The sequence below is a fragment of the Scyliorhinus torazame genome, chromosome 18 (assembly GCF_047496885.1).
Source record: "Scyliorhinus torazame isolate Kashiwa2021f chromosome 18, sScyTor2.1, whole genome shotgun sequence".
Lineage (NCBI taxonomy): Eukaryota > Metazoa > Chordata > Chondrichthyes > Carcharhiniformes > Scyliorhinidae > Scyliorhinus > Scyliorhinus torazame.
Window position 1 is genome coordinate 28,658,923 of NC_092724.1, and position 257,701 is coordinate 28,916,623.

General features: G+C 49.3%; 2 protein-coding genes across 3 annotated transcripts; one reads left to right on the top strand and one right to left on the bottom strand.

Annotated features, from left to right (window-relative positions):
• Positions 1-6,647: 6,647 nt before the first annotated feature.
• On the bottom strand, positions 6,648-145,958 carry LOC140395085 (inactive tyrosine-protein kinase PEAK1). Of its 2 annotated transcripts, XM_072482468.1 has the most exons (5): positions 144,889-145,958; positions 57,989-58,149; positions 21,971-22,662; positions 18,477-18,512; positions 6,648-9,603 (listed from the first exon to the last, which is right to left on the bottom strand). In XM_072482468.1, the coding sequence occupies exons 1-5, from the start codon at positions 145,458-145,460 to the stop codon at positions 8,491-8,493; spliced, it is 2,574 nt and encodes an 857-aa protein (XP_072338569.1). In that variant the 5' UTR covers positions 145,461-145,958; the 3' UTR covers positions 6,648-8,490. The 2 variants fall into 2 exon arrangements, with proteins under 2 accessions (XP_072338569.1, XP_072338570.1); XM_072482469.1 differs by lacking the exon at positions 18,477-18,512.
• A 10,125-nt stretch (positions 145,959-156,083) lies between these two features.
• On the top strand, positions 156,084-246,877 carry LOC140394788 (PDZ domain-containing protein GIPC3-like). Its single transcript, XM_072481984.1, has 6 exons — positions 156,084-156,386; positions 167,870-168,055; positions 175,321-175,501; positions 218,861-218,973; positions 231,293-231,374; positions 246,163-246,877. Exons 1-6 carry the CDS (start codon positions 156,084-156,086, stop codon positions 246,312-246,314), a joined length of 1,017 nt encoding a protein of 338 aa, XP_072338085.1. The 3' UTR covers positions 246,315-246,877.
• Positions 246,878-257,701: the final 10,824 nt, after the last annotated feature.

Here is a 257,701-nt window from a genome sequence, read left to right on the forward strand (position 1 = left end):
TGGACTTATGAGCCTGTTCACACGTCAAATTTTAGCAACTACTGTATTGTAACATGTCACTGTTTTATTGTTCCAGGCCTCGTTTGATCGGTCCAAATTTCAACGTTCTTCTTCTTTTGTTATGGTACAACCTCGTTAGAATGTCACACCTGACATCGCCCCTTGTATATAGTTACACCACATGTACATGCTGTAAATATCACGCACACACACCTTTAGCTGCACTCAGGACACATTTATATTTATAACCACGTAGGCACATAATCTTGTAAAAAAGGGAGGATGTCATGATATTCAAACACACATTACAACACACACATCATGATAGACAGACCAACAGACCAATTAACACACATAACACGACAGCCAATCACAGACAAGAGCAGACACAGTATAAGACAAGAAACACGACACCTCCTGGTCAGTCCATCTGGAGACAGGACAAGGCCAGGACCTCATTAACAAGACACTCATACAGTCACCACGTGCTGAGTACCAAGTCAGATGTGTAAATAACTAGTTGGAATAAAACTGCGTTGTACCAATCGCAACCGTGTTGGTTCGTCTGTACCTCAGAGCACCCAACACCACATTCCGTTCCTCACTTCCTCTGCTCGACTTAAAGGTGTATGTCCATTAAATATCCATGGATCAAAATGATAACCACAAAGTAAAAGAAATGGGAAATAAGGTAATCAACAGGAAGAGTCCTTACATTACTCAATACAGACAAAGATCGGCCTTTCATTCTATTTAAAGCAGAGTGACTATAAGAACATAGAACAATACAGCGCAGTACAGGCCCTTCGGCCCACGATGTTGCACCGAAACAAAAGCCATCTAACCTACACTATGCCATTATCATCCATATGTTTATCCAATAAACTTTTAAATGCCCTCAATGTTGGCGAGTTCACTACTGTAGCAGGTAGGGCATTCCACGGCCTCACTACTCTTTGCGTAAAGAACCTACCTCTGACCTCTGTCCTATATCTATTACCCCTCAGTTTAAAGTTATGTCCCCTCGTGCCAGCCATTTCCATCCGCGGGAGAAGGCTCTCACTGTCCACCCTATCCAACCCCCTGATCATTTTGTATGCCTCTATTAAGTCTCATTTTAACCTTCTTCTCTCCAACGAAAACAACCTCAAGTCCATCAGCCTTTCCTCATAAGATTTTCCCTCCATACCAGGCAACATCCTGGTAAATCTCCTCTGCACTCGCTCCAAAGCCTCCACATCCTTCCTGTAATGCGGTGACCAGAACTGTATGCAATACTCCAAATGCAGCCGTACCAGAGTTCTGTACAGCTGCAACATGACCTCCCGACTCCGGAACTCAATCCCTCTACCAATAAAGGCCAACACTCCATAGGCCTTCTTCACAACCCTATCAACCTGGGTGGCAACTTTCAGGGATCTATGCACATGGACACCTAGATCCCTCTGCTCATCCACACTTTGAAGAACTTTACCATTAGCCAAATATTCCGCATTCCTGTTATTCCTTCCAAAGTGAATCACCTCACACTTCTCTACATTAAACTCCATTTGCCACCTCTCAGCCCAGCTCTGCAGCTTATCTATATTCCTCTGTAACCTGCTACATCCTTCCACACTATCGACAACACCACCGACTTTAGTATCGTCTGCAAATTTACTCACCCACCCTTCTGCGCCTTCCTCTAGGTCATTGATAAAAATGACAAACAGCAACGGCCCCAGAACAGATCCTTGTGGTACTCCACTTGTGACTGTACTCCATTCTGAACATTTCCCATCAACCACCACCCTCTGTCTTCTTTCAGCTAGCCAATTTCTGATCCACATCTCTAAATCACCCTCAATCCCCAGCCTCCGTATTTTCTGCAATAGCCTACCGTGGGGAACCTTATCAAACGCTTTGCTGAAATCCATATACACCACATCAACTGCTCTACCCTCATCTACCTGTTCAGTCACCTTCTCAAAGAACTCAATAAGGTTTGTGAGGCATGACCTACCCTTCACAAAGCCATGCTGACTATCCCTGATCATATTATTCCTATCTAGATGATTATAAATCTTGTCTCTTATAATCCCCTCCAAGACTTTACCCACTACAGACGTGAGGCTCACCGGTCTATAGTTGCCGGGGTTGTCTCTGCTCCCCTTTTTGAACAAAGGGACCACATTTGCTGTCCTCCAGTCCTCTAGCACTATTCCTGTAGCCAATGATGACATAAAAATCAAAGCCAAAGGTCCAGCAATCTCTTCCCTGGCCTCCCAGAGAATCCTAGGATAAATCCCATCAGGTCCCGGGGACTTATCTATTTTCAGCCTGTCCAGAATTGCCAACACCTCTTCCCTACGTACCTCAATGCCATCTATTCTATTAGCCTGGGGCTCAGCATTCTCCTCCACAACATTATCTTTTTCCTGAGTGAATACTGACGAAAAATATTCATTTAGTATCTCGCCTATCTCTTCAGATTCCACACACAATTTCCCATCCCTGTCCTTGACTGGTCCTACTCTTTCCCTAGTCATTCGCTTATTCCTGACATACCTATAGAAAGCTTTTGGGTTTTCCTTGATCCTTCCTGCCAAATACTTCTCATGTCCCCTCCTTGCTCGTCTTAGCTCTCTCTTTAGATCCTTTATCGCTACCTTGTAACTCTCCATCGCCCCAACCGAAACTTCACACCTCATCTTCACATAGGCCTCCTTCTTCCTCTTAACAAAAGATTCCACTTCCTTGGTAAACCACGGTTCCCTCGCTCGACGCCTTCCTCCCTGCCTGACCGGTACATACTTATCAAGAACACGCAGTAGCTGATCCTTGAACAAGCCCCACTTGTCCAGTGTGCCCAACACTTGCAGCCTACTTCTCCACCTTATCCCCCCCAAGTCACGTCTAATGGCATCATAATTGCCCTTCCCCCAGCTATAACTCTTGCCCTGCGGTGTATACTTATCCCTTTCCATCATTAACGTAAACGTCACCGAATTGTGGTCACTGTCCCCAAAGTGCTCTCCTACCTCCAAATCCAACACCTGGCCTGGTTCATTACCCAAAAACAAATCCAACGTGGCCTCGCCTCTTGTTGGCCTGTCAACATATTGTGTCAGGAAACCCTCCTGCACACACTGTACAAAAAGCGACCCATCTATTGTACTCAAACTATATCTTTTCCAGTCAATATTTGGAAAGTTAAAGTCTCCCATAATAACTACCCTGTTACTTTCGCTCTTATCCAGAATCATCTTCGCCATCCTTTCCTCTACATCCCTAGAACTATTAGGAGGCCTATAAAAAACTCCCAACAGGGTGACCTCTCCTTTCCTGTTTCTAACTTCAGCCCATACCTCGGAAGAAGAGTCCCCATCTAGCATCCTCTCCGCCACCGTAATACTGCTCTTGACTAGCAGCGCCACACCTCCCCCTCTTTTGCCTCCTTCTCTGAGCTTACTAAAACACCTAAACCCCGGAACCTGCAACATCCATTCCTGTCCCTGCTCTATCCATGTCTCCGAGATGGCCACAACATCGAAGTCCCAGGTACCAACCCATGCTGCCAGTTCCCCTACCTTGTATTGTGGATACTGTGTTCTCACAGAGAGATCTCGGTGTCCATGTACATAGATCCCTGAAAGTTGCCACTCAGGTTAAGAGGGTTGTTAAGAAGGCGTACGGTGTGTTAGCTTTTATTGGTAGAGGGATTGAGTTTCGGAGCCATGAGGTCATGTTGTAGCTGTACAAAATTCTGGTGCGGCCGCATTTAGAGTATTGCGTGCAATTCTGGTCACCACATTATAGGAAGGATGTGGAAGCATTGGAAAGGGTGCAGAGGAGATTTACCAGAATGTTGCCTGGTATGGAGGGAAGATCTTATGAGGAAAGGCTGAGGGACTTGAGGCTGTTTTCGTTAGAGAGAAGAAGGTTAAGAGGTGACTTAATTGAGGCATACAAGATGATCAGAGGATTGGATAGGGTGGACAGTGAGAGCCTTTTTCCTCGGAAGGTGATGTCTAGCACGAGGGGACATACCTTTAAATTGAGGGGAGATAGATATAAGACAGACGTCAGAGGTACGTTCTTTACTCAGAGAGTAGTAAGGGTGTGGAATGCCCTGCCTGCAACAGTAGTGGACTCGCCAACACTAAGGGCATTCAAATGGTCATTGGATAAACATATGGATGATAATGGAATAGTGTAGATGGGCTTTAGATTGGTTTCACAGGTCGGTGCAACATTGCGGGCCGAAGGGCCTGTACTGCGCTGTAATGTTCTGTGTTCTAATGTCCAAATGTCACATTTATTGGTACAAGGTATACAGGAGTGTTTGAATCAATAATTTATCTTCTTTTTTAAAAAGTATTTTTTATTGGTTTTGCATTTATAATAACATTGCAAGGAACATCACACAGTAATAAAGAGATAGCTACAGAGTGGGTATGTGAGGAAGAAAAAAAGGAAGAAAAAGGAAAAAAGAAATTAGGTGCATAAACATTTTTAATACAAAGGCAGCGTGAGTACACTTATTAGTTGCTAGTCACAAACCGATCGTGGAGCAGGCTGGTGAATTGCTTCCACGTGTGGTGGAACTCTTCTTCTGATCCTCAAATAGAGAATTTAATCTTTTCCAATTTAAGGAATTCCACTAAGTCGGACAGCCAGTCCACGGCCTTGGGTGGCGCTGCAGATCTCCAGCCGAGCAGGAGTCTCTGGCGGGTGATCAGGGAGGCAAAGGCTAGGGCATCTGCCCCTCTCTCTGTAAAGAGTTCTGGCTGTTCCGATACCCTGAAGACCGCCACTAATGGGTATGGCTCCACCCTCACCCCCACAACCTTGGGCATGGTCTCGAAAAAGGCGGTCCCGTTCCCGACAAGGACCAGAACATGTGGTTGGCCGAGCCTCCCTGTTTACATTTTTCCTCCACCTCCGTGAAGAACCCATCGTGCGTGTTCTGGTCAAGTGCGCCCTGTGCACTACATTTAACTGCATTAGGCCCAGCCCTGTGCATGAGGAGGTGGAGTTCGCCCTATGCAGTGCTTAATGATTTATCTTCTTGACTGCAGTGAATGTCACAGGGCAGGGTTTTCCCTTTGCGCACTGCAGCAGGTGTAATGACATGTGGGGAGGGATAATGTGGTGGGAGGCCCAAAAATCGGTTTCAAGCTGGCGTGAAATGATGATGGGGTCTTCCGTCACTGCCCATCATGGCAGACTGCATTTCCTGCCAGAGACTGGCGTGAAACCGATTTGCATCCTGTTAATAAGATGCAGATGAAGACCCAACTGGAATCAGCACCCTTCCCCCCCACCCCCCCCCCCCATCCCACCACCCCGCCCCCGCCCCCCCACCCCCATCCCCACCCCCTATGTCCGATTTTCTGTGACACCAGCAGGAAATATCGCCTGTCCAGAACACGTCTGGATCAATGCGACATGTAAAAGCCGAGACTTACCTTAAAATACCTTGGGCAGGTGCCAGAGATCCGATCAGAAGATGGAGGCCTCCAGTGACCGGACCCTGGAGCACCACGGGCAGCACTGGGTGGGTGGAATAGCGACTGAGTGGATCAACGCAGCAGCATCCAGAAGGCGGATGTCCTCAGCACAGCAGCTCCGACCAGGGATTGGGCCCTCATCAAGGGCGGGGTGTGCAAAGAAGGGTAGGACAAATTCTGAGGTAGTGAGGGGCTCAGGGTGAGAGGGCCATCGTGAGGTTTGGGAATTCTGGGGGAAGAGAGAATAATTGGGGTCTCTTACAGTCAGCTGGAATGTCGCAGGAGGGTGTGAAAGCATGGTTGGCTATAGCCAAGGGGAGTGTCATGATATACAGACACACACATAATGATATTGTAGTACCCTCAATAACGACACAAGAGTGTGGAATGGTAAATGAAGGCTTTAATAAGCAGAGAACTAGCCAGCTACAGAGACATGTGCTTACTGAGTGCCGCCTACAGGGCGTCACCTTATATACGGCTCCCTGGTGGGCGGAGCCAGAGGCGGAGTCCCCCGGGTTCTAAACCTGGTCTTAAAGGGGCATCACCTACATGGTGTTAAGGGTACAGTAACCATTCATCACAGATATACAGGCAAGCAACTAATGGACACAGAGAACAGGACATGACCAATAAGCAGGTAGGACACTCAGGAGTGGGATCTGACTATAAAAGACACGAGGCACTCACACTCCACCTCTTTCCACTGATGAACATCTAGAGAGTCAGCCAAGGGTGTTGTTACAATCTCACACCTCCACCACGTGGCTAAGAGCTAGTCTGGTTCAGTCAGACAGAGTAACCATACTTAAGTTAGCAGAGAGTCGAACTCACAGAGAACTGTGCTAACTGTGCCATTAGTTCAATAAACCTGATTGAACTAACTTCAAGGTCTGGAGTATCTTTTTGATCTATGCTGCATCCAGTTGCAGCCAGTGTTATACCAGTGTACCTAACACGACAGGGAGGAGGGCGTCTATCCCGGCTTGAAAGTGTATAGGGGGTGGGGGGGTCGGTGGAGTCAATAGTGGACTCCTGGGGTGCAAACCGAGGGTAACCGGTAGGAGGGTTTGGTAAGGGTCCAAGGGGACAGAGAGTTTCCTTCTCTCTCCACCCCAATATTTACTGAAGTAAATCTCAAACAAAACTATAATATATTCTCAAATCATTATGAGACTTGCAACTTTTATTTGAAATAAATGAAAGCAATGAACATTAATAATCTAATACATAGCACAATTAATGAAAGAGAGATAGAACGGAAAATCATTGTACCAGTGGAACATTCTAGAAAAGTTTCAAATCGCAGTTGAATTCTGGACATCGGATGCCTAATACCTTTCCACAGAATTCACATCAGCTCGGCTGCTTTCGAACGTCAAGAGAAATTCAGAGTTAAAGTAAGATTTTTGAGACCCCTCAAGGTGTGGTCTTCAATATTTCTGGGAAGATGATAACTGATTATTCAGAAGAAACCAAGTTCTCCACTCTCCAATCACTTAATAGTAAACCTGTCAGATTATGATTACGATGCTGCTGAAAGAGTTTGTTGCTGCGGAAAATTTGCTATTCACATTTACTGGGAGGCATTATCATTCCAGAGTTAGAGAATCATAAATGGCACAGAAGGAGGCCATTTGATCCAACAGGCCTATGTCTGTTCTTTGAAAGAGCTAGTGAGTTAGCCCCTCTCCCTTGCTCTTTCTCCACAGTCCTACAGTTTTCTCACATAAGGATCCAATTCCCTTAACATTAACATTGAATCTGCTTCCATCACCCTTTCAGGCTGTGCACTCCACTCTACAGTAAGCTGAGCAGATTTTAGCATGTGAAAGTGTTGCGGAACTAGGCGCATTGCCTGAATGGAAATTCAGTTGTTATCATAGAATCCCTACAGTGCAGAAGGAAGTCAATCGGCCCATTGTATCTGCACCGACCCTCTGAAAGAACACCTTGCCTAGGCCCACGCCCCCAACCTATCCCCTTAACCCAGTAATCCCACCTAACATTTTGGACACGAAGGAGCAATTTTAGCATGGCCGATCCACCTAAACTGCACATCTGTGGACTGTGTGAGGAAACGGGAAAACCCGGAGGAAACCCACGCAGACACGGGGAGAAGGTGCAAACTCCACACAGTCACCCAAGGCTGGAATTGAACCCGGGTCCCTGGCGCATTGAGGCAGTAGTGCTAACTGTGCCATTGTGCCACCCGTTAAGGACACTGAAATACGTGAGCGCAAAACTATCATCAATTGCCCTAAAAGAAAGACCGACCTGGTTCACTAATGGGAAGGAAATCTGCCGACCTTATCTGGTCTAGCCTACATGTGACTCCGCTGCTTTTCTTCACTCTTCTTCTGAATGCCTTCATTCTGCCGCTTGGTTAAGTAAGCATTGGAGTTCCTACTTTCTCTGTGTAAATCATCATTTTTCATAAATGAATCCGCAGAGTGAATGTTGGTCGGCTAGCTGGCTGAAGGCAGCGCTGCCAAGTCTGTTATTAGCCTTTCCCAATATACATGTGCACTGAATTTCCAGCAGGATTTTGTTGACAGCAACTAGTACTGGGAACATCACCCGATTTTAACCTATTCCCTTGAGCCCCTTCTCGTATCCTGAATATAGCCGGGACTGAGATCAACTAACTTAGTCCAGGTTATTGAAAATTGAGGCCTATATGGATCAATACCACACAAGATGTGTTTAACATGCTAAACCATCGGGGAAAGATTAGAAATATTTGGGAAATACGGCTTAACAGGTTAGAGTAATGATAGATATGTTTCATCATCCAAACACAACTGATGGATTCCAGTTTCACTGAACAGAAGTACGTAAATAAAGCATTAAGGCAGATAAATCAAATTCTTCTGACCGTAATATGTTATACAATCTGATATAGCATAAATATTTGTTCTTGCGGTTGTCCTGGTACAAATGGCAATCTATTATACGCAGTAGAAGCTGGATACTTGCACTAGTTTCAATTTCTGAGTCAACACCCTTCTTCCAGTAGAATCTGTAACACTTCTAGTGCATGATGCACTGAGTTAGGAGTAGCGAATGCAAAGTATTGACAGCAAAGCCAATCTTCCAGGTTTTCTTGGCTCACATCGTCGAGAAATATTTCCCCGAACTTCAGCATCAGCAGAACGCGTTTAACATCCAGCCAGTTTGTCAGCAACTGAGGAGGGTCTTTGAATCCAGTGTTCAGACTGAACACGTTGGGGCATGGACCCCAAAGTAAGGCCTGTAAGATGCTCTTTGCTTGATGGATATGTATTCTTTCACTCGGATCTGCCCGCAAGAGTAAGTGGGAAAGATGTTGAAGCCCTTTAGAATAAACAGATCGCTGGGGAATCTGAGGCAGCTCTTCTGTTTTATACTCTTCATATTCCTTCTGGTTTGAAATGCTCTCAATTGGATTTGACATGTGCAGAACTTCATAGATCAAAATGCCTAATTGAAACTCATCAACCTTCTTGTACCGAGTTGTTGACATTATTTCAGGCGCTAACCGGGTCTGATCTGGGTGCAGTTTTTGATCAGTGGCTGTATTATTTTGTTTTGCTTTGGAGAAGTTGCTGATAATAAGTCTCGGCAGCTGAAGATTATTACTTTGTGCTTTGCCTCGTGGTGCAGGCACCTTAACCAACAGCAGGTTTTCTAGGCGGAGGTCACAATGTGTAACGTTATGATCTTTAAGGTGTTCCAACCCTAGACACAACTGCAGAAGAAGGAGGCTTACTTGACGTTCGTAGACGTCTGCCTGGGTCTCGTGGAGTGCTGCTGATTCTTTTACAAAATCTGCCATAGTTTGGGAGGGAACCTCCTGTGTGATGATCACAACCTGAGGCCTTTGGTTTGTGCTGCCATTTGGTTGAATTTTGGAAGTTTCTGCCACAGCTTCTGGCCCAGAACCGTTCTTTTCTGTCTCCGAATTATCAGGACTCAAGGCCGCATCTTCAGGAGGTAAGAGCTTTGTTGGGATTGTGGCAATAAAGTGTCCACACATCATTTGCACATTGAAATGGCGTGGGAGACCGTCCTGCAATGAAAGGCCACAAGGTTCTGTTTGCAGAGATTCTTGGTTCAGAGATTTGGCGACCTGCAATTGATAAAAATGAAAAGAAATGTGTAATTAAGAAGAAATATTTAAGAATATTACTCTCAGTAGGAAATTAGATCTGTTTCCATGGGTATGCGCAGATAAAAGTGTCACTGAGATGCACAAAATGGCAATCAAAGGTAGTGCCCCAAACTGGGCAGCACGGTAGCATTGTGGTTAACATAATGGCTTCACAGCGCCAGGGTCCCAGGTTCAATTCCCGGCTTGGGTCACTGTCTGTGCGGAGTCTATGCATTCTCCCCGTGTCTGCGTGGGTTTTCTCCGGGTGCTCCGGTTTCCTCCCACAATCCAGAGATGTGCAGGGGTAGGTGGATTGGCTGTGCTAAATTGCCCTTAGTGTCCAAAAACGGTAAGGTGGAGCTACAGGGATAGGGTGGAAGTGTGGGATAGGGTGGAGGTGTGGGCTTAGGTAGGGTGCTCTTTCCAAGGGCTGATGCAGACTCGATGGGCCTCCTTCTGCACTGTAAATTCTTGTTCTGTTCTGTGAACCGAGTAAGTAAAGTGTAATTGTGATGCCTGTAGATTTAACTGTTGCTAAGGCATTGACAGTACCACGCCCCCTTTCATAGATACACTTGCATTTTGATTTTGAGCATTTCTCATTTGACAATGTTTAATAATAAAACTAGAAACTAATAATTGAATCAACTTACTATCCATCTGCTAGTAAGTTTATGGACAAAAATAACAAAATTCACCTAGTAATTGCAGAAAATTATATTCTTCTTAATCCCATGGGCTGTAATTTTACACACCGGACCAGTGTTAAGAGTCAACCACATTGTTGTGGATCTGGAGTCACATGTAGGCCAGACCAAGTAAGGGCGGCAGATTTCCTTCTCCAAAGGACATTAGTGAACCAGATGGATTTTTACACCAATCGAGTCATAGTCAGTGTTTTAATTCCAGGCTTTTATTGAATTCAAATTTCACCATCTGCCAAGGTGGGGTTCGAACCTGGGTCCCCAGAGCATTACCCTAAATCTCTGGATTGCTAGCCCAGTGACAATACCACTGCACCACCACCTCCCCTTAACCTCTTTTGTTTGTCACAGTGGACACTCAGAACTGCTACACAAACCAAATTGTTTCTTTGGCTTCACTGTAGACTTTCGAACTGCATTAGTACAGTTTCTGAAATAGAATTGTTTTGGGGGATTTTTACATGTGTAAATATAGAAGCAAAATTTTTAAAGATTTGATTCCTGATGTAACCTATCTTTCAGTATTGAGTGCCCATTTCTCATTCTTGATGTATATGTGTTCAAACCACAAGGTCTAATCAACGTTTCTTCAATTTCCTGGTGCTGGTGACAAGTTATAATTCCAAAAGGCCAGAGCACATTTCACAATTCACAACAGGATGTTCAAATAACAAATCGTTATTATGAAAGCAAAATGCTTCATGAAATCAAAAAATAAATCAGAAAATGCTGGATACACCAGCGGGTCTGGAAGCATGGGCGGGATTCTCCCCTACCCGGCGGGGCTAGGCCCGCACCTTTAGGGGCTAGGCCCGCCCCGGAGTGGATGGTGCCCCGCCAGCTGGCGTGGAAGGCCATTGGCGCCACGCCAGCCGGAACCGAAGGGACTCCGCCAGCCGGTGCGAGTCCGCGCGTGCGCGGGAGCGTCAGCGGCTGCTGACGTCATCCCCACGCATGCGCGGGGGGGGTCACCTATGCGTCGGCTATCGCGGAGGCCTACATGGCCGACGCATAGGAAAGGAGTGCCCCCATGGCATAGGCCCGCCCGCGGATCGTTGGGCCCCTATCGGCGGAACCGGCATAGAAGCAGCGGGACTTCAGCCCATCGCGGGCCGGAGAATCGCCGGGGGGAGGGCCCACCGACTGGCGCGGCGCGATTCCCGACCCCGCCGAATCTCCGGTGCCGGAGAATTCGGAACCCGGCGGGGGCGGGATTCACGCCACCCGCCGGCGATTCTCCGACCCGGCGGGGGGTCGGAGAATCCCGCCCCATCTGTGGAGAGAGAAACGGAGCTAATGGCCAGGATGTTCCTAATCCTGCGGGACAGATTGTGGCGAACCAGCAGAACATCCATTGACTTGCTGTGGGAATTTCCATACTCAGTGGGACCGGAAATCCCCGGCCAGTGTCTCAGACTTTGACATTCATTGCAAGGGGGACGGAGTATTAAAGGAGCGAATTCTTTCTACAACTATATAGGGCCTTGGTGAGACCACACCTAGTTTTGATCTGGGAGGGATATACTGACATTCGAAGCAGTTTAGAGAAGGTTCACTCGGCAGGTTCTTCAGATGAAAAGATTTTCTTGTGAGGAAAGGTTGAGCTGGTTTGGTCTATGTTCATTGGAGTGAAGCAGAGGGAATCAGAGGAGGAAGATATGGAACTTAATGGCATGGTGCAATGACAACAATCTCTCCCTCAATGTCAACAAAACTAAGGACCTGGTCATTGACTTCAGGAAACAAAGTGTCGTGCACACCCCTGCCTGTATCAATGGGGCCAAGGTGGAGATGGTTGACAGCTTCAAATTGCTAGTTGTAAAAATCAACAACAATCTCTCCTGGTCCACCCACGTCGACGCTACAACCAAGAAAGCACAACAGCGTCTATACTTCCTCAGGAAATTAAGGAAATTCGGCATGTCCACAATGACACTTACCAATTTCTATAGGGTGCTCCTTCCAAGGGCAGGTGCAGACATGATGGGCCAAATGGCCTCCTTCTGCCCTGTAAATTCTATGATTCTATGAAGGCCTGGTTGTAGCAACGCAAATTGGGAATGTGCATGAGGCCAGAATAGGAGGAGTGCTGAGATCTCACAGCGTTGGGTGGGGTTACTGGGATAGGGTGGAGGTGTTGACGTTGGGTAGGGTGCTCTTTCCAAGAGCCGGTGCAGACTCGATGGGTCGAATGGCCTCCTTCTGCATTGTAAATTCTATGATTGTAGGGTGATTAGAGCTTACATAAATAAATTATCTGCATGGGATGATGTGGCAAAAATTGTGTGTAATTTCCTGCTATTGGTAAAGTAGATCTATCCCTGTAGTTTCATACTTCCTCAATAGAATGTGAATCCCAGAGCTGCTCTTTACTTCCTCACTTACAATACTTACAATAAAACGAAAACAATTTACTGGAGCTGCACAACTTGTGGCACAATTTTCTGATCCTCTGCTGGTGGTGTTTGCAAACGGGGGCCTATATTCTCCAGGCGCCCTTTCTGCCCCTCTTCTGTCTGCCCCCAACCTGTCCACACTTTTACAGAGGCTGAGTAAGGCCTATGGAGGCTCAATCAGGACCCTTGGCCACTAAAGGGTTGTTTCTCGTCCCATCTCAATTTTGAGGCTGGCAGCACGGGGGAAAGGTTTGAAGGGGGAATCTGGCAGGTCACCATGCTCAGGAGTTGGGCAGAAAGGGGTGGGTTGGTGGGGGTGGGGGACGCCCCCCTAAAGGGCTGTCTTTCCACATTGGCTACCCCCCGCCCCCCCCCCCCCCCCCCTCACACACACACACAAGGTGGTCCCACCGGTGCCCCCTCCCTCCCTCGGTCTCTCCATCGAGACCCCTAGCTCTCCTCCCATCTCCTCTCTGTAGTGAGCCTCCCCACACACATTTACTTGGTCTGGACTCCGGGATTTCGAATCTGGGGACTGCTTGTAGTCCCAGTCCTGGCTATCGTTGCCTCTGAGATGGGATTTCTCACTGAGTGAGGGGTGGAAGTCCTGTCCCCAGCCAATTAACTCTCTATGGAACAATAGCTGTGGGGAATCCGGGATCGAGCGGGGTGACATTCCTTCTCAACTCTTTGGGTGGCAGAGGGCGGGAAATGATGGAGGTTGGGTTCAACAGATGGCAGTGCTAAGACTAGTTATGCACCTGTCTTGGAAGAAAGCGTAAATAATGTGACGGACAGCTGCACTGGGAGAATACAGTGTTGTAGAACCTAAAGAATGACAGTGACAGTCAGCTAAAAAGCGTGAGACAGCTTCCCAGTACCAGAGTCAGTTCATAAAAATAAACTGTTACTCAACCACGAGGCTTTACAAGGAGTAACCAATTAAACACCGCACAGTAACTCTATAAAGTCCCAAACAAAATGTACTGGCTATTTCTGGCTTCATTCAGGTCAATATACTTTCAAACTTTCCACCATCTGTTGCGTTTAGCTGTTTTGCTCAGTATTCCTGTTTGGCTAGGTTGGTAAAATCAGATTGACAGGATAAGATGTGATAGATTTCTGATCTTCCTGATAATGAATAAGTAAGTAGTGGTACATATTAAAATACAGATAAATGGACAGAAATTTGATCTACTTCGATACACCCTAAAAGAAATTGGAGCGCCAAGTCGTCCACGTGATCCTGATAACAAAATTGTAATGATGTTCTTTCCGATTTTCCCACTTTGCACTTAGCAGAAAGTCAACACATAGAAAAGAATCAGTAATGAATGTATTGATCTGACTAATTCAGGAATGTATTTTGCGCTTATATAACAAAGTTAATGTAACGGGCCTGAGACCTTACACTCTGGCTTGGATCCTCCGCTGCCTGCCATCGGTAGTGGGGTTCCCGGTGCGGCAGAGAATCGTGCATCTGGGGGAAAACAGGATCAATGCCTCCCCTCCCCCATCCACTCCGCTGGCGGGATTGGGGTTCACAGCCACTTAGCGGGCCTGGCACCAGAATCTCCAGGCCGGGAATCACGTGGGCGGGGATCACTACTGGTATTTGCCAGCGTGGCCCTGACGTGGTGGACCTCACCATGGGCCCAGGGGATAACCCCTGAAGGGACTTGCTCCCAAGGTTCACCCGAGGGACACCCTCGCCCCACAATTCCAGACCTGTCCACCCCACCTCCTCTAGACCCCTCCCAGCCCCCCTAGAGACCCTCTAAATAAAGTGACATTCCCATAGAGACTCCCTAAATAGGGACATCCCTCCAGGGACCTCCGAAATAGCAGGACCCCCCCAGAGAGCTCCTAACTAAAGGAAACCCCCCCCCACAATTCGTCTCTGGTGGGAGAACATAAGGCAGGATTCTCCGACCCCCCCCCCCCCTTTTCCCCCGGGGGTCAGCGTGAATCCCTCCCCGCCGCTCCGATACCGGCTGTCGTGTTCTCCGGCGCCGGTTTTCAGCAGCGGGGATCACGTCACGCCGGTCGGTGGCCGTTGTCAGCGGCTCCCCCCGGCAATTCTCCGGGCCCCGCTGGGCTAAGCAGCCGTCGGTTTCTGGCCAGTTCCGCCGGCGTGAAATGGACATGGTCCGGACCTGGCTGGTAGGCCGGCTGGTGCCATCCTCGGGGGGAGGGGGGGGGGGGATCCGAACCCAGGGGCATTCCTTCCTTCCGCGTCGGCCTCTGTAGGGCTCCGCCATGAACGGCGCAGAGAAGACACCCCCCTGCGCATGCACAAGAATACACAGGCCAGTCTGCGCATGCGTGGAACCACGTCGGCAGTTCTGCGCCTGTGCTAACTCGTGCCGGCCTTTCGCCGCCAGTTGGCACGGCGCCAACCCCTCCGCTGCTGGCCTAGCCCCCGGAAGTGCAGAGGATTCTGCAGCTTCCGGATGGCCCGACGCCGGAGTGGTCCACGCCATTTTTTTACACCGCCGTCGGGCCATCAGGGATTCGGGAGAATCCCGCCCACAGCCTCCCAAGTGGAGAATCCCAGCCTCTATAATTTTATGAAAAATATATATTTATATTATCACAGTTACTTTAAAGAAATTGGATAACGACCTTTCAAAGTGATTGAAGCTAATTGTGACTGTGATCCTTGAACAACAAGAGCCATTTGGCAGTATTGCACTGCCTTGCAACTTGTTATCACTGAAGAAACGCTGTAGAACTCAAATTCAAAGGGAATTATACACAGGCTACCTACATTTCATCAGCCAGGCCGGGCTATAAGAGGCTTCAAGTCTGCTAGGACAAAGAGCCCTGCAACCTTTTAAATTCTTAATGGTCGGAAGATTAACAATCTCAAGAAACAGACAAAGGAATATATACCTTTTGTCAAAGCCAAATTGGAGAGGTTAGAGTCATGTTACATGGCACCTGCAGCTGGGAGAACCACTTATACTGTCTTGCTGTACTGCAAATTAGTCTGCCATCATCCACCTAGAGCAGCTCAGGAAAGGGGCACTGTCCAGGCTTGGAAAGCTGCCCCCATCTACACTTTATGAACTTTCACCCCATTGCCTATAAGACTGATTAATCTGTGTGCCAACCTCATTGTGGAAGTCTCCTGGAATATACAGGTGGCTGTGCTGTGAGACCCTCTCTCGCATTTTTCGTGTCAAGATAAACTAACCCTCTGAGTTTACCCTACCTCGAGTTTGGTGTGGGGTTATTAATAGAAATTGGATCATACCAAAACTGTGGAGTTGGGAAACATGCCATTGCTTATAAAGGGAGAAATCAAAATCAAAACATCTTTCTTTTTACACACGGATGCTGAGAGGAGAAATCAGGAATGTTTAAATTAACCTTCTTCCCATCCGTAACACTGGTTGCAATTCTCCTGGTTTGGGTAGAAGTGAGGTGGGGAGGAGGGGGAAGGGGGGGGGAGGGGGGGGGCAGCTCCATTGGCATCTGCTATTGGCCAGAACGTCAGGATCCCATGCCTGATTCAGAGCTTAGAACATCATTCATTATGCACAGATGAGTTCCTCTCTTACTCTCTTGTGGGCCAGCAGCTGATTTGTCCACCTGTCCTCAACTGACAGTTTTGAAGGTCCCAGCGCAATATTTAAATGCCAGTCTCACACACTCATATCACTCTCTCTCTCTCGAGCCCACCTATCTTCACCAGACCCACCAACATGTTCAAACCTAGAAGCAAAAGGGTAGTAGCCTCGAGAAGAAGGCAGCACCATCACCAGTTTTTCGCACCAGGGCCCTTGAGCACCTTAGTCAGAATGAGGGCCCACCAACATGTCCTCCATCCCAGGGATGGCTCCGAGAAGCACACCAACACTTCTCCGGTCTGGCAGGCCGTTGCCCAGGAAGTCAGCACGGCTGCTATTTGCCTGCGAAGAACCGTCCACCTATCTCATCCGCTCTGCCAGGATAAGACCTCTCTCAGCTCGCTCCACGATCAAACTCTCAACATGGCAGCATGTACTCAAACAGCTACTCTCTTCACGGATCTCACACATCCATTCGCGGGAGACACGTATCAGCATTCATACTCTCATTGAGACTTTTACAGCGATAAAAAATAAAGTTGTCATAGCCCCAGGTGACCATAGGCATATGTGACTCTCTGTACATCTGGGCATCCTTACTGTTAGTGTCCCAAACTAAGACATGCACTTTAGAATGAGAGTCCGTACAGCTGGTCTGTACTTCCTTCACGGCAGTGTTTGCATTTTTACATGGCATGGGAAATGTCCAGCCTCAACTCACATCACTGTTCTTGCTGGCTGGACTTTTAGTTGACAGAATGAGCACATTACCAGATACCGATGACCACAGACAAGATCTGATCCCAGTGAGATTGAGCATTAAAGTTCCAAGTGTGATTGTAGGACCCGTCCTCTCAGCGATGGTTCAGCTTTCCTTCATAAGTCACAATACAGCTTGGAGAGCTAGAGGAGATGTCTCTTGATGATCGGACTTATCTTTACTCCACTTGAACCTTTTCAGCTGTGAGGGTATAACGGGTGCGCCTCCCAAGTCCCCCTCCTCCATGACATCATGCTGCTCATGTTGTCCCTCAGCTTCCCCCTGGGCTTCCTACATCTCCTCATCTTCACCTTCCGAGAGGTCTCCTCATCTTCACCTTCCGAGGAGGTCCCCTCCTCCTCCAGTTTGACCTCTGACAAGGCCTCACCCCCCTGCATCGCCAGATTGTGAAGGGCACAGCGACCTGTAATGATGCGGCAAACCCGCTCCGGTGCATATTGCAGAGCCAGCTGAGCGGTCCAGGTCTCTGAATCGTATCTTCAGCAGTCCTATAGTCTGCTCTATGAGGGAGTGAGCAGCGGTGTAACGTTCCTGGGCTGGAGTCGGAGAGTGATGTACCGGAGTCATTAGCCTCTGTTTAAGTGGGTCGCGCTATTCCCCCGGCAACCATCCCTGCACATTTCCTCTTTCCTCACCCTTTAAATATCCCAGGCCCCGGAGAGTGACTGAGGATGTAGGAGTCATGGCAACTCCCAGGGGACCATGCACAAACGTGCAGGATATGCTTTTGATGGGCACATACCAACTGCACGTTAAGCGAATAGAAGCCTTTGTGGTTGAAGAACCTCAAGGGCTGCGTCCAGGGAGCCTGTATACCACCTGTGTGTGTCTATTGCTCCCTGCACCCTGGGGAACCCAGAGATTGCTGAGAAGTCGGTGAATCCCTGAGCCTGGTTATCCTTGTTCACAGCAAAGTTTACATAATGATAGGCCCTCGTGCAAAGGGCATTGGTCACCAATGTGTTGCTGACTGTGAAATGCTACACAGGCCTCCTGGAAAGACCCAGAGTCAAAGAAATTGTGTTTACCATCACCTTCAAGGTCCTAGGCAGAGGGAAGCCTCCGAACCCACACGGTATTGAGTCTTCTTGGAGCATGTGCCATATGTGATGGACCACATCTCTGGGCAATCGCAGCCTTGCCCTGCACTCCTTTCATTCCTTTGTTGAAAGGACACTCGTGTACGATAGATGCTCGTGTTGCAAGTTATCTCCGTTGTCTGGGTCTCTGCTCCTCAGCCTCTTGTTGATGTCTACACTCTTCCTGGCCTTGTCCCACTTGCAGTGCCTCCTTATGGAGCGGCATGCACAGACACCGCTCCCTCTTTTGCCTTCTACCCCCCCCCCCCCCCCCCCCCCCCCCACCCCGGCCAATGAGGATACATAGAAAAGCTTACCGGACCACTGGATCCATTCCCACTTCTGCCTCCTCTCTGAAAAAGTATATTGAAGACCAGAATGGTTAAAGAGTGTTGTGCACAAAGGTATGAATGAGAGAGCTATGGGAGAAGTTGGGCAGCTAAGCTTTGGCACCTTATATTGCATTGGTCCTCATGCTATTTTACCCCTGGAGCATAGAGATTAGTAGCATTCCATTCCACAGGTATTACATCTGGAGTTCTGTGGGGGATGAGAACTTGTGAATTACATAATTGAATCAATGTGGCTCTGAACTACACTCATTCACTTGGTATAACTATGAGCATTTGTTTGCTCATGGTGAATGAACGGAATCCATTTGGCCACTAATGAATGGCATTAATCGAACTCATGACTCCCTTTCACTGATGGTGTAGTGTTATCGTGGTTGTATTGTAATTCACCGACTGACCACTAGGAGTCTCACCAGTATATAAGTGAATGTAAAGTCAGCTGACTGGACACTGGCTGGAGGAAGTTAAAGAGAGAGCTTGCATGTGCATGATTTTGTTGTTGTTCATCTGTTGTCTTGTATATAGTTTACCCCTAATTAATGCTATTAAATCATTTATAACTTTAACTACAAGCGTTCTTGTAATAAATCAGGCCATCCAACAAGAACATTATCGATGGGGTGGCAGAATTGTTGCAACTGTGCTCCCTTCACCATAACCTTCACCCTCCAAAGCTGCATTCCTGTCATCCACTGTGTAGCTTTTCCAAATTTGATGTGAGGCTATGGAGTTGGGCCGATCCCTTGCAATGAAATTAGAAAATCTGGCATGCTGTTGCTTCCTGAGCAACGGTCTCTGAGTCCTGTGTAATTGACCTGGATCCTGAACACTATAGCAGCACCAACAAGTATGTGTTCCAAGAAGGAGCCAGTTTTGTGGTCCTCTCAGCATACCCCTCCCAGGCAGGACTGATCTTACTTCCAATTTTGGAAGACACCATTTTGCCTGAGATGGTTGTAGTACAGGACGGAGTTTGACCCACCCTCCCTCACTCTCCATGTGCCTCTGATTTATCTGCAGCCTCCGCCCCACCCCCTCTCTCCATCCTCACCATGAGTGCTTCACATTGCTGTCGCAGGCTGTGCCATCACCATACCCTTTGCAGTCCAAATCAGAGCCCACCAAGCCCAGCGACATTGACTGTAGGACAGCCCTACCTGCCAGGCTGTGTATTTTTCCTTCCAGGCACACACCCCTTGACCCTACCAGTAACTGGGGTACTCCATGCTTCCAAATTGCTCCTGATGCACAGCCGCTGCTCTTCTGCATTGTCTCCTTTCACTGGGTTCGGACTGTGAGGCCCACATAGCCCCTGGACTGCAGGTCATCTGTGACTCATTTCCATTTCACACTCGGAATGTCTACATGCTCTGACTTCTGTCTGCTAGCCCCTGAACTTAAACGGGTGCCTTGATATAGTTCCCAGTTCCAAAGAGTACTAGAGGCAATAGTGAGCTTCACTATTGACCTGTTTAGTGTCCATGCGAAGCATCCCAAATGTGCCACACAAAATCACACCCACCCTATAATCTGCTGTCTGCGTGAATTCCCACCCAGTAATCCAAGTGTTAGTCCTTAGACCCTTTAGTTTGTCGGCATTTCGTGCAGCCTTGTCGTGGTCTAGCTTCCCTCTCCTCGGTCTTCCCTCTGCCTTCTATTATTCGTCCTCTTCATCCATCTCCTAGTCCCTCTGCCTGCCATTGTGAGCCCTTGCCCTTCCCTCATCTCCCTCCTTGCACGGTCTTCCTCCCACACTGCTCCCTCCAGTGTTTTACCTTCCCCCAACCCAGTACTTGCACAGACCTCCTTCCCCATTGCCTCCCTTGTCTTTGTCTGCCCACCCTCACTCCCACCCTCACCTTGCAACCCACCCTTGGACTTGGGACTTTTGTTGTGGTGGCTGCGGGAGTCCTGCAGCGCGGTGCTGTCCAGATAGACACTGGCGTATGGAACCGGGGTGGAGGGGATGGGGGTGAGACCCCTGTGCTCTCCACCCCCAGATGGTGCTGACTATGAAGAACAGCTTAGCATGGAGGTAGAGGGCAGGAACCAGTCTGCCCCGGCAGAGTGATGAACAGTGTATCAGGGGCAGGGCAGCACCATGACAGGTGAGCACTCACCTCAAAGTCTCTGTTGAACTGAGGGCCGTCTTGTGGATGCCAGCCTTCATCAATTGGGTTTGGCACTGACATGATTGCCCACAAGATTGGAAGGCTTGACGGGACACCGGCGGGCAGCTGTCTTAATGACAATTCATGAGATGCAAATGAATGCAAATGACATTTGTGCCACCTGACAGTAGGAAGAGGGACCCACCATTAAACTTCCATTGGCAGAATCGCAACTTGATTTCATGCCGGCAGGTTTCTGACATTTTGGTTCCCACCAGAGTCACCGTACTTGCCCACCACCAAACCCACCGCCCACCTTGAAGTAGTTGCATAAAATGCAGTGAAAACCTTCCCAATCACATTGCCGGCAGGATTCCTGGGAATTGGTTCAAACACAGAACTTGAAAGGGTGACCTTACTCCATACCTGTGGAGGTTCAGATGCCAACTCATGCCTTTCTAGTTCTTAATTGTCCTCCCTGACCACTATTTTTTTTAAAAAAGTGTTTTTTAAAGAATTTCTATTCTTTCCAGTCTTATTTCCTGAATCAATGTTACAGTACAGAAACAGGCAATTCAACCTCCACCCAACCTTCTTCCTTAACCCTGTCATTATATCCTCCCTAACGATGACATGTCTGCAGAGGATCTATTACTATGTTCTAGCCACCTACAGGTTCAATATATTTATCTATTTTGCTTTGTATTTTTTCACTGATCCACGTGTAAGCAAGTTTGTTTAGTCTGTGCATATTAGCCTGCGTGAGCTCCTTTAAGGCATTCATTCCATTTGCTCTAAACTTATTTTCTTGAGTAGCACCCTGTATCAATCTGCTTAAGCTTCCCCCGATACCTTGAAGGTGTCTCATTCAGACCTGGACACCTCATTTTTAGTTGGAAATATTTGTTTATCCCAGACCGTGCCACATCTCAACTGCAGAAAAAATTCTCTATGCTGTTTTTCCAGGGGGTTCTATTCCTCTGGCCAAAAGTGTCATCTTGTGGATGCAAAGTTAGACTATGTATGGCCCTATCTCCACTCTCTGGGTGACATAAAAGATCCCAGGACACAATTTCACAAAGAGCAAGGTGTTTTTCTATTTGCCTGGACCAACTTCTCTCCCTCAATCAACATCGCTGAAACATCTTCTATCTCATTGTTCTTTGTGGGACTTCGGGGTGTGCTAATTGACTGCCCCATTCTCCTCCACTTCAATAACGGTTAGACTTCAAAAGTAACTCTAGGGCTGAGAAATGCTTCGGGATGTCCTGAGATTTTGAATGTGTGATTTAAATGCAAGTTATTTCTTCTTTCTTATCTATTCTATTAAAGGAAAAACATTTTTACCTTTAAAGCAAACTCATCCTTTGGCGGAAGGGTATATTGGACTCTGTAGTAAATGGCATCTCTGGAGTCACAACTCGCCTCGTCGTCCGACAGCTTGAAGTCTGGCCAGTCCTTGTCGCTAAACTTTATCTTGGCATTCTCCTTATCCATGAAGAATGCGTTGTATTTTTCACAAATGCTTTGCAGAGATATTACACATTGATTGGTGAGCATTCTGAACATATCCACCTGATTTTCAAAGTTAAACCAATTCCGTAGTTCCAGGTCTGAAATGCAAAAGTTCAATTTCTCCAATTTCTTCTGGGGTTTGCTGTCGTGATAGTAGCTGGCAGATCCATCCAGACTTCGAGACTTTATCATCCCTGACCTTCTACTACTGTAAGAACTTGGGAGGTTGAATTTTTCATCAGTGTTCATTGGACTGCAAGGGGTGCTATTACTTGTCTTCTGTTCATAGACACCATATAGTGGGTTACTTATTTGAAGGCCAGGGGAGCACGGAAGGCTCCTTGTTAAACCAAGCTGACTCCCACCAGGAGCGGAGTTTGTTCTGCTGAGTGTCTTCTTTGGAAGAGGGGGTGGCTTCGAGTTGTCAAGGGACCTCTGGTCAGCCGGCTTTCCTTGGGAGGCCATTAACTTTTCACTCACGCTGTTGAGAATCTCTGTAAACGTTGTACTGGAACAGACTTCAGCTGCAAAGCAGAAAAGAACACATCTCTTACAGTTAATCGAGTTGTCTTTACAGAAATAGCACAGAATCGCAGAATTGTTACAGTGCAGAAGGAGGCCATTTGGCCCATTTTGTGTGCGCCTGCTCCACCTTCGAACCTTAGCCCCGCACAATTCTGCCTTTCCAAATAACAACCAAATTCCCCCTTGAATACCTCGATTGTACCTAACATTGCACTTTTAATTCCAGATTTTTATTGAATTCACATTCCACCATCTGCCATGGCAGGATTCAACTCTCAGTCTCCAGGGCATTATCCTGGAGCCTGGATTACTAGTCCAGTAAAAATACCACTATGCCACCGTCTTATTTGTAGGGAACATTTCGAAAAGGTTTCTCCCAGATAGTGCTGTATACCATCAGAGTTTAAAACTTAATGGTATAGTTAATATTTTTGTAATCTAGCAAATTACTGGGCGGCACAGTAGCACAGTGGTTAGCACTGTGGCTTTACAACTCCAGGGTCCCAGGTTCGATTCCCAGCTTGGGTCACTGTCTGTGCAGAGTCTGCATGTTCTCCCCGTGTCTGCGTGGGTTTCCTCCGGGTGGTCCGGTTTCCTCTCACAGCCCAAAGATGTGCAGGGTAGGTGGATTGGCCATGCTAAATTGCCCTTAGTGTCCAATAAGGTTAGGTGGGGTTACTGGGTTACGGGGATGGGGTGGAGGTGTGGGCTTAAATGGGGTGCTCTTAACAAGGGCTGGTGCAGACTCGATGGGCAGAATGGCCTCCTTCTTGCTTTAAATTCTATGATTCTATGATATTGCCAACATTAGCTCCTTAGTCCTATTTTAAAAAGTAACCGTGATTGTGTCTTTTTGGTTAATCATTTAATGATTTCATGATATCTAAGAAAGTTCGTCAATGAATTAGTTACTGGTAAATTGTCAGTAACTGGTTTCTCTGGTCATTTTGCCTCCAGATTCCCTACTGTATATCATTAAGTAATTTAGGTTGTGATAACATACAACGACATTACAATGAGAAAGAGAACAACTGATTCCATTGACTCTACCACAAAGTGTAAAAGGGGTATATCTTTCTTTCCTAATGATGTAATCACAGTTTAAGTGCACTTCAGCAAATGTTTGGAACTGAATTTCAATTCAGTCAACAAGGGAAAACCAAAGGAGAAGCGACTTTAAGGAACAACGGGGTTTGATTTGGAGTTTTCTGCCACCACCCATCCTGGGTGGCGAAGAAATTAAATCTATTTTGGGGCCTAAAAGGCTTCATTTACATTGGATCGGCAAGCAACTGGGGGCCAGAGAGGTGCAGATCCCTGAGGCTGTGCAATATCGGGCTGTCCCAGCCAACAATAAGGGCGAGGAGCGTGGGACAACTGCGTCCCCGATTATTTGTTATGGAGCTTAGAGGAACATTCCTGAGTTTACCAAACTGGGCCTCTTCTTCTCTATTGCCTCTTGAGTTAATCGGAAAGTCCGTGCTCGTTCAGTTCTCCCCTCAATTGCCAATCAGGCACTCTGTTAGTCATGGGACCTAATTTGCACATTAGGAGGGACTGACCATTTGAAACAGATAAACGGGCAGGGTGGCCTCTTTCAAAAGGGAAGTGGGCCAATCATCAGGGCAGGAACCTGACAATGCCGATTTTCCCGACGTGCAACTCTTCCCAGCACCGTTTCAATTCAGGAATCTCACAATACTATTGACATTTATGCCTTTTACTTTGGGGGATTACTGTATTTAACCATGTGTTTTGCATTAACAATCTTTTAACATCTGACTTCTTTTGCAGAATAACCGCAGCAGAAACTGATTTCTATCAGATTACGCAAATTAATGTAGGGTGCGATTTAATGGAAACATTTCTAAGTGTCGTTTTGGAGTGGACTGACGAGGTGTTTCCCGACAGCCATGTTGGTGAGATTGCGGGCCGTATTTAATGGTACGTAGTACCGAGAATGAGCCCCCATACCCACCTCATCATTACTGGCTGTCTCGCCGTCTGATTTGCCAGACTCGTGCCTCAGCGTCTCGCCGCTAACAAGGGAGGTGGGGGCTGCTTTTAAATGCTCCCTCACGCTCACTCCCAGTCAACACACAAGTATGGCAGTGCGTAAACCTGTGCCCCGCCTTGGGAATGAAGACCTGGCCATCCTTCGAGACGCTGTGGATGAGAGACGGGCCATCCTGTTCCCCCGAGGGGGTCGGAGGACCAACAGCAGGGTCAGCAATACCGCCTGGGAGGCAATGGCAGCGGCTGTCAGTGCGGGCAGCATGACCATGAATGTCAGAAGACCAATGACCTTCACCGACTTGCAAGGGTAAGTTACCACTTCTCTCCTGGCATCAGTTCAGCCTGCCGCTCCTCACCGTGCCCCCCCCCCCCCCCGCCCCCCCCCCCCACCGCCACACAAATCACTGGCTGACTCCTCGCACCCGCCCCACATCCCATTTTCGTGCTTGTTCCTCAACATCCCCTGGCAACCACCAGCATAACCCCTTCATGTCCAGTTGCGGTGCGCACACATGCCATCTGCCAGTGACCCCCCCTGATCCATCAAGCGTGCGGCTTACAAAGCCCTCTCTTTGTCCCCGCAGGAGAAGATAGCCCATAATAAGTGGGAAAGGGCTAAGATCGGGACGGAGTACCAGAGATCCGAGTTCTCACCCCTATGGGGAAAGGGTCCCGGAGTTCGCGAGGTTGACTGGGGAGAGAGCTGTCACCGACAGCGAGGTTGGCCTGTGCCACAGAGGTGAGGATCCACTGCCCCTTCACCCAGATGACCTGCCACAAGTGAGTTGTTCACGTCGGAAAAAAATGATCCTTTCCTCTCACTGACCACATGTCCGTTCTCTCGCAGGACCTCCATCTATGGGGCTTAGCCATTCGGAGTCCCCCGTCCCCCCCCCTCACCACATAAGAGACCACCTCGGAGGATAGCTCCGAGGAGACCACCATTGAGGCATCACAGTTATCACCTCCACTTTCCACTGGTGCAGAGACACACAACTCGGTGAGCGACATTAGTGGACAGGCTTCTGGGGCACAATCTGGTGAGCACCACACAACTGCTGCTGCACATCCAAGGGAGTCAGAAGTTGGATCTTCTGGATCCCAGGATTCTGCTGAGCCCCTGAGCAAAGTTATCCCAGAGCTGATGCAGATGCTAGGACACAGCCGATGAGATTCAGGAGTGGTGTCAGTGGAAACCATTTGTGGTCAGTGATGAACATTATTTCAGACCTTATAAGATGTGACACCATTCTTTGCCAGTCAGAAGTAATATTAAAAAAAAAAATCAGACATCCGACGCAGCCAATGTTCTTGATCAAAAGGATATTGTTATTAATCAGGAAACTCTTAACACTCCTTCCCTGTTTAACATCTGTAGCCATGCTTTTCTAAGTGAGTGCTGCACAGTTTAATCGCTTGCTGTTTAGTCAATAATGTTCAGTTTAAACTAGCTACGCAGTGATGGCAGAGCAAGGGTGAAGTTTCTGTAGCAACAATGGTCAAATGTAACACTTATTAACCAAATGATTTGAAGAAAGGCTAGCATACTTGTATTTCGTTCTGCAATGTCACTGTGGTGAGACCACTGTGTTGTATTGTGCTGCCACAGTATTACGTGTTGGATAGTATTGCCACTATGTTACATGTTATACGGTTTTGGCTCTGCCCGTGGCTCCTCCCCCTAGGGCCTGGGTATATAAGCTGTCGATCTCTGACACTGCCTCATTCTGGGGCACGCTGCCAGTCCTGTTGTAAGTCAATTAAAGCCATAGTTAATTCATTCTGCGTTCTCCGTCTTAATTGATGGCATATCAATTTAATTGACTTACGTTAAATTAAAGAGCTGTTTAACATGGATCCGGGCCTCAATCCGGACCTCCTGCAGATAGACCCCCAATCAGCCGACGCCGATGTCATCTTCACACTCTGGCTACGCTGTCGAGAATCTTTCATCAATTCTGCCGCCGTCGCCGTCACCGAGGAACACAAGCTGTGAGCCCTCATCTCCTGGGTGAGCCCGCAGATTTTTCTCATCTTCCGGGACGCGGCCTCGTTTGATGAAGCCATTACTCTCTTGAAAGGACGGTATGTGAGGTGGGTTAATGGACTGTTCGCCAGGCACCTCCTTGCCACGCGGCGTCAGCGCCCTGGAGAGTCACTGGCAGAATTTCTGCACGTTTTGCGGGTGCTCGCCAGGGCCTGCAACTGCGAGGCGGTGTCGGCTACTAAGCACCCTGAACTTCTGATTTCGGGACGCTTGCCGACATTGATTCACACTGCGTTAGCCAGCACCCGCTAGAGAGGGAGACACTCGACCTCCGGGAAACGGTGCAGCTTGCTGAATTGCTGGAGATGGCCTTCCCAAACATGGGTGCCTATGCCTCCGACCATGCGGCACCCTCGTGGACGTCATCTTCGACGCCATTTTTGAAGTCCACCGCCGCATCTCCGACGCCATTTTTGAAGTCCACCGCCGCATCTCCGACGCTATTTTTGAAGTCCACCGCCGCCTCCCGGAACCCCGGCTTGCTCGTCCGTCAGCTGGCCTCTGCTACTTTCGACCGGCCCGCCCGCTGTCTGAAGCCCACCCGCCATCCGAAGCCAGCCCGCCATCCCGTGGCCGCCTCCATCACCCTAGACCAGTCTCGGCCTCGTCACCTCGCAAAATCTACGATGGCGGTCTGGATCAACGGCCACGAGACGGCCTGCCATTTTGACTCCGGGAGCACAGACAGCTTCATACACCCGGACACAGTACGGCGCTACTCCCTTCCCATTTTACCCACAGCCCAGAGAATCTGCCTGGCCTCTGGGTCGCATACCGTGCAAATCCGTGGGTGCTGTGTCGTGACTCTCACGGTACAGGGCGTAGATTTAAACATTTTTAGACTCTACATCCTCCCACACCTCTGCACGAAAGTTCTTCTGGGTCTCGGCTTCCAGTGCCAACTCCAGAGTATCACCCTGAAGTTTGATGGACCCCTGCCCCCACTCACCATCTGTAGCCTCTGTAGCCTCTCAAACCTTGAGGTCGCCCTGTAGCCATCTGGGATGGCCACTTCCAGAATACAAAATGGACATTTGCAAAGATTGCAGGGAAAAATGGACAATGTTAAGAAAGCAAGCAGGCACAGAGCCTGTCTGGATATTGGAGCCGTAGCTCCCAGACGAGACTGAAACTGTAGGCCCATTAGCATATGGATGGCCCATCTCCGGGAACAAAGGGAGATACTTAAGTAACCGATCTGGCTCCAGACCTCGCGGCGCCAGTTCCCCAAACTGAAAGCAGAAAACAAAGCAGGCCAACGGCCACCTAGGACACGCCCAGCCATCAGGGCACTGTAGCCATCTGGGATGGCCACGTCCCGATTACAAAATGGACACCTGCAAAGAATGCAGGGAAAATTGGACAATGCTAAGAAACAAGCAGGTGCAAGCTCTGTCTGTTGATTAGAACCTTAAACTCTCAGACAGGACAGAAACTACCAAACAATCTACATATTAATGAGCCATCTCCGGGGACAAAAGGGAAACATTTAGATACACAATGTTAGGACAGACTCCCCGGCGCCAGAAGAAGCTAAGACAAAGCAGACTGACAGTCACCAGGACATGCCCAGCGATCAGGGAACCACCCCTCTATTGGAGGAAAATCGATACAGATGATTGGGAAAGACCCAATTAGTTGAGGCCAAGTTTAAGGCCCGCCCAAAAGCGCGCAAAGCCCTTTTCCGTATAAAAGATATCCCCCAAGGGAGAAACGCTCTCCTTGCTTTGGCTCTCACTGAAGAGAGAGACCTGCCTAGCAGCTGCATCAGACCAAGTAAGTCCCAAGTCAACGCACGCTACGAGATAGATGCTCCCAGTTGCTATCCTGTAAACAGCTCAACCCAGCAGCCTCAGAACCAAGCAACGGCCATTGTTCCTCTGACTGAGTGGGCACCCGAAGCTAAGTATAGGCTTTAGTAATAGTGGTAGTTTAGTTTGTAGAGTTTATGCATGAGTAGATTTGACTGTGTGTAAATAAATGAGCATTGCTTTTGAACTTACTAACTGGTGTATCGAGTCATTGATCAGTATTCGGTTCTAAAGTGGTGTCGAAAGATACCTGGCGACTCTTGAGCAAACGTGATTAAACAGAACCAAATTAAGAGCCAACCAAAAGTTAGCAACATTTACTGGCGACATCTGACTCAACTTAGAAGTGGCCTAACCACTCCGAGGGAACTCACAATTTGAATTGAGAATCCAATTGGGAACAGAAAAACCACAAGCGTCAAAACAGTACTGATCAAGCCTCTGAGATTCGGAAGTGTGTTAATGCATGCGTACTAACAGGGATATAAGGTAAACCTGAGAGATTTTGTTGCGTAAAACTGTCGGACGTTTTGTAGGCCAGAAATTAGCGTAAGCCGTACCCGTGTTTACATCACCGCTTTATCACCCCCTGTTCCAAATTCGGTAGAGATCCTAGAAGAGAAAATGGCAATGAAGGCAATGGAATGCCTTATGAACCCCCAGGAATTCGAGGTTGCAGCGACCAGTAGTCGGACAGTGTCCCGTTTGGGAAGATGAGATCAGAAAATATCTCAAAGGGAAAGGATGGCCCCTTTGGAGTGAATTCTGTGATAATGAGGAAACAGGACCCGGGCGTATAGGACATACTTGGTGGGAGAACCTGTCAGAGATCCACAAGAAGAGCTTGGGAAAAGCTCGCAAGCCGATGACAATCGTGTCCTGTTTGGCACAATTGCGAGGCACAGGGGAGGTCGTTAGGACGCTCCGTAGAGAGATAGAGGAGAGAGACAGAACAAGTGAGGTAGACGAGAGTGAGGTAGAGAAAGAGAATCAAGATCTGAAAGAGCAGTTAGCAGCAAGGGACAGAGAGGTGGATGATGCCAAGAGGGCACATCAGTCTTGTCTCGCGCATTTGAACAGTTTTCAGACACAATACGATAAGGCCTACCAGGACACGTAATGTGCAGTCTTGGTAAGACAAGAAACAGAACAGCAAGTTGAGAAACTGCAGAAACAGTGCAATGATTTAAAAGCAGCCCTACGAGCACTCCATACTGCCACAACAGAACAAAGGCAGAGCTCAGTAGATCACGCAAAATGCCGGAAGCAAATTGCAGAATTGCAATCTCTGCTGTCCGTGCAAAATGGATTTCAAAGTACATTTGGACCCCAATTAAATCAAGAAAACGGCCCCGATTGGCAGGAATTGAACGAGACTGCCATAGATACGTACATGGGACATGTACGCAGGAACAACCCCAGAAAAGGAAAGCGCCCCAACCCCCAACCCGAACAGGCAGAACACCCCCCCATGAATCCTGTGACCACACACCGCAGGGCCGCAGCAGAAGGAGACGCAGATTTCCTTTATACAACCCCGTTAACTGTGACCCAATTACGGGACGCGTGTGGAAAAATTACACGGTTCCTTCCCACATCCGACCCCCACCAATTTTTCGCGAAAGTCAAACAACAGGCAACCATGTACGGCCTGGCTGAAAAGGAGCAAGTGAAGCTCGCAGTTCTAAGCCTCGACCCTTCAGTCGTAGCAGCCCTTCCTGAGAATGTAGGAGGAGGCACACTCCAAGAGATGCACACAGCGATCCTTGATGCGATCAGCTTTAACAGAGGAGACCCCGTAGAAGGCCTAAATAAGTGTAGGCAAAAGAAGACAGAGCACCCCACAGCGTTTGCTGGACATTTGTGGATTCACTTCACCGCAGTTTTTGGAGAGTTAGCCCGCGCCCATTTGTCCCCAGATAATATGGCCAAATGGACCCGAATTCTAGTCTCCCACACCACAGAAGCGGGACAAAAAGCTTGCGCAAATTATGACCCCCTCAGATGAGACCCACAATGAAACATGGGTTTTGAAGAGATTGTCCCGCACTTGGGAACAATCAATTGCAGGCAAAACAGCATTGATAACACCCGATGAAGAGCAGGCAGAAATGAACCCAGTTAAAGCACACCAGAACCCCGCATGGGTAAATGAGGGCAGGACCAGCCAACCCCAGCCAAAGCCTCAAGAATGTTTTAATTGTGGGCAGCTAGGGCACTTTGCACGAGAGTGCAACGCGCCCCAGAAGCAGCAGAGAAACCAACAGACAGGCACCCTAAACAAGAATAGGGCAAAGCCGATCCATAGCGTTAGCACCCGTTCAGAGAGTACAGACATGAACGGCACCGACTGGCGGTGTTTGGGCTCCCCAACTTGGGTCTGCGACACCCTGTATTGGCTCTTTTGATCAGTATTCGGGTTTGAACCTTGTGGCGGTATCGAGAGATACCTGGCGACTCTAGAGCAAACATCATTAGGATTAAGGAAGGCGACCATATTGACCGCCATTTTCAGAGCCAACCAAAGAGAGCAACAGCCCCTCCCTCACTCTTTGCCAACCTCACCCCAGACTGTGAGCCCGTCGCCACTAAGAGCAGACGATACAGTGCTCGGGACATGACCTTCATCAGGTCGGAGGTTCAGCGGCTACTGCGGGAAGGGATCATAGAGGCCAGTAACAGCCCCTGGAGAGCTCAAGTGGTGGTCGTCAAGACTGGGGAGAAGCATTGGATGGTCATCGACTACAGTCAGACCATCAACCGGTACACGCAGCTCGATGCGTACCCCCTCCCACGCATATCTGACATGATCAATCAGATTGCGCAGTACCGGGTCTTGTCCACCGTGGACTTGAAGTCCCCGTACCACCAGCTCCCTATCCGCCCGGAGGACCGCCAGTACACTGCCTTCGAGGCAGCTGGCCGCCTCTACCACTTTCTCTGGGTTGTCTTCGGTGTCACCAATGGGGTCTCGGTCTTCCAGCGAGCGATGGACAGAATGGTTGACCAGTATGGGCTGCGGGCCATGTTCCCGTATCTAGATAACGTCACCATCTGTGGCCATGATCAGCAGGACCACGGCGCTGACCTCAAGAAATTCCTCCACGCTGCCCAGCTCCTTAATCTGACATATAATAAGGAGAAATGCGTTTTCCGCACAACCCGACTAGCCATCCTTGGCTACATCGTGGAAAATGGAGTCCTAGGGCCCGACCCCGACCGCATGCCTCCTGCAAACCCCCCCACCCCCCCCCCACCCCCCCCCCCCCCCCACCCCCGCCACTGCCCCAAGGCCCTGAAGAGATGCCTGGGGTTCTTTTCGTACAATACCCAGTGGGTACCCAATTATGCGGACAAGGCCCGCCTACTCATCAAATCCACCATTTTTCCCCTGACGGCTGAGACTTGCCTGGCCTATGACTGCATCAAGGCGGATATTGCCAAGGCCACGATGCACGTTGTGGATGAATCCATCCCGTTCCAGGTAGAGTGCGATGCGTCTGACTTTGCCCTGGCCGCTACCCTCAACTAGGCAGGAAGGCCCGTGTCTTTCTTCTCCCGTACCCTCCAGACTTTTGAAATTTGGCACTCCTCCGTCAAAAAGGAAGGCCAAGCCATTGTGGAAGCTGTGCGATATTGGAAGCATTACCTGGCCGGCAGGCGATTCACTCTCCTCACTGACCAACGGTCGGTTGCCTTCATGTTCAGTGACACACAGCGGGGCAAGATCAAGAACGATAAGGTATTGAGGTGGAGGATCGAACTCTCCACCTACAACTATGATATCCAGTATCGACCTGGGAAGCTTAATGAGCCCCCGGATGCCCTTTCCCGTTGTACTTGTGCCAGTGCACAAGTAGACCGACTGCCGGCCCTCCACAATGACCTCGGTCATCCGGGGGTCACCCGGCTTTTCCATTACATCAAGGCCAGCAACCTGCCTTACTCCATCGAGGAGGCCAGGAACTATGACCATTGACTGCCAGGTCTGCGCGGAATGCAAACCACACTTCTATCGGCCAGAGCACGCCTGGTAAAGGCCTCATTCCCCTTTGAACGCTTCAGCATTGATTTCAGAGGGCTCCTCCCCTCCACTGATCATAACGTGTACTTCCTCAACATCCTTGACGAGGACTCACGTTTCCCTTTCACCATCCCATGCCCTGACATGACCTCTGCCACAGTCATCAAGGCCCTGAGCAGTGTCTTCACCTTGTTCGGTTTCCCCACTTACATCCATAGTGATCGGGGTTCCTCCTTCATGAGTGATGAGCTGCGTCAGTTCCTGCATAGCAAGGCATCGCCTCAAGCAGGACTACCAGCTACAATCCCCGGGGGAACGGACATGTGGAGAGGGAGAACGCGACGGTCTGGAAGGCCGTCCTTCTTGCCCTACGGTCTAGAGGTCTCCCAGTCTCCCGCTGGCAGGAGGTCCTTCCCAATGTGCTCCACTCCATCCGGTCGCTTCTCTGCCCCGCTACTAATGTGACCCCCCACGAGAGGATGTTTGCCTTCCCCAGAGCGTCCACCTCAGGGGTCTCGCTCCTGACCTGGCTGACGGTTCCAGGGCCCGTCCACCTCCTCGGACATGTGAGGACTCATAAGTCGGATCCTCTGGTAGAGAGGGCCTTCTCCTCCATGCGAATCCCCAGTACGCCTACGTGGCTCACCATGACGGGCGGGAGGATACAGTCTCCCTTTGGGATTTGGCACCCGCAGGTTCCCCAGCGACTGTCACCAGCGCTCCCGACTCTATTCCTCCCTCTCCACTACTACTCAACCCAACCCTATACCCCCTTCCCCCCTTGCTGCCACCCGCCTGAGAACACAGAAGCTGTTTTGCTCCCGGACACGCAGGCCTCAACACTTGAAAATGAAATGAAATGAAAATTGCTTATTGTCACAAGTAGGCTTCAATGAAGTTACTGTGAAAAGCCCCTAGTCGCCACATTCCGGCACCTGTTCGGGGAGGCTGGTACAGGAATTGAACCGTGCTGCTGGCCTGCTTGGTCTGCTTTAAAAGCCAGCGATTTAGCCCAGTGTGCTAAACCAGCCCCTAAACTTCAGCCGACTACAATACCCACACCACAGCCGGAACTGAGGCGGGCACGGCGGACAATCAAAGCCCCCGTCAGACTCAATATCTGACGCAACTTGTTCACTTCACCCCCGCCGGACTTTTCTTTTAAACAGGGGGTGAATGTGGTGAAACCGCTGTGTTGTATTGTCCTGCTACAGTATTACGTGTTGTACAGTATTACCACTATATTACATGTTGTACGGTTTTGGCTCTGCCTGTGGCTCCTCCCCCTAGGGCCTGGGTATATAAATTGTCGACCTCTCACCCTGCCTCATTCTGGGGCACGCTGCCAGCTCTGTTGTAAGTCAATTAAAGCCATAGTTAATTCACTCTGCGTTCTCCGTCTTGATTGATGGCATATCAGTCACAGGCCATATTGATCCATGCTTGTACTTTAAAAGCTGCATGTTTTGCCTTTATTTCGTGTCACCGAGGTTTAAGGCCGCATGCATTGCACTATTGTTTGATATGGCCGCATGCATTGATGCATTGGTATTATTGTGCATTCGTTTGTTTGGGAATTTTGAGTTCAAGTACGCAACTAAAACAGATACAGCAACTCATTATTTTCTTCTGTACTTTAATCCGTGTCTGTTGGGACACTTTTAGTAAAATGTCCACACTGCTGCAAAAATAACCTTAAAAAAAAAAATCCATTTCAAAGTTCTGTTTCCGAAAAGCAGTTATGGGATTATGGTTTGTGGTGTGAGCTTGTTTTTTGGCAGAAGTCTAGTTACATTTTTTGAAGCTATTATTATGTAACAGCCTCAGAAAAAGTGTGTGTGGGGGGGGGGGTATTTTCAACTGCCAGTTCTCTGTGTTTTCTTGCCTCAAGCACTGGCAGAAATCCAGAAGGAAAAAAAACCCCAATGGGATCAGGATTCTTACTTCCCCGTTTTACTGGGTTTTTTTTTCTCCTTCTGGGTAACAATTGCAAATTGGGGTTGGCAGTGGCAAGGGATGGGGTGGGGTTGGGGAGTTGGGGGGGGGGGGTTGAGTTGGGCGGTGGAGGAGGGAACCCCATTAATGCTCAAAGCCCACTTGCTGCAACTTATGGACAAGCTTGTCGCAGTGTAGAGGTCAGTAACCCGCAATGAAACAAAGGGGAGGCTGTATAAAGATGCCAAATAGAGTACTTACACCAATTGTAGGCCCCACTTGCGGTTTTCAGTGACAAATAGGAAGAGTGAACACCCCTCTTGCAACACCAGATGCTGTATGATCTACCCTGCCAGTCCAGGGACTATTAGAGGCCCCTCGTAAAAAGAAGCTGCAAACTCACCATTTTTTAATAAAGAATTGGCCAAGGGAGACACAGGGGTCGGAATTCTCCGGCCGTTGTGATTCTCTGTTTCTACCTGCAGCGCAGACCCATCCACTGGTTTCCCTGTGGCGTGGGGTGACTGCAATGGGAAATCCTATTGACAAGCAGCGGGGCTAGTGTATCCCGCCCCCACGGAACGGCGCGTCGCCAAGAAACGCGGGACTGAGGGATCGGAGAATCCAGCCCAAGCTCGCTCCATCGGAGTGCTGAAAGAAGGTCTGGCCCAATCAAGGCCATGGTTGCCTCCCCACCTCACCCCAGCTGCGACCTGCTGACCATCTCAGCGTGGCAGCTGGCTGATTTGTCACCCGCTCAGAACTGGCAAGCTGCAATGAAATACGCCTGCAGCTCACCAGCGGCATTGCCAAAATGCCTGGGCCTCAAAATGTCTCACCGCGGCATGAATGGATGGACAGAGTGGCCACTAATCCAACTAGCTACACGTTTTTGGTAATTTCTTTAAAACCGCACCTTAAATTTCATTCTCGGATTTAAAGAAAAACTAAGCAACCCTTTGAGCAAGTGCGTTTATGTCACAACTGTATGCTTGAACGCCAGGATTTTCTTCATCAAGATTCCAAGTTCTTTAACTGAAATCCCTGTGCCGACTCATGACAGTTTTCACTCTTATCCTTCCTCAGTCAATTTTCTTCTTAATTTCCTTCACCCACCAGCCACAATAGCTTAAGGAGGAATGTTCTACCCCCCCCGCCCCCCTGCCGAGAGTGTTTCTTGCCAGCGGGAGGTGGCTTGCTATTGACAGAGGGGGTAGGGCAAAAGGATGTTTCTCGTTGTGGGAGAGAGCAGAACTAAGGGGCAGAGTTTAAATACAAGGGGTCTCCCTTTTAAAACAGAGGTGAGGAGGCATTTTCTTTCCCTCATGGGTCGTGAGTCTGTGGAATTCTTTTCCCCCAGAGAATGCTCAGCACAGGGCTAAATCGCTGGCTTTTAAAGCAGACCAGGGCAGGCCAGCAGCACGGTTCAATTCCCGTACCAGCCTCCCCGAACAGGCACCGGAATGTGGCGACTAGGGGCTTTTCACAGTGACTTCATTTGAAGCCTACTTGTGACAATAAGCGATTTTCATTTTTCATTTTCTTTGAATATATTTAAGGCTGAATTGGTGTGGATTCTTGATTGACAATGGGTATGGGGGTAGGGAGGAAAGTGGAATTGAGGCAACAGTCAGATCAGCCTTGATCTTACTGAAGGACAGATCAGGCTCGACGGGCCGAATGGCCTACTCTACTTCCAATTTGTATGTTCGTATGTAGCAACAAAGGTTTTTCAGAATACAGTGGATCAGGTGACATTAAGCCCCAGCATCACCCCTCCCCTCCCCCCCCCCCTACTCCCTCAAGTCGCTGCGGCCAAAAATAATATTCTTCAATGTTTTCATTAAATAAACAATAGGGAATTCATGGATAGGGAAGCAATGCCAGGAGCTTGGGTGAAACATGGCCAAAGAGGGAAGTGGAACCTGCTGGAGGGGAATCCAAAAATAAAATCATTCTCAAAGGACTGGAGTGCTGGAGGGAAAACTAAGGGGGGAAACTAAGGGGAAACAATGTAGAGTAGAGCCTGCTGGACACTGATTGAAACCACTAACTAGGGAACTTGGAAAGGTTATCCATCTGATGAGGTTGAGGGCTAGAGCGAAGAACTTCAATCAAAGAAGGCACAGTTTTGACAACATAAACCCTGGAATGGTGGCAAGTGGTGGGTGATGTAAAAGCTCAACATTGTGGTCCATGACATGATGGGCACAATCAGACTCTGCCCTGTCGCTTGATTGTCAGCCCATGGATTCCTAAAGTTATTGGGGAATCACTTTATTGGTGGAGAATCTCTCAACAGGAACAAAATCACTTCTTCCTCCTTCAGAAGGTTAGTTATTATCAATATTTCTAAGTCTTATGCAGGAGACAAAAGATAGCTCCCAAAAAGCAGAGCTTCACAGAATCCCTACAGTGCAGAAGGAGGCCATTCAGCCCATCGAGTCGACACCGACCCTCCGAAAGAGCACCCCGCCAAGGCCCACTCCCCCACTCTCGCCCTGTAACTCTGTAACCCCACCTAAACTACACATCTTTGTACCCAAAGGGGCAATTTTAGCATGGCCAATTCATCTAACCTGCACATCTTCAGACTGTTAATATAATGGGACACCTGACCAATTTTGGTGCGCTTAATATTTTTAACATCTGGTAATAAATTGGATGAAATTGCAGGGAAAATTTCGACAGTTACAATGATAGCAAAGTAAAAGGGAGAGCAAATAATGCAGAACCATTTAGCGACTACCAAAGGATCTAGTCAGTTCGGTAACATCATAGGTAGCAAGTAGTATTCAGTGTGGATAAATGTCATTGTATAGGTGAAAGCTCAATAACCTTTTTTGTCATAAGTAGGCTTACATTAACACTGCAATGAAGTTACTATGAAAATCCCCTAGGCGCTACATTCCAGCACCTGTTCGGGTACACAGAATGTCCAAATTACCTAACAGCACATCTTTCGGGACTTATGGGGGGAAACCGGAGCACCAGGAGGAAACCCACGCAGACACGGGGAGAACGTGCAGACTCCACACAGCTAGTTACCCAAGCCGGAATCGAACCTGGGGCCCTGGGGCTGTGAAACACCAGTGCTAACTACTGTGCTACCGTGCCGCCCATTCACAAGCTTCACTGTGATGAGGTGACACAGTTGACATGAGTAGGTTAGGAGTAAGAAGCAGGTTTCTCTAAAAGGGTAGTAGATGTGGTGAATGTAAATACAGTTAATTCACCAGTTATGTTCTATGTTATTAACCCTGTGGGTTTTATCTGTGGACCATTGTGTGGCTAGACCCACAGGGGGAGATGTTGGAGGATGTTGGAGCATGTATGGGCTCAGCCCATGGCTCCGCCCCTTTGAAGGAGTATAAGAATAGCTGGCCTGTGGGACTGTCCTCAGTATGTACCAGTCGCAGGCAGGCAAAGTTGATAGTTCATTAAAACCACTGTTTTACTCCAACACGAGTCCTTGAGTGAATTGATGGTCGCATCAGTAGATTTATAGGGCTGAATTTTGTCATGGGCTATGGGACACTTACATTGGACCAAATGGGAGTCTCGAGCCCCTACTTGGCCGCCTCCAGATTCACCATCCAATTAAGGACAGATGGTAAGGATTCCAGCTTCATTGGTCCTCTAGATGACCACACTGAGGCTGTTTCCATGAAGCTAGCAGCCTCCCCATGCGACAGGAGTGCCGTCTCAAAGCCTGCCAGTGAAGTGTAAAATTCAGGCCATCGAATTTATTCAATAATCATACAAATTGAACAGGCTCACAACATTCTAGTCGAAGACCTTTCTCCCTGTTTTGTCATGAAAATGGATCTAATCCCCGAATTGCGCACGAACATATTGAACTTTTCAATAAGACATTGTTTCAAAAATCGACAAACAAGCCAAAGTTGGCTGAGGATATAAATTCTCAAAATGTAAATTCAGTGACTGTATGAACTGCTCCTGTGTGGTTTTACTAAGACATGAAGGATAATGGAATGTCACACTCTTTTTCAGTGAGGGACATATCAAAGGAAGAAGCAATTGACTGTAATCTCCTGTGGAGATAATGGAAGCAGGATTCACATCCTGTATGTTTTGTCCCAGACCTGTTTGTGGGTTTTCCCCTTCCAGGAATACACAGGGGACTGGGGTAAAAAGCTGAAAACCTGTTCAGTGTGACACAGAAATAAGGAACGACAGCAGAGTCACCCCTGTTACTCTGGCAGGTAAAACAAAAACCCTGTCCTCTCTCTGGTTGCTGGAAGTAGAGAATGCCAGAAAAGCAGTGGAAAAGAAACCAGGACAACTCTTCTCAGCTAAACTGCAGAACCCTGAAATTGCGAAACCGACAATTCAACTGCTGAGGCCAGCACTAGTGGAATCACAAATCTAAAATGGATGCAAAACGTCACCATCTATTCCTCATGGACAAGTCAAAGACTGATTCTTGTAATTTTTAAACTTTTATTTTGACTCACTTCTTGGGCAGGATTCTCCCCTACTCGGCGGGGCGGGGGATGGAGTGGCGGGAACCACTCCGGCGTTGGGCCTCCCCAAAGGTGCGGATTTCTCTGCACCTTTAGGGGCCAAGCCCTCACCTTGAGGGGCTAGGCCCGCACCGGAGTGGTTGGCGCGCCGCCGGCCGGTGGGAAAGGCCTTTGGCGCCACACCAGCCGGGGCCGAAAGGACTTTGCCGGGCGGCGGAAGTCCGCGCATGCGTGTCAGCGTCAGCGGCTGCTCACGTCATCCCCGCGCATGCGCAGGGGGTGGTGTCTCTTACGCGCGGCCATGGTGAAAGCTGCGCCCGAGGCGGAGGGAAAAGAGTGCCCCCACGGCACAGGCCCGCCCGCGGATCAGTGGGCCCGGATCGCGGGCCAGGCCACTGTGGTGCACCCCCCGGGACCAGATAACCCAGCCCCTCCCCAGGACTCGGAAGCCAGCCCGCGCACCGCCTAGTCCCGCCGGTAAGAGAGGTGGTTTGATTCTCGCCGGCGGGACAGGCATTGCAGCAACGGGGACTTCGGCCCATCGCGGGCCGGAGAATCGTCGGGGGGGGGGCCCGCCGACCGGCGCGGCGCGATTCCCGCCCCCGCCAAATATCCGGTGCCGGAGAATTCGGCAACTGGTGGGCGCGGGATTCATGCCAGCCCCCGCCGATTCTCCGACCCGGTGGGGGGTCGGAGAATCCCGCCCCTTATTTCTAATCTGTGTACTTATGTTGCAATTTATTATTATTTCTCTTGCCTTTTAATAATTAATAAACTAATTCTTTCTTTAACTCAAAAGAGTCTGGTTACATTTGTTCCTTTGAAAACATAAATGCTTTTGAACTGGGAAAAGGGATCCGCAAGGGACGATCGTTTCTAAATTAATCTTGTTGCAACCGACGAGGGGATTGAATAAAGGAAGATAGCCAGTTCATTCCTCCTCACCCTTGGGCATAACGGTTTGGGGGTATGCCGGCTGGCATTTAACTAATTGGGGCTTATACCAAGATAGTTAAATGCCAGGTGGCATTTGGGACACATTTGGTGACCTTGCCCAGAGATTGGTTGTAACAGCTTTCAGCTTTTCCACCAATAAAGTGATCTCATTCCCTAGTAACAATTGATGGACCATATGCGGCCTCTTGTCAGTAATGTGCATCTGTGGATGAGCAGAACGCAGTGATACGAGCCTATCAGCAATGCCATTTAGGAAGACTTTGTGAGGCCAAAAGATTCTCATTTAAAAACATGAACGAAAACACGAGCAGACATTTTTAAGGGAGTGGAGTGTGGTGGAGCTGGACTCTTCTCTGCCGTTGTGTCCAGTGACAGACCCTGTCTTAATTCATCCGAATCGGGTCAGTTACAAATTCTGGGTCGATGTGTGCATCAGCAAAGAAGGTGCTGCCCCATTCAGAAGGTGGCATCACACTGCTCTGGAAGGAGGCAGCTGGAACAGACCAAAAAGGTGGTGAGAAACAAAATACTTATAAGCACTTTGGCCCTGCCGTCCATTGTCACTTCATTAGGAATCGATACCCTAGAAATGGTCCCAGATTTTTGTTTTAACAGAAGTAGACCTATGAAACACACTCCACTTTCTTAATCACAATGTTTAGCTTAAGGTGCAAGAAGAGAAACCTGGTGGGTCTGGGTGCCATCCAAGTTGAGATTTCTTCCTGTTTTGATTAGTGTAGCAGTTCTGCCCTTGCATCCAGTGGAAATTCTACCCGATAGTCCACACAGGGGCAGACTGATTTAGGTGAAGGACAAGACTGAGGATTGACATCTTCAACAAGCCTGTCTGATCAAGTCCAGCCACTCGGTTGCACAAATTTGGGAGTCCTTAAGTCTTGGCTTCACCTATCCTTAAGCTCCCCGAGTTTGGGTGAAAGGGGTATATCCTGAAGGAAATGATGTTCAACCCAAATTGGTTAACCAAAAGCTGTAATTTGTATTTTTCTCAAGAGATTACCGTTAGCTTCTTATATACAGTGACGGCTTTCTGCCGGTGTCAAACGTCTGTCTGATCTAAACCAAGCACCGCCAAAACCATTCCATTTTAAGGCTTATAAAGAGAACCTTTACTTACCAGTAATATGAAGGCTTCACATTACTGATAAATTCATACCATGATTATTGAAAATACACGAGAAAATGCCTGTCTCAAATTTCGTTTTACTTGCCATGTTTCAAAAAACACTTGTGAGTGACAGTAAATTCTTTGAAACAGATCAATATCTCTAAATTTCCAATGTCACAAGATGAAAAATAACTTAGTGCATTATTATCTGATCAAAAAAAGCTGACTTAAACATTCAAAAAATGTTTTAAAATGTTTTCGTTTAAAACTGTCCAAGTAAAACACGAAGAATTTTAATGTGACTAATTGCATAGCAATTACAATAGTAGGTTTCATAATTTAACTATTTCAGTAAGACGAGTAAAAGAGTGAGAGGTTTCACTCGTGATGAGTTTGTAATGTTTTTCCTCATTATAGATTTGAAGTAGCAAATCTGTATCCAAACTGTTTTCTGGTGAATGTTTAGTTTCATCAAGACAAGTGTTAAAGACAAGGACACTGTCATTCAAGGAGTGCAGTCAGTATCAAGAGGAGTCAGAGAAATATAGCACAACCAGCTATACAATGAGGCTCTGCCCACTTTGCCATTACAGCATGTCCCAGTGTAAAGCTCAGAAAGAGAATTAAAAACTATATTAGTGACAATCACACTCCCCACGAGCTACCTTCCTGAACGAGATTGCCACAATTTTGTGACGTGTGGCCACTTCTGTCAGGAGCTTCCGCAAATTCATTTCACAAAAATATTTGTGGCATGCAGAAGCCAACTGACCTTTATTTCCTTCTAAACCACAGGTCCAATTCCAATTCTTTTCCCTGAACCTAGTGGCACAGTAAGGCAGACTTTTGTCTAGACCTAACCCTAACCATAGATTGTAAATCGCTAATCTGTCGCCAGGGACGTAGAGGGAGGGAAGGATCTCCATGTCCTGAAATGAAGATATCACGTGGTGACAGGCATTTGTGAACATCTGTGTGCCTAAAGAAGTAGGTCATTGTGTAGGTATGTGAAAGTAGCTGCTTCTTCATGGCTATTATATTGACCATCTTACATCAACACCATCGCAATTGTGATATATTTATATTCCTGATTGTTGGCAACAGAATTGGGGATGTGTACTGCATAGAACCAGAGAAAAGTTACAGCACAGAAGGAGGCCATTCAGCCCATCTTGTCCATGCAAGCCCGAGGACACCCAGGTGCACTTTCTAATCCCACCTTCCTGCACCCGGTCCATAGCCCTGCAATTTACAGCACTTAAGCTACAGATCCAGGTACATTTTATAAGAGTTTAGGGTCTCTGCCTCCACCACCAACTCGGGCAGTGAATTCCAGACACCCACTACCCTCTGCATAAAAAGTTCTTCCTCACGTCCCCTCTACAGCTTCTGCCACTTATCTTGAATCTATGTCCCCTGAACATAGAATTCTCCACCAGGGGAAGAAATTTTATCCGGTCCACTCTATCTCTTCCCCTCATAATCTTGTACACCTCAATTAAGTCACTCCTCAGCCTTCTTTGTTCCAAGGCAAATAACCCCAACCTATCTAATCTTTCCTCATAGCTTCACTTTTCTAGCCCTGGCAACATTCTTGTAAACCACCTCTGCCCTCGCTCCAGAGCAACTATGTCCTTCCTGTAATGTGGCCAGAGAACTGCACACAATACTCCAGTTGTGGCCTCACCAGTGTTTTATACAATTCCAACATTATATTCTTACTTTTATATTCTGTACCTCTGCCAGTGAAAAAGAGCATTCTATATGCTTTCTTAACAACCTTGTCTACTTGAACTGCTGCCTTTAGGGATCTGTGTACTTGTATGCCAAAATGTCTCACTTCATCTACCCCTCTCAGTATATTCCCATTTATTGTGTGCTCCCTATAACTGTTTGACCTCCCTAAATGCATGACCTCACACTTCTCTGTGTTAAATTCCATCTGCCACTTTATCGCCCACTCCACAAATCCAGCTAAAGCATTCTGGAGATTGTAGCTATCCTCTACAATCTCCACGACTCGGTAAATCTTTGCGTCGTTTGCAAATTTCCCAATTGTGCTCCCCACGTCACGTCCAAATTGTTAATATATAACACAAACAGTAAGGGTCCCAACACTGAGCCCTGTGAACACCACTTGAAACAACTTTCCAATTGTACGGGAAGCCAGCGACCATTACCCTCTGTTTCCTGTTACTAAGCCAACTTTTTATCCAGTTCGTCACATTACCCTGTATCCCATGGGCTTTCACTTTCTTGACCAATCTGCCATGTGCGTTTTTTCAGACACCTTGCTAAGGTCCATGTACATCCACTGCACTACCTTCATCAACTCTTCTTGTCACTTCCTCAAAGAATTCGATCAAATTTGTGAGGAAGACCTTCCTTTAACAAATCCATGCTGACTATCCCTGTCTAGTCCATGCCTTTCTATATGACAGCTAATCTAATCTCTCAGGATTGATTCTAGTAATTTTCCCATTACTGACGTAAGACTAACGGGCCTATAATTGTTTGGCATTTCCTTCAATCCCTTTCTAAACAATGGGACCACGTTTGCATTTCTCCAGTCCACCGGTAAATCCCCTGTATCTACTGAGGATTGGAAAATCATCCTCAGAGCATCTGCTATCTCCCCCTCTACCTCCTTCAGTAGCCTCGGAAACAATCCATCTGGCCCTGGCGACTTATCAACTTTCAAGGATTTCAATCCTTCGAGTACTTCCTCTCTCTTTATGCTTATCCCATCCAATATCTCACAGTGTTCCTCCTGGACTACTATATCAGCATCATCCATTTCCTTTGTAAACACGGAGGTAAAATATTCATTTAAAAACCTTCCTACAGCCTCTGCATCTGCACACAAGTTCCCTTCTTCATCTCTTTTTTAAAATATCAATTTAGAGTACCCAATTATTTTTATTTGTCCAATTAATGGGCAATTTTTGCATAGCCAATCCACCTACCCTGCTCATCTTTGGGTTGTGGGGGTGAGACCCACATAGACACTCCACATGACAGTGATCCGGGGCCAGGATCGAACCTGGGTCCTTGGCACCATGAGGCAGCAGTGCTAACCACTGGGCTGCCGTTCAATCCTTCTTCATCTCTGGTAGGTCCCACTATTTCCTTGACTAACCGTTTACCATTAATATATTGGTAAAACATTTTGGGGTTTTCTTTAACTTCACTTGCTAATCTTTCTTCATGCGCTCTCTTTGATTTCCTTATTTCCTTTTTGACTTCGTCCCTGCACTTCCTATATTCGTCTTGGCTATCTGCAGTGCTTAGTCCTTTGTGCCTATCATCTGCTTTCTTTTTCTGTTTGATCTTCCCCTGTATTCCTCTAGACAACAGGGGGGGGGGGGGGGAGGGGTTAGATTTGGCAGTACCACTCTTGTTTTTGGGGGGGCATGTCTACTTTGCACCTTTAGGATCTCTCCTTTTAGTGCTCCCTACTGGTTTTCCACTGAATTATCCTCTAGCAATGCTGGCCAGTCCACCTCAGCCAAGTTCCTTCTCATTTCTGCAAAATTTGCTTTCCCCCAGTTTTTTACTCCTGCTTTAGCTCTGTCCTTTTCCATGGTGAAACTGAATCCAACAAAATTGTGCTCACTATCCCCACCAATCTAGGGCGGGATTCTCCCCTACCCGGAGGGGCAGGGGGTTCCGGCATAATGGAATGGCGGGAACCACTCTGGTGTCGGGCCGCCCCAAAGGTGAGGAAGTTTCCGCACCTTTAGGGGCCAAGCCCTCACCTTGAGGGACTAGGCCCGCGCCGGAGTGGTTTGCGCTCCACCGGCTGGCGGGAAAGGCCTTTTGCGTCATGCCAGCCGGGACCGAAAGGTCTACGCCAGGCAACGCAGGCCGGCACATGCTCGGGAGCGTCAGCGGCTGCTGACGTCATCCCCGCGCATGCGCAGTGGAGGGGGTCTCTTCCGCCTCTGCCATAGTGAAGACCATGGTGAAGGCGTAAGAAAAATAGTGCCCCCACGGCACAGGCCCGCCCGCGGATCGGTGGGCCCTGATCGCAGGCCAGGCCACCGTGGGGGCACCCCCCAGGGCCAGATCGCCCCGCGCCCCCCCCCCCCAGGACCCCGGAGTCTGCCCGCGCCGCCTTGTCCCGCCATTCAAAAGGTGGTTTAATCCACGCCGGCGGGACAGGCATTCCAGCAGCTGGACTTTGGCCCATCGCGGGCCAGAGAATCGGCGGGGGTGGGCCCGCCAACCGGCGCGGTGCGATTCCCGCCCCCGCCGACCGGCGCGGCGCGATTCCCGCCCCCACCGAATCTCTGGTGGCGGAGACTTTGGGACACGGCAGGGGCGGGATTCACACCAGCCCCCAGCGATTTTCCGACCTGGCGTGGGGTCGGAGAATCCCGCCCATGGTCAGCAACTGTCACTTCACCCACTTGCCCTTCATTGTTCCCCAAGACTAGGGCGAGAATTGCATCTCCTCTCACTAGGCTTGCCACTAATTGGTTAAAAACATTTTCCAGAACACACTGCAAGAATTATTCTCCCTCAGCTCCTCTTTTATTGTTTGAATCCCAGTTTCTATTGGGATAGTTAAAGGGCTGGATTCTTCGGCCGTGCCTGCCGTAAGATCGCCATGGACGGGACACGGACCACGTCAAGGTGCATTGACCTCGGACAAGAATTTCCGGTTGCTGGGCGGGGGAAGCTGAAGAATCCCGCCCAAAGTCTCCTATTATTATTGCCCTTTTGTTCGTACAGGCAGAAATTTGCCGACATATTTGATTTATCTCCCTTTCACTATTTGGGGGTCTGTGGTATATTCGCAGTAGTGTTACTGCCCCTTTTCTATTTCTACGTTCAATCCATAAAGCCTTGTTTGTTGATCCATTAAGTACATCATCCCTTCTCACAACTGGAATTGATCCTTTAACCATTAGTGCAATCCCCCCTCCTTTTTCATCTACCACTCTATCCTACCTGAATACTTTGTATCGTGGGATACTGAGCTGCGATTATTGCCCTTCCTTTAGCCAATTTTCCATTATAGCAACGACACCCTGTTGCCATGTATATGTGCCCTTAACTCGACTACCTTGTTTGTAATACGCCTTGCATTGAAGTATAAACAATTCAACCCCACCATTTCCCCTAGCTGGACACTTTTTGAACTTTGCTTCTCCTGTAATTCCAGGTCTGTCACGATATTGTCTCCCTCACTAGCTAATGTTCTACCTCCATTTTCCTGATCTGATTTTGACCTATCTGATCCTACTCCTGGGATCCCATCCCCTGCCACACTATTTTAAATGCATCTTCCAACATTTCATCCACTCAATACTTGCTAAACCCATACTTATTTTTGCAGTTTTGGGACAGGAATCATTCCCCTGTTCTCCAAGCTTCTCAAAAAATGCATCTGGGATTAGGCACTAACCTCCCTGGCAGGGACAACAACAAGGAGACATCAAGAAATAAGAGCAGGAGTAGACTGTAGGGTGTGCTGAGCCTTCCTTTGCCATTCAATACAGATATGGGTGACCTTGGGTTTCAAATCCACTGCCCTGCCCACTCCCCACACGCAACATAAACTTACTCAGCCAGTCTAAATCTAATGGCACACTTGGTGAGACAGGGTCATGCACTAACATTTGAAAGCAGTCAGAAATGTCTGAGATGAAGTAAAAAAACAGTCTTTTGTGGACGAAAGGCTGATGCTGTACAATTACACCATGTATCAAATGGCAACATGAACAGGAATCTATTGCTTAAATTGCAAGCAGTTTCTTCACTTTCCCTGCTTTGTGCAATACCGCAGACAGATGTTACTGCTCAGAATGGAATAAACATTAAGGGATGGACTTACCAAGCAACCCGCCGCGTGTTTTTTGGCGGCGGAGGAAGCCCGCCAGTGGGATTTTCTGGTCCTGCCATTGTCAACAGGATTTCCCGTTGAATGCACCCCTCGCCGCCGGGAAACCCGAGGTGGGGGGTGCACCATCGGTGGGACCGGAATATCACGCTGGCGTGAACAGCCGGTAATTCCGCCCCAAAGAAATGCAGTGGAAGCAACAAAAAGCTAAAAGGGCAGAAAAATAAAGATAAATTGCATGTGAAAAATTATAGAGTTTATTAGGTCGAATGCGACTTGAAAAATGTTGGAAAAATAAAAAGCAATACATTTTGGAAGAGGCAAATTTGCAAATAAAATTAAAGCTTGTTCAAAGAGGCAGGTGCTTCCTCCCACAGGTCCCGAAAGACGCGCTGTTAGGTAATTTGGACATTCGAAATTCTCCCTCCGTGTACCCGAACAGGCGACCAGGGGATTTTCACAGTCACCTCATTGTAGTGTTAATATACGCTTACTTGTGACTATAAAGATTATTTAAAGAGGAGAGAGAGGTGAAGGGATGAAAGTATTTAGGGAAGGAATTCCAAAGTTTGGGGTCTAAGCATCTGAAGACACCAATAGTAAAGGAAGTGGGTCCACAATAGGCCAGACGCAAAATACATTAAGGTGATGAGGGATGGGCTTTGACAGTATCGCATACATTACGAAAGCAAACATAAAATTGACATCAGGAATTAAGCTTTTTTAAAGAGGAAATGTGCAAAGCTGTAAGATGGGCAATATCATGGTTATGGAGAAGCAGCGCCTTTCATACACCTACATACCTTCTCCTTTATCACACACATGTTCATGAGTGACTGTAACCTCGTGAAATCTTTATTTTCCCTCCCTTCCCTCACTGTGGGTGTACTTCCACGGTATGGACTGCAGCAGTTCAGGAAGGCGGCTCACCCCCCACCTTCTCAAGGGCAGTTAGGGATGGGCAATAAATGCTGGCCTAGCCAGCGATGTCTACATTCTGTGAAAGAATATTTTAAAAACTTGAAATCGCATGGTTGGTGACATTCTCTCTCTCATTGGCAAACTTGTTTTGCATCAAAACCCCGAAAATGGCTGCTTGGTTATGACAAAGTCCAGGTGGAGGGGTGAATTGATGGCGGCACGCTGTCACAGTGGTTAGCACTGCTGCCTCCCAGTTCCAAGGCCCCGGGTTCAATTCCGACGTCGGGTGGCTGCCTTTGTGGGGGTTTGCACTTTCTCCCCGTGTCTGCGTGGGTTTCCTCCGGGTGCTCCCGTTTCCTCCCACAGCCCAAAGATGTCCTGGTTAGGTGGATTGGCCATGCTAAATGGTCCCATAGTGTCCAAAAGGTTAGGTGGGGTTACGGGAATAGGGTGGAGGTGTGTGCTTAAGCAGGGTGCTCGTTCCTCGATAGGCTAAATGGCCTCATTCTGCACTGTAAATTCTATGAAAAAAGAACTTTGTTTAGCATTAAAATGGAAATAATGGAAATAAAAGTCTGTTGGCTCTGCAGGCCACAAGTATTTTTTGCAAAATGAACTTGAGGAAGTTCCTAACAGAAGTGGACACACGGCACAAGGCTGTGGTAAGCTCGTTCAGAAAGGTCAGTCGTGGGCAATGTAAATGTCACTCGAATATAGTTTTAACTCTCTTTCTGCAGAGCAGGTGGTCCGTACCGCTTCCTGCTCTTCTCCAACGCACAAGCTTCATACATTACAACAGCAGGGAATACTCAGCAGCATATGAACAGGCCAGGTCAATGTTCGGTCAAACTGAGCTACCTGCCGCTGTCTATTGACAGCTGCCACTGAGTCCAGGTTAACATTGATTTCAGGCTTTGCTGCATAAAAATAAAATTCAACAAGTGACAATTTGATAACTAAACAACTCGCATTTATGTACCCGTCGTTCCTTTCACATCTTCCTGGAGCCTCAAAACACTTTACATTCAATTAATCCATTTTAGTTCAACCTTTTAGTTCAACATTTCAGAAAGTTTTTGGGATATGAAATGCTCGACTTGAACAAGGTGATGGAAGCCGATTCCATATATAATTTGGACGGATATTTCTGGATAAGGAACTTTCAGGGTTATGGCAAAAATAGGGATGTGGGACGAAGCACAACTGCTCTTTCAGAGAAACAGCACGGGCACAACAAAATGGCCGCCTCTGTGCTGCAAGTTTATGTGATTCTCTGACTAAGGTACCTTTGAACAGCGCTCTTGCAATGTACGCACAGCACTCTGTGGTGAACGTATTATGGCAACCATTCACCACTGTATTGCATTGTACTATGTTGTTGCCCTTGTGGATTCCACCTATGGACCATTGTATTGTATTACTCCGCTTGTATCATGTTGGTGCCCTTGTGGGCTCCGCCCCTGGCTCCGCCCCCGTGAGGGGAGGTATATAGATCAGCTGCCCTGTAGGCGGCTCTCAGTGCAGAGCAGTCGCAGGCAGGCACTGTTCTAGTTGATTAAAGCCCCTGTTCATTTCAACTCTCTGTCTCATGTGAATTGATGGTCGCATCAATTTAATCAACTACAACATCGTGATGGGATCAGCCCTCAAACCTGACCGACTGGAACTCGACCCACAGGCCGTGGAAGCCAAAGGGATTTTTTCGCATTGGCTCCGATGTTACGAGGCCTACCTCACCGCCTCCTCCTCGCCTTCCATCTCCAACGATCAGAAGCTGTGCCTCCTCCATGCCCGGGTGAGCCATCGAATCTCCGTGCAGATCGAGGAAGCGCCCACATACGCAGGCGCGCTCGCAATCCTGAAGCGGCAATACGTGAGGCTGGTGAACAAAGTGTTTGTGCTGCAACTCCTCACCACTCGCCGCCAATGCCCTGGGGAATCGTTGGAGGAGTACCTACGCGACCTGAAAGTCCTCGTGCGAAGTTGCATCTCTAAGGCCGTCACGGCCTCGCAACACATGGGACTCGCCATCCGAGACGCCGACGTGGCTGGAGTCCGGTCCAACTACATCAGACAGCGCCTGCTCGAGAAGGGCGCCCTCGAACTAGAAGAGACGGTAAAACTAGCCACCTCACTAGAAGTAACGTTTCAGGGTCTCAACGCATTCACTCCCCTCCGACCACGCGACCCTCTCGTGGACACCCGACCAGAGAATACCCCAGGTCTGTGCCGTGCGGCTGCCCGCCCAATCCGGGGGGCTGCTCTGCTACTATTGCAGCCAGAACCAGCACCCCGGGCAGCGTTGCCCGGCTCGGAACGCGAACTGTAGTGACTGCGGCAAGAAAGGACATTTTGCCAAAGCTTGCCTGGCCAGGTCCAAGTCTTCCAAATCACAGGCCCGACTCTCAGACTCACAGGCCCACAGACCCCGCAACATGGCTGTGTGTCTGCCGGCTCCGCCCCCTTCGGACACGTCACCCGTCTCCATAAGACCATAAGACATAGGAGCGGAAGTAAGGCCATTCGGCCCATCGAGTCCACTCCGCCATTCAATCATGGCTGATTTCAACTCCATTTACCCGCTCTCTCTCCATAGCCCTTAATTCCTCGAGTTGCTGGGCGGTTTGGAGAAACTTCTGAAGGTTGGCGTCGTGGTCCGTGTTGTCTCGTGTTGTCCGTGGGGGCAGCCATGTTCAACTCTACATAACACGTGCGACTCACAGGGGCCGCCATCTTGGCCGCCATCTTCAACACCGCCCGACACGTGCGACCGATGGGGGCAGCCACCCTGGACTACCCCACCACCTCTGACCACACCGGCTACCCGCAACTCAGCGTGGTCATCCTCGACCAGTCATGCCCAAAGCGCCTCAGGAACTCCATGATGACCATCCGGGTCAATGGGCACGAAACGCCCTGCCTGTTTGACTCCGGGAGCACGGAGAGCTTCATACACCCAAACACGGTAAGGCACTGTTCTCCCCAAATCTCCCCCCCATTTCAAACAATCTCCCTCGCTTCCGGTTCGCACTCAGTGCAGATCTGGGGGTACACTGTCGTGAACCTCGCGATACAGGGCGTCGAATACGCAAACTTAAACTGTATGTACTCCCCGATCTCTGCTCTCTTCTGTTGGGACTGGACTTCCAGTGCTACCTCAGGAGCCTGACCCTAAAGTTCGGTGGGCCCCTACCCCCCTCACCGTTTGTAGCCTAGCGACCCTGAAGGCCGATAACGCTATTCGCGAATCTCACCGGCGACTGTAAACCCGCCGCCACCAGGAGCAGGCGGTACAGTATCCAGGACAGGACTTTTATCAAGTCTGAGGTCCAACCTCTTGCGGGAAGGGATCATCGAGGCCAGTAACAGCCCCTGGAGAGCTCAGGTGGTGGTCGTCAGGACCGGGGATAAGAACCGTGTGGTTGTAGATTACAGCCAAACCATAAACCGATATACGCACCTCGATGCGTACCCCCTCCCCCCGGATAGCGGACATGGTGAATCAGATCGCACACTACCGGGTGTTCTCCACAATAGATCTGAAGTCCACATACCACCAGCTCCCAATCCGCCCGGAGGACCGCCACTACACGGCCTTTGAGGCAGACGGCCGCCTCTTCCACTTCCTCCGGGTCCCCTTCGGCGTCACCAACGGGGTCTTGGTCTTCCAAAGAATGATGGACCAAATGGTGGACCAGTACGGGCTGCGGGCCACATTTCCGTACCTGGACAACGTCTCCAGCTGCGGCCACGACCAGCAGGACCACGACGCCAACCTTCAGAAGTTTCTCCATACCGCCCAAGCCCTCAACCTCACTTATAACAAGGAGAAATGCGTTTTCCGCACAACCAGACTAGCCATCCTCGGCTATGTCGTGCAAAACGGAGTCCTGGGGCCCGATCCCGACCATATGTGCCCCCTCCTGCAAGTCCTCCTTCCCCACTGCCCCAAGGCCCTGAAAAGATGCCTCGGGTTCTTTTCCTGTTATGCCCAGTGGGTCCCCAACTATGCGGACAAAGCCCGCCCACTGATCAAAGCCACCATCTTCCCACTGGCGGCTGAGGCCCGCCAGGCCTTCAGCCGCATCAAGGCAGATATTACCAAAGCCACGATGCGCGCAGTGGACAAATCCGTCCCCTTCCAGGTGGAGAGCGACGAGTCAGAGGTCACCCTCGCCGTTACCCTTAATCAGGCAGGCAGGCCCGTAGCCTTTTTCTCCCGTACCCTCAACGCCTCCGAGATTCAACACTCCTCAGTCGAAAAAGAAGCTCAACCCATCGTGGAAGCTGTACGGCACTGGAGGCACTACCTCGCTGGTAGGAGGTTTACCCTCGTCACCGACCAATGGTCGGTAGCCTTCATGTTCGACAATACACAGCGGGGCAAGGTCAAGAACGATAAAATCTTGAGGTGGAGGATCAAACTCTCCACCTATAATTACGATATAGTGCATCGTCCTGGGAAGCTCAATGAGCCCCCAGATGCCCTGTCCAGCGGCACATGCGCCAGCGCACAAGATGACCGACTCTGGGCCATCCACAATGACCTCTGCCACCCGGGGGTAACCCGGCTTTTCCACTACATCAAGGCCCGCAAACTGCCCTACTCCACCGAGGAGGTCAGGGCCATGACCAGGGACTGCCAAATCTGCGCGGAGTGTAAGCCGCACTTCTATCGACCGGATAAGGCCCACCTGGTGAAGGCATCCCGGCCCTTTGAGCGCCTCAGTATTGACTTCAAAGGGCCCTCCCCTCTACCAACCGCAACGCGTATTTTCTCAGCATCGTTGACAAGCACTTCCGCTTCCCCTTTGCAACCCCTTGCCCCGACATGACCGCGGCCACTGTCATTAAGTCCCTACATAGTATCGTCACCTTGTTCGGCTTCCCCACTTACGTCCACAGTGACCGGGGCTCCTCGTTTATGAGCGACGAACTGCGTCAGTACCTGCTCGGTAAGGGCATCGCCTCGAGCAGGACTACCAGTTACAACCCCCGGGGACACGGGCAGGTGGAGAGAGAGAACGCGACGGTATGGAAGGCTGTCCTCCTGGCCCTACGGTCTAGGAACCACCCAGTTTCCCACTGGCAGGAGGTCCTCCCCGACGTGCTCCACTCCATTAGGTCACTTCTTTGCACAGCCACGAACGAGACCCCTCATGACCGCCTATATTTTTTCCCTAAGAAATCCACCTCCGGGGTCTCACTTCCAGCCTGGCTGAAGACACCGGGGCCCGTACTCCTCCGGAAACCCGTGAGGAGCCATAGGTCCGACCCCCTGGTCGAGAGGGTCCAGCTCCTTCATGCCAATCCCCAGTATGCATACGTGGCGCACCCCGACGGCCGACAAGATACTGTCTCCCTCCGGGACCTGGCACCCGCAGGATATCCTACGACCATCCCCTACCACCATCAACCTACACCAAACAGCGCCCCCGCCACTACATGGCTTCCACACCCCCTCCTATACCCCCTTCTATACTCCCTCCCCGGCCTACAGGGATGAAGCTCCAGAAGACACACTCCCAGAGTCCATACCCGTGCCCACATCGACGAGCTCAACACCCATGCCCGCACCGACGAGTTCGACACTCGTGCCTGCTGCGAAACCAGTGCTCAGGCGATCACAGCACACGATCAGGGCGCTAGACAGACTCAACCTGTGAGCCCTTCACCCCCGCTGGACTTCAATTTTTTAACAGGGGGTGAATGTGGTGAACGTATTATGGCAACCATTCACCACTGTATTGCATTGTACTATGTTGTTGCCCTTGTGGGCTCCACCTATGGACCATTGTATTGTATTACACCGTTTGTATCATGTTGGTGCCCTTGTGGGCTCCGCCTCTTGAGGGGAGGTACATAAAGCAGCTGCCCGGTAGGCGGCTCTCATTGCAGAGCAGTCGCAGGCAGGCACTGTTCTAGTTGATTAAAGCCACTGTTCACTTCAACTCTGTCTCGTGTGAATTGATGGTTGCATCACACTCTACTACAAACAGCAATGGGATAAATGTCCAGACAATAAGTGGGATTTAACCAAATGGGAACAAAGTCCCAGAGCGAGCATGTTTAGCCGCGTGTTTCTCGGTGCTCACAGCACCGAGAAGCACATTGCTATAAAACGGCACCCGTGTTAGATCGGGGGCCTCGGCAGGGAACGCAGTACCGAGGCCGCACATAGTCCTGTTTTGCGCACTGAGGATCTCTGCTCGCCGGAACTCCTCAGTGAAGCGAAAGGTGGGGACGCCATTTTTAAATGGCATACTTATCTTTGGAGTCCCCGAAGTGACCTACAAGCCCCCCCCCAAGCCCCGACGCACTTTGGGAGGGACCCCAAGCCCCCCACGCCGCATCCCCCCAACACCCATGCAGGGCACCCCCAGCCCAATCAAAAAGCGCTCACCCAAGGTCTCCAAGATAAAGGGGATAGATCCCAATGCCTCGAGTACCACGGGAAACTGCACATTAAAGTGAGACTAGTGGCTGGATTTAACTAAAAGGGAACAAAGTCCCATAAGCGAGCGCATTTAGCCAAGTGTTTCCCAGAGCTCGCAGCACCAAGAAACGCAATGCTACAAAACAGCGCCTGGGTTAGAGAGGGGGCCTCAGCGGGGAACAGGAGACCGAGGCCACACATAGCCCCGTTTTGTGCACTGAGGACCTCTGCTTGCCAGACCTCCTCAGTGTAGCGAGAGATCGGGATGCCAGATCACGTTAGATTTCACGAGGCACTGTAGCCGGGTAGATCGTGGGAGTGGGGTCTCCTGGCTTCTATTGACCACACTGCTCCGCGGCACGCTGCTGTGCGGGCCCAGTGTGGCTGTTCAATCACGCTCAATCACTTTAAGTGATGATGGTTGGGTGGGAAAAACATTGGCCACAACATGGGAATGAATTCACCTGCTCTTCTACAAATGTCCTCAGGGGTGGTATGGTGGCACAGTGGTTAGCACTACTGTCTCACAGCTTCAGGGTCCAGGGTTCAATTCTGGCCTCGGGTGACTGTGTGGAGTTTGCACTATCTCCCAGTGTCTGTGCGGGTTTCCTCCGGGTGCTCCGGTTTCCTCTCACAGTCCAAAGATGTGCAGGTTAGGTGGATTGGCCATGATCAATTGCCCCTTAGTGGTCAGGTGGAGTTACTGGGTTACGGGGATGGGATGGAGGCAAAGGGCTTAAGTAGGGTGCTCTTTCCAAGGGCCGGTGCAGACTCGATGGACCAAATGACTTCCTTCTGCACTGTAAATTGTATGAAATAGTGCCATGGGATACTTTTATACCAATCTAAGAGGGCAGACAGGATAGTTTAACGTAGCATCTGTTGATGCCATCTCTGGCAGTATACTGCTCCCTCGGCAACATGTCAAGAGTGTCAACCTAGAGCCTCTGTGGAGGAAACTTGAACCCACAATCTTCTGAGGCAGATGTAGAGATACACATCCTCAAACACAAATTCTGTTCTGCATATAAAATAATCTCCACACTCAATATGATAAGAAGGAAAAACATTTAAAAGGTCAATATATCCATGGCATAAATGGCTTAAATTAAGTGGATGCACATCATTGTGTCCTTATTACAAGGTACAATTTGAATAAAACAGGACACCATTTTTTTTCATGTCCTCCTTTCTACTAGCAAGATAAAACATTAGCAAGCACATTTTCCTGTGATTGGTGGCTGTGTTCAAGAAATAAAAATGACCGGGTGAACTTGCTAGCAGAGCTACAAGAACAGAGATTAATATGAATGGTTGTCTTATAAGGCCTAAAAATTAGATTGCGTCCTAATTGGGGCCTGTGGCCTGTGGCCTGTGTAGCGGGTGTGGTAACACGCTCAATGAGACTGGTAGCAGGACTGTGGCACATTGGTTTGCCAGTCCCATTAGGCCCCACTGAGGAACTGCGAACGTCACTGATGGACCCAGTGGCACCCCATGAAGAGGATTAATCTGCCATGTATTGTGACTCTAGGAGGAGGAGGGTTGTTTAGAGAGGGGGGTGGGGGTGGTGGTGGTGGTGGTTGGGGGGGCTGGGGGGAGGTGAGTCTTCCCTGGCTGCAAGCATAATTTTAATTATGTTATTCTCTAAGTCTGAATAAAGGTTGTAGACTTCCAGTTAGCACAAATACTTTATTCAATGGGTTTGTTCTGTTTCCAGAGCTTAACTAGATATAATACAGTCAAGAGGTATGACCATTGAAGCTAAGGTAAACTGCCTATGCTGAGCTGTCTCTGTCTGCTGCTGCTCACTAGCCCTGTGCTTCTGAAAGAGGCGGATCCTCCCTTGGGCTGGACCCTTTATACCCGTCTCTGATGCTGCCCTCTAGTGACATTGTGGCTGTTACATCTGTCTGTAGTCCCTGGTGTATGTGCAGATGTATGTACAGATGTACAGATCACTGCATTAATGAAGAGTCAAGAGGAACATTTTGCTCCCATTGGCATCACGTTAATGTAATTCAAGAAGTTGAAACTTCAGCGATCTCCGGTTTGGCTGATGTAGGCCTGAAAATGCTGAGTACAGTGTGCACAAGCAGCCTGATCAATTGACAGGCGGCCAACGTCCCACATTTCATTATTTCATTATGCCTGCTGGGTCCTTCACCGTATCGCCCTGAGACAAAGCCTTGTTGAAATTATCACAAAATAATTGCTTTTCTCCAGCCTTATTGCTCACAGCCACTTGTCTGAAGTGTCAGGGTTTTCTCAACCCCAAAAGGTTGACCTGGGGCCTGCCCATTAAAGCCCCATGCCAAGGTGACATGCTATTGATAGATAAAGTTGATCTGACTTCCACCACGCCATCAATTAATAAGAATTAAATGGAGCACTAATTAACAAATAGTTAATTAGGAATACAAAACAATTCATTGGATGGAACAGTAAATGTTAAGCCGTGAAGGTGGGTCTGCGGAAAAATGATTATATCTCAACCATTGCATAATTATCATCAAACTGAAGAAACTCATGAGCTACTTTTTTGGGGCGCCATGATCCCTGACCCCTGGGTAAAAAGTTGGTAGAGAACCCACTCGGGGGAAGAACAACCGCTCTGCGGTAACTTAATGGCCGATTGGTCATTAGCAGGTTGAAGGCGGGAATTTAGTCCCTTAGAGATAGTCCCAGTTACAGACCGGGAGCTCCCGATATACTGGTAGCCCCAACGGGAGTGTGGTGACCACTGTTGTACTGTATTCGGGCAACATATCAACCATGATCGAATGGCGGAGCAGACTCGATGGACCGAATGGCCTAATTCTGCTCCTACATATTATGGTCTTAATGAGGAGTCGAGCTGCAGTGCATCAAAATGTTGTAGACGGTTTGGGGGCTCGGAGAGTGTGGGGTAACGATTGGACAGGTAGGGTTTTAAATGCCATGACCAGAGCGCAAAGGGGTGGGGGAAAGCTCTTACACATTGAGGGATCCTCCAATGATCCCAGAGGACCAGTGAAGACGGGGCCGTGCCCAGCTGCCTCCACGCCCATGCAGGATAACGTGCCGGGCTGGCAGCTTGGTATAGGCCTCTCCAGTTACCGATTTAATACTGTTGGCGGTGTGCATCAATTGCCCCCTTGTTGGCCTCAATTGACACTGTTACCGGGCGGATTACTCGATGCCATCCCAGTCACTGCTATGATTGGGGGTGGGGGAGGGGTGGGCAGGGGGGCAGGGTGTGTGGGCAGGTGGAGGGTAGCCACTCGCTACCCTCCATGTGCCCCCCTCCCACGCCTTCAAATCCATTGGCGGGGGAGCGTAAAATCATTATGGTTCTCAGTTTAATTCAGTATAGCAGACAACATAGGAAAACTATCTTAATTAGGTGAACGGTAATTTGTTTTCTATTTATTAACTATTTCTAATTAGTTACTGTCCACTTGATAATGTGCACAGGAGCTGGTATGGAAAAGTAATGGTGAAATATTGTTTACTTCAATATTCTATCTGATAACCTGCACTCTTACGTCAAATATTGAAAAAGTGCATCATTAAAGTAGGGAACAATTAAATACTGAAGTTTACTAAATTGAAAAGCACATTTCAGCTACCGTTCATCTTTCTCCTACTGCAGCTTATTATCCAGCTCTGTATTGATGCTAAAAGTATAGAATGCGGTGCACAGGGCTTCTATTTTTAATTACAGGCAAAACTTACCCAAATTGACATAGGTCCTGTTGTCTGAGTCTATGCTACTGCTGGATTCTTCTGAGTTGAATATTGCCGAGTCTTCTGAAGTTGAGGATAGCTGTTGCGAGCAGCTACTGCTTGAGTCCACTTCAGAGATGCTTCCACTCATCCCGACTGCAAACCTTTGCCTGGGTGACAAAATAAGGCAGGAGTGTTTTTTTTTTCTTCTCTCTATCGTTACAACTGACCAGACTTTCTTAAATCAGGAAGTTCTGATGCAAGCTACCTTGCGAGATGCAATAGGCATGTACCAATGAATTGTTCAATGACACGAGTGGCCACTGCTAAGCAATTAAGTGTTCCGCTTTCTACATTAACGCGAAAACAAACCAGTCGCACAAAAGGAACAATTGATGCATTTCTTCTCATGATCAAATATGGCTTTTCGTAGGCAAACATATGTGAAGAGACAAATAAATATATAGCACAACCTAATCTTCTTGTGCAGCGGAAATACAATTTTTTTCTGTTAAACCACAATACCACAGAAGTAACTGAGCTCCCAGTTTAAACCTAGCGACATTAGAGAATCCTTGACGTGCTCATAGGTTTCTATCCTTACAGTTGTATTTGCTGTTCACTTTGGGAGGTTTATTTCACTTGCTGGCCTTTCTAGGATCCACACTTTAAGCAGACTTTGAACCTTAACAGGCTGCATTTGCGCATGACTAAAATGGTTAAAAATATATACGCTCTGCGCTTATGTTCTCCAACATCATCCTGGTTGTGCATGGAATTTAGATGTACTTTACTATCAGTGAAATTGTGAAACATCTCCAGATCAGGTACAGTCATGTCAGGAAGGAAACAAGCTTCCCCTGGTAATAAAAGTAATGAGATATGTCATGATATGCAGACAGGCAGCTAATGAACACAGAGAACAGGACATAACCAATGAGCAGGCAGGACACTCAGAGGTGGTATCTCACTATAAAAGGCACGCGGCACCCACACTCCACCTCTTTCCACTGATGAACATCTACAGAGTGAGTCAGGGTGTATGTACAGTATCACACATCCAGCACATGGCTAAGAGCTAGTCTGGTTCAGTCAGACAGAGTAACCACACTTAGGTTAGCAGAGAGTCAAACTCATAGAGAACTGTGCTAACTGTGCTACTGGTTCAATAAATCAGATTGAACTAACTTCAAGCTCTGGAGTATCTTTTGATTAAAGCTGCATCCAGTTGCAGCCTGTGTTATCCCAGAGTACACAACACGACATGCTACCAGTAGACTGCTTAATCTAGGCGGTTTACCTCAGTCTGTTCCGTGACGACCAGCGAATGTATCCCGGCACCATGGAGTAGATTCAGGCTCCTCACTAGCTCAGGACCTCCGGCAATCCCAGTGCCAACTAGCGGACATTCAAGCAAAGGTTTCTGCAGTACATCGAAGCTTCAGACCTCGTGGGTGCATCTGATGAAAGGAAGATCGAGTTTCTCCTCTTGACAGCGGGTGATCAAGCCATTGAACTCTTCAACTCTTTTCACTTCACCGAAGGCCAGGACAAGACAATGTTTCAGACCATCCTGGACAAGTTTGACAGTCACTGTGAAGTGGACACCAATGAAATCTTCGAGCGCTACATATTCAAACAGCGTCTACAAGGTAAAGATGAATCTTTCAACTCCTTCTTAACTAACTCCTGCTAGCGCAGTCCTGCAACTTTGGTGATATTGCTGATTCCATGATCAGAGACCAAATCGTTTTTGGAGTTCACTCTGAGACTCTGAGAGAGCAGCTACTGAAAATCAAGCATATGGCCCTGCCAGTCGCGATTGAAACATGCACAGTACATGAGCACGCCAAAAATCGCTATGCCCAGTACAAATCGGCAGAAAATGAGAAACTTGCCTCCCACGAGGCAGAGAGTGTGCAGGCCATCTCCCGGATGCAGCGCCTCAGCATTGTTGAAAGCAGCCTATTTGCGCGCTTTTCCCAGGGCCCCACGCATGCGCGATGCGAACGGGATAACAAAGCGGCCGACACCCGCATTGCGCATGTGCGACAACGCGCCGACGTCATGACGTGTTCGAACTGCGGCAACGCCCACTTAAAGAAGCACTGCCCTGCAAGAGGCAGGCGATATTTAAACTGCGGGAAGCCTGGACACTATGCAGCCTTGTGCAGGTCTGCACCACCAGTCAGGGGCCAGCTCCCAATTCCGATGACGGCGCATTCAGAGTGCGCAACAACGATTACAGGATTCTGATCCTGGCAGCACAACAGATCCAGAGGAAGAATGCCTGGACTCCGCCTACTGTGTGGGCATCATTACCAAATGTGAATATGCCACATCCAACTCATCAGAAATTCAATCCATCCTCGCTGTGGATTTTGCGGATTAATGGCGTGCGGTGATGCAGGTCAACCACTGCTCCATCCAGTTTAAGCTGGACACAGGTGCTTCTGCCAACCTCCTCTCACAGGCAGATTTCAAACGCATCAAGAAGACCCCCAAGGTCCTTCCAGCACGCAGGCTCCTGGACTACAACGGAAATGCCAGCACGGCACTGGGATGCTGCCATCTACTCGTCTCCTACCGGAGCACCCATGCACGGTTATGTTTTGAAATTGTCAAGCCAGACAGGGCATCCCTACTTGGCGCGCAGGCCTGCAAGCAGCTGAACCTCGTGCAGCGGGTTTACACAACAACATCCTCCAATGTGGATCTTCAGGCCGGCATTGACGACATCCTCGCTCAGTATCCAGACGTGTTCGACGGGATGCGCACGCTGCCATATCGATACAAGATTCTGCTACGACCTGATGCCAAGCCAGTGGTCCACGCACCATGCTGGGTCCCGGCTCCGCTGAGGGAGAGCCTGAAGGCACAGCTCAAGGATCTTCAGCAACAGGGCATCATTTCCAAGGTGACCGAACCGACTGACTGGGTCAGCTCGATGGTATGTGTTAGAAAGCCCTCGGGAGACCTGCGCATCTGCATTGATCCCAAGGATCTCAATAAGAATATAATGCGTGAACACTACCCCATCCCGAAGCGGGAGGAACTCACCAGTGAGATGGCACAAGCACGTTTTTGCACCAAATTAGATGCGTCACATGGATTTTGGCAAATCCAGCTGGATGAGTCCAGCAGAAGGCTCTGCACCTTCAACACACCGTTTGGCAGATACTGCTATAATTGCATGCCATTTGGCATTATCTCGGCCTCGGAGATCTTCCATCGCATCATGGAGCAGATGATGGAGGGTATTGAAGGGGTTTGTGTGTACGTGGACGACATCATCATATAGTCCACGATCCCTGATGGGCATGTTTCCCGTCTACAGCAGGTATTCCGCCGTTTCCATGCCAATGGCCTGAAGCTGAACAGGTTCAAATGTTGCTTTGGCACGTCGACACTCAAGTTCCTAGGTGACCAGATCTCTCAGCAGGGCGTGCGCCCGGACACAGACAAGGTCAAGACCATCGAAGTCATGAAGGTCCCTGAAGACAAGAAGGCGGTGTTGCGCTTCCTGGGCATGGTCAATTTTCTGGGCACGTTCATCCCAAACCTGGCCTCATACACCATGGCCCTACGAAACCTGGTTAAAAGTCCACTGCCTTTGAGTGGAAGGCAGCACATCAGGCAGAGTGGTTGGAGCTGAAAGCCAAGCTCACCACTGCACCCGTCTTGGCATTTTTCGACCCAGACAGGGAGACGAAGATCTCAACAGATGCGAGCCAGGATGGCATTGGTGCGGTGCTGCTTCAACGCGATGACTCTTCATCCTGGGCACCGGTAGCTTACGCATCGAGGGCCATGACGCCCACCAAAACAAGGTGTGCGCAAATAGAGAAGGAATGCCTGGGTCTTCTCACTGGCATTCTCAAGTTTCACGACTATGACTACGGCCTGCCGACATTCACTGTCGAGACGAATCATAGGCCTCTGGTCCACATTATCCATAAGAACCTGAACGACATGACGCCTCGGTTGCAGCGCATCCTCCTCAAACTCAGAAGGTACGACTTTGACTTAGTGTACACACCTGGCAAGGAGCTCATCATCACTGATGCAATGTCCCGCTCCATCCCATTGCCTAGTGAACCGCTGGAAATCATCTGGCAGATTGAATCACAGGTGCAGCTGTGTGCTAGCACTCTCCCGGCGTCTGATGAGAAGGTGGTTCGTATTGCGAGGAGACAGCCAAAGACCCCCTCTTGCAGCGTGTCATGTACCACCTTGCCAATGGCTGGCAGAAAGGGCAGTGCCCTCAATTTTACAATGTAAAGGACGACCTGACGGTGATTGATGGTATCCTCCTCAAGCTGGACTGGATTGTCATTCCACTCAGTCTCCAGAGCTTGGTGCTCCGCCAAAACCATGAGGGACACCTGGGCATCGAGAAGTGCAGACGCAGAGCCAGGCAGGCTGTCTACTGGCCCGGTATTAGCCAGGACATCTCGAACATGGTCCTCAACTGTGCAACCTGTCAACGCTTCCAGCCAGCGCAGAGCAAGGAGACGCTCCAGCAGCATGAAATCGAGACCTCCCCATGGTCCAAGGATGGCATCGACCTCTTTTGTGTGAATGGTCGTGTCTATGTGTTGATTATTGACTATTTCTCGAATTACCCTGCAGTCGTGAAGCTCTCAGACCTCACATCTCGGACCGTCATCAAGGCCTGTAAGGAGACGTTCTCCAGGCATGGTTTCCCACTCACTTTCAGTTCTTTGAGAAGGTGACCAAACAGGTGGATGAGGGTAAAGCAGTTGATGTGGTGTACATGGATTTCAGTAAAGCATTTGATAAGGTTCCCCACGGTAGGCTACTGCAGAAAATATGGAGGCTTGGGATTAAGGGTGATTTAGCAGTTTGGATCAGAAATTGGCTAGCTGAAAGAAGACAAAGGGTGGTGGTTGATGGGAAATGTTCAGACTGGAATCCAGTTACTAGTGGTGTACCACAAGGATCTGTTTTGGGGCCACTGCTGTTTGTCATTTTTATAAATGACCTGGAGGAGGGCGTAGAAGGATGGGTGAGTAAGTTTGCAGATGACACTAAAGTCGGTGGAGTTGTGGACAGTGCGGAAGGATGTTACAAGTTACAGAGGGACATAGATAAGCTGCAGCGCTGGGCTGAGAGGTGGCAAATGGAGTTTAATGCAGAAAAGTGTGAGGTGATTCATTTTGGAAGGAATAACAGAGTACTGGGCTAATGGTAAGATTCTTGGCAGTGTGAATGGGCAGAGAGACCTCGGTGCCCATGTACATAGATCCCTGAAAGTTGCCACCCAGGTTGCGAGGGTTGTTAAGAAGGCGTACGGTGTGTTAGCTTTTATTGGTAGAGGGATTGAGTTTTGGAGCCATGAGGTCATGTTGCAGCTGTACAAAAATGCGGCCGCATTTGGAGCATTGCGTGCAATTCTGGTCGCCGCATTATAGGAAGGCTGTGGAAGCATTGGAAAGGGTGCAGAGGAGATTTACCAGAATGTTGGCTGGTATGGAGGGAAGATCTTATGAGGAAAGGCTGAGGGACTTGAGGCTGTTTTCGTTAGAGCGAAGAAGGTTAAGAGGTGACTTAATTGAGGCATACAAGATGATCAGAGGATTGGATAGGGTGGACAGTGAGAGCCTTTTTCCTCGGATGGTGATGTCTGGCACGAGGGGACACAGCTTTAAATTGAGGGGAGATAGATATAGGACAGATGTCAGAGGTAGGTTCTTTACTCAGAGAGTAGTAAGGGTGTGGAATGCCCTGCCTGCAACAGTAGTGGACTCGCCAACACTAAGGACATTCAAATGGTCATTGGATAAACATATGGATGATGAGGGAATAGTGTAGATAGGCTTTAGAGTGGTTTCACAGGTCGACGCAACCTCGAGGGCCGAAGGGCCTGTACTGCGCTGTAATGTTCTATGTTCTATGTTCACTGTCATGAGTGACAATGGCCCGTGCTTCAACAGTCACGAGTGGTCTACGTTTGCCAAGTCATACCATTTCAAACATTTCACTTCCAGCCCACACTATCCGCTGTCCAATGGGAAGGTTGAAAAAGGGGTGCACATTGTGAAAGAGCTCATCTGCAAGGCCGCGGATTCTGCTTCTGACATCTACCTCACGCTGCTTGCGTACAGGGTGACCCCACTGTCCACTGGCATGTCGCCGGCTCAACTCCTGATGAACAGGGACCTGCGGACGACACTCCCAGCCATACACTTGCCCAACCTGGATCACCTCCCGGTGCTGCATAAGGTGCAGCAGCTCCGAAACCAGCGAAAGCAGGGCTATGATGCTCATGCCACCTATTTGCCCGTGTTATCCCCGGCAGACACTGTCAGGATCAAGATACCTGATGGTGGCTGGTCTGCTCCAGCTGTCGTTGTTCGACAGGCTGCGTCCCGCTCGTATGGTGTACATATGGCTGATGGTTCTGTTGTGCGACAAAACAGACGGGCACTGTGCAAAGTTGCCTGCCCGCAACCGCTTTCTTCTCAGTTTCCGTCTGTTGTTTTGCCACCTCCTGATACCTCGAACTATGGGAGCACCAGTCAGACTTCCATCCCGCCTGTCAAGGCGCCGTTTTCCCCACCACCACCTCTCCGGCTGTTGACAAGGATCAGACGCAAGCCCCAGAGACTGGACTTACGAACATTTGTTTTGTTTGCTATGTTCTGTTTTCTCACATTAGACAGCAGTCTTCACATGTAAATACGTTCACATATGCCACCGCTTGTAAATATGTTAATATATGCCACCACATGTAATTATGTTCCCATGTGCCAACAAAACATTTTTTAAAAATGGAGATGTCATGATATGCAGTCATGCAGATAATGATATACAGACAGGCAGCTAATGAAACAGGGAACAGGACATGACCAGTGAGCAGGCAGGACACTCAGGGGTGGTATCTCACTATATAACCACATTTAGGTTAGCAGAGAGTCGAACTCATAGAGAACTGTGCTACTGGTTCAATAAATCAGATTGAACTAACTTCAAGGTCTGGAGTATCTTTTGGTTAAAGCTGCACCCAGTTGCAGCCTGTGTTATCCCAGAGTACATAACACGACAAGATAGGCCTCAACCTTGCTTTGTAACTCCACATTTTCCTACTTCCTATGGGGACTTAGCTCAATTTAGCACTGCGTTTTTAATATGCAAGATTTCTCGACCTATTGAATAGTATGTTGGAACTAAATTTTTGGTGTTATGCAAAGAGGGCATTTTCACACCCAGGATAGGGGATCAAAGAATGGGAGGCAGGCCCGCAGCCTATTTTCTACCAGATAGAGTTTGCCAATTTTTTCTTTCAATGTTCATTTGGAATGGCGTAGTCTAGCTTTTAAACAGGAACAGGCTTTATTTATTTTTTGTAATAGTTACAGTACCATGTTTTAATAGACATTGTGCTGTATTTCTGGATTTTTGAGATCAAAAAGGAAGAGGTACTGGGGGTCTTGAAAAACATTAAGGTGACAGAGTGGTCTCGGGCGTGTGGGTGGGGGATGGCAAAGTATCGGACATATACAAGGAGCTGCAGGAGGCAGAGGAGGCCTCGGTGGAGGAGCTGAAGGGCAAGTGGGAGGAGGAGCTGGGTGAGGAGCTGGATGAGGGCCTGTGGGCTGACGCCCTGGGCAGGGTCAATTCCTTCTCATCTTGTGCCAGGCTTAGCCTAATTCAGTTTAAGGTGGTGCACCGGGCGCATATGACAGGGGAGAGAATGAGTAAGTTCTTTGGGGTAGAGGACAAGTGTGTGAGATGTTCAGGGAGCCAGCGAACCATGCCCATATGTTTTGGACATGCCCGGCACTTACGGAATTTTGGAAAGGATTTGCAAAGGCTATGTCCAAGGTCTTGGACACTCGGGTAAAACCGAGCTGGGGGATAGTGATATTTAGGGTATCGAATGATCCGGGAGTGCAGGAGTCGAAAGAGGCCGGAGTTCTGGCCTTTGCCTCCTTGGTAGCCCAGAGAAGGCTCTTGTTAATGTGGAGGGACGTGAAGCCCCCAAGCGTAGAGGCTTGGGTCAACGACATGGTGGGGTTTCTCAGGTTGGAGAGGATAAAGTTTGCCTTGCGAGGGTCCTTGCAGGGGTTCTCCAGGCGGTGGCAACCGTTCCTTGACTTTCTCACGGAGCGTTAGATGGAGGTCAGCAGCAGCAGCAATCCGGGGGGGGGGGTGATTTCATTTTATTTGTAAGGGGCAAATGCACCACCTTGTTTTGTTTTGTTTGTTAAATTGTTAATTTGTTGGAGGGTTACGTTGTTTTTGTTGGCATATTGTTTTGTTCTCTTTGCATTATATTTTCTTTTGTGGTGGTTTGTAAAAATTATTGAAAAATTTTGAATAAAATAATTTAATAAAAAAGAAAAACATTAAGGGCCTGATGGGATATACAACAGAATACTGAGAGAGGCAAGGGAGCAAATTTCTGGGGCCTTGAGAGAAATCTTTGTATCCTCACTGACTACAGGGGAGGAACCAGTGGATTGGAGAATAGCTAATGTTGTTCCTTTGTTTAAGAAGGGTAGCAAGGATAATACAGCAATTGCAGGCCGATGAGCCTTAAGTCAGTGGTAGGAAAATAATTGGAGAGGAATCTTTGAGACAGGATTTACTCCCTGATGCGACCATCAATTCACACGAGACGATTAGTAGAAGTGAACAGTGGTTTTAATAAGCTAGATCTGTGCCTGCCTGCGACTGCTCTGTACTGAGTGCCGCCTACAGGCTGCAGCTCTATATACCTTTCCTGAGGGGGCGGAGCCACAGGTGGAGCCCACAAGGGCATCAACATAATACAATACAATACAGTGGTGAATTGTAGCAGCAATATGTTCACCACACTCCCACTTGGAAATAAGTGGACGTATTAGCGAGAGGCAATATGGTTTAGGAAGGGGAGGTCGTGTCTCATTATCTTGATTGAATTTTTCGAGGAAGTGACGTAGATGATTGATGAGGGTAGGGCAGTGGATGTTGTCTACCTGGACTTCAGTAAAGCCTTGGACAAGGTCCCTCATGGCAGATTGGTACAGAAGGTGAAGTTGCATGGCATCAGATGGATACAGAACTGGATCGGTCGTAGAAGACAGAGGGTAGCAGTGGATGGGTGCGTTTCTGAATGGAGGACTGCAATTAGTGGTGTTCTGCAGAGATCAGCGCTGGGACTTTTGCTGTTTGGAGTATATATAAATGATTTGGAGGAAAATGTAACTGGTTTGATTAGTAAGTTTGTGGACGACACATAGGTTGGTGGAATTGCAGATAGCGATGAGGACCATCGGAGGATACAGCAGGATATAGATCGGTTGGAGACTTGGGCGGAGAGATGACAGATGGTGTTTAATTTGGACAAATGTGAGGTAATGCATTTTGGAAAGTCTAATACAGATGGGAAATATACAGTAAATGGCAGAACCCTTAAGAGTATTGATAGACAGAGGGACCTGGGTGTACAGATACACAGGTCACTGAAAGTGGCAACACAGGTGGAGAAGGTAGTCAAGAAGGCATACGGCATGCTTGCCTTCATTGGCCGAGGCATTGAGTTTAAAAATTGGAAGTCATGTTGCAGCTGGAGAGAACCTTAGTTCGGCCACACTTGGAATATAGTGTTCAATTCTGGTCGGCACACTATCAGAAGGATGTGGAGGCTTTGGAGAGGGTGCAGAAAAGATTTACCAGGATGTTGGCTGGTATGGAAGGCATTAGATATGGGGAGAGGTTGGAGAAACTTGGTTTGTTCTCACTGGAATGACGGAGGTTGAGGAGCCACCTGTTAGAGGTCTACAAGATTATGAGGGGCATGGACAGAGTGGATAGTCAGAAGCTTTTTCCCAGGGTGGAAGAGTCAATTACTCGGGGGCATAGGTTTAAGGTGCGAGGGGCAAGATTTAAAGGAGATGTACGAGGCAAGTTCTTTTACACAGAGGGTGTTGGGAGGTTGGAACTCACTGCCGGGAAAGGTTGTGGAAGCAGATACGATAGTGACTTTTAAGGGATGTCTTGCCAAATACATGGATAGGATGGGATTAGAGGGATAAGGTCCGCGGAAGGGTAGGCGGTTTTAGTTCAGATGGGGAAGATGGTCGGTGTAGGTTTGGGGAGCCGGAGGGCTTGTTCCTGTGCTATAATTTTCTTTGTTGTTTGTTCTTTTGGATGGAATTTGTTTTTATAGACTTTCAAAACCAGCATTACACTTTTGATGTGGTACAAGAAATAAACTTGCCCACTAGAAGCAGCCCTTTGAATTCCGATGACACACCGGGGTGCTGTGGATTGAATGGTTGGTGTGGTTGTTGATGTGTGATCGCCCTGATGCTGCTTTTGTGATCCATTCTGACTGACAGCATTATCAAAGGGGAGGTACTCCGTACGGAAAAGTGCTGTGATGTCAGACTTTTGGTCAGTGCCCACCCCAGCATAAGACGGAATCTCCCAAAATATTCATTCCTAGCAACACCACTTCTGAGAAATGGGATATGTTCTGGCCCAAGTGCACTGCGTCCTTTTTGAGGCAACTACCTCAGTTTGTTCCTGTTCTTGCTTCCTGCACAGAGCTATTCATGAGGGGATCATTCGTCTGCACCATGATCAGGGAAAAGACCTCCGAACATTGGATCCTAACAAAGACCTGAGTTGAGGGCAGGAATATAAAGAATATTTATCGGCAGGACTTCTATAGCCGTTGGGGTTCTCTATTCCCGCCAGACGTGCACACCCGACCATGGGTATCCCGGCAGCACAGGGGGCTTCAATGGGATTGACAAGTGGCGATGTAGAGAATCATACCTCCAGTGAGCGGCGGGTCGCCAAAAACATGTGGCTGGGAGACAAGAGGATCCAGCCCATTGGCAGGATTTTTAATCTAAAAAGCTTTATCGCCCTTATGTCAAACCCACCCATGTGGCTTTGTCCAAACCACCTGACAACCTTGACGATAAATTTGAACAAAACTCGCAAACTCAATCATTTCCAAACTACTTGGAATTGCACAACCCCCCCCCGTCTTCCCCCCGCTTCCGACTCACCCTTACCCAAAGCAAAAAGGTCATCTCAATTCCTCCTTTTAAGTTTCTCTCACTCTCCACTTTAAAAAAAAAATTTGGAGTACCAATTTCTTTTTTCCTATTAAGGAGCAATTTAGCGTGGCCATTCCACATACCCTGCACATCTTTTTTGGGTTGTGGGGGTGAGACACGGGTGAGAATGTGCAAACTCCACACAGACAGTGACCTGGGGCCAGAATTGAACCCGGGTCCTCGGCGCCGTGAGGCAGCAGTGCTAACCACTGCACCGCCGTGCTGCCCATCACTCTCCTCCTTTGTGCCTCACTCTAATTCTTCACCAGCTCGGCAGCTGCACCGTGAAGGAACCAGACGGTGAGCTGTTGAACTGAGAGTTGACAAGCTACCCCGATGCTAAACATTGACTGAGTTTTTCCCTCCCACACTGGGCAACGGTGCCGCCAGTGGAGAGAGGGAAAATGCCGTGGAGAAGGGAAATCAGAGACAAAGTAAGGTTCTAGTACAAAGCAGAGGTGTCTCACCATCGACCGCCGGTAGGATCACCTGGTCCTATTGATGTCTACAGTGTTTCGTGTGGCTCACCCGTTCCCACAGCCGGGGGATCTGCCGTGGGAGACGCCTTCTGCAGGAATGGAGGATCCCGCCAGTGGGAGCGGTCGGAATATCCCACTCCAAGTCATGCTTGGCTGCTCCCTAACCAAACTTAGTAAAATAGATGGCCACACACATGCTAGATATGTGAGCATTTCATTTGCCGCTGAATTGTTAGTTTTCATTTTCCTGACATTCTATGAACCTGATTGTGTCGTCGGATGGGACGGGGAAGATCCCAAATCGATGGCATAAATCCCGTTTCTGGGCCTCTCATGAATTTGCGCACCTGGCTAGCATGGCCGCTAAATTGCTGCCGGAGCTAATGGCCTGTAACTTCCTGTAGGATGCACAATTTATGTCACTGGTGCGGCGTGAGTACCCGGAAGTGTCAGTGTAATGGCATGCGCGCTGGAAGCGTCGGTGCTTAAACTCCTGACCAGTTCTTCTTACCCTGCTTGAAGCCATGCGCTGCACTAGAACTGATCAAAGAAAAATCGAGCTATAGCGCTATCTTGGACCACTTGCCTAGATTTTAGATGAGTTTTTACACAATTTTATTTGCGCTTTTGTTTTTCGGCCTAGCAGAGGCAGGAGATATCGCGGGAATATTTTGTAGGTTCATGTTTTATATTATTAGTGTTTAGCATTTATAAATATGTATAAGTAAAGTGAAAGAAAGATATATTTTTATTTTTTTAAACTTTGGTTTGTCATGTGGCTGTTAATTCCATAAAAAGGTACTTTACTGTATAAAGTGTGTTTGGAGTAACAAAAGGTGAAAGAATTATTTATTTTTAACTTTGGTTTGTCATAGAACATAGAACATACAGTGCAGAAGGAGGCCATTCGGCCCATCGAGTCTGCACCAACCTACTTAAGCCCTCACTTCCACCCTATCCAAATAACCCAATTTAGCATGGCCAATCCACCTAACCTGCCCGTCTTTGGACTGTGGGAGGAAACCGGAGTACCCGGAGGAAACCCACGCAGACACAGGGAGAACATGCAGACTCCGCGCAAACAGTGACCCAGCAGGGAATCGAACTTGGGACCTGGGTCATGAGGATGTTAATGTCATTGAAGAAACTATAATGGATAGAATGCGGTGATCACTTGCTAACTAGTATGATTGTCTACTTACGATATCCTGTGTTACTGGTCACGGGTTCTGTGGGTCCTTGCATGGCCGATGAGCCCGATCCTAGAGCCGAATCGTCAATCACTCACTTGGCAGGAGTTTCCAAAAGGTGGGATCAGTCCTTGAATGCAGGTATTTCTTTCTCAGGCACCTTTTACGGCTTCTTCTTGCTGTGGGGGTTCTCGCAGAATTGTGATCCTTCAATCAGGAGGTTCCTTCAAGTAGGTCTCTTCTGGCAAAGGTCTCCCAGGCATTGACGTCTTTTCTGCAGATAAGTCTCTGAAGAGCTTTCTTTGCCATCTTCTTGTTTGGGATACTTTCTTGAGCTGGATAAATAAAGATTTGCTTTGGCAATCGGGACTCTGACACCCTAAGCATATGGGCTGCCCAGCGGAGTTGGTTTCGGATAACCTCGATACTGGTGCTGTTGACTCCTTCAAGGACACTAATGTGGGCATGACTGTCTTTCCAGCTGATTCAAAGCAAAAGCACATTTGGATTTTGCATTGTATTTTAAGCTGTGTTGTTTAAGAGCCTCCCTGATGTAATGTTCATCTTTATAAGCCTCCGTGATTACTCCAAATGCTTTAACATAGTTTAATGCCTTAGTTGAGATTGCAGGCCTCCTGTAAGCTAATGTGAACTATCTCTCTGACAGGTATTGCAGCGAATCAATCACCCACACCTAAGAGAGTACTGCCAAAAGATATCCGAAAATGATGTCACTGAAGATGTGTGCCAGGACACTGCATTTTGGCAGCTGCTGCTTTCAGGTGTTGAGCTTGTAACATTAACAATTGATATGTCAAAACCCTCCTCTCCCTCCCTTCTTCCCTCCCTCCTCTTTACACGTAGACAGAACAATTGTGTTTATGTGGAAACATATATTTTATTGACTGTTGTGCTTAAGTGATGTATTTCATTGCAAAAAAATTGTAAAAGTTGAAGGCAGTTTTATGTCATTATTCAGCTGATAAAGTTAAATGTTAAGCTAAATGTTAACTGCTTTCAACGTTTTGTATGTATAAAATTATTTTTGTTAATAAATGTTTTACATTAAACTTTACAAGCTTCTACCAATGTCTTACTGGAACATCAAAACACAACATTTAATTATGAGATAATTATAAATGAATAAGATAATTGAAGTAAACAAGCAGAAATGTATTTAACACAGGTAACACTAGTTAGCACTGCTGCCACACAACACCAGGAACCTGTGTTCAATTCGAACCTTAGATGAATGTGGGGTGTTTGTGCATCCTCGCAGTGGCTGCACGTGTTTCCTAAAACCATGGAATGGATCCATAGAATTTCTACAGTGCAGAAGGAGGCCATTCGGCCCATCATGTCTGCGCTGACCCTCTGAAAGAGCACCCTACCTATGCCCACTCCCCTGCCCTATCACCAGAACCTAACCTGTACATCCCTGCTCGCTAAAGGGCAACTTATCATGGCCAATCCATCTAACCTACACATCTTTGAACAAAGCACCCAGATGAAACCCATGCAGACAAGAGGAGAAGGTACAAAGTCCACACAGTCTCCCAAGGCATGAATCGAACCCAGAGCCCTGGTGCTGTGAGGCAGCAGTGTTAACGACCGTGCTGCCGCCATTTCATCCTGGTGCTTTGGTTTCTTCCCATAGTTCAAACATGTACAGGTTCGGTGGATTAGCCTGTAATCCAAAGGTTAAGTGGGGTTATGGTGATAGGGCGGAATTGGGGATATGGGTAGGGTGCTCTTTCGGAGTGTCATTGCAGACTTTATGGGCCGAATGGCTTTCCTCTGTACTGCAGGGATTCTATAAACACAAATTTAAAACATCAGCTGTTACAAGGACAGTGACAGCAAAAAGCCCTGGGGCGCTTTTCAAATCTTATGACCATAATCTAAATTAAAAGATACAAACATTTTTAAGCATGCCACACATAAAATTATATAATAATATAGTGCAGATTTAAATAGTTTCACAGATTAAAACAAATAAAACCTATGTTCACTTGTAAATAATCACCTTTAATCAAACATTACTTTTTAAGAATCACCAACAGTTTAAAAAAAAGAGCAAAAAAAAGTTTTTAAAACTTCTACACACCTTTGAAACACTTGTTAAAGTAGTTGCCTATTCTCTTCAATATAAATCTGTTGTTTAAATGTGTGCACTCAATGGGCGTTCCCGAGCTGGCAGCGTCATAAGGGGGTGGGGCTGCACTCCTCCTTTGCCGCACTTGAGCCTGCGCAGGCCGGGGCACTGGAGGCCCGAGGCTGTCGGGGCACGGAAGGTTGAACGCATCATCCGAGCGCAGATTAATGAGCAGTTAGTTGCCTACGATGGAAGTTACGAGCCAATATTTTGAGACGAATATGACTTTTCTTCAGAACTCCTTCTTTGGAAATAATTCATACCCAGTCAACATTTTTGCTTCCTGTTGGTTTGAGCCCCACTCTAGAACAGAGGTGATGCCTTTTAGATGAGACGTCAAATTGAAGTCTTGTGAAAGTTAAGTGCCATCTGAATGAAAATGAAATGAAAATCGCTTATTGTCACAAGTAGGCTTCAAATGAAGTTACTGTGAAAAGCCCCTAGTCGCCACATTCCGGCACCTGTTCGGGGAGGCTGTTATGGGAATTGAACCGTGCTGCTGGCCTGCCTCGGTCTGCTTTCAAAGCCAGCGATTTAGCCCTGTGCTAATGTGCTGACGCCAACAGTGACTTCTTCAAAAGAAACATGTTGGCTGTGCAGCACTTTGGGACATGCTGAGGACATGAAAACCAGTTTTAAATGCAGATTCTAGCTTCGAAATATGCATATGATACATACATTTGGATGTTGAAGTATCAGGAAATTGTCCATCACTTCTGCTGGGGTTTAAATAAAATTGCTACCCGAGCAGCATCATTAAATATCATGTCCAGTGGTGTTGTATGAATATTCTAATTGCAAAAGTTGATGGTACTTGAAAGCTATAATGTGCAGTTCGTCCTGAGCCCTCACTTTTTTTGAATAGAGTGCTAGCAACAGTGAAGTTGCTGGATTTTGTTGACTTTTGCTCTGCAGCTATCAGATCAGCAAGTACATAGGTGTCAGGAAAGCGTCATAAACCAGAGCTGATTGAAGCTTCCTGTATGAGGTTATTAAGTTGTTATCTGACAATGCCAGGTGGCTTCCATTTCTGCAAGACAGTGAAACGCTGACCACACTTAGTGCAGAGTACAGCTGGCAAGCAGCACATGCAAGCTCCATGTGCAGTCACCGATTCCCACACTGCTAACTCCATTAGAATTTTGTATCTACAAAAGAGCTTTTCCAAAGCAATTTTAGAATCATCCCTACATTGCAGAAGAAGGACATTCGGCCCATTGAGTCTGCACCGACTCTCTGAAAGAGCGCCGTGCCCAGGCCCACTCCCCCGCCCCGTCCCCACAACCCCACCTGACCTTTGGACACAAAGGAGCAATTTAGCCTGGCCAATCCACCTAACCTGCACATCTTTGGACTGCAGGAGGAAAACCGGAGCACCCGGAGGCAACCCACGCAGACACGGGGAGAATGTGCAAACTCCGCACAGTCACCCGAGGTCGGAATCGAACCTGGCACTGTGAGGCAGCAGTGCTAACCACTGTGCTGGTTCAAACAGAAAATGCTGGAGGTGAGTCAGCTCCTGATAGAAATGAATCCTTGTGGCAGGAGACTTTGTCCTTTTTGATGAAGGGTCTCCCTTGAAATGCAACGCTTTTTCTCCCAGAAATGAAACCTGCCCTGTGCAGTAGTTCCAGTGTCTTTTTCCCCCTGTTGCTTCAGATCTCTCAGCTTTTGCAATACTTCCTCAGTGTATGCAAGTTCCTCTTTTGACCAGATTCAGCTTAGGCTTCTTCTGACTGTGGTGTCAAATTCAAGAAGTTAACCCGTTGCCAACGTTGAATGGAAATGTAACCGTGAGAGCCAGTTCAGCGGCTCTCAGCCTCTGAAGTACGACCTGCAAAGTTAACTCCTGTCATGCTCAATTAGAAAACTTGCTGCTGGTTGTGGGCCTGAATCATTTCAACCGTTAAGGTTTGTTCAGTGGCCTGAACAGGGATCAGTAAGAAGTCTTACAACACCAGGTTAAAGTCCAACAGGTTTGTTTCGAATCACTCGCTTTCGGAGCGCAGCTCCTTCCTCAGGGGACATGACTTCTTTCACCTGAGGAAGGAGCAGCGCTCCGAAAGCTAGTGTTTCGAAACAAACCTGTTGGACTTTAACCTGGTGTTGGAAGACTTTTTACTGTGCCCACCCCAGTCCAACGCCAGCATCTCCACATCCTGAACAGGGATGAGCTAGAATGCTGGGGTTGCAATAGTTGCCCTGAGAATTCCATTTAAAGCAAGAATTAGAGACTCCCAATTAAAAAAGAAAGACTTTTGTTTATGCAGTGCTTTTCACAAACACTCATCATCTCAAAGCAATTTACTGCCAATTTCGCGATGCAGTCACTGTAGGAACCGTGACAGCCGATATATACACACAAACAAATGTAACAATCACCAGATAACCTTTTTGTGATCCTGATTGAGGGATAGATATTGCCAGGCCGCCGGGGATAACGCCCCTGCTGCTATTGAAGTAATGTCACGGGACCTTTAACATCCACCTGAGCAGGCAGATTGGGCTTCGGCTTAACATTTCACCTGAAAGACAGCGCCTCCCACAGTGCAGCATTTCCACGGTACTGCATTAGAGTGTCAGTCTCGGTTTTTGCTTCCAAGTGCTGGAGTGGGACTTGAAACCCGAACTTGTGTGACACAGAAGCAAGTGTGCTATTGACACAGCTATTCCCGATCACTCTCTAATTCCTGCATCAGAGAGTAGATTTTCTTATTACTGTGGCTGGGCATAAAGGATCATCTAGATTCAACATGGACTATTGTTGTCTGTGTTTTGTGCAAATGGGTGAACCTTTACTAAATCGCTAAAAGTGACGCCAAAGATTAGCAAGGCGATTAAAACACAAGCAAAGCAAGCCATCGGCTTTATTTCTAGAGGGATCGAATTGCAAAGTAGGCAAGCTATGCTAAGCCTGTATCAAACCCTGTCAGACCACATTTAGAGTAATGCATTGACACATTATAAAAAGGGATATAGAGACACCGGAGAGTCGGCAGTGAAGTTTTACAAGGATGATGACAGAAACGTATGAGCATACATATCAGCAAAGGATTGACAAGCTGCCTGTCTCGAAAAGAAGGAGGCTGAGGGGTGATCTAAAAAGGTCTAAAAAGACTTGGAGGTTAATGAATTATTTCCACATTTATTATTCAACATCTTGGAGTCAAACTGTACATAGATAAATTTTAATTACACTGTTCTGATGGAATGGATACAGAGAATGGTCTGGACTTAGTGAGCCTGCTGAAATGGGAATGATGGCACGGATGCCGGGAGAATTGGATGGGAGTACCTGCTTCAGGTTCCCAATGTCAGGAAAACTGGTCCCAGTTACGTTGGGGGCAGGAAGGGCCTGATGCGGGGAAAATGCCTTTGTGGTGGAAAAGCAACGAGGTTCATTAATGATCCAATTAAAGCCACTTATTCCTGAGCCTGCCAAATTTAGCGGTGGCTCCAGTGGGAGGTGCACAGCTTTCCTGTGCCTCCAAAGGCAGCCCAGCAAACCTCGTTGTGTTTGCTTGCAGCAAAGGAGATGGGGTTCATAGAATAGAATAGAATTTACAGTGCAGAAGGAGGCCATTCGGCCCATCAGTCTGCACCGGCTCTTGGAAAGAGCACCCTACCCAAGATCAACACCTCCCCCCTATCCCCATAACCCAGTAACACCACCCAACACTAAGGGCAATTTTGGACACTAAGGGCAATTTATCATGGCCAATCCACCTAACCTGCACATCTTTGGACAGTGGGAGGAAACCGGAGCACCCGGAGGAAACCCACGCACACACAGGGAGGATGTGCAGACTCCGCACAGCCAGTGACCCAAGCCGGAATCGAACCTGGGACCCTGGAGCTGTGAAGCAATTGTGCTATCCACAATGCTACCGTGCTGCCCCTATTGACAGTCACCAAGTGCCCAATCGAGGGACCCAGCATCAGGATCAGGAATGGGGGGGCTGTGGAAAATCACCCCTGCCTTTCTGTCTGAACACACTGCCCCTCTTCCCCGGCAAAGCTTTACTCACGACCTCCATTCAGCCACCACTCACCTGTGCCCTGGGACCGTGCATCAATCCTGAGGCCAATCCTCAGTACATTACTGACAGCAGCCACCGCTCCCGGTTTCTAATTGGCTGGCAGCTCTCAGGTGAGATTTCTGCCCCACTGGGGTTTGATTGCATGGGGTGCCCAATACCGACCAGTCAAGAGCTTGTCAGGCACTTAATTGAGTCAGGCCTACTCTTTGCAAGCAATGGGGGGGGGGGGGGGGGGGTGCGGCCTTCCTCCAGTTCTCCAGTTGCGGTAGGGCAAAATCCCTCCCAAATCTTCCTCGTGTGGAGAATAGAGTAACTAGAGATTATTAATATAAGATAGTCACCAAGGAATCCAATAGGGAATTCAGAAGAAACTTCTCTCCCCAAAGAGTGGTAAGGAAGTGGAACTCACTAGTATGGGTATGGTTGAAGTAAACAGGCAAAATGCATTTCAGGGGAAGCTAAAATGTTTTGGTAGAGAAGGGAATGGCAGGTTACAATAGTAGATTTGGGGGGGGGGGGGGGGGGAACAAGGTGGTCGGGGAAGGGCTGGTTATTGGCTGGGGGGAGAGGGTGAGGAGAGGGGTTGTTGACTAAACAGACATAGCCGCATCTCACGAGAATCTGGAGATGATGAGGGCCTCCTGGTCCTTCTGCCACCTTTGACCCTTTCTGCCACCTGTCCTCCATCCTCCGGCTCCTCCTTGGGCTCCTCCTCTATCCCTCCTGGTCCTCCTCCTCCTCAGACGAGGCTGCATGTCCCACCTCCTCCTCCTCCAGCATGTTGCCCAGCTACTGTGCCAGGTTGTGGAGGCCACAGCAGACCACCACAAAGCAGGAGACCCTCTGGGGGCTATACCGTAGAGCCCCGCCAGAGCGGTCCAGACATCAGAACTGCATTTCCAGCAGCCCGATACACCACTCAATGACAGCAAGGGTGGCTGCGTGGGCCTCATTATAATGGGTCTCTGACTCCAGCTCAGGCCTCTTCACGGCATCATCAGCCATGACCTGACTGAGTAGCCCTTGTCCCCCATGGGCCAACCCGTCATTCTGGGGTGGTCCTCGAAGACACGGGAATCTCAGAGTGCACCAGGATGTAGCTGTCATACCTGCTCCCAGGACAACGGGCACACATGTGCAGAATCCTCAGGCAATGATCGCACATGAACTGAACATTCAGGGTGTGGAACCCCCTTGTGTTAATATAGGGCACTCCCTGATGCCCCAGTGCTCACATGACGATGTGGGTCCCTGGGCCTGGGGCATCCCGGTGATGTTGGCGAATCCTGCAGCCTGGGCATCTTGGTGGCTACGTCCAGGTGGAAGGTGATATAGTTGGATGCTTGGGCATACAGAGGATCCATCACCTCCCGGATGCATCTGTGGGCGAATGACTACAAAATGCTGCACAGGTCCCTGCTCGAGTCCTGGAATGACTCACTGGCGCAGACATGGAGAGCTGCAGTGGTCTCCGCGGCCACTGGGAGTGGGTACCCTCCTCCTCCACAAGCCGCCGTGTCCTCCAGTCTTTCTATTGAGTCGCAGTCTTCTGTGGCATATGCTATCCGTCAGCTTATTGAAGGAGCAATGATTCCTATACAGCCTGGCACGTCGCTGGCCTCCTCATCTGGCCCCATCCTCGGCCTCATTGGCGACCGGGACTTGAGTGTGTGCCGCGGCCTCCTGCACATCTGGTGCCGCCTCCAGCCTGCATTGGTCTTGCAGTCGTCTTCGGTGTTTGCCTGCCTCAGTTGCCACACGCACAGTAAGGCAGCCTCTGCAAGATCGACTCCAGCAATAGCTTTGTCTCTGGAAGTAATTGTGGAAGGAGAGCGACCGACAATCAGTTAGGACCACATATCTCTCAAGCCTACCCCACCCTTACCATGACTATCCAGCCTTCTCTGAATGCTATCCAGCAAGCCAGTTATGCTGGCAAACCTCACGCTGCACACTCACTCCTGGCCGGATCAGGAACACGTAAACCCCAGACCTCTGCCAGTAACATTAAGGAGGTTGTGCTCTGCTCATCCAGATACTTACCCTTTGGCCGTGAGAATGCCCTCAGTGTCCTAATATGCACCCATGCACATCGTGAGGTAAAAGCAGGCAGTGACAGACACCCAGGTGAGCCAATCAACATACAGGATGGAACACGACCAATCACCAGACAGAACACCAGAGGGGGGCTTCCAACTATAAAACACACGAGGCATCAGCACTCTGCCTCTTTCCACTGGTGACAACTGTAGTGACAGTCAGGGTGTACAAATCATTCAACACCTTCTACACGTGGATCAGAGCTAGCCTGGTCTAGATAGTTAATGTTAGTTTAGTTAGAGTAGGAGAGAGTCAACCCACAGGCAGCTGTGTGCTTCGTTACTGAAGTTCCATAAATCTTATTGAACCAACGCCTACGTTTGGTGTGTGTTTGATCATTTCACTGCATCGTGTTGCAGTCCGTGTTACCCCAGGGTGAACAACACGACACTCAGTGGTGAAAACTTACTCTTTATTGATTGATTGTTGACAGTTGCCTCTATTGTACTGACACTCCTAGGGTATAGGTACCCTGTTCAGGCATCAAAGATTGCAGGACATCCAGTCGACTATCATCCTCTCAGACAGGGCATCTGTTCCTTCGAGGAGGCACTTGAGAATTCAGGAGTGTAATGCTATTGCAACCAACAAAGCTAATTCCTTTTTTGAAGTAGCCTTCAGCTATTTCACAGTCAAAGTGATGAAATTAACTTTCAGGAGAGATGTGGTTGCCATTATCATAGGTCTTCACAATATTTAAAGATGGCTTGAAGGCATCTCGGATACAAAGCCCACCACATCCCTGACCCAGGGGCGACCCCCAACCCCTGGCCCCCTGCAGCCACACAAACAAACCCAACCCCCATGAAAGGCCATTGAGCCAGGTTCTTTGTTTTTATCGAGGAATACTAAACGTCGCCCGCGTGACGTCTCGCTGGGGAGTTGGGCAGTTCCTCGGAGGCCGTTGCATTCAACTTCAATCTCATCAATGAGATTGAAATGAATGCAAATTGGAATGAATGAGATTCTCGCCATCGGGAGGGGGCCGGATGAATTGCAAATTGGTTTGCGCCCGGTGTGAATATCGATTTGGGCCTCTCCTGTGATGTACCCGGCGTGCCCAGATGGGTGCTGGGCGCAACGCGGTGGGAAGATTGCACCCCTATTCTTTTATACTGTCAATACACGAAGATACACCAGGTAACACCAGACTTGGTCTGGCCCTAAGTCACTGGCTCATCAATAATTCCTTTGAGGAGGCACTTGCGAGTTCAGGAGTGTGACGTGCTATCACAACTCACAAGGCTAATTCCTCCTTTGAAATAGCCTTCGCTGTGAAGCTGGAGGCTGCTCACAGTCTAAGTGGTGAAATTAACTTTCATGAGAGAAGCTGCAGCTGGGCTCTGTCCTGGGAGAGTTTGGTAGGACAGACAGGTTGCAGCTGTGGTTGCCACTGTTATGGGTCTTCACAATATTTAAAGATGGCTTAAAGGCTTCACAGATACATTATCCAACATTACTTCAGGTATCCCATGGGATGCAAAACACTGACACAATTCCTCAACTATGATATGCAATGTTGTAGACTTCATTTCCAACCCTTCCATCCACTTTGAATGGACATCCAACAGGATCAAAAACATGGTGCCCAAACATCAACCCAGGTAATCAATGTATGCACACACCCATAGCCGACCAAGACATTCATTAGCGTGCAAAGAGGTTGTAGCAGGCAACTTCTGTTGCAACTGACACTGATCACAGTGCTTTACTAGCCTTGCAATGTTGGCATCTATGCCAGGCTACCAAACATAACCTCTGGTGAGCATTTTCATTTTTGGCACACCCGGATGGGCACTTTGCCATTCAGCCAAGAACAAATCCCTTTCTGGTACAGGGTCGACTACTCTTGCTCCCCAAAGTATGATGCTGTCTTCACAACTTAATTTGTCTTTCCGAATACAATATGGCTTCAACTCTTCAGACACTGGCTCGTTGGTCCATCCTGTTAATGTTCTGTACTTCACTTTGGACAATACTGGGTCTCTGCTAGTCCGATACTTGATTTGCTGCACCAAACTGGCCAAGAGGTTTAGTTTCCTGTGGTACTGGAGGGGGTAGTGGTTTGTGTGGGACAGGGGGATGGGGTGCTGCACTCTCAGGCAATGGTAGGTGAGTTAGTGTATCCGCATTTGCTATCTGCGTTCCAGGCCGCTGTATACTCGTATGCTGACAAGATTAATGTCCAAACGATTGGCGCACGAGCCCTGTCTTCCTTAAGCGTTTGTGGCCCGTTACAATGGTAAAATGACTCCAATGCACATACTGGTGGAACTTCTTTACTCCTCATATGACTGCCAACCCTTCTTTTTCAACCTGAGAAGAACCTTTTCTAGCCTCCGAGGTGGACATATCCTATAGGTCTTTCAGACCCATCAACCATTCTATGAGACAAAACTGCACTGACGCCAAAAGGAGAGGCGGCACAAGTTAACACCTATTTTCTGGATGGGTGGAAGTGCACCAATAAACAAGATGAATGTAATAACTGTTTTACCTTGTTAAAAACTTCTCCTTGAGGCATTCTCCAAAACCAATGCTGGTGTGTCTTTAGTTACACATCTATGAGGGCAATGTTGACACATTCGGCAGAAAACACCCATAGTAATTGACCATTCCAAAGAAAGACTTAAGCTCAGTTGTGTTTCTGGGGGCCGGTGTCTCCTTTATTCTCCTAACCTTCTCTTCCGTGCGTGCAACCCATTTGCATCTCGCCAGCAACCCAGGTAAATCACTTCACTGGCCTGAAAAGAACATTTCTCCTTCTTGAGGCACATTCCAGTCTCTTGGAATCTTCATAGCACCTCTGCCAAGTTGGCCAGGGGCTTAGCTTCCATCAATCCCGTTATCAATACATCATCCAGGTATAATATTAAACAAGGAAATCCTTGCCACAAACTTTCCATCATTCTCGAAGATGGCACGCTGAAAGGCAGGCACGTATATCAAAACAAACCCTTGTGCGTGTTTATTGTCACATAACTTTGGGAAGCATCACCCAAATCAAGCTGCTGATAAGCATGGCTCATGTCTTAATTCATGTCTAACCTCCAGCCAGCTTTGCATATAAATTTCCTATCTTTGAAATGGGGTACTTGTCTAGCTTGGCAGCTCGATTCACTGTCAATTTGTAGTCCCCATAGATGCGGACGGTCTTGTCTGGTTTTATCACAGGGATGATGGGGGCTGCCCATTCTGTAAACTGGACTGGCCGGATGATTTCCAGTTCTTGTAACCTTTTCAATTCTGTGTCCACCTTTTCTAATAAGGCCTAGGAAACAGGTCTGGCGCTGAAAAACTGTGGGGCTGCCTTTGGATCTATGTGGATCTTCCCCCACAGGCCCTTAATTTTCCCTAGTTTAGCGCAAATTACATATTCATACATTTTTATTAATTCAAGCGGGCCTCCTTCTTCTATTTGGAAAATTCATGTCCAATTTAATTTCTTCGAGCCAGTCGCGGTCCAGTAGTCTTGTTCCTCGGCCTGATACAACTATTAGTGAGAGTTGGGCAGATTACTGATGATATCTCAGGTACAATGGTGGTACACATGATCTTGATGGCCTCCCTCGCATATGTTTCCAGTTTTGCTGATGCATTCCTTAAACTCAAAGGTATCTCACAAGTATCTGTGCGCTTGGTAGTGGATGCTGCCGTATCTACTTCCATCTTTATAGGTTTACCATTAATCAAAAGCACCACTGTGATGGAGGCCACCTTGACTGCGTTCACATTGTTCAGTGAATGAACACTCAAATAATTTGTAGGGAAATATTCCACACTGTGTACTTGCGATATGCTATTGCCTTTTGTGGATTTTTCTGGGCCATGTGACTCTATTAGTCAATTGCCCCTTAAAGGGGTCAGATACCATGGTCGCATTCGAAGGAACCCGATGTACATGATTCACATAGTGTTAAAATGCAGGCACAACAAGCAATTAGGAAGGCAAATTTTAGATTTGTTTTTGTTACAAAGGGATTGGAATATAAGACTAAAGAAATCTTGGTGGAGCAGCCACACCTGGGGCTGGATTCTCTGAACGTGAGGCTATGTCCTCATGCCGGCGTGGGAACGGTGGCGTTTTATGCCAAAAAATTCAGCGCAAAATGGCCATTGTTCCTCCGTGTAGCTGGGGGCTAGCAGCTGAGCAGCATAGAGCACCCGGCTCTAGCTGCCGATATGGCCCAGAGAATTGCCGGGTCCGTGGCTGCACGTGCGCATGCAGCTGCTGCACAGCGCAACATGGTGCCGGCCGCTCGTGGAGCCGGCCTGCAAAATAGTGCCCCCCCCCCCCCCCCATTTGGCCGGCTCGCAAGCCCCGGGCCACCCCACAACAGTGCCCCCAGCTCCTGATAAAGTCCCCCCCCTGCCCGCGGATCGGCCCTCGCCCGACTGTGGCAGCGCTGGGACTGAGCCTGCAGCCGCCACGCCGCGTTCCCGAGGGGTGAGACCCTGAGAGACCCACGCAGTTGGGAACTCGGCTGGTTGGAGGCGGGGCTTCGGGGGGGGTGGGTCTCAGGCAATGTCCTGAGGCCGTCGATATGGCGCGCAGCGTGCTTTGGGGAGGGTGGAACCTCGCGAAAGCGGAGCCGCCCCCGATTTGGTCGTGAACGGAGATTCTCCAGCCAAACGCTGAACGCGATTTTGGTGCCAGCGACTGGAGAATCCCTACCCAGGTCTACTGTGTGCAGTTTTACCTGCCCTAGAAGGAGTGCGGCAAATCTTCACCCGGCTGATTTCTGGGATGAGGGCTTGTCCTGTGAGAAGAAATTGAGCTGGGGGGGGTTAACGAATGAGTAATTGTTCAATTGAAATGTCTATAAGGGGCAGGTGCTGAGAAAATGTATTCTCTGCTTGGCGAATCCACCGCATAGGGTCAAATATGGGAGGCAGCAGACAAGAGGTGCGGAGAGATTTCTTCACTCCAAGGGTTGTGAATCTTTTGAATTCTCTGTGCCAGAGTGTTAAGGATGCTCAAGTGTAGAGTATAGTGAAGATGGAGGTGGATAGAATGTTGAGGACTTAGGGAATAAGGGACATGGAGATAGTGTGGGAAGCTGGAGTTGCGATCAAAGATCCACCTTGATCTTGTTGAATTGCAGGGCAGGCCGAAAGGGTATTTTTTTTTGTATTTTTTTTCCAGTTAAGGGGCAATTTAGCGTGGCCAATCCACCTAACCTGAACATCTTCAGGTTGTGAGGGTGAAACGCACGCAGGCAGGGGGAGAATGTGCAAACTCCACACGGACAGTGACCCCGGGCCGGGATATGAACCCGGGTCCTCAGCACCACAGGCCCATTGAGAATTGACCAGTTTCAATTTCTTATGTACTTATGTTCTTGCGTTGGTGCCTATGTGCTAACCAGAAGAAAGGGCTTTTACATAATCAGGTATATAAATAGCACATCAGTAAGGCTCGGAGATCTAATTGCATCAGTGAAGCAGCTACCTGAGCAAAATGTTGAGTGGCTTCGAACAAGCTTTGCCTTAATCAAAGTGCAGCTAATCTCACAGCATTTCCACTTCACTCACAATGACAACATCTTACACAATGTTGCATCGGGGTACAATACACATGGCCATGTACGTTTGTGAAAAATCGATCAGTAAGTTTTGTTGCTCATTTCACGATTAGGCGGAATGCGTCAACTAATTTGCCCACAACTCATAAGGAGATCACCAGATAAGTCACTAAGCAGTGGCAAAATAACTCACTGAGATTTGATAATTTCATACTCAGAAATCTTTGTCAGGTGGCACAGTGTGCACAACAACAGCAGTGAATCGCTGCAACACTTAAACACTGTGCGATTCGAGTAGGTGAATTGGGCAAAGTCTGTGGGAGGGAGTTGGTTTGAGAGGCCAAGTGGTTCCATTTTGTTCCATGTTTCTTTCTGTTCGAATTCACTCAGACTGAAATCAGATTTATAAATCAGCTTTTTCTTAAAAGCTAGCAAAGTATGCAGTACACTAGGAATCTGTCTTGGAATGAAAAGCTCCCTGTGCTCACACAGCGGACTGGACTTCAGATGGCGCTGGTCTGTGCAAAATGATATTTGAGAAGCACATTTTATCACTTGCACATGCTACCAGCTGACAGCCACGATACCCAAACAGATTTCATGACACTCGCTGACACTTTTCTCTCTCTCTTGCAGGGGAAGGTGGCACATAACCAGCAGCAGCAGGGGTTAATTGAAGTGGGAGAGGAATGCCAACATGCTCATGGACGAGGCGGTGGTGGCCATTATCCGATGGGTCATTGCTGAGATCGTGGCCATTGGCGGCATTGACAGATAACAGTCTCCTCAGGAATCTCAGACTGCAGCGGTTCAAGAAGGCAGCCTACCATCACCTTCTCCAGGGCAATTAGGGGTGGGTAACAAATACTGGCCTCATCAACGAAGCCCGCATCTCATGAATGGATCAAAGAAATTCCCACATACCCTTCATCCTGGATTTTCTTCTGATTTGCAAGCTGGTGATGGTGTAAGCATGCTTATTTTCCCCATCTCCTTTCAACACAGCCTTACCTTTGTACTTTTTAAATTCAGATATCTAAGAATTGCAATATGATCAGGGGGTGGAACTAATCCAAGAGATGGTGGAGACGGACTATCGGAGACACCAGCTCAGATACTGACACTGCTTGTTTCTTTGTCTAACATAGTGGTGATCTGCACATGGTGAAGCCTATGGCTTAGAGCTCTGCAGTCTGGGCAGGGGGAAAGGATAGCGCAAAGGATAGGTGCCAGTTTGTCAGAGGGTGAGGTTTTGCTGCGGAGGACGCAGGCTACACATGACTGCTGATGGATGTTTGATATACTGGGAAGTCTACTGTTGTACCGTCAATAACGACGCTGGAGAGTAAAACGGTAAAGAAGGCTTTAATAAGCTAAGAACTAGCCTGGTGCCAAGCCGGGTGCTTGCTGGGTGCCGCCTGCAAAGCGGCCCCTAAGAGACGACTCCCAGGTGGGCGGAGCCGGAGGCGGAGTCCTCCAGGGTTCCAAGCCCGGTCTTAAACAGGACATCACCTTACATGATTATAAGGGTTCAGTAATACATAACCGTTCATCACATTCACCCCCTGTTTAAAAAATGAAGTCCGGCGGGGTGAAGTGGACTCACAAGTCCATTCGTTTCGGCGGCCTGATCGTCCTCATCGACCTCCTCAGCTCGGGCGATGGTGCGGTGGACACGGCCGTCTTAGTTGAGGGTACGTCTGGGAGCACGGTGGTCGGAGCCTTGGTCCGGGTCGGGGTAGGGGATTGGGGTGCAGGGGAAATAGCTGGGGCTGGGGGTAGCGGTGCCAGCGCCGGCGGGGGGTGTAGAGGGTAGGGCGCTAGGGGGCGCGCGTGGCTGGTGTCCACCGATGGGAAGTGGGACTGGGGGTGGGGGGGCAAGGGGGGGGGCAAGGGGGGGGGGGGAGGGGGGGTTGGGGGGGGAAGGGTGGGTGCCGGATCCCACAGGGGAGCCATGAGGGAGGGGGCGTCTGTAGTGGGGGAACCAGCGGGTGCCAGATCCCTGAGGGAAACCGTATCTTGCCTGCTGTTGGGGTACTCAACGTAGGCGTATCGAGGGTTCGCATGCAGTAATCGGACCCTCTCGTCCAGGGGGTCCGTTTTATGTCTCCTTGTGTGCCTCCGGAGAAGAACAGGTCCTGGAGCCGTCAGCCAAGGTGGAAGCGAGACCCCGGAAGTGGACTTCCTGGGGAAGACAAACAAGTGGTTGTGAGGGGTCTCATTCGTGGCCGAGCAGAGGAGCGACCTAATGGAGTGTAGGGCATCGGGTAGGACCTCCTGCCAGCGGGTGGTTGGGAGACCTTTCGACCGTAGGGCCAGAAGGACAGCCTTCCAAACTGTCGGGTTTTCCCTCTCCACTTGCCCATTTCCCCGCGGGTTATAACTGGTTGTTCTGCTCGAGGCGATGCCTTTGCTGAGCAGATACTGACGCAGTTCATCGCTCATGAACGATGTACCCCGGTCGCTGTGGATATAAGCGGGGAAACCAAACTGGGTGAAGATGCTGTGCAGTGCCTTAATCACGGTGTCCGAGGTCATGTTGGGACAGGGGACGGCGAATGGGAAGCGGGAGAACTCGTCGATGACGGTGAGGAAGTAGGCATTGCGGTTGGTGGACGGGAGGGGCCCTTGAAGTCCATACTTAGTCGCTCAAAGGGCCTGAGGCCTTCATGAGACGAGCCTTGTCTGGCTGGTAGAAGGGCGGTTTGCACTCCGCGCAGATCTGGCAAGCCCTGGTCATGGTCTTGACCTCCTCGTTTGAGTACGGTAGGTTGCGGGACTTGATAACGTGGATGAGCAGGGTAACTCCCGCGTGACAGAGGTCATTGTGGATGGCTTGCAGGCGGTCCTCCTGCGCGTTGGCGCACGTGCCGCGGGACAGGGCATCTGGGGGCTCGTTGAGCTCCCCCTGGACGATACTTGATATCGTACGTGTAGGTGGAGAGTTCGATCCTCCACCTCAAAATTTTATCGTTTTTTATTTTGCCCCATTGTGCGTTATCAAACATGAAGGCTACCGACCGTTGGTCAGTGAAGAGGGTGAACCTCCTACCGGCTAGGTAGTGCCTCCAGTGCCACAAAGCCTTCACAGTGGCTTGTGCCTCCTTCTCGACTGCAGAGTGCCAAATCTCGGAGGCGGTGAGGGTCCGGGAGAAGAACGCCACTGGTCTGCCTGCCTGGTTGAGGGTAGCAGCCAGGGTGATGTCTGACGCATCGCTCTCTACCTGGAAAGGGATAGTTTCGTCCACCACGTGCATAGCGACCTTGATGATGTCGGCCTTGATGCGGCTGAAGGCCGATCGGGCCTCAGCCGACAGGGGAAATATCGTGGTCTTTTTGAGTGGGCGGGCTTTGTTCGCATATTTGGGGACCCACTGGGCGTAACAGGAGAAAAGCCCCAAGCACCGTTTGAGGGCCTTGAGGCTGCGGGGCAGGGGAAGTTCCTTAAGGGGGCGCATGCGGTCGGGATCGGGACATAGGAACCCGTCTTCCACGACATAGCCGAGGATGGCTAGCCGGGTTGTGTGGAAAATGCATTTTTCCTTGTTACAGGTCAGGTTGAGGGCTCGGGCGGTCTGGAGATCCTTTTCGAGGTTCGCGTCATGGTCCTGCTGATCACGGCCGCAGATGGTGATGTTGTCCAAGTACGGGTATGTAGCCCGTAAGCCGTACTGGTCCATCATTTGGTCCATCGCCCTTCTGAAAGACGGAGACCCCATTTGTGACGCCGAAGGGGTCCCTGAGGAAATGGAAGAGCCGGCCGGCTGCTTGGAAGGCAGTATAGGGGCGGTCTTTTGGTCGGATAGGGAGCTGGTGGTAGGCGGATTTGAGATCGACCGTGGAAAATACCCGGTATTGGGTGATCCGATTTACCATTTCTGCTATGTGAGGAAGGGGGTACGTATCGAGCTGCGTGAAGCGGTTTATGGTCTGGCTATAATCCACGACCGTCCGCTTATTTTCCTCGGACCGGACTACCACCACTTGTGCTCTCCAGGGGCTGTTGCTAGCCTTGATGACCCCCTCTCCCAGTAAAAGCTGGACCTCTTGACTTGATGAAAGTCATGTCTTGGGACTGTACCGCCGGCTCCTGGTGGCGACGGGCTTACAGTCGGGAGTGAGGTTCCCGAATAGCGAGGGGGGTGCGACTTTCAGTGTTGCGAGGCTGCATACCGTGAGGGGGGGGCAAGGGTCCGCCGAACTTCAGTGTCAGGCTTCAGTGGCTGCACTGGAAATCCAGTCCGAGCAGCAGGGGGGCGCAGAGGTGAGGGAGGATATACAGTTTGAAACGGGTGTATTCGGCGCCCGGGATCGAGGGATCCGCAATACAATACCCCTTGATTTGGACCGAGTGGGACCCGGATGCGAGGGCTATGGTTTGGGACACGGGATGGGTGCGCAAGGAACAGCGCCTTACCGTTTCTGGATGAATAAAGCTCTCTGTGCTCCCGGAGTCGAAAAGGCATGGGGTGTCGCCCCCGTTGACCTGGACCTGCATCATAGAGTTCTGCAGGTGTTTTGGCCGCGTTTGGTCGAGGGTGATCGCTCCCAGTTGCGGGTTGTCCGAGTCCTCAGCTGAGTCGGATTCGTAAAATGTCCGCCGCCGTCAGTCGCACGTGTCGGGTCGAGAAGATGGCCACCGCCAAGATGGCCGCCCCCATGATTCGCACGAGGCAGATGACGTGTCAAAAGGGGGCGTGACGGGTTGATGCGCAGCCGTGTTGCGAGGCCTGCGGGCCTGTGAGCCTGATTTTCGGGCCTGCTGTTCTTTGTGTTTCTGGCCCTTGGGCCTGGCCAGGCAGACCCTCGCAAAATGCCCCTTCTTCCCGCAGTCGCTGCAGACGCTGGAGCGGACTGGGCAGCGTGGGCGTGGGTGCTGGCCCTGCCCACAGAAATAGCACAGTGTGCCCCCGGTCTGGGCGGGTCGCCACGCGGCGCAGGCCCGTAACGTGGCTGAGTCTGGGGAAGTCCGAGGGGGGCTCGCAGGGTCTGCGGGGTACGTGCCTAAATTATGTCGGGCCACTTCCAGCGAGGTGGCAAGCGTTAGAGTGTCCTGGAGGTCTTTTGCCCCGTTTTCGAGTAGTCGCTGCCGGATGTAGGTCGAGCGGATGCCGGACACGAAAGCGTCTCTGATGTGCAGGTTCATATGGATTTCCCCCGTCACATCCTGATGATTACAGTTCTTGGCGAGCACGGTGAGCTTTTCTACGAATTTGTCTAGCGTTTCCCCCGAGCACTGCCGGCAGGTAGAGAGCAGATGCCGGGCATGTACCTCGTTGATGAGTTTGACAAACCGCTTGCTTAGTATCTCGACCGCCTCATCACAGGTAGTCGCCTTTTCGAGCGTGGCGGAGATTCTGTGACTCACCCGGGCATGGAGTAGGCGCAGCTTGCGTGGCCCCAGGATGGGAGTCTCTGAGGAGTCCAGGTAGGCCTCAAAGCATCGGAGCCAGTATTGAAAAATTTCCTTTGCCTCCGCTGTCCGTGCTTCCAGATTGAGCTTCTCTGGTTTTAGGCCTGCATCCATCCTGATGTAGTTTAGCTTATTAAATTGTTGTACCCTCAATAACGACGCTAGAGAGTAAACCGGTAAAGAAGGCTTTAATAAGCTAAGAACTAGCCTGGTGTCGAGACGGGTGTTTGCTGGGTGCCGCCTGGAAGACGGCCCCTTATATACGACTCCCAGGTGGGCTGAACCAGAGGCGGAGTCCCCCAGGGTTCCAAGCCCGGTCTTAAAGGGGACATCACCTTACATGATGATAAGGGTACAGTAATACAATAACCGTTCATCACATCTACCATGGTGGTCCATGTCAATGAGTGTACAGAAGTCTGACACAGAACCTGGCTCAGAGCTTTGCATATGGCTTGGAGACATACGTTTCTAGCATGGAGCTGGTAGCCATCTCTCTCAACACGGACCCACCACAGAGTTTATTGCCTCAGGGTGCAGAACAAGCAGCTTCTGCAGTGGAATCTCAGGATGAAGGTTAGCTTGCTACCATGCAAACTCAGCATTCATCCATTCAAGCTCAGAATGCTGCTATCATGGTTGGAGATGCCAGATTCAGTCGGGCTTTCAAGGTGTCACAGCTGTCTAGCATTCTGCCCTCCAGCATATTATGAGCATTGCTGATGTGCCTTGGGGAAGTAGAATTGGCTCCGAGCAGCATGACCCTGTTATTATCCCTCAGGATGATGGTCTTCATCCTCTGATGCCTGCCACTCTGCCAATGCTCTTGCCAGTCAGCCAGTCATGCTGCAGTCCATGCCAAGGTGAAGTAGTCTGAATCTGATCGCCCAGGCCCAGAGCTGCTTGAGGTTGTCCTGCGAGATCATCTGTAGTGCTGTCCAATGAAAATCACCTGCTTTCTGCCTGCCATACTTTGGGCACTGGAGTAGCACCAGGACAGGCAAAGACTCATGGAAGATCAATTATTTTTAATTGCATTATGGTATGATTTATGATTCAGTTTGCTTTATAATATTTATTTTGAATTGGCTTCTATTGTTGCACCGTGATTGAGAGGATATGTGTGGTTGGTGACAAGGAAGGTCAGGAGATGCGCTGTTGGAGAATGGAGAATTGGGGTCAAGGCTGCTGGTATTAGTCCTTCATGTACAGCATTGCGAGAAAGCTCTTTTTCTGCTTTTGCCTCCTCCTCCTCACCCTCCTTTTCCTCTCCTGTGCACCCTCCTCCCTCTTCTAGCTGCTTTTCCTGCTCTGGTGGCCAAGAAGTCTGTATTTTCGGAAATTAGCGCAAGCGGTACCCGCATCTACGACACCGCCTTAGCCCCCTGTTCCAAATTTAAACGAAGCAAGCGGATAGGAGAGATGGCCATGCAGGCAATGCAGGCAATGCAGCGCCTCATGAACCCTGAGGAATTTGTGGTCGCAGCGACCAGCAGCAGTAGAGTGGGACAGTGTCCCATTTGGGAAGAGGAAATTTGGAAATACCTCAAGGGCAAAGGATGGCCCATGTGGAATGATTTCTGCAATAATGACGAATCAGGTCCCGGAAGTATAGGGCATACTTGGTGGGAGAACCTGAGTGAGATCCATAAAAAGAGCTTAGCAAAAGCGCGCAAGCCAATGGCAATTGTGTCCTGTCTGGCACAATTGCGAGGCACAGAGGAGGTCGTCAAGACGCTCCGCAAAGAAGTAGAAGGCATACATCGTATGAGTAAAGTCGATGTATGCGAGGTTGAGAAAGAGAACCTGGAATTAAAAAGGAAATTAGCAGCGAAGGACGAAGAGGTGGCTGACGCCAAACGGGGTCACCAGTCTTGTCTAGCGCATTTGAGTAGTTTCCAGTCCCAGTATGAAAAGGCTTATCAGGACACGCAGCGTGCAGTCCTGGTAAAGAAAGAAACAGAGAAGCAGGTGGAGATGCTACAAAAACAATGTAGTGATCTCAAGGCAGCCTTGAGAGCGCTCCACGCTGCAACTACAGAACAAAGGCAGAGCACCATAGACCATGCAAAGTGCCGGCAGCAAATTGCAGACCTGCAGTCACTGCTTTCTGTCCAGAAAGGATTTCAAGAAACCTTTGGGGAAAAGCTAGACCAAGAAGACGGCCCTGATTGGGAAGAATTACAGGGAACCGCACAGAGATATGTTCAGGGAACATGTGCGCAGGGAAAGCCCCAAAGGAGAAAAGCACCCTCACCCCCCACAGAGCAGGAAGTTCAGGCTCCCATGAACCCTGTAACAACCCACCGCACAGCCACATCGGACGAGGCGGAATTCTTATATTCCACCCCCCTCACAGTGACCCAATTACGGGACGCGTGTGCTAAAATCACACCGTTCCTCCCCGCTTCAGACCCCCACCATTTCTTTGCCACCGTAAAACATCAGGCGACCATGTACGGCCTGGATGAGAAAGAGCAGGTAAAGCTCATGGTTCTAAGTTTGGATCCATCAGTAGCAGCAGCCCTTCCCGATCCGCAGAACGTAGGAGGAGGCGCCCTTGCAGAAATGCATACCGCGATCCTGAATGTGATCGGGTATAACCGGGGTGACCCCGTAGATGGCCTAAATAAGTGTAGGCAGAAGAAGTCTGAACACCCCACAGCGTTCGCAGGACGCCTGTGGATTCACTTTGAAGCCGTTTTTGGAAACGTAGACCGTGCCCATTTGTCCCCAGACAATATGGCCGAGTGGACCCGCACCCTTATCTCCCATGCCACAGAAGCAGGGCAGAATGCCTGTAATAGTTATGATCCCTCAGAAGAGGCCCATAATGAGAAGTGGGCGGTTAAGAGATTGTCCCGCGTTTGGGAGCAGTCTGTCCAGAATAAACCCGCCGCTAAAACCACAGAGGAAAATCAAGCCGCCGCAGACATACAGGCAGTAAGAAGCACTCCTCACAACCCCGCCTGGGTAAATGAGGGAAAGAACAGCCCCCCCACCCAAATCGCAAGAATGTTACAACTGCGGACAGTTGGGACATTTTGCAAAAGAGTGCAATGGCCCCAAAAAGCCACAGAGAGCCCAACAAACAGGCACTCTGAATAAGATAAAGGCAGAGCCCATCCATAGCGTTAGCGCCCGTTCGGATCAGACGGACTTGACCTAAACGGACTGACGGTGTACGGGCTCCCCCAGTTGGGTCTGTGACACTCTTTGGGATAGGTCAGGACGACCCGTAGTCAGAGCAAAGATTCGGGGACAGCCCATCGAGTTTCTTTGGGACACAGGAGGGTCCCGCAACACCATAAATTCCTCCACTCTTTTTCAAAAAGACACGTGGCCCACTACAGCCACTATCATCCTCAGCGGCTTCACAGGCCACTCACAGCAGGGACACATCACTGCCCCTGTATCCATCCAAATCGGCACCATTAGCACGAAACACCCCGTAGTTTTAGTAGACCTGCCCCACACAGCAGAACACATTCTGGGAATTGACTTTATGAATTCCCACCACCTATCCTTCGATCCAGTCAACCAGTGTGTCTGGAAGATGGCGAAATCCACTAGAGCCCCCGCAACGCTCACCATAGGGGACTATATGAACAAAATTAGCGCAGTGGGCGAGTTTTGGTTCAACCCCACCACACTTAGCACGGACAGACAGGTTAGGGCAGTCCTGTAAAAGAACAGGGCAGCATTCGCGACCCACAAACACGACTGTGGACGGATGACTGGCTCCGTGCAAATAACAGGACCTGACCCTAGACCCCAGAAACAGTACGGATTTCCCCTAGAAGCAGAGGGAGAAATTTCAAAAGTAATCACGAGCTTATTAGAGCAGGGTGTACTAAGATCGGTAGCCTCTACTAATAATGCCCCGATTTGGCCAGTAAGAAAGCCCGATGGATCATGGCGCCTAACCATTGATTATCGGGAACTCAACAAAGTCACCCCTGCAGCAGCCCCCACTGTAGCAACAAGTCCCGAGACCATGCTCAGACAGGGACTCAATTCCCGCTATTTCACGGTTTTGGACGTCAGTAATGGATTCTGGTCCATCCCATTGGCAAAGGCGTGCCAGTACAAATTTGCCTTCACTTTCAGAGCGCAGCAATACACGTGGACTTGCCTGCCACAAGGCTTCCACAACTCCCCCTCCATTTTCCACCGACAGCTGGCAAATGGACTAGAGAAATTTTCTCGCCCCGAATGTCTGGTACAGTATGTAGATGATCTACTACTGCAGACAGACACTAAGGAAGAGCACATTGAGCTTCTGTCCGAACTCCTGGAATTGTTACATTCCATTGGATGTAAATTCAACCCCAAAAAGGCCCAGATATTGGAAGAAAAAGTGGTATATTTGGGTACAATTATTACACACGGCAAACGCGAGATCGAGCATAAAAGAATTGACTCGATCGCTAAATTGCCCCTTTCCCAGAACGTTTCAGCCCTCTGGTCGTTTTTAGGACTGGTTGGCTACAGCCGAAACCACATTGACGGTTTCGCCAGAAAGGCAGCGCCCCTCTCAGACCTCCTAAAGAAGGGAGCCCCCTGGGAATGGCTTTTGCAGCATACAGATGCTGTGGAATCATTAAAACAGGCACTCATAGCCGCCCCCGCACTACAAGTTCCAGACCCGCTTTCCCCTTACGCCATAGAGGTAGCGACCACCGACCGCACCCTTTCAGCCGTTCTCCTCCAGGAACGGCATGACCAATTGAGACCCTTAGCTTATGCTTCCTGAATTTTAGATGCTGTGGAGCAGGGATTTTCAGCCTGTGAGAGGCATCTGCTCGCAGTTTTCTGGGCAGTCCAGTACTTTTCCTACATTACCAGACTGAACCCCATCACCATTCTGACCGAACACACCCCCACCCAACTTTTACTGGACGGATGACTTAAGGACGGTACCGTCAGCCAAATACGCGCAGCCAGATGGACCCTTCTCTTGCAGGGACGGGACATTTAAGTAAAACGGACCAAGACTCACACATACTTAGCGGACAATTTGCAGTACCCCGGAACCCCCCATGTGTGTGAAATCATCTCTCCACTCCACAATACAGGCCCCTTTATAGCAAGAACACCCCCCAGGAAAATATCAGACTCATCTCAGAGCCCCCCTCACCCGGACACATGTGAACCCATTAGGATCTATGTGGATGGATCTTCCACAGTCTTAGATGGGCAACGCATAACAGGTTGCGGGATTTATGTTGAGGACGCGCAGGGACGCGCCCTCGAGGAAATAGCATTAAAACTCCCGGGACACTTAGGCGCGCAGGCAGCAGAGCTTGCGGCCAGCGCGTACATAGTAGATCACCCAGATTCCTTCCCCAGCCCAGCAGACATATACTCAGACAGCCTCTATGTCTGCAACAGCCTCACAGAATTTCTGCCCCTGTGGGAAACAAGAGGATTTGTTTCCGTGGACGGGAAACCACTCCCCTCAGCCCCATTACTCCGCCATATTTTACAAAAAGCCCAGAACAGGACTTTTGGGATCATAAAAGTCCGCAGCCACCATCGTTCCTCCCCCCCTGGAAATGTAAAAGCCGACGCACTGGCTAAGGCAGGATCCAGGCATGGGTACTTTTGGACACCCCCCGAAAGCGTGCCAGAAAGTGCGCCAGTGAGTGCAGTTCAGGTCACGCAGACTAGGATCGAGGATCTAGTAGAGGCCCAGAAGCAGGATAGCGCTCTCACTGAGATCGTGAAAGGGAAGTTTCCAGCCTCATACGTGAGGTACAGAAATACAATAACCACACATGACGGTGTGGTGTTAAAGGACACCCTTTATGTAGTTCCTGAGCAGGATAGGAACCAATTAATTTGTTTATTCCATGATGGTCATGGACACCAGGGAATCGATCCCACCACAGCCCACCTCAGACAGCTTTGTTGGTGGCCAAATCTCAAGGAAGATGTATCCCATTACATTGAGAATTGCCTCATCTGTGCGCAGAACAACCCAGATAGATATGCCAAAAAGGTACAACTCAGCCACACCCGACCCGTTAACGGGCCCTGGACTAACCTCCAGATCGATTTTATAGGTCCATTGCCCCCTTGCAGGAATGACTATAAATACGTACTGGTGGTCAGAGACACTTTTACAAAGTGGGTGGAAGCATTTCCAGCCCGCACCAACACCGCGAAAACCACAGCCAAAATCCTAACCCACCCATCTTTACAAGATGGGGACTCCCCCGCAGTATTGAATCAGACCAAGGTTCTCACTTTATGGGACGGGTCATGCAGAACGTCCTCACGATATTTGGAATCACCCAAAAATTCCACATAGCGTACCACCCACAGTCGAGTGGTATAGTGGAGCGCATGAATCGGACCCTAAAACCCACCCTCAGAAAAATGGTCCAGCAGAACAACACCACTTGGGATTCTGTCCTCCCCTTTGCGCTGATGTTTTTGCGTAACACTGTTTCCACCTCCACAGGTTACACCCCACACACTCTCATGACCGGACGCCCCATGAAAGGGACGGAATTCTTGTTAGGTTTAGACCTGACCAGCCCTGACGTTACGGCCCTCACCCACGAGAAAGCTGTGGAGCAATTAGTTGCGAATGTAAAAACGGCTCAGTTAGCAGCCGCAGTTAAGTTGGGCACCAAAAAGAAACAGAGCAAGGCCTGTTTTGATAAAGCAGTACATGCAACGGAGTATGATATAGGACAGCAAATGATGTTGTCTGTATACAACCCCAGCACATTTCTGTCTCCAAAGTACTCAGGTCCGTACTCCATTGCGGATAAAGTAAGCCCATCAGTGTACAAGATAAAATACCCAAATGGTAAGACTGCGTGGTTTCATATAAACCAGTTAAAGGTTTATGGACCACAGTCAAACCACGCCCACCACGTCATGCTTGACGCAGCAGACCACACCCCGCCCACAGCCAACGTAACCCGACCAACCCCCAGCACGTCCAGCCCAGCCACGGACTCGACCACGACTCCACCCCCAAAATATACACTCCGCCCCGGAACGCCCACAGACTGCAGCAGCAGAGACAGCGACTGTGACTCTGACGATAGCCACAGCACGCCTCCCTACTATCCTCATACAACCGGACCCACGCCCAGCAACTCCGAATTCGACTCAAGTGATCCCTTCCTGATCACTTTTCTAAACAAATCCCACCACCGACCACCAAACCACACGGACAACCCCGACTTTGTCCCCACACAACTCGACACAAAGTATTGGCACCGCGACAATTCCTACAGACTCGTCCGCAACGACGAGAACGACCCCAACTCACACCAAGCAGCCCTTTCCACCCTAATCCACTCCAGAGTTTGGCACCCGGGAGAAGGTGACGACCTTGGGTCTGACTCCCAAACCGCCAACCCCTTTGCGACCCTGTTCGCAACAGAGAACTGAGGTGTCCACATGATGATTTAAAGGAGACGCTTGGGAAAAGTGTTGTCCTTCCTGATGGAACCTGCAGGATGTTTTGTGTTGTTCGTACGTTTGTTTAAGTGTTGTTCGTCCGACAGGAGAATTTTTACCACCCGCTTGTTCAGCGGTACCAACTTATCTGCAGATACCTGGTCAACAGACCACACGCTTGTTCAGCGGGACTAGCTTATCAGCAGATACCTGGTCAACAGACCACATGCTTGTTCAGAGGAACTAGCTTTTCAGCTGATACCTGTTCAGGTTTCAGACGCCCGATCGTAACTGCTCTTTTGATTCAAGGGTAGAATCACTGTAGCAGCCCCACCACGATGACTACATTTTTGCCCGTTCTTGTCGGTTGCTCAGGCAGTGGAGAAACGGCGTGAGACCCGCCCTGCCTGGGGACCCCCCCGTTGGTCAAACACACTCGGGTAGGGTAGATACGGCATTGGTAGCCGTCCTACCCGGGGACTCCATCCAAATCTTACCCGTCGCGGCCCATACGCACCTAATTCGACCTTTTCCTTTCAAAATAGTTTATTTCTTTAGGCGACCTTTAGGTTGCTGCCATATGCTCTTTACATCCTAGAACATTTGGATGATAAATCAGCACTGGTCATGATTGGGAAGTGCGCCATGTCCTAAAATGTGTTTTGAAAAAAAAAGTGAGGGAGTCACACATAGTGACCAATTATAAGGGTATAATTGGCCCCAGAAAGGACAGACACACTAACATACCGGATATTAAACCAAGGTAGTTACAGATGCTATGCTTGTTTTACAGAACTCCAGAAGCTCCAGGACCGGAGAAAACAAAGATCAAAAGAAAGAAAAAGAAAGAGGACAGCCATGAGGACTTCTTTCATCGTGCTCAACATATTTCTTATGGACACTTGGTTGCGCGGGAACGCGAACCCCATGACTTCAAACCTCCCAGCCGTTAATGTTTCACTGCCCCGCAGTACCGAGGGCCCAGTCACCAGCCACGCTGCATTATCCTGGTGTGCCAAGTTCATAACCTGGTACTCCCTGTCTAACGTAATCGAAGCACTATTAGCGTTGACGATACTCTGCTGTATAGTGCAGACTATGCGCCTCCGAAAATGGCGAAGGAGAGCCTACCGCGCTCGAACCCCGGTGTATAGGACCAGATCCCCTATATTCGGTTACGACCAGACCCCCGACCCCCGCGAATGAAATAATAAAGAGCATTTACTTGCGTTATGACTGTAAATAAAGGAATGTACAAAATTTTAATGAAAAAACACTGTATGATCCTGAGCTTGACTGCCAAGCCAGGAATGATGTGATTTTTGTTGTATATTTTAGGAAGCTAGGATAATGCAATGTTTATGGCGCATAGTGTAATAAGGTAAAATTAGAGGTGCCTAGTTTTTAAATTTTTAATGCATGTCCCTGCCTGACATAGCGCCCTTAGAATTTTTAGGTAAACGTTTTGTGCATAGCTAGGGTCAGAGCAGTGGCCATGTAGGAGGTGTGTCCCCCGGTCAGGGAATGGAAGAAACAAATTTATGTGATCCTTCACGCTTCGCGTTAGGATCACAAGGAGGGAAAGTAGCCACGTAAAATGGCTGCTTCCCGATTAAATTGGTCAAACCTCGATCCAAAATGGCGAACGGCAGAGACTGATGGGAAAATCAGCCAACAGGACTCAAATGGACAGCTGCAGGTAAAACAGTGTATTCGCCTCTGGGGGAATCCAGACAGATCGAAACCTGCAGCCATTAACACCACAACAACCCAGCCATCTGCATTTTAATCAGCCATCCCCGGGGACAATTGCTACACATTAGCAACATAAAGCTACTCCAGACCTCTCGGCGCCAGGAGAGGCTAACACAAAGAAAGGTGGGCGACCAGCCCCCGATCAAGGAATCGCCCCATTATTGGAGCATATCGAACCAAGTGATTGGGACCAAGTCCAATCACTTGAAACCAGGGTCAAGGTCCGCCCCGAGAGGCGGGAAGCCCCTGGGAACTATAAGAGTAAGGGGCCAAGTTCAGATCGACCCTTCTCTTCCTGCTCGCAACCTTCGCAAGAACCTTCGACAAAGAACCGTAAGTCTGACTCCAGCGATCGCTACCCGATAGACACTCCTAACCATCGCCCTTTATCAGCCTTTGAATCCCATGGGCTCAGGACCAATTCGGAAAAACCATTTGTTTCCCTGACCTGGTGGGCCATTCCTAAAGTTAAGTATTACAAAAGGTGAAGTCACACGGGATCAGGGGTGAACTGGCAAGGTGGATACAGAACTGGCTAGGCCATAGAAGGCAGAGGGTAGCAATGGAGGGATGCTTTTCTAATTGGAGGGCTGTGACCAGTGGTGTTCCACAGGGATCAGTGCTGGGACCTTTGCTCTTTGTAGTATATATAAATGATTTGGAGGAAAATGTAACTGGTCTGATTGGTAAGTTTGCAGACGACACAAAGGTTGGTGGAATTGCGGATAGCGATGAGGACTGTCTGAGGATACAGCAGGATTTAGATTGTCTGGAGACTTGGGCGGAGAGATGGCAGATGGAGTTTAATCCGGACAAATGTGAGGTAATGCATTTTGGAAGGGCTAATGCAGGTAGGGAATATACAGTGAATGGTAGAACCCTCAAGAGTATTGAAAGTCAAAGAGATCTAGGAGTACAGGTCCACAGGTCATTGAAAGGGGCAACACAGGGGGAGAAGGTAGTCAAGAAGGCATACGGCATGCTTGCCTTCATTGGCCGGGGCATTGAGTATAAGAATTGGCAAGTCATGTTGCAGCTGTATAGAACCTTAGTTAGGCCACACTTGGAGTATAGTGTTCAATTCTGGTCGCCACACTACCAGAAGGATGTGGAGGCTTTAGAGAGGGTGCAGAAGAGATTTACCAGAATGTTGCCTGGTATGGAGGGCATAAGCTATGAGGAGCGATTGAATAAACTCGGTTTGTTCTCACTGGAACGAAGGAGGTTGAGGGGCGACCTGATAGAGGTATACAAAATTATGAGGGGCATAGACAGAGTGGATAGTCAGAGGCTTTTCCCCAGGGTAGAGGGGTCAATTACTAGGGGGCATAGGTTTAAGGTGAGGGGGCAAGGTTTAGAGTAGATGTACGAGGCACGTTTTTTACGCAGAGGGTAGTGGGTGCCTGGAACTCACTACCGGAGGAGGTAGTGGAAGCAGGGACGATAGGGACATTTAAGGGGCATCTTGACAAATATATGAATAGGATGGGAATAGAAGGATACGGACCCAGGAAGTGTAGAAGATTGTAGTTTAGTCGGGCAGTATGGTCGGCACGGGCTTGGAGGGCCGAAGGGCCTGTTCCTGTGCTGTACATTTCTTTGTTCTTTGTTCTTTGTTCTTTATTGGCCTGTTAGTTGTAGGTATTAGTCTAGAAGTAGCATTATTGTATAAGTATTAATTGCTGTATATAATAAATGACCGTTGATTTAATTCTTACTAAGCGGTGTGCTGCATTAATAATCATAACTTGAACTTGAACCACGTGGCGGTATCAGAAAGATACCTGGCGACTCGTGAGCAAAGGTGACAGAATTAGAGCCAATAAAACTAAGGCTAATAAGAGCAACAAGGGTTCTTCATGCGGCTTAACACACTTTCAGTCGTGTCAGTTTAGCAGAGTGCATCAGCTGTAATGCGGAACTCCAAGATGACAGCACTGACACCAAATCAGCACGGCGCTCTGATTGATGTCATGATCGGCTTGAATTGTGTGCTCGCAGCCGATGTTAAAATATTCACTCGCCCCCTTTACCAAGATGCTGTTTGGTGTGTTTTGCATCATAAGTGTGCACGTGTGTTGTGGAAATCTTTTTTGAAATCCCAAGGGCAGCAATAACACCCAATGAATAGACTCTGCTGAGCTCAATGTCTCACCTCCGCACAATCTGCAAGAGGAAGGGAAGAGTGAGAAGGTGAAACTTCCTCAGTTTTGCGGTTCGAGGAAAGACTAAGAGCAGCAGAGTCTTGTTCTAAACAGAGTCGGAACATGTGCAATGATAGAAGTCTCAACATTCATTCTTGTCCTTTACTTCTGCTGTTATAAAGCTTTCATATTTCAATTCAGAGATAATTAGTGGATTGGTTTCAAGCAGAATACTGCAGCTCAGTGTGTGCTGTATAATTCTATTCGCGGACTCTGAATGTTTATAAATGCGCAGAATCTGTTGAAGTGGGGGCATCTCACGGCATCCCCCTTTGACCTTTCCCACAGCCACCTGTTCCAAACTATGTTGTTCGCAAAGTGGGTATGTGAACTGTTAATGGTGTAGCAAGTTATGGGCCAGGGTTTAGAGAACCTCAAAGTGTATCATGGAGTTCACCTGACCCACAACTTTTAATAGATTGTGGTTATGGGGAGTACACGGGCCTACTTGATAGGTGTCATGCAACAGAAATCTACAGTACTTTTAAATAAACACTGTTTATTTTCAAACCAGTTAACACTTTATAAACCCACAGTAAACATCTTAACAACTATCAACACCAATAAATCCCCCAAAGAATACAGTATTCTCTAAGTAACTCTTAATCTTTCCTTCCAACATCCATAAGACAAAAAGAACCCTCTGTACAGAAAGACATCAGGTTTAACTTCGCTACTGAGAACAGTTACCACTTTGAAATCACCCAATGAGCATTCATAAGCTTGCAGAGATTCATACACATCTTGCTGTGACTGCAGCTTCTCCAAATCTAAAACGAAACTAAACACCCTGTAGCAGACAGCCTAAAGTGAAAGTAAAAGCAGACAGCCAGCCCAGCTCCACCCACACTCTGACATCACTGATGAACACCCATTTCTTAAAGGTACATCCACTACAGCTATTTTCTTAGCACACATTTTTTAAAGGTACTCTCACATGACGCAAGTACATCTGGAACCTGGGTGAACAATAGGATAAACAGTATTTACTCAGAACTAACTTGATCTCAGGATTCAGAAATTAACATAGGGAAGACTGAGAAGGAGGGTGAATTAGGTTTAATGGAAAACTAAGCATGTAAAAGAGAAATGAAACAAGGGAAAGATAGATTGGGAGGAAAATAAGACAGGCAAGAAAAGTGCGGAATTACTTTTAAAATATTCACATTTCGAAAGGATCCAAAAACAATTCACAAGTTGAAGGAATGAGACTTTGCTATTTTAATTGTTAACTTTCTAGGCCAGAGAAGTTGGTTAGCAGTCAGTAACAATTTTTTGTATCCTTTCGTCGGATGTGAGCGTCACTAGGAATGTTGCCCATTCCTAATTTCCCTTGAAATTTTCCTGATTTCCCTTGACAAGGTGATGGTGCAGCTGCCTTCTTGAACTGCCACATCCTTGCGGTGTATGTGTGCCCACAGGGTGGGGTTTTCCGGTCCTTTCCCCACCCACCCCTGTGGCTTGTTTTGTGGCGGCGGAGGTGGCCCGCCATTGGCTGGCAACTGGATCTTCCGGTCCCGCCGCTGTCAACAGGGTTCCCTATTGTTTGCCAACAACAGGACCGGAATATCCTGCTGGCGGGAACGCAGACATAAATTCCCACCCACATTTTCATTATTATGTCATTGACGGGGTACCTATGCTGTAAATTGCTGAACTTAAATTTTTGTGGCACATTTAATGCAACTTGCAAATGCAGCAACTTCATGAAAATTACAGGAAGATTAAGCACAAGGTGGCACAAATCAACCAATTTCCAGTGGCAATTCACAATTCATGGGCTCTATCTTCCTGGCCGACATATTGCTTTATGAATGACGTGCATCATTGAGATATTTATCAGCCAATTCTGGGCCATTGTTTTGGAATCTGCCTAAAGTTATTATTTTTCACCAACTTCCGTTACAAAAAGAAGTCTTACAACACCAGATTAAAGTCCAACAGGTTTGTTTCGAATCACTAGCTTTTGGAGCGCAGCTCCTTCCTCAGGTGACTGATTCGAAACAGCCCTGCTGGACTTTAACCTGGTGTTGCAAGACTTCTTACTGTGCCCACCCCAGTCCAACACCGGCATCTCCACATCATTCAGCTACAAAGAGTACGGAAGTAAGAACATTATTTATTGTGAGAAATCAGTTTGAAGTGGCTGGCGATAAAGGTGAAAGAAAGGGAAAGCAAAAAATAGGAAATATAACTTTAAGAAACAATACCTCACATCGTAAAAATATAAGGAAAGTAAAGTCTCGGGAGGCCGCAGTGTAAAACTCAGCCGACTGGGAATCATGCAGGCATTTGAAAAATATTTAAATAACGGTTTAATATCGTTCAGAGCAAATTTGGTCACAGCTAGAAAAAGTGGATTTGGTTCGCTTTTTTGGAAGGTCTTTAATTTTGAGGTGGAAAGTGACCTGATACTAGATGTAGGAATTCCAGAAATTCATTTTGTTTCTCACACTCCTAATAATTCAGCCACCAGCTTTAAAGCCAGCTGGGATTTTTCAGCGCACAGGTCGCAGGCTGCATGGTTGAAGTGCATCTAAAATAAGGGCTCTGTCTTGCGATGCCGTTCAGCATCTCGAGTGCTGTTTCCATGGAAATATGCAGCGGGATTCTCCCCTACCCGGCGGGGTGGGGGTTCCGGCGTAATTGAGTGGTGGGAACCACTCCGGCGTTGGGCCGCCCCAAAGGTGCGGAAGTCTCCGCACCTTTAGGGGCCAAGCCCTCACCTTGAGGGGCTAGGCCCGCGCTGGAGTGGTTTCTGCTCCGCCGGCTGGCGGGAAAGGCCTTTGGCGCCATGCCAGCCGGCGGCGAAAGGTCTTCGCCGGGCGACGCATGCGCGGGAGCGTCAGCGGCTGCTGACGTCATCCCCGCGCATGCGCAGGGGAGGGAGTCTCTTCCGCCTCCGTCATAGTGAAGACCATGGCGAAGGCAGAAGAAAAAGAGTGCCCCCACGGCACAGGCCCGCCCGCGGTTCGGTAGGCCCCGATCGCGGGCCAGGCCACCGTGGGGGCACCCCCCCGGGGCCAGATCGCCCCGCGCCCCCCCCAGGACCCCGGAGCCTGCCCGCGCCGCCTTGTCCTATTGTTCAAAAGGTGGTTCAATCCACGCCGGTGGGAGAGGGTTGACAGCGGCGGGACTTGGGCCCATCGCGGGCCGGAGAATCGTCGGGGATGGGCCCGCCGACTGGCGCGGCGCGATTCCCGCCCCCGCCGACCGGCGCGGCGCGATTCCCGCCCCTGCCGAATCTCTGGTGGCGGAGAATTCGGGACACGGCGGGGGCGGGATTCACGCCAGCTCCCGACGATTCTCCGACCCGGTGGGGGGTCGGAGAATCGCACCCATGGTCATTGATTAGGTTCATGAAAATGATTGTGTTGAAGACCTTTTCTTGAGGAACTCCTGCAATGAAGCCGTGGAGCAGGGGGTGGTTTGCAGGTGTGGCACCGTCGGCAGCGCATCCCCGCATCCGGGTTTCCCAACGGTGTGGGGTGGCTTCAATGGGAAATCCCAGGTAGAAGTCTTTGAAGCTGGTGGCTGAATTATTAGGAGAGTGTGAGATGTGTGGTCATGCAATGCCCTGTTCTCGAGAATATGACTGAGTCTTACCGACCCAGTGTGTTTGACAGAGGACTGAGACTGTGATAACCTGTACAGAACACACGGGGCTGGGTTGATTATTTTCGCCGTCTGGCTCGAGGATTATAATAATCTTTAAGAATCTTTATTGTCACAAGTAGGCTTATGTCAACATTGCAATGAAGTTACTGTGAAAATCACCACACTGTGAAAGTCGGCACACTCCAGCGCCTGTTTGGGTACACTGAGGGAGAATTTAGAATGCCCAATTCACCTAACAAGCACGTCTTTCGGGACTTGTGGGAGGAAGCCTGAGCACCCGGAGGAAACACACGCAGACACGGGGATAATGTGCAGACTCCACACGGGCAGTGACCCACGCTGGGAATCAAACCTGGGACCCTGGCGCTGTGAAGCAATAATGCTAACTACATGAGCTCCCCTGCTAACTACGGGGCTATTACCATGTGTGTATAAGGTCGGCCAGATAGGAACCGACTGACAGCGAGAGAGGACCCGGTGAAATCTAACCCCTTGTAAATAGTCCGTATTATAAATAAACAATTTCTTTCTGTTACTCATCTGGCTCCATTCGCCTTTATTAAGGAGACAATTAAGTGAAGGAAGGTCAAATGCACACCAACTGTTTTATTTGTCAGGCTCACTCTTCCTATTCAGTCTTTCTGATCTCTCAGTGGGTGTGGGTGTGCACATGTTTTTCTTTTAAAGATGGTCAAAACATGTAGCATTTTGAAGTCCGAGAGTGCCCTCCAGTGCCCAGTGTGAAAATCAGTGGCAAAGCATCACATGAGAACCGTGAAGTATTTTTGAAGCTGCTGTAATGTAAGAACTCAATGTTTTAATAGTTAAGTGAGGTAGAAGGACAAGGGTCGGAATTCTCCGTTTGGGAGACTAAAGGCTGGATTCTCCGATTTGGAGGCTACGTCCGGAGGATCCGTGGTGTTTTACGTGGGAAAAATTGGTGAGGCCCCAGCACCGATCCTCCGACCGGTGAAGGGCTCGCAGCCGTGCCACGTAAAATGCACGGCCTTACCGATATAAACGTCTGAAGAATTGCCAGGTCTGTGGCCGCGCGTGCGCACGGCGACAACTTGCAGCGGTCGCGTGGTACGACACTGCGCTGGCCGTGCGTGGACCCGGCCTGCCAGATACTGCCCCGCTGGACACCTCCTCACCACCCCTGGGCCACCCCTCACCAGCCCTCGCCGAAGCCCCCCCGGCCAGCAGCACGGCTCCCGCTCGACTGTTGGCGGTGCTGGTTATAGTCCGCAGCCGCCACGCCGTGCTCCCAACCGCTGAGACCATGAGTCAATCGCGCAGTTGGGAACTCGGCCCATCGGGGGCGGAGCATCGGGGGAGGGCCTTCGTGTAACATCCTGAGTCCGTCCCAACGGCGTGTGGCGTGCTCCTCGATGATGCCATTTTGGAGGGGGCGGAGCATCCAAAAACAGGTGCTGCCCCAATTTGGTCGTAAAAAGGGATTCTCCGCCCGATTGGCGTTTACGAAATCGTCATTGGGGAACGGAGAATCCCGCCCTAAGTGTTCCCGTTGGGACTTAGCGCGCGATTCGCATTTCTGTTGGGGGCACCATTCGGTAAGTGAGTCAGGACATACAAATGGACCAGCGTTCTGCCAACGCATATTGAAAGCAATTCCCAGACCAGCGGGTGTTCTAACCGCTGGGGAAGGAATTAGCGCTAAAAAGCCCAACAACTGGCGCTGTTTTTACGTGCTCCACCTACCACACACTCACTGCAGTCACAAAGATGGCTCACAGAAGACCTGCTCCCACGAAGTTTGGAGTCCGTGGTGGGCCCACTGCTCGATGTCAGTGAGGAGAGGAGGGACACGCCCTTCCCCAGGATGGGCCGCAGACTCAAGCTTGCCCCCCTGAACAGCACCTGGGAGGAGGTGGCAGAGGCAGTCAGCACTGCCAGCCTCACCAGGAGGGGACAGCTGGTGATCCTCTGGGGTGGGGATCACTGGTAAGGCCTCTGCCATGAGAGAGACAGGGAACCAGGGTGGGTTCCAAAGGCCACGGTGCAGGTGTCCTTTGTTTGGGGTGAGCTCTACAGATCCCCTGCTTCCTCTGCAGTGGAGCAGCGCTTCTGAGGAGTGCCAACACCTGCTAGACCTCTGATTGAGTTTGACCATGCTCATCGCCTTACTGATACCGCTGACGTATAGGGGTTTCCAGAGGGGTGGCCTGGATGGACTCCCAGATGACCAGAGGCTCTCTGAGCAGTCACAGGCCACAGTGAGCAGACAGCAGTGTGAGCCGTCAGGAACCTTTAAGTGGCACCAAAGGGGTGCATTTAAATCCACATACTGCAGCAACGGTGGTCTGAACCAGGCCACCCCATCCCGAGGGGAACACCCCAGGACCAAGGACTTAGCACCAAGTTATTCCCCACTACTGCCCCTGGCCCGGGCAGCGACCCCCCCAGCAAGCCCCAGAATGTTGAGGTGTTGGGGAGTTTTTTCAGCCTCCCGCTCCTCCTCAGCTGCCATGGTGCCCAGTCCCTGCTTGGAAATACTTGCACCAATTCGCGCCTGCGGGACCTCCATCTAAGAAGGGCAGAGCATTGCGGAGGGTGGAGCATTAAAGTGTCCAAGAGTTAATGCTATTTTAATCCATGCAAATGCATGGACACGCCTGCGCGGGGTGCAAACTTCGATAACGTCGACAGCGAGGGACTGCAGCATGGTGTTGGGATCAGCGTCGGGTGCAAAGCGCATTGGTTTCTATTTTGCGGGATTCTCCAGCCGATTGCCATTCTTGTTGCTGGTGTCCCGAAGGGGAGAATGCAGCCTAAGGAGCGGAAAGGTTACCAATATCCCGTGCGAATAAGCTGCATAGTTTAGCTAGTTAATCTCTTACGCTACCCTAGTCAAACGTGTAGGATCTTCAACTTTTGCCAACCCGAGTCTGTTACTTGGTTTCGGTGAGTTGCTTGTTATCCAACTGTAAATATGGAATAATTCATTTTCTGGTGGGGCGGATAGGAAACAGAACAATTCAAGATCTCTGAGCTGAGTTTAAAAAAATTCAATCTTGGGATGTGAGCATCGTTGCCCATCTCTAATTGCCCTGGAGAAGGTGGCGCCGTGGCCTCCTTCATGAACCTCTTCAGTCCATGCGGTTGAGGCACAAACACTGAACTGCTAGGGAGGGTGTTCCTGGGGCCACATTTTCACGGAGAAGGTGAGATGGTTGAGTCAGGAAACTTCCCAACCCGGCACATCCTTTTCCTTTAAATGGGTCTCCCCATTTGCCATATTTGTGTTCCAGAAAGGCGGGGGGTGGCAGTGGAGGCGGGCAGATGGTGAGACTAGTACCTGCATCCGTTTACTGCAACATGCCCAGTTTTAATGATGGATGTCAAGTCCTTAAACTCTCACCCTTCAACAACCCCACCCAGCGGCCCACCCACCCACGTGCCCCTCATATCCCCTATGCTCCTTCATAACCGCTATGCCACCTCCATGCCCTCCATGTTTCCGGCATCACCACTCACCCAGTATCCACTATGGGTAGACCCCAGGAACTTTGAAATGGAGATGAAAAAAATCAACTTCTAACAATCTAGCTCTCAAACATACTTCATACTGAAAAAAAGCCCTCTATGCTAAATGGACCTGTAGGTTGGGGTGCCATGCCATCAACCACCCACTGACTGTATGCCCACCTCTACTTTACGAGATGTAGGGGAGATGTTGGATGGGTCACCTGCCTGTGGCACAATTAAGGCCCTTAAGTGTACTCGTGCCTCATCCCAACGCTGCTCTGATGTCATGGGTGACGGGAGAGGTTGGTACTCAATGTGCAGCCCAACAGCTTTAACTTTGCAGGCTGCTGGCAAATTAAGGGGAGGGGGCGGCGCTCCCCACAGTTTTGCCTCCCCAAGTCCACCCTCCCCTCTTGCCCTATCCAGCTTGATCCCTAAACCCAGGAGCTCAGCAGCTGATAGACGTGGCCATTGGTGAGGCGAGCAAAACAGAAGGAGGTGCCTCCATCTTGAGGCACCCTTGATGGCTCATTGAACTTATCCAGTTTCATGGCCCAGGGTCAGGCATAGGCTTCGCCAGTCAGGGTGATGAACCCTCCAGTGTCCATGTGGAGCCACGGGTGACGATTGCCGCTGAGGGTTTCCTCAACAGATTACAGAGCGACCATTAAGGAAAGCTGTACCCCCTCCACCCAAGAAACCCCCCTCACGGTCTTGCTACACAGCAGGGGTCCGTCCAGAGACCAGTAAATTGCTGGTGAGGCGTGGAACGGCACTATTAATTAGCCACTTAATCGTTCAATTGGCTGACCACCTCCAATCAGCGGGTAGATGCTGTTTCCTCTGTTGGGAATACTACAGGTACGGGGGTAGAACCCTGCCTGCTGGCTCCGCCCAGGAGGCGGAGTATAAATGTGTGTGCTCTCCGAACAGCAGCTATTTCGTAAGCTGCTGTAGGAGGCCACACATCTCTGTGTATTAAAGCCTCGATTACATTCTACTCTCGTCTCGTCATAATTGACAGTGCATTAATTTATTACACAGAGATTTTTCAGAGATGGACCTCCGCATCAAGCCAGATCGCCTGCAGCTGCATCCTCAAGCAGACAACGCCAAAAAGGACTTCCAACATTGGCTAGCTTGCTTTGAAGCATACATCGGATCTGCACAGAAGCTCCAGATTCTGTACACGCGGCTGAGCTCCAACGTTTTTCCCCTCGTCCAAGATGCGCCTACCTACGCAGAGGCCATGGCGCTACTGAAAGAGACTTACGCTCAGCAGACCAACAAGATCTATGCCAGGTGTTGTGTTGGGTGCCCTGGATCCGTGGAACAGGTACAGGCCTGTTAATTAGCCACTTAATCGTTCAATTGGCTGACCACCTCCAATCAGCGGGTAGATGCTGTTTCCTCTGTTGGGAATAGGAGTTTAATACACGGGAAGACCACACTGTGTACGGTAAGAAACAAACTTTATTTACAAGAACGATAAGTGCACTAACCCGGTTGATCCTCTGGGGGGTGCCTTACTGGCAGTGATGCAGTGATTAGTGAGATACCCCACCCCTAGTGGACGAGCACATGCTCTGCAAGGGGCGTGGTAGTCACCACTGTTGTATTATATTGTATATATGGATATTATGGTAAGGCCCCTGTACTACAGATTCTGTACACGCGGCTGAGCTCCAACGTTTTTCCCCTCGTCCAAGATGCGCCTACCTACGCAGAGGCCATGGCGCTACTGAAAGAGACTTACGCTCAGCAGACCAACAAGATCTATGCCAGGTGTTGTGTTGGGTGCCCTGGATCCGTGGAACAGGTACAGGCCTGTTAATTAGCCACTTAATCGTTCTACCCTGTAATTAAAATAGTACAACACTATTTTATTAAGTTAGAAACTGTTGAACATACTTTCATTGTGGGGAACCACGATGTTAGATTAAACTAAAGACCTATGCCTGTCCTAACCAGTCTATGCACTCAGCACATGGTGAAGATCTGTGCTGTAAGCTGTAAGCTCTGTCCTTCTGAGAAGCTGCATCCCGAATGAGCGGGAACTCTGATGCCCCCTGTCTATATAGTGAGTGTGCTCTAACTGGTGATTGGCTGCGGTGTTGTGTGTGTTGATTGGTCTTGCTGTGTGTCCATCAGTGTGTGTGTCTGCACCATGATATACTGGTGTGTATTATGACATCCCCCCTTTTATAAAAAAATGTATGTGTGTGGCAATAAATAATTTGGTGAGAGTGTTCCTAACTACGTGTGGGGTGTGAAGACATATTTACAGGACTACGTACATGAGAACTAAGCTATTTACATGGGAAGGTGCCTGGTGCAGAGAAGCAGTATGCAACAAGAGTAACGAGGCCAACACTATATACAAACCAGGGAAACGATCAAACAAAGAAACAAAACAATTCAGAGAGTCCATAAATTCGAAAAGTTCATAAATTTAGTCTCTGAGGTGGGCGACGAATTCTGGTTGACCTCCTCAAGGGTGGGTCGAGAGCCGCCGGTTCAGGAGCGGGCTGGACTGCATCAAAGTCAGGGGGTGGCAGAGTGACAGGGAGCTCTGCATAGTCCGTGGCAGGGTCAGCAGGAGGGTGAGGCGACACTGGAGGATCACGTGGCGAGCGTGGAACAAGACGAAGGATGCGTCGATGGTGGCGCAGAATAGAACCAGCCGGTAGACGAACCAGGAACGAGCGGGGGGCCACCTGCCGAAGGACAACAGCGGTTGCAGACCAGCCATCATTCGGAAGATGGACGCGGACGTTGTCATCTGGAACCAGAGCAGGGAGATCAGCTGCACGGGAGTCATGAGCCACCTTGTGCTGTGCACAAGACAGCTGCATCTGGCGAAGGGCCGGAACGTGGTCGAGGTCTGGGACATGGATGGACGGCACCTTCGTCCTCAAGGTGCGACCCATGAGTAACTGGGCTGGCGACAGGCCAGTGGACAGTGGGGCGGAGCGATAGGCCAGCAAGGCAAGGTAGAAATCGGACCCAGCATCGGCAGCCTTGCATAGGAGCCGTTTGACGATATATATTCCCTTCTCCGCTTTGCCGTTGGATTGGGGGTACAGGGGACTGGATGTCACATGGGCAAAATTGTACCGCCTGGCAAAGTTGGACCATTCTTGGCTGGCAAAGCAGGGGCCATTGTCCGACATAACTGTGAGCGGGATGCCATGTCGAGCAAAGGTCTCTTTACAGGCACGAATGGCTGCAGACGAGGTGAGGTCGTGCAACCGTATCACCTCCGGGTAATTCGAAAAGTAGTCCACGATCAGGACATAGTCTCTACTCAGCGCGTGGAACAGGCCGATGCCCACCTTGGTCCATGGTGAAGTGACCAACTCATGGGGCTGCAGGGTCTCATGTATTTGGGCTGGAAGCGCTGACAAGTGGGGCAGTTGAGCACTGTGTTGGCTATGTCCTCATTAATGCCGGGCCAGTACACTGCCTCTCGGGCCCTTAGGCGGCACTTTTCCACACCAAGGTGGCCCTCGTGTAGTTGTTCCAGGACAAGCTGGCGCATGCTATGCGGGATGACAATGCGGTCCAGTTTTAGAAGAACCCCGTCTACTACCGCCAGATCATCTCTGACATTATAGAATTGAGGCCATTGGCCCTTGAGCCACCCGTCCGTTAGGTGGCGCATGACACGCTGTAGCAAGGGGTCAGCCGCCGTCTCGCGGCGAATTTGGACGAGGCGTTCATCCGAGGCAGGTAGATTGGAGGCCGCGAATGCCACATGGGCGTCAACCTGGCAGACAAATCCCGCTGGGTCACATGTAGTGTTGACTGCCCTGGAGAGAGCGTTAGCAATGATGAGGTCTTTGCCTGGGGTGTATACCAGCTGGAAGTCGTATCGCCGGAGTTTGAGAAGAATACGCTGCAGGCGAGGCGTCATATCGTTCAAGTCTTTCTGTATAATATTGACCAGCGGGCGATGGTCGGTCTCGACAGTGAATTGAGGAAGTCCGTAGACATAATCGTGAAACTTAACCACACCGGTCAGAAGGCCCAGGCACTCCTTTTCTATCTACGCGTAGCGCTGCTCCGGGGGCATCGCACATGATGCATATGCAACGGGGGCCCATGATGAGGCCTCATCACGTTGAAGGAGCACTTCCCCAATGCCGGATTGACTGGCATCGGTCAAAATTTTGGTCTCCTTTGCTGGATCAAAGAAAGCTAAGACCGGGGCCGTGGTCAGTTTTGTCTTGAGTTTTCTCCATTCGCGCTCGTGGGCAGGGAGCCATCGGAAGTCTGTCGTCTTCCTGATCAGGTTCCTGAGAGCCGTGGTATGAGAGGCGAGGTTAGGGATGAATTTCCCTTAAAAAATTGACCATGCCCAGAAATCGGAGGACTGCCTTCTTGTCCTCTGGTGTTTTCATAGCTGTGATGGCAGCTACCTTGTCCGCATCCAGCGTAAATGTGGTCCCCGAGGAACTTGAGTTCCGTCTGACCAAAAGAGCATTTGGCCCTGTTGAGGCGGAGGCCATGCTCATGTATATGTCTGAATACCCGCTGGAGGCAACTAACATGCTCCTGCGGGGTGGTGGACCAAATGATTATGTCATCGACATAGACGTGAACACCTTCAATACCTTCCATCATTTGTTCTATAATCCTATGGAACACTTCTGAAGCAGATATGATCCCAAACGGCATCCTGTTGTAAAAATATCTGCCAAAGGGGGTGTTAAATGTGCAGAGTTTCCTGCTGGATTTATCGAGCTGGATTTGCCAGAATCCTTTTGAGGCGTCGAGTTTGGTGAAGAGCTTGGCGCGAGCCATCTCACATGTGAGCTCTTCGCGCTTGGGAATTGGATAATGCTCCCTCATGATATTGCGATTTAGATCCTTGGGATCAATGCAAATTCTCAATTCGCCGGAAGGCTTTTTTACACATACCATGGAACTGACCCAGTCTGTCGGTTCCGTGACTTTGGAAATCACTCCTTGGTTCTGGAGGTCCTGCAGCTGCTGCTTGAGGCGGTCCTTAAGGGGTGCTGGGACCCTGCGAGGTGCGTGCACCACAGGAGTGGCATTCGGTTTTAATAAAATCTTGTAGGTGTACGGGAGCGTGCCCATGCCCTCGAAGACATCGTGGTGCTGGTTGGTAATGGCGTTGAGCTGCGCCCTGAAGTCGGTGTCCTGAAAGGCAGACGCGTCAGCAGGAGCGAGAGAGTGAACTCTCTGAACTAGGTTCAACAGCGTGCATGCCTGCGCGCCAAGCAGGGAGGCTTTCGAGGAGCCCACGATTTCAAAGGGAAGGATGGCTTTGCATGACCTGTGCTTCACTTCAAGTTGGCATGAGCCGCTGGCAGCAATGGCATTGCCATTATAATCTAATAGCTGGCAGGCTGATGGGAGGATGGCTGGTTTGACACAAAGGCTTTGGAGGTCAGAGCAATGAGATTGGCGGAGGCACCGGTGTCCAGGCGGAATTGTATTTGGGACCGGTTGACCGTAAAGGTGGCACACCACTCATCGTCTGGATCGATGCTGTATACCGATAGAGGCTGGATTCTTTGCTTCGGGGGCACCCTGTTTTTTGTAACGCTACCGACTCAAACAGGCACCTTCGGGTCCTCGGTGTCAATATCGGGTAGCAGGTCCGAATCGGACTCGGTGACTGTGGGTTGAATGGCCTGGACATTCCTGCGAGTCTGGTCGGAGCGATACAAATTGGCAGGCTGAGCTGATCTGCATAAAGCAGCATAGTGGCCAAGTTTGCCACATTGCAGGCATCGTCGGGATTTGGCTGGGCATTGCCGCTTTAAGTGGGCGGAGCCACAGTTGCCGCACGTTGTAGCGTCAGTACGTTCACTGCGCCACCGCGCATGCACGGTGCGGTCGTTCGTGGTGCGCGCCTGCGCAGTACGTTCGTCGATGTCCCCTCGTTCGGTGCGCTCAAGCGCGGTAGTCCCGCGAAAAGCGGGCGAAATGGCCGCCCTCATCCAGGCTGAGGCCCTGGAGTTGCTTGATTGCTCGGACCCATTCTGACTCGTGGGGATCTTGCCACGCCGTTTCAGCCGCTTGGATGTGGGAATACCGACTAATGGCGTGTTCTTGTATCACTCAGGTCTCGATGGCAATCGCTAGGGTGAGCTGCTTTACCTTGAGGAGCTGCTGGCGTAGGGGGTCCGACTGAACACCGAAAACGATCTGATCGCGTATCATGGAGTCGGAGGTGGGCCTGTAATTGCAGGACTGCGCAAGGATGCGGAGGTGGGTGAGAAAGGATTGGAAAGGTTCATCATTACCCTGCAAACACTGTTGGAATACATAGCGCTCAAAACTTTCATTCACCTCGATGTCGCAGTGACTGTCAAACTTGAGGAGGACCATCTTGAATTTTGATTTATCTTCACCATCAGCAAAGGTGAGAGAATTGAAAATGTGGATGGCATGGTCCCCGGCCGTGGATAGGAAGAGAGCGATCTTCCTGGTGTCTGAGGCAGCTTCCTGGTCTGTGGCTTCAAGGTAGAGCTGGAAGTGTTGTTTGAATATCTTCCAGTTGGCCCCCAGGTTACCGGTGATGCGGAGTGGCGGCGGCGGGCGGACGCTGTCCATTTTGCAGGATGGCTGTATGCTGGCGGAAGGCAGACCACTTGGAAGTAGGTCTAAGAAGTTCTAATATCCCTCAACTCCTGGTATCACATACTTTCATTGTGGGTTAACACGATGTTAGATTAAACTAAAGACCTATGCCTGTCCTAACCAGTCTATGCACTCAGCACATGGTGAAGATCTGTGCTGTAAGCTGTAAGCTCTGTCCTTCTGAGAAGCTGCATCCCGAATGAGCGGGAACTCTGATGCCCCCTGTCTTTATAGTGAGTGTGCTCTAACTGGTGATTGGCTGCGGTGTTGTGTGTGTTGATTGGTCTTGTTGTGTGTCCATCAGTGTGTGTGTGTCTGCACCATGATATACTGGTGTATATTATGACACCAGGCACCTCCTGTCCATGCGGCACCAACTTCCCGGTGAGTCTGTGGAAGATTTCTGGTGTGCCGGCTCACCCTGGTGAGAGACTGTGACTGCCAGGCCGTTTCGGCCACTGAAAATTCGAACCTGCTAATGAGAGACGCGTTTGTTACGGGCATAGGTTCTGACTACATTCACCAGCGCCTCTTAGAAGAGGCCACGCTTGACCTCGCGGCGACCAGGAAACTAGCGCTCTCGCTCATGGTCGCCTCATGCAACGTACAGGCTTATGCCCCCGACTGCACGGCCCACCCCCCCTGTGCATGGTGGACCCCGCCAGCTGCCACCCCATCGTGGACCCCATCAGTGACCGCCCTCAGCCAACCCCACGCCTGCACCGTGCGGCAGCCAACCAACCCCGGGAGACCCAAGTGCTACTTCTACAGACAACAAAACACCCCCTGCAGCGCTGCCCGGCGCGGAGCGCGCTCTGCAAGGCCTGTGGCAAGAAGGGACATTTCGCTGCAGTGTGCCAGGCCCGCTCAATCGCCGCTATTGTCCCGGCACCCCCATGTGCGGTCAGTGGGCGCCGCCATCTTCCTCTCCTCAGACCACGTGCGGCCTGTGGGCACTGCCATCTTGCTCCACTCACAACATGTGCGGCCTGTGGGCGCCGCCATCTTGCCTGCCCCAGAACACGTGCGGCCCGTGGGCACCGCCATCTTACCCACCTCAGGACCCCTGCCCGTTGGGCATCTCATCGGGCCGCTCACCACCTGCAACCGTCGACGACCAGCCAAGTCTCGCCTCGGTCACGATCGACCAGTCTCGACCGCACAACCTCGCAACCGCTTCAAAAAAGGTGAAGGTTGATGGGCACGAGATACACCCTCGTGGTACACCCCGCTAAACAAAGAATCTCTCTGGCCTCCGGATCCCACTCCGTGGTGATGCGGGGGTACTGCATCGCCACCCTCACCGTCCAGGGAGTGGAGTTCAGTGGCTTCCGACTCTACGTCCTCCCCAACCTCTGCGCTACCTTGCTATTCGGCCTGGACTTCCAGTACAACCTCCAGAGCCTAACCTTGAAATTTGGCGGGCCCCTAACACCCCTTACTGTTTGCGGCCTCGCGACCCTTAAGGTCGACCCGCCTTCCCTGTTTACAAACCTCACCCATGATTGCAAACCCGTCGCCAGCAGGAGCAGACGGTACAGCACCCAGGACAGGACCTTCATCAGGTCTGAGGTCCAGCAGCTGCTGCGGGAAGGTATCATCGAGGCCAGCAACAGCCCCTGGAGAGCCAAAGTGGTAGTGGTGAAAACTGGGGAGAAAAACAGGATGGTCGTTGACTACAGTCAGACCATCAACCGGTACACGCAGCTCGACGCGTACCCCCTTCCATGCATATCTGATATGGTCAATCAGATTGCACAGTACCGGATCTTCTCGACAGTGGACCTGAAATCCGCCTACCACCAGCTCCCCATCCGTAAGGCGGACCGCCCATACACTGCGTTTGAAGCAGACGGCCGCCTTTACCATTTCCTTAGGGTTCTCTTCTGCGTCACCAACGGGGTCTCTGTCTTCCAAGGGGAGATGGACCGAATGGTTGACTGGTACGGGCTGCGGGCCACTTTCCCGTACATGGACAACGTAACCATCTGCGGCCGCGACCAACAGGACCACGACGCTAACCTTTCCAAATTCCTCCACACAGCCACACTCCTCAACCTAACTTACAACAAGGAGAACTGTGTCTTCAGCACGAACCGATTGGCCATCCTCGGCTATGTGGTTCAGAACGGAGTTTTAGGGCCCAACCCCGATCGCATGCGCCCCCTCATGGAACTCATCCTCCCCCACTGCACCAAGGCCCTCAAACGATGCCTGGGGTTCTTTTCGTATTATGCCCAGTGGGTCCCAAACTATGCGGACAAGGCCCACCCACTCATTCAATCCACCGCTTTCCCACTGCCGGCCGAGACTCACCAGGCCTTCAACCGTATCAAGGCCGACATGCCAAGGCCGCGATGCACGCGGTCGACGAGACGCTCCCCTTCCAAGTCGAGAGCGATGCATCAGACGTCGCTCTGGCCGCCACCCTCAGCCAGACAGGCAGGCCCGTGGCATTCTTTTCCCGCACCCTCCGGCTAAAAGGAGGCCCAAGCGATCGTTGAAGCTGTGCGACATTGGAGGCATTACCTGGCCGGCACTGACAATGGTCGGTTGCCTTCATGTTTAACAACACAGAGCAGGGTAAGATCAAAAACGATAAAATCTTGAGGTGGAGGATCGAGCTCACCACCTACAACTACGAGATTTTGTATCGCCCCGGTAAGCTCAACGAGCCCCCCAATGCCCTGTCCCAAGGTACATGTGCCAGCGCACAAGTGGACCGACTCCAGACCCTGCACAACGATCTGTCACCCGGGAGTCACCCGTTTTTACCACTTCATTAAGGCCCACAACCTGCCCAACTCCATCGAGGAAGTCAGGGCTATCACCAGAGACTGCCAGGTCTGCGGGGACTGTAAACCTCACTTCTACAGGCCAGACCGTGCTCGCCTGGTGAAGGCCTCCCGCCCCTTTGAACGCCTCAGGGTGGACTTCAAAGGGCCCCTCCCCTCCACCGACCACAACACGTACTTTCTTAATATGGTCGACGAGTATTCCCGATTCCCCTTAGACGTCCCATGCCCCGTTATGACGTCTGCCACCGTCATCAAAGCCCCCAACACCATCTTCGCTCTGTTCGGTTTCCCCGCCTACGTCCACAGCGACCGGGGATCCTCATTTATGAGCGATGAGCTGCGCCAGTTCCTGCTCAACAGGGGCATTGCCTCGAGCAGGACGACCAGCTACAACCCCAGGGGAAACGGGCAGGTGGAGCGGGAGAATGGGACGGTCTGGAGGGCCGTCCAGCTGGCCCTATGGTCCAGAAATCTCCCGATCTCCCACTGGCAGGAGGTTCTCCCCGACACACTTCACTCCATTCGGTCGCTCCTGTGCACCGCGACCAACGAAACCCCCCATGAACGTCTCTTTGCCTTCCCCAGGAAGTCCACCTCCGGGGTTTCGCTCCCAATGTGGCTGGCAGCTCCAGGACCCGTTCTCCTCCGCAAGCACGTGCGGCTCCACAAGGCGGACCCGTTGGTTGAGAGAGTACAGCTACTCCATGCGAACCCGCAGTACGCCTACGTAGCGTACCCCGACAGCTGCCAAGACACAGTCTCTCTCAGGGATCTGACAGCAGCTGGGTCCCCACACACCTTCTCCCCCTGCCCCGGCGCCACCCTCCCCTCCCGGCGCACCTCACCACAGCCCCCGCTCCAGGACAATCCGTCCTCCCCTTGCTCCCTCCCGGGGATGAAGAGGATTTCGACAAGCTCCCGGAGTCACCAAAGACCAAGCCGACGCCTGAGTCGCCACCAGCACTGCGGCGCTCTCAACGACAGATCAAGGCGCCCGATCGTCTAAATTTGTAACCTTCTCTGTAATTTTAAAACCAATCTGTATGTAAATAGTTTTACACCACCCCCGCTGGACTCATTTTTAACAGGGGGTGAATGCGGTTGTCACCATTGTTGTATTATATTGTATATATGGGTATTACGGTAAGGCCCCTGTACTACAGGTACGGGGGTAGATCCCTGCCTGCTGGCTCCACCCAGGAGGCGGAGTATAAATGTGTGTGCTCTCCGAACAGCAGCCATTTCGTAAGCTGCTATAGGAGGCCACACATCTCTGTGTAATAAAGCCTCGATTACATTCTACTCTCGTCTCGTCGTAATTGATAGTGCATCAAGGAGCACGGGGAAGACAAGCATTTAAACCCCATAGGCCGCGTGCGAGATATTACATACCTTTCCCCCAAAGTCCGAAGACTCTCTTGACTGAGCGATGAGGCGGAGAAGGAGGAGCAGGCAGAGGATGCCAGAGTCTCTTTGGCTGTGGCAAGTCCTCATGAAGCTGATGCGCTGGATCAGTTGGCGTATACCATGCGGACGAACGTAGTGGCGGATGTTCCTCAGGAGGCAGCTGAGGTACGGAGTCAGTGTCTGAGACGTCAGAGGTGTTCCCCTCCATTTTAGAGTCAGAAGACATGACGTCGGGCATGTCGGCATCGAGAGAGTCTAGAGGCGTCACCGCAGTGGGGCCTGTAGATCCAGGACAGGCTGCTTTCGAGGCATTTCACAAGGGAGCAACCTCTGCGAGCGAAGCTGATCCAAGTGTTATCTCATTAGTTGCACTCGGACCCAAACTTGGTATGAGACTAGTCCCGGTCGACATCTAACAATCCCAGAGAGCCAGTGAGTGCCATCGTTGAAGTTGCGAACAAACGCCGAGTCGTCAGGTGCGAAGTGTCAAAGAGGTCGATGCGAACTGGGCAATGCCCTTGCAGCTCCTGGTTACAATGCACCTTTGCCCCGATGTCTGGTATTCATAGAATCATAGAATCATAGAATTTACAGTGCAGAAGGAGGCCATTCGGCCCATCGAGTCTGCACCGGCTCTTGGAAAGAGCACCCTACCGAGGCCCACACCACCCGATCCCCATAACCCAGTAACCCCACTCAACCAACCCTAAGGCCAATTTTGGACACTAAGAGCTATTTATCATGGCCAATCCACCTAACCTGCACGTCTTTGGACTGTGGGAGGAAACCGTAGCACCCGGAGGAAACCCACGCACACACGGGAAGAACGTGCAGACTCCGCACAGACAGTGACCCAAGCCGGGAATCGAACCTGGGACCCTGGAGCTGTGAAGCAATTATGCTAACCACTATGCTACCGTGCTGCCCCACGAAGTATTAACAAACACAACTGCGTGGAAAGCCAACGACCCATCAACATTTCAGCAGGGGCTACCCCAGTTACTGCATATGGCACGGTTGGTACAAAAATAAAAATCTTGCCAGTCTGGTGTCCATCGAGCTGGACGTGTTTCTTGAGCCCCTGTTTAATCATTTGCCCAGCATTCTCTGCCAAACCATTCGATGCTGGATGCTGTGGGACGGTGCGAACATGGTGAATCCCGTTGCCTTTAACAAAAGCGGCAAATTTGTCGCTTGTAAAAGAGGCAACGTTATCAGTTACGAGTATCTCAGGGATTCCATGTGAGGAAAACAAAATGTGCAATGGTTCAACGGTCACCTGGGTGGTGATGGATGCCACCTTGTGGACCTCCAGCCACTTCCAGTGGGCGTCCACAGGGTGAGAAACATTGAACCCAAGAAAAGACTGATGAAATTGGAGTTTACGCAAGCCTAAGGGCTCCCTGGCCACTCCAGGGGGTGCCGCAGTGGGAGGTTCCTGGTGCTTTTGGCAGATGGAGCACTGTTGAGCCAACATCTCAATATCATTGCCCAACCCTGGCCACCAGATGTAATGTCTCGCCAGCATCTTCATTTTCACACTCTGGGGTGTCTTTGTGAAGGTCCTTCAACACGATAGCCTGTCCCTTTGCTGGGATAACAACCTGAGTGCCCCACAGGAGGATAATGTTTTCCACAGTCAGCTCCGACAATTTTGGCGAGGAAACCTTCAACTCCATTGGTAGCTGCCACCGCTGCCCACGATATAGCACCAGATATGCCACCAGATATAGCAGCAGATATAGCAGCAGATATAGCAGCAGATATAGCACCAGATGTAGCACCAGATGTAGCACCAGATGTAGCACCAGTTATAGCACCAGATGTAGCACCAGATATAGCACCAGATGTAGCACCAGATGTAGCACCAGATGTCACATTTTTGCAAGCATAAGGTCAGTCGGTGTCGAGTCGTGAAATCACGAGGCAGTGACAGGCAAGGAGCCCATTAATTGCAGTGCAGCAATCACTTTGTCCGCCGTAGGGGGGGTTCGCTGACTCGACCTGCAAGGGAAGACGGCTCAACGCACCCGGATGCACAATCTGGGCCCCTGGGCGGTGCTCATAAGCGTATTCGTAAGCAACCAAAAACAAAGCCCAGCGCTGAATCCTCACAGATGCTATAGGCGGAATCACCCTGTATCCACAGAAGAGGACAAGCAAAAGCTTGTGATCGGTGACAATAATAAAATGATGGCCGTAAATGTATTGATGAAACTGCTTGACACCAAAGACGACCGCCAGACCCTCCTTTTGGATCTGCTAAATTCGGAATAAATCGCGCGTAATAATTAACCAGCCCAAGGGAAGAGCAAAGTTCTGTGGCAGAACTTTGCCACAAATATCCCAAATATTTGATATCCCAAATAGACCACCTCCTTTGCATGAAGCACGCACCTCGCACGGTACAGATGGACCCCATATTCAAAAAACCGCTGTAATACCGCCTCGAAGTTTTGCAAATCTTTTTGCTCAGTGACCTCTGTGACCAACACATCATCCAAGTAAACGGCAATACACGGCAAACCACAAATGTTGTTCTCCACGACGGGCTGGTATACTTTGCACGCCGAGGATACTCTGAATGGAGGCCAGGTGTACTTGCATGTATCAAGAGTTACATAATTCCGGGAGGATTCATCGAGTATTAGCTGCAAATATGCATTGCTCATTTGCAATTTTGTGAACATACAGCCACCAGCGAATGTTGCACACAAGTCCTCGGTGCGCAGTAAAGGATAACAGGTCTAATTGTGAAGCTATGTTCACCATTAACTTGTACTCTCAACAAAGTAGAACGGTTTTATCCGGTTTCATTACATGGACGACCAGCGTCACCCAATTAGCGAAGCGCACTTGCCGAATGATGCCCAAACGTTCCAAATGCTGAAGTTCGGTCTCAACCTTCTCTACTATAACGTAGAGGACCAGCGGACACGGAAATATCGGGGCTGGATGTCTGGGTCCACCTGGAATTTGGCCACGGCTCCTTTAATGGTACCCAAACCCGGTTGGAAAACCTCCGGGAATTTTCTCAGCACCGTAAACAGACTGCCGGACCCCACTTGGAGGATGTGCTGCCAATCCAACTGCAGCTGGTGCAGCCAATCACGGCCCAACAGACTAGGGTCGTTCCCTTGTACAACACTAAGGGGAAGGTGTCCATAAACCACCAGAGTGAGATTGGACCCCACGATATTTCCCTGTTTCCCTGGGTAAGTGGCCAAACTAGCCTCCGCGTCAGCCAAAGGCACAGTACGCACTCCTTGCTTGAAAAGATGAAAAGTGCTGTGTGCCACCACAGAAACAGCCGCTCCTGTTTCCAGTTCTATTTGGAGCTCTTGACCATTTACGTGTATCGGAACATGAATAGGGGCCACGTAGGGTGCTGCCAAACAGTTTAGCTATATCTCAGCCTCATCCCCTGTCACTTCTGGGTCATCCAGATGCAAGGCCCGGCCCAGTGGCTGACCGGGACGCCCACACATGGCACAAGGGGCGGAGTTGCCTTAGCCAAATCGGGGGACGACGCGCATCTCAGCGGCCGGGCCACAGTGACACCACGTGAGATCCTGTATCTCTTGGACGCCACACTCCGGGCTTACTTGGCACACGGAAATCTGTAGCGCCTGGGAGACTTTGCCCAGAAGCTTTTTCTGAGTCTCCATGTTATTAATACCGCAGACTAAACGGTTGCGGAGCATATCGGACAAAACAGTTCCATACTGACAAAACTCAGCTATCTTCCATAGCTGAGAAACAACCTCAGTGACGGACTCAGCGGTGGACCTTTCTGCCGTATTAAACCGATATCTTTGAAGGATTATCGATGGTCTTGGGTTAAAATGCTGCCCCACAGTGTCACAAGCTGGTTGAATGGCTGAATGTTTACGTATCCAGCATCACCAGGTACGTGAGACTCTGGATCACCCCGAACATGTGCGATCCACAGGCCGTCAACGTCTGGCGCCCGTTCTCGGTGATATTGTTGGCACGGAAGAAATAATGCATTCATTCAGCGTATTGGTTACAATCGACAACACCTGTGGCAATACACATAACTGCCAAACTGAGGCACGGTGAATCAAAGAAATCCAAATCTGGTCAAGAAAATCGGGGAGGTGACTCAGATGAGTAGGTTGCAGTGTCGACTACACTTCAAAACAAAAAGTACTTATCTGTCTCTGAAGTGCTTTGCATCTCCTGGGGCCATGTCTTCCTGTTTTGAATTTTCCCCTGAGGCTTCCATTGTTCCAGCCTCTTTAAAGTTGCTTCTGTCGTTAAGGCCCAGGCACAAGTTAGTCCTTGATGTTCTATTGTGACCGGGTGGTATGGCAAGGTGCTCAGGTGCTGGGGGAGTGCCATGGTCCTACCCTGCCTCGACCACCTGAGGTTATTCAATGGCCTGCAAGACTCCCCCTTGTGATTTTACATCACTGATAATGTAGACTATCTATTACCCATTTATCATCAACCATTAGTACATCTCCCCACAAATCTCTGACTCCATTAACTATATTATTCACATTATCCTACAACTTCACTGAAGCCTCTACCTCCATCCATGGTTCACAGAGATGAGCTTTGTGATGGCTTTGCCTGTCTCCCCACCTTGTCCTCAGCTCTCTCAGAGGCTGCATAGGATTAGCGTTCTCCATGTTCTCCCTCAAACTCTGTGCAGTCATAGGTGAATCATCGGAGAATATTGGTTTTGTGTTCAGGTTGTCTTCCCGATCAGATGGGTAGTTAGTCCATTCTGTGGATGGTCTTCTTCTTGTAGACACAAGTGTTCTTCTGTTTCTGGGTCATAAAAAAACTCAAAAAGATCCATTCCGTGATGTTCCCACAGTCTAGATGGGAATGAGGATATCATCAGGAATTCTCTTTGCTCCTGGTGATGGATTGCACGGATGATACAGCTTGGAATAATTTCCTCAAATAATTTTGAGATTCCTTGCCTGTGAATTTGGCGCTCAGTCAAAACTCCATTCACTGCAATGGCATTCCCGCCTGCATGAACGGTTGGAGAATCCCACCCCCTGTTTCAGGATGAGATTATTTGGAACGTATTCTGGCCCACCCATTGATGCAGTATTCCTGAATTTTGGCACAGTATTCATCTGCTTATTGTGCCTTTCGAATCTCAATTAGCCTCGGTGTTGTTGTTGGTAGAAAGTTTGTGGTCAATGAGGTAACAACTGTATATCCTCAATGAAATTGATGTCCTCCTGTTCAGCCGTTATAACCAGGAATGTGTGACAATTCATCTGTTGTTTGTTATTTTTCTTGAACATATTCAGTTGTGGCATCGAATCTGACGAGTCTCAATCAAAATCACTGGACTCTTGGTGGAATTTTTGCTAGTTCCAGGGAATTTAATAAGGTAACCACTGCCTTGAGTCTGTCTTGATGGTAAACTGTGGACCTAAGACATGGATGGCAAACTTATCAAAAGCCCACGTGGCTACTAGCACCTCTTTTTCGAGTACAGTGTAACTTTACTCCATTTCAGTCAATGATTGAGATGCGTAATATACTGTGTCTATGTATTCTATCTTTCCGGATTTGTTAGAACACTGCTCCTAGTCTAGTCACTGATGCAACTATTGGGACAGTTCCGGGTCATTGTGTATTAATAACTCTGGTGAAATGAGGGTCTCTTTTATCTTTTGGAATGGAATTTGTTGATGTTTTCCCCCAACTCCATGCTTGGTCTTGCTCCAATATGCCAGATTAAGCAGAATGTAATGAATGCAGATTCCTCATTGGAAGGTAATTACCAGAAATAACAGTTTCCATTGAGTTGATTTCTCTATCTCCACTTTTAAAAGAATTAACTGAATGAGGCCAACACAGGTTCATTTTGACACATCGGGTTTCAGCACTGGAACCACACCTGAAGGCCAACTTGCAGGTTTGGTAACTGGCGAGATGACTCCGTGATGCAGCATTGACTCCATTTCCTGTTTCACCTTCGATGAAAGTGGGTGTGGAACCCTTCTTGGGGTGTATAAGATCACTGGTTTTGTATCTGGTCTCAATGTGATACGATAGGCTGTTTTCATAGAATCCCTGCAGTGCAGAAGAAGGCAGTTCGGCCCACTGTGTCTGCACTGACCCTCCGAAAGAGCGCTCCACCCAAGCCCACTCCCCCACCCTATCCCAATAGTGCCCTATTCTAACCTACACCAAGAGGCAATTTAGCATGGCCAAACCACCTAACCTGCACATCTTTGGAGGAAACTGGAGCACCCAGAGGAAACACACACAGTCACAGACCAAGGCAGGCCAGCAGCACGGTTCAATTCCCGTAACAGCCTCCCCGAACAGGCGCCGGAATGTGGCGACTAGGGGCTTTTCACAGTAACTTCATTTGAAGCCTACTTGTGACAATAGGCGATTTTCATTTCATTTTTCAAAGTGCAAACTCCACATAGACCGTCAACCAAGGCCGGAATTGAACCTGGGTCTCTGGTTCTGTGAGGCAGCAGTGCTAACCACTGCGCCACCGTGCCGCCCACTCTTCAGCTTTCCCAGATCTCTGAATAGTTTTGGAAATTCTGTCCTGAATTCTGTGGGCTTGGCTTTCTTTACTCATATTATCCACTATTATCTTTGAAAGTTCTTCAACTTAACAGTGACATGCTTGGCTTTGGATCACATAAAGGTTTTTGTGATTTCCCTTCCTTTGTACTGAAGTTTAGCCGTCAATTGTCACCTTTACCTTCCTTGGAGGTGCATTCAACGGATTCCTGGGATTATGAGGGGGTTATCCTTTGACGAAAGGTTGGGATTGTATCCATTGGAGTTTCGAAGAATGAGAGGTGATCTTATTGAATTGCAACAGAGTGCCGTGTTTCCCGGCACTTGCAGAATTTTTCAAAAGACCACACTATTGAACGTTGCGATCAGGGGCCTCAGCGGGGAATGTTCCACCGAGGCGGCACGCGGTCCCACTTTCTGCACTGAGGAGCTCCGCTCGCCAGAACTCTTCCGTACAGGAGGAGATTGGACATCATTTTAAAATGATGCCCCGATCTCTGCCACCCCCCCCCCCCACAACGTGACCCCCCCCCCCCCAAGGTCCAGCTCACCTAGATGGGGGTCTTCAGACCCCCCCCCGCACCCTACCTCATGCCGGTAGGGCACCCTCGGGCCCGACCGCCGGCATGGTCACAATGCCAGCCTGGCATCCTGGCAGTGCCCTGGCCAGTGACCCTTGGCACCTTGTTTGTGGGGACCAGTACTGAATGGTGCTCGCCTAAGGTCTCTGAGGTGAAGGGGTTAGATCCCAATGCCTGGGGTAGATCAGGCGAGTTGCATTTTAGCTACCCGCTCTAATATGCAGATTTGTCAAGTACTGAGCTCACCCGCAATGGGTGGGATCCAGATCGCGACGTCTTGTGAGATCCCGTTAGATCTCGCGAGTCGTGATGAGCCAGGAAAATCCCAGAAGAGGCCGTTCCCAGCATCTATCTGCCACGCGCGCCCCATTCGGGAAGGACGTAGATCGCACCCATAACATCCTAAGGGGAATTGAGGGGGTGGATTCTGAGAGGATGTTTCCCCTCGTGAGAGAGCCAAGAACTAGGGGACACAGTTAAAAAAATAAAAGGTGTCTCCCATTTAAGACAGAGATAAGACAAACATTTTTCTCTCAGAGGGTCTGTGGAAGTCTCGTCACAACAGAGCAGTATCAGCGAGGCATTGAATATTTTTAGGACTGTGTTAACTAGATTCTTGATGGGAACGGGAGACAAAGGGTATAGGGGGTAGGAAGGAGAGTGGAATTGAGGCCACAATCAGATCAGCCATGATCTTAATGAATAGCTGAGAAGACCCAAAGGACTGAATGTCTCCGAGTGGGATTCTCTGGCTGTGTCTGCTTGATGACTGGAGAATGTCATGATATTCAAACACACACATCATGATGGACACACCAACAGACAAATCAGAACACACAACACCACAACCAATCACACACAAAGACAGGAACCATATAAAAGCACGAACACGACACCTGGTGGACAGTAGGTCTGGGGACAAGGACACGGACACGACCTGTTTTAACATCACAAACAGGGAATCCCCACGTGCAGAGTATCAAGACAAAACTGTACATAGAAAGTTTAAATAAAATAGCGTTGTACCATATACAACTGTGTTGGCTCATCTGTGTGTCAGAACGCCCAACACCACATGGTACAGGAGTGGATCGATACCTGCCAACTAACCTGCCATTCTGGACATGGACCGCACCGACAAACCGCAGCCATTGCAAGTCGCGGGGAACCTTGGTACCAATTGGAAGCTCTTCAGGCAGCGATTTGACCTGTACATCCGAGCCAACGAGAAACAGAGTGCCTTGGATGAAACGAAGATTGCACTGCTCCTCTTCTACGCAGGGCAGCACGCCCTCGACGTCTTCAACTCACTGGCGTTCGAAGAAGGGGAAAACCAATCCAAGTATGACACGGTCATCCTCAAACTGGACCAGCACTTTAATGTTGAAGTGAATGAAAGTTTGAAAGATACCTCTTTCAGCAACGCCTGCAAGGTAAGGAGGAGCTTTTTCAACCCATTTTGATGCACCTCCGAATTCTAGCGCAGTCCTGCGGTTACGGCAGCACCACAGAGTCCATGATCAGGGACCAGATTGTTTTTGGCGTTGCCTCCAGTGGCCTACGCCAGCAGCTTCTTAAAATAAAAGGCCTCACCTTAGCGTCTGCTGTGGAAGCCTGTGTCCTCCACGAGAATGCAACCAGCCGTTTTGCACGATTTCAAGCGTCCGAATTGGCACGGAGGGGGTCCCCTGCCGTCGAATCGGCAAGCCAGGCCGCCCACGACGCCTAACGCATCCAGGCCGTCGATTACTTCCCGACCCGCGGCCCCGACGAGAGCGGCCGCTTCCCGCGCTTTTCGCGGTCTCCCGTGCTGGTGCGCGCCAAAAATAACGGCCACATCGAGGGACGCACTGCGCAGGTGTGCCCACCACAAGATCGCACTGCGCATGCGCAGTGGCGCAACGAACGCCGTGACGTCATGACGTGCGGCAATTGTGGAGCTGTACACTTAAAAGGGCAATGTCCTGCTAAAAACCGACAGTGCCTCAGATGTGGCAAGATGGGCCACTATGCTGCCCACTGTCGTGCGGCTCAACCCATGGATCCTGCACATCCCCGACAATCTCGCAGACAAGTCAGGACCGTCCAGCCCACGCATCAAGACTTCCAGTTAAGTGATGCAGATGACCAGGATGCCTTCCGCGTTTCCGTCATCGATGTCAACAAGGTCAATGCCATCAATCCAGCCGATGAGTGGTGTGCCACCCTGACGGTCAACCCGAACTCGTCGCAAGCCCATTAAACTGGACTTATAACACCGTTCATATGTTCAAAAAGTTACACACTTCTGTATTATAACCTGTTGTTGTTTATCGTTCCAGATATCGTCTGACTGGACCACTGTTCAAGTTTTTTTTTCTCGTTCGCATTCATGTTCTGTTATGGTACAACCTTGTTGATGTGACGCACCCAACATCGCCCCATGTAAATAGTTACGTCATATGCACATGCTGTACACAACACACACATACTCTTAGATGCACTCACGACACGATTATATTTATTACCACGTAGGCACATATCTTTGTAAAAAGGGGGGATGTCATGATATTCAAACACACACATCATGATGGACACACCAACAGACAAATCAGAACACACAACACCACAACCAATCACACACAAAGACAGGAACCATATAAAAGCACGAACACGACACCTGGTGGACAGTAGGTCTGGGGACAAGGACACGGACACGACCTGTTTTAACATCACAAACAGGGAATCCCCACGTGCAGAGTATCAAGACAAAACTGTACATAGAAAGTTTAAATAAAATAGCGTTGTACCATATACAACTGTGTTGGCTCATCTGTGTGTCAGAACGCCCAACACCACAGAGAATTCCGCCCGACGTCAATGGATTTCTCCGTTGTCCGCGTCTCCCCCATGGCGTTCTTGCGGCGGGCGGGGTGGAAGAATCCAGCCCCTAGCCTTGCTCTTAATGCATATGTTAACAAGTTCGTACGTATGTTGTATGTTCAGTCGATTGCCTCCTGGACCATGGAGTGGTGTGGTTGATGGCTGGGGGAATTGAAACTTCTTCTCCAGTGTCTAACTGAATTTTGTTTTATGTCCATGATGCACCATCTATTACACACGAGGCAATTTGTAGAAAACGAAGTAATGGTTTTAATACTCTAAGATGTAGCCTGTCTGCTGCTGAACCCAGACTGGAGACAGGGCTACAGATCAGTCAGCTATATACAACACCCAGTGGGGCGGAGCCACGGAAGAACAACAATATATAACACAGTGAGTAACAATGGAACAAACAGTAACAGAATATATACAGCACTGTAAGTAACAGTGGAACAACAGTGGTACTACAATAACAGTGGTTCACCATAGTCCATTGACTATAATGTCTATGCTTCAAAAGTTCCTAATTGATGCTGTAATTTCTCCCAAGAATGTCATTTCATTGTCCTTTTTCTTTTTCAACTTCTTGAATGCTCCATGATCTAAATTGTTCCTTTTTAAAAAATTTCTGTTCGCTTCTTTTTGCCAATTTAAATAGTCCTCTCCTCTTACCGGAATGGAACTCCGCATTTCTGGCGGGATACTCTTCATCCTGAATCCACCTTTTCTCATCATAAACAGAACCCTGAATAATGGCAACTACCACACTCTCTTCACTCTTTCTCTTTTTTGGATTAGGTGTGCTGCTATTTCTGTGTCCTACAAATTTCACTAGGTCAGCCATTTTTCACTATACGATTCCCTTGTTTCAAATAAATATCTTTGCTTTCTCCCTTCTACCTGCCTTCTTAACTGTACAGCCTTCAATAGGGTCAAATCATCCTCGCCTGTAGAAAATTGATACAGTCTGCTCTAAGACTCCTACAACAGTGCAATCCCAAATTAATTTGACTTTCAGGGGTCCATATTCGCAATTCTCAGCTAGTCGATATAACTTGTTCATGAAGGAATCCACGCTGACTCCTGGTCTTTGGGTATGTCTATTCAACTTCACCCTTTCTATTATGATGCTCCTTCACTGCCTAAATAAGTATCAAAGGCTTTGATAACCTCTTTGCATTGTTGCCTTGTCTTAATTATGCCCTGTCATCTGCATTACTGCCTATGGCTTTGAGTAAGGTACTGGCCTATTCCTTGCCAGTCCTAGTCATGAAGCTGTACCTGGTGAACCTGTGATGTTCGTTCTGCCACTCCTTGGCTTGGTCTGGACCTTCCACGTGGTTGATGCACTCTGCCAAAGGTAGGATTTTCTCCCTGACTTCTACTCACAGTGGCCTTTCTTTCAATTCTGTTGGTGATTTTCCTGTGCTGTCCTTTCCCTGCAGTTGTATCTCTTGCTGCTTCTCCCAGTCACTGAGCTCTTTATTTGGTAAATTTTCTGTCATGTTTTCCTCTGCCATCATCTGTTATGATTATTGTGGGTTATAGATGGGGTTATCAATTGTCAGGATTTGCCGATGCTGCTAGAGGCAAGCCTATTGGTAAACTTGACCTTTTGTTGAACATTGTACTAACTTTGTACAGTACAGATGTAGCGCGAGGCTCTACATAAAACTATCTCTCAGCATACTCTGTTGTCACATGAAAATATGTTACTGTTGATGTTAACTATCTATTTACATATTTAACATTAACCCTTTATAGTACTGTGGTAACTAGAAACCACAAAGTAGTCGAATGTGTTGTTTAAAAGAAGGAATCTCGATTATATAGATATATTTATAAATAAATAACAACATTTAATGATAACAGTAATAACCATGAAAACAGGGGCTCTAGTAAAACAGGTCTTGCTTCCAGGTCACATCTTGCAGACTGCCAAAACCCGTCCAAGCTCACACATGCTCATAAACCTCAACAGGTACCAGCAAAACAATTACATAGGAGAAATTGTATAGAAAACACTCTGTACTCAAAACGACACTCTGTAACAAGTACAAAAAGAACACCGAAGAATATGTCTGAACCATAGTAATGACCTCTGATTGAAATATTGGGTGCTGGAAATGTCTGCACACTTTTAGTGCGCTCTGTCCTAATTTCCCCCAGACAACATTGGGAGTGGAAGCTTGGAGCGGTTGCTTTCTAAATACTTAACTTAATACTTTCATTGGGCAGGTCAGAAGATCAGAAAGAATGTGAAAAACAGCAAAGGATGACTAAAAGATTAATAAGGAGGGAAAATTAGAGTGCAAAAGAAAGACAGCTAGAAATATAAAAACATATAGTAAGAGCTTCCATAGATATTTTTAAAAGAGTCACTAATGGTCCTAGAGAAAGTGAGTTTGGGGAATTAAAAATGGAAAATAAGGAGGTGGCAAATGAATTGAACAGGTAGTTTGTATCGGTCTACACTATAGAGTAACATCCAGGAAAAAGCTGTAAATCAGGAAATGGAAGGGAGGGAGGAACCCAAGAAAATTACAATAATCAGGGGAGTGGTACTGAACAAATTGTTGGAGCTGCGGGCTGACAAGTTCCAGGTCCTGATGGACTTAATCCGAGGGTATTTATAAGAAATGGCGAGTAAGATAGATGATACGTTGGTTTTAATTTCCCAAAATTTGGGGAAGATTCCACTAGATTGATAAAGAGCGACCCTTATTCATAAAGGGATGAAGACAGAGCAACAAACTACAGGTCACTTAGCTTAACGTTTGTCATAAGGAAAATGTTGGAAGCTGGTTTTTTTAACAGATTTTTACAGATGCGCCATAGGAAGCATCCTATCTGGCTGCATCACAGCTTGATATGGCAACTGCTCGGTCCAAGACCGTAAGAAACTACAGAGAGTCGTGAACACCACCCAGTCCATCACATGGACGCTCCTCCCATCCATTGACTCTGTCTACATTTCCCGCTGCCTTGGGAAAGCAGGCAGCATAATTAAAGACCCCTCCCACCCGACTTAGTCACTATTGCAATCTCTTCCACTGGGCAGAAGATACAAAAGTCTGAGAACACGCACTAACAGATTCAAAAGCTTCTTCACCAATGTTACTAGACTCCTGAATGGCCCTCTTATGGACTGAACTGATCTCTTTACGCATCTTCTCTACTGTTGTAGCACTATACGGCAACTGCTTCACCCGATGTCCAAGCCTATGTATTTACATTGTGTATTTATCGTATGTCCTATGTTTTTCATGTATGGAACTGCCTGAACTGTATGCAGAACAATACTTTTCACTGTACCTGGGTCCATGTGACAATAAATCTAAATCTAAATCTATTAAAGGCATTATAGCAGGGCACTTAAAATATTCAAGATAATCAGGCAGAGTCAACTGGGCTTTGTGAGAGGGAAATTATATTTAATGAATTCATTGGCGTTCTTATCAGAACTAACAAATGCTGTGGATAAAGTTGGGTAATAATGTATTTGGATTTCCAGAGGTATTTGGTAAGGTGCCATGTCAAAGTTTATCATGGAAAATTAAAGCTCATGCTGTAGAGGGTAACATATTGGCATGGATCGAAGATTGCCAGCTAACAGGAAATAGAGTGGGCATATTTGGGACATTTTCTGGCTGTCAAGATGTAATGAATGATGCGCCATGGATCAGTGCTGGGGCCTCAACCTTTTACAGTTTATACAAATGACTTGGATGAAGGGACTGAAGGTATGGGTGCTAAATTTGTTGCTGATACAAAGATGGGTGGAAAGTAAATTGTCAAGAAGCTATGAGGGGCTACAAGGGATATGGATAAAGTGAGTGGGCAAAGTTCTGGCAAATGGGAAAATGTGGGAAAATGTGGGAAAGTGTCCAGTTATTCATTTTGGCAGGAAGAATAATAAAGAAGCGTATTATCTAAATGGTGAGAGATTGCAGAGCTCTGAGATGCAGAAGGATCTGGGTGTCCTAGTGCACGGATAAAAAAAGGTTAGTGTCCTGGTACAGCAAGTAATTAGGAAACCTCATAGAATGTTAATTTATTGCGCAGCGAATTGAATACAAAAATAGGGAGATTATGCTTCAGTTGTACAGGGCATTAATGAGATCAGGGGCGTAATTCTCTCCCAACGGCGGGATGTCCGCCGACTGGCGCCAAAGACGGCGCCAATCAGACGGGCATCGCGCCGGCCCAAAGGTGCAGAATGCTCCGCATCTTTGGCGGCCTAGCCCCAACATTGAGGGGCTAGGCTGACGCCGGAGGGATTTCCGCCCCGCCAGCTGGCGGAAATGGCGTTTGTTGCCCCACCAGCTGGCACGGAAATGCGGCGCATGCGCAGGAGCGTCAGCGGCCGCTATCAGTTTCCCGGCGCATGCGCGGGAGCGTCAGCGGCCGCTGTCAGTTTCCCGCGCATGCGCAGTGGGGAGAGTCTCTTCCGACTCCGCCATGGTGGAGGCCGTGGCGGAGGCGGAAGGGAAAGAGTGCCCCCACGGCACAGGCCCGCCCGCGGATCGGTGGGCCCCGATCGTGGGCCAGGCCACCGTGGGGGCCACCCCGGGGTCAGATCGCCCCGCGCCCCCCCCCCCAGGTCCCCGGAGCCCGCCCACGCCGCCTGGTCCCGCCGGTAAATACCAGGTTTGATTTACGCCGGCGGGACAGGCAATTTCTGGGCGGGACTTCGGCCCATCCGGGCCGGAGAATCCAGCGGGGGGTCCCGCCAACCGGCGCGGCCCGATTCCCGCCCCCGCCCAATCTCCGGTACCGGAGACTTCGGCGGGGGCGGGGGCGGGATTCACGGCTGCCAACGGCCATTCTCCGACCCGGCGGGGGGTCGGAGAATGACGCCCCAGATCTGGAATATGGTGTACAATATTTTTCTTTTTATTTAAGGAAGGATGTACATGAAATGGATGAGCTGTCTTATGAGGAATGGGTGGACAGGTTAGGCTTGTATTCACTGGAGTTTAGAAGAGTAAGAGGCGATTTGATTGACACATATAAGATCCTGAGGGGTGTTGACAGGGTGGATGTGGAGAGGATGAGCGCAATCCAATGGCTACACTGCGCCTGAAAAGCAGCTCACCGTGGCGCACCATAACTGGTAAAAGCCGGTAGACCCCACTCCTGGGACCTACCCGGCTCGCAATGCCTCGTGAGATCCAACGTGATTGCGCGAACGTTGTGATGTAAATCCCAAAGTCCATTGTTGGTGGGATCACATTTTGACAGATCTGCATATTAGAGCGAGACAGCTAGTCGCATTTTAATATGCAGATTCCCAAGGTACTTTACCTGGGAAACCTTGGGTGAGCACCGATCATGTACTAGTCTCCACAAGTGGGGACCAGGCTGAATGGCACTTGTGGGGGTCTCCCAAGGGAGATGCTCCCCGGCTACAGCTCTTTAGGCAGGGTGGTGCCCTGGCACTGCTGGTGCCACCTGGGCACCCTGTCAGTGGCAGCCTATCACCTTGGCAGTGCCAGCCTGGCACCGTGGCAGTGCACATGTCAGCTGGCAGCGCCACCTGGGTGCCAGCCTGGTACTTCCAAGGCATCCAGATGGCACTGCAAGCTGGCATGGGCACTGCCAGGGTGCCAAACTGGCATTTTTTGCACACGTGTGATCGGGCCGGGGGTGCCCTGCGTGGGTGTTGGGGGGGCGGGACCGGGGGGGCCTTCCCGTAGTACGTTCGGGCAGCGGGGGTCGTGAATCGCTTTGGGCTCCTCGGAGAGCGGGACATTATTTAAAAATGGGGATTCCTTGCTGGGAGCCCCTTATACAACACGAGTCACGTTGAGAGCGCTGGGAAACACATCACTAAAAGCGCTCGCTATGGAACTTTGTTCCCAATTGTTTGAATTGAGCCCAGCGTTTTCTCCAGTGGGAGAATCTAAAACTAGGTGGTCATTGTTTAAAAATTAGGGGTCACCCATTTAAGTCAGATATTAAAATGATTATTTCTCTCTCAGAGTGAAGTAGAACTCTCTTTCTCAAAAGGCAGTGGAAGAAAAGTCTTTGAATATTTTTAAGGCAGAGTTCGATACATTCTTGATTATCAAGGGGGTGGAAGGTTATTCGGGGGTAGGTTGGAATGTGAACTTGTGGTTACAATCTTATTATCCTACTGAATAGCAAAGCAGGCTCGATGGGCCGAGTGGCTTACACCTGCTCCTAGATCCTACGTTTGTAATGTTACTGCTTGAGGCACATTATTAGCACATTGTGAATCTAAACTATTTATGAACTGAGAAGGAACCAAAGTAATCAGTCCACAAAGACGTGTTTTTTGAAGCTACTCGGAGTCGGAAGAATTCTGTTTGTCCCACTTTACAATCTGACAATCTAACCTGCTGGAAACAAACATGTTGGCTTCATGTCGTCTTTGACTAGAATATAAAATGTAATTGGACAGAGTGCTAAAGGAGCGTCAGACCTGAAGGGGTCTGTTGCTGCCAGGCAGGTTAGGTTATAACCGAGATTGGGGTCGTTCTGGGGATCTGCAGAGAACTGAAGAATCGATTGCCTCTCTATGGATCATTATACAGAGCTGTACATGTGATATCAATGCGCACAAGTAAAACATTTTTTAAAGAAAACCCCAATCGTAATCTGTTCAAAACCAGCCAAATAGACTCTCGGGTTCCCCCTTGCATTTTTGACAATACACGCATTTCCACCCCACGGGATCCATGCACATTAAAAAAATCTTAATGTGAATAAAATTAAAAGAGAAAATTGTGACATCTCACCCTTTAGATTATGTACTGAATTGAGTGACAAATTTCAGCCCCCTCAATGCAGTCGTTAAATGGTAATAGAGGATATTGAAAGACATGGGTGCCTGTGGTCAGCTTGGTTTCTGTTTGACCCGTCTGATACTGTGGTTGTATGATGACCACAGCCGTTGGTTTTCTGCTTGGTCAGCACCTGGCGAGTTATCTGTGAACTGCTTCTTCACGCTCACGCCAACTTTTTCTAAACGGTGAAGTTTCATTCGGAGAAACAATTACAAATTGCAGCCAACGGCATTGTGCATTCAGACAAAAGACAGCCACCACACCGAATCTCACAACGCTCCCCGTGCACCTGTAAAGCGTTCCAAATGAGACCAGTTGAAAGGTGATGGGATGTTAGAAACTTATTTTCACAGCTGCTTGTTTTCATCTTCGCAAGTAGCAAAGAGTATCTCCCCCACAATCAGATTAACAGGAGTACGCTGGTGCTGTAACACACAGTTATAGCCTTCAATTCATTCCTTTACTGCCATAACTGACAGCATATAAGTTACACTACAATATGCAATAGTGGTTCGGGTCCCAGTTACAGACAAGTCCCCAAATACTTTTCTCTGCCAAATGTTCTTTAAATTCTAATTAAGGTTTACCCAATAAAAGGACAGCACGGTGGCACAGAGGGTTAGCCCTGCTGCCTCACAGCGCTGGGCTCCTGGGTTCGACCTCGGGTCACTGTCTGTGTGGAGTTTGCACATTCTCCCTGTGACTGCATGGGTCTCACGACCACAATCCAAAGATGGGCAAGGTAGGTGGATTGGCCATGCTCAGTTGCCCCTTAATTGGAATTTTTTTTTCAAAATTAAAAAAAAAAGGTTTACCCGATCACACAAACATCAGGAGCAGGAGCAGGCCATTCAGCCCCTCGAGCCTTTCCTGCCATTCAATAAGATCATGGCTGATCTGATTGTGGTCTCAACTCCACTGTTGTGTCTCCCCCCCCCGTCCCCGTCCCCCGTCCCCGTCCCCCGTCCCAATCCCCCACCTATTGCCCTTGTCAATCTAAAATCTATCTAACTCAGCCTTGACCACATTCAACGACCCAGCCATACGCTCTCTGGGGAAGAGAATTCCACAGACTAATGAACTTCTGGGAGAAAAAGAATCTCCCCATCTCAGTCTTCAAAGGGAGTCCCATAAATTTTAATCTGTCTCCTCTTTCTGTGCTGCCCCTATAGGGGGAAACATCCTCTTAGTGTCCAAGTCCAAACATCCAAAATTGTCTATCGACACAAAGCATTGCGCATGATACATTTGCCCAATGCCATTCATGAATCATGTCACCTTCACCACTTTAACATTAAGACCAATGTTCTCTTTTGTTCAATCTGACAAGGAGGTCCTGAAGAAGTCCGCTTCGAAATGCATTATTTTTAACTTTGCTGTTTTATTCCCTTTCCTCAGCTGCTTAGGCCCCTGGCACAGTTATACTGTTAATGGGATTAATCATATTTATGAACTGACACTTAACTACATTTTAAGATTTGTAGATTTGAGTTTACCAATCGGGAATCTCTATTAGGTTTCATGAAAATAAGTGAAAAAGTATCCTTTGGCAACAGAAGTGATGATCGGCATGTGGTCAGGGCCTTCATAGAATCATAGAAAAGTTACAACCATTCAGTCCATCTTGTCCATACCAGCCCTAAGACACCCAGGTGCCCTTTCTTTTTTTTAATATAAATTTAGAGTACCCAATTATTTTTTTTCCAATTAAAGGGGCAATTTAGTGTGGCCAATCCACCTACCCTGCACATCTTTGGGTTGTGGGGGTGAAACCCACGCAGACACGGGGAGAATGTGCAAACTCCACACAGACAGTGACTCGGGGCCGGGATCGAACCCGGGTCCTCAGCGCCGTAGGCAGCAGTGCTAACCACTGGGCCTCCATGCTGCCCTCCAGGTGCCCTTCCTAATCCCACCTTCCTGCACCTTTCCATAGCCCTGTAGCTTAGCGCACTTAAGGTGCAGATCCAGGTTCCTTTCAAAAGAGTTTAGGGTCACTGCCCCCACCACCAACCCAGGCAGTGAATTCCAGACTCCCACTACCCTTGTTTGGATTTAAATTTTGGACAGTCCACACTTCATTGTAGTAGGTAATTCTAAATCGCAAATGAATTCCAGTGCAGTCCTCACTTCCTTGCCAGCCACAATCACATTTTACTGATACAATGAAGGTTCTATTTACTTAATTGATTCCTCTCTGCACCCTCTTATTTCCAACTTAGACAGGCTCACGTTTGCCTCGACGCTGCTATTATTTTGTTGCTACACGATGCTGTAGCATGTTACATTCTTATTAAATGGTGCACCATTCTGACGTTGTAGCAGCATCTGGAGCAACATAAATCAATGAAGCAAAGACTCTTGTTTCCATTGATGGGTTTGGAGATGACTGAGGGCAAGTCAGCTTGTATTATTTTCATTACTAACGGACAGTTAACTAGTTAGGTGATGGAAATTGAAGATGGTGCTGCAGTGATAGTTGGCATTATTGGCCAGTTCAACAACTGGTGACTGTAGAAGATATGTTGCGATGTTATAATCTCCTAAAAGAGCATGTATTATTTTTCAGTCAAACTACCATTTCCTGTTATGTGCGCATGCAAGTTTTATTTTCCACTGATAACCCTTCATCTGCTGTTAACATCAGGTTAACAAAAACTTCCTGCCACAATATAAAGATGCGCATTAATTTTCGGTGGTCATAATGATGTGAAAAGGGAAGACTTTGCTACACTAATGGAAAATAGAGACCCCAAGTGCATAATTCAGTTAGTTTTGCTTATGCAAATAAAATATGAGATGTCAAATTCTAGAAACGCTGCGTAACCATACCTTATGAGCATTTAATTCATTTGTGTGGACATGTCTGATTTGCTACATTCATGTGCATCAACAATTTATTTTAAACGGATTTAATTTTTAATATTGCTGAAAAGAGAGAAATGTTACCGAAGCTTTTCATCTTGCACTCATCAGGACAAATGCAAGAATACCAAATTCAAGCAATCACAACAATTTATGCTGTAGGAGAGAGGGTGCTGATCGGTAGGCAAGTTGACTCTGATTGGCTATGGAATTGCCATGGAAAAAGCAACAGGGAGCTAAATTCTCCCAAGTTCCTGGATAATTCATAAACAGTACATGGCTTGAACATACTTTAAAACGTCCTTTTATTTTATATGAGCCCCATGGTTCCATTCCTATGTAGTCAATGGGGAGATAGTGACATAGGGATAATGTTGCTTGATTAGTAATCCAGAGACCTCGGCTAATACTCTGGAGATATGGGTTCAAATCCCACCAGGGCAGCTTGTGGAATTTGAAATCACACAAACACACAAAACAGGAGCAGAAGTAGGCCGTTCGGCCCCTCGAGACTGCTCCACCATTCATGACTGATCTGTTTGTGTTGAGTTCCGAATTCTCGTTTACACCTGATAATCTTTGATTCCCTTGCCTAACAAAAATCTATCTATCTCTGCTTCAAAAATATTCAGTGATCCCCACCCCCATCGCCTCCTGAGGCAGAGGGTTCCAGTTAATAATTCTAGAATATAACACTAGCCTCAGTAATGATGACCATGACACTAGTGTTGATTTACCATACAAACCCACCTGGTTCAGTCATGTCCTTTAAGGAAGGAAATCTACTATCCTTATCTGATCTCGCCTACATGTGACTCCACATGCACAGTCCTATGAAATGACCTAGCAAGGTTAGTTCAAGGATATTAAGGGGTGGGCAACAAATGCTGGCTTTGCCAGTGACATCTAGTGAACGATAAAGTGTAGACTCCTGTTGTTCTCAAACCTGAGCTGAGTTTCAAAGCTCGCACATAAAATCATCATCAAGATCACCCATCTCCACTTCCAAAACTTTGCTGCCTCCTCCTCCAGTTACCCTCCTCGCCACTAAAATCCTCTTTGAGGTTTTCTATGGAATTCCAGGCAATTCATTCCTGGTTTTTGCCTGGCAGTAAACCCAACTCATCTATTTTGTTACTAAGCAAGTACTGCAGAGAGAATGAGAAAGAAAGTATGTCCTCAGTGGACAAGTAGGTGGACTGCAGGGTGGGTGAGAAAACCGGTCATTCACAGGAATAGATGGAAACATGGGAATGTTGTAGTACATTTACATTTAAGGCGATAGATGTGATATCTGCAGCCGAGAGTGTCAGCCCCAAAGGATGTGTTGCTTGCCCGGTTGCAGGATCCAGGCCTTTTCCTTGGGGCTGGAGAGCAATTTGGAGTGGGAGGGGAAAGATCCCATTTTTCTGGTTTGTGTCGGTGCCAATGACAGAGGTGTGACTAAAAAAGAGGTTCTGCTGAGGGACTATGAACAGCCAGGGGGCTTGAGGGGGCACCACTCCACATCAAACGTGGCTGACCAGGAGTCTTCCCCGCTTTTACCGCCAGCCATTGCCGTGTTTTGGAAGGATTTGCAGGTTGGCACACTCAACCTGTTTGGCCACATTATGAACGCACATTCCTTGGCCATCAAGTCCTGTGGTGGGACACAAACCCAGAGCTTCTGGCTCAGAGGCAGGGGCATTCCCCACTGCTCCACTAGACCTCCCTCAACTAGGGTTGCAGTTAGGGCTTTAAACTAAACAGTTAAAGTGGAGGAGGGTTCAGGTGATTGGAAATTTAGAAAATTAACAAGAAAAGAGAAGGACATAGAACAGGGCAGCAATACGGGTAATGATAAGTAGGGTGTGACAAGAAATGAGGGATGGAGTTTACAAATTTGTGCTCTAGCAAATGGGGTCAGAGTGGAGAAAAATGGTAAAATGCAAAATAAAGGTTCTTTATCTTAATAAAAGCAACTATTTGTAATAAGAAAGCTGAATCGATGACACATAAAAATAAGAGTATCATCTGATAGCGATGACAAAGACATGCTTGGGATTCTCCGTGGGCGGGATCCTCCGCTTTGCCGGCAGGGCACTCATGCCTGTGGATTTCCCGGCGGCATGGGGGTTCCCACAATGGGAAACCTCATTGGCCGGCTTCTGGGACGGAGCATCCCGCTGCCAGCAGGGGCGCACCGCACCAGAAAACGGGTGTGGAGGGACGGAGAATCCAGCCCATGGTTTGAAGGAAAGCAAGACTAGGAACTAAATATTCAAAGGTATATTAAATTTCAGAAGCATAGAAAGAAGAGAAAAGAAGGTTGGGCAGGGTGAGATTTATATGACAGTGAGACATGATCTTGGCTTGGAAAATCAATTTGCAGAATCAATTTGGGTGGTGATAAGAAACATAAAGAGTAAGAGATCGCTTGTGGGATTAGATTATAGGTCCTTTAACAGTGTAACTGTTCAGAAATCAAGAAATAATGGGGCTTGTAAGTAAGATACTGCCATAATTGTTGGCAACTTTAATCTTCACATAGATTGGACAAATCAAATTGGCAAAGGTAGCCTTCAGGATTAGATCATAAAGTATATTTGGGATAGTTGTGGAACCAGTCAAGGAACAGGTTCTTTTTAAGATCTGGTTATGCGAAATGACACAAGATTAATTAATGATTTCATGACAATGAATCTGCCATTGAAGAATTATCATATATTGATAGAATTTCACATACAGTTTGAGGGTGAGAAATGTGGGTCCGAAACTTGTGTCTTCTACTTAACTAAAGACAATTACAAAAATATGAAGACAGAGTTGGCTAAAATGGACTGGGAAAATAAATTAAAAGATTAGCAATGGAAGACATTTGAGGAGATATTTCATCCATTTTAACAATGATAAATTGTATTGAGAAAGAAAGGCTCTACGAGAAGGATGAAGAAATATGGCTAACTAAGGAAGTTAATGGTATCAGATTGAAAGAAAAGGCAAACATTAGTTTTAGGCCAGAAGATTGGGCAAATTTGAGAAACCAGCGAAGGATGACTCAAAATAATTATAAAAGAGAATATAGACTTTGAGTTTAAACTAACGAGGAATATAAAAAAAGACATTCAGAGCTTATACAAGTATATAAAAAGGAAGAAATCAGCTAAAGTAAATGTTGTTACCTTGAAGGATGAGACGTGGAATTAATAATGGGAAGCAAGTATTTATATCTGACCTCATGGCCATTAAGGACTAATTTCCTTAGTTAGCTATAGATGGTTCATCCTTCTTGTAGGGTCTTTCTTTCTCAATGGAATATATTTTTGAAAAAGTTAAATATCTCCTTAAATGTCTGCTTATCTTTTAACACATTTACCCAAAGTATCCCAATAGTAGCAGAACATCAATGGTAAAAAGGGAGGAACCTAAAATAGTAATTTTCACAAGAAGTACTAGGCACACTAATGGGGCTAATGGTTGACAAGTTCCTTGGACTAGATGGCCTGCACCCTGGGGTATTAAAAAATAGATTGTGGATGCATTGTGTGTAATCTTCCAAAATCCCCCTGATTCTGGAAAGGTCTCAGTGGACTTGAAAACTACAGAGGTAATTCCCCTATTCATGAAGGGAGAGACACAAAAAACAGTTGACCTAACATTTGTCATTGTGAAAAATACTGGTATTCATTGTTAAAGAATGCGTAGCAGGACATTTAGAATATCCTAATATAATCAAGCAGAGCCAGCATGGTTTTCTGAAAATTTTGACAAATTATTTAGAGTTTTTTGAAGATGTTACAAAAGGGTGGATACAGGTGAACCAGCTGGTGTAGTATATTTGGATTTCCAATAGTCATTCAGTAAGATGTCACAGAAAATTTTATTAAATAGTGTAAGAGGTCATGGTGTTGGGGGTAATATATTAGCATGAATACAAGACTGGTTAACAGAAAACAGAGAGTTGGGCTGGAAAATTATAACTGCTGCGATCAGGGCTGGGGCCTCAAGTATTCATAATATTCTGGTACATGTCACATAAAGTTATAACACAGGCTCAGCAAGTGATTAGGAAGGCAAATGGAATGTTGTCATTTATGGATCAGGAATGGAATATAAAAGTAGAGATATTTTTCTGCAGCTGTACTTAGTGCAATTTTAACAAAATTGCTTCAGAAGCAGGGGCGCGATTCTCCGACCCCCCCACCGGGTCGGAGAATCGCCGGGGGCCGGCGTGAATCCTGCCCCCGCTGTGTCCCGAATTCTCCGCCACCGGAGATTCAGCGGGGTCGGGAATCGCGCCGCGCCGGTCGGCGGAAATCCCCCGGCGATTCTCCGGTCCGCGATGGGCCGAGGTCAGAGGTTTCGTTACTGTTCTCTGCATGGCTCCTGAGGTCTTCCCATGTGGTTACTGGGTGAGTTAGCATGGAATGTGCAAGGGCAAACGATCATGGGTGGGGATATGGGTTGGCATGAGTTGGCAGTAAATTGTCAAGTGGGCTAGAAAAGGCCATGAGGTGGATACAGGGGAATAGGTTAGTATGGAGGCTATTAAGGGCCATAGGAGATTGGTAAAGGGGCATTGGTTGGCATGGAAGGTATGAAAGGCCAAAGGGGGTATGGGTAACGGGCATGAGGTGTAGTAGGTTGGCAAGGATGAGGCATGGGGAGTATATGGGATGGGGGGGGGGGGTGAGGGGTGTGAGGGCTGGACTGATGTTTTATGATTTCTTCTTTTCAATATATTTTTGGCAGCAATGTCAGAGCCCCAGATCAGGCCTTCTGCCAAGCCTGCTCCACATCGGGAATCCTCCTTACAACTTTCAGAGTCACCCATCTCAACTTCTAATCTAGCCTGCTCCCCCCCCTGCCCCCCAAGAATCAGAAGTGCGGATAACATTTTTAAATGGCTCGCGGAGCTGGAACCTTTCACCATTCTGCACCCAATTTGCAGTTGAAAATGCCGCTTGTGGGGGAACATAGAACTGGGGAGCACAGTTTCAGAACAAGGCACCTCCCATTTTAGATAGAAGCGAGGAGAAATTACTTCTCTCAGAACTATGAAATTCGATACCCAGGGAAGTGTGGAAGTTGAGTCATTGAATATGTTCAAGGCTGAGATGGATAGGTTTTTATAGTTACAGGGGAGTCAAGGATTATGGGGAACAAGCAAAAGGCTGAGGACAAGGTTAGATCAGGCATGGTCTATTGAATGGTAATGCCAGCTTCTGGGGCTGCACAGTCTATTCTTGCTCCTATGTCTTATGTTCTAATGTTCTTAAAGCACAAAAAGGAAAGGAGGAAACTTGCATTAATGTAGCAACATTCAAAATCTCGGGATATTCCGAACCTAATTAGGGAAACGTAGCAACCAAATTGCACTTAGCACGGGTCACACCGACAATAAAAAAATAAATGATTGGATGTTTTGGTGATATTGGTTGAGCATGTTCAGGAAAGCCCCCCACCTCTTCTTCAAATAATGCTGGGTGAACGTTCTAGGAGGGAAACGGGTTTAATGTTTGATTTGAAAAATAACACATCTGACAGTGTTTCCCTCCTTCGGTACTAGGTGCCTCCTTAAAATTGTGTGCTTAAGCCTCTGAAGTGGAGCTTGAGTCCACAACCTCTGACTCAGGAACAGAACTGCTGCCATTGAGCCAAGACTGTTGAGTATTCCCTTTCAATCAAAGTTTCAAACAAAACAATATCTAATCATGAATGTTCTTTCCGGTGGGAATGATCAAAGCTTGTTCTATACCATCCCATACTTCAGAATAACTTACAGCTTTCGTGCAATAAATGGTACGGATGTTATATCAGATACTGTCTGAGGGCCGGACAGGGTTTTTGTAATTAAAGGGAAAGCATGAGGTGCACCATCCATTTAAGAGCTAGCGTAACATTATAATTTTCAATACAGATATCTATTCAGTATAGATGGTATGATGTTTGCTTTCAGCATGAGCACAATACCTTCTAAACTTTGCAGGCAGGGGCGGCGGCTGCAGGGTTGAAGAATCAGACATCTGCATTTGGGGTTTGCTCAGTGTCATTCTTTTTTCGGCACTAACAAAGAGCTCCGATGGGGTTGTGTAAGTGATTACTTTATCATTACATCTTTGATAGTGCGGCTGGTGCCAATACGCATCCAAGTTCTCATACACACTCTCTTCATCCGAGAACTGCTCAAAATCGTTGGCCTTGTTACTGATGATTGCTCCTCTGTGCCTTTGGTTCATGTTCAGCACAGTCTGTTGAGCGCTGACATACTGCACAGTGTGACGGGGTCTGCTATTATCACTGCTCGGCGATTCGGAACTGTTCCTTTTACCTTTCCACGGGTTAGGGTTGTGAAAGAACTGTTGCCTTTTCCACACGGCACAGTCTTTTGCAGCAGATTCGTCTCCTTGTGGTTTGTCTTTGGAAGACACAATTCCATGTGACTGGGAGGAATTATTGGATAGTCCTCTGTTTCGTGGATCAGCCACTTTCCTTGCTGATGTCTTGCAATGTTGTGAAGTAAGGTTGCAATAACCACTTTCCATTTTAAAATGTCGTCAATCAATGTCTCCTTCCACTTCAGGAAGAAAGCAATAACATGCCTGCTTACATTGACGATATTTCCTATAAAACATGAGAGTTTTGAATTGAAGCTGATTAAGATTGTCAATCATTCTTGCCACGGTGAGCAGATCAACAGGAACAGTTAAAGACCATCTTCTTAGTTAAAGTTTCAAGAGAAGATCTTGTGACCCTGGCATTCATTGTGTACAAACACATATTTTAGGACAGGATTATCACGGCGGTGGGGAAAAGTAACGTACAAATGGGGCAGTTATTCCGATATCCCTTTGCTTCCTGCCTGTAACCTCATGTTCCACATTGCAAATGTTCTCAATGTCTTTTTCTAACCTATCGGCTGTAGCTCTTGTGAAGTTCTATCCTCCATGGAAGCTGCATCATCTCCTGTGGTACTCCTCCAGTAACTCAGCGTGCTCCATGTTGTTTGCTGTTTTGTAAAGCTGATCTTCTTTCCGTACCTGGGCCTGCTTTTAACCAGCTCGAACAAAGCTTCTGCTGGTGCAAAAGCTTCCTGTTCTCTAGTTGCAGTGGTTTCTATGACATCCAATGAATATTCTTATTGAGATTATGAGCGAAACCTCTTTATGGTGTCATTGCTACAGTATTGACTATCATACATCAAATCAAACCTGCTCCTTCCTGTATATCTCACATTCATAAAATCCGTCTCTTCTGAGCTGTGAAGATGCAAGACCTTTGTATCGCATCTGCAGACTTCTTAATCCTGAAGTTTCTATTATTTTGCCAGCTCAAGCAGAAAATATAAAACTCGTTACTTTCAAAATGTTGTCAAACTATCTTAAACCACAGAAACTGAATTTTATGCAGGTGTTGCGTCCTTTCTAAAGGCGGGTTGGTGTCTACTTTATATTCAACATGTAAAGATATATAGAATAATGTATATTCTTGGTTAAATCCATGTATAATATGCAGCATTTTCTTTTCAAAAGCATTGTTCATTACACATAGATATTAAAACAAGATTCAATGTTGATGGAATAAGCTTTTACTTTGTGGTTTAATGGGTAGAACGTGAATTAGAATACAGCCGTGTGAGGGGGAATGAGATTATTTTCCATCCTCCTCCGTTGGTTATTTGAAATACTTTCCCTTTAGACACCTTTTCCCAATCCAAATGTATTCGCTTTTTCTCAGGAGCCAATTTAACCAGGCTTTCGAGTCAAAGAACGAGTAAGTTTATTAGTTACTAATATCTGAGGAAAAATAATAAAGATCATACACACACGCACACACATGAAGAAAATAAACAGATGGCAGGGTGGCACAGTGCTTAGCACTGCTTCCTCACGGTCAGGGACCCGGGTTTGATTCTGGCCTTGGGTGACTGTGTAGAGTTTGTACTTTCACCCTATGTCCGCGTGGGTTTCCTCCGGGTGCTCCGGTTTCCTCCCACAGTCCAAAGATGTTAAGGCTAGGTGGGTTGGCCATGCTAAAATTGCCGTTTAGTGTCCAAACATGTGCTGGTTAGGCGGCGTTACAGGGATAGGGTGGGGGAGTGGGCCTATGTAGGCTGTGTTGTGTTTAGTCCTTTGTACATCACAAATGAATCCACCAAACACTACGACTTGTCCAAACCAGAATCTTTTATTGAGTCTCGTGTGGTAAGATGACAATCTGATACAGAGCACCACTCATGGAGTCTGCTAACTACTCCTCTGGAACTTGCACCTAGCACTGACCATTCATGTATGTCTTATTACCCTTTCAATTTCCTTCTGGAGGTGGCCGGGTGTGTCTCCCTTATAGCGGCGTCACAGGTCACATGACCTTGGTCTAGAGGTCGCCTGGTGTGTCTGTACCGCCACCTGCTGGTTGGAGGTCTCACACCTTCCAACTATGATATAGCCCATAAGCATATCATGACAGGGTGATCTTTCAAAGAGCCGGTGCAAACCCGATGGGCCGAATGGCCTCTTTCTGCACTGTAGGGATTCTATGATTCTAAAAGTAAAAAAACAATACCAATCAGTTCTTGGTTTGCCCATGAGGCTTCTCTCACTCACTGGTGGTCTGCCAGTTTTTAACTCATTTTCCAGGGAAAATAGTCATATCTTGCATTCATCTCGGAACCTTTTGCACGTTCTGAGATGTAAATCAACGGGAGGTGAGTGGTTTTGGATGTCCGGTGAGACCTGTGAAACAGTGTCCATTGTCCCACAAATCCAGGAGATTAGTCCAGCCATTTGCATTTTCCATACCTTTTTTTCAAGTGTCTCTGTTTGAAGTGGGACTTGTACACCTGTTCAGCTGCAAGATTTCATGTTCCCTCAGGAAGGTCTGACAATATAATCCACATAGGAATTTAGAAAAAAACAGGTCTTCTACAAACAGTTCAATATGCCCGTTGTTAGTTGTAGGTTGTGGGTTGTCCTCTCTTCAGCCTTGCGTCGGTAGTCATGCCAAATATGATTGGCAAAGTAGAATATGAACAAAGAGTTTTTGGTTCAAAAAAACAAGGTCCATCTAGTTTACCATCCACTATCCTATCAGTGACATGATAGAACAATAGTGAAGTTGCTAACTAATCTGGGCACTCAATCTCTATGAAGTAGTTGACAATATGAAGTATGGACAAGGCCAGTGCAGGAAAGCTATGAGAGCTTGGGTGACTGTGTAGAGTTTGCACTTTCACCCATAGGTACAAGGCAGTTGTTTCTGCCAAGCATGCTACATGCACCATATTGTCTTTAGGTACCCATGTACTATATCCCCCAAATGTTATTTCATGAAAGAATATGTGCTGGATTCTCCCTTGCCCAATGCCAGTAGAGAGATCCGCGATCCAACCGAGAATGGAGCATCGGGAAAAAAATGGGCGCTGATCCGTTTCCGATGGCCCAGTCCCCCATTGGTGGCAGCATCGAGGTTCGCGCCTTGCACCAGTGGGAGAAAGCAAATTGCATCCAAATAATGGGCTGGACAATAGATTCTCCATGCCTCCATGATTCTCCAGGGGCGAGATTCTCCGGCCCCCCACCGGGTCGGATAATCGCCGTGGGCCGTCGTGAATTCCGCCCCCGCCGCCCACCGAATTCTCCGAAGGGAGAAAAGTCGGCGGGGCGTCAATCGCGCCGCATGCCTCGGAGAATGGCACGGGTGGGCGCGAGGCAATGGATTTCGGGGCTGCCGATATTCTCCCGTCCGGATGGGCCGAAGTCCTGCCGACGTGACCACGGGTCACGTCGGCGTAAATCAAAACACCTTTTAATCGGCGTCAACCAGTGCTCAAGGTTGACGCCGACCAGCGTGGAGGTGGGTGACGGCCTGGGGGGGTTGGCCGCTGGAGAGGTGATGGCATGTCCGCAGTCTGTATGTGTGGGGGAGAGGTGTGTGTAGGGTTGTGTGTGTGTGTGCGGCGGGGGGGGTTTAGAGTGGGGTGGGCTCCGGGGGAGTGGCGGGAGGGGGATGAGTGCCGGGGACGAAGGATGACTGCCGGGGAGGGGGACGGGGGGACGTGGGGACAGGGGGTCAGTGCCGGGGAGGTGGCCAGGGGTGGTCCGTGCCGGGGAGGGGGACGGGGAGGTGCGTGCCAGGGAGGGGGACAGGGGACGGGGGACGGGGGTCCGTGCCGGGGAGGGGGACGGGGAGGTACGTGCCGGGGAGGGGGACGGGGAGGTGCGTGCCGGGGAGGTGGACGGGGAGGTGCGTACCGGGGAGGGGGGATGCGAGGGCAGGTGAGTTGGTCCACCTGGCCAGGTGCCAGCCTCCAACAGTCGGACCCATGCAGTCCATGCCACCTGGCTGGGGGGAGGAGGGGGTATGGGCAATGATGACATGTCGTCGTTCCTCCCCCATCCCCCCCCACCCACAAGCCGTCATGTTTTCCGGTCAGCCAGCGACGTTGGCCGCCGTGGCGGCAGCCGCTAATGTCCATGTTGCCCTGGATGAGGAGGAGGAGGAGGAGGAGGAGCGTGCCAGAGAGGCGGCGCAGGCTGCCGCAGAGGGGCTGGCGGCAGCCAACCAGGCTGGAGGGACACCCGCCCGACAGGACGAGGAGGGGGAGGAGGATGTCGCGGCCCCATGGCAACAGAGCCATCCGAGGACGCCCCGTGTGTACCGGCCCCGGCTGTCGTACCAGGACCTCACGGACCGGGAATGCAGGAGGACACTCCGGATGAGCCGGGAAACCGTGGCACACATCTGCCACCTGCTGGCGCACCTGTCACCGCGTGGCACTGGTGGGGGACACCCTCACCCCGTGTCCGTCAAGGTTACTGTGGCCCTGAACCTTTATGCAACGGGGTCATTCCAGGCACCGAGTGGGGACCTGTCCGGCATATCGCAGACATCGGTGCACCGGTGCATCCGGGCAGTGACAGATGCCCTATCTGCCATTGCGCACCGCTACATCCGCTTCCCTGTGGACCGGGCCAGCCAAGGTGCCCGGGCCGTGGGCTTCTCTGCCGTGGCCGGGTTCCCCATCGTCCAGGGCGCGATTGATGGGATGCACGTCGCTGTGCGGCCACCTGCAGATAACAGGGCCGTGTTCACCAATAGGAAGGGGACCTATTCGATGAACATACAGGTGGTCTGCGACCACCGCATGATGATCCTGCATGTCTGCACCCATTACCCGGGCAGTGTACACGGCTCATACGTGTTGTCGCGGTCATACATCCCTGGCATGTACGAGGGACGCCATCCCTGGCTGAGGGGCTGGTTGCTGAGCGACAGGGGCTACCCATTGCGATCGTGGCTGATGACGCCTATATGGACGCCACGCAATGAGGTGGAGAATGGCTACAATGATGCCCATGTAGCGACAAGGGGAGTGATAGAGAGGTTCTTTGGCATGCTGAAGATGTGTTTCAGGTGCCTGGACCTCTCTGGGGACGCCCTCCAGTATCGGTCAGATAGGGTCGGCCGCATCATTGTGGTGTGCTGCGTCCTGCACAATATAGCCCAGCAGAGGGGCAATGTGCCGCAGGCAGAGGACGGCGGAGTGGAAGAGCAGCAGGAAGAGACGCAGTCCTCCCCAGATGAGGGGGATGGGGGCAATGGTCAGGGCAGACGTGCTAGACATGGGCGGGTGGCTGTCCACCGTTACCGGCTGGGCCAGCGGGCACGGGACAGGCTGATTGACGCCCGCTTCACTGACTAGATGGGTGTGGGAATCGGGTAGTATGGCCACAGACCGCACACCATGGCAACACCCGACCACCCACACCCCCCACCCATCCACCCACCTAGCACCCTCACCCCCCTCCCCAACCCCACCCACCCCACCCGCATGCACCCCCCCCCCCCCCCCATTGCCGATCCACCTGCGGCACAACGGCCGGGCTCACACAGTTGCCGGTGGACGCGTGTCTATTGCAGGCCATGGAGGATGATGACAACCCGCTCTGCGATGAGCTCCTGGCTCCACATCGTTGGACGATGTCTGACCCATGGCCACACTACCACCATCCACCCGGACCATCCCTGCATGCGGCTGTGACACTGCAGCGCACGGTCCCGTCCTCTGCCCGGGGGGATGTTGATGGCGGCCCAGGGGGAAGGGGGCAGACTCACCTGGGGCTGAGGTAAGACCACCCCTCACACACACACACTTGTGCTCAATGTACATGACACCCCCGCACGCTTTGGACAGAGCACAAAGGCAGCTTCTGTAGGTGTAACATTGACTTTTCACAAAAGGAGTTCATGCACGTGCCCTAGCCCCTAAAACTCATCTGTGCCCTGCACCCGTGCCAACATACTCAGTGTCTAATTGTTTGGCCTTACGGGCCCTTTGACTACGCCTAGGTGGTTCCCCAGACGGTACAGCAGAAGTGGAGGTGGACTCCTGCGATTCCTGACCTCTGACACTGGATCCCTTTGGAGGCCGTTTCCTGGGGCGTCCTGGCCTAGATGGGCCAGGCTGCGGCCCGTGCGACTGGGATGGCGAGCTGCCAGCCTGTCCTGCCCGTTGCCCACCCGATGCACCTGGGACGGAAGGGGGGGAGCCCGAGGTGTTGAGGTGTTCCGGGACCTCCCCTACAATGGGACCCGGAACGGGCCCCAGCACCTCCTCCTCCCTCGGGGTGCCCGATGGCCCCCAGGCCCCTACATGGGTGGGGGATGAGAACGGACTGGGCATCCGACGCCCCCCCAACATCTGGTACTGCCAGTCCTGGAGGCCCATGCTGGTATCGACAGGGGTCTGCAGGTTTGCAGCCATGGAGCTCAGGGGGTTGGCAAACCCTGTTTGTGACTGTGCGACGCCGGCTCACACATGGCCAATGGCGCCAATGCCCTCAGCGATGGCCTGCAGAGACTGGGCCATGGCCTGCTGAGACTGGGCCATGGCCTGCTGAGACTGGGCCATGGCCTTCAGAGACTGTGCCACGGAATTGAGCGCCTCTGCCATCTGCCACTGGCACTGGCTCATGGCCTCCTGTGAGAGGGCAGCCATATCCTGGGCCACAGACGCCGCCTGCACGGAAAGCCCCAGGCCTCGCAAACCGCTCCCCATGTCTGACACCGTCGCACCCATTGCCTCCACCGTGGACGCCACCCGTGCGGTGTCGGCCTGGGTGGCACGCATGACCGGCACCATTGCCAGCTCCTGGACGCGGGTGGACTCCTCCACCTGCGACTGCAGCCGCCGCAAGCTGGCCGTCACCCTCTTCGCTCGTCCCAGGTTCGGTGGTTGCATCGGACCTATGTGTGGGTGTTGAAACTCCAGGAACCCGGGATCCATCTGGGTGGCAGATGTTCGCTTGGGCTGGGCTGCCCTCCGACCGCCCGGCTCCTCTGCTGCTCCTACCTCCACCTGCTGTGCCGGGACAGCTGTGTTGTGCGCACCAGTGAGTGTACCAGACGCCTCATCACTAAAGTGCCCAACCAAGGTGTGCGTCTCTGCGATGGTGGAGGGTGTTGGTGACAGCAGTGGCGTTGTGCCGTGCGCATCGTCCGACTCTGAGTCCATGGCACTTTGGGGTGGCAGTTCGTCACCGCCCATCCAATCTGTGTCACTGTCCGGTATTTCAGTTTCCTGGGTGGGGTGTCCTGGGTAGGGGTGTCCTGGGTTGTGGTTTTGTGGCTCGATATGGAGGAGGGGGGATATGGGGGAGGGGTGATATGGGGGAGGGGGGATATGGGGGATATGGGGGAGGGGGAAAATGGGGGATATGGGAGGGGGGATATGGGAGATATGGGGGAGGGGGATATGGGGGATATAGGGGAGGGGGAATATGGGGGATAAGGGGAGGGGGATATGTGGAGGGGGGATATGGGGGATATGGGGCGGGAGGATATGGGGGAGGGGGATATGGGGGACATGGGGAGGGGGGCTATGGAGGAGGGGGGATATGGGGATATGGGGGAGGGGTGATTTGGGGAAGTGTGATATGGGGGAGCGGGATATGGGGGAAGGGGGATATGGGGGAGGGGGATATGGGGGAGGAGGAGATGGGGAGGGGGATATGGGGAGGGGGATATGGGGAGGGGGGATATGGGGGATATGGGGAGGGGGTTATGGGAGAAATGGGGAGGGGGATATGGGGGATATGGGGGAGGGGGATATGGGGGAGGGGGGATATGGGGGAGGAGGGATATGGGAAGGGGGATATGGGGGAGGGGGGATATGGGGAAGGGGTAATATGGGAGATATGGGGAGGGGGGATATGGGGAGGGGGATATGGGGATATGGGGGAGGGGGCATATGGGGGACATGGGGGATATGGGGAGGGGGGTATGGGGGATATGGGGGAGGGGGGATATGGGGTATATGGGGGAGGGGTTATGGGGGATATGGGGGAGGGGGATATGGGGAGGGGGGATATGGGGGATATGGGGAGGGGGATATGGGGGATATGGGGGAGGGGGGATATGGGGGAGGGGGGATATGGGGGATATGGGGGAGGGGGCATGGGGAGGGGGATATGGGGGAGGGGGATATGGGGGACATGAATATCGGGCGGGGGCTCACCCTGGCTGCCCTGATGAGGTCGTTCACCTTCTTGTGGCACTGGGTTCCTGTCCGTGGTGTCAGGTCCACAGCGCTGACGGCCTCTGCCACCTCCCTCCACAGATGCCGGCTGTGGCGTGGGGCGACTCTGTGGCCGTGCCCGGGATACAGGGCCTCCCTCCTCTGCTCCACTGCGTCCAGGAGCGCCTTAATGTCACGGGACTGGAACCTCGGGGCTGAGCGGCGGGCGGCCATCCGGTCGGGTCTTCTGGTCGGGTGGGGGGAGCAGCGCGTGTTATGAACCGTCACGCCGCACGGCGTGAACCACGTGAGCCAGCGCGGATAGCGCCACGTCGCTGCTAGTCCATTCCGGGCCGGAGACTTTGCGAAGTTTAGGGCGGTGCGTTGCAGGTGGGATATGCGCCGTTTTGGGTGCCGGTCGGCGGACATCGCGCCGATATCGGAGAATCCCGCCCCAGCTCTCTGGCCTGTGATTCACGCTGGTGTGGATTGATAGACCCCCCCACCAGAGCCCCATCAGCAGCCCCCCACCAGAAACCCTAATATCCTCTTACAGAGCCATGGCCTACTAGCACTACAAAATGAAAATAAGCTTGGGATTGCATTGCCTAGCTGTCATTTTGTTGGAAAGAATAACCTCAAATGGCTTCAATGATTACGGCACAGTCCAATAAATCTTTTCATGTTTTCATTGATGTAAAGTAGCAAATCGATCGCAGCGCAACTCTGAGAAAAGAGGATGGTAAATGTCACTTAATTCTCAAGAGGTCCGCGTCGTCTACACATCTGTCTAACGCAGCAACTGAATTAATGATCAGCAAGAAAGATGAAAACTTCTTTCCGTTAAGTGGCTGTCCCCCCCTTTAACTGCTTTATTTGAGTTTCTGAGGGAACTGTCCCGTTCCACGCCTCATTTTAGGCCTGCGCTTTGTCCATCACATGCCATAGAAACTTCTAATGGCAAAAAACAATTGACACAAAAGCACGACAGAAAGTATGCTAACAGGAAGTAGGATTTTATAGACAGGAAGTTAATCTAGGTGCATTAAAAAGAAGTATTACAGATATACACATTTCCAGACAAAATACTGCAATCATCAGGAAAAGAGTAAAATGGAAAAGGGAATGTAAAGATAAATCAGCTGATAAAGTGTTTAAATGTAGGAGGAAAGTGATGATATTAATTAATGACTAAAATTATGTTAAAAGTGTAGAGTATGAGGGCAAACATTGCTCGGAACACATTCATTACAGGATGCACTTATCTGGAATCTATGTTCCTCTTGTTTTTCATTTATTAAAATTACACAAGAGCAGATGCATTTATGTAACAGCTTTAATGTAGTGGTTGGGGCTGGGGTGGGGGGTGGGGGGGGGGGCAGTTGTAATTTTAACTCTATCTTCCCAACCGAAACCAGGGAGGAGAGAAATTAAAATGGCTGGGTTATTTACTTGACACAATGCTGCCCTGCTCACACCATCCACAATTTTAATTCAAGCTTCTGAATGGAAGACTAAGCCACGTGCCACCAGTGGGGTCTGATTACTTTGTTGGGCCTCAACTGTTATTTTACTATTGACTTAGGCAAGGAACTTTCATTTTTCCGCCAGGTAAAGTTAAACAAGAAGAAGATCGGGAATCAGTAGGGGTATGTTCGGTTAATATTTTTTAACTTTCCTTATAGGGTCGAGGAGGAGTAGGAATGTTCCTCTCTGAATGCACAAGACGTTAAGGTCTTAACTTCCTTGGACTCTGGCTCTTTCCTCCGATAAGAATCTCCTGGAATGCCGTCTTTCACACTTACCATTCCTGCAGGGCGGGCCACGTGATTACGTACGGGCTGGTGACCACTTCCTACCCACTTCCCTCACAGTCAGGGTGAGATGGGCCTAGAGCATTTACACTGAGGCCTAGTTAATATAGCGGGAGTCTGTTTCCTATTGCAGCGGATGAGCTACTACCCACTCACCCAAAGCCTGCTTGGATGTGGGTTTTGTTTTGAATCTCGAAGCTATGATGGAAACAAAGTTAAATGTGGGCAATAACGTGTCAGGCAACTTAACCTGAATACAAGGAATAAAATTCAAAAGGCTTTGCTTGACTGTGGTACCTATTAGATGGGAAATATTAAATTGAAAAGAATTCCTGCAACATTTATTTTCTCCTTTGAAAACCAGCCATCACAAGATAGCTAATCCTAATAAGATCAACTGCCTCTTAACCCCTTTTACCCCTATCTTATCAATAGTGCTGTCTACACACACAAGCATGGATACTGCCAGAGAAGACATTCTGCTAAATGAGCTTCTTTAACGGGCTAAAGAAATCCTGCGCCAAATGATTCTATCATCATAGAAGTTGCCTTCGTAGATCATTGCATCAATTCGGGTGTTGCTCCTGAATCCATACAGGGTCATCTTTAGACGCTTTCTAAAGACAAAGATGTAGTTTGTCTTTTGACAGTTAATACTGTGGTTGACGTTCTAATGAAAGGATACTGTAGCATCTCTTTTTACATTAATGAGATTACTCAGTCAGATATGTACAAGGTTTTGTGCTGGGTTGTCTCATATTACTCATGTAGGCTCCCAATGTGTGGCAAAGTCATCTTTAATTCAGACGCAGGTAATTCTACTTTCCCGGACGAAGATGCTGCGTGGATCCAGGAGAAAGTGTAAAAAGGCAACAAATTTAGAAGAGAACAGGCTGATGGAGAACGGAGTCACCAATGAAAACCAAATGAGTCCCACCGTGCAAGGGCAGAGACACGGTACTGCAGACTCCGGGGTCCCTCTTCCCCCTCCTCCTCCTGCTCCCCCACGCCTCAGGCCGAGACTGACATTTCACACACAGCTGGCTCACGGCAGCCCCACCGGCAGGATTGAAGGTTTCACCAATGTTAAGGAACTGTATGCCAAAATCGCAGAGGTCTTTGAGATCCCACCAACAGAGGTGCGTACGTACAGTAGGGAGAGCAAGCCGGCCTTTTCTGGTACTCTTTATCAGCTGTGGATTAATCTCTTTGCTTCAATACCAAAATACTGTGCCTGTCGGAACTAAATTCCTTTTTGTGCGTAATGTCCAACACTGCTCCAAAAGGTTTTAAGGAGGGGTTATTTCTGGGAACTGGTCATTGTGTGCTAGTTAGATTTCAGAGCAAGCAGTGGATATCATGGTAGATATTTATGAATGTTTCACATAGATTTTGAAGTCCGTTTTATTTATATTTTTTACACTTGCTAATACATCGCCTAGAACACTGCTGGCAGCACTCGATGTCTGATATTTCCTTCTCCATGGTTTCAGTGGAGGGTTTGCCACGGCTAAAAGTAAACAGAAATACCGAATGAGCACGTCGGCCTTGAAATTCCTATTTTGGTGCCGGTGGAGGAGGTGTCCAAATTATGATCCCTCTGCCCGAATGGTGAGGCTTCAGTCGGCCTAATATTAGGCTTTGGGCCTCATTTCCATGATGTGGGAAAGCTACCCCTTACTCACAGAGCTGGCTTGAAAATTGAGCTACGGTAAGGCCCTCGCAAGCAGAGGCATGAGAGTGTGGGTGGGGAATGGGGGGTGGTGGCAGTGGGAGGGAATTAATCATGAAGAATGGTGGTGGGGGTCATAATATGCACCCATGCACATCATGAGGTAAAAGCAGGCAGTGACAGACACCCAGGTGAGCCAATCAATGTACAGAACAGAACACGACCAATCACAAGACGGGACACCAGAGGGGGGCTTCCACCTATAAAACACACGAGGCATCAGCACTCTGCCTCTTTCCACTGGTGATAACTATAGTGATAGTCAAGGTGTACAAATCATTCAACACCTTCTACACGTGGATCAGAGCTAGCCTGGTCTAGATAGTTAGCTTTAGTTATTCAGGGTAGTAGAGAGTCAACCCACAGGCAGCTGTGTGTTTTGTTACTAGAGTTCAATAAATCTCATATTGAACCAACGCCTTCGTTTGGTGTATACTTGATCAGTTAATTGCATTGTGTGCAATCCGTGTTACCCCAGGGTGAACAACACGACAGTGGGAACCTTGACAGCTGGAGCAGAGGTGGATCAGGCTCTTTTACTGTGGCGTTGGGAGGTTCACTCCTGGTCCTCACAGTTCCATATTCACGTGAGCATTTTGTAAAATGTACCTTGTAAGTTGAGGCCTGGTTAACTTGAGGGCATGTAACCAGCGCTAGTTGATTCAGGATAAACAATCATGCAATGAGAACCTAAAACAGGCATTAGGCCCTCATTTTCATGTACAAACCTGTTTCAGTCATGATCACTGATCACCAATATTCTTTTTTTCAATATGCACTTCTAGTTCATAATGGAGATACACTTCCTGGCTGCCATATTGGCAATAATAGTCTCTATGCTTGTGCACTATTTTGCTTCTGATAGAAACCATGGGCTGCTGCCGCTTGATGAGGCTGACAGCACTCACTGCATCTGCCACCTCCTCCCTGGTCTAATTCAGTATAGCAGGCTTGAATCTCCACCCTACCCCGGGGAAGAGGGTGTCCCTGCTCTCCTCAACAGCATCCAGCATACGTTCAATGTCAGCATCCAGGTACCTTGGTGCCGGTCTCCGTGCAGCCATCTTCTTGGCTGGAGTGACAGTCTGTGCTGAGTGGAACATTTAAAAGCTGCTCCAGCTGGTCAGGCTCTGAAGGTGGATCCCAACCGCAGCGAATCAGATGCTTGCGGGGCGGGACTCGGGCGGGTTGTATGTGGGCTGCACGTTGGCCCATTTGCATGACATGATTTGCTCGCAGTTACTGTGATTCACCACTGGCAGCAGCACTTGTGGGCGGCACGGTAGTACAGTGGTTAGCACTGTTGTTTCACAGCTCCAGGGTCCCGGGTTCGATTCCTGGCTTGGGTCACTGGTCTGCCTGGAGTCTGCATGTTCTCCCTCTGTCTGCGTGGGTTTCCTCCGGGTACTCTGGTTTCCTCCCACATATCCCAAAAGACAGGCGGTTAGGTCATTTGGACAATCTGAATTCTCCCTCTGTGTACCCAAACAGGCGCCGGAGTGTGGCGTAACTTCATTGCAGTGTTAATGTAAGCCTAGCTGTGACAATAAAGATTATTTTAAAGATTACTTTACTTAGGGCGAGATTCCCTGTCCTCGTTACACTCTCGCTTGAGCAAAAGGAGGCCGGTGAATAGCGGGAGAGTCCTAAAACGAGAACCGCGCCAGGCTCCAAACAGTTTGCGGGCAATCGGCCCGCTCCTGTAGGCAAAATCGGGATCCCGCTCTAGCGTGGCGAGAAACCACTTATCACCATTTAAGCCCCATTTCCATGCAATTAACGGGAGCCACCCCTTATCCAACGGCCTCCTGTCATTCAGTGGCCTCCCCAGCAAGTGCCGATTAGTACTCCTCCTAAAATATGTGAACTTGGCGGAAGAGCTTCTGCAGGGAGCCAAGGAGGTGGGTAGTCATCTTTGCTCACAGGCAAAGTCGCCGGGGTGCTGGGCTTGCTGCCCCAGTGCTCGGCAGGAGATGGGTGACTCTCTGCTTGGAGGGTGGGCGCCCTCTGCAGGGGTGAGCCGGCATGCGGAGGGGGAGAGGGGGTGGCGCTGGAGGGCAACCGCGCATGGCACCACCATGTCATCACCTGGATCGTGTGTACCTGTTTTGGGGGAAATCCTTGCCCGCCCGTCTGCCCCACCAACCACCCATCACTCCTACTGACTGCCAAGGCCTCTGGCTGTGCGGCTGAAGGCTAACAGGGAATTGGCAATTGTGGTTAAGTGAGCACTTCACACAACAACCCAAGTGGATTTCCGTGGGTGGGCAGGCCATGTAACATGTGGGAGTCAATGCCTAGCATCCCAATCAGACCGTGATGCCTGGGCACTGTCCCTGAACACTGCGGGAGGCAAATCCACACACGCAGCAGCCAATATCCGAACATCCAAGGGATGGGACACAGCTCCCGGGACATGTCCACAGGCGGAGGGTGGGTGAGTGCAATGGGGAGCGGACCAATGCCCGGTCCAGGTGACGTTATGTGCGTGTGTCTGGGATGCAGGGTCTTGGGTCCAGTGAGGGGGCCTGCTGTGGACTGGAGTGTGAGGACAGGGCGCTCTGGGTGTAGCGGAGGTGGGGAATGGTGCCGACGTCGTGCTCCAGGCTCTCCACTGCGGTCGCCACGCATGTTAGCCTCGGTGCCACGCATTGCCAGCGACATCTCCTGCACCCGTAGCCACTGGTCTCCTCCAATCAGCTACGGACCTGCTGGAGTGTCGCTGACATCTCCCTCTGAATGACCCGGCCGCACCCTAACGTTAGCATCAGCTCCGGGTAACCCACTTTCACAGTCTCAGCATCAGGCTGGGACCCAGCTGGGTCCTGGGATCCAGCAGACCTCCGATTGCTGTCTCGCCTGGGGGTTCCTGCCCCTACCTGCTGTTGGCTGGAGGATCTGTGAGAGAATGGACATGTGGTCAGTGGGAGGGATGGGTTAGTCACTAAGGCAATAACAACTCACGTGTGATCGGTTCTCTGGGTGGGTCCCAGTGGATCCTCACCACTGCGGCGTGCGTTGACCTCTGCATTGATGACCGCGTTGTCCTGGCCATCCCAGTCACCTCCAGGGTACATTCCTTGAAGGTGGTGAGGATTCTTATGTCTGGCACCCCTCCGCCAGTCTGTGTCCTCTCCTGGCGATTGTGGGAGAACTTCTTCTGCGGAGACACAGAGAGGGAATCATTAGCCACACGCGTGGTTCAGAGTGGTGGGGGGAGTGTGAAGGAAGGGATGGGGGTGGGGAGTTGAAGGGAGAGGGAGTGTGAAGGGAGGGTTGGGGGCCACTTGGAGGTTTGGGGGGGTGGATGCTTGCATGGGGGTAGAGAGGTCTCGGGAGTGGGGTGGGGGGTTTTGGTGCTAGCTCATCTGTGGTGTAGATCGTTGACCTTCCTCCAACACTGGAGGCCAGTCCTCCTGGTCACATTCCCCGAGCTCACAACTGCCGCCACCTTGTCCCAGGCGCAACTGGCTGCCCTGTGGTTCACCTTCCGGTACACTCGGAGGAACAGGACATCCCTCCTGGTCTTGAGCGCATTGAGGAGCCACCCCAGGTCTCCCAAATCACTGGGCCGGACCACTCGGTGCCAAGGCGAGCTGAGCGGAGCTGGCTGTGCAAGTGCTGTTTAAGTGCTGCTCAACCTTGTTAGTGGGGGAAGGGGGGCTGGCGGTCCTGGTGAATCGGCTGGTGAGCCTTCATTTGCGGCAAGAAGCCCGTGGGGCCTCGTTAAGTAGACTAATTAATGTGATTAGCATTCTCGGCCTCGCTGTGCCGAGCGCCGACAAGCTCATGGCAGTTCCCGCTTGCAACCACACTTAAAAACCTTTCCAGAGAATCACGCCCTTAGTCTCCAGAATAGAGAATCCAGGTCAATGAGTTCGAACAGCAAGCATGAGAAATTTCTTCTTCACATACAATGGAAGGTTGTTAAATTCACCTTGCTGAATATGTCAACGTGCAAGATTGGATAGCGGGTGAAGGAAAAGGGGTTGAAGGGATTTGGGAGTAGTGTGGATAGATGTGATTGGAACAGAATTGGCCTTGGTCTGGAGGCTCTCCGTGTTCAAATAACCTGCTCAAAATCACTGCATCATTTCATGCATAAGGGATAATCATGTGCGTGAGATGTCAGAAGACTGTCAGCATTCATGGGTCTAATGTCTACTTGGGGCATGGGTAGAGAACAACTCTTACCCAACATGGGGAGTAGGGAGTTCTTCCATATGGAAATATGCACCCACTTCCTGCCTGCCATACTGGGGCCTTCGCAAAATCAATTTCTTGGTCAGCTCCTGTAAGATATTTGAGACATGGGACTTCCTCTTCAACTCTCTTTTTCTGCCTCACTCGCTCGATTATTGCTGTTTCCACTAAAAAAGAGATCTTACAGAATGGGCAACAATTTTTAGATCCTTCCCCTGATAGATAGCCAAAGGGGAGAAGAGCAAGATAACAGTTGAGTTCATCAAATTTTGAAGACAAGGGAACAATGGCACAACGGGAATCCAGGCGATCGATATTGGTATCTTCATTGGAATTCCTTTACATTTGATTAACAGGCCTCCACGCCTGATAATCCCCCCCCCCCCCCCGTTACAGAATGCATTCACGTTGGAGACAAGTCTCCCATGGCATGCACCTGGTTAGAAGAAGCTGTCAGAGGGATTCAGGTGAGTGCATCGCTCAGGGGGGAGAGGGTCATGCCCAGGCATTGCCCCGTGGCACTTTCCCTGACACTGCCCCCAGCGCTTTCCCTGGCACTGCCCCGTGGCAGTGCCGTAGGGGAGTGCCGGGTTGGGGGGAGAATGGTGCGGTATTGGAGGGGGTGGTGTTCGGGGTGGAGATGAGGGGGGTGGGGGGGAGGTGTTCAGGGGAGCCTTTTTAAAAGTTCCCCTGGTATTTAAAACCTAAGTGTTCAATTAGAGCCCTTACCGCCAGCGTTACATCGTGTGAGTTGCCCCTTCACTTCTTTTCGGCTATGGGCACAATGATCTGGTGGAGAACGCCACTGTCGGGGCCGGCATGCTTTAACACCGCTTTCCCTACCCGCTGTACCACTCTGCCAAAAATTGAGAAAATTCTGCCCAAAGACTTCTTTAAAAATCAGGCACAGGATATCAGTTTAAATAAAGTAAAAGTTTTGACATTCTTTCATATTCCATTATTGGCGTGTGTTATTAGAATTTGTCTTGTTTGAATAATAAATGTGCTGGATGACATTATACAGATGCAGCAAAATTAGGCCTTTAAACAATGTCAAAAAGAAACAATTTCTCAATGCCACTGAATCATCTCTGGATAATAGCAACAATAATGACCTCTTCAAACTATTGGTTGTGCGAACCGCAATTATATGTTGAAAAGGCCAAAATTAAGCTGTACTAATCCCTACACATTTTCATTTTGTTTAACCTAGGTATGGGCCCGTTTGAATAATAATAATAAACATTATTAGTGTCACAAGTAGGCTTACATTGGCACTGCAATGAAGTTACTGTGAAAATCCCCTCATTGCCACATTCCGGTGCCTGTTCGGTACACTGAGGGAGAATTCAGAATGTCCAATTCACCTAATAAGCACGTCTTTCGGGACTTGCGGCAGGAAACCGGAGCGCCCGGAGGAAACCCACGCAGACACAGGGAGAACGTGCAGACACCGCACAGACAGTGACCCAAGCCGGGAATCGAACCTGGGACCCTGGCGCTGTGAAGCAACAGTGCTAACCACTGTGTACCGTGCCGCCCATTATATAAAAAAGCATTGTTTTTTGTTAACACATAAGGAACAGCTGAACCCTGTTATTTACTTGCAGAGAGGCTCAATACTGCCTGAAGTGAGATTAAATGATTGAAATGACTCGGTATCCCCAGTTTATAGGCTCAGTCACAACATGTCAACATGACATTCCTTTGCTCGTTACTTCAACAGACCCATCAACCTGTTTAGTCAACACCCAGAGGCACTAGCAACACAAAATAAGCAAAGGTGCAGAAATCATTGTGAAGAGATAAGGGCGTCAGAATAAAAATGTGTCAGAAATCCTGCAGTAACAAAGACAAAGGGCGCGATTCTCCACCCTCGTTATGTTTTCGCTCAAGCGAAACGAGGCCGGTGAATAGCGGGAGAGGCCAAAAACGGGATGCAACTGGCCCGCTCCCATAGGCGAAATCGGGATCTCGCTGTCACGTGGCAAGAAACCAATTATAAGACCTTAAGACATAGGAGCGGAAGTAAGGCCATTCGGCCCATCGAGTCCACTCCACCATTCAATCATGGCTGATTTCAACTCCATTTGCCCGCTCTCTCTCCATAGCCCTTAATTCCTCGAGAAATCAAGAATTTATCAACTTCTGTCTTAAAGACACTCAACGTCCCGGCCTCCACCGCCCTCTGTGGCAATGAATTCCACAGACCCACCACTCTCTGGCTGAAGAAATTTCTCCTCATCTCTGTTCTAAAGTGACTCCCTTTTATTCTAAGGCTGTGCCCCCGGGTCCTAGTCTCCCCCGCTAATGGAAACAACTTCCCTACGTCCACCCTATCTAAGCCATTCATTATCTTGTAAGTTTCTATTAGATCTCCCCTCAACCTCTTAAACTCCAATGAATATAATCCCAGTATCCTCAGACGTTCATCGTATGTTAGGCCTACCATTCCTGGGATCATCCGTGTGAATCTCCGCTGGACCCGCTCCAGTGCCAGTATGTCCTTCCTGAGGTGTGGGGCCCAAAATTGCTCACAGTATTCTAAATGGGGCCTAACTAATGCTTTATAAAGCTTCAGAAGTACATCCCTGCTTTTATATTCCAAGCCTCTTGAGATAAATGACAACTTATCACCACTTAAGCCCCATATCCATATAATTAACAAGAGCCAGCCCGTCATCCAATGGCCTCCCCAGCAAGTGGTCACGCTGGTGCCGATTAGTACTCCTTTTAAAAAATATGAACCTGGCGGAAGGGCTTCTGTGCCGAGATGAGGAGGTCAGTGGCCACCTTTGCTTGGAGGCAAAGAGCCCGAGGGCGTGGGCTTCCTGCCCTTGTGCTCGGCGGGAATGGTGGACCTTCGACTGGGAGTCGAGGGACCCTCCGCAGGGGTGGGCTGCCATGGGAGGGTGGGGGGACGTTGGGGGGAGGGGGGGGGGGCAACGGGGTGGGGTGGGGGGGCAACCGCTCACTGCATCACAATGCCAACCCCTGGATCATGTGTACCCATTCCGGGGTTATCCTTGTCCCTGTCCGTCTGCCCCACCGACCACCCATAACCCCCACCGACTGCCGAGGCCTCCGGCTGCGTGGTTGAAGGCTATCGCTAATAGGGAATGGGTAATCATGGTTAAGTGAGCACTTCACACAACCCAAGTGTATTCCCGTGGTGGGTGGGCCATGTAGCATGTGGGAGTCATTGCCGAGCATTCCAATCACAACTTGATGCCTAGTCAGTGCGCCAGAACACTGCGGGAGGAGACACCATGGACGCAGCAGCCAACTCAGAACACCCAGGAATGGGACACAATTCTGGGGGGGACATGTCCACAGGCGGAGGGTGGGTGAGTGTGACGGGGAGGGGACTAGCACCTGGTCCAGATGACATTAAGTTCGGGTGTCTGGGGTGCAAAGTCTGGGGTCCAGTGAGGGGGGCTCGCTGTGGCTTGGAGTGAGTAGCCAGGGCGTTCCTGGTGTGGCGGAGGGGGGATACATGGGGTAATGTCCCGGACCTTCGATGCCCCTGGTGGCAGTCCTCTGGGGGCTCCTGACCCGGAGGGCTGCTCCCTAATGTCTCCATCAGCTCCAGACAACCCTGTTTCAGAGGCTCAACATCAGGCTAGGACCCAGCGGGGTCCAGGGATCCAGCAGACCTCCAACCGCTGTCTCACCTGGGGGTTCCTGCCTCCACCTGATGTGCATCAGCATCAGTGTGGTGCTCACCAGATTGTGCCCCAGAAGCCTGACCACTAACATGTCCCACCGAGGTATGTATTTCTGCGCTGGTGGAGGGTGGGGATGACAGCTGTGCCGCTACTGTAACAGCCTCGGAGCTCTCTTCCGAGATGTTCTCCTTGGAGTCAGGAGAGGGTGCCGCCTGGGATGGGCCGGCACTGGTGGCTGGAGGACCTGTGGGAGAATGGACATGTGGTCAGTGGGAGGGATCAATAAAGCGATCAGTACTCACGTTTGACAGGTCCTCCGTGTGGAGCCTGGTGCTTCCTCACCTCTGCGGCATCCGCCAATCTCCGCATGTGTGACCGTCCTGTCCTTGGCCACCCTGGTCACCTCCAGGGACCGCTCCTCAAAGTGGGTGAGGATTCTCAGGTCAAGCACCGCACTGTCTGTCTGGGCCCTTTGCGGCTGATTATGGGAAAGCTTTTCCTGAGGCAGATCAGAGGGCATTGTCTTTTTTTATAAATTTAGAGTACCCAATTATTTTTTTTTTCCAAATTAAGGGGCAATTTAGCTTGGCCAATCCACCTAACCTGCACAAATTTTGGTTGTGGGGGGTGAAACCCACGCAGACACGGGGAGAATGTGCAACCTTCACATGGACAGTGACCCAGGGCCTGGATTCGGACCCGGGTCCTCAGCGCCGCAGTCCCAGTGCTAACCACTGCGCCACATGCTGCCCTCTCAGAGGGTATTTTTAACCACATGCTTGGTTCACAGTTGTGAGGGGAGGTGTGTGTGTTGGAGTGAGGGAGGGCTGAAGCGATGAGAGGAGGAAGGGCTGAAGGGGGAGGGGATGGAGGGAGGGTTGGGGGTCACCTGAGGGGATGCTCCCTTGGGGTGTGGGTGGGACGTTGGTGTCTACTACACCCGTGCTGCCCGGTGTAGGTCATTGACCTTCTTCCGGCACTGGAGGCCAGACCTCCTGGTCACACTGCCCGAGCTGACTGCTGCCGCCCCCTCATCCCAAGCAGCACTGGCTGCCCTGTGGCTCACCCTCTAGGACCCCCAGGGAACAGGACATCCCTTCTGGCCTTCACCGCGTCCAGGATCCTCCCCAGGTCAGCATCCCCGAATCTTGGGGCCAGTCTCCTCGGTGCCATTGTTGGGAGCTGGCTGGGGTTGGCTGAACAAGCGCAGCCTAAGTGCTATTCGACCTTGTGAGCGAGGGGCTGGCGAGCACGGTCCAGGTGAATCAGCTGGCGAGCTGGCATTTGAGGCGAGAAGCCGAGAGGCCTGGTTAAGTGGACCAATTAATATTGAATAGCGTTGCCGGCCTCACTGGGTCGAGCGCTGGGAAACTCATGGCAATTCCCGCTCGCTACGGAAATTTTTCCGGAGAATCGGGCCCAAAGTGATTTCAGACTGACCTGAATTTTAGCAAACTCACGGGATTCAAATTCACACATAGGGGAAAGTTACTCTTAAATATTAATTGTCACTTTTTGAGGGGCTGTAACATAGAACAGTTTATGATATCAAAGATGATGGATTCAGGATAAACCATTAATAAAATTGAAATGGTAATACTATAAATAGCCTCACAATAAACCTATGTAACATATTAAGAATTTATGTTATGGCTGAGGCAATATTGACATCTGGCTGTTCAATTGTGTCTGATAACAATAGTGTTCATTGTGGTATTATTTTGGGTGGTAATGTAATATTAATGTCCTTATTACAATTTGTACTATCAAAATACTCTCATCTTTATTTTCAAGTGCGATTGTTTATTCTTTTACGGGATGTGGGCACCTCTGTCCAGGTTGGCATTTGTTGCCCATCCCTAATTACCCTTGGTAGTGGTGAGCCGTCTTCTTGAGCTGCTGCAGTTCATGTGGTGTAGGTACACCCATTGTGCTGTTGGGAACGGCAAGTTAGGAAGTTCTCAGAATCATTGTTTCGGCACAAAAGGAGGCCATCATATCCATACCGGCTCTCCAAATTGGCATCATGACTTAGTCCCATTCCTCTGCCTTTTCCCTGTACCCCTGAACACTGTTTCTGTTCAAGTAATCATCCAATGCCCTCTTGAATGCCTCAATTGAACTTGCCTCCACCACATGCCCAGGCCTTGCATCCCAGGCTCGAACCACTCGTGTGAAAAGGTTTTCCTCGCGTCACAATTTCTTCTTTTGCAAATCACTTTAAATCTGTGGCCTTTCATTGATCCTTTTACGAGCGGGAACAGTTTCTCCCTATTTATTCTGTCCAGCCCCCTCATGATTTTAAACATCTCTATCCAATCAGCCTTCTTCTCTCCGAGGAGAACAGTCCCAATCTTTCCAATCTATCCTCATAACTGAAATTTCTCTGGAACCAATCTTGTAAACCTCTTAGACATAGAACATAGAAGATACAGTGCAGAAGGAGGTCATTCGGCCCATCGAGTCTGCATTGACCCACTTAAGCCCTCACTTCCACCCTATCCCCGTAACCCCATAACCCATTCTAACCTTTTTTGGTCACTCAGGGCAATTTATCATGGCCAATCCATCTAACCTGCATGTCTTTCGTCTGTGGGAGGAAACTGGAGCACCCGGAGGAAACCCACGCAGACACGGGTAGAACGTGCAGACTCTTCTGTACTCTCTCCAATGAGTTCATATCCTTCCTATAGTCTGCCTCCCAGAACTGTACACAAGATTCCAGCTGAGGTCTAACTAGGGTCTTGTAGAAGATCAGGGTAACCTCCTTACTCCTATACTCTATGCCTCTATTAATACTCTGTGCTTTATTAACTGCTCTCTCCACCTGTCCTGTCCCAGTCCTGCAGAAATTAATTATAAAAAGAATATTTATCCAGTCTGGCTGGATAAGTATTCACCTGCCCAACATGGTATAAAGGTTATAGCTAAAACACAAACCTTTATCTTTCTAAAGAACACCACATTACCACAGTGTTTGTGACGTATTTTAAGTACTTACGTTTTTTTGTCTCTGCAGATTCTCTTCTGCACATTAAATACTCACAAAGTCGAGATGCAGAAATTATTGGGAGGCCAGATTGGACTGGAGGACTTTATCTTTGCCCACGTGAAAGGACAAATGAAGGAAGTGGAGGTGACAAAGTCAGAGGATGCTCTTGGTCTGACCATCACTGACAATGGAACAGGCTATGCCTTCATTAAGGTACCAGAAGTACAGATTGTGGACAATGTCCTTCACGTATGGCTCAATAAATTACGTGCTGGGGGTGAGGGCGGGTGTTTGGAGGGATGTACAGAATGAAGTCGGTAAACAGGATTACAGTCGTAGGGCAGGATTTTCCGGCCCTTCCCGCCGTCCAGGTCGTTTTCCGGTGTCCCGCAGAAGGTGATCCCCCACGGTGGGTTCCCCGGCGGCAGGGCAGGGCAAAATGCCACTGTCTTCGGTGGGCCCAGAGAATCCCACTGCAGCCACTGACTCCATTGGCTCCATTGCTGGAAATCAGGGGGGGGGGGGGGGGGGGGGGTCACTGCCTGTGAGGAGTCTGCACATTCTCGCTGTGTCTGCGTGGATTTCCTCCCACAAGTCCCGAAAGAAGTGCTTGTTAGGTGATTTGGACATTCTGAATTCTCCCTCTGTGCACCCGAACAGGTGCCGGAATGTGACGACTCAGGGCTTTTCACAGTAACTTCATTGCAGTGTTAATGTAAGCCTACCTGTGACAATAAAGATTATAAAAAAGGGATGTGTTCAATTAAAGGTGGGTGCCAGCATACGGCAACAAATTATTGTTGCAGCATTGTAGAACTTCAACAGCATTTTTAGATATGTGTCAGCCTGGGTTCAGGAATAAAGACCCATGTGAAGTAAAAAGAAAACCCAATGAAGAATCACAACACCTGATTCTGTGAGGAAAGGTAGCTGTTTCAAAGTCAGTTCTGTTGTAACCTGCTCGGATCCTATTGGCTGGGGGCAGTGGGTTACCTCATGAATCTTGGAGAATGTGAGCTTCCCCCGATAGGTGGGCCGGGGCAATCGTTAGCCTTTCAGCTGTGTAGACAGAGCTGGCCAGTGTGGTACCGGCTAGAGGGGGAACCATTAGTGAAGGGCTGTGTAAATATTGTTGAAAATAAAGTTACTTTCTGTTTCAGTGAACAAACTCGTGCTGGACTCTTCGTGGCCCTCACAAAAAATTCAAAGCGCATGCAGTTGCAAAGTGTGAAAATGTGTTGACGATTGCCCAGTTTGACACTTCTTTCCCAGAGAGCGTCAGAGCGTCATTCATGGCAACAAGTGGCAAAGGTTGACCACTAGGTGGAGGCTTGACCTGGGAGTGCTCATTTTTGTGCTGAATGGGAGAAACCAAAATATCCTCAACAGGGGCAGCTTTTGCAGGAATTCTATCATCACCGGCATTGACCACTCGCACTGCCAGGCTGCAATTTTATGGCTCCGAAACAAAAGGTTTTGGAGTCGTGGAATGGGGGGAGGGAAGGGGATCTGTGAATTTGTGTGAGGTGGCATCAGAGTGGACCACGTCAACACACTGACTCCGCATTTGACCAGTGGCGGATGGAACCCATGTGGGAAAGGCGCATTGTTTTAAAAATCACAACAGGCAATTTGTAGCTCACAAACAATGCGGAGGAACCAATTGATTGTGATTTTGCAGGCCCCTCCAAATTCTACGAGGAGTGCATGGGGGACACGAGGGGTCAGGTCCTTTGAGTGACAATGGGATTGCGATTGAGCTTCTTGTTGCAATTAGCAGCTGAAGGGTCAGGCATTGCATCTTCACAGGAAGGCTGGTTGATGCACGATCAATTGCACAAAGACAAGTGTTGAATACAACTGAGGCTTTATTGCACTAAGATGCGTGGCCTCCTACAGCAGCTGGCGGAATGGCTGCTGTATGGGGAGCACACATATTTATACTCCGCCTACGGGGCGGAGCCAGCAGGCAGGGACTACCCCCGTACCTGTAGTACAGGGCCTTACCACACATCTCTTACTATATACAACAGTGGTGATTACCACACTGGTGATGTGGTAATGGAGGATGGGACGCTGAGGAGCTAGAGATCTGAGGTCGAGCCCCATTTATCCCAGTAAGCTCCTGGCACAAGGGTCCATCAAAAGTAGCCTAGCAGAGAGATAAATTTGGCAAGGTAGCCTAGCAGAGAGATAGCCAATTGGCAAGTTAGCCCATCAGATCGGCAGTGCCCAAGTGTCATGGGCATTGTCCATTCTGGTGGCCGGCCCTCCTGAGACAGAGGCTGGAGTTTTCCGGAGCCACTCACTGGCGGGATCTTCCGCTCACGTCAAAAGACTTGACACATCCACCACGGGGTATCAGCCATGGCGGGGCTGGTAAATCTCACCCAACAGGGGGTGCGGATCCAGACAGTAGTAATCTCATAGCCCCCTATCGTAGTAGTAGTATGGCTTATTGTCACAAGTAGGCTTCAATTAAGTTACTGTGAAAAGCCCCTAGTCGCAACAGGGGCAATCTAATGATGGAAAAAACACAAGAAGGTTGCAGAGGGGACTGCGAGCAGGCCACCAGCACAGAAGAAAATACCCTGTAGGTTATACAGGGTATACAGTGTAACCCAACTCTGTGCTTCTCTGAGGCCATGACAGTTCTCTGTGCTATTCTGGAGGAGGGGGTGAGCTCCAGTAGCATTGTTATCCAGTGCAAATGTCTGTGTCCAAGTCACAGCAGGGGCCCACCAGAGACCTGGGGCGGATTCTCCGATCGCCGAACGCAATTTCGGCGATCGGCCGGAGAATCCACGTTTACGCTGGAATCGGGGGCGCTGCCATTTTTGCGATGCTCTGCCCCCACAAAAACGGCATACTCAGGCTGCTAGCCCGTCACCAGACGGAGGATCGTGCAGCTTTTGCGTCATTTTTTCTGGCGTAATCCGCCACTGTTTCCACGCCAGCATTAGCACTTAGTCTTCAAATCGGAGAACACCTTCCAAATTCTGGGGCGGAAATTTCTCAAAGAATTTCGAAGTTAATTTGGATGGGGTTCTTCGGCCGTGTCCGCCTGGCGACCAGAGAATCCCGCCCGAGGTCACTGGAGCTCTCCATTGTACACGGCTCACCCATGGCGTTCTTGCAGCGGGCTGGGTGGGAGAATCCAACCCTTTGTGGCGGGTTTTTTAGGGATATTCCCATCCGCTCCACCAGCGAATTCCCCACCGCTATTCAATGACACTTAGTCACTTTCTCGGGCACTGGGGAGTTTCTCACCAGCCTAGTCCACGCTTAAAAATTTTTTTAGCACTGGGGAGCCAAACTCAGAGATCGGTCCGCCATTTTGATAGGGTGCCCTGATCTGTAAGTCAGATTGTGGGGCCACCCCCATCCATGGGCAATGTCACCCCCCACACACATGGACAATACCCCACACCCCCCAAGTGAGGACACCACGCTATGGAGTCCCTGGGGGCCCCCCTCTTCAGGACATCCCAAGCCCCCTTACAGCACCACCTCCATTCCAGGAACACCACCCATCACCCCTCCAGCCTCCCAGAGGCCCCGAAGTACCTGCCCGTCACTCTCCTATCCTTCAATCCCCTCCTCCACCCTCACCCCCCGTCCCTTGGCGGTGTCACCCTGGCACCTGGGCACCTTTGCACTGGCTCCCTGGCACCCAGGCAGTGCTCCTGCTGGCTTGGCAGTGCCATCCAGGGTGGCAATGCCAAGATGCCAGCTGATAGTGCCAAGGCGCCCTCATTCCAGGGACAGGGCTAGGGAGCCACCCTGCACTTACCCTGACCGCCCAGGGGTCTCCGATGCCCGTTCCACCTGGTCCACGTTTGTGTGGACCAGAACTGGTTGGCGCCCGCCTGCAGCCTCCCTGGGGAGCCCAAAGTATCGAGGGAGGCCAGTGGATCCTGCATGAGTAGGTTGTAAGGAGGTTTATAACCTACTTCCGGGAGCGCCATTTGGGGCGGCGTTCCAACTCTAACGTCTCTCGAGACTTTGGAGGATTCTGCGATGCACGGAGGCACACTGGAAGCCTCTCCTGGCAATCTTCGGCCGCGTTGTACTCAAGCGAGAGCCCAACGCGGCCGAAGAAATGCACGGCTCTGGTGTTCCATCTCCCCACAGAAAGCTTTTGATAAAGTATCACATAAGAGATTGGCGTGCAAAATTAAAGCACAGGAGACTGGGGGCATGGATTGAGAATTGGGCAGCAGACAGGAAACAGAGAGTAGGAATAAATGGGTCTTTTTCAAAGTGGCAGGCTGTGACTAATGGGGCCCTGCAGGGATCAGTGCTTGGGACTCAGTTATTCACAAACTACATCAATGATTTGGATGAGGGAACTCATTTCCAAGTTTGCTGATGACACAAAACTTGGTTGGGAATGTGAGTGGTGAGGATGTTCTGGGAGGTTTCAAGGTGATTTGGACAAGTTGAGTGAGTGGGCAAATATAGCATAATGTGGATACATGTGCAGTTATCCATTTCGGACAGAGAAACAGAATGGCAGAGTATTACTTAAATGGTGATAGTTTGGGAAATGCTGATGTATTATGGCACCTGGTGTCCTTGCACACCAGTCACTGAAAGCAAGCATGCAGGTACAGCAAATGGTATGTTGGCCTTCATTGCAAGAGGTTTCGAGTACAGGAGCAAGGTTGTCTTGCTGAAACTGTACAGGGCGTTGGTGAGACCTCACCTGGAGTATTATGTGCAGTTTTGGTCTCCTTATCTAAGAAAGGATACACGTGCCATAGAGGGAGTGCAGCAAACATTCACCAGACCTATGGAATTCCCTGTCCAGTGAAGCAGTTGAGGCTCCTTCATTAAATGTCTTCAAGTTGAAGATAAATAGTTTTTTGAAGAATAAAGGAATAAAGGATTATGGTGTTCGGGTGGGAAAGTGGAACTGAGACCACAAAAGATCAGCCATGATCTCATTGAATGGCGGAGCAGGCTCGAAGGGCCAGATGACCTACTCCTGCTCCTAGTTCTTATGTTCTTATGACAGAATTGTTGTATGAGGAGAGATTGGGTAGACTAAGCCTGTATTCACTGGAATTTAGAAGAATGAGAGGGGGTCTCATTGAAATGTATAAAATCTGACAGGGCTGGTCATGACTGGATGCAGGGATATTGTTTCCTCTGGCTGGAGTCTAGAACAAGGGGCCATCGTCTCGGGATAAGGGGTTGGCCATTTAGAACTGAGATGAGGAGAATATTCTTCACTAGGAGGGTGGTGAACCTGTCTACCACAGAAGGCTATTGAAGCCAAGCCACAGAATATATTTAGGAGGGAAATAGATAGATTTCTAAATTCTAAAGGTGTCAAGGGGTATGGGGAGAGTGAGGGAGTATGGTATTGAGCTAAAGTATCAGCCATGATCCTATTGAATAGTGGACCAGGTTCAAAAGGCCCAAATCACCTACACCCCTTCCTATTTTCTAGTCTTCTGTGTTTCGCAGCCGAACAAATGGATTTTGATTGGAATAATGAACAAGGTGAAAGTGTTTTGTGTTAAATTTCTCAGCAAAATAATCTTTTTAACAACCAATCTCAGAAGCCCATCAATTGAACACACAAGTGTGTAAAATTAAAATGTTGAGCAGCTGTAACATTATGTGATGATGGGCTTGGTAACTTTTCTTTGTTTTCTATGGGCACGGTTCTCCGGCCACGTTATGCTCTCGCTCAAGCGAAACGAGGCCGGTGAATAGCGGGAGAGGCCAAAATCGAGAACTGAGCCAGGCGCCAAACAGGTTGTGATGCAACCAGCCCACTTCCGCAGGAGAAATCAGGATCTCGCCGCAGCGTGACGAGAAACCAATTATCACCACTTACTCCCCATTTCCATACAATCAACGGAAGCTACCCCATATCCAACGGCCCCCTGTCATTCACCGACCTCCCCAGCAAGTGGTCATGCTGGCCCAGTTAGTACTCCTTGAAGGTGGTGAGGATTCTTATGTCCGGCACACCACCCCCTGTCTGGACCCTCTCCCGGGGATTGTGGGCATGCTTTTCCTGAGGAAGTACAGAGAGGGCATCATTAGCCACATGCGTGGTTCACAGTGGTGGGAGGAGGGTTGTGAAGGAGGGGTTGAGGAGTTTAAAGGTGGAGGGGTTGAGGAAGGGTTGGGGGGTTGAACGGGGAGGGGGCTAGACGCTCCCATGGGGGTGGGAAGGTCTCGGGGTGGGGGGGAGTGGGGCAGCGTTGGTGTCTATTACGGCTGCTCAGTTTACATCATTGACCTTCCTGCACTGGAGGCCAGTCCTCCTAGTCACACTCCCAGCGCTCACAGCCGCTGCCACCTCATCCCAGGCAGCACTGGCTGCCCTATGGCTAACCCTCCTGGACCCTCAAGGTAACAGGACATCCCTTCTGGCCTCCACTGCGTCTAGCAGCCTCCCCAGGTTAGCGTTCTCGAATCTTGGGGCTGGTGTCCTTGGCGCCATTGTGGTGAGAGGCGGGGTTGCTGGCGAGCGCAGTGCCGGCAAATCAGCTGGAAAGCCTTCATTTGCGGTGAGAAGCCCATGAGGCTCGTTAAGTGGACCAATTAATGTTGAATAGCATTGCTGGTCTTGCTGGGAGAAGCTCGTGGCAATTCCCGCTTGCCACAACACATAGAAATCTGCCTGGAGAATCATGCCCTACGTGAGTATGTATGTGTTGAACAGGAAAAAGAAGACCAACAAGTCCTTAAATGGTTTTAATGAGCAGTGAATGATAAATTAATGCCAGAACACTTGTGTTAATAATAGCTTTTGGCCAGAAAACAGAGAAAAGGTGGTATAATGTGTTTCTGGTTTCCCAACTTTCTGCTCATTTTAATGCAATGTGTTTGTTGTTGGTTCCTGCAGTTGCGAACACATTCTCATAAATTTTTGCGTACTCTTCCGATCTTTTCTTATTTTTTTTCCCCATATCCTGTTGACACTGTTTTGCACAGCTTGACTCTACATTATCGGAGTAAAAGTTATTTAATTTTGGGGACTAAATTGCGCTGATTACGTGTTGTAATCTGGATTTCTGAGTAAAACCTTACAGTAGGAAATCAATCAGAAAGTTGAGTCATCAAATTTCCTAGGACTGAAACGAACATTTGAAGCAGCACAATGCTGGAACGTGTTCCATCATTATCATAGAATTTACATTGCAGAAGGAGGCCATTCGGCCCATCGAGTCTGCACTGGCCCTTGGCAAACATTCAGTAATTGTTAAGAAAACCATCATCTCATCCCTGGGTGAGGTTTCACTTTGCTTTCATACATCAAAGGATAGTCCTAAAGCTTAATTGCCAGCTCAAATCAGATTAATGGTTCCCTTCTGTTGTTATTTAACTTAATAAACTGTGTAAATAGTGCCACTCTATTGAACTTTGTGGATCATTATGAAAATAAATAATTTCTTTCAGCTGGTTAATTACATTGTTTTCTTTTTACTAAACAATAGCTTTTAATTTCTCAGAGGATAAAAGAAGGCAGCACTATTGACAGAATCAAGACAGTCTGCGTCGGAGACCACATAGAAGGAATAAACAGTCAAACTATAGTAGGTTGCCGACACTACGAAGTTGCCAAGATGTTGAAAGATTTGCCCAAAGGTCAACCGTTCATACTTGGATTAGTGGAACCAAGGAAGGCTTTTGGTGAGTCAGTCAGCAAAGCAGCCCACATTCAAATCAAACATCATTAACATTTTCCATATCAGGCAATATTTATTTTCAGACTACATTCTTGATATATTCTCAAGAACCAATCCAGCTTCTAATGTGCAACCATCTATTAATGGATGACTTGGAAAAGCCATTGTAATTGTAACATTTATCAACTTTTCTTCATCACTCTCGGAATTATCCGTCATTTCCAGGTTGGGTTGAAACTGCCCTGACATGTCAACACAGTCCATTATTACATTATTCACAAAGGGTCAGATCTTTCACATTGGCCAATAGATGAATATATTCTTTTCATGGCAGTGAATCTGATGCTGATGGCTGTGTTGGGGGGAATGTGGATAAGATATCAGATACCTGGGCTAGTTGTTTTTGTGTGAGACAATACACTCATAACGAACACGGTGGAATGCAAAAAGGTTCATTCCTAACTTCTTTTTTTAATTCATAAGGCTGCCCATAAGTGAGTGCAGTGTACTGTGGAGGTGGGGTTGGGGGAAAGGGGGGTTACTTGCAAAAGCTTCCTATACTAGCTGAGTCAATGCCATCTATCACTGAACGAGTGCCCCCAGCTTGGCAATGCTAGTGTCTATCTCCTTCTGCGGCTTACAAAGAAAGTTTTCCATTCTGCTTTGGAACAATGGATGATTGTGGCTGGAGTTCTCCAGAAGTTGTAGTTCTCTTTTCCCATTGGCAGTGCCCCGGCCCCAACCGTGGGTTTCCCGGTGGCATGGGGTGGTAAATCCCATTGACAGACAGCGGGAGTAGAGAATCCTACCGCCAGCGAACGTCGCATCGCCAAGAAACAAGCGGCTGGGGGAATCAGAGAATCCCGCCCCATATGTCAAAACGTAGCAGCTACGTACAATGCTTGTAGTTATATCTCCTAGAAGATGTGGCAGTTTCCAACTTAGCATTTGTGTGTTACTTGGTTAGTCTCCCAAGAAATGAGCAATACTGAGAAACCTCTGCCTGCCTCCTGATTCCAGCAAATTCCTCATTTAGGCTAGGCACAAGAAAATTGTTTGACCGATACACAAGCAAGAGCCTCATTTCAAATAAATGGTACCTGTGGTTACTCTGAAAGGTATTCTTCAGTTTGAATAGGAGAATCACCTTTTGCTGCATCTTCTGCAGCAAGACCTCAGCCTCATCCCTGTCAAAACATGTTGCTGGGACCCCGGGCACCAATATCTTGACTGGATAGCACCACTTAAACCTAGCCGGCACTGCTTAAAGGCTGGAACTGATGCTGAGATTCATGGTTGAAGGGAACCTGACTTGGGGACATAGTGATGAATGACATAACTCATGAAAGAGAATGAACTTGAAGGTTTTCAGATGCTGCACTGGAGGCCTTGGTGACGAAGATGGAAAGGTGCAGAGATGCCCAGGATTTCTAGGGGACTAGGGACACACTCCAAAAGCAGGAGGAGCAGGTGGCTGTGGATGACAGTGCCAGGAGTCAAGCTCCAAGGGACTGGATGCAGTCCCATAAGAAGTTCAAGAAGTTCAATGACCTCACATAGTGGTGAAAATCAGTGAATGCATCTTCCAATGCCATATCCTACTAACTGCACCAATAACAGTTGTACAGCCGTACCCCACATCTCACAGCTGGCACACACTGCAGCTATTCAAACATGACAACGTCTATCACCTGAACCGATTGGGCGAAACACGCTGATCCACCTCCCTCCCTCTTACAGGACATGGTGGCGCACAAGTGGAGGGAATAGGAGCTAACCACAGGAGACAGGCATACCCACATGTCCCAAGCCTCATGGAGGAGATGCAACTGGCCATTATTAGGACGGCCAATGTCAAGGCCTTGATCCAAGAGTGGGGCTAATGCCATTGAATATGATGGTATCCCCATACCCAATCCTCCTTGTCACATCACTTCCCCCTCGTTCCAGACACATTCTTGACTTATGAGCTGAAGATAGTGTAAAGCATGTACCTCTTACTTTCCCTACTCCCCGTGTCACAATCTTACCTTTTCCTTTCAGGTACCCAATTCACACAGCTTGACCAGACAGTGGGGGAACACAAAGAAGAAAGTCTTGATGAAGACAGCACCATCATTTGATTTCACACTCAGAGCTACCAACTCAGATACTAACACTGCACTGTATCTTAGGGGATAGATTAGATGCAGAATCTGCACATGGTAAGACATTGGGCATGAGTGGGCTGCAGCCAGGACACGGGGCGAGGGTAGTGCACGTGCCAGTTTACCAGAGGTTGAGGTCACAAAAAGGTTCCACTGCAGGGGGCTCCGATGAGGACTTTGATGAGGCATCTTATGGAAGCTGGGTAAGCATAACCAATCCCAAGTTAAATCAGAAAATGCTTGAAAAGCTCAACAGGTCTGGCAGCATCTGTGGAGAGGGAAACTGAGTTAATGTTTTGGGTCCAATATGACTCTTCTTCTGGGATCAAGGACAAATCCTTGTGGAATTCCAGAGGTAATACAGCAAGGGTAGAAAGTGAAAGCACTGCTGGAGACACACTGACCGACTGTGTTGGGACAGGTCGAATCTCTTCACCTTTCCATTTTCCTTTCCTTTCAAACACTCCTTAAGACCTTACCTCTTTGTTCAAGCATTCGATCAACTGACATATTGGGCGTCATTCTCTGACCCCTCGCCGGGTCGGAGAATTGCCGTTGGCCACCGTGAATCCCGCCCCCGCCCCCGCCGAAGTCTGTACCGGAGATTGGGCGGGGGCGGGAATCGGGCCCCGTCGGTTGGCGGGACCCCCCGCTCAATTCTCCGGCCCGAATGGGCCGAAATCCCGGCCAGAAATTGCCTGTCCCGCCGGCGTAAATCAAAGCTGGTATTTACCGACGGGACCAGGCGGCGTGGGCGGGCTCCGGGGTCCTGGGGGGGGCGCGGGGCGATCTGACCCCGGGGGGTGCCCCCACGGTGGCCTGGCCCACGATCGGGGCCCACCGATCCGCGGGCGGGCCTGTGCCATGGGGGCACTCTTTCCCTTCCGCCTCCGCCACGGCCTCCACCATGGCGGAGGCGGAAGAGACTCTCCCTACTGCGCATGCGCGGGAAACTGTCGGCGGCCGCTGACGCTCCCGCGCATGCGCCGGGAAACTGTCAGCGGCCGCTGACGCTCCCGCGCATGCGCCGCATTTCCGCGCCAGCTGGCGGGGCAACAAACGCCATTTCCGCCAGCTGGCGGGGTGGAAATCCCTCTGGCGTCGGCCTAGCCCCTCAATGTTGGGTGCTCGGCCCCCAAAAATGCGGAGCATTCCGCACCTTTGGGGCGGCGCGATGCCCGTCTGATTGGCGCCGATTTGGGCGCCAGTCGGCGGACATCGCGCCGTTGGGGGAGAATTTCGCCCATGATCTCCGTAGTGTCAAATTTTGTTTGAAGTTAGGTTCTGTGGAGCACCTTGGGCCTTTTACCAGGCCCTATGTAAACACAGGTTGTTGTTGTTTTACTGTTGATTGATGTTATGTAATTCCCATCTTTATCCTCTCGTCACTGAAGTTCATTTCTAGCCCAGTAACTCTAAGTTGTTCTTATTTAATAGTTTTTAATGATTTAGTGAGTACTACTCCTCCTGAATAAAATATCTTGTCATTCAATAGTAGCGGTTCAGCAGTTGAATTGCGACTCCATCGGGTCTATTTAAACTACTAGCATTTGCATAAATTTGAAATCCTAACCTGATATCTTGAAAGACGATTGCTTAGGCACCTGAATTTTTAATTTGGATTGGTTAAAAATAGAGTGAAAAAGGTTTTAGCTCCTGGTTGCTAAAGATTTAATCACAGGGTAATATGTAGGGTTGCTTCAAGGTGGCACCAGACGTCACCCAGCTTCAGTGGTGATTTTCTGATAGTTCTTATTGTCAGTTTTTAAATCTTCAGATCCTAAATGCAGCTTTAATTGGGAACAGAAGGGCACAAACATGTTTCATTATTCATTACTGCCAACTTTTAATTTATTTATGGAGAATTGCAATTCACGTGAAAGCTTTTTTGTGGATAGATCTTTGAAACTGTTCTTTGTCTAAGACGTGCAGTCCCATCACATGCTCTTTGCGCCCATTGACTTTCCCCATATTTCTGACAATTTGCATCATTAAGCTGACTGAACAGCTGGTATATATCAGTCCTCGAAGTGGAGTAGTAGCCCGAAGGGATTGGGATCTTTAAATGTTTCTATTAGACCTGACTCCGTGTCAGAATGAAGAGCAGATTTATCGAGGTTGTCATGTTTCGATAAATCTGTTCTTCGTCGTGCAGGAGGAAAGTTGGCCATCTAAGGCTGCATGCCTTCGTTTTAACAATCATTCTATTTTGAACTCATTTTTCCCAGGCCTCAGAAAATTCAGCAGGTATACGTAGGTGAGAAGGGCTGAATCCATGCGTTAAGTGTCAATGCTTGTGTGCCAGGAAGCTACCCAGTAAATTGCCACCCGCTACCTGTCAACCCCAGTTGTCCCATCACCAGGTCCCGATCCCTCACCTGGACCACCATCTGTCGTCGTCCCCTCCCCTCGTCTCCCCACCCGTCCTGTCCCCGTTCCCCCGCCACCATTAGATCCTTCCTGACCACTATTGAAATTCCTGCCCATGCAATTGATACCTCGAGTGATCGGGACACCCCCCCCCCCCCCCCCCCCCCCCCTCATGATTGGATTGTAATCAAATTTCACTTGCAAGGCTTCCCTGCAATTGGGACACTTCGCGTTTAGGATCCCGCAGTCCTTCCTCACTACCCTTCCACACCCCACACGACCTACCTGTTCTCTTTGTCTGTGGCCCTGAACTGTAGGCTTCCTGTTCAACAAAACATTGAAGGCATCCTTCAGTAAAATGGTGCAGGATATTCAGGAAATCAGGTTCCTCTGGGTTTACCACCCTCAAAATACACTTAGTTACTCCCTCCACCACCCCACCCAAAACAGAATTCACCACTGAGCTAAGACCCAGTCCAAAACTTCTGGTCATTTATCTCATTACTATTTGTGGAACCTTACTATGCACAGATTGACTGCCATATTTCTCACAATACAGAGTGACAAGAGGACCAGGAGAAGACTAGCCAGTCATTAAGCTTGGCTGCCATTCAATGCGATCACCATCGATTGGTATTCTAACTCTATCTGCCTGCCTGGACTCCATTTCCCTTGGGCTTACAATAATCTGTCAAACTCAGGTTTAAGATTCTCAATTGAGTTATCATTTGCTTGAGGTTTCTGCTGCACAATTGACAGCATCCCTGTCTCTGAGCCCAAAGCTCTGGGTTCGGGTGCCACTCCAGGACTTGATGGTACCTGAAGGGGCATTCATAATGTGGTCAAATAGCCTGATTGTCAGCTTGCAAATCTTTCCAGCAGGCCAATGGCAGGCAGTATGAAGGGGAGAGACTACTGGTCAGCCATGTATGAAGTGGAGTAATGCCTGTCAAGCTATAGCTTCAGGATAGAGACCTGTTCCAGGAAAAAAAGCCCTGGAAATTCTGCCTGAAATGTCATGTCCTGTTGTGGAGAGAGTTCCACGTTTATATAATATAATATAATCTTTATAGTGTCACAAGTAGGCTGACATTAACACTGCAATGAAGTTACTTTGAAAATCTCCTAGTCACCATATTACGGCACCTGTTCGGGTACACTGGGGGAGAATCCAGAATGTCTAATTCACCTAATAAGCACGTCTTTCAGGACTTCTATGAGGAAACCAGAGGACCCGGAGGAAACCCATGTAGACACTGGGAGAATGTGCACGCTCTGCGATGACCCTTATCCTAGGCTCCTTTCAACTGATGTAAACAATTCCCTATCTACCCTATCAATTCCTTTCAAAATCCTAAAATCTTCAATCAAATCACCCCTTAACCTTGTATATTTCAGAAAATACAAGTCTAGTTTATGTAAACTCTCCATATAATCTACCCTTGGAGACCTGATAATATCCTGGTGAAGCTGTGCTGTATTCTTTCTAAGGAGTGCTGCCCAGAGATCTACAGAATTCTCCAGATGTGGTTCTGGCTGCCATTGAAAATAGCGGCCTGATAGTGGGATTCAGGATGGAATTCTAGGAGATCCCCGCTATGATAAATTAGCATGGCAAGGGAGAGCGAATCGGTCCTGGTCGCCGCTCCTAGTGCCAGAGCAGACCGGGAGCGATTCTCCTCCGGCAGAATAGTCTCACAAACAGTGAATCCAGCCCATAGTAAATAGTACAGAATATTTGGGACATCACGACTTTCTTCCTTTTGATTCAACACCCTGACTTTTACTGCCTAAATAATCTGATCACCAGGTCAATAATTTGTCTTTTCATAGAATTTAGAGTGCAGAAGGAGGCCATTCGGCCCATCGAGTCTGCACCGGCTCTTGGAAAGAGCAACCTACCCAAGGTCAACACCTCCACCCTATCCCAGTAACCCCACCCAACACTAAGGGAAATTTTGGACACTAAGGGCAATTTATCATGGCCAATCCACCTAACCTGCACACCTTTGGACTGTGGAAGGAAACCGGAGCACCCGGAGGAAACCCACGCACACACGGGGAGGATGTGCAGACTCCGCACAGACAGTGACCCAAGCCAGAATCGATATCATGAGCTTTAAATTCAGCTAACAGGCTCTTGTGAGGAGCTTTGTCTAATACCATCTGGAATCCCATACAAACCACATCCATCTGTCTACTATTTTAGTTTATCCCTCCAAAGATTTAATTAGTTTCATGAACGACCCCTTACAAATCTATGTTCTCGCTCGCTAATCAGCTGAAATGTAGTCACTTTGGTCCGGATTTCCTCAGAGTCAGAAAGACTCTGCACATCCTTAAAAATGTTGGGATGATCCCGCATGTGGATGTCCCACCACATTTCTGACAGATCCAGTTTTTGCCGGCAGGAGGAAAGAGGTAGGGTGTGATTCACAATGGCCAGAAATCCAAACACAGCTGGGCCATTTGAACCCAGTGCTGAGTTCAATCATACCCCATTTTGACTGGTCCAAGGACCTTAGCCTGTCATATAGGAAGCATGATTTGATGGAGTACATGTAAATGCCCTTGAAGGGTGCATAATTCAGCATAACTATCACGATCTGAAGTTTTTTTAATGGTCTATTCTTTCAACCTTACAAAAAAAAACATGCTGCAGCTGCCTCTGAGAGTTAAATAAAATTTTACTGCCTGACTGATTTCGATGACAAGTAAAGGTTTGAAAATAAAAGTAGCACCTGGTCAGGCAGTTTCAGTGGAGATCATTATCACCAAGAGCTATCATTATGCTATTATGAACACTTGGCTGAGTTTCAAAAGCTACAGTTTACTTAACAGGGGGTCCTGAACCAACATTTTGATTGACAGCTTAAGGAGGCTATTAAAGGTTTTTCTGCCTTTGATGTGGGTCTTGTTGTAAAGAAAAGGTACAATTCCTAAAGCCTTTTTTCTGACTGGATTTTAATCCCAGTAAGATAATGGATTGATTGCCAGCCAGCTGAATGTAAAACTTACATTCCACCCTAAGTGGGATGAAAGGGAGCAGAACCTCGACTACTCAGTATGGTGGCATAGCAGTTAGCATTGCTGCCTCACAACGCCAGGGACCGTGGTTCGATTCCGGCTTGGGTGGAGTGTGCACATTCTTCCCATGTCTGTGTGGGTCTCCTCTGGGTGCTCTGGTTTCTTCCCACGGTCCAAAGATATGTAGCTTAGGTGGATTAGCCATGCTAAATTGCCCCTTAGGGTCCAAAGATGTGCAGGTTAGGTGGGGTTGCGGTGTTACAGGGATAGGATGGGTAAGTGGGCTTAGGTAGGGTGCTCCTTCGGAGAGTTGGTGCAGACGCGATGGGCCAGATGACCTCCTTCTGCACTGCAGGATTCTGTAGTCTTGGGAGTTAAACCGCTCCCACCCCACTCACGGGAGCATGAAATACCCCATCTCTCGTTGACTTTTACACTACCACTCTTCAACGGTTTCTGAGATGAGCCATTAACAACGTACAACACAATGACTAAGCAGATGTTGTAATCAAATTCCTCTGGAATATACAAGCAACAAAGACTGTTTTACCAAGTCAGAGCAGAGATCAAAAAGATATGCTGAAAGGCTGCAAGGGCCATCTCTCTCTCAGAGATATTGTGCATGGATATTGCAGAGTAACCATCCTAGGAAGGGAAATCTATGGCAAACCAAAATCTTTTGGGGATAAAACATGGAAATCTGTTCCATACAGCCGAGGAAAACAACGGAACAAAATGGCCTCCACATGGAATTACTGCGTCAAGAACTGCCGAAGGACTTTAACTGTATCTTTCTTCACTTGTTTATTTTTCTTCACGAACTGTAAAAATCTTCAAGTCCACCCTTGTATTCTACAACCTGTACTCGTGTGTGTGTGTGTGTGTGTGTGTGTGTGTGTGTGAGGCCCAGGGAATGTGTGTGACGCATGAATGAGGGTTATGGGGCGAAATTCTCCGTTATCGGCGGAAAGTCCGCCGATCGGTGCAAAAAACGGCGCAAATCCGACTTGCGTCACGTCGGAAAAATGGGTCGATAGTCTCCGGCCTGAAATGAGCTAGCAGCGACGTAACGGGATCCGCGCATGCGCAGTGGTTCACGGCGTGCAGCGTCATACGCGCCGCACGGCGTGACAGCTCATAAGGCCGCGCTGCTCCCCCCACCCGACCGGAACACCCGACCGCAACACCCGACTGGATGGCTGGCCGCCGCTCAGCCCCGAGGTTCGAGTCACACGATGCGGAGGCGCTCCTGGACGCGGTGGAGCAGAGGAGGGACGCCCTGTATCCCAGGCACGGCCGCAGAGTTGCCCCACGCCACAGCCGGCGTCTGTGGAGGGAAGTGGCAGAGGCCGTCACCGCTGCGGCCCTGACACCACGGACAGGCACTCAGTGCCACAAGAAGGTGAACGACCTCATCAGAGCAGGCAGGGTGAGCCTCCCCATATCCCCCCCTCCCCCATATCCCCCCTCCCCCATATCCCCCCTCCCCCATATCCCCCCTCCCCCATATCCCCCCTCCCCCATATCCCCCCCTCCCCCATATTCCCGCCTCCCCCATATCCCCCCTCCCCCATATCCCCAAGTGATTCCAGCCCTAACCTTAACCTCTGCAAAGCACGCGCAACCGATGGCGTGCATTCATATACCTGCCTAACAGTGTTGCCTTTTACCCCTGCCACCCCCCCCCCCCACCCCCCACAGGAGAAGCGCGCACACAACAATAGGGAGCATGTGAGGACTGGAGGAGGCCCCGCTGATGAGAGGCCACTGACCGAACACCAGGAAAGGGCCCTGGAACTGGCTGGTGGACCTGAGGACCGGGAGGTTGCTGATGCAGAGGTCGGGGGCGTAGTAGCAAGTGAGCCACCGACAGCCCGTCCCCATATCCCCCCTCCCCTATATCCCCCTCCCCCGTATCACCTGATCACTGCCTGATGTCTAACCATGCATGCTTCATTGTGTATCGCAGGACCAAACGTCCAGGCACCCATCCCCGCAGATGCAGACCGCCCGCAGGATGCCCCTCGGAGGCCACGGGAGACGGAGAGACCCGCACCCTCCAGCATGCGACGCCCGCAGGATGCCCCTCGCACACCACGGGAGACGGAGAGACCTGGAGCAACAGGGAGACGACACCCCCGTCACGTGCAGGAGCGACCACCCAGCGATGAGGGGGCAGCCACAGGCCCCCGTCACATCCGAGCCAGGACACCACTACCCAGGACACCACTACCCAGGACACCACTACCCAGGACACCACTACCCAGGATACCACTACCCGGGATACCACTACCCGGGACAGCAGTACCCGGGACAGCACTACCCAGGAAGACGAAATACCGGACAGTGACTCAGAGTGGATGGGTGGAGACGAACCCCCACCCCAAAGTGCCATGGACTCAGAGTGGGATGAAGAGCACGACACAACGCCACTGCTGTCACCAACACCCTCCACCATCGCAGAAACACTCACCTCGGTTGGGCACTTTCGTGATGAGGCGTCTGGTACACTCACTGGTGCGCACAACACAGCCGTCCCGGTACAGCAGGTGGAGGTAGGAGCAGCAGAGGGGCCGGGCGGTCGGAGGGCAGCCCAGCCCAAGCGAACATCTGCCGCCCAGATGGATCCCGGGTTCCTGGAGTTACCACACCCACACATAGATCCGATGCAACCACCGACCCGGAGACAAGCGAAGAGGGTGACGAGCGGCTTGCGGCGGCTGCGGTCGCAGGTGGAGGAGTCCACCCGCGTCCAGGAGCTGGGAGTGGTGCCGGTCATGCGTGCCACCCAGGCCGACACCGCACGGGTGGCGTCCGCGGTGGAGGCAATGGGTGCGACGGTGTCAGACATGAGGAACGGTTTGCGAGGCCTGGGGCTTTCCGTGCAGGCGACATCTGTGGCCCAGGAAATGGCTGCCCTCTCACAGGAGGCCATGAGCCAGTGCCAGCGCCAGATGGCAGAGGCGCTCAACGCCATAGCCCAGTCTCAGCAGGCCATGGCCCAGTCTCTGCAGGCCATGGCCCAGTCTCAGCAGGCCATGGCCCAGTCTCTGCAGGCCATCGCTGAGGGCATCGGCGCCAGTGGCCATGTGCGAGCCGGCGTCGCACTGTCACAGACAGGGTTTGCTAACCCCCTGGGCTCCATGGCTGCAAACCTGCAGACCCCTGTCGATACCTCCAGCACGGGCCTCCAGGACTGGCAGCGCCAGATGTCGGGGGGGCGTTGGATGGCCAGTCCGTTCGCATCCCCCACCCATGTAGAGGCCTGGGGGCCATCGGGCACCCCGAGGGAGGAGGAGGTGGTGTGGTCCGTCCCGGCTCCCTCTGTAGGGGAGGTCCCGGTACACCGCGACACCTCGGACTCCCCCCCTTCCGTCCCAGGTGCATCGGTTGGGCAACGGGCAGGACAGGCTGGCAGCTCGCCATCCCAGTCGCCCGGGCCGCAGCCTGGCCCATCTAGGCCAGGACGCCCCAGGAAACGGCCGCCAAAGGGATCCAGTGTCAGAGGGCAGGAATCACAGGAGTCCACTTCCAGTTCTGCTGTACCGTCTGGGGAACCACGTAGACGTAGTCAAAGGGCCCGTAAGGCCAAACAATTAGACACTGAGTAATTTGGCACGGGTGCAGGGTACAGATGAGTTTTAGGGGCTAGGGCACGTGCATGAACTCCTTTGGTTATTAAAGTCAATGTTACACCTACAGAAGCTGCCTTTGTGCTCTGTCCAAAGTGTGCGGGGGTGTCATGTACGTTGAGCGCAAGTGTGTGTGTGAGGGGTGGTCTTACTTCAGCCCCAGGTGAGTCTGCCCCCTTCCCCCTGGGCCGCCATCAACATCCCCCGGGCAGAGGACGGGACCGTGCGCTGCAGTGTCACAGCCGCATGCAGGGATGGTCCGGGTGGATGGTGGTACTGTGGCCATGGGTCAGACATAGTCCAACGATGTAGAGCCAGGAGCTCACTGCAGGGTGGGTTGTCATCATCCTCCATGGCCTGCGATAGACACGCGTCCACCCGCAACTGTGTGAGCCCGGCCCGTTGTGCCGCAGGTGTATCGGCAATGGGGGGGGGGGGGGGGGGGGGGGTGCATGCGGGTGGGGTGGGTGGGGTTGGGGAGGGGGGGTGAGGGTTCTGGGTGGGTGGATGGGTGGGGGGTGTGGGTGGTCGGCTGTTGCCATGGTGTGCGGTCTGTGGCCATACTACCCGATTCCCACGCCCATCTAGTCAGTGAAGCGGGCATCTATCAGTCTGTCCCGTGCCCGCTGGGCCAGCCGGTAACGGTGGACAGCCACCCGCCTGTGTCTACCCCGCCTGCCCTGACCATTACTCCCATCCCCCTCATCTGGGGAGGACTGCGCCTCTTCCTGCTGCTCCTCCACTCCGCCCTCCTCTGCCTGCGGCACATCGCCCCTCTGTTGGGCTATGTTGTGCAGGACGCAGCACACCACAATGATCCGGCCGACCCTATCTGACCGATACTGGAGGGCGCCCCCAGAGAGGTCCAGGCACCTGAAACGCGTCTTCAGCACGCCAAAGCACTTCTCTATCACTCCCCTTGTCGCTACATGGGAATCATTGTAGCGGTTCTCCGCCTCATTGCGTGGCCTCCGTATAGGCGTCATCAGCCACGATCGCAATGGGTAGCCCCTGTCGCCCAGCAACCAGCCCCTCAGCCGGGGATGGCGTCCCTCGTACATGCCGGGGATGGATGACCGCGACAACACGAATGAGTCATGTACACTGCCTGGGTGACGGATGCAGACGTGCAGGATTATCATGCGGTGGTCGCAGACCACCTGTACGTTCATCGAATAGGTCCCCTTCCTATTAGTGAACACGGCCCTGTTATCTGCAGGTGGCAGCACGGCGAGGTGCATCCCATCAATCGCGCCCTGGACCATGGGGAACCCGGCCACGGCAGAGAAGCCCACGGCCCGGGCATCTTGGCTGGCCCGGTCCACGGGGAAGCGGATGTAGCGGTGCGCCATGGCATATAGGGCATCTGTCACTGCCCGGATGCACCGGTGCACCGATGTCTGCGATATGCCGGACAGGTCCCCACTCGGTGCCTGGAATGACCCCATTGCATAAAAGTTCAGGGCCACCGTAACCTTGACGGACACGGGGAGAGGGTGTCCCCCGCCAGTGCCACGCAGTGACAGGTGTGCCAGCAGGTGGCAGATGTGTGCCACGGTTTCCCGGCTCATCCGGAGTCTTCTCCTGGATTCCCGGTCCGTGAGGTCCTAATATGACTGCCTGGGCCGGTACACATGGGACGCCCTCGGGTGCCTCCATTGCTGTGGGGCCGCGACGTCCTCCTCCCCCTCCTCGTCCTGTCGGTCGGGTGTCCCTCCAGCCTGGGCGGCTGCCGCCTGCCCCTCTGCAGCAGCCTGCGCCGCCTCTCTGGCACGCTCCTCCTCCTCCTTCTCCTCCTCCTCCTCATCCAGGGCAACATAGACATGAGCGGCTGCCGCCGCGGCGGCCAACATCGCTGGATGATCTGAAAACATGACGGCCTGGTGGGGGGAGTGGAACGACGACATGTCATCATTGCCCATATCCCCTCCTCCCCCCAGCCAGGTGGCATGGACCGCATGGGTCCAACTGTTGGAGTCTGGCACCTGGCCAGGTGGACCAACTCACTTGCCCTCCCATCCCCCTCCCCAGCACGGACCCCCCCCCACCCGGCACGGACCCCCCCCCCCCAACCTCCACCCCGGCACGGACACCCCCATCCCCCTCCCCGGCACGGACCCCCCCCAACCTCCACCCCTGCACGGACCGCCCCCCCAACCTCCACCCCGGCACGGACCCTCCCCCCATCCCCCTCCCCGGCACGGACCCTCCCCCCAACCTCCACCCCGGCACGGACCCCCCCCCCAACCTCCACCCCGGCACGGACCCCCCCCCATCCCCCTCCCTGGCACGGACCCCCCCCAACCTCCACCCCGGCACGGACCCCCCCCCATCCCCCTCCCCGGCACGGACCCCCCCCAAACCTCCACCCCGGCACGGACCCCCCCATCCCCCTCCCCGGCACGGACCCCCCCCATCCCCCTCCCCGGCACGGACCCCCCCCCCAACCTCCACCCCGGCACGGACCCCCCCACCCCCCTCCCCGGCACGGACCCCCTCCCGGCACTCCCCCGGAGCCCAGCCTATTCTAACCACCCACCCCCCCCCCACCCCCCCGCCGCACACACAGACACGCAAGCCGAGACACACCTCTCCTCACGCATTCAGACTGCGGCCACGCCATCGCCTGCCCAGAGCCAACCCCCCAGGCCGTCACTCACCTCCACGCTGGTCGGCGTGAAGCTGGAGCACAGGGTCACGCCGATGAAAAGGAGGTTTAATTTACGTCGACGTGAACGGTCATCACGTCGACGGGACTTCGGCCCATCCGGAAGGGAGAATATCGGCAGGCCGAGAATCGGCTGCCTTGCGCAGACCCGTGACATTCTCCGCGGCAGCGGCGACATTAACGCCCGCCGACTTTTCTCCCTTCGGAGACTTCGGCAACCGGCGGGGGCGGGATTCACGGCGGCCAACGGCCATTCTCCGACCCTCTGGGGGGTCGGAGAATGACGCCCTTGATTTCCCTACTTTTTAAAAATTGGGAAGTAGGGTCAATAAATTTATCTCATTCTTTGGTTAAACTCAGAGAACCTGTCTGATCAATTCTTTATAATCTGAACGTCTGCGTAGTGGGACAACTTAAGCACTTCATAAAATCAGTTCACAAAAACAATTTGTTTAAACAAACAGCAAATCAGGTGCGGTGTACGTCCTCGCTAATCCCTCACATGCTTGTAGTCATCTGGAAACTTACTGATCAAGGACGTTCCATTTTTACATATTTCAGGAATTCCTCCCCCTCTTTAGTTTGCTATTTCTCTAGCCTCTTATGGGACAATTGAAGTCCACCATTATTACTTTACCAAGTTCTTGCTGTTGCATCTTTCTGCAACTTGCCTTAAGATTTACCCCTCTTTCTTTTTCCCACTATTTGGTGTCCTGTAGCCTAATAACATCTTTATTGTTCTTTAATAGATTTTGCCTTCAATCCGCAAACCCATCATCCCTTTCTGTTACTGTAAAAGTAAACATAATAAAACTCCCAGTTAAAACAAAAGAACTTCCTGCAACAACAACAACTGTATTTATGTAGCACTTCACTATAGAAAAATAGCTCCTCCTTGGGGTGTTACCAAGCAACATTTGTCACCGTGAAATAATGAGATATTAGGACTGATGACCAAAAGCTTGATCCGAGAGGTAGATGCTAAGGAAAGACTTAAAGGACGAGAGAAAGACGTGAGATTTGGTTGCTTGTATTACCTACAGAATGACAGTGAACAGTGATAGATGATAGTATCCAATATTTACGGTTCTCTCATACGAACATACAAAATAGGAGCAGAAGTAGGCCATTCGGCCCCTCGAACCTGCTCCGCCATTCATTAAGATCATGGCTGAAATGTGTGTTGAGTTCCACATTTCCCATCAACCCCCGACAATCTTTGAGTCCCTTGGTAACAAGCATACAACTATCTCCGCATTAAAAATATTCAGTGGCCCCGCCTCCACCACCTTCCAAAGCAGAGAGTTCCAAAGTCGCACAACCCTGTGAGAGAAGAAAAATCTCTTCATCTCTGTGCTTAAAGGGCGACGCTTCATTTTTGCCTGTTTGTGTTGAAAGACAAACAAGTTGTCCTTCCTCTTGCATAGACTGACAGTTCCCATTTTCACTCCTGCAGTGGTTTCCTGTTTCTCATTTGCAGATCACTGTTCACTTAATTCTCATTCCAGGGTTTTTCTTTCTTTTTCATGGTAAAACAAATGTTCCAGGGGGACAGCTGACCGATTACACTGGGTAATACAACTAAGGGGTACAAATGAACTGGCATTGAACTTGAAAACCTCGCTTACTTTTTCTGATTCTACCCAAACTTATTGAAAGATTCTAAAATAGCTGAAGTAAATGGCAAACTAACCTGAAGCCTTTATGTAAATTGTACTCATTGAGTCCCTCTGTTTTCCTTTGTACCAGTTTAAGCTCCGGTATTGGATTCAAATTGAAACAGAGCCACAGTTTAAGATTTCATTGGAAGGGCAGCCCTCCCACCAATGTAGCTTTCCCTCAGTACACATGATCCGCCAAATGATATTCAAACTGAGATTATGTACTTATGGGTGGAATCTAATGTCACCCATGGGCAAGTTCGGAGACAGGGAGCTATATGACGCAGAAGGGTGTCATTTATTTTAAACACGTTCTTTACATTAAAATGTAACCGCCATGAAATGAACATAAACCTGGTCACCAGTGCGTTAAAAACATTCCCTCCATTCAAGACACTTCATACAGTGATCGAGTCCGAGAATATGACAGTACAGATTGAGACACTTCAGCCCATCATGTCTGCACCGGCTATCAAGCACCTATCCATTCTAATTCAATTTTCCAGCACTTGGTGCGTAGCCTTATATGCTTCGGCATTTTAAATGCTCATCTAAATGTTTCTTAAGTGTTCTGATTGCTACATCGGCCTCCCAATCCTGCAACCCTCTCCGTTTGACACTTCCGCATGCCTCCGTGTTTCATTAAATGGTGTACGGGAGCAAAGGAATCCAGTGACTCTACTTAAGATATAGAGAAAAGTAAGTTCCCGCTGGCACTGGAATTAGTTGTTAATAAGTTTGTATTTGGAACCATAGACAATTGTGAGGGAATCATAAGTTGCTGTTGGCTGGAAATGTAAAGTATAATGGTGAGTTTGGATGGGCTACCACCCAAAAACCTTATTATTGGCAAAAGGAAAACTAATTGGGTAAGAAAATGCTCATAAATTCAATAAGAACGCTACAGGAGCCCTACATTTTCCATTCAATTCCATATAAGTTGAGTTGGATGAATATTTTGAATATCCAGTGATGGTAGTTTTTTAAATTTGTATTTGGTATTTATAATAATTGTTTGATGGGTGATTGGAGCAGGAATTGCAGTATCGCCCTAGCAACTCAACAGCACTGCATTAGGTTTTCCATTGCTTTGTGTTTCTTGAGGTCTGATTCCAATGTGGTTGCGCTATTTGACACACAAACTGTTGGTCTCCATAGTATTCCTGTCATTCTGCTCCAAAAGTCTTGTGCTCTGGCGCCAAATGGTGAGCAGTGAAATTTGTTATTTGTGACATTTTGTTGATAGTGTCTTGCCAACATGATCAGTTTGCCTTGCAAACTGAATCTTAGAAATTTACAGTACAGACGGGCTGCATCTAGATCAACATGGCCAGCCATATATTCACTCACTGAATTAAATCATGACTTCAGGCTTTGTTACACAGCGGAATGCTGTTTAATCCATTCAGTCATATGAGTCCATATTTGGATTGAACTACAACCAGCTCTGTGATGTTGTTTTCTCTGAAGTTGAATCGTTGGATCTAAGTTTACACAGGGCTAAATCGCTGGCTTTGAAAGCAGACCAAGGCAGGCCAGCAGCACAGTTCAATTCCCGTGCCAGCCTCCCCGAACAGGCGCCGGAATGTGGCGACTAGGGGCATTTCACAGTAACTTCATTTGAAGCCTACTTGTGACAATAAGCGATTTTCATTTCATTTCATGTGCTGAAGCTTCCTCTGCTATCCCTGCCTCTGCCAGATTACTCCATCCCTGCCCACCATGTATTTCTCTCCCATCCAACACTATTCCCATTGGTTTCTCGGGGATTATTAGGTGTATCATGGTGGTAAGACTAGGATAGTGTCAGAAATGACCCCACAGAAAGACAGAGGGTATAGTGAAGTTAATTTATCACCTTATCCGAGGTCCTTAAGAGCTCAGGCTCAGTAATTGCCATTGTGGATGACTCCTTGGACTCTTTAGAGCCAAGTGGTCCTTTCAAATTGTCTTTGGGCTTCTTTTTGGATCTGTAACAAACACGTTGCAGATCCTCCTGATGTTATTTTGTAGACTCATTGCCAGAACCCTGCTGGAAGCCCACCATCATTACACACTGATCCCTCTGCAGGAAACAGAGTCAATATTGTGACGGGGTTGGAAACATATCAATAAAATCTATCCTCCAAGCTCAGTTTTGGCAATCATTCTGGACATAGTTAGATGGCTTGGCATGATACATCAGGAAAGTTCAGTTCATTCATTGATGTGTACTCAATCAATCTGTCGGAGTTGAAACTATTTACTTGACAATTTGCCTCAATGACACTGATTAGGAAGGGGAACGTGCCAACTAGGATCTCCATTCCCGATAGCTGTTTAGTGAGCCGCATTCTGGAGTGTGAGCAGACATCACTATGCCTGTCCAATTAAGCTTTTGGTCAAAGGTGACTCCCAATATTGCTGATGGTGGGGTCTCAGTAATGTTGCGACGTTGATGGGTCTGGGGAGATCCAAATTTCGTTAAAAACAATTTTTGGAATATAATTAAGTCAAATAAATGCTGGCCTAGCAAGTGATGCTCATATTCCTGTGAACCTAGAACTTGTGTATATTTGAAGACATTTAAGTATGCATGTGGCGACACTCAGGCAAGAATCCCTCAAACTTGGATTGGATTGGATTTGTTCATTGTCACGTGTAAGGAGGTACAATGAAAAGTATTTTTCTGCATGCAGCTCAAACAGATCATTTAGTGCATTAAAAGAAAATACGTAAAAGGGCAACACAAGGTACACAATGTAAATACATAGACATCGGCATTGGGTGAAGCATACAGGAGTGTAGTATTAATCAGATCAGTCCACAAGAAGGTCATTTAGGAATCAGGGGCGGGATTCTCCCCTACCCGGCGGGGCGGGGGGTTCCCGGCGGGATGGAGTGGCGGGAACCACTCCGGCGTCGGGCCGCCCCAAAGGTGCGGACTTCTCCGCACCTTTAGGGGCCTTGAGGGCCTAGGCTCGCGCCGGAGTGGTTTCCGTTCCACCGGCTGGCGTGGAAGGCCTTTGGCGCCACGCCAGCCGGGGCCGAAAGGACTCTGCCGGCCGGCGCGGGTCCGCGCATGCACCAGTCCCACCGATAAAGTAGGTGGTTTGATTCACGTCGGCGGGACTGGCATGACAGCAGCGGGACTTCGGCCCATCATGGGCCGGAGAATCGCCGGGGGGGGGAGGCCTGCCGACTGGCACGGTACGATTCCCGTCCCCACCGAATTTTCGTTGCCGGAGAATTTGGCGGACGCCGGGGGTGGGATTCACGCCGATCCCCCGGCGACTCTCTGACCCGGCGGGGGGGGGGGGGGGGGGGGAGAATCGCACCCCCGGTAACAGTGGGGAAGAAGCTGTTTTTGAATCTGTTTTTGCGTGTTCTCAGACTTTTGTATCTCTTGCCCGATGGAAGAAGCTGGAAGAGTGAATAAACCAAATGAGAGGGGTCTTCGATTATGCTGCCCGCATTCCCAAGGCACCGGGGGGGGTGTAGACAGAGTCAATGGATGGGAGGCAGGTTCATGTGATGGACTGGGCTGTGTTCACGACTCTCTGTAGTTTCTTCCTTTCTTGGGCCAAGCAGTTTCCATACCAGGCTGTGAAGCAGCCAGATAGGGGGCAAAATTCTCCCCCAACGGCGGGATGTCCGCCGACTGGCGCCAAAGACGGCGCCAATCAGACGGGCATCGCGCCGGCCCAAAGGTGCGGAATGCTCCGCATCTTTGGCGGCCTAGCCCCAACATTGAGGGGCTAGGCCGATGCCGGAGGGATTTCCGCCCCGCCAGCTGGCGGAAATGGCGTTTGTTGCCCCGCCAGCTGGCGCGGAAATGCGGCGCATGCGCGGGAGCGTCAGCGGCCGCTGTCAGTTTCCCGCGCATGCGCAGTGGGGAGAGTCTCTTCCGCCTCTGCCATGGTGGAGGCCGTGGCGGAGGCGGAAGGGAAAGAGTGCCCCCACGGCACAGGCCCGCCCGCGGATCGGTGGGCCCCAATCGCGGGCCAGGCCACCGTGGGGGCACCCCCCGGGGTCAGATCGCCCCGCGCCCCCCCCCAGGACCCTGGAGCCCGCTGACGCCGCCTGGTCCCGCCGGTAAATACCAGGGGCGTCATTCTCCGACCCCCCGCCGGGTGGGAGAATGGCCGTTGGCCGCCGTGAATCCCGCCCCCGCCCCCGCCGAAGTCTCCGCTCCCGGAGGTTGGGCGGGGGCGGGAATCCGGCCGCGCCGGTTGGCGGGACCCCCCGCTGGATTCTCCGGCCCGGATGGGCCGAAGTCCCGCCCAGGAATTGCCTGTCCCGCCGACGTAAATCAAACCTGGTATTTACCGGCGGGACCAGGCGGCGTGGGCGGGCTCCGGGGTCCTGGGGGGGGGCGTGGGGCGATCTGACCCCGGGGGGTGCCCCCACGGTGGCCTGGCCCACGATCGGGGCCCACCGATCCGCGGGCGGGCTTGTGCCGTGGGGGCACTCTTTCCCTTCCGCCTCCGCTACGGCCTCCACCATGGCGGAGGCGGAAGAGACTCTCCCCACTGCGCATGCGCGGGAAACTGACAGCGGCCGCTGACGCTCCCGCGCATGCGCTGGGAAACTGACAGCGGCCGCTGACGCACCCGCGCATGCGCCGCATTTCCGCGCCAGCTGGCGGGGAAACAAATGCCATTTCCGCCAGCTGGCGGGGCGGAAATCCCTCCGGCGTCGGCCTAGCCCCTCAATGTTGGGGCTAGGCCACCAAAGATGCGGAGGCTTCCGCACCTTTGGGCCGGCGCGATGCCCGTCTGATTGGCGCCGGCTTTGGCGCCAGTCGGCGGACATCCCGCCGTTGGGGGAGAATTTCGCCCCAGGTTTGATTTACGTCGGCGGGACAGGCAATTTCTGGGCGGGACTTCGGCCCATCCGTGCCGGAGAATTGAACGGGGGGTCCCGCCAACCGGCGCGGCCCGATTCCCGCCCACGCCCAATCTCCGGTACCGGAGACTTTGGCGGGGGCGGGATTCACGGCGGCCAACGGCCATTCTCCGACCCGGCGGGGGGTCGGAGAATGACGCCCAGGCTGTTTTTTACGGTATGCCTTTAAAAGTTGGTAAGAGTCAATGTGGACACGTGAATTTCCTTAGTTTCCTGAGGAAGTATAGGCGCTGTTGTGCTTTCTTGGTGGTAGCGTCGACATGGGTGGACCAGGACATTATTGGTGATGTGCACACCTCGGAATCTGAAGCTGTCAACCAACTTATGGAGAAAATGGACATTTTTACGTTTAAAAACCAGGTGATTTGTTTCATGTTCTGCTGCTATTAATCCAAGTGCATGCTTCACCTCTAGAACTCATTTTTTCTTGTTTGTGTTAGTCCATGTGATTGAGTGAGAGTGTTTTTGTTGTGTTTACATTTTGGGTGTTGTGTGAATAAATGCTTATTTTGTCTTTGGATTTAAACTTACCAGAAAGCCTTTTTCTGTCAGGTCTTTAAAGTCACAGCACTGAAAAGATTTAAAACACTCCCTTTAAATCATACATCTCGTCATGAATGATCAAGGAGCGAGGGAAAAGGGCAAAAACTATCTCATCATCCTTGACCCATTGACTACTGTGCTTTTAGCAGATGCCAACACATCCACAACTTCGCAGGGGGGATCCGGCCCCCCCCCCCCGGAGCCAGATCCCCCCGCGCCCTCCCGAGGACTCCGCAGGCCGCCCTCAGAGCCAGGTCCCGCTCTCAGAACCAGGACCTTGGGCGAGATTCTCCGACCCCCCGCCGGGTCGGAGAATCGCCGGAGGCTGGCGTGAATCCCGCCGCTGCCAGTTGCCGAATTCTCCGGCACTGGATATTCGTCGGGGGCTGGAATCGGGCCGCGCCGGTTGGCGGGCCCCCCCCCCTGGTGATTCTCCAGGGGGCGGGCCCCCCGTCCGGCTGCTGGAATGCCTGTCCCGCCAGCGTGGATTAAACCACCTCTCTTACCGGCGGGACAAGGCAGCGTGGGCGGGCTCCGGAGTCCTGGGGGGGGTGCACGGGGCGATCTGGTCCCGGGGGTGCCCCCACGGTGGCCTGGCCCGCGATCGGGGCCCACCGATCCGTGGGCGGGCCTGTGCCGTGGGGGCACTCTTTTCCTTCCGCCTTCGCCACGGTCTCCACCATGGTGGAGGCGGAAGAGACCCCCTCCACTGCGCATGCGCAGCCCGGCAATGTCAGTTTCGCACCAGCTGGCGGGGCACCAAAGGCCTTTCCCGCCAGCTGCCGGGGTGGAAATCAGTCTGGCGCGGGCCTAGCCCCTCAAGGTTAGGGCTCGGCCCATCAAGATGCGGAGGATTCCGCACCTTTGGGGCGGCGCGATGCCGGACTGATTTGCACCGTTTTTGGCGCCTGTCGGCGGACATCGCGCCGATTACGGAGAATTTCGCCCCTTGTGTAATTCACGCCGGCGGGACTGGCTGAAAACGGGCAACCGTTCGGCCCATCGGGGACCGGAGAATCGCCGGGGGGGCCACTGCCAACGGCGCGATGCCATCCCCGCCCCGGCCAAAAAACCGGCGCCGTAGCATTCGGCAGCCGGCGTCGGAGCGGCAGGGCAGGATTCACGCCACCCCCCCGGCGATTCTCCGACCCGGCGGGGGGGGGGGGGTCGGAGAATCCCTCCCATGAGCTACCATATTGGGGCGTCATTCTCCGACCCCCCGCCGGGTCGGAGAATGGCCGTTGGCCGCCGTGAATCCCGCCCCCGCCCCCGCCGAAGTCTCCGCTCCCGGAGATTGGGCGGGGGCGGGAATCCAGCCGCGCCGGTTGGCGGGACCCCCCGCTGGATTCTCCGGCCCGGATGGGCCGAAGTCCCGCCCAGGAATTGCCTGTCCCGCCGACGTAAATCAAACCTGGTATTTACCGGCGGGACCAGGCAGCGTGGGCGGGCTCCGGGGTCCTGGGGGGGGGCGCGGGGCGATCTGACCCCGGGGGGTGCCCCCACGGTGGCCTGGCCCGCGATCGGGGCCCACCGATCCGCGGGCGGGCCTGTGCCGTGGGGGCACTCTTTCCCTTCCGCCTCCGCTACGGCCTCCACCATGGCGGAGGCGGAAGAGACTCTCCCCACTGCGCATGCGCGGGAAACTTTCGGCGGCCGCTGACGCTCCCGCGCATGCGCGGGGAAACTGACAGCGGCCGCTGACGCTCCCGCGCATGCGCCGCATTTCCGCGCCAGCTGGCGGGGCAAGAAACGCCATTTCCGCCAGCTGGCGGGGCGGAAATCCCTCCGGCGTCGGCCTAGCCCCTCAATGTTGGGGCTAGGCCGCCAAAGATGCGGAGACTTCCGCACCTTTTTGCCGGCGCGATGCCCGTCTGATTTGCGCCGGCTTTGGCGCCAGTCGGCGGGCATCCCGCCGTTGGGGGAGAATTTCGCCCTTGATTTCTAAATGCAACATATTACAATTAGAGAAAAACTCAAAATCATTCAATACTCATTGACACTTTGGTTAAAGTTGTATTTTATTGCCGTTAGGTGCAAGCTCTTCCTTTTTAAAATAACATTGACGTTTTATTCCACTCATATTATCTCGGTAAATCTATCTCCAACTTTTACATGCATTATCAAAATCAAATCTGTTTTTCATTTAATGTGATGGTAAAACATGACTGCAATCCTGTTAGGATCAACACATGCCTGGTTCTGAAATCGCAATTGTAAAACGACCTGTAAAATTGTAAAACTGACAATTGGACAGTCTCAGTCTTTTAATGAGTTTTCCATCTATGCTTAAGGTTTCTCAGTGTGTTACATTTTGTTCTCCTTACTCAACAGCAGGATTTTACATGTTTCACACAACATTAAACTGGTTTCACTCCCCCAATATAATTTTTTCTTCATTTTCTGGCTTCCCAAAGACAGTGCCATGTGATTTTGGGGAAAGTATCTTCTTGGCTATGGTTATCAATAAGTCTAGATTTATGGATGTATGGACATGATGAAGCTTGAATGTCACAATGGGAGGAACATAGAACATACAGTGCAGAAGGAGGCCATTCGGCCCATTGAGTCTGCACCGACCCTCTTAAGCCCTTACTTCCACCCTATCCCCCAAACCCCAATAACCCCATCTAACATTATTTGGACACCAAGGACAATTTTAGCATGGCCAATCCACCTAAACTGCACATCTTTAGACTATGGGAGGAAACCGGAGCACCTGGAGGAAACCCACGCAGACACGGGGAGAACGTGCAGACTCCGCACAGACAGTGACCCAGCAGGGAATTGAACCTCGGTCCCTGGCGCTGTGAAGCCACAGTGCTAACCACTATGCTACCGTGCTGCCCAAAGGAAGGAGATATTTCTAAGGTGCATTGATATTTGAATGTAAGAAAATATTTTGTGGCTTTCGAATACAATAATTTTCTCTGACTTTTTAAAAAATGGGGATTTGCAGATACTGCTCATCCATAGCTGTATTACCCACTTTTCCCTATTTTGGGCCATAAGCTTATACTTAGACTACAAATTCAACTCAATACTTGGGGCTGGGAGGGGCAGTGCCTGGGAGACAGGGGTGCACAAGGTACAAAACACTGGGCAGCAGGCTTATTGGCCGAGTAGCCACTGATGTACTGGGCTCCACAAATATCCCCACCCTCGATCGTATCAGTGCACAAGATAAAGCTGAGGCATTCGTTACAATTTTGTGACAGAAGTGACGAGTGGTTGATTCATCTTGGCCTCCTCCTGAGGTCCTTTGCATCACAGATACTAGTCTTCAGCCAATTCGATTCACTCCACGTGATATTAAGAAATGGCTGAAGATACTGGATACTGCAAAAGGCTGTGGGCCCTGACAATATTCCTGCAATAGTCCTGAAGGCTTATGCTCCAGTACCCGCTACACCTCTAGCCTGGCTGTTCCAGCACAACTGTAACATTGGCATCTACCCGGCAATGTTGCAAATTACCCAGGTATTTCCTGTACACAATAAGCAGGACAATTCCAACCCAGCCAGTAACTGCCCCAGCGACTTGACAGGATGGGTGTGGAGAGGATATTTCCTCTTGTTGGAGAATCTAAAATTGGTTGTCACTGTTTAAGAATAAGGGATCGCTCATTTAAGACTGAGATGAGGAGCAATTTATTTTCTCAGAGTGTCGTGAGAGTCTGGAACTTTCTTCCTCAAAAGGCAGTGGAAGCAGAATCTTTAATATTTTTAAGGCAGAGCGAGATAGATTCTTGATTAACAAGGGGTGAAAGGTTATGGAGAGTAGGCAGAAATGTGGGATTGAGTTTACAATCAGTTCCACCATGATTTTACTGAATGGCAGGGCAGGCTCGAGAGGAAAGTGGCCTATTGCTGCTCCTAATTCATACGTTTGTAGGTTTCCACACCTCACATAATGTGTGGACACACACCCTCCCCCTAACCCTAAACTTCCTCTGCCTCCTCCTTCCCTAAAACCCTATCCACCCTGAGCCAGAACAAAAGGAAAATCCATGCTGAAAAGCAAGCTGCTTTCAAACCTCACTTTCATAAGAATTCTCCGGAGGACAGTCCAGATTGTACGCCATCAGAGGCAAATGCAAGTTTGGTGCTAGTTAACCTTAACTTGGCCCCAGGCCCCTCCCACTTCTCTAGTGACCCGGACTTGGCACATTTAATGGTCATTTTAAATTAATTACTCCGTTTTTTAAAAAACTATCAATTTATTAATTTGACATTGATTTGTTTTTCCACAGCGAGTTGTTTATGTTTTCTTCATACATTTGCTTCTTTTTGAAATTCATGTTTAATGTTGTGACAAAGCAGATCTCAAGTGCACAGCTGCTGGATTCCGTGCTGATGGGGAATGAGAGGTTAATTCTGATTGACCTTTGAAGGGTTGGCAAAAGGGGTAACTTTTGCTCCAGTAGAAATGGGATTTGTTGGAAATATATCTGGCAGCACCTGGGCAGAGAGAAACAGAGGTCAGTGCCCCTTCAGGGGCTGTTTAGCACAGGGCTAAATCGCTGGCTTTGAAAGCAGACTAAGGCAGGCCAGCAGCACGGTTCAATTCCCGTAACAGCCTCCCTGAACAGGTGCCGGAATGTGGCGACTAGGGGCTTTTCACAGTAACTTCATTTGAAGCCTACTTGTGACAATAAGCAATTTTCATTTCATTTCATTTCATCAGAACTTGTGCAGACTGTGGACCTGAAGCATTGAATCTGTTTCTTTCTCCACAGATGCTTCCTGAGAATTTTGAGAATTTTCTGTTTTCAGTTTTCCAGCACCGGTTAGTGGTATGGTTAGTTTCAATTTGTGGTAAACCACTGTGTTCTGATATTAGGGGTTGTACAGTAGAACCTGCACTACAGGTTCACCTGTGGCCCCTGCATGCTAGCTCCGCCCAGGAGCCGGGTTATAAATATGCATGGCCTCCAGCTCGCAGCCATTTCGTCAGCTGCTGTGGGAGGCCGCACATCTGATACTAATAAAGCCTCAGTTTGGATTCAACTTCGTCTCCAGTCAAATTGATCGTGCCTCAATTTATTAGAATCAGATTCAGAAGATGGACCTCCGGATTAAACCAGATCGCCTGCAGCTGGATCCACACGCAAGTGATGCCAGAAAGGACTTCCAGCACTGGCTAGCTTGTTTTGAAGCGTATATCAACGTGGCGCCGACCCCTGTTCCAGAGGCTCAGAAGATTCAAATCTTGTACTCCAGACTCAGCTCCAAAGTCTTCCCGCTGATCCAGGATGCGCCCAATTTCGCTGATACCATGACTCGACTCAAAAAAATTTATGAGCAGAAGACGAACACGCTCTTGGCCAGAGACGCGCTCGCAACGCAGCGCCAGACACCACGTACTCAACTCCCTGGTGAGTCAATCGAGGACTTCTGGAGGGCCCTGATCCCACTAGTTCGGGACTGTGACTGCCAGGACGTTACAGCCAAGGAAAACTCAGATCTCGTTATGCAGGACGCTTTTGTAACTGGGATTGGGTCTGATGTTATCAGGCAGCAGCCCTGACGGCCGCCCTGCGCAATGTCCAGTCTTACGCCCCAACCGCGCGGCCCACTCCTCCTACGCTTCATGGGCCCCACAGGCAGCCGCCCCAGCGGGTGCGCTACCTACCCAATACGCCTGCGCTACGCGCCAGCCAATGATCTTCGGGGGGCCCCAATGCTATTTTTGAGGCCAGCAAAGACATCCCCGCCAACGCTGCCCGGCCCGCGCTGCCCTTTGTAAGGCTTCAGGAAGAAGGGCCACTACGCAGCGGTGTGCCAGGCCCGCTCAGCGGCCGCTGTCACCCCCACCGCCCCCCCGGTCACGGACAATGGGCGCTGCTATCCTCCTCTCCTCCCCAGGCCATGTGCGAGCAATAGGCACCGTCATTTTCTCCCCCGCACAACACGTGCGTTTCATGGGCGCCGCCATCTTGCTCCACCCCCGCAACGTGCGTTCCATGGGCGCCGCCATTTTGTAATCCGCAGGACTTCCGGGTGCCGCCACCTTATCCACCCCGCAGCACATGGAGACCAACGGCGTTTCAGGACCCCAACTCAACGGCCGCCTCACTACCCGACGATCAACCACGGCTCGCATCCATGGCAATCGATTAGTCCCGACCACATACTCTGACCAACGCATCCACCAGCGTGAAAGTCAACGGCCATGTGACCTCCTGCCTACTGGACTCCGGGAGCACCGAGAGCTTTGTACACCCGAATACGGTAAGGCGCTGCTCCCTTAAGGTACACCCTACCAATCAAAGTATCTCCCTGCCCTCCGGATCCCATCGCGTAGCGATCCGGGGGTACTGCACGGTCATGCTCACAGTCCAAGGCATAGAGTTCCACGGTTTTCGCCTCTACGTCCTCCCTAACCTCTGCGCTGCACTTATCCTCGGCCTGGACTTTCAGTGCAACCTCCAGAGCCTGACCCTTAAATTCAACGGACCCTTACCACCCCTCACTGTGTGCGGCCACGCGACCCTAATAGTCGATCCTCCTCCCCTCTTTGCCAATCTAACTCTAGATTGCAAACCCGTCGCCACCAGGAGCAGACGGTACAGCACCCAGGACCGAGGTCCGAGGTCCAGCGGTTGCTTCTGGAGGGAGTCATCGAGGCCAGCAACAGCCCCTGGAGAGCTCAAGTGGTAGTGGTTAAGTCTGGGGAGAAAAAATGAATGGTCGTGGACTACAGCCAGACCATCAACAGGTACACGCAGCTCGATGCGTACCCCCTCCCACGCATATCTGACATGGTTAACCAGATTGCACAGTACCGGGTCTTCTCAACGGTGGACCTGAAATCCACTTACCGCCAGCTCCCCATCCGTAAATCGGACCGGCCATACACCGCCTTCGAGGCAGACGGCTGGCTATATCACTTCCTTAGGGTCCCCTTCAGCGTTACCAATGGGGTTTTGGTCTTCCAAAGGGCGATGGACCGAATGGTCGACCGGTACGGCTTGCGTACCTAGACAATGTGACCATCTGCGGCCATGATCAGCAGGACCACGCCACCAACCTCGCTAAATTTCTCCGCACCGCCACTCTCCTCAACCTCACGTATAACAAGGAGAAGTGTGTGTTCTGTACAAACCGCTTAGCCATCCTCGGCTACGTGGTCCAGAACGGAGTTCTGGGGCCCAATCCCGACCGCATGCGCCCCCTCATGGAGCTCCCCCTCCCCCACCGCCCCAAGGCCCTCAAACGCTGCCTGGCGTTCTTCTTGTATTACGCACAGTGGGTCCCAAACTATGCGGACAAGGCCCGCCCACTCATACAGTCCACTTATTTCCCCCTGACGGCCGAGGCCCAACAGGCTTTCGCCAGGATCAGAGCTGATATTGCCAAAGCTGGAATGCACGCTGTAAACGAAACACTTCCTTTCCAAGTAGAAAGCGACGGACGTCACCCTTGCCGCCACCCTCAACCAGGCAGGCAGGCCTGTGGCATTCTTTTCCCGCACCCTACTTGCCTCCGATATTCGGCACTCATCTGTCGAAAAGGAGGCCCAGGCTATCGTTGAGGCTGTGCGACATTGGAGGCATTACCTGGCCGGCAGGAGATTCACTCTCCTCACTGACCAACGGTCGGTAGCCTTCATGTTCAACAACACACAGCGGGGCAAGATCAAAAATGATAAAATCTTGCGGTGGAGAATCAAGCTCTCCACCTATAATTACGAGATTAAGTATCGCCCTGGCAAACGCAACGAGCTTCCAGACGGCCTATCCCGAGGTACATGTGCCAGCGCACAGGTAGACCGACTCCGGGCCCTGCACGACAGCCTTTGTCACCCAGGGGTCACTCAGTTGTACCACTTCATTAAGGCACAAAATTTGCCCTACTCCGTCGAGGAAGTAAGGACGATCACCAAAGACTGCCAGGTCTGTGCGGAGTGCAAGCCGCACTTCTACCAGCCGGACCGCGCACACCTGGTGAAGGCCTCCCGCCCCTTTGAACGCCTCAGTGTGGATTTCAAAGGCCCCCTCCCCTCCTCCGATCGACACACATATTTCCTCAGTGTGATCGATGAATACTCCCGGTTTCCCTTCGCCATCCCATGTCCCGACATGACGTCTGCCACCATCATTAAAGCCCTTAATTCTATCTTCACTCTGTTCGGCTTCCCCGCCTACATCCACAGTGACAGGGGATCCTCATTCATGAGTGATGAGCTACGTCAGTTCCTGATCAGCTGGGGTATCACCTCCAGCAGAACGATGAGCTACAACCCCCGGGGAAACGGACAGGTAGAAGGGGAGAATGGGACGGTATGGAGGGCCGTCCAGCTGGCCCTACGGTCCAGAAATCTCCCGGCCTCCCACTGACAAGAGGTCCTCTCTGATGCACTACATTCCATTCGCTCATTACTCTGCACTGCTACTAACAGTACATCGCATGAACATCTTTTTGCCTTCCCCAGGAAGTCCACATCCGGGGTATCGCTCCCAACTTGGCTCACAGCTCCGGGAACGGTGCTTTTCCGTAAACATGTGCAGCTCCACAAGGCGGATCCGTTGGTGGAAAGGGTGCATCTGCTCCACGGAAACCCACAGTACGCCTACGTGGCGTTCCCCGACGGCCGCCAGGATACCGTCTCCCTCAGGGACCTGGCACCAGCAGGTTCCATCCCCACACCACCCCCATCGCCCCTGGCGCCACCCCCCCTCCCCCGCAGCCCCACCACTCCCCCAGGACCGTCCATCCTCCCCCTGCCCACCCCCATTGATGAAGAGGATTTCGGCATGCTCCTGGAGTCAACTTCGACTACGACAGCACCATCATCGCCGGCTCCACTTCGTCGATCTCAAAGGACCATCAAGGCGCCGGACCGGCTGAACCTCTGACCGGCCCGCCGGATCACCAGAGACATTTTTTTACTGCTCTGTAAATATTAAAGATTGCTAATTGTATATAGTTATCCACCACCCCCGCCGGACTCAATTTTAACAGGGGGTGAATGTGGTAAACCACTGTGTTCTGATATTAGGGGTTGTACGGTAGAACTTGCACTACAGGTTCACCTGGGCCCCTGCATGCTAGTTCCGCACAGGAACGGGGTTATAAATATGCATGGCCTCCAGCTCACAGCCATTTCGTCAGCTGCTGTGGGAGGCCACATATCTGATACTAATAAAGCCTCAGTTTGGATTCAACTTCGTCTCCAGTCAAATTGATCATGCCTCACAATTTAAAATGAGGAAATATTTATCACTCAGTGCAATATGTAATTTTTCTGTTAACAAAGGCCACTTGTGTGGATAGAAACAGCACATCATTTCAGGTAAATTGGTTGGTGCTAATTTACTGGAAAGGTTTGCCATTTTTAAACTTGGAAGAGAAACTAGGAGTCATGCGCCAATTGAATATGTAATTGTTCGTTCAAGATATTCACATTTGTACATCAGACTGTTGTTTGCGGTATTTGTGAGGTTCAATTCTTTTGGATGATGCTGCTGGACATTGTATTGGGCCAAGTTCAAAGACGCAGAACCGATTGCATCAAATGAATGATCCAAGTTTGGTGTTCAATTATCTAACAAAGCCATGGTTGTAAAGCGTATCATAGTGAAATATTTCGATGGGCTTTATAACTAGAGGCATATGGAGTCCAAAAGTTAAGAAGTTTTGCTTAACATATATAAAACAGTTCAACCCCACCGTGACTATGGTTCCAAATTCTGGACGTTTGAAAGATCTGAGGGAGGGGGTTAAATGAGGTTAATAAGGGGTGCAAAAACAAGAAATGTACCAGGGCCCATAATCTTTCTCCCTGGCCCTATGAGGGATTGGTGGGTTTGGATGTAGAAATTTCTGATATATTAACCAGTCTGTTTAAACTAATGTTGTATTAAGCCCTTTGCTTTTGAGCCGACTGTAAGAACACTTTTTCAGTTCAAACAATACATTTTATCTTGACTCGTTTGTTTATGTGTAAAGAATGTGAAGATTCTGACAGCTTTTTCAATACACCAGTTCGACCAGTTCAGTAACTGGTCTATTGCATTTGCTGCTCCCAATGCGGTCTACTCTACATTGGAGAGACTAAATGCAGACTGGGTGATCGCTTTGCCGAACACCTCCGGTCCGACCGCAAGCAGGACGCAGGCCTTCCTGTCGCTGCCATTTCAACTCCCCGTCCTGCCCTCACGCCCACATGTCCGTCCTTGGCCTGCTGCAATGTTCCAGTGAAGCCCAGCACAAACTGGAGGAACAGCATCTCATCTTCTGATGAGCACGTTACAGCCTTCCGGACATAACATTGAGTTCAACAACTTCAGACTGTGAACTCTCTCCTCCACCTTTCACCCCATTTTGATTTCTATCAATTGATTTTCATTTCTTCCATTGATCTGTTTTTCTCTCACCATTGTCCCCCGTCTCCCCCCACCCTACTTGGGCCTTCTGTTCCTAGCTGCCCTTTAACTCATTGCTCACCTTTGTTCTGCCATTCATACATTCTAATCTCTTTATAAGCCCCAATCAGCACTCATTTTAGCCTTAATCACATCCATTTACATTCCTTTTGTCTTTCTGCCCATGACATCTGTGTCAATCTCTATGGCTGACCCTCTATCCAGCCCCACTGCTCTATGCACGTTCTCCCCGTGTCTGCGTGGGTTTCCTCCGGGTGCTGCGGTTTCCTCCCACAGTCCAAAGATGTGCAGGTTAGGTGGATTGGCCATGATAAATTGCCCATAGTGTTCAAAAAGGTTGGGTGGGATGGTGTGGGCTTAGGTGGTTTGGTCTTTCCGATGCGGACTCGATGGGCCAAGTGACCTGCTTCTGCACTGTAAATTCTATGACTATGCATCTCCCCCCCCCCCCCCCCCCCCCCCCCCCCCCCATTTCCAGTTCTCCCTAGCTTTGACAAAGTGTCACCCAGACTCGAAACTTCAGCTCCCTCTGTCTCCACAGATGCTGTCAGACCTGCTGGGATTGTCCAGTATTTTCTGTTTTAGTTTCGGTAATTACTCTTCTGCTTTCTCTTTTCATTGTATTTCTCCTCAGTTAATGTGCTCAGTGTCTAGCTTAACAATACACTGCAGTAAGTACTCCAGACAAAGCTAGAGATTTTCAAAACATGTTTGACAAAATACAAAAAGAAACAAGCCATTAATAATTTTGTGCTTTTATGGCTCTTAAACCCACCGTACTTCTGAGAAGCTGTCCATCAATCAGTCACACAAACCAAGCTAGACCAGAAGAATTCAGAAAATACTGGTCAACTTCAGCAGGTCTGACAGCATCTGTGGGGAGAGAATGGATGTTGACGTTTCGAGGCTGGATAAGTCTTTGTCAAAGCTGGGGTCATTGGGCGGCACGGGCGCACAGTGGTTAGCACTGTTGCTTCACAGCTCCAGGGTCCCAGGTTTGATTCCCGGCTTGGGTCACTGTCTGTGCGGAGTCTGCACATTCTCCCTGTGTCTGCGTGGGTTTCCTCCGGGTGCTCCGGTTCCCTCCCACAAGTCCCGAAAGACGTGCAGGTTAGGTCATTTGGACGTTCTGAATTCTCCCTCAGTTTACCTGAGCTTTTACCAGAATAATTCAATTAGTGCACTGTGTGTATTGTGGCTAACACTGAGTTGCTGAATGGTTAGTAGTTTCTGAACATTTTAATGATCATAAAAAGAAAGACCTGCATTTGTATAGCTCTTTACCATCAGCACCAGATGTGTCAAAGTGTTTTGCAGCCAATGAAATACTTCCATGAAATGTAACCACTGTTGTAAATCAGGAATGTGGCACTCAATCAGGATCCCATTCATGACAACGTGATAATGACAGGGCAGGCCTTTTTAATGTTGTTGATTGAGGGGTAAGAATTGGCAAGGATAACTCCCCTGTTCTACTATGGAATTGTGCCGTGGGGTCTTTTACATCCACCCAAGCTGGCAGATAGGGCCTCGGTTTAACAAATACCTCAGCCAAAGGACAGCACTACTGTCAGTCCAATGCTTCCCAAATAATGCATTGGAGCTTCAGCCTTGATGTTTGTGCTCAAACCGTGGAGTCGAACCTGAACTTGAAGGCTCAGAGATGAGAGTGCCACCAACTTGAGCCACCACTGACAAGATCCATTATTGACGGGCAGCATAGCGGTGCAGTGGCTAGCACTACTGCCTCACGGCGCCGAGGTCCCAGGTTCGATCCCGGCTCTGAGCCACTGTCCGTGTGGAGTTTGTACATTCTCCCCGTGTTTGTGTGGGTTTCACCCCCCACAACCCAAAGATATGCAGAAGAGGTGGATTGGCCACACTAAATTTTTTTTCTTCTTTTTTAAAATAAATTTAGAGTACCCAATTCATTTTTTCCAATTAAGCGGCAATTTAGCGTGGCCAATCCACCTCGCCTGCACATCTTTGGGTTGTGGGGGCGAAACCCACGCAAACACGGGGAGAATGTGCAAACTCCACACAGACAGTGACCCAGAGCTGGGATTGAACCTGGGACCTCGGCGCCGTGAGGCAGCAGGGCTAACCCACTGCGCCACCGTGCTGACCTTGGCCACACTAAATTGCCCCTTAATTGGAAGAAATGAATTGTGTACTCTAAAATGTAAAGGAAAAAAAAAGATCCATTCTTGACTTTGTTTGTTTGAATCCATTGTTTTTCTCTCTCATCAATCTTCTTCATCATCTATCATGCACGGTAGCACAGTGGTTAGCACTGATGCTTCACAGCTCCGGGGTCCCAGATTTGATTCCCGGCTTGGGTCACTGTCTGTGTGGAGTCTCCCCTTGTCTGCGTTCCTCCAGGTGCTCTGGTTTCCTCCCACAAGTCCCGAAAGACCTGGGGTGAGATTCTCCGACCCCCCGCCGGGTCGGAGAATCGCCGGGGGCTGCCGTGAATCCCGCCCCCGCCGGTTGCCGAAGTCTCCGGCACCGGATATTCGGCTGGGGCGGGAATCGCGCCGCGCCGGTTGGCGGGCCCCCCCGGTCAATTCTCCAGCCCGGATGGGCCGAAGTCCCGCCGATAAATTGCCTGTCCCGCCGGCGTAAATTAAATCACCTACCTTACCGGCGGGGCAAGGCGGCGTGGGCAGGCTCCGGGGTCCTGGGGGGGGCACGGGGCGATCTGACCCCGGGGGGTGCCCCCACGGTGGCCTGGCCCGCGATCTTTCCCTTCCGCCTCCGCCACGGTCTCCACCATGGCGGAGGTGGAAGAGACTCCCTCCACTGCGCATGCGCGGGAAACTGTCAGCGGCCGCTGACGCTCCCACGCATGCGCCGCCCGGAGATGTAATTTCCGCGCCAGCTGGCGGGGCAACAAAGGCCTTTTCTGCCAGCTGGCGGGGCGGAAATTCCTCCGGCGTCGGCCTAGCCCCTCAATGTTGGGGCTCGGCCCCCAAAGATGCGGAGCATTACGCACCTTTGGGGCGGCGCGATGCCTGTCTGATTGGCGCCATTTTGGGCGCCAGTCGGCGGACATCATGCCGTTTCCGGAGAATTTCGCCCATGATGTTAGGTAATTTGGAAATTCTGAATTCTCCCTCTGTGCTTTCCTCCCACAGTCCAAAAATGTGCAGGTTAGGTGGATTGGTCAAGATAAATTGCCCTTAGTGTCCATTAGATGGGGTTATTGGGTTAGGGAGATAGGGTGGAAGTGAGGGCTTAAGTGGGTCGGTGCAGACTTGATGGGTCGAATGGCCTCCTTCAGCACTGTATGTTCTATGTTCTACCCGAACAGGCGCTGGAATGTGGCAACTAGGGGCTTTTCACAGTAACTTCATTGCAGTGTTAACGTAAGCTTACTTGTGACAATAAAGATTCTTATTATTATCTTCATATCATATGTAATAGAGATAGACTATATAATATTGAGGCTATTCTGAATTCAGTGTGGTGCTAGGCCTCCACTCATAAAACTGAATGAAAATATAACCACTTATTATATCACTTTCAGAGCCTCTGAATATCATTGGCCCAAATCTTCCAGTCTTCAGATTGACCCAAGATGCGAATTGGGTCCCTGAGGAATTCCTAATGCGCTGACCTCCATGGGAATTTCTTAGGAAGTTTGAACTTCCGATGTCTAATTCCCCTGCTCCGTGGACTTTCACGAATGTCTCCAACTCTGAGCTAGAGCCGGAAACTTTGGACAATCCCGTGCGACCTATCTGAATAGTTACCCAGGAAATGTTGGGCTGAACAATTGTGGTCTAACTCCTGGATAGTTAAACAACTAACCCTCCCCAATCATTCACACCGTCCCCCTGACTCATCCGTCAACTCCCCCTGACAACCCACTCCCCCCTCCCCTGAGCTAATCCGACTACCCTCTTGATCAGACTGGACAACCCCCCCCACCTGTTTACACCCCCAACTCGACCTAACTAGTTCCCCAACTTGACTGCCCTTTTTAGCCAAACTCTACTACTACTAGACCCACTACCACCTTTCTCACTTGCCCCCCCCCACCTGCTTACCTCATTCATTCTGCTAATTACCTCCCCCACCTACCTACCCTACCATTCACTCATTCATCCATTCACAAAAATTCATCCATTCACCCATTCACACTGAACTTTTAAACTTACCACAGGACATCTAGTCCAGAAAAAGGACAAGTGTCTTGTCCCCCTTCCCCAGCTGCCCGCCATTGACTCCCTCCACCCCTGACGCTTGTCCACTGTAATGGATATCTCCGATGGGCACTCCACTCAATTTCTGGGGAAGGCGGGTTCAGATGACTTGCCACGAAATGCGGAGGAGTGTCCAGGTATGGAAACATTTGAGCAGATCAGCAACCCAATGGTGACTGCCGCTCCATGGAAGCTCGGGGCTGTTATGATAGAGATTGAAAATACTAATGGCAACATGCAGGATCAAACTCTCCAGGAGCCTGGAGGATGGTGTTGTGGATCACGTCGACGCCTGCAGCCAAGCAGGATGCGAAAAAGATGGTGCAATGTAAATACAGTGGGACAGGACATAACTTGTGAAACAAGCACAAGGGAAACATATAAGGGAAAAAATTCTTAACTTCACACTTGCAGTGAGGACACTTACTTAGTAGGGGTGTATGTTCAAAATTCAAGGGTAAAGAGTGCATCATTTTTCAACAGGTAGCCATTGGGCTAAGGATGCGGTGACCCCCTTTTTAGGCAAGATCGCTCGGAAGTGGGAGATGTGCCGGTTAGGTGGACTGGCCATTCTAAATTGTCTCAAAAGGTTAGGTGAGGTTATGGGGTTACGGAGATAGGGCGGGGGTGGCCGAGTTGGGATGCTCTTTCAGAGGGTCAGTCCATAAGACCACAAGACGTAGGAGCAGAATTAGGCCACTTGGACCATTGAGTCTGCTCCGCCATTCAATCATGGCTGATATTTTTCTCATCCCCATTCTCCTGCCTTCTTCCCATAACCCTCAATCACCTTATTAATCAAGAACCTATCTATCTCTGACTTAAAGACACTCAGTGATTTGGCCTCCACAGCCTTCTGCGGCAAAGAGTTCCACAGAGTCACCCCCCTCTAGCTGAAGAAATTCCTCCTCATCTCTGTTTTAAAGGATCGTCCCTTTAGTCTGAGATTGTGTCCTCTGGTTATAGTCTTTCCTACAAGTGGAAACATCCTCTCCACGTCCACTCTATCCAGGCCTCGCAGTATCTTGTAAGTTTCAATAAGATCCCCCCTCATCCTTCTAAACTCCAATGAGTACAATCCTGTCCCCCTCCACACCATCTTCCATGGGTCAAGAAACATTATGTTCTTGTGCCTTTGTCAGGTGAAACCAGTTTTTGTTTTATTCGTCTATGGGATGTGGGCGTCGGCAATTATTACCCATCCCTGAGGGCATTTAAGAGTCACCCACATTGTTATGGGTCGTGAGTCACATGTAGACCAGACTAGGTAAGGACGACAGATTTCCTTCCCTAAAGGACATTAGTTAACCAGGTGGGTTTTTACAATAATCGACAATGAATTATCTAAATAAATTCCAGATATTTTATTGAACTCAAATTTCACCATTTGCCATGGCGGGATTCGAACACCGTTCCCCAGAGCACGGTTCCAGAGAATACGAGTCTGGCCTCTATGCCACGGCCTCCCGTGAGTTATAAATGAACCGTAGTTTTCAGATTGAATTCATGCCTTCCAGATGGCTCCTACATTCTGATTTTCCACTCATATTTTCCATTACCAGGAATGTTTTCTTCCCTTGATGTCCCATCAGTGTCTTGGAGTTCAGAATCTTTACTCGTCACCCAGTCAAATATGATTGATTTTGTTCTGCTCTGCCTTGTTTGGACCTGGAATGAAATAACAACCAGGGCTGATGTTGCAGATGCCTTTGCTGATTAGAAACAGCTCCAGATATTGAGGTTTTCTTCCTTGCATTAAAACACAGAGATTCTTGGGTTTGCAGTATTTACTCATAATTGAAAACAGGGCACATTGGAGCTCAAACATACAAGTTTAATATAACTTGCAAATGTTTCAACTTATTTTGTTAATTTATATTTCGAAATTCTGATGGGCAGTTGTTATAACTTTTAATCAATTACGTACAACTTAGGTTAGCCATATTTGGAAGTTCATATCTAAATATGCCAATGCTAGGGAAGATGATGGTGAGGTCATTCTGTGGTACAAATATTAAATTCTATTCCGTGATGTCTGAAAGCATTCAAAGGAAATGTGAACTTAATTTGTGTTGATATCTTAACGCAGAAAGGAATACTATGGCTGGAATTGTCCGTTTGGGAGACCAAGGGGGCGATTCTCCGAGCCCCGCGACGGGCCGGAGAATCACCGCAACCGCGCCACGACGCCCCGATGCCGGCGCGCGATTCTCCGAGGTGCGGAGAACCGGTGCCATTTGCGGCGACGCGTTTGGCGCGGCGTCGGCCGTGGGCCGCCGATTCTCGGGCCCGGATGGGCCGAGCAGCCGCGCCGATAGGACAGAGTCCCGCCGGCACCGTTCACCCCTGGTCGCTGCCGGCGGGAACTCTGCGCGACCCTGTCGGGTGGCGGCCTGTGGGGGGTGGTAGGGTGGGGTGGGGGGGAGGGGGGCTCCTTCACCGGGGGGGGGCCTCCGATGGGGTCAGGCCCGCAATCGGGGCCCACCGAACGGCGGACCGGCCTCTCCCCCCGGGCCTACTTTCTGGCGCGGCCGGTCCCTGAACACCGACGCCATGTTGAGTCGGATCCGGCGCGCTGAAGAAGTCCCCCGCGTATGCGCAGGTTGGCACGGCATGAACCGCTCCAGCGCCGTGCTGGCCCTCTATGGGCGGCGCGAACACTTGGGCTCCATATTGGAGAATCGCCCCCCCAAGTATTCCCGCCAGGACTGAATAGCGTGTGATTCGCACTTCTGTTGGGGATGCTATTCGGTAAGCAAGTCAAGACAACGCCAATGGGCTAGCACTCTGCCGGTGCGAATTGAGACCAATTCCTGGCCCAGCGGGCGTTGTAACCAGTGAGGCCATAATTAGCACCAAGGAACCTGACAGCTGGAGCTGATTTTAGGCGCTCCACTTACCACAAACTCACTGCAAGCACAAAGATGGCTCACAGAAGACCTGCTCCCCCGAGATCGGGTGTCTGAGGTGGACCCACAACTACATGCCAGTTAGGAGAGGAGGGATACCCTCTTCCCCAGGGTGGGCTGCAGACATACATCTTCCCACCTGAAACGTTCCTGGGAGGAGGTGGCAGAGGCAGTCAGCGCTGCCAGCCTCATCAGGAGGGGACAGCTCGTGATCCTGGGGAATGAGGGTCACTGGTGAGCCCTCTGTCCTGAGAGGAGCAGGGAAACAGAGAGGGCTCCAGAGGCCACGGTGCGGGTGCCTTTGGTTGGGGTGAGCTCTGCTGATCTCCTGCCTCCTCTGCAGTGAGGTAGCGCTTCTGAGGAGTGGCAAGAGCTGGTGGGTCCCTGATTGAGCTTGGTCATGCCCATCCCCTTGAAGAAACAGCTGGGGTATGAAGGTGTCCAGGGGGATGGCCTGGGTGCGATCCCAGAAGACCAGAGGCTCTCTGAGCATTTAAAGGACCCAGGCAGCACTCAGCAGTGTGAGCAGCCAGGATCCTGTAAGTGGCACTAAAGTGGTGCGTTTAAATCACACACTGCAGCAATGGCGGTCTGAGTCAGGCATCCCTATCCTGAGAGGGACACCCTAAGTCCACACAGGCTTGGCACCAAGTTGTTCCCCGTTACTACCCCCGGCCCAGGCAGCCAACCCCCGCAAGCCCGACAATTTTTAAGACTTTTTGAGAGTTTTTCTAAACTCCATCTCTCCCTCAGTAGCCATGGCGCCCAGGCCCAACTTGTAAATACTTGCACTAATTCGCACCTGCGAGACTTCCCTTTGCGAGGGGCAGAGCATCGCGGAAGGCTGGAGCATGAAATATCCAAGCCTTTAATGAGATTTAAATCCACGCAAATGACGGTTTTACATGGACCTGCCGATGTGGGGTATAAACTTCGATATCGCCGGCAGCAAAGGACCGGAGCATGACGGCGAAGTTGGCACCGGGCGGAAAACGGATATTTCCCATTACGCACAATTCTCTGCCCAATCACGATTCCCGCTTCAGGCTTCGCTGTGCTGAGCGCCGGATGGTCACGGCAATTTCCACTGTATCCAGGTAACTCTCCCCCTCCCTGATGTGTCACAATGTCTGAAGTTCAGACTCACTAACTCTGAGCCGAAGTTCCACAAGCAACCGACGTTTGTTGTAGGCAAGGCTGCTAAGAACCACAATGGTGTCCACCAGCTCCCACGTGTTGCAGCTACAGCACATTGCCTGGCCCTGCTTCCCTATTTTATTTAATCTGAATTGATTTAATTGAGAATTTCAGTTTGTTTTGAATTATACCACTAATCTTTACTTCCCACAATTTCTGTTTCCCTACCTAGTCTTCATTTCCAAAGTCAGAAAGGTCCAAGAGAGAAAGACTTACCTGTGATACCGCACACTCGTGTTCACCCTATACTTTCTGAATCTGGCGCTACCTCAGGAGCTTCGCCTCTGGATTCAGTAAAGGTTCGCTACGCTGCTCTTTTAACAGTTTTCCCGCCATTCCGAACAGCTGCAACCCACCAGGCTCGCTCTCTCTCCGGCCTCCGGCGCTCAGTGCCTCTGGCCCTTGCTCTGCTGCGCAGCTACAACCTGCAAACTTAATCTAAATCGATAGCTTTTCAGTGCATATTTAATGAAGAATTCCTCAAATTCCTGTGAGGTTAGCTCCCAAAAGATGTCCAAGCAAATACAACAGATTTTGTTGATTAAGCAACAAATCTGGAAAATTGGCATTCACAAACTTTCAGTTCTAATTAGATCCAATCACTTCATATTTTAAGCCCTTGCAATTATTTCAAACTATTCACTCTTTATTTTGGTTCCACTTAATGTGGTCTTTATTCCTTTTCAGTATTTACATATGGGCCCATATTTGTTTGATTCAAGGTATTTCTGTTTTGTTTAAATGCTAATCCCACAAGATTAATGGAGGCCGTAACTAAATGGCCTTACTCTTCTTTGAAAAGAGACTTTCCTGCTGTTGCACATTTTAGATCTCAGTTTCTCCTTTCATGTTAGATCTTTATCATGGATGTTCCTGTCTCACCTCTTCTGAATTATAATTTGTCTTCTTACACATTTGCTGTGCACGTGCTTAAGCTTTGGGAGATGATCATAAGTATTTTTGTGAACTAAAGTATATATTCCTTTGTGAGAAATTACAGTCAGCATTAATGCATATGTGATATACAGCTACTTTATAGAATTCGTTATTTCCACTTTCAAAGTTATTAAAGTGAGGCCCTTATAATTTTACAAGAAACAGAAGTTTGAATGGGCTCATTGGTGAGTTTTCACTTATGACTGGGACATTTGAACTTGACAGGGTGACTTTCAATTGGAACCTGGATTGGGCATAGGGTGGGCAGATGGTACACCCTGCCCAACCAATGGAGTTGATGGGATGCAAAATTAATGTCGATAGTCAGACTTCTTTAGCATTTTACTCTTTTAATTGAGTTCCTACTTCCGGACTCTCCAACCAGGACTCCTTGCCTACTCTTTCCTCTGTTTTGGTTCCAGCATGGACAACGAGGACTGGATCCTGGCTTTTTCCTTTTCCAGCATCTTTCCAAACAAGTTGGAGGTGTCCCTCATCCCAGCTGGCACCAAGCAGGCAGAAAAAAAACTTGCAGGGCTCTCGATCCCATGAGTGACGGGTGTTATCCGTGCTCCAAGCGGACCCTGACTCCTACCTTCAAACTTGAATATTGTTTTTAATGTACTTGGGTCTTTAACTCAAGTCTGTAACCTTAAAGGTAACAAAAACATTGCCTCAATGTTTAAAGTTAGGTCAAGGACCTGGAATTAGCTCATTTTTAAAACTGGATTATTACATTTGAATTAAAGGATGACTACCAAGGGAAAACTAATCAAAATAGTTAATTTTTGCCACATTCCCCGAGGATATTAACTCTCCCATCAGAACATCCAATTGTACTTTGAAAAAAACCCCTATTTGTTTTTGCCCATTTTAACCTGTTTGGTAGACTGTTCCATATCACCCTTAAAGAAATGTGACCTGAACTTGTAAATGTTTTCGATCTACTTGTAGTTAATTTCTCTAATTTAATACCCTCTCATTCTTCTTCTTATGCACCACGTTAACAATCTAGGTCCACGTATCTACAGTAATTAATGTTTTACTTCAATGAGGCTTTCCCTTTAATCCTTTCTTTCTAGACTGTAATGCAGTCTCTTTAATCTTTCCTCGTAACTGATCCTCTCTGGGTCCATCAGTGGGTGAACACATCCTTTGTCGAGCAGTAGGGATAGGCACAGGGGGCTTGCTTAAGAATTCAAACGCTTTTGTCAGTGTTTCACTTGCCATTAGTTTGCTCCAGCAATGATTGTTAAGAGTGAGAGTATAGTAAATAATTAAATATAAGTATAATCTTGAAAAAGCCAACAGTGTGAGGGTGGGTAGAGCATGTGAGTCAGACGGTGGTGGGGGCTGGTGGCGAGGTGGGGGCTGCTTTTGCCTTGCCTCCACAGGCTCTTTCAGTCCCACAGTCCGCAGCGCCAAACTCCATCAATAATAAGCTGCTCAAATCCTGAAATCTCTCCCATCTCCCAATCCCTGTGGCTAGGGAAATTGGAGGCCGAGGTGGGGTACAGTGGCGATCTCCGATCATCCGAAGATCGGGCAAGACGGGTGCTTCCCATTTTAAGCACAGGAAAGTCACTATCGAGTGGCACTCTGCCACTGATTGCCACCCCGAGGAAGTTATGGGTTACATAGTTTTGGGTGGCACAGTGGTTAGCACTGGTGCCTCACAGTGCCAGGCCCCAGGGTTCAATTCTGGCCTTGGGTAACTGTCTGTGTGGAATTTGCACATTCTCCCCATGTCTGCGTAGGTTTCCTCCAGACCCTCCAGTTTCCTCCGACAGTCCAAAGATGTGCAGGTTAGATGGAAAGGCCATCATTAATTGCCCCTTAGTGTCCAAAAATGTGCAGATTAGGTGGAGTTCCGGGGAGGGGGAGAGGTCCTGGTTGGGGTGCTCTTTCAGAGTCTGACTAGATCTGACTGCATCATTGCAGACTAGATGGGCTGAATGATCTCATTCTGTACTGTATGACTACTGTGGTTCCATTTTTGTCTAATCAATGGAAACTACCTTTCGCTATTTATTTTCTCAAAGTCTTCCATGATTTTGATAACTGCTGAGTAGAACCACCAGTTTGTTACAGTCAAAACAGACTCACTGTGTGAGACTTCCTTGACAACTATAATCCATTTGTGATATGATTTAGTGAATCTTCACCAAAGGCTTCCTATGACCAACATCTTTCCTGGAATGTGGGCCGGAATTCTTCGGCTGTTCAGATTCACTGTTCCCGGCTGCAGCCATCCCCCGCTCATGGGTTTCTCGGTGGTGTGGAGTGGCTCCAATGGGAAATCCCATTGACAAGCAGCAGGAGTAATGAATCTCAGCACCAGGGAACGGGTCGCTGCCGAGAAACACGGGGCAAGGGGGACCGGAGAATCAAACTGGTGATATCCAGAAAGGCACACAATAATACAACTGTGGTGTAGATGGTAATGTACAAATTCAACATCATCTCCTTTTGCAGTCAATGCATCTCAGAACCCAGGATCCTCTAAACCTTTCTATGATGTCTTCAATCTGCACTTCTACACTTTAAGAGTCTTAGGAGTCATTTTGATTTTGCGCGAGTTTAAAATGGGTGATGGCGCATCATATTTTACCTCTCCTGTTTTTAATTTCCATGGCTCTGCAGAGGCAGGACAGGATGTAGAGCCACCACCCCCTGCATTTTCTCAGCTACATTTCTCGGACTGAAAACTATTGGGACTTCATGCTGAAACAGGGCCACTGTATACACTTCTTTCAGTTTATGAATAACTCTTTGAATCTGAATTTTACAGACATGATTGCTCGGAGGACCAAGTGTGGCAAATCTACAGGCGAGGGAAAGGTTGGAAGTGGAAGGGAAACATTGCGCTTAAGGTCAAAAGGTGCTGCAACTGTGGAAGAGGCTGTAAGTGACACTCGAGATTTTATTCACCATCTGGCTCGGGCTTTCCTTCGCAAAAAGATGAATACAAATGTCCATTTCCACATTCATAGAATCCCTACCATGCAGAAGGAGGCCACTCAGCCCATCGAGTGTGTGACGATCCTCTGAAAGAGCACCCCGCCCAAGCCTACTTCCCCATTCTATCCCAGTAACCCCTTAACGAAGAGGCAATTTAGCATGGCCAATCCACCTAACCTGCACATCTTTGTGCGAGGAAACCCACGCAGACACGGGGAGAACATGCAAACTGCATGCAGACAGTGACCCAAGGTCGGAATTGAACCCGAGTCCCTGGCGCTGTGAGGAGTTCCAATGAAACTCTGCAATTCCAATGAAAACTAGAACTTAAGTTCAAATTTAAATTATGTCTCATGCTTTTACCATTTTCTTAGTGATTTTATTTTTCTTTTCACCTCCTGCATTTATATAGTGCCTTTAACATAGCAAAACATCCCATGGTGCTTCACAGGAGAGATTATCAAATGAAATTTGACAGCAAATCACGTAAAATGATGTTGGAACTGGTGACCAAAGCTTGGTCAAAAAAGTAGGTTTAAGGACTGTCTTAATGAAAGAAAGAGAGATGGAAAGGTTCAGAAAGGATTCCAGAGCTTTGGGCCCCAGAGAATGCACAACGCGGGAGGGGGGGGGGGGGGGGGGGGGATTCTGGAGATCTAGCGGGTTGTAGGGTGGAGGAGTCATCTTGGGACAGGGTGTGTCCCTGGACAGATTTAATAATAAAAGTAATTATTGAAAACAAGGATGAGGATCTTAAAATCCTCGGGCGGGATTCTGCGCAAATCGTCGGGGCGGGAAAATACAGTGCAAACCCTGGTGGGAACCACTCCAGCGTCGAGCTGCCCCAAAAGTGCGGAATCCTCCGCAGCTTCAGGGGCTAGGCCGGCGCCGGGGTGGTTTGCGCCCCGCCGGTCGGCGGGGAAGGGGCTTGGCGCCACGCCAACCGGCGCAGAAGGGCCTCCGCCAGCTGGTGCGAGTTGTCGCATGCGCGGGAGCGCCAGCATCTACTGGCATCATCCCCGCGCATGCGCAGGGGGGGTTCATCTCCGCGTTGGCCATTGCGGATCGGTACAAGGCTGACGCGGAGGAATAGAGTGCCCCCACGGCACAGGCCCGCCCGCGGATCGGTAGGCCCCAATCGCGGGCCAGGCCACCGTGGGGGCACCCCCCGGGGCCAGATTGACTCGCGCCCCCACGAGGACCCCTGAGGCCGCCCACAGAGCTGGGTTCCGCCGGTAGGGACCAACTTTGATTTACGCCGGCGGGACCCTCGTTAAACGGGCGGGACATCGGGCCATCGCGGCCCGGGGAATTCGGGTGGCCCCGGGCCCATTGCGTCCTGCCGGTTCCCGCCATTCTCCGAGGCGGGCGGCGCGATTCACGCCGGGGCGATTTTTGGGGGGGCCGGAGAATTCGGAGGACGGCGGGGCGGGATTCACGCCAATCTCCGGCGATTCTCCGACCAGGTGGGGGGTCGGAGAATGACGCCCCTCGTGTCGGCCTGTCCCTGAGCGATTGTACGTCAGCAAGCAGAGGGTGATGGATGAACAGGACTTGGTATGAGTTAGGATGCAGACAGCAGAGATGTGGCAGAGCGGGAGTTTACAGAGGATGCAAGGTAGGAGGCAGACCAATTAAGGATTGGAATATTCAAGTTAAGAGGCACAAATTAGATGACGGTTTCAGCAGCGAGTGAGCTAAATCAGGGATAGAGTTGGCTAGTGTTCGAGAAGTGAAAGATGGTCTTGGTAATGAAACGGATATGGGGGTCAAAATCTCACTTTTGGGTCATTTGGATGGTAATGTTGTGAACAGTCTGGTTTAGCTCATCGTGTGGCCAGCAGAAAGGGCAGAATCAGGGGCTAGGAAATGGAGTTCATCATAGTTGGAAGAAATGTCAACTCCTCCAATACTAAAAGTTGAACAAACAATGCAACACATCGCAAACGAAAGTCACCAGAGTCCCATAGGCTGCTCCCCACTTTTTGAGAGATCTGACTGGTGATGATTTAACCTGAGGGTCATCACACATGGGGCAAGGCTGAGAAGGTGGGGCCTTCATGAAGAACCTCAGCCGGTACGGGGAATTGAACCTGTGCTGTTGGTGTTGCTCCGCATCACAAACCAGCCACCCAGCCAGCAGAGTTAAGCAACGCCCTCCCCTGACAATGGAGAGAGGTGGTGGTAAGAAGTGAGTGTAATCAGTGTATTTGTGGAACATGGCATATTTTGGGGCGATGTTACCCAGTGGCAGCTGGTAGATGAGAAATAGAAGGAATCGAGGATAAATCCTTCGGTGCCTCCCAAGGAATGGTGAGGTGTGGAAGGAAAAACCATTGCAATTAGTTAGGACTGGATAGATAGGAGTGGGATCAGGTGAGTAGGGGTTCAAATCCATGTATCGATGAGTTATGTACTGTTTTAAAAATACATTGCAAAACTGTTTAACCGTGTGTTAGGGGTTCTGGCAGGATAAGGGAGGCGGAGCTGGAAGCGTGTGGAACGCTTGCTCCCACACCCTATATTTCAGCACTTCAGTTCAAGTGGGAATGTCGGCCAATTAACAGCCGGCTGCTGGAAATTTTGGCTAACTGGCATGCAGGACAGCGCCGTGCCCAATTGGGCATCGAGAGCAGGACATTCGGTGGGAGGGGCGTCAGACAGTGCACCAGAAGTCACTTCTGTCCATCCATTTAAATGCTCCCTTCCCCCTCTCTCACCTTAGTAATAATGTCAATCCATAAAATCTGAAAAAATAAAATCTCCCAAGAACCAAATGCTGCCAAACCCATCTGCCGGAGGCAGCCACTGTCCTGCTTGCAGGCCTTTTCATTCACCCCTTGTGCTGCCTCCTCATACCTCGCCTAACTCACTCCCAATATCGTTCCTGTGCGACTAGCAAAAACTGGAGTTTGCATAAAGAAATGCAGCCGGTTGTTTTTTTTAAACAAGCTCAATAGTTTGTTTATATTTTTAAAGGCGAGTCAGGTTTCCGATTTCCATATTATTGGAGTCTGGCGGGTCGATGTCGGATTGCTGACCCAACGTCATTAGGCCATATTTTACATAAGCTTGGGGCAGGCCTTCCCAGTTTGAAGCTGTAAAAGCCAGCTCTATGGGCGCTATCCCCCCCCCCCCCCCCCCCCCCCCACGCCGGGTGGGAGAATTGCTGGGGCGCCGCGCGAATCGCGCCACGCCGCCCGACCCCCGCACGCGATTCCCCCAACCCCCGGAAACCAGCGGCGCGTGATTCGCACAGGGCCGCTCGGAGAGCCGGCGAGCGGCGATTCTCCGGCCCGGATGGGCCGAGCGGCCACCACGACAGGTTCCCAACGGCGCCGTCCACCCCTGGTCGGCGGGAACTCTGTGGGAACGCTGGGGGGGGGGGGCAGCCTGCGGGGGAGGGAGGGGGGGCTCCTTCACCGGGGTGGCCTTCGATGTGGTCTGGCCCGCGATCGGGGCCCACCGATCGGAGGGCTGGCCTCTCCACCCCCCCCCCCCCCCCCCCGGGCCTATCTCCTTCCGCGCGCGGCCCCAGAGCACCGGCGCCATGTTGGTGAGGGGCCGGCGTGCGTAAGACGTTCCCCACACATGCGCAGGATTGGGCTGCCCCAACTGCGCATGCGTGGGTTGGCGCGGCACCCATTTGGCGCTGCGTAAGGAATCTGGAGCGACGTGAACCACTCCAGCGCTGCGCTGGCCCCCTGTGCGGCCAGAATAGGTCATGCCCGGGCCCTGTTCGCGCCGTCATGAAATGCGATGGCGTTCACGATGGCGCGAACACTTGGCCTCCATATCGGAGAATCGCCCGCATCTTTCATTTTAGATTTTGAGATGAATAAATTGGGAACTGCTGTATTTGTAAATGTTAAATAAATCAGATTCCCACTTAATCTTTATTAATGTCACAAGTAGGCTTACATTAACGGTGCAATGACATTACTGTGAAAATCCCCTAGTCGCCACATTCCGGCACTTGTTCGGGTACCCTGAGGAAGAAGTCAGAATGTCCAATTCACCTAACAAACATGTCCTTCGGGATTTGTGGGACAAAGCGGAGCACCTGGAGGAAACCTACGCAGACACGATGAGAATGTGCAGACTCCACACGGACAGTGACCCAAGCGGGAATTGAACCTGGGACCATGGCACTGTGAAGCAAAAATGCTAACCACTGTGCTAACGTGCTGTCCACTTCCACAGGTCATGGCATTTTAGAACAAGCTTCATGCAATTTCTTTTCAACAATACTGTCATGTGAATGTATGAGTCCAGTTCTGGCCGTGAAGTGGTGAAACAGTAATACTGAGAACCTTCACTTGCGAGAATCAGCAACAACCAATACTGTTAGACATCACACGATAGGCTTAATAAACAAAGCGAGTCGTTAGCCTGGATTGAACCTGCAAGTGGAAAGCTGCCAATAAAAGGATGTATAATAACTTCTGTCATCATCCCTTAAAGAGCTGAAGGTTAGAATTAGTGTCATGGCATTTAAAGTGAAATGGATGCTTGTTGGTATTCTTTTGTGTTATCCTGGAAGGATAAGGATTAAAAGAAGTGAGTAACTAGGAAAATGTTGAGCCAGGAAATGAAAGCCTGAATTTTCACCACGATCGAGATGGTCTCCAGCTTACAGAAAATGGCACAGGAGGGCAAAATCCAGAAGTCCCAATCCTGGCGTCCACAATTTTCACTGGGGGTGAACTGCGGGAGGGTTGAATTTTTCACATGTTAAAGTTCAGCTGCCTGCAGTCAAGTCCAATTTTAGCTAGTCCAAAACACAACTTGTGACTTTAGACCTTTCAAGAGAAGGCCCACAGCTTTTGGAGCTATTTTGAAAGGTACACTACCCATTTGAAGAAGTAGAATAACCTTTTGGAGGAGCAGGGAGACATTTGGGAGAAGTAAGATGCTCTTTGGGGCAGGCCAAATGCCCTCTGGGATTGTTAGAAGATTGTGCATTAAAAATTGATAAACTCACTGGAACAGTCAAGCTGTCACGGCAACTGTCAAACTGTCAGACTCGCAATGTCGAGAAACACATGGCTATTTAACGCTACTACTGTTGAATAAGGGGCCTAAATGGGAAATGCACGTCCGAGGCTGCATATAGCCCCGTTGTTTACAACGGGGAGCTCTGTTTGCCGGAACATTTTTAAATGGTGTCCCGATCTCCGAGACCACAAAAAAATGCACGTCCCCCCCCAGCCCGAACGCAACATGGGAGGGTCTCTTTGCTTTCACCGGCCACGTTGCGCCACAGCGAGATGCTTTTCCAGCGCTATGTGGCTGGATGATCGTGCCCTTCATTTCATTTCATTCCAGCACGGGTCCTCAGGTCTGCCATGATGGATAGTGAGTGAGTTGGCATGGAGGGTGTAAAGGCAATGGGAGGTAGGTTGGGGGGTATTGGTTGGCATGGGTTAGCACTAAGTTGGCATCAGGGCTATAAAGGGCTTTTGGGGTGAATGCAGATGCATAGGGTGGCATGGAGGTTATGAGGGGCCATTGGGGTGGGTAAAGGGGCATTGATTGGCATGGAGGGCATGAGGGCTCATGAGAGTGGCTGGAGAGCATAGGTTGGCATAGGGATATGTGGGGCCATGGAGGCATGAGGCAGCAGTGTTTGGTATGGACAGGGCATGGGGCATATTTGTGGGCATGAGGAGTGTGAGGGATGAGAGCAGGAGGGTTGTTTAAAGCTAGGCCAAGGCCCTAAGTAACCCACCTCTGCACCTGGCAGCCCTTGTGGCTGCTTCTACATTGTTTCCAGGGGCAGCAAGCACAATTCTAGTTAATAGCCCCGAGGCGAGTCCTGCTTGGTGAGGGTCTCCTACTCTTCCCAATGCCTCGGCCTTGTTGGGTGACCTCATGGAATTTTTACATTTGGTGATAGTCAGGTACACCATTAGGGAGTCAGTAGTGGGGTTCGACATGAGATAGCAGTCATTCATTTCCTTTTTAAAGGAGTTAGTCACCATCAGTTGCTAAGGTTTTTTTTTAGTTTATTGTTGTGGTGTCAGGATTGGATATGTGCTTAACTGTTGACTTTGTTCTTTTTATATTGTAACCTGAAGCATCAATTTTAGATTGTATTATTATACTCATTTGTGTCAATGAAAAGGTTTTCCTTAAAAACATTTAAAAAAACCACTTGCACATCCACCTCCACCTCTACCGCCACTCACCCCAGATATACCCCCAAAACGAAAATCTCACTGTCTTTCTCCTGAGTCGCGTTTATGTAGTCTGGAATTTCCCTGACTCCTCACTCGTGATTCAGGAGCGATAATTGAGCCCAAAGTCTTTGAGGATCTGATCGGTAGCACAAGTGGATAGCACTGTGGCTTCACAGCGCCAGGGTCCCAGGTTCGATTCCCCGCTGGGTCACTGTCTGTGCGGAGTCTGCACGTTCTCCCCGTGTCTGCGTGGGTTTTCTCCGGGTGCTCCGGTTTCCTCCCACAGTCCAAAGCCATGCAGGTTAGGTGAATTGGCCATGATAAATTACCCTTAGTGACCAAAAAAGGTTAGGAGGGGTTATTGGGTTACGGGGATAGGGTGGAAGTGAGGGCTTAAGTGGGTTGGTGTGGACTCGGTGGGCCGAATGGCCTCCTTCTGCACTGTATGTTCTATGATGGAGTGGCACAGCATATGAACTACAACTGTATTATTTTCATAGTCATATGCTCGCTAATTAAATGGTGCCACTTACAGTTTAAAGGAAACAGTGATGGGGGCTAATTAACGTGGAGGGTTAAAAGTGAACTATGGCTCAGAACATCACTGGAGCCTTAAAAACCATTGCATTCTATCAAAAACCTTTAGTAAAGCTGAAGGGGTGGGAAATTAAGAATTGGCATTAAAAATGAACTATTCAGTGTAGACAGGAGTCTGTCGGCAAGCAGCACCTGTCCCCCCCCCCATCTTGTCAGCTGTCAAACTTGTTCTGCATGAGCTACTTGCAAGGTGGATTGCCCTTTGTACCTGTCCATAGCATCATTCCATTGAGCAGCACTATGGCATGCCTACAATAAGGTGTCGCCAAGTATCATGCCGCAACTAACCATTACAACCCTTTATATACAAGTTATGTAGTAGTTGCAAGCACTCCGACAGCAGAGGGCGCAGTTTAATATCTGCCTCCATATCGGCACAGACAGTTGGGAGATAGGTTCCTGTGGTCATTCACAGTTAAGATTTTTTTTAACGAAAATGGTTGATGGCATTTTGGCAGGTGCAGTCAAATGGGCAACGTTGGCTTCTGACATGCTTCCCTTCATCCAGTGGGGGCCGGTTTAGCTCAGTTGGCTGGACAGCTGGGGCGTCATTCTCCGACCCCCCGCCGGGTCGGAGAATGGCCGTTGGCCGCCGTGAATCCCGCCCCCGCCGAAGTCTCCGGTACCGGAGATTGGGCGGGGGCGGGAATCGGGCCGCGCCGGTTGGCGGGACCCCCCGCTGGATTCTCCGGCCCGCCCAGAAATTGCCCGTCCCGCCGGCGCAAATCAAACCTAGTATTTACCGGCGGGACCAGGCGGCGTGGGCGGGCTCCGGGGTCCTGGGGGGGGCGCGGGGCGATCTGACCCCGGGGGGTGCCCCCACGGTGGCCTGGCCCGCGGTCGGGGCCCACCGATCTGCGGGCGGGCCTGTGCCGTGGGGCGCTCTTTCCCTTCCGCCTCTGCTGCGGCCTCCACCATGGCGGAGGCGGAAGAGACTCTCCCCACTGCGCATGCGCGGGAAACTGACAGCGGCCGCTGACGCTCCCGCGCATGCGCCGCATTTCCGCGCCAGCTGGCGGGGCAACAAACGCCATTTCCGCCAGCTGGCGGGGCGGAAATCCCTCCGGCGTCGGCCTAGCCCCTCAATGTTGGGGCTAGGCCGACAAAGATGCGGAGCATTCCGCACCTTTGGGCCGGCGCGATGCCCGTCTGCTTGGCGCTGTGTTTGGCGCCAGTCGGCGGACGTCGCGCCGTTGGGGGAGAATTTCGCCCCTGGTTTGTGATGTAGAGTAAGGCCAACAGTGCGGGTTCAATTCCTGAGCTTGCTTGAGAAGGCCCTGCCTTCTCCAGCTTGCCCTCCCTTGAGGTGTGGTTATCTTCAGCTTAAATCACCGCTCCTCCCTCCAAAGGGGAAAGCAGCGTATGATCATCTGGAACGATGGGAACTTTACTATTTTACCATGCAAAGCATTTTCTGATTCTGAATGCTTTTGTAGAACCTTCCAACATACAGCTAGTCAGGCATTCACATCTCATAGTGATAGCACCACAGCTCCACTGGCAAAATTTTCCTTGGGACTGGGCGGGATCTCTGAGCCCGCGCCGGGTCGGAGAATCCCTGGGGTGCCGCGCGAATCCCGACACGCCTCCTTTGTTCCGCGCCGGCCCCTGTAGCCCTACGCCATGTTGCATTGAGGCAGGCGCGGAGAAGGGAGACACCGCGCATGTGCGGCAATTGCGCCGGTCCCACTGCGCATGCGCAGACCCGTGGCACCCACCTGACGCCGAGATCAGCAGCTGGAGCGGCGTGGGTCGCTCCAGTGCCGTGCTGGCCCCCCTGTAAGGGTCAGAATTGCTGCTCCTGAAGCCATGTTTACGCCGTCGGGAAATGCGACGGCGTTTACAACGGCTTCAACACTTAGCCTCAAGAACTGAGAATCCCACCCAGTATCTATCAACAACACAATATCTGAGATTTATCACCTTTCATTGCAGAGGTTGGGGCATAGGTGCAAGCTGTATGCCATGGAACACCTCTCAAATAGCCTGATGTGAATCCCTCCAGAATTTATCCTCTTCCTTCTGACATACTAGCTTGAAATATCCTTATTGACTAATCCTCGGGTGTGACTCTATGGGGCCTGCGGGTGGTGGGGTTAGTGGGAAACAATAATAACTTCCACAGACAAACTAAAGCCCAAGTACCAGATTCCCCATAATTTTTGTCCAGTCTTTCCGCGTGTCAGTAAGGCCTTGGGTGCAAAGCGCACATTCACCTCTTCTAATGTCTGAGTCCCCATTGCGGGAACCATTCCTCCCAAACACAATTTTTGTGCACTGGTGTGGGTTTTGGAAGCCCTAAAAAAAAACTCTCCTGAGAGAGTTTACGACACTGGAGGAAGCCTGCTGATAAATCTCATAGAATCCCTACAGTGCAAAAGGATGCCATTCAGCCCATTGAGTCTGCACCAACCCTTCAAAGGACCACCCTAACTAGGCCAGATTGCACACCCTGGGTGTGATTCTCCACTCCCACGCCAGTTGGGAGAATCGCCTGGGCCGCCAAAATTTCTGGGGACGCCGGTCCGATGCCCTCCCGCGATTCTCCCAAGTGGCGGGAACGGCCCAGTCGGGTTTCGCGGGCCGCAGGCCAGAGAATCGCCGGAGAATCCGAAAATGGCGATTCTCCGGCACCCCCGCTATTCTCAGGCCCGGATGGGCCGAGTGGCCAGGCCAAAATGGCGGGTGCCCCCCAGCGCCGTCCACACCTGGTCGCTACAGTCGTGGGCGGTGCGTGAACGCTGGGGGGGGCGGCCTGTGGAGGGCGAGGGGGGATCCTGCACCGGGGGGTACCTTAAATGTGGGGTGGCCCGCGATCGGTGCCCAGCGATCGTCGGGCCGACCTCTCTGAAGGAGGACCTCCTTCCTTCCGCCGCCCCGCAAGATCCATCCCCCATCTTCTTGCGGGGCGTATTTGGACAGGACGGCAACCGCGCATGCGCGGATGACGTCCGTTATGCGGCGCCGGCCTCGTCATCTATGTGGCGCCGCTTTTACGTGGGCGATAAGGCCTGGCGCGGGTAGATGACGCGACCCCGATACTGGCCCATTGTCAGGGCCTGAATCGGTCGGGACCGGGGCCGTTCCGCGCTGTCGTGAACCTCGGCTCCGTTCACGATGGCGCGGCCACTTCGGCATGGGGGTGGAGAATCCCACCCCCTATTCCTGCCACCCCACCCTAAGGGACAATTTAGCATGGCCAATCCACCTAACCTATACATCTTTACTGTGGGAAGGAACTGGAGCAGCCGAAGGAAGCTCACGCAGACACGGGGGCAATGTACAAACTCCACACACACAGTCACTCGAGGTGGAATTGAACCCATCTCCCTGGCGCCGTGAGACAGCGGTGCTAACCATTGCGCCCCCGTGCTGCCTCTGGAACATATTGAAAGGCAACTGTAAAGTATTCAGACACCTTCATATGTCGCTAATAGTACTGTATTTAAATTTAGATGTGTTTATAATACTGTGTCATCGGGATCCGTCCTGTTGACCCTTAGACTGACTACCATTGTCTAAGTGTTGTCATACGTTACAGTACACTTCAATTGAAGTAAGTGCCATAATGCATTAAAATGTTTTAACAATGTCCTGCCAGACTCTGTTGTCATGGTTTCAGCTGTGAATTAAATTGATTGCCAGCTCTGATTGTTTTTTTTAAAAACATGCTTATAAAAGTTGAAAAAAATCTGCTTCTGTTCATCTTCATTGACTGACAGACATTTTGGTTTGAAATGGAACTGGGACACTATTCTGGGGCGAAATTCTCCCCCAACGGCGCGATGTCCGCCGACTGGCGCCAAAAACGGCGCCAATCAGACGGGCATCGCGCCGGCCCAAAGGTGCAGAATGCTCCGCATCTTTGGGGGCCGAGCCCCAACATTGAGAGGCTAGGCCGGCGCCGGAGGGATTTCCGCCCCGCCAACTGGCGGAAATGGCGTTTGTTGCCCCGCCAGCTGGCGGAAATGGCGTTTGGTGCCCCGCCAGCTGGCGCGGAAATGCGGCGCATGCGCGGGAGCGTCAGCGGCCACCGACAGTTTCCCGCGCATGCGCAGTGGGGAGAGTCTCTTCCGCCTCCGCCATGGTGGAGGCCGTGGTGGAGGCGGAAGGGAAAGAGTGCCCCCACGGCACAGGCCCGCCCACGGATCGGTGGGCCCCGATCGCGGGCCAGGCCACCGTGGGGGCACCCCCCGGGGTCAGATCGGCCCGCCCCCCCCCCCAGGACCCCGGAGCCCGCCCACGCCGCCTGGTCCCGCCGGTAAATACCAGCTTTGATTTACGCCGGCGGGACAGGCAATTTCTGGGCGGGACTTCGGCCCAGCCGGGCCGGAGAATTGAGCGGGGGGTCCCGCCAACCGGCGCAGCCCGATTCCCGCCCCCGCCCAATCTCCGGTACCGGAGACTTCGGCGGGGGCGGGATTCACGGCGGCCAACGGCCATTCTCCGACCCGGTGGGGGGTCGGAGAATGACGTCCCTGTTCTTTCAGTCTCAGGAACTGTAGCTGAAGCTTTTGTTATGACAGCTGTAGCCATTATGAATACTTGGTTGATTATAAAAAGCTAATTGGCATTCTTAAGAAGCTATAACAACAGAATATGCATTTGATAAGAATAATTTATTTACAAACCTTTTTTCTCAAATAAATTTAGAGTCCCAATTCATTTTTTTCAATTAAGGGGCAATTTAGCGTGGTCAATCCACCTACCCTGCACATCCTTGGGTTGTGGGGGCAAAGCCCATGAAAACACGGGGAGAATGTGCAAACTCCACAAGAACAGTGACCCAGAGCTGGGATCGAACCTTGGATCTCGGCTCCGTGAGTCAGCAGTGCTAACCACTGTGCCACCATGCTGCCCCTTTTATTTACAAACCTAATAGTCAATTACAGTATTACATTTCATTTACATTGGAATAGTTTTTCTTTATCTTTCCAGTATCAATGATTGTGGGTTTGAATTCAAGATCTTATTATTTTGTTACATGATTAATTTTTTTTCAATGCTTTTCAAATCATTCCAGTTTCCATTGCATGGCTCCTGTGCAGTCTACTTGGTGGATACTCGGTGAATGACTAAGAAGGGGACATGGAGTTGGCATGAGCAATCTCAGGATGCATGGGATGGATGAATGGGAGGTTAAGTCAGGGGTAAAGTTTGGGGAGCCTTCAAAGAATTTTGGGAGCTGAGTGATGTATTGGTGAACCAAAGGGAACCTTCTAACTGGCTTGTCTCCATAGCCACACTTCTCATCCTCCATCATAACTTGCAAAATGCATTACAAATCTTCCCCCTTGTGTGAAAAGAAAAACGTCTGGGCAAAATCACACAGTAGTTAGGTGTGCATTTTGGAATGTGCAAAAGTGCGCAGGTTGGGTTTCTCTGAGCCCGCAGGAAAATCTGGCGCCAATATGCCCTGTGGTTTCAAAGGAAATCCATAATTTTTTTAATTTTGAAAATAATCAAGGTTTCCATTTCTTTAGCCAACAGAGTATGAAGAACGAGCAACTAAAAAGGTGGATGATTTACTGGAAAGTTACATGGGCATCAGAGATACAGAGTTAGGTGAGTCTTGTGCTAAGTACATGTACCTGTTTATTTTTGTCGTAGGTTCCTGCATGGAAAAGGTTTGTTTGAAGATTTGGAGAAAGTAGTGTTTGCTAATGATAACCTGCATAACACTGTTTGTTCTGGGTGAAAGGCCAGCCTCCAGCACTTTGTCAAAGACAAGATAAAATGAATAAAACAAAAACAGCCCTCATCAATAGCAAGTTTATTGACAGGGTAAAGATTTCATTACTGTTAGATAACAAGAAGACAGTCTGAATTCTTTCTCAAATCCAATCATTGCAGTTATCAATCAGGGGCGGCACGGTGGTGCAGCGGTTAGCACTGCTGCCTCACGGGGCTGAGGACCCAGGTTCGATCCCCGGCCCTGGGTCACTGCCCATGTACCGTTTGCACATTCTCCCTGTGTCTGCGTAGGTTTAACCCTACAACCCAAAGATGTGCAGAGTAGGTGGATTGGCCGCGCTAAATTGCCCCCTTAATTGGAAAAAAGAATTGGGTACTCTAAATTTATTTGAAAAAAAAACAATTATCAATCAAACTGCAATTGAATATTGTTCTCTACAAATCAGAATTATGGCCGAGATATGGGCATCACGGTAGCATTGTGGATAGCACAATTGCTTCACAGCTCCAGGGTCCCAGGTTCGATTCCGGCTTGGGTCACTGTCTGTGCGGAGTCTGCACATCCTCCCCGTGTGTGCGTGGGTTTCCTCCGGGTGCTCCGGTTTCCTCCCACTGTCCAAAGATGTGCAGGTTAGGTGGATTGGCCATGAAAATTGCCCTTAGTGTCCAAAATTGCCCTTAGTGTTGGGTGGGGTTACTGGGTTATGGGGATAGGGTGGAGGTGTTGACCTTGGGTAGGGTGCTCTTTTTCAAGAGCTGGTGCAGACTCGATGGGCCGAATAGCCTCCTTCTGCACTGTAAATTCTAATTCTGTGATATCAGGCTGTTCGTGCCAGCAGGATCTTCCATTACCGCGATGGTGCACCCCTGCTGCGGGTTTCTCGGTAGCATGGGGTGAATTCAATGGGAAATTCTATTTACAGTGGCTTAGCAGAAGATCCCGCCAGCGGTCAATGGCAGGCGGCCTTCCGCCGTGAAGAAACATGCCAAGGGGAGGCCAGAGAATCTCGCCCTACACATAGTTGCCAAGCACAATCATCTCAAAGTGCATTCCACTATAGAAGTATAGCTCTATAAATGTTATAATCCCCATGAAGACCAATAATTGTTAAAAAGACATTTAAACTTCCAATGACGAACTGAAAGGATCACATGACAAGATTTCAAGTTAAGACTTTTATTGTAACAAACTAAAAGCAACATGACTAAACATTGTTTTAGTAGGCAACTTACACTTTAAACTACAGAAAAAAATCCTCACTGAACATTTCAAATGACAGAAAATCTCCTTCCATGGTTATACTTTGTTCCTTCAGTAGACAGTCTATTCTGCCAGCACCAGTGATTCTCAGCTCTTCTTTCCTTATCCAGTGGAATAACTTCTGACCTGCAAACTGACATTGACAGTATGGGTTACCCAGGAGATTCCTCCCTCTGGATAACGTTAGGCAAATCTTCCAGTTTTGTTTAAAACATCACAACCTTGATACCTTCAACCTGAGCACAACTCTGACTCATGTTTTGCGTGATGAACAATAGAAACTTGCTGCTTCTCTCTCTCTCTCTCTTGAATTCTTGCATATTGACTGTGCCTGTGAAGTTCAGTGGTTAGAATGGCCTATCACCTGATCCTACAGGGACTTCCTATGGACTCTTCCCCTCTGAAAGCCCTTCTCCATGGCACAGTGAATCACATGGGCCTTGTATCCAGGTAGAAATAATGATTATCTATCCAGTTGTCCCCCAAACTCTTGGAAGTAAATAAACAGTTTAAAGTATAACCATTTTGAACACTTAAAGTTCCTGACACCTCCATTGAATTTCGAGACTGAAGGTTAAGTTTTTGCTCCTGGGTTATTGTCAGCTCCACAACCCTGACCCAGAAAAAAGGTCTCCAGAAGTTTGGATTTTCAGTTCCGGGGAATGGCATAAAATGTTGTGGCAGGCGACCCCAAAAGGAGATTGACGGATGCTGGGTGAGGAGGCAGGTTGGGCAAAAGGCCGGCCTCCAGGCTCCAACACTTTGTTGAAGCTATGAAAAAAAAGAATGAGACCAAAAATAGACATTCAGCCCTCACCACTCACACCGCTCACCACCCAAACTGCTCCATGCTTCATGCAGGCCGACACATGCCAAATCATGCCCTCGACCATTTCCTTTTTAGCTCTTATACCAACTTATGACCCTCTACCCACCCCATGGCCCTTTATAGTTTTATGCCAACTTAGTGCCATCTCATGACAACCATGCCCCCCACCCACCACACTTTGCCCTCACACCTACCATGCCATCTCAGCCTGTATCCACCATGGGCATAACTCAAGAGGCATGCGGAAATTAAATGAAGTTCTATTTATGAACTCACTATTAAAAAACACTCTTATTGATAAAACAAACACCAAACACCATACTGGAGCTGGTTTAGCACAGGGCTAAATTGCTGGCTTTGAAAGCAGACCAAGGCAGGCCAGCAGCATGGTTCAATTCCCCTACCAGCCTCCCTGAACAGACACCGGAATGTGGCGACTAGGGGCTTTTCACAGTACCTTCATTTGAAGCCTACTTGTGATAATAAGCGATTTTCATTTAATTTCATTCACTGCTTGTGATGCCGTTTACTCATTTATAAAAACAAACATTTCTATTCACAGCCCCAGTTCAAAGAGATTTTAAATACTTGGAGCTGTCAATCAAACTCTAACTGACAGACACCCCACCGTGATAATAAAAGGTGGTGAAACCTGTCATGCAGCACAAATCCTCTAATGGTAGACCTCAGATGTACATCAACAGACAGAGTGAAATAGAAACCACTGATTCTTTCTTAAAAATTGCATAATTATTTTTCAAATATTTAAAGGACAGGAGATTTAAGTATCTTGACAGATCTCTCGACTGACCTCTTGCCAGTTCCATTGGTTTATGCACAATCATGTCTACTTTCAACAATCCCAAATGATACCTGACTGCTCCCAGAGGTCACCTGACCTCTCCCAAAAGTGACAAAGGATTACACCCAAATGTATACCTCTCCAAAGAACCCTGGAAACTTCAGAACGTCTCTTACCATTTCTAAAGTGTAAATGTCATGTCATGGGAATCCCAATGATGAACAGATCTGACTGAAGAAGACTCACTTTAACATGTGCTGTTGCCTCCGTGAACCACAAGTGGGTAACTTAGAACCTCCTGCCATTCCTCCCGTGTGAAAATTGAGGAGGGTGTGTTTTCTTTGGGGGGAGCAAGCAGGTGGGAGGGTGGGGGGGGGGGGGACCTGCAGACTTGTGTCTCTGTTGCCATGTTTGTTAATGTTTGAAAATTCAGACCCAACATTCTGTCTACTGTCCTGGCCATTGTTTTCAAGTGTGAATATCTTGCATCATCTTCCCTGTGTTACAATCCCAGTTGCTGTTACTAATGAATGGGGAGATTCCAGAATGGAACCCTGGCTCAGAAGATTGTAACTTTTACTTTTGTCGAGAAAACATGGAGGTACAGACTCAAAGACCTCTAACTAGTTTTAACAAGAAAAAAAGATTAAACATGAAAAGTTGATTATGATACAATACTCCTTTCTCCCTCAGTTTCACAATTGTATACCGTTTTCAGAAATAACCCCACTCTAAATCAAATGGCCAGTGACACTCAACCTATCATCTGTGGCTTTCTCTCATAATTCTCCCCAAATGATTGTCACATGAGACTTTCCAAACTCCACTCCAAAAAGACACACTTTAAAATCTTCTTTCAAACAATGCTTTCCATCAACTGTTTGCATTAAGAATCCACTCCAGATTGTCCAACTATCCTGTCAAACAAAGATTCCAATCCACTTTTAACAGGGAACCCAGCTTAGTGTTTTCTATCTCTCCTTTCTAGCTTCCTTTATCTTAAATGCTTTCACAAAAACTCCGACATCCAGCCACCGATATCCACAATTATTTCAACTCATGTTCCACAGATTGCGGTAAAATTTTACAGACCATAAAATCACTTCAGAATTCTTTCTGGCTTCACACTAGCCAACTTCTTCGCAGCTCAGTCAGTCTTTCCTAAACAGTACTTTGTTCGAGTAGTTCTTTCCTCTATTCCTTTAACCTCTGACTTCTTGGAAACTTCTCCTATATCTCTAGCTGCCTTAACCAGCTATCCTTTAAATCTTCTGCACTTGTTTTCTTAACTAATACTCCATGGCATAGCTTTTCTTCTCACAAAGCTGAGAGATATGTTCCCTATTTAGCTTTCTATAATCAACTGCTATATTCAACTAAAACCATGCTCCAAAGCCTTCCTATACTAAAGGTGCCCCTGGTTACTCAGTAACAACTTTATACTTCTCCCAGCTTGTTTACTTTTCATGACATAATGCTCTCTAAGCATTATGAGGGTGATTTAGAGATGTGGATCAGAAATTGGCTAGCTGAAAGAAGACAGAGGGTGGTGGTTGATGGGAAATGTTCAGAATGGAGTACAGTCACAAGTGGAGTACCACAAGGATCTGTTCTGGGGCCGTTGCTGTTTGTCATTTTTATCAATGACCTAGAGGAAGGCGCAGAAGGGTGGGTGAGTAAATTTGCAGACGATACTAAAGTCGGGGTGGTGTTGTCGATAGTGTGGAAGGATGTAGCAGGTTACAGAGGGATATAGATAAGCTGCAGAGCTGGGCTGAGAGGTGGCAAATGGAGTTTAATGTAGAGAAGTGTGAGGTGATTCACTTTGGAAGGAATAACAGGAATGCGGAATATTTGGCTAATGGTAAAGTTCTTGAAAGTGTGGATGAGCAGAGGGATCTAGGTGTCCATGTACATAGATCCCTGAAAGTTGCCACCCAGGTTGATAGGGTTGTGAAGAAGGCCTATGGAGTGTTGGCCTTTATTGGTAGAGGGATTGAGTTCCGGAGTCGGGAGGTCATGTTGCAGCTGTACAGAACTCTGGTACGGCCGCATTTGGAGTATTGCGTACAGTTCTGGTCACCGCATTATAGGAAGGACGTGGAGGCTTTGGAGCGGGTGCAGAGGAGATTTACCAGGATGTTGCCTGGTATGGAGGGAAAATCTTATGAGGAAAGGCTGATGGACTTGAGGTTGTTTTCGTTGGAGAGAAGAAGGTTAAGAGGAGACTTAATAGAGGCATACAAAATGATCAGGGGGTTGGATAGGGTGGACAGTGAGAGCCTTCTCCCGCGGATGGATATGGCTGGCACGAGGGGACATAACTTTAAACTGAGGGGTAATAGATATAGGACAGAGGTCAGAGGTAGGTTCTTTACGCAAAGAGTAGTGAGGCCGTGGAATGCCCTACCTGCTACAGTAGTGAACTCGCCAACATTGAGGGCATTTAAAAGTTTATTGGATAAACATATGGATGATAATGGCATAGTGTAGGTTAGATGGCTTTTGTTTCGGTGCAACATCGTGGGCCGAAGGGCCTGTACTGCGCTGTATTGTTCTATGTTCTATGTTCTATGTTCTGAGCACAATAGAAACACAGTTTGAGCTGACCAAACCCTCACATAAACAGAGCCATGAATCTAACCTTGAATCTAACCATGAGTTTACCCTTCCGTGCACCGCAACATTAAATTAAACTGACTTAAATCTATACCTTGGGCGAGATTCTCCGACTCCCCGCCGGGTCAGAGAATCGCCGGGGGCTGGCGTGAATCCCGCCCCCGCCGGTTGCTGAATTCTCCACCACCGGCCGGTTGGCGGGCTCTCCCCCCGCGATTCTCCGGCCCGGGTGGGCCAAAGTCCCGCTACTAAAATGCCTGTCCCGCCGGCGTGGATTAAACCACCTCTCTTCCCGGCGGGACAAGGCGGCGCGGGCGGGCTCTGGGGTCCTGGGGGGGGGGCGCGGGGTGATCTGGCCCCGGGGGGTGCCCCCACGGTGGCCTGGCCTGTGATCGGGGCCCACCGATCCGCGGGCGGGCCTGTGCCATGGGGGCACTCTTTCCCTTCCGCCTCCGCCACGGTCTCCACCATGGCGGAGGCAGAAGAGACTCCCTCCGCTGCGCTTGCGCGGGAATGCTGTCAGCGGCCGCTGACGCTCCCACGCATGCGCCGCCCGGAGATGTCATTTCCGCGCCAGCTGGCGGGACACCAAAGGCCTTTTCCGCCAGTTGGCGGGCCGGAAATTTGTCCGGCTCGGGCCTAGCCCCTCAAGGTTGGGGCTCGGCCCCCAAAGATGCGGAACATTCCGCACCTTTGGGGCGGCGCGATGCCCGACTGATTTGCGCCGTTCATTTCTAATATTCAACAATAAAAATATAAATCCCTTAAAACTAGGTCTGTTTTCCTGACACCTGTTAAAACAACCTGGGTGTTCCTTTAACACCTAACAACCAAACCACTTATTGTCAGCAGAATTCAGGTCACATGACTCCCTCATTTCTCCATTTTACCCCAAATTAAAGAGACAATACCTAAACAATATATAATGAAAGCTAGCAATCTTATAAACTGCATATTTGTAATAATCTATAACACATGTCACAGAGTTAGCAAGACGATTACTGGAAGGGATTGAAAATTGCTGGACCTTTATGTATGATAGAAAGAACTATAGACTGTCTTTATCATTATTATTTTCAACAAGGCCAATAAACTGTCCAAATCATGCCCATTTGCCCGTTTTCCAAGCCTCAGTTTCATTCAGATGCTTTTCTTTCATCCAGAGCCTGAAGTAACAAAATGCTGCTCTGCAAAGTCGTCTTCCTTTATAAAACAGATGTTCTACATATGTTAGCTTTTAATGGCAGCATAGCAATTTAGATCACTGTCCGTTCGCTACTGAGCTTGGGATTAGCTGTCCAATTAAGACAAATGGCAAAGAGCTACTCATCATGACAGCTGTTGATAAGAGTTCTGAGGGAAGTTACTTTGGGAAATTCAACTTACTTGCCTGATTCCAGCTGTACTTCCTACAGACACTGTCAAATCATGAAAGAAAGGCAACATTAATTGTCATTCACTTAAAGCAGACATAGCACAATTCCCATCACATTTCTGCCTCTCTTCAGCTCTGAAGAAGAATCACATTGACTCAAAACGTTATCTCCTCACAGATGCTGCCAGACCTAGAGTCTTTCCAGCATTTTCTGTCTTCATTACAGTGTAATTCCTCATGGCTGAGCTACTTCAACTTCTGCAGCATTCTTAATTTTACCCAACAATCTGAAGATTAGTTATTCTCTATCAGGGGTATAGTTACAAAAATGTACATTTTGTACACCCATCACTCTTAATAGTGTCTACCTTTCATTCACCCACTAGCAGTTCAGTTGTTTCCTTGCTGTGTTTAGTGTTTGTTAGTACCTTCCTAAGTGGACGGACCAATATATTCAATCTTCAGGTCAGAATGTATCTTTTTCAATGACAATGTTATATTGGGTTCTACTCTTGAACTGAGTGAGAGCAGCATTTGGTTACCATGCTTGTTAGGTTTTCAGCATTTTGAATTGGGTGTGTGCGCACAATATCGCCTCAAGTCACCAAATTGATGTGGGGCAGTGAGCAGGCGCTTTTAAAATTTATTTGTTCTCGGGATGTGAGCGATTCAGCCGAGATTACGTTAATTGCTTCTTGGCCCAAGAAGCTGATGAAAGAGTGATGGGGCTGCTCCTTGAAGTGCTGCCGCCCTGGTGGTGAAGATGCTTCGATAATGGTGATTGAGAGGGAATTCCAGGCTTTTTCAAATTTATTCAGGGGATGTGGGCTTCGTTGGCTAGGCCAGCATTCATTGCCCATCCCTAATTGCCCTTGATGGTGAGCTGCCTTCTTGAGCTGCTGCAGTCCATGTGGTGTAGGTACATCCACAGTGCTGCTAGGGAGGGAGTTCCAGGTATTTGATTCAACAGTGATGAAGAAATGGTAAGATACATCCCAATTCAGAGATTAGAGAGTTTTGTGACGACAGCCAAATTGTTTGAATGGAAAACTTTAATTTTCATTTGGATTGGGAACAGTATGGTAAGAGCAGTATGGTCTAAATCAGAAAAGGGTGAATTCCCTGAGTGTATTCAAGATAGCTGTCAAGAGAAATGTGTTTTAGAAGCAAAAGAATTAGTTAGAATATAGCAGTGAAGTTTCATTTGTCTGACAATAATGGTCTGGGTTCTCCAGTGCCCCAGCTGCATGTTTTTCAGCTGCCGCTATTCACCGGCAGCGGGATTCTCTCTTCCGGCCGCTTGTCAATGGGATTTCCCATTGAGGTTACCGGCAAACCCGAAAGCGGGGGTGTTCTGCCATCTAGAAAAGAGAATCCTAACGGGAAAAAATTCCGGCCAATGTGAACAATATCAATGCTAGTTTTGAATAGAAGAAAGTTAGCGCTGTTAATGAGATTCTAGACTTTGGCGAACTTTAGTGTGATGAGAACGTAAACTGGTCAAAGTTTTTTTCAGGTTAAACTCCAGAAAAACAGTAGGAAAATATTCAAAGAATAAGTTAGCTTAATGCATGACCTTTGAGGGGAAAGAGATCTATCAACAAATAAAGCAGCCACAGTTGAGAGGTGACAGCTAGCATAGAAGTAAAGAGCATATAAAAGATCAAGTAATGATGTACATGCAGTGAACTGGGAGATGGAAAGGAACAGCAGAGGAAGACATATAGGATGGTTGGAGCTGCAAAAAAGGGAACTGAAAAAGAAACTTGTGAGGAATGTTCCCTGTAAGTTGTGCATACCTGCATCTTGGCACAGCAATCCAGAAGGTTCTGCTCAATCAGATTGGGAGGCAGGACTCCCACCCCAGAGAGGGGCAGAAGCAGATTCAACAGTAAAATTAAAAGATAAATGGATAAATACTTGAAGGGAAAAAACTGGCAGTCACATAAATTGGATAGCTCGACCAAAGAGACAGTGAGGCACAATGAGCTGAATAGGCAGCACGATAGCACAGTGTTTGGCACTGTTGCTTCACAGCGCCAGGGTCCCTGGTTCGATACCCAGCTTGGGTCACTGTCTGTGCGGAGTCTGCACGTTCTCCCCGCATCTGCGTGGGTTACCTCCAGGTGCTCCGGTTTCCTCTCACAAATCCCGAAAGACACGCTATTAGGTGAATTGGACATTTTGAGTCTCCCTCTATGTACCCAAACAGGTGCCGGAGTGCGGTGACTAGGAGCTCTTCATAGTAACTTCATTGCAGTGTTAATGTGAGCCTACTTGTGACACTAATAAAGATTATTTATTTATCTTCCTTTCATGTTGTAGCATCCTATGGTCGGGATTTTCTAACCCCTCCTCTCCATGTTCTGTGGTGGCGGAGGCGTACTGCTATTGGCCGGCAATCTTCCAATCCTGTCGCTGTCCCATTGTTTTCACCCCCCACGGATTCCCGCTGTCAGCAGGACCAGAAAATCCCACCGGCGGGAACTGCCAGAAGATCCCATCCTATGATTCTATTCCAATTCTCTTCCCACACCTAGTGGTGAACTAAGGCAAGCTTTCATCTGGTTCCACAACCAGTAATCCCCGGAACAGCTCGCTAGTCTGTCACCTGTAATGTTCTTTGACTGGACTGGTGTGGAATCTCAATATTGCCGAGTGAGCAAAGAACAGTGGACCACGCTATTTATTATCTAACACTACACTAACGAATAACTAAGATGAAACAGTTAGAAACAAATGTCTAACACTAACTTACACTAAGACACAACAGAGCTGCTCTCATATGCAACTGCTATCAACTCCTTACAAACACCTTCTGAAGGAACACATTGTGCATCCGGGTCCCGAGACTCTACCTACCTGCTGGTCAGATGCTAGAACTACAACAGTAAAACATGTTTTGATTTTGATTTTTAATTTGATTTATTGTCATTTGTACCGAAGTACAATGCAAAGTATTTTTCTGCGGCCAAGGGAACGTACATAGTACATATATAGTAGACAAAAGAAGAATCAACAGAGAACATTGACAAATGATATACAACTTATAATACACATGCAGATCATAGATCATAGAATTTACAGTGGTGACGATGAACTACTCATATTATATACAGATGATAGTCTACCTATCATCACATCACTAGGGGCTTCTAACTTGAGGGGACGTCACATCAAGCGCAGCTGACCAGGAGTCTCTCCTGCTCTTACCGCCAGCCTTTGGCGTATTTGGAAGGATTTACAGGTTGACACACTCAACCTGTTTGACCGGGTTATGAACCTTCCTTGTCACGGGGTGTGACTCGACAAAAAGCTTCTGGCTCAGAGTCAGGGACTCTACCCACTGCACCACAAGACAGTCCCTATGATTCTATACTGTTCAAATAATAAATTAAAGAAAGCCCAAGGAAGCTTACGGACATGTTCTGTCTTTTTCATTGCTGGCTTATGCACAGAGAAAACCTCAGACAGTTTCCCGACAGCCAATAATGTCCTCTTGACTCCTGATCCATACTTTACCATATTAGGACTCATCAATCTTCAAATTCCTTCAGTTCATGTCTCAGTGGCAGAGACTTCTAATACGAGAAAAAGCTGCAAGCTAACCATTTTTATTCCATTGCTTCCACGGAAAGCCGATTTTCAGGCTGATTGAGGACAGGCATGCAGGAAATGCAGTTGTCCGCAAAGGCATTCATTGACCAAGTTGTTCCACCGCATTCTTAAAGAAAAAACTTGGTCCACCTATTTTGGATCGTGGTTAAACATAGTTAAAACTGAATTGGGACAAAGTGGACAGAATAACGCTAACTGTGATTTTCATTTGAACGTCACTGTTCTTTTTGTAGGCTGATGGGCTACGAGGATAGGGCAGGGGAGTGGGTCACGGTCGGATGCACTTTCAGAGGGTCGATGCTGACTCGAATGGCCTCCTTCTGCACTGTAGGGATTCTATGATTTTCGTTCTGATCACTGTGTATCAACGGTTGTCTCTATAAACTAGACTTCCATAACCATAGGGCAGAGTAATTTTAGATTACCTGTGTTTTGCAATTGAAGGAGAAGGATTTATCAAATCTAGGTGCAAAGCGCTGTCCTTTCATGTCGGTCATCAATAATCATATTTCCATGGTGACTCAGTAGCTAAGGAGTTTTCATCTCTGGTGGCCTTTAAATGATTTCTTAACTGCACAGTGTAATCATTGAGCCTGAATCCCTGGCTGATCTGGGTGATACAGTTAAGGTCCACATCTTGTTTCCCTGATCGCATGGTGGCGTTCTATGTGCCTAATTTATTACTTGCTGTTTCTCAGCTGGTAGAAATTTTCTCAGCATCAAATGTCTGTGAGGTGCCTCCAAGCTCTAAACACCATTCCGAGACCCATTATAGAAAGAACAAAGGCAACTCTAAGATCTAAATCACCCAAACCAGATGGGAAAGGAAAAGGCCTCCAATGAAGTCAGAGATTTTCTGCTGCAATTGGATACTATATTAATTAGAGTAATGCCTAATATACATGAAAGATTTGCATGAAGAAATAGGGCGTGTTTATTTTTAAAACAAAACTTTATTATGACTACAATATTAAACTTTTTAACTTCACACCCAAAAAGAACAGCACGGTAGCACAAGTGGCTTCACAGCGCCAGGGTCACAGGTTTGATTCCCTGCTGGGTCACTGTCTGTGCGGAGCCTGCATGTTCTCCCTGTGTCTGCGTGGGTTTGCTCCGGGTGCTCCGGTTTCCTCCCACAGTCCAAAGACATGCAGATTAGGTGGATGGGCCATGATAAATTGCCCTCAGTGACCAAAAAGGTTAGCAGGGGTTATTGGGTTACAGGGATAGGGTGGAAGTGAGGGCTTAAGTGGGTTGGTGCAGACTCGATGGGCCGAATGGCCTCCTGCTGCACTGTATGTTCTATGTTCTATGAAAGACAGACTGGCATTTTTAGAGTGTCATTTACAATGTCAGGATCTCTCCAAGTTGTTTACAGCCAAGCCCCCACAAACAGCGATGGAATAGCGGCCAGATCATCTTTTTTATTTTGACATCGAAGTTTGTTGTGGGAGAGGTTATGCCCAGGACTCTGAAAGGAACTGCCTTTCTTTTCTTCACATACTGCCATGTTCTTTTTAACATACGACTGAGAGAGGGGAGACTGGCGTTCAGTTTATCATCTCATCCAAAGGATGACACCTCCAATTAATGGGCTCTTAAGAGCCACTTCCCACCTGGCACAATATTTAGGTTGGTGGAAGTGGAGCGCTCCCTCAGCACTACACTGAACTGTCAGCCTAGATCTCGGGTTTACGTGTCTCGAGTGAGACACATGCTCAATCTCTGACTCAGAGCAGGAGTACTACTGTCTCATAGCTGAGGGCAACAAAATGAGCAGCTAACAAACAATTTTGCTTGATGCACGCACGCATCTACAGTTAATTCAGCTCTGCTATTTCCAAGTAATAGGAGAGTTCATAATTTTTTTATCTTTATACTGCAAAAGAATTTTGATAATACTAGGAAAGCTAGAATCATACTCCATTCAGTTCCATAGAGTCCTGACTGTGATGACTGGAAGATTTTAGAAATATTGGATTCTAAATATTGGACAATTTAACATTTAAACGCCAGGGATAAGGGTGTGGTTGACTGCAGTGGTCATGTTTTTAAAAAAATAAATCTGTTTTGCAGGGCCTGGGTGCATTTAGCGGCCAGAAGGTCAAATTGAAAAAGAAATGTGTTTTTCAGTCTGGGCTAACGGACTGTGGGTTGACTGGGAAAGTCCCTGGGGAGTTAACGTGCTTTGCAGCCTGCAGAGATCATTTGTTTTTTTAGATTGGAGAGATTAAGGCATTGCTGGTGGTGCAAAGGAATGCAGAGAGATCTTCTGAAAAGCTTCAGAGTTATTTTTTTGGAGAAAAGTTTGGAGAGAGGAGTTGAATTGTGATCTGCCTGATGCTGAGTCCGTAACTCTCCCACAGTAAAATAGATTGAGAGCTGTATGTTTATTTTCTTGTTGTTTAAGGGGGAAAATGAGTAGTAATGTTTAAGGGGTAATTGCAAGCTGTTCTTTTTGGGTGTGAAGTTAAAAAGTTTAATATTGTAGTCATAATAAAGTTTTGTTTTAAAAATAAGCACGCCCTATTTCTTCATGCAATCACTCCTGGAGCAAATCATTCTTTCCACACAGTGTTACAAATACGCTAATAATATTGGGGTTTTGGTCCAGTATCCTAGCCACTGTTGGGGTCTGGTCTGGGATCATAATATGTCTTCGTGGGATAGCGTTCATGGGCAGGATATTCTGGAGATGGGTTTTCCAATTCTGCCACTGAAAATGACCTCGAGCTACTGAAAGCTCAGTAGAGCATTAATTAACTGGAGATGGGCCTCTTGCTCTTTCTGGGGTGAACTCCTGCCTCAGAGCTGCTGTCCAATCTGATTGGCCGGCAGTTCTCTAATCCCAGTGGTGCTACCAGGAATGGTGAAGACTACTTGGACCAGACCGAGTCCCATTGAACAAAGTGCTGGGAGTCCATGATGCTGGCAAGTCAGGGGCCTCAATGTGGGCCAGGAGAAGAGACCCTGGAGGTGGGAAGGGAGGGTCGGATACGGGGCAGGTGATGTTGTTGGGCAGGGTCACAAAGACCAGGGGAGCAGACATCTGGGAACAGGAGCCCATTCGGCCAACCTGACGGGATTTCCATGATCCTGCTTCCAACCAACCTAAATATTGTGCCAGGTGGGAAGTGGCCCTTAAGAGCCCATTAATTGGCCAGTTAAGGGCCTGAATTGGGTTGAGGACAGGCAGGTCTCCCTAGGCCTCACCCACACCAATTAAATTGCTGCCTGGTCAGGGGCAAGCAAGCAGGTGGCGGAAAGGACACAAGTAGAATTTTATGGGCTGGCCTCCCCCTGCCTGAAACCCCATTGGTGGGGGAACCATAAAATTCGGCCCATAGAAAGTCTGGGCACTTCATATTGCCAGCCTCACCTTGGCTACTAATGAAATGATAATCACTTATTGTCACAAGTAGGCTTCAAATGAAGTTACTGTGAAAAGCCCCTAGTCACCACATTCCGGCGCCTGTTCGGGGAGGCTGTTACAGGAATCGAACCGTGCTGCTGGCCCTGCCTTGGTCTGCTTTCAAAGCCTGCGATTTAGCCCTGTGCTAAACAGCAACTTCTATCTAATGCAGCCAGTTTGAAAGTAAATGTTCAACAGCTGCATGGGTGTACATCAGATTGAGTATTAAACGATTTTAAAAAAGTTCCTTAAAAATCCATAACGATACAAAACTGAATAGTCCTTCAAAAGGTTGAACCGAGTGTAAATATTGCTAAAGCTAGTTTTGGTACTAACCGCAAGCTAATCATATGTCAGCCTGCAGTAGGGCATGTTGTTATTCTGACAGCGGACAGATTACAATGAAACTATTATTTTGAATGGACTGTCAGTATTACATCTATGACGCATTAAGCCATTTAAAGCCACTTATGATTTTTAAATATCTCAAGTGTAATAAAACCACAGCTGCACTTTATAGATTCCAGCTTTTGCTAAGGAATTTGGAATCTTGCACTCTTATTGTAGACATAATCAAAAGGAAACTTATGTAAAGTTATCTTTGACCTATTACAGAGTATTAGGCTCCACATTGGTATGTGTAAGTTCCTAAGTGTTCAGAGAAAACGTTGAATGTAAGAGCAGTTTCACTGCATCCGCAATATGTAACAAATTACTCCTTGTTTTCATTCTTTTCCCATCAGCTGCAACAATGGTGGAAACTGGAAAAGATAAGAAGAATCCAGATGAGTTTGCAGAAGCATTGGACTCAGTCCTTGGTGATTTTGCATTTCCAGATGAATTTGTTTTTGATGTGTGGGGAGCAATAGGAGATGCCAAGAATGGTCGAATCTAACAGAAGTAGTTCTTTACGCGCGAAATGCATCCAACTGTGGCGATAGTCTAACATCTTGACTTTTCAGTTTTCAGAAGTAGCTTAAAGCAAGCTAATATCTGGACCATTGTTACTATACTTAAGTAGCAATTGAAAAATAATGCAAGTGTGCTGTTAGTAAAATACACTAACGCACATTAGGAAACGATTGAGTAAGAATAAACATATAGTCCTTTGGTAGAAGAGAACTTGAGTATTGCTGAAACAATAGACATGCTATCAAAATTTTTCATCTTGCACTCATTAGGGCAGCTCATAAGATAAACCAACAGTAAAGAGACCAACAAGTAAAACTGTATTCCTTCATTTACACTGGTTCATTCCCCATGGCAATGCCTTTATCAATCAATAATGACCTGCCTGGTTTGACAAAAGCTTAGCAGTTAACAGTTCCCTGCTGCATTCTTTGTGGTAATGCCTCTACCAATCAGAGTCCACTTGTCAATCTCTTCAAATTAGTACAAATGGTTCTCTTTGCTATTGGTTTAATCTTGTGAGCTGTCTGGACGAGTGCAAAACTAAAAACTTTGATAACATGTCTCTTTTTTCAGCAGTACTTAAGGATAATTAATCAAATTATAGTCTTCTTAGTCACATTGAATCATATTTTAGAAGTAAAATTAAATAAATGTAACTGTATGACTTTGGAACTTTGTGAGGATGCTTTAGAAACTAGCTCAGAACTAACCAGATGAATGTTGGGTTTCTTTGGCAGACTTTGTGGCTGGGATTCTCTGACCCGAGTTCGCCCCACCATTGCTGCCAGCGGGAATGGAGAATTTGGCCCTCAGCCAAAACTCCATTACTGCAGCAGGAGCCGAGAATCCCCCCTGACACCAACACACAGACAATTCTGGCCTAAGTCTTCATTATTCAGTGAATTTAATAATTAAGTTGCCACTTTTCAATTAGTTAATTGATTGAGAAATATTTTGTGAAAGAGCAATTCTACTGATCAAGTCATGGGTAAAAAAAGAAAGCTGCTTGAAATTATAGCCTAATTTAATTTGGCATGGTGCTACAAAGTTACTTACATGAAAGACTCCCACATGAATTCTGTTTTTTTGTTGCCTATAGTAATTCCACATTGATTTTTTTCACATACATTGATGAGAGTTTGGACCACAAACCGTATTGGTAAGGATTAGATATGGTGAGCCATTTAACACAGGAGTTATTGCACTCCTGATTACTGTATCAGGCTTTAATGAAAGGACAGCATTGTTACTTTTTACTCTTCAAAAATGGAATAGATATTCACACTGGTTTGCAAATTTGAACACTTACCTTCCTAAGTTGTTAACAGAAACCAATGTTATTTCCATTAACATATGTTACAGAAAAATCTGCAACAATTCATAAAACGAAATGGTCCTTCGAAAGACTAACACTAGTATAAATATCATTATAGCTAGTTTTGTGACTAACAGCAAGCTAATTGTCTATCAGCCTGCAGCAGGACCTATCCTGACAGGAGATAGTTAACAACGAGGCCCGTATTGTTAATGAATTGTTAATGACATCAATGACGCAGTAAATCCTTTGAAGCCACGAATAAACTTTCATGTTCTCAAAAAATGTAGTCAAGTTATAACTCTGCTGTCGCTCAGGAATCTCCTGCATTAAATATCTGCTCCCACATTCTGTTTCACACTGGAAAGTTTTCTTTGCCTTTCTTTGAGGATCCAGTCTGATTTCATTGTTTGAATTCTCATCATACTTTTCTTCATTTGTAATTCGCAAAGAACAAACGATGGGCGGGATTTTCCAGCCCCATCCCCCCGCGGAGTGTTTCCGATGGCGGAGCAGCTCATCATTGGCCGGTGGCGAGATCTTCCGGTCCTGCCGATCGATGTCTGTGCCATTTTGCGTGGCCCGCTCGCCCCGCCGCCGGGGTAATTGCTACTGGGCGTCGCCTTCGGTGGGACTGGAAAACCCCCCTGGGGGGAAGGGCCGGAAAATGCCGCCCAACATATTTATCATCCAAGAAGGATATTCACCAAACTCTCTGGCTTGGTCAGAAATTCCGTTCTTCAAATGACATTCTTCCAGCCATCACCCCTGATGAATCTGTAAGTAACTTTGCAACCGCCATAAAATCATACAGCACTGAAAGAAGCCATTCAGCCCATCACCTCTGGGTTGGCCTTTTAAAAGTTCTATCCAATTCGACCCACTCCCTTGTTCTTTCCCCATAGCCCTCCAAATTTTCCCCCTTCAAGTATTTATTCAACTCTCCTTTGAATATTATTGCTGAATCAGCTTCCACCACCATTTCAGACAATTCAGTTCAGGCCACAATAACTCATTGCTAAAAAAATGTTCTTCACCTTTTGCTAGTCATCTTAAATCTATGTCTGATGGCTGCCGCCAGAGGCAGTTTCTATTTATTTCCTCTATTCAAACCCTTCATGATTTGGAAAGTCTATGACACAGAAGAGGAATATCCCAGGCTGAGGTTAGGGGCTGTGTGGTTAACCCTGATGGGAGCCCAGATGGGAACACCAACCAAGAATCTCTGCTCCCCCGATCACAGGAAGGGAATGGACATCAGGGGGGCGGCTCAGCGCTGGTGTTGCTTCTCCCATAGTCAAATAGTCTAGTAACGCTCACTGCCGAGGCTCACACATGGATGGTGGCTAGCTCCATGAACTTGTACTCTAAAAGATATCTTCAAGAAGAGAGGAAAGAAAACTAATGAGTCAAAAAAGACCAGAAGAAATATAATACATTTTTGCATAGAGAATTGAAGATGACCACTGTTATTGTAATCATATTCAACTTTGTGTTTGTGGTGTTAATCTTGCAAACAAACCTTTTGTTTTTAATTTAAGGATGTTATATTTTATGACTATTTCCAAGCAAAATATACTTTTAATTCATAAGATAGTACATATGACAATAAAGAAGTCAGCCTCAAAAAGCATGATGATCTCCAAGTTGTTAGCTCAAAGGACAATTACAGCTTTAGATTGGAATGTATATAGTTTGGCTCTATCTTGAGGATGTTTTTCTCGCATTTTTAAAAATTAAACTTTTGTAGCAGTCCAGGCACCTTCATTTTGTGAAAATGTAATGAAGAAATAATCTTGGGTAAGTCACGAATCACGGAGAATTCTAAGTTACATTTTAGAAACTTTTGGATTGCTTGATTTTAGATATTATAATTGTGACCGAGTTAAAATATGCGTCAATGAATTGATATACAACTACACAGCGTCATTACAATGATTGAATAATTGAACCTTAAACTGGCATCAATTTTTTAATTGCAAGTGATGAACTCACAGACAATACAAAGGGTTGTTGATCTACTAATTATTCTTCAGTAATGCATCATTGAAGCATTGATGCATGTTCACTTTATGTCTTGCATACTATCTGACTAGTGACCTATGCTAGATTTTGTAATATTGGTGAAATAACCATAAGCTTCATTATAACAAGCATTTTTAAAAGGTTATTGAATTACTTTTTTTTTTACAAACACACCCTGAGGCGGTTTGAAACAAGCCTTCAGTTCATGTGAAATTTTGCCAAAGATCCATTTTGAACTGTTAAAAGGGAGCCATTATGATAACCAAATCCAGATCCCAATGTTACTGAAGTTATTAAGCAACGATTTAGAATCATGTATAATAGCTGCCTATCTGATTTGTATTAATTCAACCAAGAACTTGATTATTATCACCATTTATCATTGGGCCTAGAATTAGGTAGCAAGATGAGAAAGTATATTGGCAATTGCCAGGCTTGTTAGCCTTTCTATTCTTGTAAGATTGTCAAATAGCAGTAAAGTTATATTCCACCACAAGCTAGCAAGGCTGGAGGAATAGCAGACTAAGCATCTGGTTTTATTTCTAAAAGGATAGAATTGAAAAGTGAGGATGTTATGCTAAATCTGTACGAACCTTGTTTAGACCATAATCAGGCTATAGTGTGCTGTCCTAGTCGGCAAATTACGAAAAGGATACAGAGAGGGTACGGGATAGATTAACAAGGATGATAGCAGGAATCTGTGGTTATTTATATCAGGAAAGGATCTACAAGTTGGGTATATTTTGTCCTTTCATTTGCTACTCTCTTATCATCTGGTACCTCTCACATACCTAAGGGAAGATGGTAGCCATGATGTGGAGATGCCGGCGTTGGACTGGGGTGAGCGCAGTAAGAAGTCTTACAACACCAGGTTAAAGTCCAACAGGTTTGTTTCGAATCACTAGCTTTCGGAGCACTGCTCCTTCCTCAGGTAAATGTACATGAAAATAAATGTATAAAATCCCCCCACCCTTGTATTTGGCCAGTCTTAGATTCACTTTTGCTTTGAGCAGAGCAACACATAGCTCTCATACTTCGAACTTATACTTACGTACAATTGTTCTCATGCACCTGATCTTCATAAATGAACACACTATGTGTTTACCCAATCCCTTATGATCGATTGGTGTCATGTGTCTTGTACAGTAAATAAGCCCAAGGTATTATAACATTATAATAACATGACACCTACTGCTTTTTGTGGGAGAGAGTTGCAGATTTCTAGCACACTTAATGCGAAGATGTGTTTCCTAACTTGGCTCCAAAATAGCTTGCCATAGATTCGAAGGTTAATCATGACACTGTGTCCTTGAGTCGCCACAAGTGAGAGCACTTTCTCCCTGGCTACTCTTGCAATTCCGTCCAAAGTCTTAAAAGTCTCAATCAAATTGCAATTTTTGTTTGCATCCATAGCTGCAATGGAGGCGTCACCATATATATTATATACAAATATTAACTTTGTTAAAATAATAATAATCTTTATTAGTGTCACAAGTAGGTTTACATTAACAACGCAATGAAGTTACTGTGAATAACCCCTAGTTGCCACACTCCTGCACCTGTTCGAGTACACAGAGGGAGAACTCAGAATGTCCAATTCACCTAACAAGCACGTCTTTGAAGGCTTGTGGGAGGAAACCCGAGCGCCCGGAGGAAACACACGCAGACACATGGAGAACGTGCAGACTCTGCATAGACAGTAACCCAAGCCGGAAATCAAACCTGGGACCCTGGCGCTGTGAAGCAACAGTGCTAACCACTGTGCTACCGTGCCGCCCTGTGAATACAGGAAATGGCCATCCACTTTCACCAACAGTAATCCTTAGCTCTTAGAGGGGACACTGAGAATACATGTGGCTGGACATGAATGGATATGGATATGGATCTTAAGCAAAAATCTGTTAGTAAGTGATGATCCAGAAAGGCGATTCGGCAAAGAATATGTTGATGGTCCCATCTGTAAATTACACAGGTAAATCATATTAACTTTGCTCATAAATGGGGAATCTAGCTTGGGGAATATTAAACTGAGGCTCGTTTCATGGTAAATCAAGTTTGAAGCTGTGTGCATTTAGTGAACTATGTGAGGAAAAACAGGCAGTGATGGAGGGGCCACTGAACTTCTGTTTAATGGCATAGGTTAGGATCAAGACAAATGGGGAATCAGTTATGTGAACTCAAGTTATTGGCATAAAACATCAAAGCATTACATTGTCAGTCCCATGTTATGATAATAATTCTAAAGACCTCAAATCACAACATTGGACAAGATAAACAGACTTTAAATCTCTGGTAACTGCTAGTTAAAACGGACAAAGATTCTCAAATAGAAACGTGTGCAGGCCAAAAGTAAACAGCCAAAGGCAGCATTCTCAGAGCGTTGACAGCGATAATAACCACACTGAGAACATAATAACATAAAGGTTTTAAGGCTCACCGAGGGCGGCACTGTAGCACAGTGGTTAGCGCAGTTGCTTCACAGCTCCGGGTTCCTACGTTCGATTCCCGGCTTGGGTCACTGTCTGTGCGGAGTCTGCACCTTCTCCCCGTGTCTGCGTGGGTTTCCTCCGGGTGCTCCGGTTTCCCCCCGCAGTCCAAAGTTGTGTAGGTTAGGTGGATTGGCCATGCTAAATTGCCCTTAATGTCCAAAAAGGTTAGATGGGGTTATGGGGATAGGGTGGAGGTGTGGGCTTAGATCAGGTGATCTTTCTATGGGCTTGTGCAGACTTGGTGGGCCAAATGGCCTCCTTCTGCACAGTAAATTCTATGATCTATGATGATCTTTGAGGTTTTCGCTGTCTGCCTAAAGATATGTGGACTACAAACTGGTGCGCCATTAAAAGTAGTTTTCAGGATTGGAAAGAAAGGTTCTAAATATAACTCATAGTATTATCCACTTCTTCACTGCTGCAGCTGATACCAATTTTAAATGGAGCTGTTTTTTGGATACATTCTCTACAAATGCTAGATTTAATTTTGGGACCTGATTTTGAATGCAGGCATTCGTTGAAATAAATAGCTCCACGATTTAGGGTCATTCTTGAATCAGGGCTTATTATAAATGTTTAATGTATCAAGGACCGCTTTTCAGCACAGCACAAACATTAATCCTACTGTGTGTGATTTGTGTTTATGTGGTAATGTTCGTTTTATCCTTTGTATTTCCAACTTTGGCTTGCAGTTAAAGTGTACCGACTGCAATAAAACTTTGCTTATTAGTTAAAGATTTTCAGTGATCTTTTGTTTGAAAATAATGAAAACGTGGGTAATGTTGGCACACACACACGAGAACAAACTCAAGAGTGTTGTCTGTTACTTACTCAATTGATTCACATGCCTTTGACTTTAGTTGTATTGTACTTTTTAGTTATTGAATTCTTTGCTCATCTTGGTGAGGGAACGCAACACCTTTCCATTTCAGATACTTAGTATTGGCATCAAACAATCCAGCCATCAGATATAGCATTGCAAAGTGCCCTCTGCTCCGTTCTGGCAACCTACCTTAGCTCAAATCTCAATACATCCCCAATTCAAACAATTCCCATTTTGCAAAACCTAATGCCAGAGTGAGATTGACAACTTGTGCTAAAATAGAAGCTCTTGTGCTGTTTCTGATTTCCGCTCGGAACTTTCCAAGCTTTTGTCACAGGCGATCATTGCAGCCCAACAAATGGAGGGTCCCTTCAACAATTTATACAGACCCTAAAGGTGAATTTCCAATATCTCATCCACTGCATCGACCAATCCTCTATCATAACCATTTAGCCATTTTCCTTTGAGAGCAAGCAAGAGCCAATGGAAAAGCCAATTTTAAAAATTACAACTTTGAGTAGAAATTTGTTACCAGCTGGTTGACACAAACTGGAGGGAAACCCTGCACTCAAACAAATATGGTTTATATTGGTGCTTAGCCCTCATTTTAATACGTCTGATAATCTGCCGACATTGCCCCTGCATTCCCAAGGAGTTCACTCAGGACATGAAGGCCAATTTTGGACTGCTAAGGGAGAAGTAGGAGGGCAACTGAGCGAGGGTCAACAGTGATCTTAAGGAACTCTGCGGAGTAAGCTTTGTTTTAAAAAGAAGAAGGGTGCTTCAGGGAACACTTGCTAGGTTGCATGTAGAACTAAAATACGAAGTGAAGCAGGCCTAATACCCCGCTCCTGCTCCGTTGGGCACCAATAAATTCCTGCAAAGGTCTGTAAATGATCAAATGGCCTGTCATTAACGTATTCAAGGTGTTTGCTGCCTCTTGAGGCAGCCACCCAGGGTACCTGCTGAACTGTGTTAACCAAAATGCGCCCATAATACAGGCACAAATCCAAAATGGAACGATACACCCTGAAATTGTCCCTTTTTGCTCACTGAAAATTGCCTAAGATAGGCACAGTGGGGCTTTGCCACTTTGTGTGCTGAAAGTGCAAACAATTCTCAGTGATTATTTGCTCCTCTCCACCAAGTACTTTGTGCTCAGTTATCACAGGCTTTCGAGTTGGATTCCATCACCCCACCAGATCTTTGAAAGCATTCTGGAAGTCTGCATGATCACCACATTCTATTCTTCAAGCACAGTCTTGAGTGTGGGCAGCACGGTAGCACAGTGGTTAGCACAGTTGCTTCACAGCTACAGCGTCCCAGGTTCGATTCCCGGCTTGGGTCACTGTCTGTGCGGAGCCTGCATTTTCTCCCCGTATCTGCATGGGTTTCCTCCGGGTGCTCTGGTTTCCTCCCACAGTTCAAAGATGTGCAGGTTCGGTGGATTGGCCATGATAAATTGCCCTCAGTGTCCAAAAAGGTTAAGTGGGGTTACAGGGATAAGGCTTGAGTAGGGTGCTCTTTCCCAGGGCTGGTGTAGACTAGATGGGCCAAATGGCCTCCTTCTACACTGTAAATTCTATGTAACAAATAACCTGCAGATTCCAGTCAGTGATATTAGGAGAGGAATGTTTAACCTGTTTCTATGGCATTCGTCTGTCTGCTTTTCAAACACAGCTTATTAATTTTAAGCAGGTTGACATCTCTGTCAATATATCAAACACATCTAGGCAATGTTGAGCAATCTACCACACTGGTATTACCAAATGTGGAGAAGTATCTTTGGAAATTATAGCACTCTTTTGTTTGGATAGCTGACAATCAGGTTTTCCTTTTCCTGTGCTCGTAGCTATTGGATCACCCAGGCAGGTTTGTATCCATTTTTATTCAGAAATGAATTTCGTTTTATGATTGTGGATCTTCACAGTTGATTGCGTCACATTTCATTCTCTGAGGCAAAAGGAATGTATATGTTAATAACCCAGGCATTGTGGATGCATTTCACAATCAGCAGGGATAATAAGTAATCTCTCCTTGAGAGAGACAGCTATGCCAGCTGTTGTAGCTCCTGTTGCTGCCCATCAACAGGGTGCGCACAGACACACACACTGGGTGCAGCTATATTGGTAACTGTGGCCCGAAATGCCCCAATCTCTATGTGATATCAGGAACATTAGTCTGGTTGCAGTGCATTTCTTCATAGGGAGATCACAAATATCCTTCCCATAAGCAGAATTAATTCACTTGGCTCCAGCAGCAGGTCACAAAGAGCTCTGAGGTTGCTCAGTTTGGCAGGCTTCCCATCAGGTATATGTGACACACAGCATGCAGGAACCATACAGAATGACGGTGTCCAGACTTCAGCCAGTCAGTTCTCCAGATTAGTCAACTATTTCCAGTAAATCACAACTGACCACAGCCAAAGTTGCCTGTCAAAACTGGGTGCCAGCTGATTCCCCATCGGATTTGCCAGTTGTTCTGGTTTCTCCCAATGTACACCAGTTATTCCGGTTTGAGACGGGTTGAATACAGTTGAGATCTTCAGCTGATAACAACTGATGTCCCCTTTGAGTTAAATACTGGACCGAATCATCGACTATGCCCAGCAGGCGCACACACACCGATGCTAAGTAATGCTAAACCTCCAGCAGATTTCTGATGAGGCAAACAACTGACATTCTAAAATAAATTTTTCATTGTCTGAATAGTGTCGTGTTAATCACCCTGGGGTAACACGGACTGCAACTGGATGCAGTTGTACTTGAAAGTAGACTCCAAACTTTGATTTTAGTTCAATACGCTTTATTGAACTTGTTAGGTAGTGCACACAGTTCGCTGTGGGTTTGACACTCTACTAATCTAAGCATGCTTACTATAACTAACTAGACCAGACCAGCTCTGAGCCACGTGTAGAAGCTGCTAACTGATATATACACCCTGACTGTCACTACAGTTGTCACCACTGGAAAGAAGCAGAGTGTTGATGCCTCGTGTGTTTTATAGTGGGAGACCACCTTCTTGTGTTCTGCCTGGTGATTGGTTGTGTTCTGTCCTGTGTGTTGATTGTCTGTACTGGGTGTCTGTCACTGCCTGTCTGTATCTCATTATGTGCATGAGTGCATATCATGACAAATAGGACTGGAGGATTCCTTCAGTGCCGGCCTGCGAGGGTCTCTAGACTTGTAGTTGTAAATTGCATTCTACATATTGTTACCCTGAAAAGAGAGTCACAACTGGGAGTCAGCTGACAGGGAAGAACTGGAGGCGTCGGAGAAGGTGAGTAATCAAAAAGCTGAGGATGAAGAAACACAGTAAGCATCAGCAATCCTGCTGGTTCGGTACATCAGCAAATAAGTTTAATCGAATAATCCTAACTGCATCAACAGTTCCTCCTATCATTGTGCACCAGCCCACAGCCACCGGATCAAATTGTACACATTAGTGAATATTGAACTGACACGAGTAACATATTGCTACCAGCACCAATGCAAAGAACCAACAAAATGTTTCATAATGGTTCATTTAAGGATTGATTGCAATGAAGTTTAGAAACCTCCAAAAAAATCATCCTACTGCGAATTCCTTGTTCCAAGGTCTTCTTTACACCATGGTGGCTCAGGAGTAGTTTTAAACCTGCAATTTACAGGTCAAATTACCAAATAATAAACCAAGAAATTGACCCTCCCCCCCTCTTTGCGAACCTCACCACTGATTGTAAGCCAATAGCCACCAGAAGCAGGCGGTATAGTATACAGGACAGGATGTTCATTAGGTCCGAGGTCCAGCATCTCTTGCGGGAAGGGGTCATAGAAGCCAGCAATAGCCCCTGGAGAGCTCAGGTGGTGGTCGGCAAGACCGGGAAAAGTTCCGGATGGTGGTTGATTACAGCCAGACCATTAACCGCTTTATGCAACTTGATGCGTATCCCCTTCCCCGGATTGCAGACATGGTAAACCAGATCGCGCACTACCGGGTGTTCTCCACGGTGGATCTGAAGTCTGCATACCACCAGCTCCCAATCCGCCGGGAGGACCGCCACTACACGGCTTTTGAGGCAGACACCCGCCTTTTCCACTTTCTCCGGGTCCCCTCTGGCATCACGAATGGGGTTTTGTGTTCCAAAGAACAATGGACTGAATGGTGGACCGGTAAGGGCTGTGGGCCACATTTCCGTACTTGGACAATGTCACCATCTGCGGCCATGATCAGCAGGACCACGACGCCAACCTCCCAGATTTCTCCAAACCGCCCAAACCCTAAACCTCACATACAGCAAGGAGAAATGCGTTTTCCGCACAACCAGACTAGCCATCCTTGGCTACATTGTGGAAAACGGGGTTCTAGGACCCGACCCTGACCGTATGCGCCCCCTCCTGCAACCCCCCTCTCCCACTGCCCCAAGGCTCTGAAGAGGTGCCTCGGGTTCTTTTCATATTATGCCCAGTGGGTCCCCAACTATGCGGACAAAGCCCAGCCACTAATCAAGGCCACCATCTTCCCACTGGCGACTGAGGCCCGCCAGGCCTTCAGCTGCATCATGGCGGACATTGCCAAAGCCGCGATGCGCGTGGTGGACGAGTCTGTCCCCTTCCAGGTGGAGAGCGACGCATCAGAGGTCGCTCTCGCCGCTACCCTCAATCAAGCAGGCAGACCGGTAGCGTTTTTATCGCGCACCCTCACCACCTCCGAAATTCGGCACTCCTCAGTCGAAAAAG

Excerpts from the sequence above, each read along its gene's own strand:
- LOC140395085 (XM_072482468.1), bottom strand. The coding sequence starts at position 145,460 with ATGGAAAGTGGTTATTGCAACCTTACTTCACAACATTGCAAGACATCA. Across the intron at positions 18,513-21,970 it reads AGGATGAGTTTGCTTTAAAG|AGAGGAGGCAGAAGTGGGAA; the intron begins GTAAAAATGTTT and ends ATACTTTTTCAG. Across the intron at positions 9,604-18,476 it reads GGAATGGATCCAGTGGTCCG|GTCGCCAAATCTCTGAACCA; the intron begins GTAAGCTTTTCT and ends TATCAATTGCAG.
- LOC140394788 (XM_072481984.1), top strand. The coding sequence starts at position 156,084 with ATGCTGCGTGGATCCAGGAGAAAGTGTAAAAAGGCAACAAATTTAGAA. Across the intron at positions 168,056-175,320 it reads CAGGCTATGCCTTCATTAAG|AGGATAAAAGAAGGCAGCAC; the intron begins GTACCAGAAGTA and ends TTAATTTCTCAG. Across the intron at positions 231,375-246,162 it reads CATCAGAGATACAGAGTTAG|CTGCAACAATGGTGGAAACT; the intron begins GTGAGTCTTGTG and ends TTTTCCCATCAG.